The following is a 288,358-nucleotide window of genomic DNA, read 5'->3' on the forward strand; positions in this document are numbered from 1 at the left end:
ATCTGGCCAACTTTATTTCTACATCATCTGACTTTGGAAATTTAAAATTTTATTCCAAATATTTGAACTCTCGTACTTGTTCAATTATTTGTCCATCTATAAAAATTTTCTGTTTTATCTGTTGATTTCTCATTCCGTATTTATCGGCAATTTGACTCAATTTGTGTACTGGAATTTGAACCTTTTCGGCAGCTTCTGCTATTATAATCTGATCATCAGCAAACAGCAGCTTCATAAAATTAAAATGGTCTCTTCTCAATGTGTCATTTAATAAAATCAACCATTTACGAACGATATCGTTAGTGTGAACATTAAAAATGGTGGGAGACAGTGGTCAGAATGTTTTGACTCCTTGATTAACATCGACAGATCCTGTCTCATTCCTCACAGTATGGATCCTTATTTTATCATTTTTGCATAATGAGTGAATCACCGTTATCAAATATGCTGTAACTCTCAATTCCTTAAGTGGTTCCCATACCATTTTTTTCTTTAGCTCGTGAAATGCCGTTTCATAGCCGATAAAAACAAAGTAACTTTGCAATCTGAATTCCCTTCTTAATTGTGTATATGACAGACAGAACAGGGTTTACATTTTCTAAAACAATGTTGCCTCTCTAATATATGTGTTTCCGCTGTTGGTACTAATCTCCTGTTTATAATTCTAGCGTAGAGTTTGTAACAGGAGTTTAGTAGACTTATTACTCGGTAATTTGCGCATTGCGATTTGTCACCTTTCATGTAAAGAGTGCATAATAAAGCTTAATTCTATTCGTCTAGCGCATGTCCGCTCAGCCAGCAAACATTCATAAAATTTAGGAGTTTACGCTTTAGTTAATCAGATGCATATTTAATCATAATGCATTTGTGTCGAAAAGTGACATTTTGGAGCCGTGGCTGGGTACAAAATACAGGTTGACTCTTATAAAGAAGATGGCAGCAATAAGCCACTTTTTAAAATTCTATTTACTTATGGAAATAGTGCCATTACCTGTTTCGAACTGACAGTTTCATCTTCAGACGGATAGCTCACATTAAGATACTTTTACATTAGCTTTCACTTTTTGTTATCCCAAATTATTAAATTTCCTTGGCGTGGTGGTGATGTTGGAAACTCCGCGCCATTACGTTCCAGTGCTGACTGCTTGTGAGCGTGTAGCAGCGAAGACTGTATGATGCACGTTTTTATGTATACGTATACGAATAATCTAGAGCACCACTTGCACACTAAGAAGTTTCACCACATTGAAGTGTGTATGCAAAGATGGCGATATCACAACCATAACAATGCCAAGTGGAAGTCTTTGTGCTGAACTTCTTGGTGCGCAAGTGTTGCTTTAGATTCTTTGTATACACATACACAAAAAAGTGCATCATACAGTCTTCGCTGCTGCATGATCACAAGCAGTCAGCACTGGAACGTAATGGCACTGATTTTTCAAAGGATCTACGACCCAAGGAAATTTCATCATTTGGGAAAACAAAAAGTGAAAGTTAATGTAAAATGCTTCTTAACGTGAGCCAGCCATCTGAAGATGAACCTGTCGTTTCGAAACCGGTAACGGTACTATTTAAATAAATAAACAGCATTGTAAAAAATGGTTGGTTGCTGTCATCTTCTTTGTAAGAGTCAGTATATTTAATCAGCTGCTAATTTATACTATCAGTGCCAGGTGACTTCTTCAATCACATTTTGTGGCAGTTTCATTGTTATCAGATCTACAAGTCGCTTGTATTGGCGTTTGTTTTTAGTTTTTCTTCATTATCAGTTCATAGACATTTGAAATATTTTAACCCTTTTTCGGATGGTACGTATAATTGTAAAGTATCTCGTTCTTGTTTAATCAGGTTCTTCATGGCCTCGTATACATTGTTTTGTCTTACAGGAATGTCATTCAGTTCCAACCTTCACCTTTAATTTTTCCTATTTCTTTCTATACTAAAGTATGTTTACTTTTATAATCCTCTCTGTAATACACATTATTAGATAATGGTGAAGTTATTAGATACGCCCTGCGTTCGTCTTTTATTAACTTGTTAATATGATCATTCCAAATCGTTAATGCCCATTTAGAGTACTTCTTTTTCCTCATTCCTAGTGCTTCAGCGGCTGTGTGCGTTATAATTTCTTTAATAGTATTCCATTCTCTATTTATATTGTTGCTTACTGGTTTCCTTTAACATTTCTCATTTAGTCTCCTCTGGCATAATAGATTGGTACTATATTCTTGGAGTAGATGCACCTTGTAAGTTCTTACAGCCGACTGGGTGTTTACGAGTGGTTTCTCCCATACTTTTAAAAAAATTATGTTATTTCTTACTAAAAGATGATGTAATGATACATCCAAACTTCTGTAAACTCTTGTGTCTTTTCTTCTTGTCCATGCCTTTTTATTTGCAAGAATGTAGTCTACTAATGAAGTTGTACCTCATGTTACCCATGTAAATTTATGGATTCACGATGTTTAAAAAATGTGTTTGCTATTCATAATTCATTCTTTCTGGCAAACTCTATAAGCTTCTTTTTATTGCCGTTCAGTGTAGCCTCATCTTCTGCACCTACTATGTTTTTAATGGGTCTCTTACCCACTCGAACGTTTAAGTCTCCCATGACAAGTATGTAATTACTTTTATTTATTTTTCCTATACTTTTCCTGTAAAAGGCTATAAATTCAGTAGAATTTTAAGTTCTTCTGGCACACACAGAGACAATATAGAGACATTTTCATTCTCAGCTTTATGACGTAGCTCTAGTATTCTTTGATTTATAGATCTGTATGGATGTATTCTGTTCCTTTAGCTTTTCGCACCCAGATGGAGACTCCAGCAGTTTCACTTTGTTCTTGGGATACTCCACAATAGATCATCACATAATTCCGAAATTCTAGTGTTCCCCCTAATTTATTTTTTGTTTCAGTTATGGGAGCAATATCGATTTTGGCATTGCCTAGTTCTTGTTCCAGTTCTGTTTCTTAGCGTGTCAGACCTCTAACATTCCATGTTGCTGTTTTAAATGTTTCTGATGTATGTGATTTGTCCTTCCTCTTTACCTTATTTCATTCATGGGTCGGCAGGTAATGATGAAACCGGCGTGAGATTTTCTGCGGGTTTTTAGCAATTCGTGTGTCCCCTGGCCTCGTTGCAAACGCTGCTATCTTTAAGCTTCCCTAACAGTTGATTTTGCTTCAGACTTGATCTGTCCTAGACAGATTGTCTTCTCTACAGCTTCGAGATCTGTCCTCCCTTTGTGCTAGTCTTGGTCCGCCCTGGGTATTTTATTTCCCCAGTGGCCGCCATATCTGGTGAGCATTCTCCTATCTGTCACGTGGGGAGGCGCCCAATGGGAGACTAGCCAGCTCCACCTGAAGTCATGGTTGCAAAACACTGACATATTATTTATAGATGTATCAAAGAAAATGAGTAGAAAAAGCCGGTTCAGCGAAGATCAATTTGGACTCCGGAACACGTAAGGCAATACTGACCCAATGTCAGAAAGTGGCTGAAGAATGGAAAACTTACGTTTTTACTATTCATTGATTTTGGGAAAACATTTGGAAATGTTGGCAGCCACACTGAAATTTTAAATGTAGCAGGGATAAAACGCTGGGAGTGAAAGGTTATTTACAACTTGTATGAAAGCCAGACTGTGGCTGAAGGACATAAAGGGTGGCAGTACTTGAGAACGCAGTGAAAGAGCATTGTAGTCTAGTCCTGAAGTTATTTAATTTGTCCATTGAGCAATAAGCCAAAGTTACGAAGGGAAAATTTGTAAAGGAGATTAAAATTCAGAGAAAAAAATAAAAACTTTGAGTTTTGCCGATGACACTGTAATTCTTTCGCTAACGGAAAAAGAGAAACACTTGAACCGAAGGACAGTGTTGTGAAAAGAGGTGTCATTATAAATACCAACAGAAGTAGAACAAGGATGATGAAATGTAGTCGAATTGAACAAGCTGATAGTGAGGAAATTCGATTAGGAAAGAGGACACTAATAGTAGTACATGAGTTTTGTTATTCAGGTAGCAAAGTACGAGTAAGTGAAGATTCTGAAGCAGAGAGGACAGAAAAAGGAGGATGCAATAACAAGAAAAACATATCTGAAAATGAGAAAACAGTTTACATCTAACATAAAGTTAATTGTTGGAACGTCCTTTCTGAAGAAAATTGTCTGAAGAGTAACCCTGAACGGAACTGAAACGTGATTCAGGCAAAAATAAAATAGAAACATTTGAAATGTGTTACTTCCGAAGTATGCTGATAATTAGAAGGGTAGATAGGACAATAAGGAGGTACTGAATCTATTTTGGAGGGAAAGATATTTATTTTACAACTAAAAGTAAGGATCATTTGACAGGACACGTTCTGAGGCACCAAGAAATCCTGACTTTGTAACGGATGGAGACGTGTGTTGGAAGCGTGGGGGGGGGGGGGGGGGGGGCACAGTGGAAAGTGGAAAGAACAGTTGAAAAACGGGTTGCAGCAGTTATGTGGAGATAGCGCAGAGAATTGCATCAAACAAATTCCAGACTGAAGACCAAGACTGAAACCAAAGCAACACCGTATACATACTTCTCTAATTAAGTGTTCTTATTTTGCCTCCACTGTTCTGAATAATTTGATGCAACTCGTCATGACTTTCCTCCTGTACCATCACCTCTATTTGTGCTAAACATTTTCAGTCATATGATGCATATATTTCAGTATCTGCTTTCCCCTACAGCTTTTGCCCTCTTTAGCTCACTCTAGTAACGTGGATGTTTTCTCCTACTGCCATAACACGTGTTCTGCCACAGTGTTTCAATTAATATTTTCCACGTACTCCTCTCGTCGTCGTTTCTGCAGCGAAAGACTCTATATCTTCTGTTATCAGACATTTTTCATCATTTATGTACAAAATCACATCTCAGATGAGTCGACTCTCTTCTTATACGGTTTTCAAATGAAAATATTATTGTATGTAAATTGAAGGTGGAGGGGGCGAGAAAGGAAATGGAAGGAATTATTTATGACTGCTGCATCTAAGCTTTTGCGGAATCAGTGGCTATGAGTGAAAATTTGTGCCGGATCGGGATTCGAACCTGGTTCAAATGGCTCTGAGCACTATGGGACTTAACATCTGTGGTCATCAGTCCCCTAGAAATTAGAACTACTTAAACCTAACTAACCTAAGAACATCACACACATCCATGCACGAGGCAGGATTCGAACCTGCGACCGTCGCAGTCGCGCGGTTCCGGACTGAGCGTCGAACCTGGGATCCCCCTCTCATTAGCTGGTTTTGTTAACCACTGCACCATTCTAACACAGTGCGTATTCCAAATGCGCTGAATATCTAGACATGCCTCCTGGCCGATCCACATTCCCCCCTAGCGCCACATATTCACAGTTCCTATCTATGTCCTCCTTGCTTAGTACTTTGGAACTCCCACAGGTCTAACGTAATTGGGCATCCGCACCAAAGGTGGAGGATTCATTGCCCATCGAGGCGAATTAATTATATGAATGCGTGGTGTCTGTTCCTTCGAACATGTCTGAAAGAACAGACACCACTCACTCATATAAAAGAAAATATACACTGAATAACCAAAGAAACTGGTACACCTGCCTAATATCGTGTAGGGCCTCCGCGAGCACGCAGAAGTGGCGCAACACGACGTGGCATGGACTCGAATAATGTCTGAAGTAGTGCTGAAGGGAACTGACACTATGAATCCTGCAGGGCTGTCCATAAATCGGTAAGAGTACGAGGGAGTGGAGATCTCTTCTCAACATTACGCTGCAAAGCATACCACATATGTTCACTAATCCAGAATGAGATTTTCACTCTGCAGCGGAGTGTGCGCTGATATGAAACTTCCTGGCAGATTAAAACTGTGTACCCGACCGAGACTCGAACTCGGGACCTTTGCCTTTCGCGGGCAAGTGCTCTACCATCTGAGCTACCGAAGCACGACTCACGCCCGGTACTCACAGCTTTACTTCTGCCAGTATCTCGTCTTCTACCTTCCAAACTTTACAGAAGCTCTCCTGCGAACCTTGCAGAACAAGCACTCCTGAAAGAAAGGATACTGCGGAGACATGGCTTAGCCACAGCCTGGGGGATGTTTCCAGAATGAGATTTTCACTCTGCAGCGGAGTGTGCGCTGATATGAAACTTGCTGGCAGATTAAAACTGTGTGCCCGACCGAGACTCGAACTCGGGACCTTTGCCTTTCGCGGGCAAGTGCCAGGAAGCTTCTGTAAAGTCTGGAAGGTAGGAGACGAGATACTGGCAGAAGTAAAGCTGTGAGTACCGCGCGTGATTCGTGCTTCGGTAACTCAGATGGTAGAGCACTTGCCCGCGAAAGGCAACGGTCCCGAGTTCGAGTCTCGGTCGGACACACAGTTTTGATCTGCCAGGAAGTTTCATGTTCACTAATGTTCGTGTCTGCGCAGTTTGGTGGCCAGAGGAAGTGTTTAAACTCAGAAGAGTCTTCCTGGAGCCACTCTGTAGCAATTCTGGACGTGTAGGGTGTGGAAAAGCCCAACACCGTCGGAATGCACAATGGAAATTAATGGATGCAGGTTATCATACAGTATGCTTACGTACGTTTCACCTGCCAGAGTCGTACCTAGATGTATCAGGGGTCCCATATCACTCCGACTGCACGTGCCCTACACTATTACAGAGCCTCCACGAACTTGAACAGCACCTGCTTGCATGCAGCGTCCATGGATTCATGAGGTTGTCTCCATACCCGTACACGTCCATGCGCTTGATACAATTTGAAACGAGACTCGACCCCCCCGGGCAACATGTTTCCAGTCATCAACAGCCCAATGTCGGTGTTGACGGGCCCAGGCGATGCGTAAAGCTTTGTCTCGTGGAGTCATCAAGTGTACACGAGTGGGCGTTCGACTCCGAAAAGCTGCAGCAATTTGCGGGAGAGTTGCACTTCGGTCACATTGAACGATTCTCTTCAGTCGTCGTTGGTCTCGTTCTTGCAGGAGCTTTTTCCGACCGCAGCGATGTCGGAGATTTACTGTTTTACGAGAGTCCTGATATTTACGGTAGACACGTGAAATGGCTGTACGGGAAAATCACCACTTCATCGCTACCTCGGAGATGCTGTCTCCCATCGCTCGTGCGCCGACTATAACACCACGTTCAAACTCACTTAAATCTTGATATCCTGCCATTGTACCAGGAGTAACCGATCCAACAACTGCGCCAGACATTTGCTGTCTTATATAGGGTGTTACAAAAAGGCACGGCCAAACTTTCAGGAAACATTCCTCACACACAAAGAAAGAAAATATGTTATGTGGACATGTGTCCGGAAACGCTTACTTTCCATGTTAGAGCTCATTTTATTACTTCTCTTCAAATCACATTAATCATGGAATGGAAACACACAGCAACAGAACATACCAGCGTGACTTCAAACACTTTGTTAAGGGAAAAGTCTAAAATGTCCTCCGTTAGCGAGGATACATGCATCCACCCTCCGTCGCATGGCATCCCTGATGCGCTGATGCAGCCCTGAAGAATGGCGTATTGTATCACAGCCGTCCACAATACGAGCACGAAGAGTCTCTACATTTGGTACCGGGGTTGCGTAGACAAGAGCTTTCAAATGTCCCCATAAATGAAAGTCAAGAGGGTTGAGGTCAGGAGAGCGTGGAGGCCATGGAATTGGTCCGCCTCTACCAATCCATCGGTCACCGGATCTGTTGTTGAGAAGCGTACGAACACTTCGACTGAAATGTGCAGGAGCTCCATCGTGCATGAACCACATGTTGTATCGTACTTGTAAAGGCACATGTTCTAGCAGCACAGGTGGAGTATCCCGTACGAAATCATGATAACGTGCTCCATTGGGCGTAGATGGAAGAACATGGGGCCCAATCAAGACATCACCAACAACGCCTGCCCAAACGTTCACAGAAAATCTGTGTTGATAACGTGATTGCACAATTGCGTGCGGATTCTCGTCAGCCCACACATGTTGATTGTGAAAATTTACAATTTGATCACGTTGGAATGAAGCTTCATCCGTAAAGAGAACATTTGCACTGAAATGAGGAATGACACATTGTTGGATGAACCATTCGCAGAAGTGTACCCGTGGAGGCCAATCAGCTGCTGATAGTGCCTGCACACGCTGTACATGGTAAGGAAACAACTGGTTCTCCCGTAGCACTCTCCATACAGTGACGTGGTCAACGTTACCTTGTACAGCAGCAACTTCTCTGACGCTGACATTAGGGTTATCGTCAACTGCACGAAGAATTGCCTCGTCCATTGCAGGTGTCCTCGTCGTTCTAGGTCTTCCCCAGTCGTGAGTCATAGGCTGGAATGTTCCGTGCTCCCTAAGACGCCGATCAATTGCTTCGAACGTCTTCCTGTCGGGACACCTTCGATCTGGAAATACACTCCTGGAAATGGAAAAAAGAACACATTGACACCGGTGTGTCAGACCCACCATACTTGCTCCGGACACTGCGAGAGGGCTGTACAAGCAATGATCACACGCACGGCACAGCGGACACACCAGGAACCGCGGTGTTGGCCGTCGAATGGCGCTAGCTGCGCAGCATTTGTGCACCGCCGCCGTCAGTGTCAGCCAGTTTGCCGTGGCATACGGAGCTCCATCGCAGTCTTTAACACTGGTAGCATGCCGCGACAGCGTGGACGTGAACCGTATGTGCAGTTGACGGACTTTGAGCGAGGGCGTATAGTGGGCATGCGGGAGGCCGGGTGGACGTACCGCCGAATTGCTCAACACGTGGGGCGTGAGGTCTCCACAGTACATCGATGTTGTCGCCAGTGGTCGGCGGAAGGTGCACGTGCCCGTCGACCTGGGACCTGACCGCAGCGACGCACGGATGCACGCCAAGACTGTAGGATCCTACGCAGTGCCGTAGGGGACCGCACCGCCACTTCCCAGCAAATTAGGGACACTGTTGCTCCTGGGGTATCGGCGAGGACCATTCGCAACCGTCTCCATGAAGCTGGGCTACGGTCCCGCACACCGTTAGGCCGTCTTCCGCTCACGCCCCAACATCGTGCAGCCCGCCTCCAGTGGTGTCGCGACAGGCGTGAATGGAGGGACGAATGGAGACGTGTCGTCTTCAGCGATGAGAGTCGCTTCTGCCTTGGTGCCAATGATGGTCGTATGCGTGTTTGGCGCCGTGCAGGTGAGCGCCACAATCAGGACTGCATACGACCGAGGCACACAGGGCCAACACCCGGTATCATGGTGTGGGGAGCGATCTCCTACACTGGCCGTACACCACTGGTGATCGGCGAGGGGACACTGAATAGTGCACGGTACATCCAAACCGTCATCGAACCCATCGTTCTACCATTCCTAGACCGGCAAGGGAACATGCTGTTCCAACAGGACAATGCACGTCCGCATGTATCCCGTGCCACCCAACGTGCTCTAGAAGGTGTAAGTCAACTACCCTGGCCAGCAAGGTCTCCGGATCTGTCCCCCATTGAGCATGTTTGGGACTGGATGAAGCGTCGTCTCACGCGGTCTGCACGTCCAGCACGAACGCTGGTCCAACTGAGGCGCCAAGTGGAAATGGCATGGCAAGCCGTTCCACAGGACTACATCCAGCATCTCTACGATCGTCTCCATGGGAGAATAGCAGCCTGCATTGCTGCGAAAGGTGGATATACACTGTACTAGTGCCGACATTGTGCATGCTCTGTTGCCTGTGTCTATGTGCCTGTGGTTCTGTCAGTGTGATCATGTGATGTATCTGACCCCAGGAATGTATCAATAAAGTTTCCCCTTCCTGGGACAATGAATTCACGGTGTTCTTATTTCAATTTCCAGGAGTGTATGTCTCGATACAAACGTACCGCGCCACGGCTATTGCCCCGTGCTAATCCATACATCAAATGGGCATCTGCCAACTCCGCATTTGTAAACATTGCACTGACTGCAAAACCACGTTCGTGATGAACACTAACCTGTTGATGTTACGCACTGATGTGCTTGATGTACTGTAGACCAATGAGTCGCATGTCAACACAAGCACCGAAGTCAACATTACCTTCCTTCAATTGGGCCAACTGGCGGTGAATCGAGGAAGTACAGTACATACTGACGAAACTAAAATGAGCTCTAACATGGAAATTAAGCGTTTCGGGACACATGCCCACATAACATCTTTTCTTTATTTGTGTGTGAGGAATGTTTCCTGAAAGTTGGCCGTACCTTTTTGTAACACCCTGTATAGGCGTTGCCGACCGTAGCGTCGTATTCTGCCTGTTTACATTTTTCCGCATTTGAATAAGCATGCCTATACCAGTTTCTTTAGCGCTTCAGTATAATTGTGCCAAAAAACTGTCAAAGATGAAAATTTTTGCGTAAAAGTTTTAGAATGAGCAATTCCAATAGTTAGAGTACACTAGCAATTTGTCTAGTATGAAAAACATTAAGGAGCATCCAGAATCTCGCCTTTTTGCATTGTTGAGCTTTCGTGAAAATTTGCTAACTTGTGAGGTTGTGGTAGCGCATAGAAAGTCAAAAGCAGACAGAAATGAGTTTACAAAAATGTGTTATCCTCTTGGAAACTTTCAAGTGGGACGTGCTAACTTTTAGTAAAATTCTGAACATTAAAAGTTAGGTTGCAGTGACCTGATTATTTATGAAATTGTGAGACACAGAACATGTGCTATGAGAAACGTCTATCAGACGATAAGATTTGTTATGCAAATTATGTACGGAACTAACAGGGTCCGTTTTAGGCCTAAGGGACACAAGTCACCGCTTGGGATGTGTGGTGTGCATACTGTAAGACCTTCAGTACACACACCATCAGATTATTTGACTTGTCGCTCTAACGAAGTAGGCGAGAGTCAGCAATATGTCTCGTGGTCTTCTCATGGCCTGTTTATCTTCTGCCGTTAGGTCAGACAATAGAAATACCACTTGCACGCTTAGAGTAACAGATTGACAGTGACCAACTTTAAACAGAACTTGATTAATTTTCACACTCATTTATTAAAATAATAAGAAGCATAAAAATTACTTAACCTGGTTCTGGATGCTATTTACAATTGACAATCTGAAGTTCCTTTGGTATTGGTACGTTAATCTTTTTCTCACATATATCTCTGATACTTGACAAAGTGTCTATACATTTATCTTCATGGCTATGTACAGGAACATGGTAATCTTATTAGGTGCAGACTGAAACTTGACTATAGATTGGCACAGACAAATGTAGAACTCGTACAGACTGGTACAGACTAATGCAGACTGGTACAGACTGGTGCAGACAAATGCAGACTGACTAATCGGAGGTCTGTACACTCGTTTTAATACCTCGCGCGTTCATGTATCACTGCGCGAGTGTGATCCGCGAGGAGAAAAGGTTCTACGTTAGCAGCAATCTCATTGGCTGCTTACATATTAATACGCGGATCGGCGGAAGCTGAATTTGGTCCGTCTCTATGGCAGCGCCATCTCGTAGTGCGGAGCTGGACGAGCGCTGCGCCTGCGCTGTTGTGCTTAGTGGGGCGCGTTCTAGTGGGAAAGTTGTGTACGCGCTGACTACGTGGAACTATGTACACAACAGGATGCCAAGCTGAAAGGACTAGCATTCGGGAGGATGACGGTTCAATCCCACGTCCGGCCATTCTGATTTAGGTTCTCGGTGATTTCCCTAAATCGCTCCAGGCAAATGCCGGGATGGTTCATTTCAAAGGACATGGCCGACTTCCTTCCCCGTCCTTCCCTAATCTGATGAGGCCGATGACCTTGCTGTCTGGTCTCCTTCCCCAAAACAACCCAACCCAAGCTAAAAGGGGTGCCAGAGGTGCCACAACAGCAAGATTTCCATACAGGAATTTTATCATCATGAGTAACAGCCAGTTGTGGCGCCCCTGGCGTCCTGATGCAAGATTTGTATACTGTGCATATCGCAATTGACAGCGAAAATTGACTCGGATGAAACTGCAGGGGGAAACGGGGGAGATGAAGGGGGGGGGGGGAAATCAAATGATTAGGGAGCCTTATGTTGAAAAGTTTTCTCGAACCGGCCCTGAGAGTTAAAACAGTAGTTGTATGAAGCAACGAATTACGGCAGCAAGTAACAAGTTGTTAAGAAGAGATGACCCGTGCAGTACTGAAGAGTTTAGCTCATCACTGCAACCAGTTCTGATTGTCATATAATAAAACACGGTTTTTGAGTTTCACAAGGCAGACAACACTATTTTCAGAGCAGTTCGGACTTATTGTGAGTGTCCTAAGAAGCTGAAATAAAATTAAAATTAGGATTGAAGACTGAGTCATAGTCAGCCACAAGAGGAGTACTTACTAACGTAGGAGCTTGCTTTAACAATTACACTTTGTTGATTCTCATAGGAAGTTTCTGATACCTTAGAGGCTTCGCTAGTACGAAAAATCAGGAACTGATTGTAAAGCAAACACCGCCAATTGCGAAGCACTGCGTAGAAACTTCACGCCACACTCAGATTGATGGACCTCTTAGTGATATTTTGGTTTTCCTCCGTCTGAAGTGCATGTTGACAGGGCCATCCAACAGACGCATTTCGCTTTCACTGACAGAGTAGAATATATGATACCACACCTTATTGTGATTATTCCAGACTGAATAGCAGTTTCACTTAATGGAGACATATGTCAGACAATACAGGCAATACTCTCTGTGTTTTATGTTGCTTTCTAAATTCGGTGACGACAGCTACTTCTCCCTTCGTGTTAGCAGAAGCACAAATCGGATTTGCTCTGCACACACTCGCCGGGTCCATTTCTTTTCGAGTTTTTGAGCCCACTTCTCGTCCTTCATTTGAAACCTTATGTCATGGCAATGCACATATTCTTGAGAAGAATTGTTTTTAAGTTCATACTGGTCAAAAGAATAAAGAGTGCCATTTCCTCATAATCTTTACACGATAACCACGGGTGATGCTGGAAAATAAAAAGAATTGAATCGCGTCTGTCGAATGAGTTTCTCAGTTTAACGGAAGAAAAAATTATGACCTTAGTCGAAACAAGGCCCCGGGTGTAGACAACATTCCACTAGAACTACTGACAGCCTTGGGAGAGCCAGTCCTGACAAAACTCTACCATCTGGTGAGCAAGATGTATGAGACAGGCGAAATTCCCTCAGACTTCAAGAAGAATATAGTAATTCCAATCCCAAAGAAAGCAGGTGTTGACAGATGTGAAAATTAACGAACTATCAGTTTAATAAGTCACAGCTGCAAAATACTAACGCGAATTCTTTACAGACGAATGGAAAAACTGGTAGAAGCTGACCTCGGGGAAGATCAGTTTGGATTCCATAGAAATTTTGGAACACGTAAGGCAATACTGACCCTACGACTTATCTTAGAAGAAAGATTAAGGAAAGGCAAACCTGCGTTTCTAGCATTTGTAGACTTGGAGAAAGCTTTTGACAATGTTGACTGGAATACTCTCTTTCAAATTCTGAAGGTGGCAGGGGTAAAATACAGGGAGCGAGAGGCTATTTACAATTTGTACAGAAACCAGATGGCAGTTATAAGAGTCGAGGGACATGAAAGGGAAGCAATGGTTGGGAAGGGTGTGAGACAGGGTTGTAGCCTCTCCCCGGTGCTATTCAATCAGTATATTGAGCAAGCAGTAAAGGAAACAAAAGAAAAGTTCTGAATAGGTATTAAAATCCATGGAGAAGAAATAAAAACTTTGAGGTTTGCCGATGACATTGTAATTCTGTCAGAGACACCTAAGGACTTGGAAGAGAAGTTGAACGGAATGGACAGTGTCTTGAAAGGAGGGTATAAGATGAACATCAACAAAAGCTAAACGAGGATAATGGAATGTAGTCGAATTAAATTGGGTGATGCTGAGGGAATTATTTTAGGAAATGAGACACTTAAAGTAGTAAAGGAGTTTTGCTATTTTGGGAGCAAAATAACTGATGATGGTCGAAGTAGAGAGGATATAAAATGTAGACTGGCAATGACAAGGAAATCGTTTCTGAAGAAGAGAAATTTGTTAACATCGAGGATTGATTTAAGTGTCAGGAAGTCGTTTCTGAAAGTATTTGTATGGAGTGTAGCCATGTATGGAAGTGAAACATGGACGATAAATAGTTAAGACAAGAAGAGAATAGAAGCTTTCGAAATGTGGTGCTACAGAAGAATGCTGAAGATTAGATGGGTAGATCACATAACTAATGAGGAGGTATTGAACAGAATTGGGGAGAAGAGGGGTTTGTGGCACAACTTGACTAGAAGAAGGGATCGGTTGGTAGGCCATGTTCTGAGGCATCAAGGGATCACCAATTTGGTACTGGAGGGCAGCGTGGAGGGTAAAAATCGTAGAGGGAGACCAAGGGATGAATACACTAAGCAGATTCAGAAGGATGTAGGCTGCAGTAGGTACTGGGAGATGAAGAAGCTTGCACAGGATAGAGTAGCATGGAGAGCTGCTTCAAACCAGTCTCAGGACTGAAGACCACAACAACAACACGGAAGTGGACGGCGGTATAAGTAATTCCCCCTTCTCTGTATTTATGATGCTTGACCTATAGTCGATGATTTTGGATATTACTCGTAACTGTGCATTAGATAAAAATCATTGGGCTGTACTTCAGATATTTCGGCAGCCAGTCACAGCGGTAGCAGCCGGCGTCGCCACTTCTTCGGAAAGCGAACTTCCCAAATGCTAGCCAACCTAGCACGTCGGCTGAGCGAACGTTCTCCTCCTGTCTTCGTGTAATGGAGAACTGCCGACATTGTAGAATACGGTTCGCAACTACGTCCCCATCGATTTACTTCCTGATGTGATTCAGAACTGTGCTGCTAAATTCACTTTAAATGTCTTTGTCATTTCCGATAAATGATCTGAAAGATTCTCACTTAAGGCGTAACGCTGGGCTGTCAAATTAATTATTTGATTTCTAGAAGGCTATTCCAAGCAGAATCAATAACTAATCTCATATTTAACGTTATTAATTATTTCCGTCACTCAACAATACCGCAGTGGGAGCATTGTATTAGCATTATCGACTCTCTAGCTTAAAGTGGTAGCGCGACCGCATTGTGAAGGGGAACGCTGCATTAGCTCTACATTCTCTTCTCGCAAGAGGCTTAAGGGCTTTGTCAGCTTTTTACATCATCTCCTACCGAGCTGTAAGCTTCCAGATCGAAAACCATTAAGGAAATCTTAAGTTCACCATCTTAAGTCTCTTTGTGGAAGAAGACGAGCGATACGAATTGCTTTCCACCCACGCGCCTGGGAAATCAGCAGAGTGTAGATGGGCGTTATCTAACAGCAGCAACACTAGTTGCAGTTTCTTTGATTGCTTTTCATATGTTGCGACCGCAAGAGGCCTCATTTGTTGAAACAGATGCCAACTGTTATGGACACACCTCTGGGATGCAGTTATTAACACAAAACATCTTATTTGTGCCAGTAGATGAAGTTATATTTCGAAGACTCACACTAGCATGTGCTTCCTAATTTTATTTAACTATTACTTTCTGTTTATGAAGTTAATACGTGGTGGTTCACATTCCCGTCTGACCATCCTGATTTAGGTTTTCCGTTATTTCCTTAAATCTACTTTTTTGCCACTTGTTGTTCGTCTGCCAATCTGTCCGTCCATTAAGACCTCTTTTTCCCAAGAGCTGTTAGAGGTATTGAGTTGAAATATACGTCAAATACTAATGTCTACTGTCCCTTAGCGATGTTAACCATTTAAGCTTCGACGTCAATGCAATCAAAAGATACAGCCATACATGTCGCGTATTTTGATACTCGCAGACTCATGCACGAAAACCGATAGATGAAGAGCATATAGCCGCGTTGGTCATCTTGCTTTTCGCAATGGGGAGGCGAGCACGCCTTTTGTCTTTTTTGCGTCTCGCTTGTTGTGCAGTTGGCAGCGAGCGCACGTTTATTTACTTCCGCATAGCGGCCCGAGTTCGTGTCGGAATTCACCGGCCATCACGGCGTTTTACTATCGCCAAGCCACGATTAAATTACGAAGTTAAACGGTTTGAAGTTTTTTACAATTTCTGTTGTTGTTTTAGGTTCTTGCTTGGGTTATCTTATTTCTAAGCTGAGAAGAAATGCGTCTCCCGCGGCAAGAAGTTATCGGAATTCATTTTTAGATCCTTAGTGCTACTGTGTACATAAAGCTGGCGAATGAAGAGCTGTGCGCGGACGTTGTGCGGCATCACGCTAACGATCTCTAATTCCGATACTCTGACGGCCATATAGAAGCTGTCGTGGTTGATCACACTTGTTTTGGCCTCCGAAAGTTGCGTGTATTCGAACTCCCGTTTGAAATGCCGTCGGACACCATCGTGGTGGCCTTTAAATCTTACAGCTATGTCGTCAGTCACGTTGTTGAAACGTGAAAGACATTCTAAACATGCCGTGTCCTGAATGATGTCCGGCAGGTAAAAATTGAATTGAGGAAGCACGTGCCTTTCTACCTGGCAATTGTTGGTTGCATAGCTGATCGTCATGTACGATGGTCAGCCGCGCACTTGTGCAGGTTGTGACCAGGAAGGCCATGACCTTTCTGAATGTATCCGAAGTAGACTGCTTCAGAGGAGACACTGCTCTCGCTACGGCGCCCACTATCTTACGCGTCCTCGACGAGGCTGCCTGCTGTGGCCACTCTGAATCAGCTGGCACCGGCGTCGACTCCTCTCGACAACGCAATGGCCGTTTTGCCTGTCTCTCCCACACTGCCGCTGGAGGCGGTACCAAAGGCTGATGGTCGTCAACAGACGCAAGCCGTCAGTCTCGACCCCATGGTTCTTGATAATGGAGCTGTACCGACCTCCGATTTTCTGCCGTCTAGCCACATTTCGGACGATAACTGCCCACCATCCGACACGGAACAACTTGTTAGGAAGCAACGGTCGCCTTGGAAACGGAAAAGACAACGCCGTACCCCTTCTCATGACTGCCTCCATCTGATGTGTGAACAGGACGACGACCTTCCTACTGATGATGCGCTGTACTCTGGTGCCCTGGCACCTGACGACATGACGTCTTTCCCCGCCTCCGTCACCAGTCAGCATCCATCCACGGATACCGACATTACCTCGCCGGCAGCTGATGCGGTTGCCCCCATTTCTGTGTTTGACGCTACCCGTGGGCGCACCTCTGATAGTGTCCCACTGAACCGGCGCGGTGAGATGTTTGTCTGCCGATTCAGAGGATGGGCGCTCTGGAGGTTACATAGCGATGGACCACCCTTAGTGAGATCGGTTCCCTCCCCGTCACAGTCATGTGCCCTTCTGCGGGGACCTAACAGGGAGCTCCCTCTGCTTCCCCCGTGTTTGCATCGCCCGTCCTCCTGGCGATGACAGCTTGTCAGACTTATCGCACAGCCACGGTCAATATCAATACCATTCGTGTACGCCACAAACTGCCCTTACTCCATGACATGCTGTATGCCGCGGACGTGGACGTACTCTTCTGCAGGAGGTGCACGTTGCAACCTTTTGTGCTCCACATGGTTTTACAGCACACGTCTAACACGCTTCCCCTACTGGTAATGGGATGGCGTACCTCCCGCGAGACTGTATCCTCGCTGGTACAGCTGCCTATCTGCCTGATGCCACAGGCATGGCGTGAAATAGGGCACTGCCACGTTTAGTGGCGTCTCTGCGCCATCTGGTTCGGATCGCCTCCACGAACGTTCTACTTCCTTCTCCAAGACAGTCACGTCACTTTTCCTGGGTCGGCAGAATGCATTGATCATGGGCACTCAGGCACCTAAGGACCAACTACCACGTCACTCTCCGCGCGCGGTGCTAGCAACAATTCTCTAGCACCTCAGCCTTGTGGATTCTTGGGAGCATGTTCATGGTGATCATCCAGGGTAAAAAATAAATGGGTAGCGGTAAAGAGCGTGTCTCGAAACCAAGAGGTAGCGCGATCAACTCTGTGTCGGTCCGCCGATTTTTGAGACTTCGTTTTAACGTAGCCTTCACGTCTCAACGATGTGAGAGTGCACTTTGTTGGACTGGATAACTGTGAAAGGTTGGGGACCCCCAGGTCGCCGAAATGGCGTGGAATAGAAACACCTGCAACAGGGCACTGAGCCACACAAAATTACTATTATCATTATTATTATTGTCTATAACCGTAGTTAAGTTTGTACGGAATCTTCAGAGCGCTACACCTTCTCGTCTCGTCTTGTTAGGTAAACTTAGCCCTGGTGCACTGCATACATCAATACTCTTCACAAAATGTGCTGCAAGAGAAAAGACCACTACGCTGTTACCTACGAAATCATAGCAGACGAAATGAGGTTTAAAAACGTAAAGATGAGAGTGGGCTCGTGATCTGGCCTTTGCGCTTACAGTGCTCCATGTTTATGAATAGACCATAGAAACATACATCAGCATAAAACCACAAGTGGAAAGAGCAACACTTCCAGCATTAGTTCCTTCATCCTACCTGGTTGCCTGTTCGTGCACCTGGCTATTTCGTAATCTTATTTCAGAGACTTAAATATCAAGTCAAAAACACGCATTGGAAAGACAGCTAGTGATTATCGATGTGGACGAACAAGGAAATGAATGTATGGAACAGGTTGTAGCCAACGATGACAGATTTTTTTGCACGTGTTCTATTTAGCGACGAAGCGTCATTCACCAACAGCGGTAACGTAAACCGGCATAATATGCACTACTGGGCAACGGAAAATCCCCTATGGCTGCGACAAGTGGAACATCAGCGACCTTGGCGGGTTAATGTATGGTGCGGCATTATGGGAGGAAGGATAATTGGCCCCCATTTTATGAGTGGCAATATAAATGGTGGAATGTATGCTGATTTCCTACGTAATGTTCTACCGATGTTACGAGTAGTACAAGATGTTTCACTGCATGACAGAATGACGATGTATTTCCAACATGATGAATGTCCGACGCATAGCTCGCGTGCGATTGAAGCGGTATTGAATAGCATATTTCAAGACAGGTGGATTGGTCGTCGAAGCACCATACCGTGGCCCGCACGTTCACCGGATCTGACGTCCCCGGATTTCTTTCTGTGGGGAAAATTGAAGGATATTTGCTATCTTGATCCACCGTCAACGCCTGGCAACATGCGTCTGCGCATTGTCAATTCATGTGCGAACATTACGGAAGGCGAACTACTTGCTGTTGAGAGGAATGTCGTTCCACGTATTGCCAAATGCATTGTGGTTGACGGAAATCATTTTGAGCATTTATTCCATTAATGTGGTATTTACAGGTAATCACGCTGTAACAGCATGCGTTCTCAGAAATGATAAGTTCACAAAGGTACATGTATCACATTGGAACAACCGAAATATAATGTTCAAACGTACCTACGTTCCGTATTTTCATTTAAAAATCCTACCTGTTACCAACTGTTCGTCTAAAATTGTGAGCCATATGTTAGTGACTATTACAGCGCCATCTATCACAAAGGGAAAAAAGTGGTCCAACTAAAACATTCATATTTCTTTACGTACTACACAAATATGTAATAAAAAATGGGGGTTCCTATTTAAGAAAACGCAGTTGATATCCGTTTGACCTATGGCAGCGCCATCTAGCGGGCCAACCATAGCGCCATCTGGTTTCCCCCTTCAAGCTAGCCTGCATCTCGTGGTCGTGCGGTAGCGTTCTCGCTTCCCACGCCCGGGTTCCCGGGTTCGATTCCCGGCGGGGTCAGGGATTTTCTCTGCCTCGTGATGGCTGGGTGTTGTGTGATGTCCTTAGGTTAGTTAGGTTTAAGTAGTTCTAAGTTCTCGGGGACTGATGACCATAGATGTTAAGTCCCATAGTGCTCAGAGCCATTTTAGAGCCTTCAAGCTAGACAAGTTTTGTTCTTTGTAATTTTTTCGTTTGACGCTTATTTCGTGAGATATTTGGCCCGGTCACGATCAATGGACCACCCTGTACATGTTCATGCTCATAAATAAGGATATGCAGAACGTGATGCCACACAACGTGGCAGTACACAAAGCTGGCGCCAATAGCATAGGCACATAGGGAACACACACGACATAGATCTGTAAGTCCACAGTATTGGTGATAAGTTGAGAAAACCGTCCCGAAACACATGTGCTACAAAACGCCAATGTTTCCTGTGCATGTACCCCGACATCAATATGGGATACGATCACCACTCACACGTACACAGGCCGCGCAACGGGTTGGCATACTCTGGATCAGGTGGTCGAGCAGCTGCTGGGGTATAGCCTCCCATTCTTACACCAGTACCTGTCGGAGCTCCTGAAGTATCCTAGGGGTGTGAAGACGTGCAGCGATACGTCGACCTAGAGCATCCCAGACGTGCTCGATGTGGTGTAGGTCTGGAGAACAGGCAGTCCACTCCATTCGCCTGATATCTTCTGTTTCAAGGTACTCCTCCACGATGGCAGCTCGGTGGGGCCGTGTGTTTTCATGCATCAGGAGGAAGCTGGGACCCACTGCACCCCTGTAAAGGCGGACATCCTGGTGCAAAATGACGTTCCGATACACCTGACCTGTTACAGTTCCTCTGTCAAAGACATGCAGGGGTGTATGTGCAGCAATCATAACCCTACCCCACACCATCAAACCATGACCTCCATACAGGTCCCTTTCAGGGACATTAAGGGGTTGGTATCTGGTTCCTGGTTCACGCCAGATGAAAACCCGGCGAGAATCACTGTTCAGGCTATACGTGGACTCGTCCGTGAACATAACCTGTGGCCACTGTTCCAATAACCATGTACTGTGTTCTTGATACTAGGCTTTACGGGCTCTCCTGTGGCCAGGGGTCAGTGGAATGCACCTTGCGGGTCTCCCGGCGAATAGAACCTTCGTTATTAAACTATTCATTCAACTTTTATCTTGTATTTCTGTATATTTTAGATATTCGCAATTCCAACCAATGCATAGACTATTTCACTGCAGGATCACAGTTACACATTATTACTTGCAGCGACTTAACTATGGGGCATGAAATCCGACGTACAGAACTCAACTCTATGACTACATCGAGCTATTCTTTTTAAATTGAGCCTTGCATAACCCAAGTACCTAAAGCACGAGTAACCACAGGTACATATGCAAATGGATTGCTCTTATGAGATGCTGTTTAGAAAAGCAACTACTTAACACTACCGTTAGGCACTGCATAGCCACCGAGACACACCTTCAGTGTGAAGAGTATTGTACAATAGAGGTCCAAAGTTTGCGGCGTGAATATTAGTCTCTTCTGATGCATCCAAGCAATTCTGCGATAATGTTTTGAGACAGACACTTGAGATCTCTTTCGCAAAAATTTTGGTTGACAGAGACACTATCTACATACTCAGTTAGACTTTGAGCCCTGGCTTAAAATCGTTCAAGTACACTCCCGGAAATTGAAATAAGAACACCGTGAATTCATTGTCCCAGGAAGGGGAAACTTTATTGACACACTCCTGGGGTCAGATACATCACATGATCACACTGACAGAACCACAGGCACATAGACACGGGCAACAGAGCATGCACAATGTCGGCACTAGTACAGTGTATATCCACCTTTCGCAGCAATGCAGGCTGCTATTCTCCCATGGAGACGATCGTAGAGATGCTGGATGTAGTCCTGTGGAACGGCTTGCCATGCCATTTCCACCTGGCGCCTCAGTTAGACCAGCGTTCGTGCTGGACGTGCAGACCGCGTGAGACGACGCTTCATCCAGTCCCAAACATGCTCAATGGGGGACAGATCCGGAGATCCTGCTGGCCAGGGTAGTTGACTTACACCTTCTAGAGCACGTTGGGTGGCACGGGATACATGCGGACGTGCATTGTCCTGTTGGAACAGCAAGTTCCCTTGCCGGTCTAGGAATGGTTGAACGATGGGTTCGATGACGGTTTGGATGTACCGTGCACTATTCAGTGTCCCCTCGACGATCACCAGTGGTGTACGGCCAGTGTAGGAGATCGCTCCCCACACCATGATGCCGGGTGTTGGCCCTGTGTGCCTCGGTCGTATGCAGTCCTGATTGTGGCGCTCACCTGCACGGCGCCAAACACGCATACGACCATCATTGGCACCAAGGCAGAAGCGACTCTCATCGCTGAAGACGACACGTCTCCATTCGTCCCTCCATTCACGCCTGTCGCGACACCACTGGAGGCGGGCTGCACGATGTTGGGGCGTGAGCGGAAGACGGCCTAACGGTGTGCGGGACCGTAGCCCAGCTTCATGGAGACGGTTGCGAATGGTCCTCGCCGATACCCCAGGAGCAACAGTGTCCCTAATTTGCTGGGAAGTGGCGGTGCGGTCCCCTACTGCACTGCGTAGGATCCTACGGTCTTGGCGTGCATCCGTGCGTCGCTGCGGTCCGGTCCCAGGTCGACGGGCACGTGCACCTTCCGCCGACCACTGGCGACAACATCGATGTACTGTGGAGACCTCACGCCCCACGTGTTGAGCAATTCGGCGGTACGTCCACCCGGCCTCCCGCATGCCCACTATACGCCCTCGCTCAAAGTCCGTCAACTGCACATACGGTTCACGTCCACGCTGTCGCGGCATGCTACCAGTGTTAAAGACTGCGATGGAGATCCGTATGCCACGGCAAAGTGGCTGACACTGACGGCGGCGGTGCACAAATGCTGCGCAGCTAGCGCCATTCGACGGTCAACACCGCGGTTCTTGGTGTGTCCGCTGTGCCGTGCGTGTGATCATTGCTTGTACAGCCCTCTCGCATTGTCCGGAGCAAGTATGGTGGGTCTGACACACCGGTGTCAATGTGTTCTTTTTTCCATTTCCAGGAGTGTAGATGAGGCAAGCTCACATGAGCCCAGTACCAAGGAATTCAGTTCCTGACAATCTGTCCACGCGCGAAACATCACCTGTCAGACATCATGCAGAATACCTTGAACAGTCCACGAGCAACTGGAAGCGGACATACTGCTGGAAACCAAGTGCTGCACAGCAGAGAGGAAAACGAGGGATGTAATCACTATGCAGTAAGCACTGGTACAAAAAGTGAAGCACTTAGAAGCCATGGACGGATGTCAATTTAACTTCGTACAAGCACACGCCATCTGTCGTAAATGATTACACAGGTGGAACGGCCAGCAGGGTTCGTTATTATTGTTCGTATATAGTGTTGTTGCCAATCCTGGTAGGGTACATAAGGGGTGAAAAAGCTATCAATCTTCAGTGATCACTGTGAAGGACACGGAGATGCTGCACACTCGTGTGAGAAGAGCACATCAGCAGAGATTGAAAGGGACCTCATTTTGGGTTCCGATTTGACCCGCTGGTCGAATCGTGCAGTATCCAGAATTGTGGGACATTCGGACGTGACAGTGGCCTGATGGTGGACTGCATAGGATCGTGAGGGCAGGCATTCTCGTTGTGAAGGTTTCAGTCGACCAGTTCTGACCACCACAAGATAAGATCACCGTACTGTGCATCAAACACGTCATAGCCGTTTTACATCTGCGCCTGCCTTCCAAGAACAAGTAGTGGATTCCCTGCAACATGTTATGTCATCTCGCACTATTGGTCGGAGACAAGCAGCAACCGGACTAAGGAATTACCGTCTATGCGTAGGCTGCCGTTAACACCACAATACAAACGGCTGCATTTGGATTGAACCACGACTCTGAAGCTCAGATTGCTGGTAAATGACTTCGCATTGGAGTCAGAGATGATTCGCGGTTCTGCATTACCAGATGACCATCGATGGCGAGAGTGGTGGCGACCTGTGGAGAGGCCCCATTCTTCCAGTGTTTGGGAGATGCACAGTAGTGTTGCTCTAGGCGTCATGGTGTGTGGAGCTATCGGGCACTGCTGGAAATGATTGAGGAGCTCTGACGGTGCTCTGATAGCCTCAGTGTACGTCATGAACATTCTGCGTCCTCATGAGTTACCTCTCATGTGACAGTATCGTGGTGCCATTTTTCAACAGGACAATGCACATCCACATTTGGCATGTGTCTCTATGAACTGTGTTGAGGTACTCACGTGGGTACCCTTGATCTCCCGATAGACCAGCTCGGACGACACCAGTTACAACAGTTGCGGGCATCTTGCCTCAGGAGAAGGTGCAATGGCCTCATGACAGCTTTTCCAGTTGAATCAGCTCACGCATCCAGGCCAGAAGGAGCGCAACTTCGTACTGGTGAGTAGGCTCATAATCCGAAGTTCTCAGTAAAAATTTTGTATCTCTGAAATAATATCACATACCCTCTCAACCCGCGAACTTTCATTTCGTTACCTCCTTAGCTTCTGGGTGTAACGCTTTCTTTGTCAGGCAGTGAGTAGAGCGAGGTGCGTATCCCTGGGCGATTGAATGAGGGAGAGTGTTGTATCTTGGTTCACTTTTTCGCCGCTAGCCAGCCCTCTAATAGAATTTAATATATTTTCTTATACTATTTTTAAATTATGGCATTCATTTTGTTGTTCTGTAGCCTTTTTCTGATTTAACCACAATTATTCTGGTAAATTAAGGTTTTTGCTAACCTGAGAACATTTCTCAAAATTCTCTTGAAAGTTTAAAATGTTACACTCGAGAAAATATAGAAATTTGGTTTACTGTCTTTAATATTCCGTCACATTATTACTTTACTACACCAATAATAAATAAGTGAAAACAAATTAAACAGAAGTATTATTAAAAACCAGTTACAACCTAAAATTCATCTTGAAACAGAAGCTATTAGAAGTTGAAACCAGTTTCTATTTCCAAGATAGGTAAAATTATTAACACATTAGAGGAACTTACTTCATTTGGAAGTATCGCATGTTCCATGGTAAAAGACCTTCTTGAGTTTCATGTTACGAGAAAGCGCACGTCGGACTAAGTATTGCTTAACTGTCAACGTATTGTATAACTATTTGTAAAAATATATAGTATTTTACTTACCATAAAATTCTATACATGAGAAAGTAACAATATACTCCAAATAGCTTTAAAATCTTCTTCTTTTTATTCTTCTTTCTAGCTCCGCGCCGTTGGAACAGGACACGATTTTTGGGTTAATGCACGTCACTTGCAATGATCTTACGCTTCCTGTCGGCTATGCTTCTTGATCGGCCTGCATTTACAGTTTCCGGTCAACGTAATATAGATCTTCAAAGTTGTCTCGGGCCTTCGACAATGAGATGATGGGCTGAGTTGGGCGGTGCCAGAAATCGTGTCCATGCCAGTGAAGTCTCCATTCATGTGTCTTCTCATCGATTTGGGCCACTCTGGATAGTTTTCGACTCGTGTTGTTGATGTCTTGTAGAGAAATACCTGAAGATTGTCACAGTATTAGCATTTCCATGACATGTAGTGAGTGTTCAGTACTTCTAGGTGTGTGCCAACACTCGGTATCATATAATGAACTTAGCCTCACCACTGTGCGGTATATCTTTGATTTTAAATGGATAGGCATCTTCTTATCACAAAGAACAAAAGTGACGTCTCTGAACTGCATCCAGGTCGCTTTGATTCTCGTTCGCACATCCTCATTCACATAGCCGTCACTTAGTCAAGAACCACGATATCGAAATGTATCCACTTTGATGAGAGAAGCACCATTAATTTGTATAGTTCCAGGAGATAGCATCGTTTCTAGGTACTCGGCATTATGGGTGTTTCAACGAAGTCAACATCTTTGCAGTCGACCAAACTATTTTTGGACTTGAATTTCAAGATCCTTCCCGGTATCCGCTGAAAGCATCACTTCAGTAGCGTATAGCATTGTCCATGGTGGACACTTCTGTAGGTCTAGTGACATGGTGCCCACTACGGTAACAATGAGCAGTAAATGCCAACTGTCACAGGGAAATTGTCAGTCAGTCCTGCAGATCATCGCACCTGGCAGCTGATGTTAAAAGCATTTTACCCATCTTATATAAGTTTCTGTAATTTGGTGATCTCAAAGACTATGCTACATTATCTCATGTGCTACTCGATCAAATACCTTCTCAAGATTGAGAAAGGCAAGATTTAGTGGCTTTTTTTTTTTTTTTTTTTTTTTTTTTTGGTAATTTCTCTATCGGCTTGCGTCTTGAGTTACTGAGAGCTGGACTAAGTTCTGCAACCTGTTGTCGAAGTTACATGCGAATATCTTCATAGTGTGGGAGAATAGCAGTTCTGCACGGTAGTTAGCACATTGAGCAGGGGAACCCTTGCACTTATAAAGAGGTACTGGTATAATACACTACTGGCCATTAATATTGCTACACCAAGAAGAAATGCAAATGTTAAACGGGTATTCATTGGACAAATATATTATACTACAACTGACATGTGATTACATTTTCACGCAGTTTGGGTGCATAGATCCCGAGATATCACTACCCAGAACAACAACCTCTGGCAGTAAAAAAAATGATTCAAATGGCTCTGAGCACTATGGAACTTAACGTCTTAGGTCATCAGTCCCCTAGAACTTAGAACTACTTAAACCTAACTAACCTAAGGACATCACAAACATCCATGCCCGAGGGAGGATTCGAACCTGCGACCGTAGCAGTCCCGCGGTTCCAGACTGCAGCGCCTAGAACCGCACGGCCACCGCGGCCGGCTCTGGCAGTAATAACGGCCTTGATACGCCTGGGCATTTAGTCAAACAGAGCTTGGACGGCGTGTACAGGTACAGCTGATCATGCAGCTTCAACACGATACCACAGTTCATCAAGAGCAGTGACTGGCGTATTGTGACGAGCCAGTTGCTCGGCCACCATTGATCAGACGTTTCCAATTGGTGAGAGATCTGGAGAATGTCCTGGCCAGGGCAGCAGTCGAACATTTTCTGTGTCCAGAAAGGCCCGTACAGGACCTGCAACATACGGTCGTGCATTATCCTGCTGAAATGTAGGGTTTCGCAGGGATAGAATGAAGGGTAGAAATGGTTCAAATGGCTCTGAGCACTATGGGACTTAACATCTGAGGTCATCAGTCCCCTATAACTTATAACTACTTAAACCTAACTAACCTAAGCACATCACACACATCCATGCCCGAGGCAGGATTCGAACCTGCGACAGTAGCAGTCACGCGGTTCCGGACTGAAGCGCCTAGAACCGCACGGCCACCGCGGCCGGCAATGAAGGGAAGAGCCACGGGTCGTAACACATCTGAAATGTAACGTCCACTGTTCAAAGTGCCGTCAATGCGAACAAGAGGTGGCACCCCATACCATCACGCCGGGTGATACGCCAGTATGGCGGTGACGAATACACGCTAAACACGGATGCGACCATCATGATGCTGAAACAGAACCTGGATTCATCCGAAAAAAATGATGTTTTGCCATTCGTGCATTCAGGTACGTCGTTGAGTACACCATCGCAGGCGCTCCTGTCTGTGACGCAGCATCAAGGGTAACCACAGCCATGGTCTCAGAGCTGGTAGTCCATGCTGCCGCAAACGTCGTCGAACTGTTCGTGTAGATGGTTGTTGTCTTGTAAACGTCCCCATCTGTCGACGCAGGGATCGAGACGTGGCTGCACGATCCGTTACAGCCATGCGGATAAGATGCCTGTCATCTCGACTGCTAGTGATACGAGGCCGTTAGGATCCAACGCGGCATTCCGTATTACCCTCCTGAACCCACCGATTGCATATTCTGCTAACAGTCATAGGATCTCGACCAACGAGAGCAGCAATGTCGCGATACGATAAACCGCAATCGCGATAGGCTACAATCCGACCTCTATCAAGGTCGGAAACGTGATGGTACGCATTTCTCCTCCTTACAAGAGGCATCACAACAACGTTTCACCAGGCAACACCGGTCAATTGCTGTTCGTGTATGTGAAATGGGTTGGAAACTTTCCCCATGTCAGCACGTTGTACGTGTCGCCACCGGCGCCAACCGCGTGTGAATGCTCTGAAAAGCTAATCATTTGCATATCACAGCATCTTTTTCCTGTCCGTTAAATTTCGCGTCTGTAGCACGTCATCTTCGTGGTGTAGCAATTTTAATGGCCAGTAGTGTAGATGACCAATCGATGGGTATGTGGCCGCAATGAATGATGGAGTTGAAGAATTCTTCCTTTCAAATGATAGCTATGTCGTTGAAGTCCCCCAATTTTCTATAAGTCTTCAGGAAGATAGTTTGGACCCGGAGTCTATTTTTTTTTTGCCTCTTAAGAACAGTGGCTTTGACTTCGTATGTTTTAATACATGGAACTGCCCCAGCCGTGATAACGCCTTTTGGTATTAGTGAATGAGGGAGTTCAGTATCGGATATTTCACTGAAATACTCTCGCCAACGTTCTAGCTTTAACATATTATACAGCACTTAAATGTGTAGAACGAGAAATATATACGAAGACTGAACAAAACACGACCTCATGTGTAACAACAACAAAACGCGCCCTTATAGCCGTGCACATGAAAGCGCCGCTCCCAGGACAGTAGGCGCACCGGCACCGGCTGGAATCCGGCAAGCCGATTAAAGACGAGGGTCGGTGTGTCTGCCACCCTGTATGTGATTCTTAGGCTGTTTCCCACACCGGACTACGTGAATACCAGTCTGGTACGAAAGTCCTGCCTCAGTTAAATGATTTCGCAAACATTTAGAAAACTTTCACGCACTATCACGTGTACCACACTACACGGAGACAGTTGAGGTGCACCCATTCCGTCCCAGGGGTAACGGGGTGGCTACAGGGGGGGCTCCTGGCCACCCCTTAATTAGCCCTGCCAAATACACTCATGCTCAGACGAAACAGAACACCATTAACGGCTAGAGATAGGACGTTCATATTTACTGGACATATATATTAATATGTTCTGCAGAAATAATTAGCATTTGAACCATGTAGGCTTGCGGGTTAAAGGTCAACACCGATATCGTTTCGCGATACCACTTACCGGTAAAATGTGCCTTTGGCTCTCGTTTTCGCTAAAAACCGAAGGTGATGGATCACTGTGGCCTGAGTAGGCGTGCTGGATGCCTCGCAGACGTATGCGCGAAGCGTACCGTCGAATCAGTTAGTTTCAAAGAGCGTGCATTATTGGCATGAGAGAATGTGATGCATCCATCCGACAAATTTCTGCTCGCGTGGGACGAAGTGCTTCGGCAGCGCAATGCGTGTGTGCAGAATGGTTCACGGAAGGCCGTAGAACACGACGAGATGGGTCAGGTTGCACCAACCAGACCACCCCACCGAGAAGATCGACACTTCATACAAATGGCATTGCAGGACAGATCTGCGTTCTTCTTGGTTCTGGCGCAACAGTGGGACAGATCGACACTTCATACAAATGGCATTGCAGGACAGATCTGCGTCCTCCTTGGTTCTGGCGCAACAGCGGGACAGTGTAACACATCTTATACTATCAGGGGTGACAGTCCATAGGTGAAGTGAGCGTCGTCCACTTCTCTGCCTACCTTTCACGAATGCGCGGAAACATGCTAGAAGGCAGTGGTGTATGCAACGACGTCACTGGGGACAGGAGTGGCATCAGATAGTGTTTTCAGAAAAATCCAGGTTGTCTTTATTTGAAAACGATGGTCGAATTTTGATTCGCCGCAGACATGAGGAGCATCATCACAGCGACTGCATTCGCACAAGACATACAGCGCTAACTCAAGGTCTTGCGGTGTGGCGTGCAATTGGGTACAGCCACAAATCACAGGTGGTGAGTGTCCAGGGCACTGTGACCAGTGAGACCCACGTGAACAACATCCTGCAACCTGTAGCCATACACTTTCTTCACAACACCCCATACGCCATTTTCCAGCAAGACAATGCACTGCCACAGTTTGCTGCACGAACACGTTCCTTCTTGGTGTCACAGGAAGTCAGCCTATTGCCCTGGCCCGCCAGATCACCAGACTTGTCACCAATCTAAAACGAGTGGGATATGGTGAAACCACGGGTGCAGCGCTGTGACCCGATGCGTACCACCACAGATGAACTCTGAACTCTGGAACCAGGTGAATGCAGTGTGGATGGTTATACAACAGGACACAATCCACGCCTTATACGCGTCGATGCCAGCACGCATGGATCAAGGTATCACGGCCCATGTCGGACCCTGTGCTCACTAGGCAACACGGACACCTACTTAACAGAGGTGACTGAAATGCTGATCATCTCTGCAGAGCATACTAATGTACATGTCCTGTAAATATGAACGTCCTATCTCTAGCTGTTCAAGGTGTTCTGTTTCTTTTCTAAACATGAATGTACTATAACAGCCACGCCGAACCTGCGCTGATGCGACACAAAGACAAAAGGAAAACTGTATAAAATGTCGGAAATTGTTTATGGCGTATTCCAGTGCCCATTCCTTCATATCATTCTAAACTCAGTCGACAGACTGAAGTACCAGCTGATAAACATCATGTGTCCCTAGGTACTTTATTCTCTAGGAGCAACACACTCCTCTACATTATGGAGCATCTGATGAACAGAAGTTACGTCGTCGAAGTACTATCCCAATAAGACGCGATAAAGCGATGAAATGCACCAGACAACTTTACATTGTATTGCTCATAACTATTACTGATTGTATCTGACCGACGATCACACCGTCTATTAAATAATGCATCATTTCTTATTGGAATGTTGTTACTGCGTACGCGAGTCTCGTAACTTAACTACTGGACAGCAAACGCACGAAAATGCATCTCTCTGACACTGTAAATTGTTGTGTGTTGTGGCGCGGGTTCAGTTAATGTCAATACTCTGTAGCAAAAAACAGAAGCGTAAGTCAGAGTGTCATAATAAAACGCAATACTGCAACTCAGTATAGTACTTCGTGATGCGACTGTTTATGGACGACTGACGGGAGACCTACAAAACAAAAATATGATCCGGCCAAATTTCAGTGAAACCGCAAACACTCAAAAGAACTACACCTGGACCTAGTGCTACCACCCGAGTGTGCGTTAACGAACTCGGGTGTAGTCGAATTTCTTAAACCGAATGCATGTAGCCTAAGCCCGAATATGCCTACATCCACATATAAAGGGTGTTTTAACTGAAAACTTTGAAATATATCTAAAGCTGCACATCGAGTCAAATAAAGTTATTACTCCTATTTGTTTTCCTCGGAGGGGGCATCCAATGACATCACACTCGACCCCTACCCCACCCCGTTCGTGGGTGGCGGGGGCAACCTTGAAATCTTCAATGGCAACCCCCGTTTCTTATTGCAGATTACGATTCTATGGAAAAATCTACATACGTTTTGTCTGAAGAATTTTCTTCGTTCCGTCACAGATGGGACTGTAATCGGGGGAATAGAAATGGAGACACAATCGTAATTTACGACATGCTACTCAATGGCCCTCAAATATCCAGTGGCACGTGGAACCCCACCTCCATGCTGCGAGGGTAGGACAGACCAGTTTTTTACAGTATCTTATTGGAAACCCCATTCGCAACGTTGTATTCCTCCGGCATATCGGACAGAGGACTGCTCGACGCGGCACTGTGGCTATGGCTCGAGGCGAAGGCTACTCTACTTTTCCAATCAGAGATAGCGTTCAAACGTAATACCGCCTACTTCAATACACTTAGTGATCCGCTTTTCAATTGACCGTACACAGGACGAAAGCATATTTGCGGCTATCTCAGCACAGGTGTTTCTGATGCGGTCGACCATGTCTTCAAGGCCTGTTGGCTCTTGCTGGTACTCTTTATCCTTAAGTATCCCCTCAGAAAGAAATCTGGCGACGTCAAATTCGGCGACCTAACGGGCCAATTAACAGGGCAACCTCTGCCGATCCACAAACCATTGAAAACACGTTCTAACACAATTGCGTAATGCGCTGGGCAACGATCTTGCTGAAACCACATAGCTGTCGAATGTCCAAGGCAACATCCAGCAGTAGCACCGGTAGTTCCTGTTCCAAAATCGCTCGATATTTGCATCCATTTAACGTGCCGTCGATAAAATAAGGGTTAATGAGTTTGTTCTTAGTGGTGCCACAGCACATGTTAACCGACCAAGGACAGTGATGGTCATCTTGCCGCAACCGTGGGGATTGTCTACACTCGAGCAATGCATGTTATGCCGGTTAGCGCTACCATGATTTGTGAATATAGACTCATCGGCAAATAGTACCTCGACAAAGAACGTGGGGGTCGCATAGAACGTGGGGATCGTATGCATTTGTTGACGTGTCCATTCGCAAACATTACTCGGTTATGGTAATCGGCGTCATGAAGTTGTTGGTGTAGTGACACATCATGTGAATGATATTTATAACGATTGTACTGTGACAATAGTACTTACGGACATACCGGAATCACAACGTTATTGCCGGGCGCTTATCCGTTGGTTATGGTACACTGCCGCTAGTACAGCTACTTCATTAACTTCACCTGTAACACGTTTGCTTCATTTCCTTTTGCCTGTCTGTACGCTGCCATCAGACATGAAGGCGTTCACAACCTTGTAAAAGAACAAACGAGAGCGAGCTTTCTCTGGGAAACGCTCGGCATACAAGGCAACAGCAGTCTCAACATATCTCCTACATTCTCCGTAAATCAGGATCATTTCAGTTTTTTCTTCCGTGGTTGCAATATTCATCGTTCACTTGCATGTCTGTTCTCAAAAAATTGTTCAAATGGCTTTGAGCACTATGGGACATAACATCTGAGGTCATCAGTCCCTTGGACTTAGAACTACTTAAACCTAACTAACCTAAGGACATCACACGCATCCATGCCCGAGGCAGAATTCGAACCTGCGACCGTAGCAGCAGCGCGGTTCCAGACTGTAACGCCTAGAACCGCTCGGCCACTGCGATCGGCAGTTGTGGTAATGTTTAGAGCCCTTAAATGTTGTACGTCTGCACGATACGTGAGCTCCGGGTGCAGTGTACTGCCTGTTATGATACGTCGTAGTTCGCTACAGGCTACTGTCGCGCATCGAGTAGTCTCCTGTTCGCTATGTCCCAGGAATACAACGTTGCGAATAGGGTTTCCAATTAGAAGTTATGAAATGCTGTCCTGTCCTATCCTCGCAGCATGGTGATGGAGTCCCACTTGCCATTGGACATATAAGGGCCATTCAGTAGCATGTAGTAAATTACGATTGTATGCCCATTTCTATTCTTCCGATTACAGCGCCTCCTGTGGAGAAACGAAGAAAATGCTTCAGACAAATTGTACTATGTAGATTTTGCCGAAGAATCGTAATCTGAAATAAAACACGACGGTTCCCATGGAAGATTTCAAAGTTGTCACCCGCCACCCAGGGACAGTGTGGGGTGGGGGGTCGAGTTTGATATCGTGGGATGTCCGCTTCCGAGACAAACAAATTGGAATTATAACTTTTTTTGATCCGACGTGCAGTTTTCGAGATATTTCAGTGTCTTCTGCTAAAATGAACACCCTGCATAATTAGCAAAGCACCGTGAAATGCATGGTAGAAAGTACTTAGCATTGTATCACATGTTTGGATAGCTTCCCGTTACAATCACGTATGGAGCGCAGGAAGAATTACTGCTAAAATGCCTCTGTGTGCGCTGTAATTAGTGAATCTTGCCGTCGTTGTCTCTACAGAAGGGGCTGATGTATGCTTCTAGATTCCTCACTTAGCTGTTGTTCTTGAAACTTAGTAAATGTATTCTCTTTTCGACTAGGCCTGCAGGGTAGAATAAGTCATAATATTACATTTTATAACGAATAATTCCAGCTAAACTGCAGATAGTTTGATTAATATTGTTTCTTCTTCTCTACATGCTTGTTACGGCTATAGTGCCATTCTCAACGACACTTATAGATGTTACAGTTGATGAGTAGTCTAGTTACGTTTATAAAAGTTGTATACAAAAGTCAGTTTACATACATATTTACGTCTACTTGGAATACACGTCCATATTGCATAAGTGAGTACATTGTCGACTGTGTTGCTAGACTGTTAGAAGTCATGTAAGTTCAATTCTTTTCTTGAAATAATTTTTACAGCTAGAATGACAGCCTATTCTCGTTTATGCGGATAAAGACATACAGTAAACGAAAACAAAAAATAATCATAAACACAAATCATAATAAAATTATGACATCAGTGAAACACAATTGACACCACTGACGAGCTAAGCCTAGACTGTAAACATAAAGCGTCAACGAGAATAATTCTCATACCAATTGTCAAAAGTATTTCACGAAAAAAATCTATACAAACAGAACTTACGTGATTTGTAACTATCTACCAACATACAGACAGTCGACTGTTTACTCACTGATGCAATATGGGCGTCTATTCCAACTAGACGTAAGTAAACATGTTGGTTGGTTGGTTGTTGTGGGGAAGGAGACCAGACAGCGAGGTCATTGGTCTCATCGGATTAGGGAACGATGGGGAAGGAAGTCGGCCGTGCCCTTTGAAAGGAACCATCCCGGCATTGACCTGGAGCGATTTAGGGAAATCACGGAAAACCTAAATCAGGATGGCCGGACGCGGGATTGAACCGTCGTCCTCCCGAATGCGAGTCCAGTGTCTAACCACTGCGCCACCTCGCTCGGTAAGTAAACATGTAAACTGACCTTTATATACAACTTTTGTATACGTAACTAGACTACTCACCAACTGTAACATCTACAGGTTTACTTGGGAACGGCGCTATAGCTGAAAAAAAGCTTCTATTAAAGAAGAAACAATACTAATTAATCTGTTTGCAGCTTTCCTGGAATTATTCATTACAAAAGATTAGTAAATATAGTTTCGCCATAAAATATGCGTTCATCTAGAAGTGTTGGGCAGTCAAGTTCTTAAGCATTTCGGTGATGCTCTCCCGCCGGCCGCTGTGGCCGAGCGGTTCTAGGCGCTTCAGTTTGGAATCGCGCGACCGCTACGGTCGTAGGTTCGAATCCTGCGTCGAACATGGATGTGTGTGATGTTCTTAGGTTAGTTAGGTTTAAGTAGTTCTAAGTTCTAGGGGACTGATAACCTCAGATGTTAAGTCCCATAGTGCTCAGAGCCATTTGAACCATTTGATGCTCTCCCCTGAGTCAAACGAACCTGTGACAATTCCTACTGTCTTTCTTTGAATTCATTGAATATCCCTTGCCATACCTATCTGGTATGGGTAACACACACATGAGCAACACTGTGATAAGACGCACAGGAGTCTTCTAGGCAGCCTCCTTTGCAGACTGACTGCATTGTCCCAGAACCATGCCAATGAACACAAATATGCCACCACCACAGACGTACACAGCTCTTCCACTCATTTATGAAGGCTGAAACTATACGTCAGCCCCATAGTAGCTACAAAGTTCGTCGTACCCTAGAATTCCGGCAAAATGCGACCATTAATAGATTGCATCATATCCTATGTTGGGATGATTCTTACCGGGTCATTCAAGCTACAAGGGGCAGTCAAATGAAAACCTAACACCCGGCACAACAGCACCATGAAATGGTTCCATTCAAAAGTGCCAAAATATGATCACATACTCATTTTCAGACTTTATGTATTCAATTGATTGAAAGTAATCACCACGCATGTTAAGATATTTATCCCAGTGGGAGACAAGATGATCAACTCTTGTTTCGTAGAACAAGGTCGGCCACTGACGGATCCACAACTGCACCCATTCTTGCACTGCCAAGTTCGACTGAGGGCGACGTCCACACATGTTTATCCTCAGATCGCCAAAGGTGTGAAAATCACATGGTGAAATATCAGTGCTGTACGGAGGATGTTGCAGTATCTCCCAACTAAATTGCTGAAGCGTTGACTTCGCGCGATTGGCAGTGTAGGGACGGACGTTGTCATGCAACAGAATGATTCCGTCTGACAACATTCCTGGTTGTTTTTACTTTATGTCGCGTTCCAGTTTCTGCAAAATGTCTTCACAGCGTCGCACATTGATTGTGGTTCCACGCTCGAGGAACTCCACGAGGGGAAGGCTCCTGCAGTCTACGAAGAAGGTCATCACACCCTTACTAGAACTTGTGTGAACGGCTTTGGATTTCTTTGGCGGGGGATATGTGGGATGTTTCAACTGCTGACTTTACCGTTTGCCCTCGTGCTGTCGGAATACTGTTGGATAGATTCATTCTGTTGCATGGTAACCTCCACCCCCGCGCAGCCTATTGGACGAAGGCTAAGCTTCATCGATTTGATAGGGAAACACTTATGAGGTAACGGGTGAGTTGTGGCGCTCTGAAAATATTCTAAGTTCGGAGTTGGCGTGACCGCACGGACCATTCGCCAAGCCGGGGCTCGTCAGCAACCGCGTGGTGGCGAACAGTACCTGGAACAAGTGGGGTAGCCCCAGCGCATGGTCCAGGCCGACCACGCGGCTGGGAATTCCATGTTGACGCTGTGCCGAGGAAGGTGCTTTGTGCCGATGAACGAGATTTGTATGCCGGGAGTGCCAAAGATGGTGGACTATGTGAAACCATAATGGCAGACATTTCAGAGTTCATGTAGAAATTAATAGTAGCCAGAGTAATCATGATGCCTCAAAAAGAAACATGTACGTTACCATTATTTGCACGACGATTCTGATGGTGTAATCAGATTTTCAATATCTGTATTAGTTTAAAGTTTAGTATTTGACTGTAAATTATTCAAGTAACACCCAGCAACGAATTTCCAAAATCTAAACAGTTCATCCTATTTTGTCGATCGACGTGCTTTAGAATGCTATTAGTATAAACCTAAATTGGTATGAATTACAGGCATTTAACTTGAATAGTACATGAGTTATTGGAGTCAAAGTGGCCAATTACTATTGATCGCGTCAGCCCATAAGTTCTCCACAGTTACACGAAAAACCGGCAGCAGCGTGCTTATAAATACATATTTATTCGTCTCTGTCTTTCTTTGTATCTGATATATACTATTCATGAAGAAATTGGTCGAATATTTACTGTGTTTTAGAAAGCACGAAGACATTAGGCTACTGGCCTACTTTTGCTTCTATTCCTTTGATATATGTTTATTTAATTTGTTTATGTATTTCATAATGTGTGTTAGAGCGTGTTTATGGTGCAGCCATAGGAATATTTATTTAATTTCAAGTTATTTGAATGTAAATCCAGTATTTCGTATGTGTTTCAATATGTTTGTGAGTGTGCTTTGGCTTGGAGACATGGCAGGAACACTCTAGCCAATCACAGCGCTCGTTACTACGGTATGTGACTACCGAAGTCAATGGAGAGACTGTACGGAAGTGGGGGAGGAGCATCGGGTCGGCCGGGACACGAAGGAGTTGTGGACGGGAGGGCCGACGGGGGATCGAATGAAATACTTGCAGAGTGTTGAGGAGTTTGCGCTTGGTCGCGGGAAACAGAAACATTTCGTAGTGCCAACTTGTGCACTTTTGAGATTTCCGTGGCTTCTGCAGTGAAGACGTAGTATGCGTTTAGAAGTGAATATCTCGCGAGCTATGTTGTTGTTCGTAACTAACTACATGAAGTAGGAATCTATTGTTTCCCTGTTACTCAACTTATATTTTATTTAACTGCTGGCCCATCGCAGAAATAAACGGCATTCTTAAAAGTACTTCTGTTATCGTACTCATCATTTAAATTCGTTAAAATAGGGCCTGTAGATTTTATTTAATTGCAATCTTTCATTTATAAATTTCTATGTTACATTCAAAATTCGCAACTGCCGAGTGATAGGAACCTTCGACCATTCGATTCATGTGTGTATTCACATTGTATACCGTAGACTCAGCAGTATTTGGCGTGTAATGCGGCAACTACGTATCCGACTCCCTAGATAACGAAACCAGCCAAAACTTTTAATATTCCAACTCTGAGTCTGAGAGTACGTAGTTGAGGGCCACACTTTTTTTTTGTTTTTTTTTTTTTGTGTGTGTGGGGGGGATGGGGGGGGGGATGGGGGGGGGGAGCCCCCACACTGAAACATACTCCGTACAGCCAGGATATTTCACCGTGTGATTTTCGTATCTTTGCAGCCTGAAGAAAGACGTGCTTGGACGATTGTTTCAGCCTGACGAGGAAGTGCAGGAGTGGGTGCTGTTGCGGTTCCATCAGCGGCCCACCATGTTCTTTGAAAAAGGAATTAGTCGTCTCGTCTCCCAGTGGAATAATATCTTGACGCCGTGGGGTGACTATTTTTGAATTGAACTATTCCATGGTTCCGTTGTGGGGGTGGTTCGGTTTTCATTTGACTGCCCCTCATACACGGCCTTCGTTCGTAACGGGAACAACACTAATTTTCGGGCACATGGGATACACCACAAAATGTTTACAAGTAAAAAAGGAAGATCGTACTGCAGTGTTGGCTGGGAGACCAGTGGAACAGGTCTACATCTACATGGTTACTCTGCAATTCACACTCAAGTGCCTGGCAAAGGGTTCATCTAACCATTTTCACACTACTCCTCTACCATTCCACTCTCGAATGGCGCGTGGCAAAAAGGAACACCTATATCTTTCCTTTCGAGCTCTGATTTCTCTTATTTTATAGTGATGATCATTTCTCCCTACGTAGGTGGGTGTCAACAAAATATTTATGCATTCGGAAGAGAAAGTTGGTGATTGAAATTTCGAAAATAGATCTCGCCGCAAACAAAACCGCCTTTGTTTCAGTGACTGCCACCCCAACTCGCGTATCATATCAGTGACACTCTCACCCCCTATTGCGCGATAATACGAAACGAGCTGCCCTTCTTTGCACTTTTTCGATGTCTTCCGTCAAGCCTATCTGGTAAGGATCCCATATTGCGCAGCAATATTCCAGCAGAGGACGTACAAGAGTAATTTGGGCTGTCTCTTTAGTGGGTTTGTCGCATCTTCTAAGTGTTCTGCCAACAAAGCGCAGTCTTTGTTTCGCCTTCCCCACAATATTATCTATGTGGTCTTTCCAATTTAAGTTGCTCGTAATTGTAATTCGTAGGCATTTAGTCGAATTGACAACCCTTAGATTTGTGCGATTTATCGGATTTCTTTAGTACCCTTGTGGATAACCTCGCACTTTTCTTTGTTTAGTGCCAATTGCCACTTTTCGCAACATACAGAAATTCTCTCTAGATCATTTTGTAATTGGAATTGATCGTCTGATGATTTTACTAGGCTGTAAATTACAGCGTCATCTGCAAACAATCTAAGGAGGCTGCTCAGATTATCACCTAGATGATTTATATAAATTTCGAACAGCAGAGGGCCTATGACACTACCTTGCGGAACGCCAGATATCACTTCTGTTCTACTCGATGATTTACCGTCTGTCACTGCGAACTGTGACCTCTCTGAGAGAAAATAACGAATCCAGTCACACAAGTGAGACGATACTCCATGTGCACGATATTTGATTAGTAGTCGCTTGTGAGGAACGGTATCAAAAGCCTTCTGGAAATATAGGAATATGGAATCGATTTGAGATCCCTTGTCGACAGCACTCATTATTTCATGGGAATAAAGAGCTAGCTGTGTTGCACAAGAACGATATTTTCTGAATCCGTGTTCGTTATGTATGAATAAGTCATTTTCTTCGAAGTGATTCATAATGTTCGAGTACAGTATATGCTCCAAAATCCTACTGCAAATTGAGGTCAGTGATATGGGCCTGTAATTCAATGGGTTACTCCTATTTCCTTTCTTGAATATCGGTGTGACCTGTGCTACTTTCCAGTCTTTAGGAACAGACCATTCGTCAAGTGAGCGGTTGTATATGATTGCTAAGAAAGGCGCTATTGTGTCTGTATACTCTGAAAGGAACCTGACTGGTATACCATCTGCACTGGAAGACTTGCCTTTATTAAGTGATTTGAGTTGTTTCGCAAGACCTAAGGTATCTACTTTTATGTCACTCATGCTAACAACTGTACTGGTTTCTAATTCTGGAATATTTACTTCGTCTTCTATCGTGAAAGAATTACGGAAAACTGTATTTAGTAACTCCGCTTTAGTAGCACCATCATCGGTAACATTTCCATCGCTAAATGTGAGAGTATGCTTTCCCGGCGTATACAGCTGGCGAAGAGTTCTCGGGCTTCCAGCCGGGTGGCGGTGTCTTCAAACAGCGACGTTTCGACGAGTGACATACTCATCATCTTCTGGCGAAGTGCCGAGACTTTGCGGATGCCGGTCCCTTTATACCTGCGGTGTGCCCCCCACCACCTTGCCGCGGGAGGCTGGGTCCAGAGGAGCCGGCGGGCGAGGTGGAGGGGGAAGCGGGTGCGCCGTTCGTGTCTCCGTCAGAGCATTCTGATTGCGTCTCGTGAGCTGGACGGTTCTTGTTGCGTTCCTGGCGTATTGCGGCTAATGCTGGATTCCAGGCCGCACTCAGTTGATAGCCTTCGTCCCTGTTCACAAGGTTCTCGTGGACCCGTATTTCTATTGATTCTTTAATGACGCTATCCCAATAGCTCCCGGCTCGGCATAGCACCCTGGTGTTTTCGAAGTCAAAGGTGTGGTTTTCTTTGATGCTATGTTCAGCTATAGCAGATTTCTCTATCTGTCCAAGTCGAACATGCCTGATGTGTTCCTCGCACCTTTTTGAGATGCAGCGCTGCGTTTGACCAATGTACTGCACACCACATTCGCAGGCAATGTTGTATATACCAGGTGTGTTTAGTTTGAGTGGGTCTTTAGCTGAGCCCAGCAGCTCTTTCGTCTTCGGCGGTGGTCGGAAGACGGTATTTATGTTAGATTTTCTTAATAGCCTCCCGATTTTGGCTGATGTGGGCCCCAAATATGGAAGAAAGGCGAGTCTCTTGTTGACTTCCTCTTCCTCTTCCTGAACTTTGTCAGCCTGTCTCCTCTTGAAGGCCCTGCCAATCTGTGTTTCACTGTACCCGTTTTTCCGAAATACCTCTCTTAGATGGTGCAATGAACAAGTGGATGGAGTGGCCATGGGATCTCCCCTTGCTCCAGGGATCGCGAATCTTTATATGGAACACTTTGAGGAGGTGGCACTACAAACTGCTCACCGTAAACCCAGGCACTTCTTCGGCTATGTGGACGACACTTTCGTGATTTGGCAGCATGGCAGGCAGACACTGGAGGAGTTTATGGACCACCTAAACGGCATACATGAGAATATAACCTTCACGATGGAAGTAGAAGAGAATGGCTGTATTCCATTCCTGGACATACTGATCAGGAAGAAAGCGGATGGCACGCTGGGCCATTCAGTATATAGAAAAAAGACACACACAGACCTGTACCTCCATGCAACCAGCTGCCACCATCCGGCGCAACGCCAGTCAGTACTGACCACCTTGGTGCATAGGGCGCACGTCATTTGTGACAAAGAAAGCCTCTCAGACGAATTGCACCACCTAAGAGAGGTATTTCGGAAAAACGGGTACAGTGAAACACAGATTGGCAGGGCCTTCAAGAGGAGACAGGCTGACAAAGTTCAGGAAGAGGAAGAGGAAGTCAACAAGAGACTCGCCTTTCTTCCATATTTGGGGCCAACATCAGCCAAAATCGGGAGGCTATTAAGAAAATCTAACATAAATACCGTCTTCCGACCACCGCTGAAGACGAAAGAGCTGCTGGGCTCAGCTAAAGACCCACTCAAACTAAACACACCTGGTATATACAACATTGCCTGCGAATGTGGTGTGCAGTACATTGGTCAAACGCAGCGCTGCATCTCAAAAAGGTGCGAGGAACACATCAGGCATGTTCGACTTGGACAGATAGAGAAATCTGCTATAGCTGAACATAGCATCAAAGAAAACCACACCTTTGACTTCGAAAACACCAGGGTGCTATGCCGAGCCGGGAGCTATTGGGATAGCGTCATTAAAGAATCAATAGAAATACGGGTCCACGAGAACCTTGTGAACAGGGACGAAGGCTATCAACTGAGTGCGGCCTGGAATCCAGCATTAGCCGCAATACGCCAGGAACGCAACAAGAACCGTCCAGCTCACGAGACGCAATCAGAATGCTCTGACGGAGACACGAACGGCGCACCCGCTTCCCCCTCCACCTCGCCCGCCGGCTCCTCTGGACCCAGCCTCCCGCGGCCAGGTGGTGGGGGGCACACTGCAGGTATAAAGGGACCGGCATCCGCAAAGTCTCGGCACTTCGCCAGAAGATGATGAGTATGTCACTCGTCGAAACGTCGCTGTTTGAAGACACCGCCACCCGGCTGGAAGCCCGAGAACTCTTCGCCATTTCCATCGCTATCGCGCAGTGACGGTATTGACTGTTTCTTTTTTTTTTTTTTTTTTTTTTTTTTTTTTTTGCCGCTGGTGTACTTTACGTACGACCAGAATCTCTTTGGATTTTCTAGCATATTTTGAGACAACATTTCATTGTGGAAACTATTAAAATCATCTCGCATTGACGTCCACACTAGTCGCCTAATCGGAAAGGGTGTCTATTTCCAAGCAAAACGACCCCTTTCTTTGCATTGTGTGAGAGTTGTCTTAGGCGTGACTGTAACGGATTACGTATGGTGTGGTGTCATGTTTGTGTCGTATGATGAGAGAAGGGAGATGATGTAGCCTGGTGCTGGCAAGTAGCCTGTTCTTCCCGAGTAGATGTCCCAATCTGACGGGTGGATTACCATCAGGAGCGTTACACGCCCTCATTCGAAGAGACCCCGAGCGAGGTGGCGGGGTGGTTAGCACACTGCACCCGCGTTCTGGAGGATGACTGTTCAAATCCACGTCCTGCCATCCAGGTGTAGGTTTTCCAAAGTTTCCCTAAATCGCTCCAGGTAAATGCCAGGACGGTTCCTTAGAAAGTGCACAGCCGATTTCTTTCTCCACCCTTGAAACAATCGGAAATTGTCCTCGTCTCTAATGGCTCCGTTGTGGACGGGACATTAAACCCTATTTTTCCTTCCAGGAGACAGGGAAGTTTGCAATTTAATCCAGGACATTGGTGAAAGTTTTAGTGATCAGCAACTTAACGCCGCCACCTCGTCTCCCCTTGCTCGCCAAACACTGGCTGTGAAAGTTCTTCCACCACCAGGATTCGAACCGATTGCCCTCCAAATCGAACGTACATGCACACATACGTGGCGACCTAATCTAGGGAGCGTGTTTCACAAGTAATTCCGATCATCAGGTGTATTGCATAAGAGAAGAGCCAACGGTAACTAGAGTGGTCCTGTTTCCTTTTCCCAAAGAAAAAACGTGGCAGCAGATTCTTTTCACAATAGTCTAGTGATACACGTAGATTACAAAAACTATGGCAATCAGGTTGTATCAAGCTTAACTTCCTAGCATTCTTCTGCCTTTTCGTCCTCACTACCAGTCTCCGTTGTTACATAAAAGTCAAAAATTATACCGATGGGTTGATAAACTATTTATAAGTACTAGTATTTCGGATGGACGTCTTTATCAGCACCTCTAGTCAGTTGTTCATCAACATAGTCTTCACAGACATTATCACCAACTGATCTACTTGGTGTATGCGAAATGTACAGGTGAACCTCTTGAAGAATTGTTGTGGCTTTCGTGGTCACTTGTTGACCTTTTGCCTGTTGGCTTTTGTCTCGGAGTTTTCGGTCGACGTTTCGTCTAGATCCCAAGACAAAAGACAATAGGCATTACGTCAAATCTTGTGAAGTTACCAGGCTGTTTCGATATTACAAATTTCTGCTTTTCAGATTCACTAATGCGTAATTACTTCTGTGCTTAGTAAGTTAGCGACGTAGGTAGTGCAGTCGTCGCGACGCTGGATTCGTGATGTGAAGTAACACGGCTCATATCCCTCCAGCCATTCAATTTCTCCATAGTTTCCCTCAATCACAACACGTGTAGGCCGGCAGATTCCTTTCCCCGTGGTGTCTCAAAAAATTATGTTGGTCTGTAACGTCCTGGATCATGGAAAGCGGACCTTCTTTTTTTAATTTGTAAATACATCTGCCTTACTGAATGTTTATGCAGTAGTACACTCGATTTCATGTTGTCCTCGATGGTGAGTGTTCATCGGAGGTGAGGGTATCATTTGGAGTGCCCCAGGGAAGTGTGGTAGGTCCGCTGCTGTTTTCTATCTATATAAATGATCTTTTGGATAGGGTGGATAGCAATGTGCGGCTGTTTGCTGACGATGCCGTGGTATACGGGAAGGTGTCGTCGTTGAGTGACTGTAGGAGGACACAAGATGACTTGGACAGGATTTGTGATTGGTGTAAAGAATGGCAGTTAACTCTAAATATAGATAAATGTAAATTAATGCAGATGAATAGGAAAAAGAATCCTGTAACGTTTGAATACTTCATTAGTAGTGTAGCGCTTGACACATTCAGGTCGATTAAATATTTGGGCGTAACACTGCAGAGCGATATGAAGTGGGACAAGCATGTAATGGCAGTTGTGGGGAAGGCGGATAGTCGTCTTCTGTTCATTGGTAGAATTATGGGAAGATGTGGTTCATCTGTAAAGGAGACCACTTATAAAACACTAATACGACCTACTCTTGAGTACTGCTCGAGCGTTTGGGATCCCTATCAGGTCGGATTGATGGAGGACATAGAAGCAATTCAGAGGCGGGCTGCTAGATTTGTTACTGGTAGGTTTGATCATCACGCGAGTGTTATGAAAATGCTTCAGGAAATCGGGTGGGAGTCTCTAGAGGAAAGGAGGCGTTCTTTTCGTGAATCGCTACTAAGGAAATTTAGAGAACCAGCATTTGAGGCTGACTGCAGTACAATTTTACTGCCGCCAACTTACATTTCGCGGAAAGACCACAAAGATAAGATAAGAGAGATTTGGGCTCGTACAGAGGCATATAGGCAGTCATTTTTCCCTCGCTGTGTTTGGGAGTGGAACAGGGAGAGAAGATGCTAGTTGTGGTACGAGGTACCCTCCGCCACGCACCGTATGGTGGATTGCGGAGTATACATGTAGATGTAGATGTAGATGTAACGCCGTAAAGTCCATTATGGGAACGCCGGCCGGTGTGGCCGTGCGGTTCTAGGCGCTACAGTCTGGAACCGCGTGACCGCTACGGTCGCAGGTTCGAATTCTGCCTCGGGCATGGCTGTGTGTGATGTCCTTAGGTTAGTTAGGTTTAAGTAGTTCTAAGTTCTAGGGGACTGATGACCTAAGAAGTTAAGTCCCATAGTGCTCAGAGCCATTTGAACCATTATGGGAACAGATGGACTGGCCGTGGCAATCTTATTCCGTGCTCAAGCTCGTCAGCAGAAACTTTTGGATTTCTTACGAAAACATTCACTTAATTGTTTTTGTACACATGTTCTGAAACTGCACAGTCACTCGAGGAATTCACCTGTAATGGGCGCCAATAGCAATCAAAACACTCCAGACAGGGTCCACAGACACATGGGGTAAATAACGAAAGACAACAGTACTTGGATAGTCCGATATTGCAAGCAACGCACTGTTTTCGCTTTCTAGACGTTCTCCGTAACTGTCAAAACAGAAGGTCTGCCTAGCGCACAGCTGCCTTTTACTGCTGGCCCGAGAGTTCCATTCCTTAGCAAGCCGAACTGTCTGAGATGACATCATCGACGTCGAGCCATAATGCTAGAATGTTCATTCTAACGCACTCCTGCGTCTGTTACGTATGAGGACATACACTGGCCGGCCGAAGTGGCGTCAGTCTGCCTTCGGCAGTGACACAGTGCGGACCGTGTTGCCTGCCGGCCGCGCTGTGGAGCGCGCGCCTGTTTGTTTACGCCGGGGCAGCTTCGCGTGTGCGGTGTTGTGAGTCTAGAACGAGATGGCACACTCGTACAGAAAAACGACTTTGAAGTTCAGTTTTGCAAACGACTATACACGACTAACGGCACACGAGATCGAACGTTTCTTAAGAGAAGAGGTAAAAATCGATCCACAAGAAATCGTGGGAATCAATTTATCGATCGTTTCAAGCGTCGTCTACGTCAAGCTTGTTGGCGGGGCTGCTTGCGAAAGACTTCTACAACGATCACCGAACGGATATCGTTTCTGTCATGCCGACGGGAATGTTGGTGCGGTTACGGTCGATCACGCGGGAATGGGGATCCGCACTATGCGAGTATTCGAACTACCGTTTGAGGTCCCGTCTGAACTTGTTACCGACGCCTTTCGACCATACGGTACAGTTCTATCCCATGTGGCCGAAAAATGGACGAGTTTTACCACGTACCCCGTTTTAAATGGGGTGAGACAAATACGGATAGAACTGCGAAAGCACGTCCCCTCTTATTTGTACATAGGAGGTTGCCGAGCGATTATAATCTATGATGGGCAACCTCGCACTTGCTCGGGGTGCGGGAAAGAAGGTCACGTCCGCTCGGAATGCCTCCATCGACGTTTAGTGCAAACCCCACGGGATGACGTTCAGGCACGACAACAGATGACTGTATTACCGTTGACCTTTGTGGAAGCCCTGAGAGGCGACGTGAGGGAGATTTCCAATGGCCACCAGCAGCTGCCCCCTATAGAGAACATGGACACCAACGGACTGGAACTCCGACCACCGGTTCCACCACAGCAGACACAGGACACCACACAAGAGACGCAGCTGACGGCCGCTCCAGGCTCATCCGTGGTGGCTGCCAGTGCTTCCACCGAGAGCGTGATAGGCCAGGAACAAGACGGAGGATACGCAACCCAAACAGCCGATGCGGAAGCAAGGCAACGGAAACAGCATTCGCCGAAGAGAAGAAAGAAGCGTCGACTCACTTCTGCTGACGATAGCCATAGTCCCGAGGGGACAGTGGACGACAACGACAGTATCGACCTGAGACCAGTGGATTCAACAGATACCGAGATGACGATGCAGGAATTGCATAGCGACGATACCTTGAACTCTCCTTCTGACGACCGGAAGGCAGAGGTGGAGATGACAATTGTCCAACATCAGAGCGGTGTTAACGTTGCCTCCCATCCTTCGACCAGTTCCGGAAATATGCTGGGGGACTGGGCGCAAGAAATGGACCAACAGGAACAGAATGAAAATACGAACGCGACGATTGAGGATAGTCCTGCCAGAGGCCGGGAGGGGTCGGGAAATGTTGAACAACTTAGTGTGGTGAGGAGCGCCGGGAGTGCAGATAGACGCTTAATGACACCGCCCTACAACTGATGCACACACGCCAGGCGTACCGCATTGCAACGATAAACATTAATGGCATTCGGACACCGCTTAAAATCCAAATGCTGAAAGATATGTTACGCGCTGCGGACGTGGATATTGTACTCCTACAAGAAGTGCGTTTCACATCGCCGCCAGAGTTATACGGCTGCGAGGCACATTATTCAGTGCACGATGAAAGTGGATGCGGTGTGGCGATTCTCACGAGGGAAGGAATAGGACTGGAGGACGTCGTGTCTCTCCCTTCGGCACGTGGCATAGCGATCACTGTCGACGGCGTTCGTTTCATCAATTTATACGCACCATCTGGCTCCACAAAACGAAGAGAAAGGGCGACCTTTTACACCGAAGAGATAGCACCATTGTTCGCTGGACGCTATGATAACTATATAGTGGGCGGCGACCATCGATCAATGGAAACTTGTCGGCTCTTAGGGTGAATCACATTTTTTGTACACTAGGTCGATGGTCGTCTCCACAAACGCCGTCATCGAGGTGAACGGCGGATCTAAACGCGCAGCGGTCCACGGACGCAGGCTGGTGGGAGTAGTATTATGCTACAGGAAACATTCTCGTGCACTTGCATAGGACCTGTGGTAGTAATCGAAAACGCACTGACAGCTGCGAACCACCGCCATCCGTTCATGCTTCAAGTCCTCCCCGGCGCCGATGTCATCTTTCAGCAGTACAATTTTCCTTGTCTCGGAGCCGGTGGTTTGAGGAGTATTCTAATGCACTCACGTTGATATTTCTGCGGCCAAATTCGCCTGATGTGAACCCTATAGAATCCATTTGGGTCGCTATTTGGCGCCATCTCCACGTATGCAAATCAGCGGCCCATTATTTACGCTAGTTACGTGACCTGAGCGTAGAAATCTAATGTCACATATCTCCAGAATCCTACCAACGAACTGTCGGATCCCAGATAAGCAGAATCAGTGATGTATTTCGTTCCACAGACGGACACCAAGCTATTAAGCAGCTGCTCGTTATGTTTTGGTTCATCAGTGTATGTTGCTGTCACTAGCGGCGATACTGATTAAATGATGGAGAATCTGACACTTGTGGCTATCTTGTTAATTCCCCAAAATTATTGTTCAGTAACCATCTAGCCTGTTAACCCCCACATGGATCTGCAGAAATAATAAATTGTGGCCGCGCAGGATTAGCCGAGCGGTCTTGGGCGCTGCAGTCATAGACTGTGCGGCTGATCCCGGCGGAGGTTCGAGTCCTCCCTCGGGCATGGGTGTGTGTGTTTGTCCTTAGGATAATTTAGGTCAAGTAGTGTGCAAGCTTAGGGACTGATGACCTTAGCAGTTAAGTCCCATAAGATTTCACACACATTTGAACATTTTTTGAATAAATTGTGAGTTTGAAAATAATTGTTTATAGAGCCTCCGAATGCGTGGGTTGGATTTTTAAGTGTTGGCTACGTTACAGTCTAGAGGTCAACCAACGTATTTGTCGCAGTAATCCTAAAAAATCCAGTCACGAATTCAAATAAATTCAGGCAAGCGTTTACGGTAAAAGTTATTGTTCACTACTCACAGTGTTTAAATTTTTAACAATACTGAGTTTATTCAAACTCCCGGAAAAATCTCGGAAAATAATCGAAGTTCATTTGCAAATGTAAGGTTCACGTTCCACAACGCCTAACTGACTAAATTCCGAGTGCAGATCACTCGCAAAAATAATCATGGTAAAGCTTTAGAGTTCAGAGTACATCGCCTAACACGAAATATTCGAAGTTTACTAGTTGAAAATATTTCCGGTTATTGCTTGCGACACACCAGAATTTTACATGTTCGCGGTTCAACAGTTAGAAAAGGTCTCAACACATTAGAAACGCGACCTACTGCCACACATACGAACTGTTTGTCCCAGGTCTCACACCCTGCTGCTAAACGAAAGTTAGCAAAGACCCACTCAAAATGGTTCGCCTTCTTTAAGACACCGCTTTGACGTGAGACAAGCTCACATACTTCGTGTTATATCCTAGCCAGTAATGCCAACCGAGCCCGCTGCCAAAAGGTTGGCAGCATCAAAGTCCGGACGCCGTCCGCATAAGCAGCGCCAGCGATACAGGAAATCGCCGCAAGTCTGCGCGCCCCACCGCTGGCTTCTGGCTTCTTAAGCGCTGGAGTCGCGCGCGCTAGGACAGTTCTGTATTCGCCGCTCAGTTGTATACTCGCCACCGAATTGTGTACTTGCTAGTCAGTTGTGCGTTCATCGCAGCAGAGTTGTTGTTTGTCGTCAGCCGACGCTGACCTAGCCGCTCCGACTCGAACTAGACAGACTACTGTGTTTCTGTATCTTCGTTAATAAAGATAAGTACCGACTTTTATTTAATCAGAGTGTTTGGGTTTTCATCTTTCTGTTCACTGTTCCAGCGGACCGCCTTCGTAAGCCGTTTCTACAGCAAATTGCTTGTCGCTACGAACGCCGCCACAAAACTTCGACTTCCGCAACCTACGTAAAAACAAAATTTAATGTTACATACTTATACCAGACGTCACTTAATAGTACATTTCCTCAGCCTTCTACTGCTATTCTTGGATGCTTCGGTCACAAATAATAATTTTGTCCATGTAAACACTACTATACATTGTTTCGTTACTAGTGTATACAAACAATTAAAATGAAGTACTTTTATACGTCCCCATCAATGTCTACTTAGTAATGCTGCCTCCACTTTTAATGTTTCATTTATTATTCATGTGAAAACTAGTCTATTCACGAGTGGAATGCACATTCCGGTCCATAATTCAAAACAGGTAATATTTATAAAAAGAAAGTCTACTATGACATAACAATGCGTTCAGTGAGAACTATCGGTACACACCTGGTTTGCTTAAGATGTTGTCGAGATATTAATTTTCAAAGTTTATTTTATACGTAAAACATTTAACATGAAATAACTGAAAACTAGTCTTCGAATCGAGAGTTCGTTTCCACCCACCTACTCATCTTAATTTTACCTTTGCAGCCATTTTCTAGTTTCTCGATAACCAGCTACGTTCAGTTTTTGCTAGATTTAATCTAAGCTGATTATTATTTCGGACACACAACATAGCCATGGGGGCTACCGCTCCATGTTTCACGTCAACGGCCGGACGCACGCGTGTTCCCGACGACATGGCCAGAGTACGTGTACTGCGGTCTTGATAATGCTCATGCGCAGAATACCCACCAATCACCGATACTCAGAGGCTGCCGCCTCCTATCGACAACACAGCGATACTTGTGCAGTTACTAAGCTCTTCATGGTTCTGTCTCCACGCCACCTTAGCTGTCAAAACACTCGCGCACCTATATCTTGACACAACAGAATATTCGCGCTCGGCTGCGTCTGTTTCTTCAACTTCCTAGTCACAATTACAGGGTTTTACCCTCTCACACTGCGACTATTATGACACCACAACCTGTGTTTTGCTCCGCGAGATTGGTTGCGAGTGAATGACAGAACTGAACAGTGTACTGTAATTATTTTGTTATTCTTTTACGAACGCTGACAGCCTCTGTGGATTATACTTTTGACTCGATGGGAACAACTATACCCACATTAAAAAAAGTTATGCATCATCTCAGTTCCAAGAGTTCCGGAACCTGTACAGAAACTTGGAATAGAGATCAACATAAACATCATTTCTATGCTTTTTATTGCTCATGAAAAACGCACATTGCATGTTGTGCCACCATACAGCGATACCTTCAGAGGTGATGGTCCAGATTGCTGTACACACCAGTACCTCTAATGCCCAGTAGCACTTACTCTTCCATTCATGCATGCCTGTATTCGTCGTGGCATACTATCCACGAGTTCATCAAGGCACTGTTGGTTCAGATTGTCCCACTCCTCAACGGCGATTCGGCGTAGATCCCTCAGAGTGGTTGGTGGATCACGTCGTCCATAAACGGCCCTTTTCAATCTATCCCAGGCATGTCCGATAGCTTTCATGTCTGGAGAACATGCTGGCCACTCTAGTAGAACGATGACGTTGTCCTGAAGGAAGTCATTCACAATATGTGCACGATGGGGGCACGAATTGTCATCTATGAAGACGAATGCCTCGCCTATATGCTGGCGATATGGTATCACTATCGCTCGGAGGATGGCATTCACGTATCGTACAACCGTTACGGTGCCTTCCATTACCACCAGTGGCGTACGTCGGCCCCACATAATGCCACCCCAAAACAACAGGGAACCTCCACCTTGATGCACTCGCTGGACAGTGTGTCTAAGGCGTTCAGCTTGACCGGGTTGCCTTCAAACACGTCTCCGACGATTGTCTAGTTGAAGGCATATGCGACACTCATCGGTGAAGAGAATGTGATGCCAAACCTGAGTGGTTCATTCAGCCTGTTGTTGGGCCCATCTGTACCGCACTGCATGGTGTCGTGGTTGAAAAGATGGACCTCGCCGTGGACGTCGGGAGTGATGTTGCGTATCATGCAGCCTATTGCGCATAGTTTGAGTCGTAACACGACGTCGTGTGGCTGCACGAAAAGCATTATTCAACATGGTGGCGTTGCTGTCAGGGTTCCTCCGAGCCACAATCCGTAGGTAGCGGTCATCCACTCCAGTAGTAGCCCTTGGGCGGCCTTAATGAGGCATGTAATCGACAGTTCCTGTCCCTCTGTATCTCCTTCATGTCCGAACAACATCGCTTTGGTTCACTCCGAGATGCCTGGACACTTCCCTTGTTGAGAGCCCTTCCTGGCACAAAGTAACAATGCGGACGCGATCGAACCGCAGTATTGACCGTCTAGGCGTGGCTGAACTACAGACAACACGAGCCGTGTATCTCCTTCCTTGTGGAATGACTGGAACTGATCGGCTGTCGGACCCCCTCCGCCTAACAGGCGCTGCTCATTGATGGTTGTTTACGTCTCTGGGCGGTTTTAGTGACATCTCTGAGCAGTCAAAGGGACTGTGTCTGTTATACAAAATCCACAGTCAACGTCTATCTCCAGAAGTTCTGGGAACCGGGATGATGCAAAACTTTCTTTGATGTGTGTAATATGAGCACAATAATTTTCCTTATAATATTGAGTTTAATTGTGTAACTCTACTCTGCAATATATTCATCAGATAAGTGATTGCACTTACACTGATCAGCCAGAACATTATGACCACTGACCTATTATCGATATAAACCCGTCCAGGCGATAGCAACGTCACCAGGGGAGGAATGACTCCTTGTCAGACACACGCACGGTGCATTAGGGTCAGTGGGCATGTTGTCCGTGTATAGAATGGAGTAGGAGCGCGTAAATATATATATATATATATATATATATATATATATATATATATATATATATATATATATATATATGCCTATGTTAACACCACGACATCGGTAACAACCTCTGAAATGGGCGTGTGGCCATCGGCACTGGACGTTGGTGCACTGGCAGAGCGCTGCGTAGTCTGATGAATCCCGATACCTTGTTCATCATGCCGATGGGAGGGCGGGAATCCGTCGCCTTCCAGGGGAACAGCTCCTTGACACCTGTACTGCGGGACGGAGACAAGCTGGCGGCGGCTCCATTATGCTCTGGGAACATTCACGTGGGCATCCATGGGTCCAGTGGGGCTCGTGTTGGTCACCATGACGACCAAGGTGTATCGTACACTGGTTGCAGACCACGTACACCCCTTCAAGACGATCATGTTTCCCAACGACAGTGGAATTTTTCAACAAGATAATGCACCACGCCACAAGGTCAGTATTGTGATGGAGTGATTCGAGGAACACAGTGGTGAGTTCCGATTGACGTGCTGGCCCCCCAGCGCGACAGATCTGACCCGGATCGAACACATCTGGGATGTGATTGATCGTGGCGTCAGAGCACATAGCCCCCCCCCCTCCCAACTCCTCACCGGAACGTACGTGAATTAGGTAACTTGTTGCGTGCAGACGTGGTGCCAGCTCCCTCCAGAGACCTATCAAGGCCTCACCGTTTCCATAGCACGACGCGTCGCTGCTTTATCCGTTCCAGAGGTGGACATATCGGCTATTAAGTAGGTAGTCACAACGTTCGCGCTTTTTTTTCTTTAATTTAATCGTAGGGCTAGGCCGTTCCCCGGGTGCCGGTCTTTCGATTTGACGCCACTTCGGCGACCTGCAGTCGATGAGGATGATGATGAAGACAGCACAACACCCAGTCCCTGGGCGGAGAAAATTCTCCGACCCAGCCGGGAATCGAACCCGGGCTCAGAGGATTGACAATCCGTCACGCTGACCATTCAGCTACCGGGGGCGGACAACGTTCGCACTGATCAGATTATAATAACAATAATCTACGCTGCGCAAAAGAATTAAAGGGTCGATTTTTGGAAACCGGTCATTTCCCACATTGTGACAAAAAAGTTTTAAATTTAGCTCAAAGGTGCCTACAACTTTTCTATCCAATGATGCAGAAGTGTAACATGCGACGTCACCCTTGTGCTCGAAAACGTTACAAGCAACAAGGCGTCGGCACACGCCTTAAAAGGACATAGCTCAGAAGTTCAAGTGAGGTGTAAGGTGGGTTAGTGACGTCACGACAAATCTGCCCATCGCCATTGTCAATGTATGTTACGATAGTACGGTCGTCACACCCCTTCTTATTCACAGTTCACTCCTTTTCTTGACATCTGTGTGTTGGAGGTGAGATCCATAACACCCAGAGTTGAAACCAGGCAGTTTTCTAATATATGGCTAGAGAAAACGTTTCAGACACAGAATCGAAACGAAAAGGCCGCATGAAATAGCATATATGGCGTCAATAAAATCACCACTTCCCTTCGGGCGTTCATTTGCACACATTTCGAGATCGAAACGAGCGTTTGCAATGCAGTGTGCAACAGTTTCTCGACAACCTTTGACACTGCTGACACCCCCGGATGATTCAAGCCTTCTCTGAGTACATAGTTGAGCAACAACATCATTGAACGTGATCTGACTTTTTTAGAGTGTGTTACGACCGCTACTTTTGCTCTAATATACAGCGTGGAACCATTAGAGACCGTTCAGAGCCATGGCCATTTGCTAGTCGCCTGCAGGCAGGCAAACCTTTCGACACCCTGCAGCTAAGTGCCGCTACGCCGCTCCTGTGGCGCCCGTTTCTGTGAATACCGAATCTGCAGGGTGTTTAACGGGTCACCAACACGGACAGTTAGGAATCGGTCAAAGTTTGTCTCTACAGGTACATTTTTAAAGAGCTCAACGAAGGTGTGTGGATGCCACGAAGAGTGTTGCCGAACTAGTGGGTCTTAGAGGGACGTTTTGCCATTTTATTCATGCACGTTCGTCCGCCACCCTCCCCGAGGCAGTGAAATGTGTGTAAATATACGCCCTAAGGTAAGGGATGGTTTCATTAACGCACTTCATGCCACCTCAGGAAATCATTTCATTACGATTCTGAGCGGTGGTATGGCTAAAATGTTTTCATCGGCCATCAATAGGAAAATTGCGTAACTTCAACGCTGGGCATCGCTGTTCTGACTTCCTTCGCAGAGGCGTCAAGAGAAAGGGTGAGAAGCGGGTAAGTTGGGGTGTAACAACTAACCTTCCCACGATGGTATTGGGCAGAACTGTGGTCACCTCACATGAACTTCTGGGCTCTCCCCCTTTTTTCGCGTATGTCGACACCTTGCTGTTTGTAGCGTCGACGAAGTCGGGGGCGACATCGCAGGGCGTCATGCTTTTTACCATTACTGTGGAAGATTATGCGCAACTTTGAGTCGAATTTCAAGCATCTGCTTTGCAATGGTCAAAAAAAAAAAAAAAAGAACGGGGTTTCAAAAAGTTACCCTTTAAATCTTTTGCGTAGTGTAGACTAGTGTAGCTGCCACAAAATGTTCACTGCTCTGTTTTCACAATGAGTTGGCTATTTGAAATTCACTGCTGGCCTACTGATGTCATATGGATGTTCTTTAACAGAAAAACATGAAATCGCAGGCTGCCATGTCTGGTCTGCACAGTGACGTGTGTCACCTAACATAGCCATTTTAGAGGAAGGCTTTCTGTTTGTCATGTTCAGATCTCCTTCTACACTTTCGAAAGTGTCATGTAAAGAGCTGAATATATTTTAGGCTTATTTCATAAAACCAACACAGATAATATTTGTATTCTAAAACCGTGACCCAGTAATTATCCTATACAATGTCTGTGTTTTAAGTAATTTTCTGCGGTGTATCTTCATTCCAGTACGCCAGTTTTGTTTAGGATTCGCAATGATGTACCCTAGCTGCATCTTAAGTTGCAATGTTGTGAAGAAAAGTGTCGCCTTGTTTCTCGTAACTAACCAGAATCTGCTCAAATATTTCGAATGTGTGAGATTTTATTTGTAGCGAGGGTATGTTTGGAGATCACAGATCACAAACATTTTCATAATTAAGCAAATGGATGACGGCCAGCCCGGCTTGCCGCGCGGTCTTACGCGGTGCTTCCCGAGCGAGAAGGCGTGCCGGTCCCCGGCACGAGTCCGCCCGGTGGATTAGTGTCGAAGTCCAGTGTGCCGGCTAGCCTGTGGATGGTTTTTAAGGTGGTTTTCCATCTGCCTCGGCGAATGCCCGCTGGTTCCCCTTATTCCGCCTCAGTTACACTATGTCGGCGATTGCTGCGCATACACTGTCTCCACGTACGCGTACACCATAATTACTCTACCGCCGGCCGAAGTGATCGTGCGGTTCTAGGCGCTGCAGTCTGGAACCGCGAGACCGCTACGGTCGCAGGTTCGAATCCTGCCTCGGGCATGGATGTGTGTGATGTCCTTAGGTTAGTTAGGTTTAACTAGTTCTAAGTTCTAGGGGACTAATGACCTGAGAAGTTGAGTCCCATAGTGCTCAGAGCCATTTGAACCATTTTTTAATTACTCTACCACGTAAACATTTGGGACTACACTCGTCTGGTATGGGACGTTCCCGGGGGTGGGGGTGTCCACTGGAGGCAGAACCGCACAATAACCCTGGGTTCGTGTGGGGCGGCGGTGAGGTGGGTGGACTGCTGTGGCCTGTTATGGGGTTCTGAACCAATGAAGACTACGGCGTGACGAAGCCTCTCTGTCGTTTCTAGGTCCCCGGTCCAATACACAATACATACACAAATGGACGACGCATTCCACACGCGGTTCTCTTGGGTTAGATCACCACTCACTTCCTGTAAAAGCCGTCGGGTGTTGGTGAACGTAAATACACTATTTATTTCCTGGCTTTTATACCCTCGTGCGGGTTTCGTTGTTTTCTTGATTTGAAAAATTTATTTGATTTCAGCTTTGTGGCCTCATAGTCTTTTACCCTAATGGAGTGAAGTCTTGAGTGCCAATTGTCTGTGAATCGTATAAAAATTGTTCAGTGTGTTATCGTATTTTGACTGTTTGTGCGCCGCATTTTCTAAGGCGAAAATCTGGAACAATCGAGTATTTGCCCAAATGAGCGCGAATAACCGCTTAAAAAAGACTGACACTACCCGTTGGATAAATTAACGGTCAGTAACCCATTACGGAGATTCAATCTGTCTGGCTCACTTCACTATCTTGCAACTTAGCGCACTGCACTTTATGTATACCAGCGGGTCGGAAACCCAAATACACTCATTACCAAAACTGGCTTTCATTCACTTGTGAGTCCGCATTGGAGCAACGCTTAATGCAGACAAAACTCTGTGCCTGTTTAAATCGCAGGGATGAACTTGCAAGTTGCCTGATAGTTCCACAACCTTTAATCTCAACAGAGATAGACGGTCCCGTCACATTTTGTGACCACCGCCCATGCTCGACGTCAGCGTGCAATAACCACTCACAGACGGTGGGTGGCAGCACCAGCAGTATAGTGTGTATAAAACGTGACAGTGGAACACGGACAAACAATGCAGTCGTTGCCGTAATGCGAAAACGGAGCTATTTAACTGACGTCCAAAACGGAATGATCATTGGCTTTCGCACCAACGTTGGAAGCATTTCCGAAACTGCCAAGATTGTAAATTGTACGCGTGCCACCTTTGTTATAGTATACCGTGCATGGTAAAATGACCTGTTGCACCCACTAACTGCTCTTTCAATAAAACGCAATCTTTGGTTTGCTGTCCCGACATTACTATCTATGTGACCTTTACATTTCAAATTGTTCGTGGTTGTAATTACTAGGCCTTTAGTTGAATTAAGTGCCTTTAGATTTGGCCCGCATCTCGTGGTCGTGCGGTAGCGTTCTCGCTTCCCACGCCCGGGTTCCCGGGTTCGATTCCCGGCGGGGTCAGGGATTTTCTCTGCCTCGTGATGGCTGGGTGTTGTGTGATGTCCTTAGGTTAGTTAGGTTTAAGTAGTTCTAAGTTCTAGGGGACTGATGACCATAGATGTTAAGTCCCATAGTGCTCAGAGCCATTTGAACCATTTGAACCTTTAGATTTGTGTGATTGATCGTGTAACCGAAATTTAACGGATTCCTCTTAGTACTCATGTTGACGACCTTTTAATATTTAGGTCCAAATACCACTTTTCGCATCATAGGGATATCTAGTCTAAATCATTATGCAATTGGTTCTGATCTTGCGATGAATTTATTCGATGGTAAATGACGGCATCATTTGCAAACTATCTGATGGCCGCTCAGATAGTCTCCCAAATCATTTATCTATACTTGGAAGTACAAAGGGTGTATAACACTTCCTTACGGAACAATAGATATCACTTCTGTTTCACTCGGTGACTTTCCGTCAATAACTACGAACTATGACCTTTTTGGCAGGAAATCCCAAATCCAGTCACACCATTAAGACGATACTGTGTAGGCACGCAATTTGATTAAAAGCCTCCTGTGTGGGTTGGTATCAAAAGCCGTTTGGAAATCTAGAAATGTGGAATCAGTTTCAGATCCCCTGCCAATAACACTCATTACTTCATGAGAATAAAGAATAATTGCGTTTCACAAGAACGAGACTTTCTGAATCCATGCTGACTGGGTGTCAACAGATCATTTTCATCGAGATAATTCATAATGTTCGAACACGGTATATGTTCCAAAATCTTACAATAAAACGATATCAATGATTTGGATCTTTGATTCCTTGGAATACTCCTGCTTCCTTTCTTGCATCTTTGTGTGACAGGCGCAACTTTCTAGCCCTTAGGTACGAATCTTTCGTCTAGCGAGCAGTTGTATATTATTGTTAATTACGCAGCTATTATATCAGCATACTTGAAAGGAACCTAACAGGTATACAATCTGGATCCAGAGTACTTGCCTGTATTAAGTGATTAAAGCTGCTTCTCTATGCCGAGGATATCAACCTGTATGTTACTCATGTTGGCAGTAGATATTTATTTGAATTTTACTTCGTCTTCTTTGATGAAGGAATTTCGGAAAAAACGTTGTAGTCGCTCCACTTTAGTGACTCTGCCACCGTTAACATTACCATCGCCATCGTGTGGTGAAGTAATTGACTGTGTCTTGCCTCTTGTGTACTTTACATACGACCAGAATCTCTTCGGTTTTTGCGCCAGATTTCGAGACAGATTTTCCTCGTGGAAACTATTAAAAGCGTTTACACTGAAGTTCACTATAAATTTCTAGCTTCTATGGAATTTAACAATCCTGGGTATTTCAGGTTATTTTAAAGTAGTCACGTTCTTTTCTTAGGTTCTGCAACAGATTTATGACCTGTTTTGTCTGAAACAAAGTAGTGAGAACAATGACTTCCTTGTATCGGAGCTATCAAGAAGAATCAGAACAGTTTCAGGATTTTTTTTCAACACTCCGCTTGCACTCACCTAATTACTCATATTAATCAATCACAGACGGTTTCCCTGCAAGATGACTCCCTGTTTAAGAATTTGGAGTCATACTATCTTCATGTAGAAAAATCTAAGCTTGTGAATTGCATGAATTATAAATGTAGGGCCGTCTTTAGCTGCATGTCTAACTGGCACATCTGGAGTCAGTGATGTCGTAAGAAAACTAAGGGAATAAAATGTGACGAGATAAATGGAACAAACATATAGGTTCATACGGTAAAACGAACCGCAGTCTTCATTTCACTGGTAAAATGCAGTTTGCCAAGAAATGAAATTGCCGATAGAAAAAATTATTGCATGGCCCGTGTTGAAATACTCTTAAAGTGTGCATCAACAGTATAAAGATGTTCTCACAAGGTGAAAGGAAGCGATTAATTGTGCTCATTTATTAACTTTAATAATAAACTGACTTCTTGGTCATTAAACAATATAACTGCCGATATTAATCTACGTAATTTTTCAAAACTCCAACGTTAAGTTCTTGCCTAGATCCGTCTCAAAAGAAGTTTTCATTTCTATTACTCTTCGATGGGAGCTTTTAATCGTATGACCTTGTAGCAGTATTCATATGCGCAATCGATACGCAAGCAATAGTGAACGATAGGTTATTTTTACTTTACTACAATTATTCTTCAGAAGCGACTTCACCGCCGGCCGCGGTGGCCGACCGCTTCTAGGCGCTACAGTGCGGAACCGCGCGACTGCTACGGTCGCAGGTTCGAATCCTGCCTCGGGCATGGTTGTGTGTGATGTCCTTAGGTTAGTTAGGTTTAAGTAGTTCTAAGTTATAAGGGACTGATGACCTCGAATATTAAGTCCCAAAGTGCTCAGAGCCATTTGAACCATGCGACGTCACCTACAGTGCAACTTACTTACCTAAAACGAGAGATGCATGAGTATAATTCATAAACAATAAAAAATTCGATGCTTTACATAAAGGGAACAAGAATTCATAGGGCTGGGAAAGTTGCAATGGCCAAACTATCGTGATAATTAGTCAAAATCCCTGAATTTTCTTTATGTATTTGAACATTCACTAATGTTCATACAGTTCAAAGAAAAAATGATTTATAAGAAGTCTTGTAACTTCAGTCAACAATTAAATGCCCACTACAGAACGTACAATGATACACAGATCACCTGAGCTGAAGGCTCATAGACGTTTATCAAACAAATAAGTGAGACAAAACATTAAATACTAATGTTACGGTATAAATTCTACTAGAAAACACATAGACCAGTTAGCTTAGTTAGTTAGTAAGTCAGTTCGCAGTGGTTAGACACTGGACTCGCATTCGGGAGGACGACGGTTCAATCCCGCGTCCGGCCATCCTGATTTAGGTTTTCCGTGATTTCCCTAAATCACTCCCGGCAAATGCCGGGATGGTTCCTCTGAAAGGGCACGGCCGACATCCTTCCCTAATTCGATGAGACCGATGACCACGCTGTCTGGTCTCCTTCCCCAACCAACCAACCAACCAAGTCAGTTAGTTAGTTAGTTTGTTAGTTAGTGAGTTACATGTTCCATAGATCATCTGAACCTATTCTTCTATCAAAATGATGAGGAACGAGTAAGTTTACTGGTATTTATACATTATTAGCGCCAACATTAATGAACATATTATCATTCATTCATGTCATGCAACTTCTCTTACAAGCAACTTTCTTTTTTACTGACTAATAGGTAGAAATTCTTCAATGGAATAGAAGGAGTTATCCAGGAGAAATGATTTTAAATTATATTTAAAACTTGATTTTCTACACTACTGGCCATTAAAATTGCTACACCACGAAGACGACGTGTTACAGACGCGAAATTTAACCGACGGGAAGAAGATCCTGTGATATGCAAATGATTAGCTTTTCACAGCATTCACACAAGGTTGGCGCCGGTGGCGACTCCTACAACATGCTGACATGAGGTAAGTTTCCAACCGATTGCCGGCCGAAGTGGCCGTGCGGTTAAAGGCGCTGCAGTCTGGAACCGCAAGACTGCTACGGTCGCAGGTTCGAATCCTGCCTCGGGCATGGATGTTTGTGATGTCCTTAGGTTAGTTAGGTTTAACTAGTTCTAAGTTCTAGGGGACTAATGACCTCAGCAGTTGAGTCCCATAGTGCTCAGAGCCATTTCCAACCGATTTCTCATACACAAGCAACAGTTGACCGGCGTTGCCTAGTGAAACGTTGTGATGCCTCGTGTAAGGAGGAGAAATGCGTACCATCACGTTTCCGACTTTGATAAATGTCGGATTGTAGCCTATCGCGATTGCGGTTTATCGTATCGCGACATTGCTGCTCTCGTTGGTCGAGATCCTATGACTGTTAGCAGAATATGCAATCGGTGGGTTCAGGAGGGTAATACGGAATGCCGCGCTGGATCCTAACGGCCTCGTATCACTAGCAGTCGAGATGACAGGCATCTTATCCGCATGGCTGTAACGGATCGTGCAGCCACGTCTCGATCCCTGAGTCAACAGATGGGGAAGTTTGCAAGTCAACAACCATCTGCACGAACAGTTCGACGACGTTTGCAGCAGCACGGAGTATCAGCTCGGAGACCATGTCTGCGGTTACCCTTGACGTTGCATCACAGACAGGAGCGCCGGCGATGGTGTACTCAACGACGAACCTGGGTGCACGAATGGCAAAACGTCATTTTTTCGGATGAATCCAGATTCTGTTTACAGCATCATGATGGTTGCATCCGTATTTGGCGACATCGCGGTGAACGCTCATTGCAAGCGTGTATTCGTCATCGCCATACTGGCGTATCAACCGGCGTGATGGTATGGGGTGCCATTGGTTACACTTCTCGGTCACCTCTTGTTCGCATTGACGGCACTTTGAACAGTGGACGTTACATTTCAGATGTGTTACGACCCGTGGCTCTACCCTTCATTCGATACCCGAAAAATCCTACATTTCAGCATGATAATGCACGACCGCATGTTGCAGGTCCTGTACGGGCCTTTCTGGATACAGAAAATGTTCGACTGCTGCTCTGGCCAGCACATTCTCCAGATCTCTCACCAATTGAAAACGTCTGGCCAATAGTGGCCGAGCAACTGGCTCGTCACAATACGCCAGTCACTACTCTTGATGAACTGTGGCATCGCGTTGAAGCTGCATGGGCAGCTGTACCTGTACACGCCATCCAAGCTCTGTTTGGCTCAATGACCAGGCGTATCGAGGTTGTTATTACGGCCAGAGGTGGTTGTTCTGAGTACTGATTTCTCAGGATCTATGCACCCAAATTGCGTGAAAATGTAATCACATGTCAGTTCTAGTATATATATCAGATGCTGATATGCTAAGTAACTTGAATACCCGTTTATCATCTGCATTTCTTCTTCGTGTAGCAATTTTTATGGCCAGTAGTTTAGCTTATGTTATCGGGCAAATGATCAAAAATTTTATTGCTGCATATTGAACTCCTCTCTGAGGCACTGTCAGCCTTAACAATGAGTAATAAAGGTCATTTTTCCCTCTAACGTTGTAGGTATGTTCATCACTGTTCTTATCAAATTGTGATGGATTATTCATGACGAATTTCACTAGCAAAAAGATTTATTTTGATGGTGCAGTTAAAATGCCTAGCTCGTTGAAGAGGTACATACATGACGTCCGTGGCTGGAAATTGCATATTCTTATGGCTCACTCAGTACATTCTGTCTAAGTGAAGAGCTATCCCACAAAATTGTTCTGTACGAAATTATGAAGTGGAAATATGTAAAATATGACAGGAGACTGATACGTTTGTTTCCAAGATCAGCAGTTATACAACGAGCAAAAGTAGTTGAGCTTAATTTTTTGAGAAGCTCAGTAATATACATCTTCCAGTTCAAGTTTCCATCAATATGTACACCCAAAGATTTGGAGCATTTAACTCTACTTACTGATTCCTGCTCATGTGCAACATCAATTGTTGGTATGACTGTTTGTTGTACAGAACTGAATGGAGTGTTTTCTTTTCTTTAAATTTATGGACAACCCATTTTCAGAAAATGACTAAATAATTCTTTAGAAAATATCGTTTACTAACTCGTCTATTGCTTTTTCTCTAATGAAATTTATTACAAAACTAGTATCGTCTGCAAAAAGTACTAGTTTTGCTTGTTGAATGTTGAATGGAAGATCATTCTCAAAATGAGGAATAGAAATTGACCCAAAATTGAAACCTGTGGGACGCCGTTTGTGATTTTACCCCAGTCACTAAAGTTTTCTACCCTTTCCCGCATTGTCTGAATTATTCAGCGCAGCCTTTTGCATACTGTTTATGAATTCTGATTCTAATCAGCTGTGTATAAAGCCATCAGTTCCACAAAACCTGAGTTTTTCTAAGGGAGTATCATGACCTACACAGTCCTGCCACACGTGGATTGAATAGTGATAAGGGTGAATTTTACTAATGTCTTGTCTGGAGTTGCAATTTGAACTAACTCCAGCGACTCTATGAATGTGGAATTGCACTTAATCGTCACACAGAGAGATCACAAATAAATACCACTTGACGATATTTGCTGTTTAAGGCGTGTACTATTTCACGAGTGAATGTATACACAGCTTTCTCAGTCTAGCAACCTTTCTGGGATTCAGATGCTGATATGCTAAGTAACTTGTTTCCGCTTAAGGGTGCGACTACTCTTGAGTACATTAATGATTAGAAAATTTTGCAAAATTATTTCAGCAGGGAAATTTGACTATAATTGCTTCAGTCTGTCTTGTTATCTTTCTTATGAAGTGGTTTAATAATTTCATATTTTAACCTGTTTTGAGAAATTCCTTGTGCCAGTGATGCATTTCATACATCACTAAGGACATCACTTATTGAGTTGGAACAACTTTTCAGAATTCTGCCTGAAATTAAACCAACTCCACATGAGCATTTTTTTTTTTAGAATCTTTACAATCGTATTACTGTCAGTGAAGGATGTTAGTGCTATTTCTAGTTGCTTAAAGTTTTGTGGACTGACCATTTAATATATTCTCTTGCTTCTTCAACTTAACCATTAAAGCCTGTATTTACTGCTGTGTTTAGAACATTCACAAATGCATTTCAAAGTCACTCTATAGCCCACAGTAACTACGCAAACACAAGTAACATAATGTAAGTGTAAAGATGCAGCTCACCAAGTACTCTGCAATGATATTCCGAAAAACGTTGACGTCGAAGAAAGGGTCGGCACGAATCAAGACAGTTGAAATCACCATGTCCTGCCACACGTGGACTGAATAGTAATAAGGGTGAATTTTCACTAATGTCTTATCTGAAGTTGCAATCTAAACTAACTCCAGCGACTACATGAACGTGGAGTTTCACTTAATCGTCACACAGAGACTGTGTCAACAGACTGAATTCGGTCACGTTCCACGTGTGTAGTGAGGTTTAACTGCAATATGTTATAAATTCCTCGAACTAAAAAACTGGAAATTTGTGGTAAGGCCTTATGGGACCAAACTGCTGCGGTCATCACTCCCTAAGCTTACGCACTACTGAACCTAACTTAAACTAACTTACACTAAGGACAACCACACACCCATGCCCGAGGGAGGACTCGACCTCGTACGGGGGGAGCGGCGCGGACCGTGACAAGGCGCCGAAGACCGCGCGGCTACTCCGCGCGGCTCCTCGAACTAATGGCAAAAATTAAATGGCAACAACGAGAAGGAAATGTATCGTAAACAACGCTTGCTTTTATATCTCGCGAAGTACTTAGCTGAATTCGACGGAAAGCTTCTGCTGCGTGCTACCAGCCCCGGCTGACTGCTTACATCAGTGTGTCCTTCCCCCAGATGCACCGAAAGCTGATCGCAAAACAAGTGGAAGTGTGTGTGACGTCACGGTATGTTACTCGCGACACCTAAAGGGCCCTACACATGCACCAACTGACTGACCGACAGACCGACAAATTGGACGTGCGTAGGCATTATGAGCGACCGATCGAAGGGCTTTCCTTCTCGGGATGTCGGGCGGGTAGGACCACCAGACAGCCGACCCTACTCCCCCTATCCCAGCCCCCCACCCACCAATCAACCCCACCGCCGAACAAACTGTGCCCCGTGTAGCGCTGCAGTGCCACAAACCCACAAATGATCGTCTTTTGTCACTGCGCGCAGGATTAAACGATATTGTAATATACATGACAGCGCGTGCGGTGCACGAAACTTTAAAGACAGAGTCTCTGGAGAAATTTAGAGACTTTTTTTAGCTTATATGCTCAGCTTCATTGGGAATGGATCTAAAAACCAAAATATCGCTATTCAATAGACTTTAATACATAAAATATACTTGCTACATTGTTATCAGTGTTAAAAAAGGCCAGGCTATATCCTAACCCTCTGCTACGAAGAGCAAAGTGTGTGATTTATTTTACAGTTCAAACAAGTCCAAAATGCTTCATTTCTAATGCATCTGTTGTTGTATTTATTAGATGATTTGCCGCCACCACCATGTGTTGTCTTTCTTCTTAATTTGAAATAATTTTCTTAAACTTAGAGGTCATATTTTATGCTACATACATAAATAACTCAATAACGTTTACATGGATGACCGCTACCTACGGATTATGGCTCGGAGGAACCCTGACAGCAACGTCACCGTGTTGAATAACGCTTTTCGTGCAATCACACGACGTAGTGTTACGACTCAAACTGTGCGCAATAGGCTGCATTATGCGTAACATCACTCCCGACGTCCATGGCGAGGTCCATCTTTGCAACCATGTCACCGTGCAGTGCGGTACAGATGGGCACAACAACATTCCGAATGGACCACTGAGGATCGGCATCACGTTCTCTTCACCGATGAGTGTCGCATATGCCTTCAACCAGACAATCGACGGAGACGTGTTTGGAGGCAACCCCGTAAGGGTGAGCGCCTTAGACACACTGTACAGCGAGTGCATCAAGGTGGAAGTTCCCTGCTGTTTTTGTGGTGGCATTATGTGGGGCCGACGTACGCCGCTGGTGGTCATGCAAGGCGTCGTAACGGCTGTGCGATACGTGAATAGCATCCTCCAACCGACAGTGCAACCATATCGGCGGCATATATGCGAGGCACTCATCTTCATGGACGATAATTCGCGCCTCCACATCTTGTGGATGACTTCCTTCAGGATAACGATATCGCTCGACGAGAGTGGCCAGTACGTTCTCCACTCTTGAACCCTATCGAACATGCCTGGGATAGATTGACAAGGGCTGTTTATGGACGACGTGATCTATCAGCTACTCTGAGGGATTTACGCCGAATCGCCGTTGAGGAATGAAACAATCTGGACCAACAGTGCCTTGATGAACTCGTGGATAGTATGCCACGACGAATACAGGCATGCATCAATGGAAGGGGAAGTGCTACTCCGTATTAGAGGTACCGGTGCGTGCAGCAATCTGGACCACCACCTCTGAAGATCTCGCTGTACCGTGATACAACATGCAATGTGTGGTCTTCATGAGCAATAAAAAGGGCGGAAATGATGTTTATGTTGATCTCTATTCCAAGTTTTTGTACAGGTTCCGGAACTCTCGGACCCGATGTGATGCAAAACTTTTTTTGATGTGAGTTACTATTAAAGCTGGTTGTTGAGATGAAAGCTTGCTGAATAAAGCGCCATGTTTCAAACCGATGTCGTCTGTGCTAAAAGAAGGTATTTTGAATGTCACATATCAGTTTGACAAGCGAGGATACAATACACACGCAGAAAAATCTGAATATTGAAGTACATAGTCAGCAAGCCACTGAACAGTACATGACGTGTGTGCTTCTTAAAAATATTAGCGATTTACGGTTTTACGACATTCATGTATTACGCGAGGGAAGAAAAGATCGTCTATATGTCTCTTTACGTGATCTATCTTGTTTTCATGAACTATGTGCGTGATAAGAAAAATAGAACAGCGTAATTATTACACAGTCTTCCTCGACTGAGAGATCTCTAAATTTTCCCAGAAGAGTCTGGCGAAGACAACGTCGCCCTTCTTCCAAAGATTCCCATTTAAGTTTCCTGAGCATCTCTGGTGTACTTTCGTGTGGACATACCGAATTTTTACGATCCTAGAAGCTCGTCTTTAATTTTCTTAGGTGTTTTCTGTCATGTCTACTTGATAAGTACTCCAGACGTACAAACATTAGTGTGACAGTGGAACAAAGACGTCTGTTACGTAGTGAATCCCAACATAGAAATATTAAATTACCAGTTTTCAGTTCAGAATCTCTGACTATTCAACAGTTCCCTTGTATAGCTCTGTAGTTTTGCTTTTCTTATTTTTGTTCCAGTTTATTGGCTTTCGGGTTGTGCCCGCACAGCCACCTCAACTGTGGAAAAACGATACGACAACGTTTGTGAAGCGACTTTCGTGTCAGGTGTGACAATGCCAATGTAAGGACAACACAGCACCCACTCCTCAAGCGGAGAAAAATTTCCGAGCGGGACGGTAATGGAACCCGGGCCTCTTAGGGCAGCAATCTGACGCGCTGACACTGAAGATACTGAAGATATTATCAGGCCAAGGACGTTTACAGGAATAAAAAGTCAATAATTCCACCCACGATTCATCCGTGTATATAATGGAAAGCTTTATTAATATTATATGCCTCAATAACAACTACACTTTGCCATGCACTACGTAATAGTTTGCGAAATATACGTGTAGATCTAGAGGATCAGGATTATTTCCGCATTAGGATACTCTCATTTTCTGTTTATGTGGATTTCCAACGCCACCTCTGGCGAATGTGGGGTGATTGCTTCAGTAAAGCCAGTTTCGAATTCTTCCCTTACACCTGTCCTGCAGAAACTGCTGCGCTATCTCTAACACCATCCGCCAACATTTTGACATTTTTCGACAATTTAGTAATTTAGACATATATACGGATATCGGTTTCAAGCTGTTGCTGTCTAACTGCTTTAACCGTTCACACAGTTGAACCCTCAGAGGGAACTCAAATTGGAACAATAGGAGAAAACATGGTCGCAGTCTTAGAACAGTTTTTCTGAATGGTAGATAGGTATCCATTAGGTAGTTGGTTGTGTTAGGACGTGCGAATCTGACAGCTTCGGTAGCGCCGGAGAGGATGAATAATTCGCAAGCAGCAGCGCCATTGTCCGTAATGAGCTCCTCCCGACGCCAATTACCGTGGCGAGCCGTGGCCCCAGGCTGCACGCTGTAGCTGCAATTACTCACGCCCTCACACACTTATTGGCGCTCAAATCAATCGTTTAAACTAAATATTATTATTGCGCTTCTGCCATCACAAAGAGGAATGATTCCCCGCTCTCTTCATTAGGACTTTATCTCTTTTTTTGTGTGTGTAGACCTCGATAGAGGCTTCGGAGTGTACATTCAACAGCAAAATAAACCGGACCACTGTAGGAAAAAAACCAGAAGAATCACAGCATTTAGCAACTGCAGCAGAAGAATCGGATCAGGACGTGACGTCAGACTACAGAGAACGGGTCATGGAAATTACGAAATGAGAGATATTCCACGCTCACTGTGTACTCACTTATGTCTCGTATGCTAACGATTAGCTACTTTACGACACAGATTATGGAGCTGATTGAATGTTTTAATCGGAGCGACAACACCTGGATACCAAAAAGTATGAGGCACAGAGGCTATAAAACTTTTAAGAATGCGTTCATAATTGCTCACTATCTACCATTCAGATTTAAATAAGAATAAAAGATCAATTTCACCAACAAGTGTTTGTTTTCTAAAATCGCTTACCTTTGTCTTTTTCAAGCTGGAAAGATAATTGTACACAATTGGAAATGGAGATTAAAGCCAAAAAACTATTTTCCATGAGCGTATTGACTCATGTGTTCAACGAGACTATTATTACGAATATTTCATTGTAGCGTAATGGTTAGAAGAGTGGAGGGATAATCTGAAGGTGTAGAGACCAAAGCTAAATGTTCCCGTTCTTTTTATCGTTTGCACGATTTCAGTAGCAAGAAAAAGACGTCGAAATTTCTTGTAATGTTTACCCAAATTATGGTTGAAATGGCTCTAAGCACTATGGGACTTAACATATGAGGTCATTAGTCCCCTAGAGTTAGAACTACTTAAACCTATCTAACCTAAGGACATCACACACATCCACGTCCGAGGCAGGATTCGAACCTGCGACCTTAGCAGCAGCGCGGTCCCAAATTATGAAACTAAGTGTGAGAGTAATGACATAGCTGGCCTTAGTGCATATGGGCTTCGCTGTGATTCAAATATTTTCCTAAAACGGCGAAAGACGTAGTCTCTTATGTCAGACAAAATGTCCAACCACAATAGCATTTTTGGGAAGCTATTCTTAAAAGACAGAATCGGACATAAATACATTACCAGTTCAGGGTAAGAAATGTTACAAGTTCGTACAACTATACCTTATACTTATAGTCCCTAAGTGTTGAGAAGCAGTAGTAAATTAACGACAGAATACTTCGAGGAACACTGAACTAGTAAGGATGCAACGCGTACTTCTGCTCCTATAAACAGCCATTAAAGCTCTTATGAATGGACAGCATTGTAAAACTGATAATACAACGTTACTGGATCATCCACGTGTCACTAAATATTAATTATAATGTACTAAGTCTATTACGAACTTCTAGAAGTAAATTATTCCTATAACTGAAAGCTTTACGTAGGAATCTGAGCTCAGACGCCCGCATTTCGAGTAATGAGGTACGTGAAATTAATTTGTTTTTAGTTGGGTTGTTGTTGGTGTTATGGACTTCAGTCCAAACTGGTTTGCTACAGCTCTCCATATTACTCTATCCTTCGGAAGCCTCTTCAATTCCGAGAAACTACTGCAACCTACATCCCTCTGAATCTGCTTACTGTGTTCGTCTCTTGGTCTCCCTCTATGATTTTTGCTCCCACACTTCCCTCCAGTACTAAACTGGTGATCCCTTGATCCCTCTACGGTCGCAGGTTCGAATCCTGCCTCGGGCATGGATGTGTGTGATGTCCTTAGGTTAGTTAGGTTTAAGTAGTTCTAAGTTCTATGGGACTGATGATCTCAGAAGTTGAGTCCCATAGTGCTCAGAGCCATTTGAATCAGCCTTGATCCTTCAGAATGTGCCCTGCCAACCGGCCCCTTCTTTTAGTCAGGTTGTGCCACAACTCTCTCTTCTCCCCAATTCTATTCAGCACCTCCTCATTAGTGATGTGATCTACCTGTCCAATCTTCAGCATTCTTCCGTAGCACCACATTTCAAAAGCTTCTATTATCTTCTTTTCTAAACTGTATATTGTCCATGTTTCACTTCCATAAATGGCTACGCTACATACAAATACTTCCAGAGAGGACTTCCTGACAGTTAAATCTGTACTCGATCTTAACAAATTTCTCTTCTTCAGAAATGCTTTTCTTGCCCTTGCCAGTCTACATTTTATACCCTTCTTTATTCGACCATTGTCAGTTATTTAGCTTTCCAAATAGCAAAACTCATCTACTACTCTAAGTGTCTCACTTCCTAAGCTAATTCCCTCAGCATCACCTTATTTAATTGGACTACATTCCATTATCCTTGTTTTGCTTTTCTTGATATTCATCTTCTATCCTCCTTTCAAGACACTGTCCATTCTGTTCTGCTGCTCTTCCACGTCCTTTGCTTTGATTCCCACAATAAATTTTTCTTTTGTTTCCTTTATTGCTTCCTCAATATACAAATTCAATAACATTGGGTTCTAGGTGGCTCAGTCCGGAACGGCGCGACTGCTACGGTCGCAGGTTCGAATCCGGCCTCGGGCATGGATGTGTGTGATGTCCTTAGGTTGGTTAGGTTTAATTAGTTCTGAGTTCTAGGGGACTAGTGACCTCAGATGTTAAGTCCCATAGTGCTCAGAGCCATTTTTTAACATCCGGGATAGGCTACAACCCTGTTTCACTCCCTTCTCAACCACTGCTTCCGTTTCGTGCCCCTTGACTCTTATAACTGTCATCTGGTTTCTGTACAAATTGTAAATAGCCTTTCGCTCCCTGTATTGTACCCCTGCCACCTGTAGTATTTGAAAGAGAGTATTCCAGTCAACATTGCCAAAGGCTTTTTCTAAATCTACGTATGCTACAAATGTAGGTTTGCCTTTCCTCACCCTATATTCTATGAGAAGTCGTAGCATCAGAATTTCCTGGCGTGTTCCTACATTCCTCCGGAATCCCAACTAATCATCCCCTAGGTTTCCTCCTAACAGTTTTTCCATTCTGCTATAAAGGATTCGTGTTAGTTCGGTATACTTCGTTAAATACAAACCAGACATCATAACAAAGGGATGAAAACAGTAAAAACCACACGATTCGCACAAAAGTTTCCATTTGTTCATGATATTCATGATATTATTCAGGTTTCCTTCATACACGCAGATGGTGAACATAGTAAATATAGTGTGGCTACGCCTGAGATTATTTACAAACAAGCAGGTAGTAGACGAAGTGGCTCTAAAAGGAAAAACGAGAAGAGGAAACAGCAACACACATCATATAAGTTCGCAATTGCGAATAATGACTACCATCAGCTGTAGAATGGAATGACGACAGTGAAAATTTGTACCGGATCGGGACTCGAACCCGGATTTCCCGTTTACTGTGAGAGATCGCCTTACCATTTTTTTTTCGTTGTATTTGATCGTAGTGGACGTCACATGATACCCCTTGAAGTTCGTTGTCGATCCGTTCACTCAGTTTTTTAATTACAGAGGCCAGACAGCTCTCTGACCGAACACGCTGAGCTACCGTGCCGGCACCATTTGGCTATCCGCGCACGACTCACGGCCAGACCCAAAGTTCCATATGTCGTCTGGCTGTGAGTCGTGCACGGATAGCCAAGTGGTAAGGTGACCGCTCGCGATAAGCGGCAAATCTGAGTTCGAGCACCGGCGTGGCAGAAATTTTCATTGTCGTCATTCCATTCTACAGCTGATGGTAGTCACTATTCGCAGTTGCGAATTCGTCTGATGTGTTTCGTAACGGTTGTGGCCGCTGCAGTGCATCGTCATCAGAGCAACACAGGCACTGCAATATCGTATTGCAACAATAGTACGTTACAAATTAGAACGTCCAATCAATTTCGAGTTGCATAATTCGTTTTTTTTTTTCCTTCAGATCTTCCCAATCACTCTGGCAGTTTGTATTTCCTAACTACTGAGCCATGAATTTAGTAATGCATTAAGCCTGACACAATTCGTAACATTACTAGGAACGTACCTCCTAGTAAATCCTATTAAACTGAGAAAAGAGTTTAACTGCTTTTTGATCTAGGTGCTGGACAGATCTGAATGCAGTCTAACCTTTTTTTGTCTGGCCGAATATCATCGGGGCTTACAACATGACTCAAAAACTTCGTTTCACTGCATCTGAAATGCGACTTGGTAAATTTAACTGGTAGTCCTCGACAAGCTAAGTTCTGCACTATCTCTTTACTACCTTTATATGTTCCTCCTATGTTTTGGAGATCATTAATATATCATCTACATTAACAAAGATCCTCTGAAGCAGTTCTCCTAGCAGTGCCAAATTCAATGCCCATATAAATTCCGCTACCGACACATTTAACCCGAAAGGTAAAACATTGAATTGATAAGAACGTTCAACGAACAGGAAATCTTTATATGGCCTTTATTTCTTTGCAAGTGAGATTTGCCAAAACCCCATGGTCAAATCAAAGGAACTTAAATATTTAGCACCATGGAGGCATAGTAATACTTCTTCTATAGGAATGGATTGGTATCGTTCGATCTCAGTTATTTATTTACAGCTTTAGCGTCTAATACTAACCGAATTTCTCGATTTGGTTTTTTCACTACTATTCAGGACTGTTATAGGGACTTCCTGACCATTTAGTTATACCCCAGTTAACCATCTTATTTATTTCATTTCTCACTATTTCATGCACACTCAGTGTGATGGCATAGGGAAATTTGAGAAATATTTCATGATTTTTTACCTTTTGTTTACATTGATATCCTTTAATAGCTCTGGGTCTTTCGCTAAATGCTGCCTCGTTATTCACTAACATAGCTTTTCATTCATATTTCTGCTCATGGGTTAGGCCTGGTGATTCTGGATATTTTTCATTAACTTTATTTTCTTATTCTGTCCCATAGTTAATCTCATTTTCTTCTTCTCCATCTTCTTCCCTTACAATTAAACTTTTATCCATCTCTACATTCCCACTATTAAGATTTTCTCTACGCCAGTTCTCCTCCCTACTTTTCTTTAGTTTTACTCACTTTTGCTCATTGCTAGCTTTTGTACGTATTTTCTCTGTTTGCAAATCTGAAATCACCTCGTATGCCATCAGCCAATCCATACTTAGCAATACTGGTAAACTGGTACCAGCAGCCCGCATCTCGTGGTCGTGCGGTAGCGTTCTCGCTTCCCACGCCCGGGTTCCCGGGTTCGATTCCCGGCGGGGTCAGGGATTTTCTCTGCCTCGTGATGGCTGGGTGTTGTGTGCTGTCCTTAGGTTAGTTAGGTTTAAGTAGTTCTAAGTTCTAGGGGACTGATGACCATAGATGTTAAGTCCCATAGTGCTCAGAGCCAAACTGGTACCAGCCGTTACAAGCACTAATTGTTGTAGTATTATTCCTGAAATATTAAATGGCAATAACAGTTCTTGCTCAGCCTTCCTAACTTTCGTTCCTGTTAATCCCATGACGTGGACATTTGTTATTGGAAATTACGGACAATGTCAACAATGCTTTGTCCTCTCCTAAACCTCTTTCGATAACAAACTAACTTGGCTTCCAATATTAATCATAAAGTCCACTGTTCGATTCTTGACCAAACCTTGTACTACAAGTGTAAATGCCTTCTGTGCCTGACCTCCTTCACTTTCTGAAATTAACTCTTCACTTAAGTCTTTTCAGTCTCTATACCAATGAAAAGCACTTCTAACATCTGCGCTATTGGTTAACGGTCCTCCTATTGTAATCGCTTGGTGACAGTCCATGACATCCTCAACTATCCACCATTATCTGATTGTATAGTGGCCACATTATTTGAATGACAATGACTGGTTGCCCTAATCATTCCAACAAAATGAATACAAGTATTACTTAAGTGGCTCCTACCACCATTAACATTGCAACTTCTATTATGATCATTTACATTATCATTACTATTATTAAAAGTTCTATTCTGGTGATGATAATTATCATTATTTGATTCATTCCTTTCCCACCTATTCCTCCTACTCCTACCATTCGGTTTGAAATTTCTATTATTCTTATAATTTTTTCCATGCTCATGATTATGTCTGTTCCCATTATCCCATCTAAAGGTCCCATTATCATTTCTTTGGCCTCCATAATTATTCTTGACTTCAACACAGTTAGCACAGTTATATATTCTCGTATCTATTGTGTCCTTTGACTTATTCAAATAATCCCACTGGTCTAATAATTCGGGAAGAGGTTGAGCGTTAACCCGCCTTTCTCCTACTAAGCTTTCCCTGACTGTCTGGTTGCCTTGTAATTAATACTTCAATTAGATGTATCTCGTTTACAGGTAAAGTGCTCGGTTGAGGTGATATTCCATAAAATTCCTAAGTCTGCCTCAACCCTCAGTATACCTCTTAGGACTAAACAACTCCAATACTAATGTCCTTTGAGAATTAGGTGACCAGTTTTTAGCTTTAAATGCACTAGTAAAATCTTCAACTGTAGTGAATTTATTTAACATCGCGCACTGGGCAGCATCTTCAACTATATGACTAATCATAAATCTTATAATCTATTATCGTCACACGAAGAAAGTAAAGTTTTTTGGAATGCTTTTAACAATACTACAGGATGCACTGATCCCCTTGGTTTAAAACGTGGAAAGTGATTCCCATCGCCTTTTACACCTAGCCTCAACTCTCTCATTAGATTACCTCTGTCATCATCATCTTTAAACTTACATCTAGGTTCGTATTTTGAATTATTTAATGATATATGCACTGATAGCTCACTCTCATTGTTATCTCTTGAACTTAATATACTCTCGCTACATGGAGTTGAAATAGATTGAACTTCATTTCGTGCTTTCGATCCACTTTCTGTCTTACCGTTAACTTCTGATAATTTTGTATCAGCTTCTTTTGTACTCCCCACAACAGATTTCTGTGTTTTCTCTTGCTTTTACCCATTACTTTGCTAACATGTCTTATTTGACTTGTTATGTTGTTAGTATTCTCACTAATCTGATCACTTACATCTTGCAGAAACAAACTTATTGACTTTTCCTGCTCCTCCTTACTCTTTTCTACCTATTTAGGAAGCGTTCTTCATCTACTCAATACGCCTTCTACCGATTCTACCTCATTATTAACCTCATTATATCTTTGATTTAACACTGTTACGGTGGCCGAGTGGCTCTAGCCACTTCAGTTCGGAACCGCGCTGCTGCTACGGTCGCAGGTTCGAATCCTGCCACGGGCATGGATGTGTGTGATGTCCATAGGTTAGTTAGGTTTAATTAGTTCTAAGTCTAGGGGACTGATGACCTCAGATGTTAAGTCCCATAGTGCTTAGAGCCATTTGAACCATTTAACACTGTTACCTCCTTTCATAATTCATTTTTAAATTTCTTCTGAAAATTTTTATATCCTTATTTAGATCCTTCTGACCCGCTTTCTTCTCATTCTGGCTAGCCAGCATTTGAGTTAATACGTCTTTAAGCTCTCCATCCATTTTGTAAACTCACTCTTTATGTCAATAATTATTACGACCACTACCTATTTCTCTATAGATGCAGTTTCTGTTTCTAGCCACCCGATCAAACTGACCCCAACAACACAAATTATCCTTCAAACAACATTCAAACTCTGTCTCGAAAATTCCAATCGATTACACGAAATACTCAAATTACGTATAACACCCCCATAGACGAGCAACAACACATCAGTCAGGCATAAGAACTTAATAGTTTTCTCGTGACGCCTCCTCCTTATTCCCGTCCTGCTCTGTGAGATGTTGAAGCTGTTAACGAAGCTGACACTAAAGCCGCTGCTGATGTCGATGCCGATGCTGCTGCTCCTGATGCTGCTTACAGTCTGCCTCTCGTTGCTTTGCTCGTCAGGATTTAGGCCAGTCAGAACCTGGACAAATCTTAAACCTATTCTCAGCCTATGGGGTTAAACAATTAAACTATTAATCAGATCACTTTCACAGTTGATTTCCTAATGATTAAGATTTCACACTATTTCAGTATTCACTGCATATAACCTTACTTACAAATGAGCTGGAAAGAAGTTTACCACTTCGGTTGAATCTCCAAAATTTCTCCGTCAGTGAATCAGTAGTTATCGTTCAGAATATCCTTGCATTTAAACTTGTCCTGTACTTCAGGGCCTCCACTTTTTCCTCCCTGCACTGTGCCTAAATTGCGAAATTGCTACCTGCGAATGTCCACGTAATTTGCCCTGTTTAAGGCACTTAGATACAAACACGCCCCAGCACATGAGATAATCGAGAAAAAAATTAAATAAAAAATACAAAAATAACGTTGCTAACTACTAGTGTAGAAACGCAACAGAGACGTCCCTAATTTATCAGAAGTACACAGGTAAGGATAAACACTGAATTAATATAGACAACCACAACACGTAACAGAGATGTTATCGGAAATGGCAAGATTCCTCCCAGCACTACTGCAGACCTACGGATTAAATCGATATCCACTCTTTCATAATTATCTTTCTCTTAATGGTGAACGTAAAGTAATAAGAGTACCAATAAAGCCGTTGCTATGGAGAAAGCTTCGTAAACGTAGCACTCGATAATCGTACCAAAAAATACTTCCCAACTCTCTTACGATGTATTTATCGTACTACTAGAAATAAATGTATACTAATATGAATTATCTTTAATCGAGGACCTGCTTTCTCCTTCTGGTATTAATTGCCATAAGTAAGTACGGTACACGACACGCAATTCAACCAATTAAGCTTATCTCCAATATGCTTACAATAGCGTCCCTAGCAGCAATCTGTTTCAAATGGCTCTGAGCACTATAGGACTTAACATCTATGGTCATCAGTCCCCTAGAACTTAGAACTACTTAAACCTAACTAACCGAAGGACATCACACAACACCCAGTCATCACGAGGCAGAGAAAATCCCTGACCCCGCCGGGAATCGAACCCGGGAACCCGGGCGCGGGAAGCGAGAACGGTACCGCACAACCACGAGCTGCGGACAGCAATCTGTACTTCACATACCGAGGGTTACTCACACCTCCAAAATTGTCACGGAATTGTTAATATAACATATTAAAGGATTTCAAGAGAACAGCTCGTAATGTTTAATCTAAAGTCATAATATATTGTTAAGTCAACGACAATAAGCTTCGCTAAACGCAACCACTGGTATTCAGTTAGCTACGTATTCCGTACTTATTACTATCTTTAGACAGAAAATTACTTTCATTCCTTTGAAAATTGTTTAAAACGTTCTAAAATGATATCCACTGCAGTATGTTTCTGTGCTTAATCCATTGATCAGTTAGAATTCGAAACTACAACTCGATAAACCACCACTCTGTACATAACAAACCTTACTACCTCGTAGTGCGTATCAACATAAAAATACACTCAACTACCTTAGAATGTGCCTTCTTCAGTCATCAATAACCATTTGCAACACCCAGTCTACTGGTGTGTGCACAAACAGTGAACCCAGCAACCTACTTAGAAAAATCGCAAACGGACCCACTCAGAAAAAAATTGAATTAAATATTCAAAAGTGTCAGATCTCACGACACACTGAATTTCCTGCAAGGCTCCAGAATCACCGTACCATAATCACTTGTCCAAGCCCGTACACAATACACGTCTTATGACCTTCCGTCATACACAAAATAAAATACAAGGAGTCCAACTCTGAATTAAACGCAGAACATAATTCCACTCGTAGGACCCAAAGTAAGTTACTGCAACACTTCAAGCCTTTCCTTTCTGAACTTTTCAACCCATAACACCGTAAATTACATTAAAAGTAAAATTCGTGGAAATTCTCAGACCCATGAAAAAATCTATACACTTCCCATCAATTGCGAATCGATTGCGACACGTGCAAATGTTTCCCAACTATCATGCAGTAACGAACACGTTGGCAACCGACCTTGGTTCCCTCTCTCTACAACTCTGAATAGTGACTGACTATGCTCCCATAGAAAACTATAGGCGAACCATTCGTTCCAACACGTAGAGCGCTACCACTATTTTTAATAATTACAAATGAACATTTCGTGGCTGTCGGTTGTTCTTGCGACAAGCTCGCCCAGGATGATCTTTTTCGTGCCCTTTCGCTGCTGCGGCCGACGCAAGTACGATATTTGCCGCCTCTTTTCGAATGCTTGTTTGGTTTGACATTGTACTGGTTTCTTGCAACACAGGTGTTAACATGGACATACTAGTGGGGGTTGATACAGAGGTCTGATATTCCACTTCCAAGAGATGAAAAAAAATACATTTTTAAAAGTTTACACCGGAGCTGCTAGTTATTTAGTGTTGGCTCACAAGTTTCACTCTTTGCCTATTTTCAGATGCCACTTGTTACAGAGAATAAAATTTGCAATGAGTCGATGTGTCGAATGTGGATAATAAACGTAGCCTATCAATAATAGTATGGTTTATACGGTAACTACTTACATGTTTTGTATTTAGGATGTGTTTCGTGTGGACAGTTCTATTTATTTCATAACATTTACATATATCTCAGAACTGCGTTAAAATATGTCACAACTGTAGTTACACCTTACTGTATTATGTTAACATATCTGCATAACCTAGGCAGCGGCGGCGGAAACGGACCCAGAAAACCAATACACAGAGCTCTGGTAGGTGGAGGACCATAGACGCAAACCAAGAAAAACAACACAGACAAGCGAGCAACCAAACTCGCTAGGCAACCGAAAGGCGCTGTTGCCCACACCAATTACCACATCTAAGGCTAGCAACAATAACACGAAACAAAACACAAACACGGGTGTGGCGAATAACAACAACGCACACAAAGCTGTAGCTGTGCCCACACAACACAAGACTGGTTTCCCCCCAGTCTTTACACAAAACTATGGGAACCTTAGTGCCCTTAACACTGCATTCGCGGAGAGGCACATTAACAGCACATTACACGCAAAGTACTCGGGGGATAGGGCCTCACTGTACGTTGCCAGAGACAACGAATGCAAAGATCTTCTGACCTTCCTCAAAGATCGGAAGATCGAACACTATACGTACAGAACGCTGGACGAGAGAACCCAGCAGTACGTGATCAAGGGAGTGGATCCCAGTACCCCTAACGAGATAGTACAGGCGGCGCTCTGTTATCTGGGATTCGACTGCAAAAGTGCCTCCCGTATGACGGGGTTCCGCACACACGCACCGTTACCACACTACATGGTTGAGTTAGCCGACACGGCTGATTCCCTCGCCATCCTGCAGATAAAGAGGTTTCTGCGGATGGACGTACGTGTAGAACACTACGAACCACCCACGGTTCCCCAACAATGTAACAACTGCCAGCGATTCGGCCACTCGGCCCTTCGTTGTGGCCTGGCAACTCGTTGCCGCGGATGTGCTGGCAATCACAAATCCAACACGTGCACACAAACACAGCCAAACCAACGACGCTGTGCCAACTGCGGTGGGCCCCATGCGGCGAACTTCAGGCAGTGGAGTGTATACAAAAAGCCGCTGAAGCGTAAGCAAGAAAAGTACAGGATACAGCACGACATCCCACGTCCAAGGCCAGAGACGAACCCAGTTAGAAACGGCGTAACGTTTGCCAAGGTTGCACGCCCTGGCGGAACGGCACAGGCCGCGGAACCTCAGCGCCCTTCACACGCACGCGAAACAACCGCTGCAACAGCTACACAACAGCCACAGACAACACCAGAAAACCAACAAGCATCGGTGCCAACACCTATGCCCCCAAACAACACGACTCCACTCCCGGAAGTCACGTACTGCGAAGAAACGCACACTATACAGGAAAACGCACCCACACAAGAACCCCAAGCCCAGAGGAAGAATAGACGCACGCGTGAGTACAGGTTGGGGAACACCAAATCACCATAACAGGCCACCCAGCAACAACAGACCAATAACACACCAGGTAAACAGTCAACAAGACATCGAGACTGTAACCCACACCACCATCCCCCTCACCACAGAAGTAACAAAGGCACCACAACCTCTGTCACAAAACATTAACACAAATGCCACTCCTAACAACAGACCAATACCCACACAAGCGGCCGCTAACTCTACAACAGCACCTCAGGCTGCCACACCCAACACCAACACATCACCTGGAGGAATATTGGAAACACCATTCCTTGACACACGACCGTTCAAATCCTTACCAAGGTGCTGACGGCCGTTGCTACACTCATCACCCAGCTCATGAGCGCCGAACCCGGGCAATACTGGGCTGTCATACACACTGCCATCACAACACTTTTTCACACTCTTACATGAATAACATACCACGCCCGGCCCGAACGCAAACCCGCACACATTATCACAGATCCTGCTCTGAAATGCAGACTCGATCTACAACAAGAGGGCAGAATTTGCCGCGTTCATGGAGCGCAAGGGAATCTTTGTCGCACTACTGAGCGAGACTAAGCTCAAACCGCACAAACAATTAAACTTTCCTGGCTACTACGTCTATCGTACCGGCCGACCGGTCGACGGTGTGGCAGGCGGAACTGCAGTCGTCATACACTAAGACATTGAGCACACAAACATAGAGCTCCGTGAACTGGAAAAAATCGACGCCACGGCCGTCAGGGTCAAGTTCAACGGAGCCTACACTTCACTGATATCGGTATATAACAGTCCTGAAGGCATTTCAACACGCGATATTCACCGCGAGTAATAGTCGCTGGAGATCTGAACGCAAAACACCCAGAATGGAATTCACGCATACGAAATCCCAACGGCAAAAAACTATACGAACATTCACTAGGCAGAAACTACATTACACTAGCGCTGACTGAACCGACACACATTCCCAACCAGAGGGGACACAGGCCAGACGTGTTAGACATGGCCCTCATCAAGGGCATTACATCGACACTCAACGTAGCCGTTGAAAACGATCTGTCCTCAAACCACCAACCTGTAATACTATACACTGAGGAAACACTTGAGCACATGGAACAACGCAGGATGTTGGACTGTGGGCGTGCGAATTGGACATTGTTCAAGGAAACGCTCGGTAGCCACATCCCACGCATGCACGAAATTAACGAAACAGCACAAATTGACGAGGCAGTAGAAACACTCACTAACGCCGTGCAGGAAGCAATGGCGGGCACCATACCTGGTCGCACCTCACAGCAACACAGTGCGGCCCTGCCCCAGGAAATCCTGGGCCTAGTCTCAATGAGGAATCGCCTCAGGAGACAATGGCAGCGCACCAGGGGTCCGTACTTCAAATGGCACATTAACAGGCTACAGGGCATCACACACGACAAAATACAAACACATAGAACACAAAAGTGGAACCAGAAACTCGAAGGTCTGGACACCGCGCGACCTGGCGAGTGGCAACTAGCCCGATACTTCACCAGGGAGAAAATGTACACCCAACGGTCCAAGGGCCTGACGGACCTGCATACTCAGCGGAGGAGAAAGCAGAACTAATGGCCCGCACACTCGCAGCGTCATTCACACCGAACTTGGTACCATCAGATCCAGTGTTCACACTTGCTACTGACCAGGGGGTTACACGCATTTTAGCCCAACCATCGCGCGACGACATTCGACATGCTAGTACAGCCGAAATCGCCTGGGCTATAGTGCATTCCGCTGCTAGGAAAGCCCCTGGTCATGATGGCATTCAAAACCGTGTCCTCCAGGAGTTCACGAATAAAGCCAATGAATACCTAACACACATAACGAATGCCATACTAAAACACCAACACTTCCCCGCCTTTTGGAAGACGGCCAAGGTCCTAATGTTCAGGAAGCCGGGTAAAGACCACAGCCTCCCACAAAATTACCGATCCATCAGCCTTCTGAGCTCGCTCAGCAAGATTGTTTAGAAGGCGATTCTAAAACGCATCACTAGGCACTGCATAACAAATGACATCCTGAGACCGGAGCAATTCGGCTTCAGGAATCACCACTCCACAACACAACAACTCTTACGGGTCGTTGAACATAACATGGCTACAACACAAACAAAGCAACAGGGGCGGTGTTCCTGGACATCGGAAAGGCTTTCGACCGTCTATGCCACAACGGTCTCATTCGCTAACTCAGCGACGCGGGATTCCACGACGGGCTGGTGCGTCTAATACACTCATACCTCACAGACAGGAGTTTCAACATTGACGTGCACGGAAAACGATCAACACGACGCGGTATACACGCGGGAGTACCCCAGGGAAGCATCCTAGGGCCCCTACTGTTTAACTTCTACATAAACGATCTCCCAACCACACACAACACAACGATGGCAATCTACGCGGATGACACAGCCATCCTCGCGCAAGATTGAAAAACATCAAACATTACGTCACGCTCACAGACCGCACTCAGACTGGCTGAGCCTTGGTTGGAGAAATGGCGTATTAGAGTAAACGTCGACAAGTGCGAAGCCGTTCTGTTCACTAGAAGACCGAAGCAACTGCGCAAACACCGATACTGCAGACCAATAACGCCCAATACGCCCAATACGTTTCCGCGAGAAAGTCAAATACCTCGGTGTCTGGCTGGACCGGAAATTACTCTGGGGGGACCACATACAACAAATGACCAACCGAGCAAGCGCGAGGCTCAAACAGCTCTACCCTATGCTCAACAGGTGTAGCACATTGAACAGAAGGGTGTCGAGGTCCATGTACATGGCACTTATTCGACCCCTGATGACGTACGCAGCTCCTGTCTGGGGATACGCTGCGCCCACACGCCTGCGCCGTCTGCAGATCATTCAAAACAAAGTACTCAAAATCATAAGCAATGCTCCACGATACACACGCATCGCGGACCTTCACCGGGAATACCGACTTGAGACTCTCACGGAGGTAATCCACAAACTCACCACAAGACTATACAGAAACTCCAGACATTCACAGAACCCGTTTATTCTGAATCTGGGGAACTACGACCACAACCATAGATGGAAACATAAAAGACCAAAAGACATACTTGTAAGGACGTATCATCTATCGCCAAGTACACGCAAGCACAACGGTACAGGTGAGCCCCTGTTAATCAGACACCATTACTGGATATGCAGTTGGCACACACTTGCCGAATAACTGGCACCACGCAGGGAAGCCGTACCGTACACTACATGCAGACAAGCTCCACACCCCCCCCCCCCCCCCCAACACACACACAGTGAGATGATCTATCGCCGATCTCCCACTACTATATAACGATCTTGATTGCTCCAGGAATGCAGCGGCTGCAGCAAACTCGGATACTTCGCCATCGCTTGCTACAGTAATGATGCATGATACCGATACTAACAAACCCAACCTTGCATGAACTATCGCAGCTAGTAAGCCACTACTGATCTTACTACCCATCCCACTGTCGCAGAGGTTTTTTCCTCAAGGCACAAGCCTTGGCACTTTTTCCCCTCTGCTCTTCAAATCGCTACCCTCATTCGCGTTTCGTCCACTATCTATCACCTGATGGACCGTGTTAATGCGTAGTCTTACCGAGACGCACGGATAACATCACAGCCCAGCATCATGTGATCCACCTACTAGATAACTAACATGTTGACGGAGGTGACAGTAGAACTTTTGGTTTGGTCACCACGTAGTGCGGGCGTGGAGGGACCCCATCTCTCTTGGTCTACAATCCGAAGGAAGTTGCGGTTTTGTACAAACACTGAATGACATTTACCAAAGCTGTATAAGAAAAGCTATTTAATTTTCTCTTATAGTTTAATCGCCTGGGCTATAGTGCATTCCGCTGCTAGGAAAGCCCCTGGTCATGATGGCATTCAAAACCGTGTCCTCCAGGAGTTCACGAATAAAGCCAATGAATACCTAACACACATAACGAATGCCATACTAAAACACCAACACTTCCCCGCCTTTTGGAAGACGGCCAAGGTCCTAATGTTCAGGAAGCCGGGTAAAGACCACAGCCTCCCACAAAATTACCGATCCATCAGCCTTCTGAGCTCGCTCAGCAAGATTGTTTAGAAGGCGATTCTAAAACGCATCACTAGGCACTGCATAACAAATGACATCCTGAGACCGGAGCAATTCGGCTTCAGGAATCACCACTCCACAACACAACAACTCTTACGGGTCGTTGAACATAACATGGCTACAACACAAACAAAGCAACAGGGGCGGTGTTCCTGGACATCGGAAAGGCTTTCGACCGTCTATGCCACAACGGTCTCATTCGCTAACTCAGCGACGCGGGATTCCACGACGGGCTGGTGCGTCTAATACACTCATACCTCACAGACAGGAGTTTCAACATTGACGTGCACGGAAAACGATCAACACGACGCGGTATACACGCGGGAGTACCCCAGGGAAGCATCCTAGGGCCCCTACTGTTTAACTTCTACATAAACGATCTCCCAACCACACACAACACAACGATGGCAATCTACGCGGATGACACAGCCATCCTCGCGCAAGATTGAAAAACATCAAACATTACGTCACGCTCACAGACCGCACTCAGACTGGCTGAGCCTTGGTTGGAGAAATGGCGTATTAGAGTAAACGTCGACAAGTGCGAAGCCGTTCTGTTCACTAGAAGACCGAAGCAACTGCGCAAACACCGATACTGCAGACCAATAACGCCCAATACGCCCAATACGTTTCCGCGAGAAAGTCAAATACCTCGGTGTCTGGCTGGACCGGAAATTACTCTGGGGGGACCACATACAACAAATGACCAACCGAGCAAGCGCGAGGCTCAAACAGCTCTACCCTATGCTCAACAGGTGTAGCACATTGAACAGAAGGGTGTCGAGGTCCATGTACATGGCACTTATTCGACCCCTGATGACGTACGCAGCTCCTGTCTGGGGATACGCTGCGCCCACACGCCTGCGCCGTCTGCAGATCATTCAAAACAAAGTACTCAAAATCATAAGCAATGCTCCACGATACACACGCATCGCGGACCTTCACCGGGAATACCGACTTGAGACTCTCACGGAGGTAATCCACAAACTCACCACAAGACTATACAGAAACTCCAGACATTCACAGAACCCGTTTATTCTGAATCTGGGGAACTACGACCACAACCATAGATGGAAACATAAAAGACCAAAAGACATACTTGTAAGGACGTATCATCTATCGCCAAGTACACGCAAGCACAACGGTACAGGTGAGCCCCTGTTAATCAGACACCATTACTGGATATGCAGTTGGCACACACTTGCCGAATAACTGGCACCACGCAGGGAAGCCGTACCGTACACTACATGCAGACAAGCTCCACACCCCCCCCCCCCCCCCAACACACACACAGTGAGATGATCTATCGCCGATCTCCCACTACTATATAACGATCTTGATTGCTCCAGGAATGCAGCGGCTGCAGCAAACTCGGATACTTCGCCATCGCTTGCTACAGTAATGATGCATGATACCGATACTAACAAACCCAACCTTGCATGAACTATCGCAGCTAGTAAGCCACTACTGATCTTACTACCCATCCCACTGTCGCAGAGGTTTTTTCCTCAAGGCACAAGCCTTGGCACTTTTTCCCCTCTGCTCTTCAAATCGCTACCCTCATTCGCGTTTCGTCCACTATCTATCACCTGATGGACCGTGTTAATGCGTAGTCTTACCGAGACGCACGGATAACATCACAGCCCAGCATCATGTGATCCACCTACTAGATAACTAACATGTTGACGGAGGTGACAGTAGAACTTTTGGTTTGGTCACCACGTAGTGCGGGCGTGGAGGGACCCCATCTCTCTTGGTCTACAATCCGAAGGAAGTTGCGGTTTTGTACAAACACTGAATGACATTTACCAAAGCTGTATAAGAAAAGCTATTTAATTTTCTCTTATAGTTTAGGGAAATACGATATTCTGTATAATAGACGGTTCACTGTGGAGGAATTCGATGAACATATCTCGAATCATTGTGAGGACACAACTAACGGACAAATTAGGCACCCAACCAGGAAATGTTCTGAAAATGTCGTTTCGAGAAAATGAGGAAAGATTGTTCTCAGTGTTTTTGACTCACCTCTTTCAGAACATTCCAGCAGCATTATTCTTGCTGGCCAGCTGCTTCTTCATCCTCTGTAGACTTTTTCAGGAATCTTTTCCTTACTCTGGACCGTTAGTGCTGACTTTCGCAATCCTTTCACTTTCTACTACTTGCTGACAATCTTTGGCATTCAACGCAGCTATCATATTATTTCCTGGTTGGGTGCCTAATTTGTCCGTTAGTTGTGTTTTGCTGATTACATCATCACTGAAACAGATGACAGCATCCATTACACCTGAGTACTGTCAATTTACTGTTTTTGGTACTGTTTGCTACAGGCAGCTGTTAAAACTCATTAGGGTTTGGTGTGTGACCATGTAGACATCTGCTAAGTAATTTTTTATCTGCAAGGTACCTGTATATTGGCTTTATTGTTTCCATGACTGTGGCAGGCAAGAAATGTTTATGATGATATTCCTTGCCTGTCGCATGAGCGTGGCTGGTTCGCAGACATTTGTTCAAAGAGCGTTTAAGACCAAATCAACAATTGAAAAGTAGATAAAAATACATTTTTTGAAACGAGAGAAATTTGTCTTTCAGTTGTTGTTGTGGTCTTCAGTTCAGAGACTGGTCTGATGCAGCTCTCCGTGCTACTCTATCCTGTGCAAGCTTCTTCATCATCCAGTACTTACTGCAACCTACATCCTTCTGAATCTGCTTAGTGTATTCATCTCTTGGTCTCCCTCTACGATTTTTACCCTCCACGCTGCCCTCCAATACTAAATTGGTGATTCCTTGATGCCTCAGAACATGTCCTATCAACCGAACCCCTTCTTCTTGTCAAGTTGTGCCACAAACTCCTCTTCTCCCCAATTCTATTCAATACCTCCTCATTAGTTATGTGTTCTACCCATGTAATCTTCAGCATTCTTCTGTAGCACCACATTTCGAAAGCTTCTATTCTTTTCTTGTCTAAACTATTTATCGTCCATGTTTCACTTCCATACATGGCTACATTCCATACAAATAGTTTCAGAAACGACTTCCTGACACTGAAATCTAGGCTCGATGTTAACAAATTTCTCTTCTTCAGAGAAGCTTTCCTTGCCCTTGCCAGTCTACATTATATCCTCTCTACTTAGACCATCATCAGTCATTTTGCTCCCCAAATAGCAAAACGCATTTACTACTTTAAGTGTCTCATTTCCTGATCTAATTCCCACAGCGTCACCCGATTTAATTCGACTACAGTCCATTATCCTCGTTTTGCTTTTGTTGATGTTCATCTTATATCCTCCTTTTATACACTGTCCATTCCGTTCAGCTGCTCTTCCAGGTCCTTTGCTGTCTCTGACAGAATTACAATGTCATTGCCGATGACATTGTCTTTCAGATGGTGACGAAAATATGTTTTCGAAAATTTCATTTCACGTCCAGGTCCCCTTAAACGTCCGTCTGTCTAACGTAGGCTTTATTACATTCGTTGATTCATTTTTTTAACTGCCAGAATAGTTATACCTTCATGTTCTGGCTACTTTATAAATGTTGTTGGAGTTGAGTGTGTTTATATCAAAATTGCAATAGTGCCTGCAATAAATATGCCAGTGTAATCAAATAAGAACAAATTCTCCACTGTATATAAAATATTGTGGCCAGATATCGTTCTGGGTAATCAAGGTACCACAATTAGATGTATACATATTGAACATGCATTAACATAATACGGTATAGTAAGGTGTAAATACAATTGTGACATCTTCGAGTGCAGATCTGAGATACATTCAAATGTGGTGACATAAATAGAACTGTCCATACCAGAAACATCCTAAATACAAAATATGTAAATAGTTACCATGTGAACGATATTATTTATGATACCTTTATTATCTACATCAACGCGTCCACTGGTTGCAGATTTTATTCTGTGAAAAAAGTGACTTGTAAAAATGGGTGAAGTCCGAAACTAATCAACCAACACTAAATATTTAATTAGCAATTTCGTTGTAAATGTTTAAAAATGTCTTTTCTCCCACAAGTCTGATCTGTCAGACGCGACGCACTGAAAAAATTATATCTTTGAAATTCATTTCTCATCCATATGCTTCTTGGAACAAGGCATTTGCAATGCTTTGGTGGAAGGTCTCAAAGAATTTATTAAAGTAGTAGACCGCGGTTGACCACAGTTATAGAACGTGCAATGTAATGTATACAACCATCGCAATAAGATAATAACAGCCGCCAATTGATGCCCATTTAAAACCCCCGATGAAGCTTCAAAAACGTTCAGGGATCTTGATAACTGACTGCAGATCTCCTAAAACGATAGCAGTGAGAACGCCCTTTTTCAGAATTCGCTCTTTGTATACATTATTTTCTGTTTCTTTCGCTCTAGATGTAGGTGTATTTTTCAAGTTCATGGATTTCTCGTTGGTTGTCTCGTTTGCCCAGTTTTACATACTTGTAGCTGCTTCTGTATTCTTGGAGCAGTGGTTCGTGTAATTTATTAGACGAACTTAATCTCCAAGAACTAAGTAATGCTGTTTTACGTGACTTTACACATCAGGACTGTCGGCTGAGGAAGAAGAATCGAGGCTGAGAGTGAAAGGCAAACACATACAGATAAGAACTGAGATGGATACGGCCTGGGCAGTGACGCATTGCAGCAATGTTGCTGGTAACACTATTGCGACCACACATTGCCGTAAAATAATCCTTCGGCTCTCCTACCTGCCGAGCGGCGATTCTACCTGTCGGGCGGAGATCGGACGGAGAGATTGGAGGACCTTTCCTCGACTTTCTGGGGGCGAATTTCACTGGGTGCGAATTTCACTGGGTGCGAATTTCACTGGGTACGAATTTCAGGACACCCCCAAAAAGCATCAGCTGCAGCCGGTTGGTATCGTGGCCAAATATCTACAGCGATTGTGCTGTCTCAGACCCCCGTGTTCTCCATTGGATGCATACCAGTAGCTTCTGGAGGTCAGTCCGTGACGTTAATACCGATGTTGGAAAGAGTCTGCTGAACGAATGTGAACTAATACACAAGATGAAGATCTTTCTGTTACGTGAATTCTCATTGACTGTACAGCACTCGCAACGAAGGCAGCGTCCTGTTCTTCACCGTGTAGGCTTATTGCCAGCTATCAAAAGATCCCTCAGTTGTGTAAAGTACTCCTGTTCCTCTCGCAGTAGTCCAGCGACATCAGGAAACAGATTGTCCCACACTTCTTCTTGTCTTCGCTACATACTCTTGACGATGTCTTGTCCCTCGCGGTCTGTGAGCGCTTTGGGCAGTCGCTCCACGTCGAAAACACTTCTTATAGGTGAAAATTACGGTTTCCCTCGCCGCGTTCAGATGGAGCTCCGCGAATGCCAGACGGTAAAAAACATTTTCCTCACTGAGTTGTTGTTTTACGATGAATCCTTGTGCGTGTAGTCCAGCTTCCGTCGACCTTCAATTAAGTGTGTCACTGTTACTGAGGAAGTTGGTCTCGCGTCGAAACTGCTTCGCTTTTAGGAATGGAAGCTGTCGGGGGCTTATCCACAAGCTCTGTTCACTACTGGTGTGTGCTCAGTCTCTTCTTGTCGGAGCCAGGAACTCTGTTGGTAGTGCCTCTTTCAGCACCATCCCTCAATCATCTCTTTGCAGTATTAGGTGGCACGCCATATCTCCTGCCAGTATATATAATTGAAAACATGTCTTCTTCAGTCAGACTGACGATTTTGTTTCGAACTGAATGCTCCCAGTGAGCCATTGCAACTGACTTCCCGCGATGTGATTTCGCTCATTACTCGAAATGTGAACTTCTGAGTTCAGAGTTCACTGTAAGGCTTCCAGTTGTGGGGATAATCTACTTCTAGAAGTCACTGTTTCTCAACACTTAGGAATTAGGTGTAGTTGTATGAATATGTAACGTTTCTTACCCTGAACTGGGAATGATTTCGCGTTCGGTTCTATCTCTTAAGAATAGCTCTCCAAAAATTACTTTTTTGATTGGATATTTTATCTGACATAAGCGACCATGTCTTTCTCGACTTTAGGAAAACATTTGAATCACAGCGAAGCCGGTATGCAGTAACGCCAACTATGTCATTACTCTCACACTTAGTTTCATAATTTGGGCAAACATTATCAGAAATTTCGACCTCTTATTCTTGCTAGTGAATTCGTACAATCGATAAAAGAAACGGGAACACTTAGCTTAGATTTCTTCAGATTATCTCTCCACTCTTCTAACCAATACGCTACGAGTAAAATTCGTAATAACAGTCTAGTTGAACAAATGAGTCCATACGCTCGTGGAAGGTAAGTTTACGGCTTTAATCTTCATTCTAAAATGTGCGAAGTTACTTTTCAACTTGCAAAAGACCAAGATAAGCGTTTTTAGAAAACAAAAACTTCTTGATAAAATTGGTCCTTCTATTCTTATTTAAGACAGAATGGTAGATAGTGAACATTTATAAAGGCATTCTTAAAAGTTCTATACCCTCTGTGCCTCCATGTTCTGTCACTGCGGTTCGGACGTTCAATGAAGTCCATAACCTGTTACGTAAGGTCAGCAAACCTTATCACGTGGCGCATACATGAATACTGAGTCAGCGTTGCATATCTCACATTTCCTGAATCAGTGTTCCGCTCCATCTGTCTGACGTCTCGCCCTGGTCCTGTTTTTTGCTGTTACTAGCAAGTGGTCTGATTTTTCCGCCGCGCTTTTTTTTTTTTTTTTTTTTTGCAGTGGGCCAGTTTTTTCGCTTTGGAGTGTACATCAAGCTGGCAACCACTCTGTCCACTGCATCAGCTTATTTTAACTGGTTATGTTAAGGAATATACAGACTTCTTTAGAGCATGTTGTTGTGTCCAGAAGATATGGGCTGGCCTACTTACGAATTAACAGCAGATTTTCAGATGATCATTATTTGAAATCTTCTAAGAGACGATCTATCTTCGTTTTTATTTATGGTCGTAGTTTAAACGGCCAGCATAATGTCAAATGAGACAGCATGCTGCCGGCCGGAGTGTCCGTGCGGTTCTAGGCGCTACAGTCTGGAGCCGAGCGACCGCTACGGTCGCAGGTTCGAATCCTGCCTCGGGCATGGATGTGCGTGATGTCCTTAGGTTAGTTAGGTTTAATTAGTTCTAAGTTCTAGGCGACTGATGACCTCAGAAGTTAAGTCGCATAGTGCTCAGAGCCATTTGAACCATTTGAGACAGCATGCTACATTCATGCACACCAGAGCTCGAGAAAATAAATAAAAAAGGCAATCGTTCACCGGAAACTAGACGTTGCTATGTAAACATCTCGCATTTCAAGTCTCTAATTCGACACATTGCGTATAGTGGCTGACAAATACACTACAGATCAAAAAATTCTATACGATGATTTAAAATCGTAAGTGGACGAAACTTTGTTCGCTCAGGAGCCGAATCATTTCATCTTTCTAATGTTAAGCTGATCAGTGTAGAATACACTTCTGATACAGCCGGCTGGGGTGGCCGAGCGGTTCTAGGCGCTACCGCGCGACCGCTACGGTCGCAGGTTCGAATCCTGCCTCGGGCATGGATGTGTGTGATGTCCTTAGGTTAGTTAGGTTTAAGTAGTTCTCAGTTCTAGGGGACTGATGACCTTAGAAGTTAAGTCCCATAGTGCTCAGAGCCATTTGAACCATTTGAACTTCTGATACATCTTAGTTTATTATCGATCAGGAAATTTTTGTGACCATTCCTGAGTCAACAACGTCTGAGGGGGAGAATTCCATGGACGACATTTTCTCGAAAATCGTGTAGATTCTGGGAAGGAAGAAGAATTTGTCTTCAACATCCCAGCCACAGTACATATGGAGAATAAGAGCGGTCTAGACAGATTTTGAAAAGAAATAGTCTGTGGAAGTTTTAACGAAATCGTTTTGATAGTCACCTTAATCTATAGCGGGAAACCTCCGAAAAACCTAAATATGAATGTCCGAACAAGGATTTCAGCTTGTTGCTGCTGAATAGTTGCTTTTCTAAACAGCAGACGATACGAACAAACCAGCTGCGTCTTTACTTATAGTACTCGTGCTTTAGGTGCTTGGGCTATGCAAGGCTCTGTTTAAAAGAATAGCTCGATGTAGTCATTGGGTCGAGCCACACACGTCTGTGTTCATGCCCTGCAGGTAACTCACTGCAAGTAATAATCTGTAGCTGTAATCCTGCAGTTAGCTAGTCTATGCACTAGCTACAATTGCGAGGTAGTAAAATACAGAGAAATAAAAAATAAAAGTTAAATGAATAATTTAATAATGAGGGTTTTATTCTAACGCCTGTAATTGATGCAGAGAATTGTGGAGAATACTATTTATTCAAGAAATGACATCTCAAATAAACAGGAAGTTGTCCTACGATACTCAGTTAAAATACAGACATCAAACATCCTCATCAAATGCAGTGAAGTTATGATCAGAGCGTTGCGAGAATGGTAATAAAATTCCCAAACGAAATACTCACCAAAGATACGCAAAAACTAATTCGATTTCGTAATCACCGTACACAAAATATTTACCAGCTCAAAACAGTTCAGAAGTTCAGCATGATGATTCAAAAATTAACGCACACAGTGCAATGAGTAGTAACGATTACTCCGTATATTCTCAGTTCCATAAATCAAGCGGAAACTGTTAGCGTCGTATTACATAGCACACTCAGACCTTTCGAAATATAAAGTCCCTACAGAAGATAAGGCATGGTAGCGGCCGTTCACCACCCAGAATGATGATGGAATCGCGCACGTTACTCCATACAGGTCGCCTTCTTCCAGAACTCGCGTAAAAACGTCCAGTATCGCTCCCTTGAGCTCTTCACTCGAAACATCCCAATCTCCAGTTGACTCCAGTAGTGTTCGTTACTGTTTAATTTTCCATTGGCTCAAAGCAATCCTCACCAAAAACAGATCGTTCTTACATGCTACAGACGTAATTTGATTCGTCTTCATCCTTTCCCACACTAAACTTATATACAACAACAATATTTAAATAAAAGAAAGGTAATAAATATTTTGTCATAGTCTGAATGTGCACAGTAATACCAATGGAGGATTGTTCATAAATAAATAAGCTACTATTGAAAGTGCTATCACATTAAATGACAACGAATAGTCATTAAATGTAATTTCAACAATTACTTCTGCCTTCTTGACAGAAGCGTATTTTGGTTCTCTTTTCAGTTGTGGTGCAAACATATGCGACTTACCACATTTGAATTAGCACAGTTTTTTTTTTAATAGCACTTGCAGTCAACATTTAAATAACGTTACTGGCAAAAAGGCAATCTGTTCATTAAATAAAAACACAAATGTGCTGTATTCATTTGCTTTGTAATTGTGCAGTATACTATGTTCTGACAAACATTTGCCTAATGAAAAATATATATAAAAGAAGTCGAAAATCAATAAACAAAATAGAAACGTGTGAGTTGTTTTTCAGGGATGACAGTCGTAGTGCAGTGTTATCATCTGAGATATAGTTTGTTGAAATCGCATGAAGAGATTAAAAGTGTTTATTCGGTGGACCATTGTGAAAATATTTATTCGCTGTGAGATATTAACTTCTGTAATTTTAAGGATACTGGGATGCTGTTGTGTCACTGGATGTGTCTCATTTGTCTGAGATCGCATATGTATTCAGATTTGTATTAATATTTTATGTGACTTATAGTCGCACCTCAAAGAGCAACTTGGCCATCTTTAGGACCGTTTGACAGTCCGCCATTTCCTGCAGCATATTCTGCACAAAGGCAATGCGAGCATCAGCCTTCAAAATTCCTAGCTCTGGGATTTACCCGACTTGGCAACACGCTCCTTGTCTCTGCACCTAAGCTCGCCTTGGACGGCCGCCTGACATTCTAGTCCCGCACACAGTCAAGCAAGCAAATTCAGCTCTCCTCAATAAGTTCGTTTGAGCAGTTGTCAGACAGTGCCAGAAAACAGGCTGTACTGCGCATGCACAGCTACGATGACGTAGGCAGCCAGTGCTTGGTGCTTTCTCTGCTCATAGGCTTTTCGCCGCATTTCTGGGTGGAATTTCGTGCGTGGTGGGGCATCACGTGGCCATACGCAGCCCTGTGGCATGTTGTTGAGAGGACCTATGGAGTTGTACCAGGAGCAATTGTTTTATCAGTTCTACCCAGATAAGGAATGCAAATAAGGAAGCAGTTCTTGGCGTATTATTCACGTCAAAACTAGACTCCCCAGCTCAAAGTAATTCGTACTCTGCAATATTGTTATGTAGCATTTCCAATCAGGTTTACATCTACACAGCACTGCAAAAAGCTAGTAAGATGGAATACAAATTTCTTGAAGAAAAAAAAAGTTTCTTGTGTAGCTTACACCAGAATAAAGGACAATAAATTTCATGACTATTTCAAAATGTGTAAAAAATTAAAAAGGTTGTCTGTGAGGCAAAGAAACTGTGCAACTGACAGTTTATATTCTACTCTAGGAATAAATATAAAGCCACGTGGGGAGTTAAAACGATAAAACACGGTATGCTGTCAGTCTACAATTTAGCATAGAATGGCATTTATAAGTTTAAGATGTAAACACAAATTAAGAAAAAACTTCAGGACTAGAGGAAGCACTAGACAAGTGCCTTGTGATCGAAAAACTCTGTTTCACAGAAGGCAGATATGTAAAATTCTGCTACAACTGTCAATATATTTGAAACAATTTTTTCCTTCAAAACTACTGACAAAATTTGCCGGCTTAGCCAGCTTCAAGTCAATGTTTATGTGTGTTCGTACGTATATAGTATTAAGAGATCTTACAGTGTCATAAAAGGAACAGGACATCAGAAACTACTCCAGAAGCGTCGGAATTTCGTAAACCATACTAAAATGCTTCATTCCGCTCTAATTGCACATTTCTATGTCCAGATGCACTCTGAAGTACCTGATATTCAGCTTTTCTGTGTGGTTTTCGTGATACCAATTTTCTTGGAGGTCCAGTACGGTATTCTCATGTTTGGTTCTTTATTATGGTATAATGTCATTCGTCTCAGAAAATGAAAATTTGCACTTGAAAGAGAACGAAATTGGAAGTAGACAATAGTGCGGAAAGAAACACTTCGTTTCAAATAAACTAACTGCATCAGCGGAAAAATTTAATAGAAGCAAATTTCTTTACAACACTGGCAGAAATAGCTTCATTAAGGCACTAATGGTTGATTGCTAATAACGTGGAAATAATATAAAATCAGAAAATTGAAACTACTAACTTATTTTGGTCTTTCATGGTTATGAGAATGTATATTAATTCACTTGATAGCTCCCGGCCACAGAAATCTGTTTTGTTTTCATTTGACGTGAGAGCTGTCAACGATGAGACTAACAACTTCACGAAACATATACACGGGTCACGTGGAGAAGGATTCCCCCACTATAACTCAGCTTGCACTGCGCATGCGCGAATCTGGCAGCTTGGGCGCGCCGGAAAAATTTTTACGGGTAGCACCTGTCTACTTGCTGCTACTTATCATACGGCAAACAGTCACGCTTCAAGTAGCCAGAAGCGGGAGAAGGCACTGCTCATACGCGAATTCAGCTCTGCGCATGCCCACGAGCCCACTGGCAACTGCTCAAACGAACCTAATATCAGCCCTAGGTGGACGAATCATTCGCCCACATACTCGTAACGTTACACACTTCACTTAATATGGCACACTAGCTCACTAACTTGGCACACTGAGTCGCATCAAATTTTACATACTTACATAACACAATAAATACATACACAACATTACAAATAGAATATCCTACTTGCATGTCAGAACAACGGAGTAGATACTTTTTTCGTCGTGTTTAAACAGCATGTACCTCCTAGGATATGTCATAACATCTTATCAGCATACATTTACTAAATCTAACACAAATTACAATAATTATGGGATATTAATTAAATGCCCAAACAAACACATAAATTTTCACGTAACTTTCAAGTCAGCCCCATATTTCAAAAAAGTTTAGCGCTTTTGCGCTCATTTCATAGCACCATTTGCTTTCACTACGTCGTAGCACTTCACTAACGCCGGCCGCGGTGGCCGAGCGGTTCTAGGCGCTTCAGTCTGGAACTGCGCAACTGCTACGGTCGCAGGTTCGAATCCTGCCTCGGGCATGGATGTGTGTGATGTCCTTAGGTTAGTTGGGTTTAAGTAGTTCTAAGTTCTAGGGGACTGATGACCTCAGATGTTAAGTCCCATGGTGCTCAGAGCCATTTGAACCACTTCACTAACGCAAACACAGCACATGTTCAGTTTACTTGCATCGAAGTTCAGATGGTCTGCAGTCCAGCCACCTTTGCAAAATTTCTTAACCCCCTTGTCCAGCCGACCGATGTGGCCGTGCGGTTCTAGGCGCTTCAGTTTGGAACCGCGTGACCGCTACGGTCGCAGGTTCGAACCCTGCCTCGGGCATGGATGTGTGTGATGTCTTTAGGTTAGTTAGGTTTAAGTAGTTCTAAGTTCTAGGGGACTGATGACCTCAGGTGTTGAGTCCCATAGTGCTCAGAGCCATTTGAACCATCTGAACCCCTTGTCCACGTCTGCGCCGAACATGCGTCAGCCCGCAGTCACCATCAGTGCTGAAGGACGATAGCTGTCGAAATATGACTGTGATATAGTTAACAATAACCATATGACTTCCCGAATCCCATAGATCAGGCAGTGAGCGCTCCCCTCCCCACCCCCAGTGGAATCGGTACATTCACAAATAGGATAGCAAGCAGGAACTAATGTATATTGTAGACAAAATACGTTTGACTTAGCTCTACATTTCAAACACTCTGTCCATGTTCCCACTAGGAAATACGCCTTTTGTTCCATGAAATTTGTTCGATACCATAAATCAACTAATGTCTTATCATTTCTCTACAATTTTACCGCACCTAATTAGAAACTTTAATACTACAATATACATCAACCTCCCATTTAACTTTCATTTTTAACTCAGCGGATAGCTGGAACGTAAATTCGGCAGATGTTGACTCTTATATGCAGTAAAACACAAGTTATCCACAGACTTCAATCTTATAAACAAATTATGAAATTATCCCCATAATTTTACATCTATTCATAGCCCTTCCAAAATAACATACACCATAGAATTAACTCATGTAACATACCTCTAAAGGCTTAGTTCATACTTTGCACGTAACTCCACGTTCTACTCCCACAAGTAATTAAAATTTCAATGAGGTCTCATGACCTCCACGCACCAAATTTTGTGCGAATAATAATTTTAAATTAATTACATCTAGTACATGAGAAGCCTATCCAAAATACTACAAATAACGCATATAAATAACCTCTTGAGACTTCCCCCAAATCTTACATACAGTACAATTTATATTCCTGTCTTACGTAAATAACGAAATTAATTATGTTCTGCCGACCTCCGCACACTAAGAGTCGTGCGGCCAATGTCGAAACTCTCCTTGCACTAAACTGTGCCTCCATACTTTTTCACTTATATGTAAAAACTCGCTAAGTTAAGTCTACGCCAAACAGAAATAAGCTCCAAAATTCTTAAAAAAACTGCAAATGAAATACACTTATTTACGCACTTATATTGATACAAGCCATGGTTTTCATTCACATGGTGTAACTGTGCCATCGTTGCCTCTTATCTACATCTACATCTACATCCCTACTCCGCAAGCCACCTGACGGTGTGTGGCGGAGGGTACCTTGAGTACCTCTATCGGTTCTCCCTTCTATTCCAGTCTCGTATTGTTCGTGGAAAGAAGGATTGTCGGTATGCCACTATGTGGGCTCTAATCTCTCTCATTTTATCCTCATGGTCTCTTCGCGAGATATACGTAGGAGGGAGCAATATACCGCTTGACTCCTCGGTTAAGGTATGTTCTCGAAACTTCAACAAAAGCCCGTACCGAGCTACTGAGCGTCTGTCCTGCAGAGTCTTCCACTGGAGTTTATCTATCATCTCCGTAACGCTTTCGCGATTACTAAATGATCCTGTAATGAAGCGCGCTGCTCTCCGTTGGATCTTCTCTCTCTCTTCTATCAACCCTATCTGGTACGGATCCCACACTGCTGAGCAGTATTCAAGCAGTGAGCGAACAAGCATACTGTAACCTACTTCCTTTGTTTTCGGATTGCATTTCCTTAGGATTCTTCCAACGAATCTCAGTCTGGCATCTGCTTTACCGACGATCAACTTTATATGATCATTCCATTTTAAATCACTTCTAATGTGTACTCCCAGATAATTTATGGAATTAACTGCTTCCAGTTGCTGACCTGCTATATTGTAGCTAAATGATAAGGGATCTTTCTTTCTATGTATTCGCAGCACATTACACTTTTCTACATTGAGATTCAATTGCCATTCCCTGCATCATGCGTCAATTCACTGCAGATCCTCCTGCATTTCAGTACAATTTTCCATTGTTACAACCTCTCGATATACCACAGCATCTTCCGCAAAAAGCCTCAGTGAACTTCCGATGTCATCCACAAGGTCATTTATGTATATTGTGAATAGCAACGGTCCTACGACACTCCCCTGTGGCACACCTGAAATTCCTCTTACTTCGGAAGACTTCTCTCCATTGAGAATGACATGCTGCGTTCTGTTATCTAGGAACTCTTCAATCCAATCACACAATTGGTCCGATAGTCCATATGCTCTTACTTTGTTCATAGCACGAGCTGGGTTTCACACGATCATCTTTTTCGAAACCCATGCTGATTCCTACAGAGTAGATTTCTATTTTCCAGAAAAGTCATTATAACATTTATGTCACCAGTGTGAGTATCTTCTGAATCTCACTTTTTCTTCGTTTTTTGAACTGCTCAAATTCGAGCCCTCTTTCCTCGTTCACCAACGGACTTATACGTTTAGATGCATAATTTTTATTTTCGAGATATGCACACTTTGGTTAATCATTAACATCGATCTATTCACTTATAGGTTGCTCACTTGTAATTTCACTCCTATCTAAACACTGTTGCCTGAAAATATCAATTTTAACGACCTTTCCTTTTTCCTCCATATTTATTGACGCATTATAATTTCAGGACAATCCTCAGTCTCATTATCCATTCCTAGATTCTCCTGGTCTACCTCCAACTCATCTGTAGGATTTAAATCACCCTCAAAATCCATCGTTTCATCATCCTCGTAAGCGTGAAATATACTGTTCCCTTTCTCTAAATTAACGATATAAGTAGCTGCAGCATTCTCACAATTAAACACAAGATATAAAACTTCGTTTCCCTTCCACAAACTCTCACTTCACTACAAACATTATCACCATTAACTCCATTAACATCCATCGATAAATCATAAGCTCCCGTAATTAAAACATCCATTACATCCGTTGATACATTGTGGAAATCGCCACCAGTCACTCCGTCAACTTCCGACGATACACTACAGAAATTGCCGTTACTGAATCGTTCCACATTAGAATTAAGAGTACACTCGAATTGCACCAAACTCGAATCTACCTCTATCTGCATTACATTTTCTCTACTCTCAGACTCCACGGCCACTTTATGTTTTAACATATTGTCTAACACATTTTCGCATTCATCCTTCCACATCCACTCATAATTCATGCTCTCATCAAGAGCCATTGCTTCACATCCATCAATAGAGATAAATGCACAAATTTCTTCCTCCAAGATATCGTAATCAGTAGTCTCAACTTTCGCAACTTCAGTCTCTAAATAATCACTTTTGTTTCCCTTTAACAATAAATCACCCACTTTTGTTGATAAGTAATAAAATTCATCACCAGCTGACGAGATTACAGCTTCGCCGCCTTCACAAATAGCTTCACATACTTCCGTCCTTACATGACAAAATTAGTTTCTCGCTGACGAGACTTCAGCTTCGCCGCCTTCGCAAATAGCTTCATCTACTTCCTATGATATAAAATCATCTACAGTACTTTCAGCTACATTGCTATAATTGTTCCTACTGACTTGTGCCTCATCAGGGTTCGACATATATTTCACCTCCACCAAAGTCAAACCCACTTCAGCCTCTCTTCTGATTACAGAATCTTTCAATAAACATACATTCACTCCCCTTTCACAAAATAAATTTTCCAGCCCCATATCATCATTATCGAATCTCTCAACACATTTTGTAATATTTCTTGTACCCTCTTTATGGTTGCGCTGCTTAAATTACATACCATTTTACTTTTATTTCTCATAACCACCATCTCCAACATGTGTCTTATTTGCCGAATTTTCGACACCCACAGAATTTATAAAATAACATGTCCTTGTCAACGCCGGTTTGTTTCGCCACCTCCGGACCTGAGATGTGGCAATCTCTAATTTCCCGATCTCATACTCGCGTTTCGTGAGGCTCCTGCCCCTGAAATCTTCGTTCCTGGTTTTGATTTCCGTTATGAAAGTTCTTGTTTCCATTTCGTCTTTGAAAATTATTATCACAGTTACAATCATTTCTGTTACGATTGTTATAATTATTATGGATATTACTATTGCTCTTGTTCTGGTACCCATTTCCCTGTCTACTGTTCCCATTATGTGGCTTGAATTTCAACGCCTGTTCAAACTTCTCAATAAAATCTAAAAAGTCATCAATGGAATTTATCGGACTGTGGACAAGATCCCATTGTACATATTCCACTAAGCGTCTCTTGAGCGTCTTAATTGCAGTCAATACTCCCAGCAGACGATTTATGTGAATCAACTTTGCGAGTTCATATACACAAAAATCCCGTATCGATCTACTTCCGTGTTTGAAACTTGGTCCATTCAAGAATTCATGGAAGTTCTGCGCGAGCCTGGTTGAGTTTCACGATGAACTCCGCGATGTGTGCACCCACGCACGCACTCCGTTGCTGGAATCGCTGCGGCCCACTACCGTCGCTCGCCTACGCCACTAGCCCATCGCAATGTTCGCACGTAGGAAAGGAGGAAGTAGCAAGATTGCTGCCGCCGTAGAGCTCCTGCTAAAGGCAGTCGGGAGCAACGGTTGCGGCAAGAAGAAGAAGGAGCGGAAGCCCGTGGCACAACTACAGTGCTATAAGTGTCAGACGATGGGACACGGTCAGGACCTGCGACGGCGCGGTAGCGTGTGTGAAGTGCGGGAAACCGCACGATACACGCTACTGCGACAAACCAAGGGGCACCGCGGCCGCGTGCATAAATTGCGGACACGCACAAGCCGCAAATTCGAGCAGCTGCGGCTACCTGAAGTCATGGAAGCGGCAGAAAGGGATCACCACACATGAAGAGGTGGCCCAAGAAGACAAGGTGGACACCCCGCCCTCCTACTCAAGCAGGATATAATGACATATAGTCAGCACGGATTCAGAAAAATATCGTTCTTGTGAAACACAACTAGCTCTTTATACTCATGAAGTAATAAGTGCTATCGACAGGGGATGTCAAATTGATTCCATATTTTTAGATTTCCAGAAGGCTTTCGACACCGTTCCTCACAAGCGTCTTCTAATCAAACTGCGTGCCTACGGAGTATCGCCTCAGTTGTGCGACTGGATTCGTGATTTCCTGTCAGAAAGATCACAGTTCGTAGTAATAGACGGAAAGTCATCGAGTAAAACAGAAGTAATATCCGGCGTTCTCCAAGGAAGTGTTACAGCCCCTCTATTGTTCCTGATCTATATTAACGACATAGGAGACAATCTGAGTAGCCGTGTTAGATTGTTTGCAGATGATGATGCTGTCATTTACCGTCTTGTAAAGTCATCGGATGATCGAAACGACTTGCAAAATGATTTAGATAAGATATGTGTATGGTGCGAAAAGTGGCAATTGACCCTGAATAAAGAAAAGTGCGAAGTTGTACACATGAGTACTAAAAGAAATCAGTTAAATTTCGATTACGCGATAAGTCACACAAATCTAAGGGCAGTGAATTGAACTAAATACTTAGGGATTACAATTACAAATAACGTAAATTGGAACGATCACATAGATAATATTGTGGGTAGAGCAAACCAAAGACTGCGATTCATTGGCAGAACACTTAGAAGGTGCAACAGGTCTACCAAAGAGACTGCTTGCACTACGCTTGTCCGCCCTATTCTGGAGTACTGCTGTGCCGTGTGGGATCCGCATCAGGTAGGACTGACCGGCCGATGTGGCCGAGCGGTTCTAAGCGCTTCAGTCTGGAACCGCGCGACCGCTACGGTCGCAGGTTCGAATCCTGCCTCGGGCATGGATGTGTGTGATGTCCTTAGGTTAGATAGGTTTAGGTAGTTCTAAGTTCTAGGGGACTGATGACCTCAGAAGTTAAGTCACATAGTGCTCAGAGCCATTTGAACCATTTGAGGTAGGACTGACGGACGACATCGAAAAAGTATAAGGAATGGCAGCTCGTTTTGTGTTATCGCGAAATAGGGGAGACAGTGTCACAGACATGATACGTGAATTGGAGTGGCAATCATTAAAACAAAGGCGTTTTTCGTTGCGACGGGATCTTCACATGAAATTTCGATCACCAGTTTTCTCCTCCGATTGCAAAAACATTCTGTTGGCACCCACCTACCCAGGGAGAAATAATCATCACGATAAAATATGAGAAATTAGGGCTCACACGGAAACATTTATGTGCTCGTTTTTCCCGCGTGCCGTTCGAGAGTGGAACGGTAGAGAGACAGCATGAAGCTGGTTCATTATCCCTCTGCCAGGCACTTTATTGTGAATAGCAGAGTAATCACGTAGATGCAGATGTAGGGGAAGCGGGCAGCACCACAAGAAAGCTCTATACCTCGCATCTAGTACGACACCTGAAGAGGCGTCGACCGCCACCAGTATGGGGGTAGACACGGAAACGCAAACGACCGTCTCCCCGGCAGGTTGCTACGGAGGTGGTGATGGAGTTGGGGACACCCGCCAACAGCAAGAAGACGGCCCTCTTGGAAACGGCTGCCCCTTCTGCCTTTGCAGATACACAGACGGTGGAAGGGACGCCCATGGAGACCGAGGGAGAAGAAGACGAGTCGGACTTTGAGTGTCTGCCCCTCCCCAACAAGAATTGTGTGAGGGAGGTACTCAGCAAGATTGCAGACTCCCTACGCGGGGGCAGCTATCCCCACCATGGAAATCCATACCCCTTCACTGAAACCGATATCCCTCCCCTCCCTCACAAACCCTATTCGTTCCACTGGGGGTGTGAACCCCTAAATCAGAAGGTTAAAGGGAGGGAACTCGTCCGGCGTGCGGATCTGGAGTTAATAAACTGCTGTCTGATCTTCACCGACGACGACTGGAAGTACATGACGGAACAAGCTTTCCTGTACATCAAATAGAAGACGCCCCCAGTGGACCTCTCCCGTCTGAACAGCCAAAAAACCACTAGAAGAAGAATAAGAAGGCGCCAGAGACATCAGGCCGATTATTCTTTGTTACAGATAATCCAGAGGCCCATTCAGAACCAGAGGCAAAACAACCCAACCAGCCAGGAATAGAGGAGGAACAGCTTCCTAAAGCTTAAACTCCTATGACTCGGGCCAAGGACAAGGTTCAAATGGCTCTGAGCACTATGGGACTCAACTGCTGTGGTCATAAGTCCCCTAGAACTTAGAACTACTTAAACCTAACTAACCTAAGGACATCACACACATCCATGCCCGAGGCAGGATTCGAACCTGCGACCGTAGCGGTCGTGCGGCTCCAGCCAAGGACAAGGCCCACCATTTTAACATCAGCGGGTATGTTGCTACTGAGCGGGACCGGCGCGGAGAGGGACACTGGCACAAAGACTGCAAGTAAATTGTGCTTAACGGAGGCCTCGACACAATGCCGTAGTTTATACATCGTGGCCATGTAAAGTGCCGCCACACGGCGGCATACGTTCGTAAGACCAAGCCCTCCTGCAGGCGGTGGGGCGAGTAGGTGTGTCACAGCGAACTTCGAGGATGGACCCAGCCGTCAGAAAATACCCGAATGCCGCTTGAATACACAGTTATATCGTAAACGGCACCGACAGAACCTGCGCAATATGAACCATTTTGAAGGTCATATAGGCATTTGGGTAGGCAACACGCTGCTAAGGATCAAGGCGGGGAGGGGTTGTGGCTGATCGTCATACGACGAAAGTTGACGGCCGCTGTACGGCGCGTTGACGACCTAAGGGTGATCCCAAGATAGAGGAAACGCCAGGGGCGCCAGGTCTTCCAGGGATAGCCCGCCACCAATAGAAAGCCCTGTGGATTTGTGTGCATCCATCACACTTCCAGCCACCCTCCCAATGAAACGAAATGGTATCGAGGATCTGTGCGACCTCCTCCCGAGAACGAACCAGCAACAGGAGGTCATCTGCGTATGCGCGAGATCGAAAGGTGTGACCGTGTAAGGAGAGTCGAGAGAACTGCGCCTTCAGCAGACCTATGAGCGGCTCCACCGCCACCGAGCAAAGGTACATGGAGAGGGGGCAGCCTTGGCGGACCGACTGTTGTCTCTGTACCTGGACCAACGAAAGCGCGCTGCTAATGAGCAGCCGAAGGACGCTGATGATCCGAGCGGGGAAGTCCATCCGTTTTAAGACAGAATATAGAAGTATGTGGCACACCGTGTCAAATGCGCTGTCAAAATCTACGACTACGATCGCATCACGATGACTGCACGCCTCTGCCAGCGCAAACACGTCACGACAGTCTGCAGTGGCTGTCTGGACGTTAACTATGCCACCTGGCGTCATTTGGTCAGTGAAGAGGACTAATGGTAATAGGGGTCTGCACAGTGCCGCCAATAACCGCACAAAAATCTTGTAATCAGTATTTGATAAGGTGATAGGGCGGTAGTGGGCCGTCATAATCCAAGTGTCGGTTTATGAACGGGAACAATAATTGAAACGTTCCCTTTGAACAATTATACATGACTGTGCTTAAACTGACACACAATATTTTTAGCGCAACGCAATCTGACTTATAATAATCCCTACAAAAGAATGGCCCTGACTAACATTAACCTATACCTTTCACAAATCACTTACCTCACAAAAATCTTCGTTACTCGAACTACTGCAATACAGCGAGCGCCACTACTGCCAGCTAAATAAAAGATTCAAACTACTGAAGGCACTAACTACTGATAGGCATAGTTAGCAAATGAAAGATTTTGATAGAGAACAAACAATGTACACTCCTGGAAATTGAAATAAGAACACCGTGAATTCACTGTCCCAGGAAGGGGAAACTTTATTGACACATTCCTGGGGTCAGATACATCACATGATCACACTGACAGAACCACAGGCACATAGACACAGGCAACAGAGCATGCACAATGTCGGCACTAGTACAGTGTATATCCACCTTTCGCAGCAATGCAGGCTGCTATTCTCCCATGGAGACGATCGTAGAGATGCTGGATGTAGTCCTGTGGAACGGCTTGCCATGCCATTTCCACCTGGCGCCTCAGTTGGACCAGCGTTCGTGCTGGACGTGCAGACCGCGTGAGACGACGCTTCATCCAGTCCCAAACATGCTCAATGGGGGACAGATCCGGAGATCTTGCTGGCCAGGGTAGTTGACTTACACCTTCTAGAGCACGTTGGGTGGCACGGGATACATGCGGACGTGCATTGTCCTGTTGGAACAGCAAGTTCCCTTGCCGGTCTATGAATGGTAGAACGATGGGTTCGATGACGGTTTGGATGTACCGTGCACTATTCAGTGTCCCCTCGACGATCACCAGTGGTGTACGGCCAGTGTAGGAGATCGCTCCCCACACCATGATGCCGGGTGTTGGCCCTGTGTGCCTCGATCGTATGCAGTCCTGATTGTGGCGTTCACCTGCACGGCGCCAAACACGCATACGACCATCATTGGCACCAAGGCAGAAGCGACTCTCGTCGCTGAAGACGACACGTCTCCATTCGTCCCTCCATTCACGCCTGTCGCGACACCACTGGAGGCGGGCTGCACGATGTTGGGGCGTGAGCGGAAGACGGCCTAACGGTGTGCGGGACCGTAGCCCAGCTTCATGGAGACGGTTGCGAATGGTCCTCGCCGATACCCCAGGAGCAACAGTGTCCCTAATTTGCTGGGAAGTGGCGGTGCGGTCCCCTACGGCACTGCGTAGGATCCTACGGTCTTGGCGTGCATCCGTGCGTTGCTGCGGTCCGGTCCCAGGTCGACGGGCACGTGCACCTTCCGCCGACCACTGGCGACAACATCGATGTACTGTGGAGACCTCACGCCCCACGTGTTGAGCAATTAGGTGGTACGTACACCCAGCCTCCCGCATGCCCACTATACGCCCTCGCTCAAAGTCCGTCAACTGCACATACGGTTCACGTCCACGCTGTCGCGGCATGCTACCAGTGTTAAAGACTGCGATGGAGCTCCGTATGCCACGGCAAACTGGCTGACACTGACGGCGGCGGTGCACAAATGCTGCGCAGCTAGCGCCATTCGACGGCCAACACCGCGGTTCCTGGTGTGTCCGCTGTGCCGTGCGTGTGATCATTGCTTGTACAGCCCTCTCGCAGTGTCCGGAGCAAGTATGGTGGGTCTGACACACCGGTGTCAATGTGTTCTTTTTTCCATTTCCAGGAGTGTATTTACCTCAATAGTGTTCAAAAGTCATAATGTATATAGCAGTTCATGACATCCAGTCTTACAAATTTCAAAACTCCGCCATTTCTCTCCCCACATCCACCACTGCTGGCGGCTCACCTCCAACTGCGCAACGCTACGCGCTGTTCACATCCAGCTGCCCAACACTACAATGGCAGACAACAATGCAAACTACCCACAGACTGCGCACAGCACAGCCAGTGATTTTTCATACAGAGCGCTGCGTGGCGTTACCAATAAGAAAACCTAGAAGCCTACTTACATAATGCCCGCGACATAAGCTTGCGGAATCGCAGCAGCTGTCCATTATACATCTCCGTCCATCGTGTAGACATGACCACAAAACGTACGATAAAATTCTGTAGGGAGTCATTCGATGCCTGGCGACTTACGCAGCGCACCCCTGAAGGTGGCCGTAATGATCTCCTCGGAAGTGAAATGTTCCATTAAAGTGATCCCCTCCTCTACTGAGGCGGCGCGTGGAATGTCCACGGAGACAGGGTCAAAGCCTAGGACGGCTCCATCATCGGCACGGCAGACTCGGCGATGATGTTCGACAGAACTACCGACTATGTCCACGTGGCAGGGGACCCGCTGCGCACGGTGATCGAAGAGTTCGGTGACCAAGTTTTGTCTGCAGTGCCTGCGATCGTGCACAATTTGATGCATGGAGGGATTCTCCCGCCACACCACATCACGTTTGCGGACACGCACCACAGCCCCTGCAGTTCCCAGCGAGTAATCGCTAGTAGCTTTGTCTTACTCCGCTGCGTTCGGTTAGCAGTTCCGGATAATGTGGCTGGCCATCAAGGTCGCGGAGGGGGCTGAAGCAGAAATCTGTAGTATGCCTTTGTCAAGCGGCTACCTCCCTGCTGTAAGTGCGACGAAGCGTCGGTTTGGCACGTTCCAGCCATCAGCCCATCACTGATGCGTAGAATCAGAGACGCTCTTCGCACCTTGTCCACGTCTCAGTGATACGCTGGCAACAAACAAGATCGTGCAGATGCGGAGTGTTGAGTTTCCATGGTTCCCGACTCTCCCATATCGCCAGGTGGAGAAGGAGCAGTGTACACATGTACGCCCGGTGCTCAGAGAACACCAAAGGCCACCACTCTACAACCAGCTCGCGGGGGACATAAATGCGGTCTAACCGACTTGCCAAATGGCTCGTGTCAAACGTGAATCTCGGGTCGTTTGCACGTTGTGCCTCCCAGGTATTCCAAAGGACTAGATCGCGAACAGTGAGACTCAGATCCTGGCGCGTTGTAAAATTCGGAGACTGATCTTTCCGGCAGAGTATGTAGCTTAAGTCCCTCCAAAGAGAAGATGTTCATGTCGACCTATCAACAGTGGGGAAATCTCCCTCCCGAGAGTCGCACCCTTTCGCGCCGACGACTGGAACCAGAAGGCGCGTAGTCATTAATGGCACGTATGGAGTGAACTGTAAACGCCATACTCCTGGAAGACGGTAAATACATGATGTCGTCAATCAGGATGCCTTCGCGTACGTACACCGCCACTCCACGGCCAAGGAGATCGCCAGGAGGCCGGCTGGTGTGGCCGAGCGGTTCTGGGCGCTTCAGTCTGGACCCGCGCGACCGCTACGGTCGCAGGTTCGAATCCTGCCTCGGGCATGGATGTATGTGAAGTCCTTAGGTTAGTTAGGTTTAAGTAGTTCTAAGTTCTAGGGGACTGATGACCTCAGAAGTGAAGTCCCATAGTGCTCAGAGCCATTTTTTTTAGATCGCCAGGAGAGGCATAGAAGTCTTAAACTGCTATAGGTGGTAGCGCTGTTAATTGCATCTTCAGTAACAGTGCAATGTCTAGTTCCGAAGCCAATAATATTTCTTACAGGAGATGGATCTTGACGGGCGCGCAGACGCCGTCGACATTCAGTGCTGCGATATGGTATGCGTGGAGCTGCAACCCACTGGGGTGGGGGACTACAGGTCGCTGCTGTGAAGATGCAGGGGCACCCGGCGGCATGCGCTGCCGGCCCCTTGCACGGCACATATGTTGACATTAGCGAGTCGCCTCCGCTAACGGCGGAGACTCCTCTACGGGATTTGCTGTTTCGTCAAAATCGTCGTTCCACACCAACGACGACGCCGTCGCCGTGCTATCCATATGTTCAGCGTCTGAGATATCCCCAGAGAGGCTGGTATCGTTCCTTCTTCGGTAGCGGCTTCAGAGGCACGAACATTCCGTTACGTCGATGCGAGAGCCACTGAGAACCGCCGTTTCTCAGACGCACTGATGACTCCGTCGTCCACGGCCTCAGAAGTTGAAATGTTGCTTTGCTTAACAGGTAGTGTACCAGCAGGACAGGAAGAAGAGTCCCGTTCCGACGTCGGTCGGTGCCTAGTTTTGCGTCTTTTAGGGGAGCGTTGTTTACGAAATCGTTCAAATGTTCAAATGTGTGTGAAAACTTGTGGGACGTAACTGCTAATGTCATCAGTCCCTAAGCTTACACACTACTCAACCTAAATTATCCTAAGGACAAACACACACACCGATGCCCGAGGGAGGACTCGAACCTCCGCCGGGACCAGTCGCACAGTCCATGACTGCAGCGCCTTAGACCTCTCGGTACAAAATCGTCCCTCCGTGTCCTGAGACGGGAGGGAGTCTCGCAGGTCAGGCGTCGGGACAACCAGAGGGGCGACCAAGGAGCTAAGTTCTACATCAGCGTCGGTCACGGGCGCAGCCGGAGCTACCACGGGAACTGAGGACATGACTGAAGTCACATCGCCAGCCACGTTGTCCACAACCGGCTCAGGAAAGAGCGGAACACTAACCATCAGCTGTTCATTTTATTTCGAGAGCCGCCGGGCATCCAGTGGCGACTTAAGCTGCCTCGCATATGTGATCGGAAATATCGTAGATCACGCGGAAAGTACCACTCTCCAGTCGATAGCTGCGTTATCCGTCGCTGCAGACGTTGAGATCTGATGTGGTCCTCTTTGCCACACCCAAAACAAGTACGCGACTGTCCGTCGTACGTGATTACACCCCGACATCCACTGATGGTCATATAAGACGGAACACGGCTGCGCAGATCAATTGCAATCTGTCGCACTCTGTTAAGAAAAGGGTAGATGCAGAAGCGGGCTCAGCGTTCTGCCTTATGATCGTGTATTGCACTGTATGGCCGATAAGCTGCTATGACATCCTCTGAAGGTACCTCGAATGGCAGTGCGAACACACGCATAGTTCCAATGCCTAATTCCGCATGTCCGACTTAGACCACGCCGACATTATCGTCAACGTGAAGGACACCTAGTCCCTGACTGGCCGCGTTTAAAACACGCTCGCATGCAGCGTCATTGATCATTTTAACGTAAACGGCGTTACTGAGAATCAGGAGATGTATAACAAGAGCCTGCCGCTGTGGCCGAGCGGTTCTAGGCGCTTCAGTCTAGAACCGCGCTGCTGTTACGGTCGCTGTTACGGTTCGAATCCTGCTTCGGGCATTGATGTGTGTGATGTCCTTAGGTTAGTTAGGTTTAAGTAGTTCGAAGTCTAGGGGACCGATGACCTCAGATGTTAAGTGCCATGGTGCTTAGAGCCATTTGAACCATTTTTTAAAATATTTTTTTATAACCAGAAGTTCCGATGGTGGCTTCTTCACCTCCTCACGGAGGAATCGAACGCTTTCGGTCTTTCATATTCCGGACGAAAGTTGAAACATGATGTCGATTTTCTCAACTTATTTGCCATGATAGCAGTGCGTGAAGGTAGCGCGCAGGCCAAGTCGCAACGTGAACTAACACGAGCTCACACGCTTCGCCGGCGGAAGCAAGGTTTCCTCCCCAGGCGGTCACTGACCACTAAGCCACCCTCTCGTCTGAGAACATCGCGCGGTGAAAGGCATATAAAGCACCTTCAAAATGCCTCGAAAATTCTGAGCATGGTTTGTTTTTAAAAAAAAATGTGTGTGAAATATTATGAGACTTAACTGCTAAGGTCATCAGTCCCTAAGCTTACACTCTACTTAACCTAAATTATCCTAATGACAAACACACACACCCATGCCCGAGGGAGGACTCGAACCTCTGCCGGGACCAGCCGCACAGTCCATGACTGCAGCTCCAGAGACCACTCGGCTAATCCCGTGCGGCATCGTTTTTTCAGAAACGGTCGAGTATCTACGGGTAAGCCGAGAAAAGTGTTCACTTATTTTAATACCTCTTCCACTGAGCGAAGTTCCTTCGAAATGGGGTGATGGCTCATGCCGTGTTCTCCCCGTTAGTTGGCCGGCGGCTGCGGTTCTAGACGCTTCATTCCGGAACCGCTCTGCTGCTACGGTCGCAGGTTCGAATCCTGCCTCGGGCATGGATGTGTGTCATGTCCTTAGGTTAGTTAGCTTTAAGTAGTTCTTAAGTCCAAGGGACTGATGACCTCAGATGTTAAGTCCCATAGTGCCCAGAGCCATTTGAACCATCCCCGTTAGTTGCAGGAAGTTGGGAAAAGTATGGCTCTGAGCACTATGGGACTTAACATCTGTGGTCATTAGTCCCCTAGAACTTAGAACTAGTTAAACCTAACTAACCTAAGGACATCACACACATCCATGCCCGAGGCAGGATTCGAACCTGCGACCGTAGCGGTCTTGCGGTTCCAGACTGCAGCGCCTTTAACCGCACGGCCACTTCGGCCGGCGGGAAAAGTATCATCCATGGACTTGTTTAAGGAACTGTCCCAGCACACATGAAATGAATTCGCTGCTGCGATTATAGAAAACCATCAGCTGTATAATCGAATGACGATAATGAAAATTTGTTTTTCTCGCTTATCGTGAGCGTCCGCCTTACCGTGATGCTATCTGAGCTTGAATCGCGGGCACACTCAATCACCTACATGTCGTCAATCATGTGTCTTCTGAACAAAACAAGAATTGCAGTGTCGTATCTTAGTATTTGTCAAAAGTGTTTGAGCGAAGCAATGGACATCCTAAATGAGTGTGAAAGGATGAAAATTTGAACCTCGCTCTTCCGAACACGAAGTGTATGAAGTGTAAAATCTAATTTCATACTCAAAATGAATATTTGGCTAGCCCATCTGTCCCGTTTCTCTCCGACACAGTACCAACTAAAGTCTTCCTCTGACTATGCAGTTGGCAGGTTTGTATAGATGACGCAAGTGCGCTGAAGCGCCTTTTCTTTGTATACTGTGGTTTTGTGCTGCACTGCCGTGGTAGCTACTTACCAACTGTCCTCACGAATTGCATTTTTTTCATAGCCACAACAGCTTTGTAATTTATCCTTAATTTATGCAAACAAATGTATCTTGATTTAGTTATTGCTGTTGAAAGTGCGCAGAATCGAAGGTAACCGCGTTGGCTGCCTTTCCCAACAGAGTGACGGATCGGTATGCTATATGTTCTCTTGTTTTGGAACTGCTTAATAAACTTTGGGTGACACAATAAGCCTTAGTTGCAGCTCGTGTGTGTTCAGCCATCACTGTAGTTACAACAGAGGTGAAATTCATAGGAAGAGACGACCAATGTTGAGGAAGCGTTTTCGAATTAGTTTCCAGGGTTTCTTACCGAGAAAAATACAGGCACACTGCACAAGGCATGCAGACTGCACAAGGCACATCAGATGACAATGATGAGAGATTTGTAACAGCTCTCCGATTCTGTCTTAACTTTCAAAATACAGTTTTTCGTACCATGGAGTAGCATGCAGTTGATTTGTTTGTAGCCCTTTTCCTACTCAGGTTTCGTAGTCCACCTCTAGATCTACGTTTGGTCCGGTTGTCCCGTACGGCAGGCTTATTGCGATATGACAAATTATTTTCACAAAGATTAACCACTGTCCCACCCCAGTTTCCGTAAGTCGATAGCATGTCGCTCTTTGGCGTCGACAAGGCACGGTGATCCATCATAAGACGTTTGCCGCAGGCAGGCACCGCTACACAACGTTCGACGCTGCTGGGAAGACGGGCGTCCAGGATCGCTTCTATGCCTGCGCACGCTATCACTCTTATTCTCTAGTTATTTACTTCCCCTGATCTCCTTTAAGTTTCATATTTATATGTCCTTCCTTTCATGTCGTTTCATGTTTCACAGTGTAGTAGTATAGCGATAGCTTCATTAGGTACATATACCCAATCAACTCACATTTGCTTTCCCATTTCTCTAGTTACCGTTGTCATCTTTGCACAGTATGAGTGTAGAAGGTAGTAATAGATGTTAGAATAGTGGCTCAGAATGCTTTCTCAGGCTAGTATGAGTTCTTAATTAGATACCCAGTGATATTGTGCAGCCTGTGAACGATAACGTACCGATCATATTTTCCACGACTTGCGATAACTTACTTTCATTTTTATTATTTACATAATAAAAGTAATGTCATGGAATCCTAAGCCGAAAACCATACATCTCAGATAATCTGTAAAAACGTATTTTGTGGGCTAGATTGCAGGGGGGAGGTGGAGGGGGATCCGCGTGAAGCGTCTTCTGCAAGTTACGTAACATGCTATCAGTCCGATCATCCACATAGACAGAGTTCTGGTGATCGGGCTTTGTTGTACTGGAGCAGTGCCTCAAGGAGAGACGCTACGAGCAGAATGCAAGTAACTGCGTGTTCTGAAGTTACCACCCGCTGTTGATGTGCCTGGAAAGAATATCAAGAATGGCTTGGCACTGTAGATACACCTGCAACACTACATGATTTCAAATCTTCGAAACGTGTGGGTCTCAGCATAATCGAATGGCACTGCGTTTCCCGAGACGACGCTCAAAGCCTGCGTGTGGGTAAAACATCATAGCGATGTGAATACCAGTATGAGCTTGGTCTAATAACGACATTCTTTTACAAGCCACTTGATATGTTTACGCTACTGGGAAAGAGACTTCATCTATAGTTGTGCCGCTGTGGTCGAGCGGTTCTAGGCGCTTCCGTCCGGAACCACGCTGCTGCTACAGTCGAAGGTTCGAATCCTGCCTCGGGCATGGATGTGTGTAATATCCTTAGGTTAGTAAGGTTTAAGTAGTTCTAAGTCTAGGGGACTGATGACCTCATATGTTAAGTCCCATAGTGCTTAGAGCCATTTCAACCATAATTTGGGTAAACATTAAAAGAAATTTCGAGGTCATTTTCTTGCTACTGAATTCGTACAAATGATACAAAGAACGGGAACATTTAGCTTTGGTCTCTACACCTTCAGATTATCCCTCCACTCTTCTAACGATTACGCTAGAGTGAAATATTCGTAATAATAGTCTCGCTGAACACGTGAGTCAATACGCTCATGGAAAATAATGTTTTGGCTTTAATCTCCATTTCCAATTGTCTATAGTTAACTTTCCAGCTTGCAAAAGACGAAGGTAAGCGATTTTAGAAAACAAAAACTTGTTGGTGTGTGTGGCGTCGCAACTAGTGCGCGATCACCCATTTGTCTATTAAAAGCTTTACTTCAGAATGTATGTGGGCTGCAATGTAAGCCGGTAGAGTATTATACGGTCAGTAACGGACGAGTTGTGTCCTGCAGACTGACGCTACGACCATCTGTTGCAGCTGCGCGTGTGAAAGCAGTAGAGTAGCGCTGGCAGGCCACTTACATTATACGAAACTAAAAATATTAATAACTAATAAAGGAATAACCTGAGGAACGTCATATTTTATGTACAACCTTCTGTTGTGAAAACAAACAATATGTCAAAGTCTGAAATCAAAAATAGTTGTATTTTGGAAGTTTGTAAAATTCCATAAAAAAACGTAATTTTCCGACAGTCAGGAATTTAAATAAATACAGTGATGTAATAGTTCACGTTCAGTGACTATGTACGATGATCTGATAACACTTTCAGTGTTCATATACAAATCTGGAAAGTTTTTAGTTTCAGAAAACCTCTGTAACTTTTCTATAGTAATAATTTCAAGAATTCTAAGTAAATATGTTTATTGTGTGTTAGGGTGCGTGTGAATGAGAATGCGTGCGTGAGAGTATGTGGGACGTTCGGCATTATTAAAAATCATTCATGTAATTCTCTACAGGAACTGGCAAGTGTTCCAACTCTGTAACATGGGAACGAATCCACTAGTGGTTCCCCTACCAGTGAATGTCGGATGTTCAAGTATGTATGCTTATGTACAAGACAGCCAGAACATTCGCGACCACATAATAAATTTCCAGATGTAGAGTAAAGCTTATAGTTCATTTTGTTTTGTTTATTTAATTAGAGAGTATTGTGTTACTTAATTTGATGACATCAATGAGCCTAGAGAAATAGTTGGTGCTTGCTAGATTTTGGTGTAAGCCGTGCCCTAGAAGTGAGTTCTCATTGGTCGTAAGTGCTGACAGCCAATGAGAAGCGAGACGGTTGGCCGCCGAGCGAGGAGATATAGTTTTGAGTAGTGGGAGAGTGAGAGGAGATTCGCGAGCTAGCTTGGATTGGAGGCGGTTATGCTGGATGTGACTTTTCGCATTATATGTAAGATGAAGTCTTGGGATGACTTCCGCGTTATGAACCAGTGTTAATGGTATCTGGTAGTTACCAGAAACTGTTTGTGAAAACTTTTGAGTGTTGTGATAATTCGTTCCGACGAAAATGGCGAGTGAACTTTGAATTATATAGCGTGGCGGTACTGAGTATATTCTTACTGAGTATTTTGTGGCGAGCATAAACTTTTACTAAAGACAACCACTGAATATCGTGTGCAGAAGTAATTGGCCGATCATTGACTGTGTTACAAGTAATTGGTTTCGGAATTTGGGAAGGTAAAAGTTCTGGCTGTTTTAGGTATGGTGATAACTGTGAGCAGAAACTTTAGTAATTTTCTTAAATGTGGGCTGATGATCTTGCTTAACGGTAATAAAGATCTATTGAAGGATTAAATTTGAACTTCATGTTTACAGTACGAGTGACATCCCCTTTCCGAATCATTTCTTTAAAGTACATAGAAAATTTTCAGCAAATTTTACTTATAGCGGCCTCCAGCATGTAGCTATGAGGTTACAGTTTCCTCAACACTGCTTTTCTGTGATGTCGTAAGTAGCTGCAGTCAGGAGTTTACGTGCGAAGATCTACCGCTGAAAAGAGGTAGGTGAAAAAAAAATATAAAAGAAATTGCATTGCAGCAGCAACGTATAATCCGTCGCAATTGGTGCATCGCACGCACGCACGTAAAAAAATCCGTCTCAATTGGTGCATCGGCCGGGAAACATTATGAAACATTTCATCAAAAGCAGTAGTGTGTGTGTAACCGGACGATAAAAAAGTGCTCGGGAATAAATGGGAACTGGGGAAAGGACAAATATCATGAGTGAACTATCGCCACGTGGACGGAAAGACCGTGATAGCTCATGAACTGTGAGTGTGTTTGATGTGCTTCGCGGATGAATTTTGCGGTTGTATCGCGCCGACTGAAGTAGGCCGGCCAGAGTGGCCGAGCGGTTAAAGGCGCTACAGTCTGGAACCGCACAACCGCTACAGTCGCAGGTTCGAATCCTGCCAAGGGCATGGATGTGTGTGATGTCCTTAGGTTAGTTAGGTTTAAGTAGTTCTAAGTTCTAGGGGACTTACGACCACAGCAGTTGAGTCCCATAGTGCTCAGAGCCATTTGAACCATTTGACTGAAGTAGCTGATCACGGCGACATCTGGCAGACTACGAGCTACGAGACGACGCGACGGCGGCAGCGGAAGCAGTTGGCAGCGCAGACTGGAGTGGTGGCTGGTAAACTGGTACGGCGGCCCAGTGCAAGGTGATCGGACCCGCAGCCTCAGCTAGCCGTGTTGGAGACATCAGAAGTGCAAAGTTAAGTAGTGTGTTTTTTAAAGCTTTGTGTGTGTGTGTGTGTGAAAAAACTGAATAAAATGGCTGAGTGTAAGCAAACAAATGTAGAGGACGAACTGAGGGTAGGTAGGGGGAAAGAACAAGGGGAAGAGATTTATGATCCCATGAACTTTAGTTTGGATGTGTCCCAACCCAATTTCAGTAGTAGTTTGACAGAGTCGTCAAGTGTTAATTACGGATCGGAGGTGGAACAGAATGTATCAGATCACAGTGTTTCAGATCTACCTGTGGCAGTAGCTAATATTAATCGAGACATTGTCCAGTAAATGATGGGGCGAAAGATAGTGTGGCAGGTATGTTAATGAGTCTATTGGCAAAATTGAATGGTTTAGATGCTAATATGACGAAAATGGATTCTAATATGACGAAAATGGGTACCTCATTAAGTGAGGAGATGGAAGATAATATGACCAAATTAGGTTCTGATATGACAAAAATGGGTTCTGAGATAGATTCAAAAATGAGTGGGTTAGAGTAAAAAATGAGTAATATGGGTGAGAAAATAGAATCTAAGCTGGATTCAAAAATTTCAGATCTGAGAGATTGTTGGAAGCACGACATGGCAGTGCTTACAAGGGAACATCCCCATCGCACCCCCCTCAGATTTATTTATAAGTTGGCACAGTGGATAGGCCTTGAAAAACTGATCACAGATCAATCGGGAAAACAGGAAGAAGTTGTGTGGAACTATGAAAAAATAAGCAAAATATACAAACTGGGTCGTCCATGCGTAAGATAGGCAATATTAAGGGCAATACGAAGCGCGGAGCGCCTTGGTCCCGTGGTTAGCGTGAACAGCTGCGGAACGAGAGGTCCTTGGTTCAAATGTGCCCTCGGCTGAGAATTTTGCTTTCTTTATTTTCGCAAAGTTATGATCTGTCCGTTCGTTCATTGACGTCTCTGTTCACTGTAATAAGTTTAGTGTCTTTGTTTTGCGACCGCACCGCAAAACCGTGCGATTAGTTGACGAAAGGACGTGCCTCTCCAATGGGAACCGAAAACATTTGATAGGTCAACCGATTCCTCCACAGGAAAACACGTCTGATATTTTGTATACGAGACTGGTGACAGCATGTGCGTCACATGACAGGAATATGTTGTCGACCCACCTAACTAGTACACTTGGCGAATGGGTGAAAAGATTCTTCTACGTTGCCCGATTTAGGTTTTCTTGTGGATGTAATAATCACTCCAAAAAAAGTGATGAAAACATAAGAGTTTTTCACATAAACTGAAAATAAAAAGTTAAAATTTTCGGTCGAGGGAAGATTTGAACTGAAGACCTCTCGTTTTTTTTTTTTTTAGGTAAACAAATTATTAGAATAACATGAAATACAACAAATTAGAACATATCCTGTTTTCCTTCTTTTTTGTTTTTTTTTGTTTTTGTTTAAAAATTTGTATTGAACAAACTAAAAGTACATATATATTCACTATGCAAGAGTTCTTCAAGGTACCATTTAAAAATATACAAATGACTGTTAGTTAAACCAAAAAAATATTAAAAAAGAAAAACATTAAATACAACAAAATATAACATATTCTGTCTTCTTCCTTTAAAAAAAAAAAAAATCTGTTTGTTTTTTGGTCGATGCATGAGAACGTGGATAAGGGTGTTGCATCATGTGACAGGTAGGCATGGTACACCCCAACTTTGAGGGGCGTCAAGGAAGACGCTGCGGAGATAACCGGCAAAAGTTTGTCGGTAAGAAGGTTTTCGGGTGAGGGTGCTATGCGCGGTCACAACTTTGTACCAGAATTCAAGGACTGTATGCGGACCACTCCGAAAGAGATATTCTAAAGCCTGTCCTCGAAACCAGATTAGGGTATGGCGCTTAGCAAGAGGGTAGTGAAATGTCTGGGGCAACAACAGGAAATCCGGGGTTACCGTCGTTGGCGGGGCACGGAGGTAAAAGCCCACGATTCGTTGGATGAGGAGCCATACGTTTTGTTTCAGGGGGCACGTAAGACGGTGCTCGTCGGTGTCTTCGAGCTGACAGTCAGGGCAGAGTGGGGAGGTGGCCAGTCCTATGCGATAAAGGCGACTATTAGTCGGGAATTTTCCATAGACTAAAACATACCAGAGTGCAGACACAGACGACGGTAAAAAGGGTGCATGCACACACCCCCAAACCTTGCGCCAGTAAATGTCAGGATGCTGTAGCACCATGGGGTCGCAAGGGTTGGACAGCATAAACAAACGATAATAATCTTTTGTACGGGGAGGACGGGTGACTGGAAGATCGGCCCGAACGTAGCTGAGTTCTATGAAACATTGGCGACGTAGTACAATAATGGAGAAATAGGTGCCACATTGATTGGTGGATCGAGAGAAGCTGGTCGGAGGATATCTAAGAGACTGCGTGTTAAAGACGGGACCGGCCCCTGCCAGTGCCGCAACAGAGTGTGGACAAAGAGTGCAGAAGAGCGTGCCCGCACGTTGATGAGTCCGAGGCCACCTTTTGCAGGAGGCAGTGTTAGAGTGTTGTAGCGGACTTTGAAAAGTGCCCCTGCTGACACGAAATATCCAAAGGCTGATTGGATGCGGCGGCCAAGGAGTAACGGCATTGGGAGGACCAGTTTAGGGGCGACATACATGTTGACATAGGACACACGTTGGAGTTGGTTTAAGTTACGGTGCACTTGACCGCGAACATGGTGCCGAATCGACTGCAAAAGCCGCCGGTAAGCCAGGGCCACTGTGCGGTGTGTGGAGCTCGTAAATTCGATACCCAAGTAACGAAGGGTGGCACTAACTGGGAGTGGGGTCGGCACCATAGCCGGGAGGCCGCGCCCAGTGTGCATCATAGTCGATTTACGGACATTAAGAATGCTACCAGAAAGACGTCCATACTGGTGGATCCATTGGATGGCGTCATTGAGTTCCGTGGAGGAGCAGGTGAGAAAGAGGAGATCGTCCGCATAAGCCCTACAGTGAAAGGTGTGGTCACGCAAAGTGAGGCCCTGCAGTCTAGAGGTAAGTCCAGTGATGAGGGGCTCAAGTGCAATGGCATATAGTAAAGTAGACATAGGGCATCCTTGACGCACAGAGCGGCGTATAGGAATCGGTCCTACAAGCCTCCCATTGACTTGTACCATCGAGACCGCGGGAAAGAGTAACCGGCGAATGGCATCGACAAAAAGCAATGGGAACCCCATACGTGTCGCCACCATGAGGAGGAATGGGTGTCGAACGCGATCAAAGGCACTCGTGAAATCGACGGATACCAGTGCTGCACGAAGGCGACAAACCGACGCCAGTGCAATGAGGTCACGGCATTCTCCTAGGGCAACGTTCGGCAGCTGTTCACACTAACTACGGGACCACGGCGCTCTTGGACCAATACTGCCCTTAATATTGCCTATATTACACATGGACGACCCAGTTTGTATGTTTTGCTTATTTTTTCATAGTTCCACACAACTTCTTCCTGTTTTCTCGATCGATCTGTGTTCAGTTTTTCAAGGCCTATCCACTGTGCCAACTTATAACTAAATCTGAGGGGGGTGCGATGGGGATGTTCCCTTGTTAGTAATAATGTAAAAATTGAAATAAATCAGGTTAAACAGGAATGTACGCAAACTATTGTTCAAGTAAAAAGTGAATTAACTACACAAATCGAACAAGTTACTGATGACCACCAGCAATTTAAAGTGCATGTAAATACAGAAATAGTCAAGGCTCGTGAATATATCAAAGGGGTAGAAAATTATAGTGAAATAAATCACGCTGCCTTAGAATGTAAATTGAAGGAAAATAAAGATAAGTGTGACAAACTTGGAGCTCAGGTAATAAATAAAGTCACTGGCTTGGAAACTCATATTAATCAATTCAGTGAAAGTACGAATGAGCAATTGTGTGAGCATGACTGTCAGCTAACAAAAGTAGAACAGTGTGTTATTAACAATAGTGGTAGCATTATGTATAGTGGAATAGTAGAATCCACTGAGATTGCTTATGTTACCCATCGACGGTTTCTCAAGTTTGATCCCAATAAAAGTGTACATCCACGTGAGTTTTGGAATGACTTTGAAGATATCTTGCCTAAAGTGTGGAGTGATACGCAGAAGATCGGATTTGTTACTTCAAACTTAATGGGGGAGGCAAGAATCTGGGGGAACTTGGCCTCAGAAAAATATACTAAATTACAGCAGTTTAAACACGCTTTCTTTGAGGAGTACTGGGGTAAGCGAAAGCAAATGGATGTACTTAACCGTTTCTGGTCTGGGGAAAAATACGACCCCAAGAAAGAAGGAATAAAAAGATTTGTACAAAGGTGGGTAACTACTCTATCCTATCTTAGTAATAAAGCAGGAACGGAGCAAATCATTTTGGGGGTAGAAAATAAGTTACCTTGGAACTGGAAGAATAAAATAACATCTGCTCCTAGAGACAATGTAGATAAATTTGTACAATATCTAGAACGCGTTGAATCAGTACTCAAAGAGGAGGAAAGTGCGAGAAGAGAGTATCGCCCTACTGTTAGGCAGAATGACAATCGCACTGATGTAAACATAAGCAGAATGAGTGTGCAGAGAGGAGGCGGATATCGAGGTAGGTCACGAGGGAGAGACAGGACATATGATAATCGGGTCAGTGACCGGGGGAAGTACGGAGACGGCCGACAGATGTCAGGAGGTGACGCAACCAGCTGGCGAAGGACGTCAGTTAGCGGTGACGCACCGCGGTCGGAAAACTTGTAGCTGTCAACTATTATGCTAGCGTTCGTAGACAACGGCATTCCCAGTTAAACCCGCTGGCAAAACCATTCATAAGAAAGGCACCTGTAAAACCACCTAGCATTAATATAGTTGCTACGAAAGAAGGGAAGAATAACGGGGAGCAACAAGAGGCAGCAGAATTAATTAGAGTTAATGGGGCACAGTAAAATTAACAATAAGAATAAGAACACGCTTGTCGAAGAAATACGTACTGATAATAAGGTTTTGAATCAGGAGGTGAAGGTAAATCTGCACAGCGAAACAGATGAGGATCTGTCTGACACTGGTGGAAACAGAAATGAAGCAGAGGTCAAAGATGTGCTTAATAGGTTATTTGGTAAGTAGGCTGTTTAGGTTTTCTTATTGGTAACGCCAAGTAGCGCTCTGTGTGAAAATCACTGGTTGTACTGTGTGCAGTCTGTGGCTAGTTTGCATTGTTGTCTACCATTGTAGTGTTGGGCAGCTGGATGTTAACAGCGCGTAGCGTTGCGTAGTTGGAGGTGAGCCGCCAGCAGTGGTGGATGTGGGGAGTGAGATGGCGGAGTTTTGAGAGCGGATGATCTGGACAGAGAAAGTAAATTTGTAAGACTGGATGTCATGAACTGATACATATATTATGACTTTTGAACACTATTAAGGTAAATACATTGTTTGTTCTCTATCAAAATCTTTCATTTGCTAACTATGCCTATCAGTAGTTAGTGCCTTCAGTAGTTTGAATCTTTTATTTAGCTGGCAGTAGTGGCGCTCGCTGTATTGGAGTAGCTTGAGTACCGAAGATTTTTGTGAGGTAAGTGATTTGTGAAAGGTATAGTTTAATGTTAGTCAGGGCCATTCTTTTGTAGGGATTATTATAAGTCAGATTGTGTTGCGCTAAAAATACTGTGTGTCAGTTTAGTGTTGATCAGATTAGAGAAAGAGCGAAATGTCTGAGTACGTTCAGTTCTGCTCAGCAGTTTGAAAATCAAATTATGTAAGAGGTTTATCACCACAGTAATTCATTAATTTTTCTAAGGGGACGTTTCATATGTCGATCCTTAGCCGAGGATACCTTCTGGAATCTTCTGATTTTTTCTTGTAGTTTGTGTAACTAGTGTAGCTTTTGTTCATTGCTAGCGCGTAATTGTAGAGAGAATCTCCTTTGTAGATGCAGTCTTTCATTGTTGTACAGTAAAACAGTTGTGGCATGCATGTGGATTTGCACCAAGTATTTCGTAGCTGCGCTTGCAATTAACTAGATATTATTTTCAGTGCTATGTTAATGTGTTCTCTTATTTTTGATCTTCAAATTGTGCTTTTCTGTGTTATCGTGTGAAATATTGTGACAATAATGGCGTGCGAAAAACGTAACACCAGGCTCCAAAGTAAACTGAGAAATAATAGTGACGACGAGCGTAGCTTATCAGCACCACTGTGTAATGAATTAACAGACATTCAAAATAGTAATTTGGTAATTGTGCATAGAGAAACGGAGCAGGCGGCAAATAATGGTGTAGACAGTGAAACGATTAGTGAACAGGGAAGCACTATCGATCGATCGGTCGGCAACTGTTCGCCTCAGGAATCCTAAATGACAGGACACAATCTACATCTACATCTACATTTATACTCCGCAAGCCACCCAACGGTGTGTGGCGGACGGCACTTTACGTACCACTGTCATTACCTCCCTTTTCTGTTCCAGTCGCGTACGGTCCGCGGGAAGAACGACGGTCTGAAAAGAAACGCACCCTCTCGAAACCTGGCCAGCAAGCTACACCGCAATGCAGAGCGCCTCTCTTGCAGAGTCTGCCACTTCAGTTTGCTAAACATCTCCGTAACGCTATCACGGTTACCAAACAACCCTGTGACGAAAACGCGCCGCTCTTCATTGGATCTTCTCTATCTTCTCCGTCAACCCGATCTGGTACGGATCCCACACTGATGAGCAATACTCAAGTATAGGTTGAACGAGTGTTTTGTAAGCCACCTCCTTTGTTGATGGACTACATTTTCTAAGGACTCTCCCAATGAATCTCAACCTGATAGCCGCCTTACCAACAATTAATTTTATATGAGCATTCCACTTCAAATCGTTCCGCACGCATACTCCCAGATATTTTACTGAAGTAACTGCTACCAGTGTTTGTTCCGCTATCATATAATCATACAATAAAGGATCATTTTTTCTATGTATTCGCAGTATATTACATTTGTCTATGTTAAGGGTCAGTTGCCACTCCCTGCACCAAGTGCCTATCCGCTGCAGATCTTCCTGCATTTCGCTACATTTTTCTAATGCTGCAAATTCTCTGTATACTACAGCATCATCCGCGAAAAGCCGCATGGAACTTCCGACACTATCTACTAGGTCATTTATATATATTGTGAAAAGCAATGGTCCCATAACACTCCCCTGTGGCACGCCAGAGGTTAATTTAACGTCTGTATACGTCTCTCCATTGAGAGACACATGCTGTGTTCTGTTTGCTAAAAAATCTTCAATCCAGCCACACAGCTGGTCTGATATTCCGTAGGCTCTTACTTTGTTTATCAGGCGACAGTGCGGAACTGTATCGAACGCCTTCCGGAAGTCAAAGAGAATAGCATCTACCTGTGAGCCTATATCTTGGAAAAAGGTGTTTAGTATTTCAGCTTTACGCGTGTCATCCTCTGTTTCAATGCCATCATCATCCCGGAGTGTCTGGATATGCTGTTTCGAGCCACTTACTGATTTAACGTAAGACCAGAACTTCGTAGGATTTTCTGTCAAGTCGGTACATACAGTTTTACTTTCGAATTCACTGAACGCTTCACGCATACCCGTCCTTACGCTAACTTTGACATCGTTTAGCTTCTGTTTGTCTGAGAGGTTTTAGCTGCGTTTAAACTTGGAATGAAGCTCTCTTTGCTTTCGCAGTAGTTTCCTAGCTTTGTTGTTGAACCACGGTAGGTTTTTCCCATCCCTCACAGTTTTACTCGGCACGTACCTGTCTAAAACGCATTTTACGATTACCTTGAACTTTTGCTATAAACACTCAACATTGTCAGTGTCGGAACAGAAATTTTCGTTTTGATCTGTTAGGTAGTCTGAAATCTGCCTTCTATTACTCTTGCTGAACAGATAAACCTTCCTCCCTTTTTTTATATTCCTATTAACTTCCATATTCAGGGATGCTGCAACGGCCTTATGATCACTGATTCCCTGTTCTGCACTTACAGAGTCGAAAAGTTCGGGTCTGTTTGTTATCAGTAGGTCCAAGATGTTATCTCCACGAGTCGGTTCTCTGTTTAATTGCTCGAGGTAATTTTCGGATAGTGCACTCAGTATAATGTCACTCGGTGCTCTGTCCCTCCCACCCGTCCTAAACATCTGAGTGTCCCAGTCTATATCTGGTAAATTGAAATCTCCACCTAAGACTAGAACATGCTGAGAAAATTTATGTGAAATGTATTCCAAATTTTCTCTCATGTGTTCTGCCACTAATGCTGCTGAGTCGGGAGGTCGGTAAAAGGAGCCAATTATTAACCTAGCTCTGTTGTTGAGTGTGACCTCCACCCATAATAATTCACAGGAACTATCCACTTCTACATCACTACAGGATAAACTACTACTACCAGCGACAAACACGCCACCACCAGTTGCATGCAATTTATCTTTTCTAAACACAATCTGTGCCTTTGTAAAAATTTCGGCAGAATTTATCTCTGGCTTCAGCCAGCTTTCTGTACCTATAACGATTTCAGCTTCGTTGCTTCCTATCAGCGCTTGAAGTTCCGGTACTTTACCAATGCAGCTTCGACAGTTTACAATTACAATACCGATTGCTGCTTGGCCCCCGCATGTCCTGACTTTGCTCCGCACCCTTTGAGGCTGTTGCCATTTCTGTACTTGCCCAAGGCCATCTAACCTAAAAAACCGCCCAGTCCACGCCACACAGCCCCTGCTAACCGTGTAGCCGCTTCCTGCGTGTAGTGGACTCCTGACCTATCCAGCAGAACCCGAAACCCCACCACCCTAAGGCGCAAGTCGAGGAATCTGCAGCCCACACGGTGGCAGAACCATCTCAGCCTCTGATTCAGACCCTCCACTCGGCTCTGTACCAAAGGTCCGCAGTCAGTCCTGTCGACGATGCTGCAGATGGTGAGCTCTGCTTTCATCCCGCTAGCGACACTGGCAGTCTTCACCAAATCAGATAGCCGCCGGAAGCCAGAGAGGATTTCCTCCAATCCATAGCGACACACATCATTGGTGCCGACATGAGCGACCACCTGCAGATGGGTGCACCCTGTACCCTTCATGGCATCCGGAAGGACCCTTTCCACATCTGGAATGACTCCCCCCGGTATGCACACGGAGTGTACATTGGTTTTCTTCCCCTCTCTTGCTGCCATATCCCTAAGGGGCCCCATTATGCGCCTGACGTTGGAGCTCCCAACTATCAGTAAGCCCACCCTCTGCGACCGCCCAGATCTTGCAGACTGAGGGGCAACCTCTGGAACAGGACAAGCAGCCATGTCCGGCCGAAGATCAGTATCAGCCTGAGACAGAGCCTGAAACCGGTTCGTCAGACAAACTGGAGAGGCCTTCCGTCCAGCCCTCCGGAATGTCTTTCGCCCCCTGCCACACCACGAGACGACCTCCCACTCTACCACAGGTGAGGGATTAGCCTCAATGTGGGCAGTATCTCGGGCAGCCACAGTCGTAGTCCAATCGGGGGATGCGTGGGACGAGCTGGCCGTCCCCGACAAACCCCCATCCCGACCCCCACAGTGATGCCCATTGGCAACAGCTTCAAGCTGTGTGACCGAAGCCAACACTGCCTGAAGCTGGGAGCGAAGGGATGCCAACTGAGCCTGCATCCGAACACAGCAGTTGCAGTCCCTATCCATGCTAAAAGCTGTTGTGCAAAGAACGTCTGAACTAATCAACACAGAGCACAAACAAATCGACACAAAATTTAAACGGTTATTAAAATACAAGATTGCAGTAATGCTGCTACTTGCGCACTGCTGACACACTGATCGGCGGCAGAAGGAGACTACGTCATTTTACACTATTCAGGTACAAAAACGCGATGCTACAACTCTCAAATACTATAGTACGCCCGAAATTTATGAATTAAATAATGCAAGTACCAAAAACACGCAAAGAAATTAAGAATTAAACTATGTAACAAATAAGTGAGCTGGGAGTATACGACTTTCTGCTGGCAGCTGCTTATCCAACGGCAGCAGGGAGCACAAATACTGTAGATTCAGGTTTTACGTCCTCACCGTTTTCTCAAATAAATCAAGGCACATTTTCTGCTCGTCAAAATGTGAATGTTGCTGGTACAAAATCACTGCCGAAAAGCATAGAGGAACAGATTCCAGGCACTAATACATTATTATTGCAATTAATGCAACAAATGAAACAAAATCAGAGAGAAACACAGCAACACCTTCGAAAGTTAGACACACACTTGAACAAACACGTGAAGGTTTAACTGCTGAGTTACTTAAAATCGAATCGAAATGCCAAAAAGTCTGTAATGACGTAAAAACACAAATTTGTGAGCATTTCCAACCTATTTTTTCGCGTCATAAAATGCATTACAGAATCACGAAGCAGCCATAAAGGAACTGCAAACTATTGTTCATGAAAATCACGACACCTTGCAAGCTAAAATTGACTCAGTTGCATCTACCGATTCGGTTACGCAACTTGCAAAAATTCAGGAAAACTTAAAGAACACAGTAGATACGATTTCAACACAAATGGACACTCCGAAACTTGGTTCAGAAAAATACACTGAGGAAATAAGTTCTCTATCGGAGAAAGTAGCCGAACTTTTGGATCAGTTCACCAACTTATCCACAAAGGTAGATGATGATATGAATGACACAAGACCCGTAGCCCTCACTGACACGGAAGAGTATGAACAATTTAGAAAATTCAAACAAAATCAAAATCAAATCAATACACAGTACAAAAGAGAAATCTGGGAAGTACAAGATCAGTTGACACAGGTAATGCAAGAATTACACATCTCAGACGACACTTGCACTCCAATATGGGAAGAGGGACATAGAAATACAGAACAGCCATAAAATAACAACACAGGGCACTTCGGAAGTTATGAAAGAAATTGGCAAGGTACTCCGAATTTTGAGATGGAACCGCTGAAAAGAAGTAACAATGACCGGTGTGCGAATCGCCGACATGATGATTTTGACTATAAGCTGTTTATTAGTACACGTAAATTCAAAACATTTAAGAATTCTGGTAATGACATTCATCCACAAGCATGGCTTCATCAATTCTCTCATTGTTTTCCTCCCAGCTGGTCATTGGAGCACAGATTAGAATTTATGTGTGGCTATTTAGAGAATGAACCAGCTGTAAGAATGCGATCTGTCATTCACGATTGTTGCACTGAAGGAGAATTTTATCATGCCTTCCTCTCAACATATTGGTCTCAAGCTACACAAGACCGAGTAAAACATAGCATCATAATGATAAAACATTTCGAACAATCTTGTCAAATATTTCGAAGACATGTTACATAAGAATCAGTATCTTTCATACCCATACAGCCCCTCAGAACTCATCCGCATTTGCTTAATCAAATTGCCTGAACATTTACGACATATTATTTTGGCAGGACGTTGCAAAGATGACATTGAAGCTTTTCACGGACTGTTACAAGAATTGGAAATTGACACTGACAATCATGGACCGCGAAAACAGGAGCACAACAATTACAGGTCACATCCGTCACAATTCCGCGATGACAGAAATAATAATTGGACACGACAAGGCTATTCTTACAATGTAAATCGTGACCAAAACAGACACCACCCGTATGACAACCGTTGGCACAGTAGTAAGAATTACAGAGAAAGATCGCATTTTCGTGGTGATGAATGTGACAGAGATAACCATAGAAACAGACAATATGGGAACCAAAACAATTATTATCAAGGGAGACAGAATATCTTCAGACGCAACAGTTCAGCGTGCAGTTACGATCCAGGGAGAAATTCTCCACCACGTGACCGACAAGAAAGAAATTATGGAATCTACCGACTTGACGACAGACGATATAATCGTACCGACAGACTTGAATTGCATCAGAACTGGCGGGATTCAAACAGGGCAGGGCCCTCTCGACAAGGTGAATTTGTAGAAGTTAGGTCTCCTAATCCCAATAACGACACACGCCGACAAAGAGACAGACAATGACTCGCACAGCCGTCTGGCTCAGCGAAAAATAACATTGACGCTAACCTTGAGAAAAATTCCAGTATTCTTTACCGATGGATACCGCATGATAATTGCATTTAAGTTGAAACTCTGCATACTAGAAAGGGTAAAAGGTTTACACCATATTTCACATGTAAAACCGTTTATTCAAAGATAAGCTGCTTTTTAACTTGGTCTTTGCTATAAAATTTTTCACTTCATGCTACTGGTACGCTTTGTCACACTTAGAACTGTTAACATGCTACAATGTTTTGAAGTTAGCTATCCAGTCTAGAACCTAGGGAACATACTTAGACAGTACTTACGAATGCATTGTTATAGTGAACAGACGACACAGTGTTATTGTGTGTGTACATTCTTGCTTGTTAGTTGCACGAGTACGTAACGACTATAAGGCTCACACACTTAGAACATATACCGGTACTGCTAATGAGATTTTAATGCAACAGTTTGGTTTACTTGAAAATACATTCTGGATTTAAAGTACTTTCTGAGAGATACCAGATGACACAGTGGTTAGTTTATTTGACAGCTACATGATTATATGACGACGCTACTAATGTGTGACATAATTTACATTGTTGCTTTTGCACTGTATCTGTTTGATATCTGCACAGTTTTTCTGAATTCTTGTGGAAAGTAAAACATGTTTTAGTAGTAACTTTCGTGGTATAGCTACAATGAGACAGCCTTTTTCGTAGCACAACAATACGTTACAGTATAGTACTTTCTTGATCACGTTACTGTACGTAGTAACTATGATATCTATACGCATAGCATTTCGCTTTTGTTTATTACGAGGTAAGTACATTGACTTCCACAGAACTTTGCTTACGGACGGCGATAATTACGACACTTGGCACATTTTATACCCTTAAGTAATGACAGAGATTATCTTACAACAAGACGCACAGTTTAGAGCTACAGTACACGTATTTGAGTGATTAATTTTGTACTCAAAACATTTATATTTAAAGATTTTTGAATTACAAAGATACAAAGGTTTTCCGTGATACATTTCACTCCATTGCTGTAATTTGTAAGACGATGTTATAATTACATTAATCCTCAGGGGGTACATGCTTACTTTGTGTACCATGTGTTTGGCAAGCACAAGGAGCCCTAGCTAATATGGTATTTGCTTATACAACTTTACACATTGGTACCATATTTCTCTAACACAGAATTACACAGCTATCTGATTATTTAACAGAGAAAGAAACATTTTTCTACTACGTCAGTGACAGATGTTTACGTAATTACACAGTTGGATAACTTCACGCTTATGAAATTGCATTTTGTCTGTACTTTGTGAACTGTTCATATTTTTTCGGTACCATTGTGATACTATGAGAGCTTTGAATGATGTATTTGGTATGGAATCATGATTTTTAAAGTACGTTTGAGGTAGATGACACTATTGAAACGAGCAGAGAAATTTTTTTTAGGTTTTGAAATTATTGAAAGAAGTTGCGACGATTTTGAAATGTGATTGATCTGTTATGATGTTATTATTACGACAACGATGTGTATTATGCTGTTGAGGTATGTTTATTATGAAACGTATTTATTATGATGAAATATCGAAGAAATGTCGACGAATATGTATGTGGGTAATAAGGTAAGGAATAATGAGTAGTGGTTAGGGACTCTGATTTAAGAAAAAGGATGTTGGAAACGAAGATTCGTACTTTAAGAGTTACGAAACGTGTGTACATGCGTGAATGTATATCAACACTGCTATTCATGATATTTCGTTTCTACACATTTCTACCGTAATTTTTCGACCTGTGAATTTTTATTGGTATCAAACTGTCGCTGTTGCGGAGACCGCTGTCGTAAATGATTCGTTAAGGAAGGTAAGTGACCTTGCCGTAATGCGTAATGGGCGCACAGCTGAGCGATAGTCGTCCGAAAAAAGAAAAAGCCATTAGCTAAAAAAAAAAGTCCATTATCATCGCTATTGACAGTTCTTTGTAGAAAGCATCGCAAATACGACACGCTCAAACTTGAAAACATATGATTACACTGTGGAGCTCTTAATTTGTGATATTTACTAAAATGCCTAATGAAATGATGAGAAACATTTTACATCTGTTGTCTTTCTAGTTGAGAGATTGCTCATTTTGTTTAATATCTAGTTTCTAGCTGCACTGCAGCATTGGTTAAAATAAAATTTAATAGCTGTACTAATATAGTTATTTTATCCCGACAGATCCAATAAAAAATAATTTTATGATCTACTTCCAAGGAAACGAGGGAACATAAATAGACATTTCCCTTCACAGGAATTGCATAAATAATTTTTTTACGATTGGTAACTTGTCTGCTAGATGCATCACTCTTGTGTTAAGATGTGACATAGGTATTAAACATGGCCATTTTTACTGTAATAAATTTTCTGCTTGAGCTTTGTCATGCTTAGGTATAAGTTATTGCATTTGCTGCTGCTGCTTGCCAGGCATAGTGCTATTAAATTTCACTTTGTATTACTCTGTTAAGCCAGTTTTACTACTGATTTATTTTTCTTTTTGCTGCACATTGGCCCGTATTAGTGATAATGTTGCATTTGCTCTGCTAATTTAGATATACAGCTGCTTGCTTTGCCAATTTGCATTTTTTTGTCATTGCTGTTTGCGTTAATTGTTTTGTGCTGCTGCATTGCCTCGTCCCTTAGTTTAGCATCTGAGCTCAGTAGATTTAAGTTAGCCTAAAAGGGGGTACACTATATAAGAAACTAACTGTGAAGAATAGGGAAGAAATGCATTGCGAAGTTATATGAAAAAGATTTGGGCAAAAATGAGTATTGTACAATGAGAAATATTTATTTAACAGGGTTAGATAGGATTTTTTTTTCTTTTGCGGGAGCAAATGTTGAAATAAGAGGAAAGATCTATGGAATGAAGTTTTGGGTTGGACTGCAGAACCAAATGTTACACTTAAAACGAACCGTGTCTTTCCTTTTGTATTATTCCGCTATGTGTTTGTGTACCCTTGCGTATATGTGTTCTTCCTGTCTTCATGTGATTATCTGATAAGACTTATGTTGTAGAATTTTTCTAATACTCAGCTACATTCACTATGATGAGGAATACTGTTATCCAAATATAATTTGCATTTATAATATGTTATTTACTTTGTAAAGATGTTTAGACATTATTTATTCTGTTTTGTTTTAATGCTCATGTGTGAAGTTGATGTTTCGAAAGTTATTCTGATCTTTCATGTATGTACTTATGTCATAATACCTCTAACACTGATGTATATCATATTTCGATTTTTTTGTAAAGCCCGTATTACTACAAATGTTATCTGTATTGTTATGTTCTTTAATCATGTATTTTATACCTTTGTTATTGTATTCTCATGTTATAAAATTGTAATTGACACCAGTTCATCAAATTAAGTAACTTGTAAGCATTCATTTCTCTGTACATATTACTGTTGGTCATAGTATATGCGCAATATGTGAAAAAAAAGAGGACTGTTAGTGTTTGGACGTGTGTTAATAATTCAGCAAGGGACTCATTAACAGCATTGCTGGTTCTAAGGACAATTCCAAAAACTTTGTGAGTGCACAAGTGGTGGTTGGACTTGCTATATTGTCTGCAAGACTTCTAAGGATAATTCCAAAAACTTTGTGTGTGCACAAATGGTAGTTTATGGACTTGCTATATTCTCTGCAAGATTCTTCGATGATGATTGTGCACCTGCACAGTCGCAACAGATGGCTGCTGACCGTCTCTACAAGGACTGCAGTGGGTCTGCACCTCTGGTGGCCCACCAATACCGTAATCTCTACCAGGACTACAGTGGGTCTGCACCTTTGATGCCCCACCAATACCACTATTTCTACAAGGACTGCAGTGGGTCTGCACCTCTGGTGGCCCACAAATACCGTAATCTCTACCAGGACTACAGTGGGTCTGCTCTGTGATGACCTACCTACCAATATTCTTCAAAACTTCGACTGACTCTGCTATGGGTTTGCTCTGTTGGGGCCCATTACCTGTCTGCATGTCAAGAGTCAGCACTGTCTTTCCGTTGGAAGGATAACACTACTTCTTCAAGACAGCATGGAACTCCACTACTTCCGTGTGCATTTTCTTTTACTGCTCAAACTTTAAGAAAAACACTGCAATTTTACTGTGATGAATGATCAGGGCTGTCTTTATGGACTGTAAGAAAATTTTAGCTTTTGACCAACATTGTATCGATAAGTGTGTGCATTTGATTTCTTTGTTATTGTAATTACGAAAAAAATTTTCAAATCTGTATTGGCCACTGCCCAAAACAATTTGTAATTTTTTTTGTGGGGAGCATGGGGGATATGTAAGTAGGTGGTTTAGGTTTTCTTATTGGTAACGCCACGTAGCGCTCTGTATGAAAATCACTGGCTGTGCTGTGTGCAGTCTGTGGCTAGTTTGCATTGTCTGCCATTGTAGTGTTGGGCAGCTGGATGTTAACAGCGGGTAGCGTTGCGCAGTTGGAGGTGAGCCGCCAGCAGTGGTGGATGTGGGGAGTGAGATGGCGGAGTTTTGAGACTGGATGATCTGGACAGAGACAGTAAATTTGTAAGACTGGATGTCATGAACTGATATATATATATTATGACTTTTGAACCCTATTGAGGTAAATACATTGTTTGTTCTCTATCAAAATCTTTCATTTGCTAACTATGCCTATCAGTAGTTAGTGCCTTCAGTAGTTTGAGTCTTTTATTTAGCTGGCAGTAGTGGCGCTCGCTGTATTGGAGTAGCATGAGTAACGAAGATTTTTGTGAGGTAAGTGATTTGAGAAAGGTATAGTTTAATGTTAGTCAGGGACATTCTTTTGTAGGGACTATTATAAGTCAGATTGCTTTGCGCTAAAAATATTGTGTGTCAGTTTAAGCACAGTCATGTATAATTTCTCTAAGGGGACGTTACAATAGGTTATTTGAAGTAGTTGAGGGTCGTGAAGAAGAAGAGAAGGAGGAAGAAGTGGAGGATATATATATTGCTGACGACACCTGGGTTAGGGTCGCAGAAACAGAGGTGAGTAAAGGAAGAGAAACACCAGAGAGATGTTTTGATTTAGCTCTAGTGGACAGACTGGTAGGAGCTGCCACTAATAATAGGGGTAATATTAACCATGACGGAGACCCTGTAAGCGTGAATGTGATATCCACCCAGAAGACAGAAGGGAAACGGCGCAAAATTTATTAGACGAAGTAAAACCTGAAATCAAAAAAGAGTACTTAGGACAGCCAATAATAGAATTAAGTGTATTAAATGAAAAGGTAAAGTGTTTAATAGATACAGGCTCAGAGGTGTGTGCTGTGTCACAAAATTTTGTGAATGGACTCCCAGATAATAAACAAGTAGCAAAGGTGCCAGTAAGTGGCTTAATATAATTGTAGCAACAGGAAAAATTAAGAAGGTGGCGCAGCAAGAAGTATTCCTACCCATAGTTGTAAAGGGGGTAGTAATTAAGCAGAACTTCTTAGTAATAAGTGGACTAAGCGTAGACATGCTGGTGGGTGCTGATTTTCTTAGTAAACATGAAAGATGGGTAAATTTCTGGACAAATGATGTAATGGTTAGAATTAATGGTAACCTTATAACAATACCCTCTATAGGTAAGAGACCATGTGACCATACAGAACTGAATGACTTTCCAATCCGTATTTGCAAGACCATAGAACTGATGGAAGGCTACAATAAGTACGGTGGAGGTAAAGAAGTGGATCTGTCTGAGTTGGATAGCGTCAGAGACGAAAATACCTCAGAGGGCTTTGCACTCTTTGCAGAGCTAAGTGCGTAACGAACACTAGGTCTCGAGTCGTATGACAATACTATTTACTTTCATTTCGTATTGTCAACCTTCCCCTTCATTTCACTCAGAACTTTTTACTATCTTCTTTCTTTCTTCACTAGCGTTAAAGAGAGTACCAGGAGGTTGTTATGGGAAGAGAGGCTAGGTGTTGCCTGCTCAATGTTGGTAAAAGAAGGAGAGGCTATGTTTGTAAACGGAGTGAGGTAATGTAAGTAAACAAAAACGGGATCAAAGCTTAAAAACAGGTGGATGTGCAAATGAGAGAAGAAACCTGAGGCAACCCAGAATAAATTGAGACGTTATTAACCATTACTAACCTGAGTGAGTGTAGTATGGATATGACTATGTAACAAATACTGAATGTGACTAGAGAAACCTGATGTTGAATTTTGTGAAACCTGAGTTGTAGATTATTGTAACTGAGCAGTAAAAGGCTGGCTTGAGAAACCCTAAGTTGACTTTAGTCAAGAGGAACCCATATATAAATCTGAACCATTCAAACTGCCCCAGAAGTCAATAGAACAATTTAAAGATTAGTATTTTTAAGGAATGTGTAGTGTTTATATGTGTTTTCAGATATTGTTTTCCTTGTACAGGACTGCAGGAGATTGCCTGGAGAAAAATTGTATATATATGAATAATTTTGTGTTTTGTAAGGTTCCGTGGTGTACCGGATTTGGAGAGCCATAAGCACTGGCTGAAATTTGAAGTGTATTTGTGTACTATTTGTTAGAAATAATTTGTATATATTTATATGTAATAGTAACTTGTTTGATTCATTGCGATGAAAAAAAATTGAAGAAAATATAATGGTAAATGTGCCACTTTGGTACTGTTTGTAGCAAAGTTAGTTCACTTTTAATTAAAAAAGGGGTATTTGTAAATGGAAATATTGGAAAGAAAATTTTGCATGATGACTTGGAAAAGTAGAGTTATTCAGTAAGAGTCATGAAAACTATGATTAAAATAATTTTGAGAGGGTTAAGACGTAGCATTTAAGGATGGAAACTGAGGCCAGCTGAATTTTTCAGGTGCGCTGGCATTAGGTTGTAGTAGCACAAGACTCATATGGACCTCCAAAGCAGGATCGAGTCGGATGAGTGCTAGCAGAAGTGAAAAGTGTAAGTGTTCAGAGTTGACGCTCTCCAAATTGATTATGTTGTTAGTGTGCGTGTGATGTAAAAAGAGTGTATTGTAGGTTTGTTTCTTTTTCAGCAACTTGTATTAAAAAAATATGAAGATTGTAACTTTTTTATTTCAGTATTGATGATTTAACATATATGTCTAGAGTTAACTGATTGTAGGTCATCAGCTCTAGATATTGATGAATGAAATATATACAGAACCAGAAATGACAAATAATAAAGGTTAAAGTAAATCTTTAATAGAAAAAATTAAGAAACAAAAATTTGTTAAGAACTTAAAAATTTTAGTTCCTCAGGAGGTGTGTGACGTCGCAACCAGTGCGCGATCGCCCATTTGTCTATTAAAAGCTTTACTTAAGAACGTATGTGGGCTGCAATGTAAGCCGGTAGACTATTATACTGTCAGTAACGGACGAGTTGTGTCCTGCAGACTGACGCCACGACCATCTGTTGCAGCTGCGCGTGTGAAAGCAGTGGAGTAGCGCTGGCAGGCCACTTACATTATACGAAACTAAAAATATTAATAACTAATAAAGGAATAACCTGAGGAACGTCATATTTTATGTACAACCTTCTGTTGTGAAAACAAACAATATGTCAAAGTCAGAGATCAAAAATAGTTGTACTTTGGAAGTTATTAAAATTCCATAAAAAAACGTAATTTTCCGACAGTCAAGAATTTAAATACATACAGCGATGTAATAGTTCACGTTCAGTGACTATGTACGATGATCTGATAACACTTTCAGTGTTCATATATAAATTTGGAAAGTTTTTAGTTTCAGAAAACCTCTGTAATTTTTCTATAATAATAATTTCAAGAATTCTAAGTAAATATGTGTATTGTGTGTTAGGGTGCGTGTGAATGAGAATGCGTGCGTGAGAGTATGTGGGACGTTCGGCATTATTAAAAATCATTCATGTAATTCTCTACAGGAGCTGGCAAGTGTTCCAACTATATAACGTGGGAACGAATCCACTACTGGTTCCCCTACTAGTGAATGTCGGATGTTCAAGTATGTATGCTTATGTACAAGACAGCCAGAACATTCGCGACCACATAATAAATTTCCAGATGTAGAGTAAAGCTTATAGTTCACTTTGTTTTGTTTATTTAATTAGAGAGTGTTGTGTTACTTAATTTGATGACATCAATGAGCCTAGAGAAGTGGTTGGTGCTTGCTAGATTTTGGTACGAGCCGCGCCCTAGAAGTGAGTTCTCATTGGTCATAAGTGCTGACAGCCAATGAGAAGCGAGACGGCTGGCCGCCGAGCGAGGAGATATACTTTTGAGTAGTGGGAGAGTGAGAGGAGAGTCGCGAGCTAGCTTGGATTGGAGGCGGTTATGCTGGATGTGACTTTTCGCATAATGTGTAAGATGAAGTCTTGGGATGACTTCCGCGTTATGAACCAGTGTTAATGGTATCGGGTAGTGACCAGAAACTGTTTATGAAAACTTTTGAGTGTTGTGATAATTCGTTCCGACGAAAATGGCGAGTGAACTTTGAATTATATAGCGTGGCGGTCCTGAGTATATTCTTACTGAGTATTTTATGGCGAGCATAAACTTTTACTAAAGACAACCACTGAATATCGTGTGCAGAAGATCTATTGAAGGTTTAAATTTGAACTTTATGTTTAAAGTACGAGTGACATCCCCTTTTCGAATCATGTCTTTAAAGTACATAGAACATTTTCAGCAAATTTTACTTACAGCTGGCTCTGGCGTGTAGCTATGAGGTTACAGTTTCCTCAACACTGCTTTTCTGTGATGTCGTAAGTAGCTGCAATCAGAAGTTTACGTGCGAAGATGTACCGCTGTAAAGAGGTAGGTGAAAAAAAATTATAAAAGAAATTGCATTGCAGCAGCAACGTATAATCCGTCGCAATTGGTGCATCGCACGCACGCACGTAAAAATGCGTCGCAGACGGCTGACTTACACTGTGATTCAGCTCTCTCTATCGCTGTCGTTTTATGCAACCTGCAATGTTATATCTGGCCTTCATAAACCACGCGCGAGATTCTCATATTCTCTAGCTCGCTACGCGCAAGCTATTAGTCCTACAGAAAATATGAACAGGACCTTTCAGTTGGAAATTTATTGTACTTAAATTTTGTTCTGGGATACGTTTTCGATTGCGGCCACGGTTTCCGAGTTATTCAAGAGAAACGTACAAAAGTGACCAGCAAACGCACCTCCACTCCAACACTCATCCATCACCAATCAGAATTTCTAGTACGTGGTTCGTGACACTCCCTCCTACCACTGTACAAATATATCGGAGTACACAAACTATTCCCGATATTCGCAACTTTTGGTCTCTATTGATAGGACTATTACGCCTCTGTCATAGTCGGCTATTTTGATAACAATACTAATTTAAGCATGGTCGTGAAATTAATGAAAGGAAAACGACTTTTGTAAACGTTACAATAAAACTAATTGCGTTGACAATTCGCTACAAACATAATCCTTAAAAGCACAGCACAGTAGTGTCGTAGTCAGCAAACCTGACGAATACAACGATGACATTGTTTATTGCATGTTGTTAAAATTCACAAAATTTGTACGTAAAATTTGCACAAACGTCAAATAAATAATCTGTAAGCGCTCGACTAAACCGGTGGCGTAATAAGGACAGTCGATGAAGTCCAAAAAAGGCAGAAAGTGGGAAATAATCCGTGCAGTCGCAAATTTTTATACAGAGGTAGAAGGAAGTGCCATGAACAACATACTAGAAATCGTGACCGGTGTGGGCTGAGTGTGGTAGTGGGGATGCGTTTGAAGGTAACTTTGTACATTTTCCTTGAATAAATCGAAAATCGTGGCCTCTAGCGAAAATGTATCCCAGTTCAAAATTTAACAAAAATAAATTTTTTACATAAAAGTCATGTTGTTTTTTTCTTTAAGACAAATAGTTTGCACCCCCCGCCCCCCCCCCCCCCCCTCCCATGAACCATGGAACTTGCCGTTGGTGGGGAGGCTTGCGTGCCTCAACGATACAGATGGCCGTACCGTTGGTGCAACCACAACGGAGGGGTATCTGTTGAGAGGTCAGACAAACGTGTGGTTCCTGCTGAAGAGGGGCAGCAGCCTTTTCAGTAGTTGCAGGGGCAACAGTCTGGATGATTAACTGATCTGGCCTTGTAACACTAACCAAAACGGCCTTGCTGTCTGGCACTGTGAACGGCTGAAAGCAAGGGGAAACTACAGCCAAAATTTTTCACGAGGGCATGCAGCTTTACTGTATGATTAAATGATGATGGCGTCCTCTTGGGTAAAATATTCCGGAGGTAAAATAGTCCCCCATTCGGATCTCCGGGCGGGGACTACTCAGGAGGACGTCGTTATCAGGAGAAAGAAAACTGGCGTTCTACGGATCGGAGCGTGGAATGTCAGATCCCTTAATCGGGCAGGTAGATTAGAAAATTTAAAAAGGGAAATGGATAGGTTAAAGTTAGATATAGTGGGAATTAGTGAAGTTCGGTGGCAGGAGGAACAAGACTTTTGGTCAGGTGAATACAGGGTTATAAATACAAAATCAAATAGGGTTAATGCAGGAGTAGGTTTAATAATGCATAAAAAATAGGAGTGAGAGTAAGCTACTACAAGCAGCATAGTAAACGTATTATTGTAGCCAAGATAGACACGAAGCCCACGCCTACTAAAGTAGTACAAGTTTATTTGCCAACTAGCTCTGCAGATGATGAAGAAATTGAAGAAATGTATTATGAGATAAAAGAAATTATGCAGGTAGTGAAGGGAGACAAAAATTTAATAGTCATGGGTGACTGGAATTCGAGAGTAGGAAAAGGGAGAGAAGGAAACATAGTAGGTGAATACGGATTGAGGGTAAGAAATGAAAGAGGAAGCCGTCTGGTAGAATTTTGCGCAGAGCATAACGTAATCATAGCTAACACTTGGTTCAAGAATCATGAAAAAGGTTGTATACATGGAAGAACCCTGGAGATACTAAAAGGTGTCAGATAGATTATATAATGGTAAGACAGAGATTTAGGAACCAGATTTTAAATCGTAAGACATTTCCAGAGGCAGATGTGGACTCTGACCACAATCTATTGGTTATGAACTGTAGATTAAAACTGAAGAAACTGCAAAAAGGTGGGAATTTAAGGAGATGGGACCTGGATAAACTGACTAAACCAGAGGTTGTACAGAGTTTCAGGGAGAGCATAAGGGAAAAATTGACAAGAATGGGGGAAAGAAATACAGTAGAAGAAGAATGGGTACCTTTGAGGGATGAAATAGTGAAGGCAGCAGACTATCAAGTAGGTAAAAAGACGAGGGCTAGTAGAAATCCTTGGGTAACAGAAGATATATTGAATTTAATTGATGAAAGGGGAAAATATAAAAATGCAGTAAATGAAGCAGGCATTAAGGAATATAAACGTTTCAAAAATGAGATCGACAGGAAGTGCAAAACTGCTAAGCAGGAATGGCTAGAGGACAAGTGTAAGGATGCAGAGGCTTATCTCACTAGGGGTAATATAGATACTGCCTACAGGAAAGAGACCTTTGGGGAAAAGAGAACCACTTGTATGAACATCAAGAGCTCAGATGGAAACCCAGTACTAAGCAAAAAAGGGAAAGCAGAAAGGTGGAAGGAGTATATAGAGGGTCTATACAAGGGCGATGTACTTGAGGACAATATTATGGAAATGGAAGAGGCTGTAGATGAAGATGATATGGGAGATACGATACTGCGTGAAGAGTTTGTCAGAGCACTGAAAGACCTGAATCGAAAGAGGCTCTGGGAGTAGACAACATTCCATTAGAACTACTGACGGCCTTGGGAGAGCCAGTGATGACAAAACTCTACCATCTGGTGAGCAAGATGTATAAGACAGGTGAAATACCCTCAGACTTCAAGAAGAATATAATAATTCCAATCCCAAAGAAAGCAGGTGTTGACAGATGTGAAAATTACCGAACTACCAGTTTAATAAGTCACAGCTGCAAAATACTAACGCGAATTCTTTACAGACGAATGGAAAAACTGGTAAAATCCGAACTCGGGGAAGATCAGTTTAGATTCCATAGAAATGTTGGAACACGTGAGGCAATACTGACCTTTCGCTTTATCTTAGAAGAAAGATTAAGGAAAGGCAAACCTACGTTTCTAGCGTTTGTAGACTTAGAGAAAGCTTTTGACAATGTAGGTTGGAATACTCTCTTTCAAATTCTGAAGGTGGCAGGGATAAAATACAGGGAGCAAAAGGCTATATACAATTTGTACAGAAACCAGATGGCAGTTATAAGAGTCGAGGGGCATGAAAGGGAAGCAGTGGTTGGGAAGGGAGTGAGACATGGTTGTAGCCTCTCCCCGATGTTATTCAATCTGTATATTGAGCAAGCAGTAAAGGAAACGAAAGAAAAATTCGGAGAAGATATTAAAATCCATGGAGAAGAAATAAAAACTTTGAGGTTCGCCGATGACATTGTACTTCTGTCAGAGACAGCAAAGGACTTGGAAGAGCAGTTGATCGGAATGGACAGTGTCTTGAAAGGAGGATATAAGATGAACATCAACAAAAGCAAAACGAGGACCATGGAATGTAGTCGAATTAAATCGGGTGATGCTGAGGGAATTATTTTAGGAAATGAGACACTTAAAGTAGTAAAGGAGTTTTGCTATTTGGGGAGAAAAATAACTGATGATGGTCGAAGTAGAGAGGATATAAAATGTAGACTGGCAATAGCAAGGAAAGCGTTTCTGAAGAAGAGAAATTTGTAGCCATGTATGGAAGTGAAACATGCACGATAAATAGTTTGGACAAGAAGAGAATAGAAGCTTTCGAAATGTGGTACTACAGAAGAATGCTGAAGATTAGATGGGTAGATCACGTAACTATTGAATAGATTAGGGGAGAAGAGAAGTTTGTGGCACAACTTGACAAGAAGAAGCGACCGGTTGGTAGGGCATGTTCTGAGGCATCAAGGGATCACAAATTTAGCATTGGAGGGCAGCGTGGAGGGTAAAAATTGTAGAGGGAGACCAAGAGATGAATACAATAAGAAGATTCAGAAGGATGTAGGTTGCAGTAAGTACTGGGAGATGAAGAGGCTTGCACAGGATACAGTAGCATGGAGAGCTGCATCAAAGCAGTCTCAGGACTGAAGACCACAACAACAACAACAATAGTTCGCATGTAGTGAGTGAGAGAATATGAAAATCTCGCTCGTGGTTTACGAAAGCCAGCTATAACATTGTTAGTTACACAAAACGACGAAGGTAAGTGCTGCTGAATGACCGTCCACGTAATGAGTCCAGGTCGCTATTGTGATACAGTCTGAAAATTTCTGCTCTGCCAGTTCAGTAATAACTTCGAGATTATATAAATGCGTGGTGTCTGTTCTTCCGGACAGGTCCAAAAGAACAGACATCACTACACCCTGTGGAATCCGAAACTGTGATACATGTTATGTAAATTGAAGGAGGAAGGGTGAGAGAGGAAGGGAAAGGGAACTTCTTCTGTCAGCTGCATTAAATTCACGTGCTCAATGATGTTATTAACTCGTTATTTGTACACGACGAGTCCCATTTTGGCTGGAATATCATTTTCAAGAGATTGGGTAATATTAATGATGGTAAAACTTTTTGTATAAAGCTATAGCTGTTTATATTGACGGATTACGTATATGTCGGTAACTATTTGTAAAAAATTTGGAAATTTGTAGTAAGATCTTATGGGACCAAACTGCTGAGGTCATCGGTCCCTAAGCTCACACACTGCTTAACTTAAATTAACTTACGCTAAGGACAACACACACACCAATGCCCGAGGGAGGACTCGGACGGGAGAGCCGCGCGAATCGTGACAAGACTCCTCAGACCACGCGGCTACCCAGAACGGCAATTAGTTGTCTTACGTTTTAGATGTTAAAATATAACCTTCTGGAGTGTTTTGTTGAGATTGTTCCTTAGTTGTTGTGGTGTTGGAATTCGACAGCAATTTACGTATGGTGCTCATCTAAAACCCATGCCAAATAATAACCAACATAGATGATGGCCATCCAACATATACCGCTACACAAATATGTTACCATCATTAATGTTGGCAGGATCACTTGAGAATGGCATAATAGCCGAATCGGGACTCGTCACGTATAAATAACAAGTTAGTAAAGTCTTTGTGCAACAGAAACTTTAAAAATGTATTCTATTCCTCTCACACATCTGAATTTATCGCTATTGCTTTCAGAATCTTTTGAGTACTCGACCTGTGGAAACGTGTACATCACTCTTCCAGTAAGATCTTCAGCTGCTGTTTCATTTAATGAGGTTTGTAAATATCTTCTTGGAAGAGCAAAGGTTAAGAAAGGGTACGTTCTGTTCAGACAAGACATTTGTCATTACACTGAAACTTCTCCTTTGAATGTAAAGACTGACATTGCTGGAAAATCTCTTACGTTATTTGATTTTCAAACAGCTGAGCAAAACTCAACGTACTCAGACAGTTTTCTCTTTACTTATTCTGATCATCACTAAACTGGCAAACAATATTTTAGCGCAACGCAATCTGACTTTCAATAATCCCTACAAAAGAATGGCCCTGACTAACAATAACTTACACCTTTCATGAATCAGTTACCTCACAAAAATCTTCATGACGCGAACTACTGCAATACAGCGAGCGCCAATACTGCCAGCTAAAATAAAAGTTTCTAACTACTGAAGGCACTAACTACTGATAGGAGGCATAGTTAGCAAAATGAAAGATTTTGATAGAGAACAATGTATTTACCTTAATAGCGATATTTGTGACATCAAATTAAACAAATTTCCTTTTTCTGGAGGATACACGTCCAGATCGTCCGCTCATAGTAACCTCTCAAAACTCTGGCATCTCTCTCGCCACATCCACCACTGCTGGCGGCTCACCTCCAACTGCCAACGCTACGGGCTGTTCACATCCAACTGCCCAACACTACATTAGCGAATAATCCAACAATGAGTCCAACCAGCCACAGACTGCACACATTGCAGTCAGCGATTTTGATACAGGGCGCTAAGTGGTGTTACCAACATAAAAACCTAAACAGCCTACTTACAACACATGTAATTCAAAAGCATGTAGAAGTCAATACAGTGACACATGTGCTGTTTATTGACTTCGTAAAAGCCTTTAACAATGTGGGTATGAGAAATATTAGACCAGAGAGGACATACCATACCACTTATTAAGAGTAATCCAAGAAATATACCAAGACTCCACAATTTCCTTTGACAGAAAAGAGAATGTTATAGTAACAACAAATTTAGACTAATAACAACGATACGGTTTGTCTCCGATGCTTTTTAATGCATATGTTTATGATATCTCGAGACAACACTAAGACAAAATAGTTTTACGTACTTAACTTCAACCAACGAAATAGTCTAACAACAACACTCTTTGCTGATGACCAACATCTTATAACTGACAGCGAGGACAACCTTCAAACAGTCATTCATAAATTAAATACTGTATAGCGGTCAATAGCTATAACTTAACAATCGGTATCTAAAAAGTCAAAGTCAGGGGTTTTACAGGCCAAGACCTGGTCCCAAACAAAATTGAAACAAATAACAAGAAAATAGAGTGGATTAGCTTCGTAACAAATACCATCTCATTCACAAAACAAAAAAAACGTACCTAAAGAAATTCAAAGATTCTGTTGTATTAACGAATAAAATGGTGAGAAAATACCAGTAATAAAGTTCTACAAAACTATATGTTATGGCATTGATACTTGGAGAGAAACAGCTGCAAATGAACGAAGACTATAAACGGCGGAAATGAGGCTTTTAAGAAGAACCGCTGGCTGTAGATTATCTTATATGCTAAGGAATACAACAAACAGACAAAAAAATAGCGTAAATGAACAAATCAAGGAGTACAGAAACATATGAAGAGATCAGAATAAATGAAAATCGGATGCATAAGATGACAAAGAATTATCGACCTATAGGGAAAACGTCAATAAGCAGACCAAGAGAGATATGGAGAGATAAAATAGAAACTAAGCACAGACAACAGAGGCACTGAGCAACAAGACGTAGCAGACATATTAGTAACACTTCAACGACGAATGAAGAAGAAAAAGAAGAAGAAGATTTATGCTTCGACTGGTAAGTTACACAAGGTATAATAGAAAGAACTGCAAATACTTTTATTGGTGACTGAGAGCAGTATACTGAACAACGTTAAATCAATATTTACTTCATTTGCAGACTAATAATTACAGCTATTTGGTGTAGTATGCACTTTGGTTCGTACTTCCAAGTGCATGTGGCAAGAGCAAGCCTTTAATGCTTATTTTCCCCTGGGCAGCAGGTCAGGCGTTGAAATGTGAACATGTGGACACAAAACGATTAGTCTACACTGACAGGCGTAGTCCACTTGATAGTGCAGAAAATATCAGGTACTAAACTGTGTGACAGGTTTGTGGGAAAACTGTTATACACAAAGAAAATCAACCAACACTCGTATGTGTGTACATATTAAGGTACTACATATAAAAATACCTGCAGTTATACCCGTTGTATCCTGTGTATCACAGCATACTTCGTGCAGGCACTACGGAAAAACAGTCATTTCCATGGGAAGTAACCCTAATACCGTGTAACATGCTTCCAGCACGGACAACGACCCCAATACAGCGAAGCAATGTGTCCACAAGTTTCTTCAGGTACGCCACATCTGGCTGAAGACATTCGTTGATTAGATCTCGTAAGGCTAGAAAACTGCGGTAATGTTAGTTGCTACGTATCGCCCATTATTCCAAATTGTCCCACACATTTTCAGTGTCGTAATGATCATGTGATTTAGCGGACCAGATGCTGTGCACTTAGGTACCTAAGTATTCATCAAAGTGGAACATACTGGTGCAGCCTGTGAATTGGATGTTTTTATCTTGGGAGACGGTCATGCCAACAGCGTACTCTTCTTGAAGATGTAGAAGAAAGCGCAACACTTGGGCAACGAGAAAATTAAAATAAACATCCTAGTTCACGTCCACGGTAATCTGAATGAGTATGACGAAGTCATGCGAAGAAAAACACCCCTAGTTCATCACAGAAATACCCCGTCCTGAATAAACCCTCCACACACTGCGGATTAAACGCCCCTTGGATCTCCCATGCACTCGACGCCTTGTATCGTTTGAAAAGAGGCTAAATCGCGACTCGTTGGACCACATTACACGCCTCCGGTCAGCTAATGTACAATTTTAGTGCTTTTCGGCAAACTGAAGATTGCGGCTCTATGTGCGGCTGTGAACAGTAGCCTTTTTTGGGGGGAGGGTTATCCGGCATCAAATACCCATTCCATGTAGTTTGCTTCACAGAGCTCGTTCGGAAACTAGCTGAGATGGACTTGCAGTCACTAAAAGCAGTAATTCCTGTCAGATATGAAATCGATTCTCATTGATAGTGAGTGACACTCGTCTCAGGGTCCTGTTGGTTAGAATGTTTTACAACCACTGTTCTTAAGCAGTGTTGCATTTCTGCGAGTGTTATGCCATACCTTGTAACACGTAGAGCAGTCCTCGTTGGAACACCGTCAAATAGGGCAACTTCATTCACGGTGAGGTCAGAGCGCGTGCAAATATCGTAGCTCCTTTCTGCCATTCTCTCAGATCTCCACGTCGACCCATCTTACAGCGTCGATTCCATGCCACCTACTGCAAAATACACACCACTTCCCTGGCATGAATTATGTCAGCGGTGGCCGTGCGGTTAAAGGCGCTGCAGTCTGGAACCGCAAGACCGCTACGGTCGCAGGTTCGAATCCTGCCTCGGGCATGGATGTTTGTGATGTCCTTAGGTTAGTTAGGTTTAACTAGTTCTAAGTTCTAGGGGACCAATGACCTCAGCAGTTGAGTCCCATAGTGCTCAGAGCCATTTGAACCATTATGTCAGCGGTGGACGGTTACATAACCGCCTGGCATCGGTTCTACACAATGTAAAGCGCTCTAAAGCGACCAGTGTCGTGTTATAACCCTATGATTAACATTTTTTGTTGAGCTTAATTAGCCATAATAACAGCAGAGTGGATCGGTAGGGAGACCCCAGAGACTTCAACCGTAGAGTAGGCATTGGGTGTCATCTGAGTAATAAATACATCATGGATATTTCTGTCCTTCTAAAGCTGACCACATCGACTGTTGCTGATGTGACTGTGAAGTGAAAACACGAAAGAACAACCATAGCTAAGGCCACGTAGATCTCATGTACTGGCGGACAGAGACCGTTGAGCTTTGCGGAGTGTGATTGTTAAAAAATTGCATGAAATCAGCGGAAGGAACCACTCGTCAATTCCATTACCCTACCACCAATCTAGCTAGGACAGTGATTGTGCTTAGGAAGTTAAAAATAATGGGGTACAATGCTCGAGCAGCTACTCATAAGCCACACATTTCTATAGTCAATGCTAACCGACGCTTCAGTTGGTGTTAAGGGGGCGCCTCTGGGCACTTTATCACTGAAAAACAGTGGTATGGAGTGATAAATCACGCTCCACCCTGTGGCCATACGGTGAAAGAGTTTTGGTATGGGGAATGGCTGGAGAACGTTACTTGTCAATATGTGTGGAGCCAACAGTTGAGTAATGAGGAGGTGGTGTTACGGTATCGGTGTGTTTTTCGTGTTTGTGGTGTGATCCTTTTACTGTGCCTAAGAAAACGTTATATGCATCATATGCAGTGCCCACAGTTAAGTACCGAGGAAGTGGTGTTACGCTATACGTGTGTTTTTCTTGGTCAGGGTGTGGCCTTATTATTGCGTCTAATAAAACGTTAAATGTGGGACAATATGAACACACTTCATTGCACTATGTACTGCGTAAGTAGAGGAACGATTCGGGGATTATTAATGGTTGTATCAGTATAACGATGGATCCTATCATAAAGTAGTATCCATAGGGCAGTGGTATGTGGACAATAATATCCCTGAAACCGACTTGTCTACCCATAGTCCCAAACACCTTTTGGCTTAGTTAGAACATCGACCTTCTCTGTTTTCGGCTATTCAGGAAGGATGGGCTGTCATTCCTCCAGAGACATTCAGACACCTCACTGAAAGTGTCCCCATCGGAGATAAAGCCGTGATAGGGACGAAGAGTGGATACAACCCCTATTAATAACCACTAATACCGAGCGGGGTAGCACAGTGATTAGCACAATAGACTCGCATTCAGGAGGACGACTGTTCAAACCCGTGTATGGTCATCCAGATTAAGGTTTTCCGTGATTTCCCTAAGTTGTTTAAGGCAAATCCCGGGATGGTTTCTTCGAAAAGGAACTGCCGCTTCCCTTCTCCATCCTTCCCTAATCCGAGCTTGTGCTCCATCTCTAATGACCTTGTTGTCGAAGGGACTTTAAACACTAATTTCCTCCTTCTCCAATATCCACTGTTAGATGTCGGGATACTTTAGACCAGATGGTATATCATTTCTATTAATTTTTGTGTCACGCCTTCATACATTACTTAGTAGAGTATCTCTATCAGTTTTTTTGCAAAACAGTTTTCCAGCACATTTTCTTTTTCTGTTTCAGTAACAATATTTTGTTCTGCATCGATTATCTTCCAGGTGACATTTTTTCCCTGCTGACTCCACTTTTAAAAAGTCGCTTCATCATTGTTTACTTTGAGCATCTGTACATCTACATCGAGAGTTCGTAAGCCACCTGACTGTGAATGAATGGGGTTACCTCAGATAGGACAATAATTGGAAGAAGGTGACGGAAGAGATTTCTGAACCACAACTTATTGCGTGATATCTGCTTGGTTAAATTCAAAGACAAGAACATAAATACAATTACACAAATCAATTTATAAGTAAGACAGTTCTTTCTAGACGTGTGTAATTACTTATAACCAAGGAGTGGTTAATTCGAAAATACAACAGATAATGTGGCCAGACTCATCATTACTAAATTAGTGGTTAGTACTTTCTTCCGCCGATACCTTCATTTCTCCTCTTACCTGGACCATTCGCTATTAGTGCCTGGGAAAAACTGCTGTTGGTCAGCATCTGCACGAACTCAATTTCCCTGATTTTTCCATAGTTGTCGTGTCACAAGATGTGGGAGGAAGCATTTGCTGAGCATCTCCGTAAATGTCATAATACGTAAACCAGGGTCCATAATTCTACACGAGACTGACATAAGTGCAATATACTGATGAGTCAAAACATTATGACCTACGCTCGATAAGGTGTTGCTCGACCTTTGGAACGCAGTAGAGCGGTGCATTTGCATGGCATGGATTCTATAAGTCCTCACTAGGTTTCCCAAGGTATACGGCACCAGAATTCTATGCACTTCCCGTAAATTATGGGCCAATGGTTTTTGAGAGCGCATTTGGCACCATATTGCGTCCTGCATGTACTTCATCAAGTTGGTAGCCAACACAAAGCCAGTTCACCATCAGGTTCCTCAAACAACTGTGGCACGATTCTGGTATAGTGGTATCGGCAGTTATCCTGCTGGAAAATGCCAGTGCCGTCGGAGAAGACATTAGGTGCGATGAAGATTACTACGATAGACCCCATAAAACCCAGATGAATGTCCTTCATTACATAATACTGCCCTCATCGTCCTGCATCCGCGGCGCGGTGCATGTTTCGAGCAGCCATTGGTCTGCATGATGGCGTATAAGGACACGACCATCGATCTATAATAATAATAAACGTGATTCAATGCGACGCGATTCCTTGATCAACGGTCCAATCTCAGTGTCCTGTGACCACTGCAATTGTAATCGACTCTGTCGTTGGATCGACATGTGTACACGTAGAGGTCGTCTGCTGCGGAGGCCCATGTTCAGCATTGCGCTAAGAAAATACTTGCGCTTTCGTCACCATTGTACTGTGTCGTCTATACTACTTTACAGAGCGGGAAAGCTTCCAACTTCCACGTTCTGTGATGAGTTGTGGACGACCAGAACCTTGTCGCCTAATCGTGGCGCTACAGTCTGGAACCGCGCGACCCCTACGGTCGCAGGTTCGAATCCTGCTTCGGGCATGGATGTGTGTGATGTCCTTAGGTTAGTTAGGTTTAAGTAGTTCTAAGTTCTAGGGGACTGATGACCACAGCCGTTAAGTCCCATAGTGCTCAGAGCCATTTCAACCATTTATTCGTGGCTTCACCGTCCTTCATCCATTTTCTGTAGAAACTCACGATAGTAGTACGCGTACAGCAGTCCAGCTTAGCCGTTTTCGAGATTATCCTACCTAACAACTGGGGCATGACAAATTGCCCTTTGTCAAAGGACTGTCTATTTGCCTTTACTTTCTTTACCCCGTCACGTGGCCACACCGCCACCGAGCGGCATTCAGTCTCGCTGCAGAGGATGGTCATTATGTTTTGACTCATCTTTGTAGGTTTATAATTATTTGCACCTATCTAAAGACGTGATTTCAAAATGAGAATGACCCGTGTTTTATATCCATTCGTTTAGTGCCCTTTGTTGCTCCAACTACCTACGACTAACTGCTGTTATAATCACACGGATATCTCACCCGGTCTTGATGCTGACCGCTAGTGAACGATTTTAGTTGATTTTCTATTCTGGAAGCACTTATCTTAAAACCTACGGTTTTGAGATCCGTGCTATGATAGAAAGGAGAAAATTATAAACGATCTTCCCTAATGAAACGATGTCGGAAGACGAATACAGTATTTCGGCCTTCTCTCTAGTACAGTGCCAGTGGGGTCATCTAACGACTGAATATGTGATTTCGTTCCGCTTACTGACTTTACGCAAAACGAAAGTTTTTTGGGTTTTGAATGAGATGGCATGGCAAAATTTTACTTTCAAATTCGCTGACGCTCCTCCCATTTTAGCTTTCTTCCGCCTTTGTTTATCAATTGGTCTTTGACTTTGATTAAGTCTGTGATGATTCTCGCCTTGCTTTCGTAGCAGCTTTCTAACATGGCTATTGAACGACAGTGGATCTTTCCCATACCTCAAAACCTTGCTCGTCACATACCCTTCTAAGACGTACTGAGCAATGCTCTTGAAATTTATCCATTTTGCTCTGCATCTTCGTCCCAAAATTGAATATTTGATGTTAGCTACTTAGATACTCTGCAATTTTGACTCTTCCACTCCTACTAAGCAAAAATATTGTCCTAACTTTCTTAACGTGCTTTCCATCATCCGTATTCAGTGATGATCTCTACCTTATGATCAGTGATGCCCTTCTCTATGTTAACTGATACGAAAAGTTAAGTCGTCTTATGGCTAGCAGGTGTGAGGCGTTGCCCATATCTGCCAGAAGTAATTTTCAGACAAGAGATTAACAACAATCTCACATGAATCCCTGTCTATGCACAAATTTTGATTTCACCACTCTCCCATTCTATAGCTGGCAAACTGAAGCCTCTTCCTGTTACAATAGCATGATTAGGAACGTTACTCACGATATTCTACAAGTTTTCTATGAAGCATTATGCCACTGCAGCTCCCGAAGCACATGGTACGTCAAAGCATCCGATTGCCACTTTCGAACCACCTTTGATTCGTATCTTCACACATATTATTTCAGACGTCGAAACTGTAATAACATCACTGTAGTTTTTTACTACAATAAATATGCCATCATCATTAGCGCTTAGCCTATACTTGGAATACATATTTAAATCTGAATTTAGGATTTCATTGCTGTTCACTTCCGGTTGCACCCAGTTTTTTGTTCCTAATGCTATTTGAGCATTATATTGCCTCTGGTAAGCGAGATTTTTTCTGGGACGTTACCACAGGTGTTCCTGCAGTTTACTAGTGGCACTTTACAATTTTCTCTTAGTGATCTGCAAGGGCGAACGTTCTCTTCCGAGAGTAACGGAGCTGATTGCTCTCCGATTAAGGGGGGTAACTCATTACTGGCCCTATGGAGGAATCCACCTAACCGAAAAATATGTACGCACTATACGTACTCTGCTACTTGAGTGGCCGCTTCCCTTGCAAGCGGACGCCTAATCTATTAAGGGAGGCCCTACAATTTTTCACTCGACAGTGCATGTTGAGGAAATCCACGCCTGTGATAGTCTCACAACTGTCAGAACCTCTAGTGTAGACTTTCCACTCGGCTCCAAGATAGAGGACTATGGTGAATTTTGAGTGTGATACGACAAATAATGAGTCATGTCTGCAACCTACGTACGAAGCTGTGTTCAATTTAGCCAACTGTCAAACGGAACAGACGATGGCCTCATAACACAGGTAGATAGCGCCATTGAGACATACACAAGTTACCGTTAGCAAGCGGTTGCACCCAGTGCATTCAATACCGCCGGCAGTATCTGCTCCACATCCTTAACAAAGAAAGAAAAAAAAATGAAACGATCGTATGGCATTGTTAGCTGGGAGGCCCCAAGTGGGCAAGCGGGGAAGTTCGGCCGCCGAGTGCAAGTCTTATTTCAGTCGAACTCAACACTCAGTCTACGAGCGGGGAAAATCTCCTACCCGGCTGGGAATCAAACCCAGGCCCACGGCATGGGAGGCAACCACGTTACTACTCAACAAAGCAGCGGACACGTGTTTAGCAGACCTCCTGTTAAACATACCCAGTAAATATAGGCCTTCTTTCCCGGCCTGCCTGATACTATCTCAGAGACTCCATTATCCACCTAGCGTAGAAGCTCCCAATGACCAACATGCCTACCCCTGCTGTTGATCCAATAAACGAGGCATCTCGTGCTGGTTCTGACGTATTACCTACATTAGTCAGTACATCATAACTGTTGCAGAGCTGTAAGGGGACACCTGTGTGGTCAGTTCCCACATTCGTTTTCCACCCAGAGACACCTGATTCCACCAAGGTTCACCACTGACCATTCAGAGAGGAGAAATTGGCCAGATGATGCACACTGGAAGGCACAATGCCACTGGAGCATCGGCATGAACGGTGTCACAGATTTCGCCACAGGTGCCCCAACGTCACAACAGTTTGAAGACTATCAACTGTAATCAACGCAGTTTCCGCTGACTTCAGAGAGCGGCCAATTAAAACTAGATTTGGAGTCATTTATATGACTACTATTATGCAAAGCCACAAAAGTCGAAAGCACCAAATGCTATACTTTTCAAACTCACTTAACACCTCACACAGACAAAAGACAAGTTTTCATACTGTCCGGATAGTTCACTGTCTCCTTCTCGACGTTAGACAGTGGAGTTGCTTTGTTGATTGTATCTATTGTATCGTAGTTCTCTCTTGACGTACGGGAGTCGGTGTAATTCTGTACTACAAGTTGTGTAATAGCTGACACAACCTGTTTTATGAATATTCCATCTAGTTGCAGTATTTCTCCAAAAAATGGTTCAAATGGCTCTGAGCACTATGGGACTTAACTTCTGAGGTCATCAGTCCCCTAGAACTTAGAACTACTTAAACCTAACTAACCTAAGGACATCACACACATCCATGCCTGAGGCAGGATTCGAACCTGCGACCGTACCGGTCGCGCGGTTCCAGACTGTAGCGCCTAGAACCGCTCGGCCACGCTGGCCGGCAGTATTTCTCCCTTCGTTATTATGTAAGGGTGTGCACTCAGAGAAAGCGGGTTACCCGCGTAGCGAATGCCAGCACAAGGTTGTCTGAACCAGCACAGGGAATATTCCTATGTTATCTAAAGTAATAGTGCAGCACACAAAGGCAGCCGGGTGGCGACGTTGATTGGAACGAACACCCATCTGCCGGCAAGCCTGAATGTACGACACATTGTCCGCCAGCGCCGGCGCCACAGGGAGACGACGCACTGTGCTGCCAGAATTGAGGGGACATGCGTGCCAGCTGCTACAATTTTGCTTAAACCGTTTTACAGAAATTTGAAAGTTATCTTAATAAAAATAATATGATTGTTGTTATTCATTAAAACTATTGCTTGGTGGCAGTGTAAGTTGTCTGTGAGCTTCTATAAACTTCCAACATAAGAATTAGTAAACTTTGGATGTCAGGATTCGACTGCGGGGATGTGATGCAAAATCAGACTGTGAGAAAGTAACTTGAGAGTGCAAATATGGTCCCCTGTCTGTTTAAAAATTCTTAATGGCAAGAATGCTATCTAAATTCAACCCTATGAATCATTAAACTTTTAAACTGATAAATTGGCCCTGGAAAAAGTCAATGTTTCCTTTTTTATTATTTAATTTTGGCTTACCTTTTGCAGAATGGAAACACTCTGACACTGCTCTTGTCTTGAAAGCACTGAGCTACAAGTAATTACTGAGATGGATCTGGTGCAATGCGCTCTCTTTTTTTAAAAAAAGCAAAGCATACTTGGTTCATAACAAATCTGAAGAAGTTAAACTGATAACTCATGTTTTGACATGGACTTTGAATGTGGACAAGTACTTGTGATAAATTATACCATCAAACGTAATTATGTAAAACACTTTCAGTTTTCTTGCCACATCAGTTTGGGATAAATCCTAGAGCTTTCGACGATATCCTCCATCATCATTGTCAGGAACAACTGACTGTCTTCAATGCTTTTTTTTTTCCTTCATTGTAATTTCATGTCCCTGCCCCACATGACAGGGGAGGACTTGCAGTGGCACAATCCACCACTCTTCAGCCGAGTGGAATTACAACAAATAAAGATGAGAACTTATACATAAAAGAGGCAGAAAAAGGGACACAGTAAACGGAGACAATGGAAGTTAAAATATACACTAACACAGGTACGTTTATTGGGGGACAGTTAAAAAAGTCGACATAAAGATTTAAAAAAACACACTTGGCGATTTTGGGCACTTAAAATACACTGGAGTGACATGAACAAGTTAAAGGATAGCCACAGTAGAAAAACACACAGGACGAGAGACACTTAAAGAAACCACTGTAAGCAACAGTGCACACACAAAGAATATAAACAGCTGGTGGGGACCTGCTGAGCGACGTTAGGCCTGAGAGGAGGGAAAAAGATGGGAGTGAAATGTGTAGGGGGGCTGGAAGGGGGGGGGGAGGAAAAGAAAGAAGTGGGCAGGTGGCACACCAAGGGCAGGAGACAGGTGGGGTGGGAGATAAAGAGGGAAGGCAAGGCAGGAGGGAGTGCAGAGATACAGGGGGGTGTAGCGTGGAGGAAAATCATTCGAGGGATGGGAAGAGGAGGGGAGAGGGTGCCCTCAGGAGGTGGAGAGGAAGGTGGGGTTAGATTTGCTAAGAGGGGTAAATATGTAAATATCAGGGTGAAGCTCATCACCCAGGAGGTGTAGGTGCTGGAAGTTGTGTTGGGAAAGGAGATGGAGGGTGTGTAGATGGAGAGAGGGTGGGACACAATGGCAAAGTGGCGGCAGTGGGTTGAGGGTAGGGAGGAAGTGGGACACTACGACATGGGGGGCGGGGGGCGAATCAAGTCAGTGGATGAAGTTCAGGGTGCAGATGTGTTCGGGGAAAAGAAGAAGATGGGAGAAGGGAATGATGTCGTAGAGGATGTGCATTGGGGATGAAAAGTGGATGCAGAAGGCAAGGTGGAGTGCATGGCATTCTAGGATTTGGTGGGCTTTATAGAATCTTGGAGGGGTGGAAATCCAAGGAACACTGGCATAACATAGGATGGGGTGGATCAAAGATTTGTAGGTGTGAAGGATGGTAGAAGGATGCAGTCTCCATGGCCGACCAGACAGGAATTTCAAAAGGTGGTGTCTATTGTGGGCTTTGTGTTGGATTGTAGGGAGATGGGGAGTAAAGATGAGGTGAAGGTTGAGGGTGACACCAAGGTATTTCAGGGTAGGAGTGAGGTGGATAGGATGACCATACATGGTGAGGTAAAAATCGTCTAGCTGGAAGGAGTGGGGGATATGACCTATAATGATTGCCTGGGTCTTGGAAGGGTTGATGTGAAGGAGCCACTGGTTGCACCAGGTGGTTAACTAGTCGAGGTGCGTTTGAAGGGTACATTGTGACCGTTGAAGGGTAGGATAAGTGGTCAGGAAGGCGGTGTCATCAGCAAATTGGAGGACACGAACAGGCAGGGGAGGTTATGGCATATCAATAGCATACCAGAGATAGAGGAGAGGGGAAAGGCTGGAGCATGGAGCCTTGGGGCACACCGACAGTGGGATAGAAAGTACGGAAGTTGGTATTGTGGATAGGGATGATGGAAGAGGAGGGAAGCAACAAGATGGGTGAAACTGATGGGGAGAGCACAGGGTCTGAAGTCTGAAGAGGAGCGTGGGATGCCAGACATGGTCATAGGCGTTCTGGAGGTTGAGGGAAACAAAGATAGCAGAATGATGGAAGTTAAGTTGGAGGGAAAGAAGATTGGTAAGGTTAAGGAGCTGGTCGTCAGCTAAGAAGGAGGGCCAGAAGCCACACTGGGGAAAGGGGAGGAGGTGGTGCTGGTTAAAATGGTGATGAATACAGCAGGAGAGGATGGACCTGAAGACCTTACTGAATATGGAGGTGTGGCAGATGGGAAGATAGGAAGAGGTGTCAGGAAGGGGGTTTGTTGGGTTTAGGGAACAGCAGGACATGGGAAGTCTTTCACAGGTCAGGGTAAAAGCCAGTGGAGAGGAGGACGTTGTACATGGGAGCAAGGGCAGCCGGGAAGAACAGGGGGAGTGGGTGGGGATTCCTTGTGGTAGCTGTAGGTGACACTGTCGTGACCAGGGGCGGTGTTGCGTTTGGAGTGGAGGACGAGCGAGTGGTGATGGGAGTGTTTATGTCTGAGGAGGGTAACTGATCCAGGAACTGAAAGCTAGGGGCGAGCAGTGCGGCAGATGTATCAGTGCATTCAAGGATAGTGGGGAAGAGTGAGTAATCAAAATCTGGATTGTCAGAAATGGAGAAGACCTCAGATAGGTGGGAAGCAAAATGCTTAGACTTACTGAGGTTATCAGGGAAGGGGCAGTTGTCGTGGAGAAGAGGGTAATGCAGGGTGGGATGGCTACCAGTAAGGTGGTGGAAGGCTCACCAGTACTTGGAGGAGTTGGCAGGGAGGGTGGACTTGAGGTAGGTACATGTCTGGTGCTGTTCCCAGCGTTTCTTTGCTGTAAGGATATTTCGGATGTGTTGTTGTAATTGCTGGTGGTAGAGAAGTGCACCCCGGTCACGGGTATGGAGGAGGAGCGGTAGAGCCTGTGAGATTCACGGAGAAAAAGGACGGCCTGTGGACGAAGCGTAGGGTGGTGTGGGTGGATGAGTTTGGTAGGAATACTTCAGAGGGGCAGCAGGGTCGAGGGCAGGAGGGGGCTATGGGCGAAGGAGATGGTGAGAAGGACGGAGAGGTGGTCAAGGAGTTCCTTTTGGGGTGGGGGAGTTGCCATGTACGTAAAAAACAACATTCCATTTGAGTCCATAGACGTATAATGGCACTGCACTGAACAGATATTTGAATGTCTTGCAGGGGCGGTTGAATTTAGTGAAACTAGACTTCTAATTGTTGTTGTTTACAGGTTCTCTAACCCTTACTTCAGAGCATTTCTGTACCAGCTAGAGAGGGTTCTTGGCTCACTTTACAGGAAGTACAAAAAATTTGTTATACGTGGTGACTTCAATATTAATTTTGTATATGATAGTGTAAGAAAAAGGATGTTGGTAGATCTCCTAAATTCATATCATCTGATGCAGACTGTGCTTTTTGCAACTAGGGTGCAGGGAAACAGTAGCACAGCCCTAGACAATATTTTTATTCATTCTTTGTTACTACACTACTGGCCATTAAAATTGCTACACCACGAAGATGACGTGCTAGAGACGCGAAATTTAACCGACAGGAAGAAGATGCTGTGGTATGCAAAAGATTAGCTTTTCAGAGCATTCACACAAGGTTGGCGCCGGTGGCGACACCTACAACGTGCTGACATGAGGAAAGTTTCCAACCGATTTCTCATACACAAACAGCAGTTGACCGGCGTTGCCTGGTGTAACGTTGTTGTGATGCCTCGTGTAAGGAGGAGAAATGCGTACCATCACGTTTACGACTTTGATAAAGGTCGGAATGTAGCTTATCGCGATTGCGGTTTATCGTATCGCGACATTGCTGCTCGCGTTGATCGAGATCCAATGACTGTTAGCAGAATATTGAATCGGTGGGTTCAGGAGGGTAATACGGAACACCGTGCTGGATCCCAACGGCCTCGTATCACTAGCAGTGATACGAGGCCCCTCAGTCTGCAAGATCCGGGCAGTCGCAGAGGGTGGGCTTACTGGTAGTTGGGAGCTCCAACATCAGGCGCGTAATGGGGCCCCTTAGGGAAATGGCAGCAAGAGAGGGGAAGAAAACCAATGTGCACTCCGTGTGCATACCGGGGGGAGTCATTCCAGATGTGGAAAGGGTCCTTCCGGATGCAATGAAGGGTACAGGGTGCACCCATCTGCAGGTGGTCGCTCATGTCGGCACCAATGATGTGTGTCGCTATGGATCGGAGGAAATCCTCTCTGGCTTCCGGCGGCTATCTGGTTTGGTGAAGACTGCCAGTCTCGCTAGCGGGATGAAAGCAGAGCTCACCATCTGCAGCATCGTCGACAGGACTGACTGCGGACCTTTGGTACAGAGCCGAGTGGAGGGTCTGAATCAGAGGCTGAGACGGTTCTGCGACCGTGTGGGCTGCAGATTCCTCGACTTGCGCCATAGGGTGGTGGGGTTTCCGGTTCCGCTGGATAGGTCAGGAGTCCACTACACGCAACAAAAAAATGGTTCAAATGGCTCTGAGCACTATGGGACTCAACTTCTGAGGTCATTAGTCCCCTAGAACTTAGAACTAGTTAAACCTAACTAACCTAAGGACATCACACACGTCCATGCCCGAGGCAGGATTCGAACCTGCGACCGCAGCGGTCTCGCGGCTCCAGACTGCAGCGCCTAGAACCGCACGGCCACTACGGCCGGCTACACGCAACAAGCGGCTACACGGGTAGCAGGGGTTGTGTGGCGTGGGCTGGGCGGTATTTTAGGTTAGATGGCCTTGGGCAAGTACAGAAAGGGCAACAGCCTCAACGGGTGCGGGGCAAAGTCAGGACATGCGGGGACCAAGCAGCAATCGGTATTGTAATTGTCAACTGTCGAAGCTGCGTTGGTAAAGTACCAGAACTTCAAGCGCTGATAGAAAGCACCGAAGCTGAAATCGTTATAGGCACAGAAAAATGGCTTAAGCCAGAGATAAATTCTGCCGAAATTTTTACAAAGGTACAGACGGTGTTTAGAAAGGATAGATTGCATGCAACCGATGGTGGAGTGTTAGTCGCTGTTAGTAGTAGTTTATCCTGTAGTGAAGTAGAAGTGGATAGTTCCTGTGAATTATTATGGGTGGAGGTTACACTCAGCAACAGAACTAGGTTAATAATTGGCTCCTTTTACCGACCTCCCGACTCAGCAGCATTAGTGGCAGAACAACTGAGAGAAAATTTTGAATACATTTCACATAAATTTTCTCAGCATGTTATAGTCTTAGGTGGAGATTTCAATTTACCAGATATAGACTGGGACGCTCAGATGTTTAGGACGGGTGGTAGGGACAGAGCATCGAGTGACATTATACTGGGTGCACTATCCGAAAATTACCTCGAGCAATTAAACAGAGAACCGACTCGTGGAGATAACATCTTGGACCTACTGATAACAAACAGACCCGAACATTTCGACTCTGTATGTACAGAACAGGGAATCAGTGATCATAAGGCCGCTGCAGCATCCCTGAATATGGAAGTTAATGGGAATATAAAAAATGGGAGGAAGGTTTATCTGTTTAGCAAGAGTAATAGAAGGCAGATTTCAGACTACCTAACAGATCAAAACGAAAATTTCTGTTCCGACACTGACAATGTTGAGTGTTTATGGAAAAAGTTCAAGGCAATCGTAAAATGCCTTTTAGACAGGTACGTGCCGAGTAAAACTGTGAGGGACGGGAAAAACCCACCGTGGTACAACAACAAAGTTAGGAAACTACTGCGAAAGCAAAGAGAGCTTCACTCCAAGTTTAAACGCAGCCAAAACCTCTCAGACAAACAGAAGCTAAACGATGTCAAAGTTAGCGTAAGGACGGATATGCGTGAAGCGTTCAGTGAATTCGAAAGTAAAATTCTATGTACCGACTTGACAGAAAATCCTAGGAAGTTCTGGTCTTACGTTAAATCAGTAAGTGGCTCGAAACAGCATATCCAGACACTACGGGATGATGATGGCATTGAAACAGAGGATGACACGCGTAAAGCTGAAATACTAAACACCTTTTTCCAAAGCTGTTTCACAGAGGAAGGCCGCACTGCAGTTCCTTCTCTAAATCCTCGCACAAACGAAAGAATGGCTGACATCGAAATAAGTGTCCAAGGAATAGAAAAGCAACTGGAATCACTCAATAGAGGAAAGTCCACTGGACCTGACGGGATACCAATTCGATTCTACACAGAGTACGCGAAAGAACTTGCCCCCCTTCTAACAGCCGTGTACCGCAAGTCTCTAGAGGAACGGAGGGTTCCAAATGATTGGAAAAGAACACAGATAGTCCCAGTCTTCAAGAAGGGTCGTCGAGCAGATGAGCAAAACTATAGACCTATATCTCTGACGTCGATCTGTTGTAGAATTTTAGAACATGTTTTTTGCTCGAGTATCATGTCGTTTTTGGAAACCCAGAATCTACTATGTAGGAATCAACATGGATTCAGGAAACAGCGATCGTGTGAGACCCAACTCGCTTTATTTGTTCATGAGACCCAGAAAATATTAGATACAGGCTCCCAGGTAGATGCTATTTTTCTTGACTTCCGGAAGGCGTTCGATACAGTTCCGCACTGTCGCCTGATAAACAAAGTAAGAGCCTACGGAATATCAGACCAGCTGTGTGGCTGGATTGAAGAGTTTTTAGCAAACAGAACACAGCATGTTGTTCTCAATGGAGAGACGTCTACAGACGTTAAAGTAACCTCTGGCGTGCCACAGGGGAGTGTTATGGGACCATTGCTTTTCACAATATATATAAATGACCTAGTAGATAGTGTCGGAAGTTCCATGCGGCTTTTCGCGGATGATGCTGTAGTATACAGAGAAGTTGCAGCATTAGAAAATTGTAGCGAAACGCAGGAAGATCTGCAGCGGATAGGCACTTGGTGCAGGGAGTGGCAACTGACCCTTAACATAGACAAATGTAATGTATTGCGAATACATAGAAAGAAGGATCCTTTATTGTATGATTATATGATAGCGGAACAAACACTGGTAGCAGTTACTTCTGTAAAATATCTGGTAGTATGCATGCGGAACGATTTGAAGTGGAATGATCATATAAAATTAATTGTTGGTAAGGCGGGTACCAGGTTGAGATTCATTGGGAGAGTGCTTAGAAAATGTAGTCCATCAACAAAGGAGGTGGCTTACAAAACACTCGTTCGACCTTTACTTGAGTATTGCTCATCAGTGTGGGATCCGTACCAGATCGGTCTGACGGAGGAGATAGAGAAGATCCAAAGAAGAGCGGCGCGTTTCGTCACAGGGTTATTTGGTAACCGTGATAGTGTTACGGAGATGTTTAATAAACTCAAGTGGCAGACTCTGCAAGAGAGGCGCTCTGCATCGCGGTGTAGCTTGCTCGCCAGGTTTCGAGAGGGTGCGTTTCTGGATGAGGTATCGAATATATTGCTTCTCCCTACTTATACCTCCCGAGGAGATCACGAATGTAAAATTAGAGAGATTAGAGCGCGCACGGAGGCTTTCAGACAGTCGTTCTTCCCGCGAACCATACGCGACTGGAACAGGAAAGGGAGGTAATGACAGTGGCACGTAAAGTGCCCTCCGCCACACACCGTTGGGTGGCTTGCGGAGTATAAATGTAGATGTAGATGTAGATTATCCGCATGGCTGTAACGGATCGTGCAGCCACGTCTCGAGCCCTGAGTCAACAGATGGGGACAACATCTGCACGAACAGTTCGACGGCGTTTGCAGCAGCATGGACTATAAGCTCGGAGACCATGGCTGCGGTTACCCTTGACGCTGCATCACAGACAGGAGCGCCTGCGATGGTGTACTCAACGACGAACCTGGGTGCACTAATGGCAAAACGTCATTTTTTCGAATGAATCCAGGTTGTGTTTACAGCATCATGATGGTCGCATCCGTGTTTGGCGACATCCCGGTGAACACACATTGGAATCGTCATACTGGCGTATCACCCGGTGTGATGGTATGGGGTAACACTGGTTACACGTCTCGGTCACCTCTTGTTCGCATTGACGGCACTTTGAACAGTGGACGTTACATTTCAGATGTGTTACGACCCGTGGCTCTACCCTTCATTAGATCCCTGCGAAACCCTACATTTCACCAGGATAATGCACGACCGCATGTTGCAGGTCCTGTACGGGCCTTTCTGGATGCAGAAAATGTTCGACTGCTGCCCTGGCCAGCACATTCTCCAGATCTGTCACCAATTGAAAACGTCTGGTCAACGATGGCCGAGCAACTGGCCCGTCACAATACGCCAGTCACTACTCTTGATGAACTGTGGTATCGTGCTGAAGCTGCATGGGCAACTGTACCTGTACACGCCATCCAAGCTCTGTTTGACTCAATGCCCAGGCGTATCAACGCCGTTATTACGGCCAGAGGTGGTTGTTCTGGGTACTGATTTCTCAGGATCTATGCATCCACATTGTGTGAAAATGTAGTGTAGTTGGGCATTCTATTAGTAAAAGTGTGACTGGCCTTTCAGACCATGATGCACAAATTTTAACACTAAAAGGCTTTTGTACTCAAACAAATGTCACCTACAGTTACAGACTATGTAGGGAAGTTAATCTAACAGCAATAGAGGGTTTTTTAAACCTCGTCAAGGAACAAGAGTGGCAGGATGTTTACAGTGCCGATAACACAGATGACAAATATTATACTTTCCTTAACACATTTCTTATGCTATTTGAGAGTTGCTTTCTATTAGAAAGTTCTAAACGGGGTACTGGCAGTACAAGGCAGCCTGGGTGGCTGATTAGTGGGATAAGGATATCATGTATAATAAAGTGGGAATTATATTAAAATGTTAGAAGTAATCACAATCAAGCTGCTGTAGCCCATTGGCAAGGTGCTTAAAAATGTTATTAGTAAAGCAAAGTGTATGTGGTACGCAAATAGAGCGGCTAATTCACAGGACAAAATTAAAACTATATGGTCAGTTGTGAAAGAAGTGTCTGGTCAGCAGCACAAGGTCGACGATAAAGTCAGTTCGTAGTAAAAATATTTTTGTTACTGATAAATCAGATGTATTTACAGCATTTAACAATAATTTTCTGAGTATTACTGCTGAATTAAATAAAAATTTAGTTTCTACAAGGAATCATATAACTCTCTTGCCAAGTGCCTTTCCCAGATTGATGTCTGGAATACTCCTCTGTGATACAGATAAGGGGGAGATTGAGTCAATAATGAAATCACTGAAGATTAAGGACTCTCATGGATATGATGGAGTGTCTAGCAGAATATTAAAGTACTGTACTGCACATGTTAGCCATGTATTTAGCCATAATTGTAATTTTTCCTTTATGAATGGCCAGTTTCCTGAGCGATTATAGTACTCAATAGTAAAGCCGCTTTATAGAAAGGGATAAAGGGAAAGTTTAGACAATTCTAGACCTATTTTTATGCCATCAGTGTTTGCTAAAGTTATTGAAAGGCTGTGTATGTAAGGATAATTGATCATTTTATATCACACGATTCGCTATCAAATTTACAATTCAACTTTGGAAGTCCTTTAACAACTGAAAAATCTATATTCTCTTTTCTCTGTGAGCTTACTGGATGGGTTAAACAACAGGTTTCGAATGCTAGGCATTTTTTTTATTTAACTAAGGCATTTGATTGTGTTGATCACAAAATATTGCTCCAGACGTTGGACTATTATGGAATACGAGGAGTAGCTCACAATTGGTTCACCTCTTACTTTAGGACCAGACAGCGAAAAGTCATTATTCATAGTGTTTAGAATGACTGTGATGTAGGATCTGAGTGGGGTACAGTGAAATGTCGGGGGGGGGGGGGGGGGGGTGCCCCAAAGATCAGTATTGGGGCCACTCCTGTTCCTTATTTGTATAAATGATATTCCCTCTAGTATTACAGTTAACTCCAAAATATTTCTATTTGCTTATGACACCAGCTTGGTAGTAAAGGATGTTGTGTGCAACATTGGCTTGGTTTCAAATAGTGCAGTTCATGACATAAGTTCATGGCTTGTAGAAAATAAACTAACGCTAAATCACATTAAGACTCAGTTTTTAGTTTCTAACACACAATCCAACAAAACCTGATGCTTTAATTTCACAAAGTCGGCATATGATTAGTGAAACTGAACAGTTCAAATTTCTGGGTGTTCAGATAGATAGTAAACTTTCATGGAAAGCCCATGTTCAGGATCTTGTTCAAAGACTTAAAGCTGCCACTTTTACTATTCGAACTGTATGTGAAGTGACTGATCGTTCGACACGAAAATTAGTCTACTTTACTTATTTTCATTCGCGTATGTCCTATAGTATTATATTTTGAGGTAACTCTTCCCATTCTAAAAGGATATTTTTGGCTCAGAAGCGGGCGGTTCGGGCAATAAGTGGTGTAAGTTCACGAAACTCTTGTCGACCCCTGTTCATGAGCCTGGGTATTTTGACATTGACCTCTCAATATTTGTATTCCTTACTGTCATTTCTTGTTAACAATATTACCTTATTCCCAAGAATAATCAGCTTTCACTCAGTTAATACTCGGCAGAAATCAAACCTGCATTTGGATCGAGCTTCCGTAACTCTTGTGCAGTATACTGCTACATCCATTTTCAATAAGCTGCCACAAAAAATCAAGAATCTTAGCAGTTATCCACGCGCTTTCAAATCGAAACTGAAGAGTTTCCTCATGGGTCACTCCTTCTATTTTGTCGAGTAGTTCCTATAAAAACTAAGCTGATTCTTGTTGTATTGTTGATTGCGTTTACTTAAACTTATGGCTTGACTTTTTTCGGATTAATAAAAATTTTATTTTTATCTGTTACTACTTTTAGGTTGTAATTTCATGTACTGACACATTCCATGATCTTAGAGATTTGATGCTCAATTTGGTCTTACGGAACTTGACGTGTAAATAAAAAAGACAAAATACCAATTGGATCAAGGACGTCTGTGGTGATGCAACCAAGGAGTTTGGGAGAGGCGAGGATGACATCTGGGGTGGAGTTATTTTCAGGACAGGTGTGCTGTGGGAGAGGAACAAGGTCACCATGGTGGGTGGAAAAGAACTGATGCTACCGCCGAAGGGTGTCAGGCTCATGGCTGTGGATGTTGAGGTGGAGAAGGTCCAGTCAACATGGGAAATGAAGTCATAGGGGAGAGGAGCTCCAGGATGGATATAAATAGTGGCACAGCTGAGGGAGGGAAAAAGATGCTGAGGATAAGGTATTTGGTCACGTCACTGTGTAGGGGCTGTGGCTGTCAAGGGAGATGCTTGAGGTGGCCAATAGTCACCCCACGTTGTGTGAGGGGAAGGGGATTGTCAGTGCGGTGAAGGAGAGAGGGAGAGATGCAGAGAACATGGTGAGGTTGAAAGAAGGTTTGTTGGCAGGGAAGGAGCGAATGTTTTGACAGAGGAGACGATACTGTTGACACACTAGGAGGTTGGAGGGGGAAGGTAGCAGGGTGTGGAGAGAGGGGCTTAAATGAGGGTGTCTAGGTGAGTGAAGGTAAAGTGGGAGTAGGTGGCAAAGGTATTCAAATGGAAGATGTGGCAAGGGAGATCTGCTGGAGAGTGTGGGGGCTTGAGAAGGGGTGGGTATTCTGTGGGACAATGGTCAGGAATTGGATTATGTCTTCACCTGTAGAGGGAGGATGGGCTGGTTGTTGGGCCAAACAGGGGCTGTGAGCTCAGGGCTGGTGGGAGGGAATTTGGGATTGCATTTGGAGGAGAAGGTGGGGTGGGGTTCGTTGCAGATGTTGCAGGAAGGAGGAGAGGGCTAGGATTTGGGAGGGGAATGGGATGGGTCAATGGGGTGGTGGCGGTTGAAAATCAGGTCTCCCTGAGTGAGGAGGTTGTCTATGGAGGGGGCAGACTCAGTAAAGACATGCATGAGGAAGACAGGGCTCGAGAAGTTGTAAATACGGCGGGCTGAGCGGATTTCCAGGGTGGGGTAGGCACTGAAATCTACCAACACCTCCGCCTCCATGGTCACAGGTTTTGTGATCACGACAATTACATTTGACGAGAACGAAGCCTTTCTTGGTGGCACTGATATGCAAAACATTCTCGGTTTTTCTTGGTGCATCTATTTGGGATAAAAAAGTCTTGAGCTTTTAACTATAACCTACAAAGTCCATTAGTGGACGACAAGGAGTTTGGGGCTCATGAGGAGAGGAGGAGGTAAGGAAAGGGGTGAGGGACGCATCGGGGCCAAAGGTGATTCAGGGAAGGCGCCGGAGGAGATCAGTATGGAAAGAGGGAGAGGGGGATTTATGGAGGACAGAGTCTCTCTGGGGGATAAGTTGGGTAATGGGGGCACTGGGATGTACTTACGGATTTTGAGGGTAAGGATGAGGGCATCTAGGAATTTAGGATCGGGATTGGCAAGGATGAAGGTATACAGGCCAGGGCTGGGAGGCGGAAGGAGGGGTGGTGTCAATGGGGGATCAGAAGGAAGAGGGGTGGTGGTGGTTTTTTGGAGGAGGGGATGAAGGTGAGGTCGCCACTTGGGCACTTGGGAGGTTTTTTCCTTCACTGCTTCTGTGGTGAACTTATATAGCCCGTGAACAGTTTCTGATTGGTCGGCTTATGATTGGTCAGCGATTACGTACTGCTGCGACAGCTTGTGATTGGTCAGCGATTGCATACTGTTGTGACAGCAATATATAACAGCCGACCAATCACAAGCCGACCAATCATTAGCCGTCCACGGGCTATATAAGGCCACCACAGCAGCAGAGAAGACAGTCAGTTGCTCCTGACGATGACGATGGAGGCTATAGTTGAAAGCTGTAGACTTTTTTATCCCGAATTGACGCAACAAGAAAAACCGAAAATGTTTTGCATATCAGTTCCATCGAGAAAGACTTCGCTTTCACCAAGTGTAATTAATTTTCTCGTTAGGAAAGTGCTATACTGAAAAATTCTCTCTTCTTAGCTTCACAAACATTAATGCACAAAAAATGTTTCTTCAGTAGACAAACATAAGTAGTCTTCAACATCAAATTAGATCTTTTCAAAAATGCAACTCGTAAAAATGAAATTAAGTATTCAACACTTATTCGTACCTCCAAATTAAAACTGAAAATTATGGATGTCTGTTTATCTTTCGCTATACTCAAGTCTCGAGATGTCTGAAGAAAGAATGTGTAACTGCAAGAAGTTCAAGATCTGAAATCAGTTACCCTACACTAAAACCTCTTTTATTACTCATCAGAATAGTCATAATAAAAATTCTTCTGAAAATGTTTCAATCTCTTTCCTCATCTCAAATAATTAATCACCAAATCAACATGTTCCGCTTCTTCAGAATATAACTGCAACCGTACCACTCGGCCTATGCCGTACTACTTCTCATAACACAACACTGCCGATTACTGTGCTACTTCATCCCACGATTATCAGTGCGCATCATTCCCTGCGCTTCTTGAAAAGCAGAAATGGTCCAAGCAAGCCTCCAGAAGACATAGCATCTGTGATGAAACTCCGCGCATATAATTTCAAACAGTATAAAGGCGTCATCTTTATTTGCGTAAAAAGAACATGTGTTTCCAGAATGAGATTTTCACTCTGCAGCGGAGTGTGCGCTGATATGAAACTTCCTGGCAGATTAAAACTGTGTGCCCGACCGAGTTCGAGTCTCGGTCGGGCACACAGTTTTAATCTGCCAGGAAGTTTCAGAACATGTGTTATTTAACTGTGTCGTGTACCAATAATGTTTTGGCTCGTAGTTAAGAAATGTAGTCTGTTGATATCCTGTTCTTCTCTACACAAGCTTTGTTCAAAGTTTAATGAAATCCGAGCATCGTTTTTGTATAGCAGTATGCAAGAATTGTTGAGATCCAGTACTGCTTTGTGTCTGCTCAGAAAATCGACACCCAGTATTGCTTCTGTTGTAAGTAGAGGTAGGACAGGAAATATTGTGAAAAAATTATAACCTTGTACCATGAATTTCAAATGTGTTTGTGATTTGACATCAACTTCTTTTCCTCCAGCAGCACCCTTTATTTTAATTTTGTGTAGTGACAGAAGACCATGAGGCTAAAACTGCATATAAAGAGTGTTTCCTTTTTGTGTGCTGAAGACTTGGTGGTAAATGTGTGTCTGTGGTTCTTTTTCTCTCGTAATAGCAAATCTCCAAAGTCTTCTAAACAGATGATATTTTCATTCAATAATGTTGCCTGAATGAGTAGTATACTGTGCTGCCTCGCCTAGAGCATTTTCTGGCGCTTGCACTTCTGCTCATTGTCAGTCTCCGCTTTCATGTCTCTGTGTGTTCGGTGATGAAACTTCAACTGTCTGTACTGTTTTTTGTTGTTCCGGATTATTCGGATAATGCTGCTGTAGATGGAAACGGCTGTCTGGTTCATTTAATGAAAGATTTTGTTGGTTATTAAAGTTTCTTCTTCTACAGTTTTCGTTATTCCTGTTCTCATAACCGTTACTACGATTCTGATAGTCTTGTCTGTTATTGTGTGGGTTCTGATGGTATCGTTGTTGATTGTGTAAATTGCTATTCCTCTGTACGTAACTATTTCCTGAATTATCATTGTGTGGGTCAGACTGTGACCTTGACTGTTGAATGGTTCATGTTGCCTCCTGTGTTGAATGGCTGCTAGTTTTTGCGATGAAAATTATGGCTATGTTGGTAACTGTTCTGATATGATCCATCAAGTTATGGCTGTTATAACTTTCGATATAGTCGTCGTTGCCAAAATAGTTTCGTCTGATGTCATTAAATGAACCTGACTGACCTCCGTTTTTTCTGTCTGATAGTTGCGGTTGTACGTGACAAATTGTGATACCTGTACTGAGTGTATGACTCCCAGTAATTGTAAAACTTTTCAGAATGCGTGAATGTTGTCTTTCTGGTGTCCTGTCAGTAGCGAAATGCGTAATGATCTTGGAAGTTTCGAAATGCAAAGTTGGATTAACGTTGATGGGCTGTAAGGTCCTAACAGGTGTTGGTTTTGTTGTACCGTGTTCAAAAAATTATGTGAGCGTTTCCAATTGCGAGTTTTCGGTGTTTGGTAACAAATTTTGAAGTTTGTGCTTGACACCACGCTGTGTTGCCTCAGACCAGTATGCTGCAAGGAATGCGCTCTGAATTTCTTCAGCTGAAAAACATTGTCGTGGAATCGGTCTCATTCTCATTGCTGGTTCTCCTTCCGAAAAAGTGCAAATAAATTCTAATCTGTGTGTGACTAGCCAAGTAGGTGGTAATGAAGAACTGAACTGCTGGACACAGTGTAACGGATGTAAGTCGTTTGCTCCATTCCGAAATCTTCAAATTTCCTTATTGATAAAATTGTTTGTAGTCAAAGCTGTCGTGTCTGTGTATCGTAAGAATTTAGTCTATTGGAGCAAGTGGGAGAACGTTCTTCTGTTTGTACAAATTCTCTTTCTCGCAAAGGTTTGCTTAAATGATGCTGTTGACTACTTTCCATTTCGCGTTCGTTATTGTTTTCTGTGCAATTGTGACAAGTTAAGCTCGTTTCAGTTTCTTCAAGAAGAGCGAGAATTTTGTTTACTTCTTGCTTGTGCTGTCTGTTAAGTTAAAAAATGGTTCAAATGGCTCTGAGCACTATGGGACTTAACATCCGAGGTCATTAGTCCCCTAGAACTTAGAACTACTTAAACCTAACTAACCTAAGGACACCACACACATCAATGCCCGAGGCAGGATTCGAACCTGCGACCGTAGCGGTCGCGCGGTTCCAGACTGAAGCGCCTAGAACCGCGCGGTCACACCGGCCGGCTGTCTGTTAAGTGCCATCTGTCTTTCTTTCAAATTTCCTAACGGTTACTATTCCTCTGTTTATGTAAAGTGTACCGGTTGGGTTCCATCTGGCTGATTATCTGTATTTAACTGTAACTGGCTTACTTTACTTGAAATATCATAAACATGAGCTATGAGTGTCTCTCTCTGTTCCTTCGTCCAGGCAAGTATCATTTTTGTGTCTGTTTCCATTTGTTACATCTGTTCTGAATGTGTGCGTGGCTTCTTTTTTAATTTGGCTACGAATGAGCTAGAAACTACCTTTTTGATCTTAGCAATAATTAAAACTTTGTCTTGGCAGTATGTGTCAGTGATTGCTTTAAGCCTTTCGCCTACTTGCGAGCTAACATCTCAGAGATGTTCGGGCTCACATGCGCTTCCTCTTCGTCGAAATGTCTTGGCTCTAACTCGTCTAGGGGTTGAACCGCACGTGTCGCATTACACGCCCTAAATTAGACACTTGTGGCCCTTTGGTTAAATTGTCTGGCTGATGGCAAGTTTGCGAAATACGCAGTTAATATAACATATAATAACCGTAATAATAATATCGGGAACTAAATGAACGACCCATAAATGATGTAGGACACACAGTTGCGATTTGGTTAGAATAATGTTTATTCAAAAAGAAAACTACTAGCGAAAGTGGTCGTATTTTGAGCTCGAGCGCATATCCATTTGACACAGTTCGATCATTCACAATCTCATGGCGAAACTATTTCAATACTCCACCTTGATATTTATACGAAAAGTTAGAGTTCACTCCAGGCGCGCGGTTGTTCACCGCTCAGAGACTTAAGTCCCACGATATCACACAATGCGAAATTTTGTAAGTCGTTTCACTTCCTAGCTACGTGAAGACCGACCGTCCGCTTTCGCGTCTCAATCCGAACTGTCCCCTTTCGTGTCTCCAGCCGAGCTGTACTCTTTGGTGTCTAGATCAGAGCTGCCCTCTGCCTGTCTTTACATTTTAACATATTTAAATAATCAAAGCTTGACCACTTTCACGTTCTAAATAAAGTAACAGTAATATCCATTACATAATAAACGTTAAATTCTTTTACACAAAACCAATACAATTTCCTTCTTAACTTTGAATGTCACGACTAGTAGCCTTGCACCAATGTGCTTTCTGATATATTAATAAAGAACAAAAGTAACTATTATGCACTGAACTTTAAAACAAATATTCTATTACCCAATTATTCAATAATGTGTCATGCTGTCATCGTTCAACGTGTTTTGTGTGGAGGAAATGATGATCTGATGCTTAGCTGAAAATACTGATAATTTAAATTTACTGTATCTTTTAAACAAATAAAGTTACGGAGTTGATATTTACAATATTTGTCATTTTCATTTTAATGATGCGCTCCTATATGAAATGTCGATAGTTAAGATCGACTAAAGCGTTCAGATTTTAGCATTCAGATCTTTGTTAGAAAACTTGTTAATTTCGCTTTAACATTAAATCCGAAACTATGATAGATATGATCAGTATTCAAGTTTTATTGGGATCACCATGAAAATTTATGGAGGATGGCAGATTAAAATTACTGTGGCTTGATTCCTTGCACTACTACAGAATTAAATAGTTTTCATAAATGTATCCCTTTATGGCCGATCTTAGGTCCGCCATATCTAACACTGCTACATCTCCTTGGCCACAAAAGCCTTCTACTGAGTTTCCCTATGAAGTAGGTCCTCGTCTGTCTCACTCGCAGACTACAGCACTTAGGCCTCAATAGACAACAGACGAGTATGAGTTTCCCCATCTCGCGGTAAATCTGCGCCTTTTGTGGCATTCGGTTCTATATGACAGAGTTCGTTTCACAATTCCTAAAGGCTGACTCTTTCGGCCATATACTTAAATGAGAGCGAAATTCTCGTTCTCACATACTTCAGCCTCCTTTTGCGAAAAACATTGTTTTAACTGTGTGTTTGTTGCTGCAATTTCCTCGATCCTAGATGTTACATTCTTAACTTCTCTCGTGATGACTGGGTATTGTGTGTCGTCCTTAGGCTAGTTAGGTTTAAGTAGTTCTAAGTTCTAGGGGACTGATGATCATAGATGTTAAGTCCCATAGTGCTCAGAGCCTTAACTTCTCTTTCAATTTTTTTTTTTTTTTTTTTTTTTTTTGTTAAATTCCTTTCAAGTGAGTCTGCGTTTTCTTTTTGTTGTTTTGGTAGTTACTTTTGACCATATTTTAGTAAAGTGTCAAACTGTTTTGTCATTGTTTTGTTATTTTCTTGTAATAGCTGCTGAAGCAGAAGACCAAGGTCATAATTCTACAAAGAGTTCGCAACGTTTCTTGCGTGATGAACCGGTTGTATGACCGTAGTGTCTAAGAACTTTTGTATTGTCTGAGTGGATGTGGTTTCAACGAGCTCAATTTGTATCATTTAATCTCGAGTTTTGACTACCTTCATAGAAATAAACGTTCAAACTTGCAAAAATGACATCTGGATTTTGAAATGTGCCTGATTCATGAGTGTCGGTATGAATAGTACTGTGACTGTCAGGACGGGACAGCGTCCTGCATTATTGCATCGAAATTAAATTCACTGTTATTTGCAACTCCGAAATCACATTATTATTGTCAGCTGAATTTTGCAAATCAGTTTTCTGCGAGGTGATTGTGGTACGCAGCTTACTACTTCCAGCGTTGGCGCGGCATGTTACAAAAAATTAAGGGGGGTAGGTCGTCAAACGGGCCGACTTGGAGCAGGAGTGGCATCTCAGGACATTTTAATTTCCACTGTCTATACTTTTACAAATAAATTCATAAAACTTTGCCAGCATCACCAGGAACGATTCAGGATTCACACTCATTGGAGTGGAAGTTCGAAAACATAACAAAATAAATTTTTTTACGTGCGAAATTTCATCATTTTTTTCACTTACTAATTTCTGCATTTGTTGCTATAGGTACACTTTTCTACATAAGTTAGAGAGATTCTTCGATTAATTTTGCACAGCATACATACCATATTCACAGGTGTATGAAACTCTAGAATTTATTTAATTTATGAAAAAGCGAATGAACTGTTATATTTTAAACTTCATGTTTAGAAAAAACAAAATTTATAGTTAATTACCTCAATTTTTACCACAGTTTTTAATAGATTTGGAAAATTCTAGAGTTTCATACACCTTTAAGTGTGGTTTGTATGCTGTGCAAAATACATCGAAGAATCTCTCTTACTTATGAAGAAATGTGTACCTATAGCAACAAATGCTGCCATTAGTAAGTGAAAACAATGATGAACTTTCACACGTAAAAAAAATTACTTCGTTATGTTTTAGAACTTCCACTGCTATGAGTGTAAATTCTGAATCTTTTCTGGTCATTCTGACAAATTTTTATGAATTTATTTGTAAAAGTATAGACAGTGCAAATTGGAATGTCCTGTGGTGCCTCTCCTGCTCCAAGTCGGCCCGTTTGACGTCCTACCCCCCCTTAACACAATGTTCAGATAAAATGATCAACAACATAACAGTTGCTCTCTCTAATAGCTGGACAGAAATACAATTTTGTTAGTAAATGGCGCAATGACAAAGCACAGCGATGAATAATGTAAGACGAGAGCAGTGCACTTACCTGACTTCACAAAAAAAAAAAAAAAAATTCCCCTGCGCCCTATCCTTGCAGAAATGACACGTGAAAGTTACCTTTCTAAAAAATAGCATGATTCTTATTATTAATTAAAAGTTTTTCTTGGTGGCAGTGTAAGCTATGTGTAAGCTTACATAAACTTTCAACATGGGAATTCGTAAACTTTCAACACATAAGAATTCAACTGCAAGAATGGTTTGCAAAATCTGACTGCGAGAAATTAACTTGAAAGTGCCTATCTGGTTCCCCGTCTGTTTAAACATTCGTAATGGCAAGAATACTGTCTGAATTCAACGCTATGAATCATTAAACTTGTAAACTGATAAATTGGCCCTGGAAAAACTTAGTGGTCCCTTTTTTATTATTAACTAATTTTGCCTTACCTGTTGTACAATGGGAACACCACGACACTGCTCCTGTCTTGAAAGCGCGACGCATTTGCTGAGCTACAACTAATTGCTTAGATGCGCCCCGTGCAATACGTTCTCTTTTTAAAAAAGTCAATGAACACATGGTTCCTAACGTATCTGAATAAGTAAAATTGATAACTCATGTTTTGGCATGGACACTGGATGCGGACAGTTACTTGGAATAATTTATAACACCAAATGTAATTAATTTTCTGGCCAGAAAAGTCCGATATTGAAAAATTATCTCTTTCTTGCTTCACAAACATTAATACACAAAAAATACAGTTCCTGAGTAGACAAACGTAAGTAATCTTTAACATCGAATGAGATCTTCTGAAAAATGCAACTCCTGAAAATGACATTAAATATTCAGCAGTTATTCCTACCCTCAAATTCAAATTGAAAATTATGTGTAGCTGTTTATCTTTCAAAACACTCAAGTAATTAGATGTTTCAACAAAGATTGCGAAACTACAAGCTGCCACAATGAAGTACAAGATCTGAAATCAGTTACCTTACATTAAATCCTCTTCTATTACTCGTCGGAATAGTCATAATAAAATATTCTTCTCAAAATGCTTCAATATCTTTCCTCACCTCAAATAATTAATCACTAAATCTACATGTTCCACTTCTTCAGGACATAACAGCAACCGTACCACTCGGCCTATGCCGTACCACTGCTCATAACACAACATTGCCGGCTACTGTGTTACTTCATCCCACGATTATCAGTGTGCATCATTTCCTGCGCATCCTGAAAAGCAGAGAGGGTCCAAGCAAGCCTCCAGGAGACACAACATCTGTGATGACACTCCCCGCATATAATTGCATACAGTGCAAAGGCGCTTAAGCGTACATGACATCCAAATACTACGGAAATGTCAATGAAATTATCCCCTATCAAACTATTCGATAAAAAAATTATTTTTTTCCGAAAGTTATTGTTTTATATGTCAGTTTCATGTTGAAGTGCCTATCCTTTGGTTAAGGGTCATAGTTATTGTGATATTTCTCATTTAAGTAACACACTGCATGAAATTCTGATACGTCATAATAAAAAATAGGGGACGCTATGATTTTGCGTTTGGTTCATATTAGATCATATATTGCTGTGTATGAAATTTAACGAACATGCTGAATTTTTTTAGACTTGGGAAAATGGAATTTATGTTGCGCACTAAGTTCCACCCATGCCCGCCATACTAGAACGAAAAAGATCTTTTCATAAACAGTAGAGTGTCCCTTATTTTTTGACTTCAATATTTCTAAGCTCTCACCCTCACGTATTGTTTGAAAGATACTATGCCATGTCTGTACAAAATTTTGTTGCGATCGAAGCACTGTAACCCATCCCGACTTGAGCGTGAGCTCGCATGAGGACCATGACATGATCTTCCACACTGTTCGCAAATGTCGCGCTGACGTCACCTCAGCTTATTAGTAAGTGCTCCTGGAGTGCAGTCAGATGTTTATTTCCTACCGACCGTTTCACATGTATTTTCTACTCGCTGTCTAAGTTGTCACATCAATTATGCGGTGGCATGGACGTGTGTTTTTAGTAGGAGATATAGAATACCAAATAACTGGACACAAATTATTACCGTCAAACAGGCAAGTGCTGGAAGTTCTCTTTTATAACATACGGAAGGCAAAATTAACCGTTAGTGAAAATACTAAACTTATCTTCTGTTTACGTGGCAGAAGCTCTATCCATCTGAGCCACCGAGGGATGGATAGAACGTCTGCCATGTAAGCAGGAGATCCCAGGTTCGAGTCCCGATCGGGGCACACATTTCCAACTGTCCCCGTTGATGTATATCAGCGCCCGCCGATTGCATATTGCACCATGTACTTCATACTGAAATAATCTTTTAAAATAAGTTCATATATGTGATGACGGTGTGGGAAATATAACAAATCTTCAAAACGGTGTTGGCCCACCCTTAGTCTTGATGACAGCTTCCACTCTCGCAGGCATACGTTCTGTCAGGTGCTAGAAGGTTTCTTGGGGAATTGCAGCCAATTCTTCACGGAGTGCTGTTCTGAGGAGGGGTATCGATGGCGGTCGGTAAGACCTGGCACGAAGTCGGCGTCCCAGAACATCCCAATGGTGTTCTGTAGGGTTCACGTCAAGACTCTGTGCAGGCCAGTCCATTACAGGGATGTTATTGTCGTCTAACCACACTGCCACAGCCCGTGCATTATGAACAGGTGCCGATCGTGTTGAAAGATGCAATCGCCATCCCCGAATTGCTCTTCAACAGTGGGAAGCAAGAAGGTGCTTAAAACATCAGTGTAGGCCGGTGCTGTGATTGTGCCACGGTAAACAACAAGGGGTGCAAGCCCCCCTCCATGAAAAATACGACCGCACCATAACACCACCGCCTTCCAGTTTTACTGGGGACACTACACACGCTAGCAAATGACGTTCACCGGGCATTCACCAGACCCACACCCTGCCATCCGATCGCCACACCGTGTACCGTGATTCGTCACTCCACATAACATTTTTCCACTGTTCAATCGTCCAATGTTTACGCTTCTTACACAAGCCAGGCGTCGTTTGGCATTTACCAGCGAGATGTGTGGCTTATGAGCAGCCGCTCGACCATGAAATCCAAGTTTTCTCACCTCCTGCCTAATTGTCACAGTACTTGCAGTGGATCCTGATACAGTCTGGAATTCCTGTGTGATGGTCTGGATACATGTCTGCCTATTACACATTTCGACCCTCTTCAACTGTCGACGGTCTCTATCAGTGAACAGACGAGGTCGGTATCACCTGACCACGTTCGAAGTCCATGAGTTCCGTGGAGAGCCCCATTCTGCTCTTTCACGATGTCTAATGACTACTGAGGTCGCTGATATGGAGTACCTGGCGGTAGGTGGCAGCACAACGCACCTGATATGGAAAACGTATGTTTTTGGAGATGTCCGGATACTTTTGATCACATAGTGTACATGTAGTGCAGACATATTGGCGTTGCAAATAGGAATTAGTCAGTACATATATAATAGATATAAAAAACTGTCAAAACGACGAAGCTTTAAAACAAATTTTTCCTAAAATAAAATGAACATTAGAAAAATTCCGCTTATAAAGAATACGAGTAATCCGTGGTCGAAAGAAATAAAACACATGCAAAGCATTTCATTTTTTTAATTTTTAAAATATACAGAGATAATAAAATTGAAAATGAGATAAGGTCGTCTATATGTACATTACTTCAGTGAAAAAAAATTTTACTACTATGAATCTCCTGTTTTCCATTCTTGTTCTTCGACTATTTTGTATCTTCTGCATACATGCCTGTCATCACCGACGTTCATCGCCAGATCACGCTGCGGCGTTCATAAATGTTCGTGTGCAATATTTTCATAATTATTGCGTTAAATATTGTCATTATTTTCTGCTTGCTGATCAATTTAGCTTTATTGGCGCTTCCTGATACTACGTTCCATTCGGAATATGTTAAGAATTGTACTTTTCGTGTTACTTTGTATTATGCTTCTTGTCTGTATGCCATATCTATTTTTGCTACTAACCATCTGGTATTATATTCGTTTCTTTTTGCGAATTATAGGTAGTTTATACTTTGGCACTATATAGTGCCACTCTCTCCACACCAACGACATCTGGTGCTGAAATTTTGTATCTTAGTATTTCTGCCAACAGCCTTTTATGGGTCCGCTTATTATTATTATTATTATTATTATTATTGTTATTACTACTACATTAACTTTTTATCTGTGTGAAGCATGATGCTCCAGGGCATGTGTCTTCTAATGACCTGCAATATATTTTTGTGTGTGCGATTATCTTGGTTTTGTAACTCATTCTTATTGTATATATAGCTACGTATTTTTATCTTGTTTTGTGCCGATATCTGATGATGACAATATTCAAAACGCGTAATATTGGAACAACAGAGTCAGCTTGCAACCAGTCAGTGGCTTCTTGTTCAGCGACTTATTCAGCATTATGTAAACTGCACATATTTTTCAACTCTTTGGCATATCTCGTTCGTAACTTCATGTCGCAGCTATGTTGATTTTAAGAACCTTGCCAAAGCACTAGCTTGTTAGTGTAGTTGCAGTTGCGACGGAATGGTGAAACAGTGGTTTATTAAGTGAGGAAATAAGGGCAAGTCATGTCAATAGCTCCTGAAAAAGCACATTCTCGGTATAAAACAAACGTGTGATTTATTCACTAATGTTGTTGTAAAGCCAAACTAATGCTCATTTTATCACCAATCGATGACCCTTAAAAATTACATTATTCCACTGAAAAAATCTGAAGTTATGCACGTATCAGGGTAAATAAGAAAGTTACACGTGCTAGCCACGTGGCAAAATATTCTTGTCTTTGTGTGCTATCATTTACCAAAAACTCATTTTAACATCTTGAACCGTTTAAGATATACAACTAATGTACGAATAGTACTCTTTCACTCTGTTGTGCCACATGTGGGCGGAAATGAGTGCGCTACATATAATCCACTTTCTTGACACTGGAGACACATATGGTCGTCCCCCAAGTCTAAGGAAAGACTTAGTATTTAGCTAAATTTCATATGCAGCAATGTATGATATAATATCCCACAAAATCAAATCATAGCGACCCATGTTTTTCTTTGCAACATATTAGTATTGCGCACAGTGTGTTCTTAAATGCAAAATATCACAGTAACTAAGGCCGTTAATGAAGTGATAAGCACTTCAACATGGAGCTAATATACAAAGCTACAAGATGCGAAAGAATCACTTTAATCATTTTCTTATCCAATAGTATCTTTAAAATCGTGTGAGAAAGATTGCAGACAAGGTGCAGAGCACGCAACATTCTACAGATACTACTCGTAGTGGGGCTGCTGTACCTAGATTAGTGGACTAACCAGCGTTCTCTGTGTGTACCCGTAGGCGCGTATAACTGCAATGTAGAGTGCAGCGAGTCGGCACGCAGACTACCGGCTTACTTTGTGTTTACACACTAAAAATATGGCCGCGCTTGCAGTATCTTTCTAAATGACTTTAGAATACGAAGGTCCTCCGACTCCTTGCGTTGCATCAGTAGCATACCAGAAACATCCATCACTAATTAATACACTGCCGGGAAAAAAGTGCAGCATCCTCGAGGACTGTGTTCGGTGGTACCAGGGTGTAATATATGCATGCTGAGGTGTTGTAGTGTTTCTGATTCATTTGTCACGATCATCGGCGATCAGCTGGCGCTCTGGAGACCTGTCTATGTACCCTATGTTTTGACTCTGCAGGAGAAACTGTGCTGAGTTTAGACGTAAACATTGTTGTCAACACTCATTCTAGGTACATGCTACGGTACTCATCGGCGAGTACGTACTCTTGTTGAGCAGATTCAGCCATTTGAACGGGGTCGCATTGTGGTCCTATGGGAAACTAGATGGATGTATCAACGGATTTCTGCACATATTGGGTACAATATGTACTGTGTTGCTACTTTCAGCAATGGTCTATGGAACATTCCCACTCCTGTAAACCAGATTCTGGACATTCGCATAGTAAACGCGTACGTCAAGACGATGCATTCAGCGAGCAGTGGTGGCCGACCTAACGTCATCCACGGATGAAACTCGGCCACATGTTGCACCTGGTTTGTCATCAGGGACCATTGGGAACCATCTCCTTGCAGAATTAAGACTATTTGTCTCCGTGGGCAGACATCTTTGACACCACGACAGTGCCAAACGCGGCTACTCTAGTGTCGTGAAAGAGTCGACTGGAGAGTGGAATGGCACTCTGTTGTGTTCAGTGATGAGTGTATGTTCTATGTGCTAAGTATTGATGGACGTACACGTGTACTATGTAGACCTTGTGAGCAGCCTGCGATCACATTTGGTGTCTCTGCAGTTCAGCCTGAGCCAACGAAGCGAGAGCATCACTGCTATTGCGCGCTACGTTACTGAGGCTGAAGCAGAGCTGCGACGGCGTGCTCGTACTGTGGCATTACCCCAGAAGAAAATTGTCGGGCGTTCTTACGATGGAAAGCATATTGTCATGTTTCGTGCCGCAGCATTTGCAAACGAAGTGGACAGAGAAAAGTTGAAGAAGCGAAGAGGCCTCCCATCGTGCAACTAAGCGAGTTTGCCGATCGGCGGAAGACTGATAATGACCGTACGCCTGTCCCTCCCCTGGACATCAAATGCGAAGGTACTGGATGGACAGAGATGCACGACAAGATAGTCCGTTGCTGCAAGCTAGAAGTCGGCATCGAGTCAAGCGGAGAGTACAGTTGGCTACGGGGCACTCGAGATTGCTGTAGACGCCCACATCGTCGACATTCCCGAGGGGAAGAAGACGCTGTCACAGCAGCGAGATAAGGTGATCAAGGCGCTCCTCCGTGGGCTACCTCAGATTGGCGATGAGGCGACAGCCAAAGGGGGACTGCTGCATGCTGGTTTCGGGGATGCGGTAGTCAAGCTGCATAACCGGACAAACAGAAAGAAGCCGCCACTGTTTGTCATAGCTGTGCAAACGGCAGACGACATCTTCAAGCAGTGGAAGCTCCTGGGCTTCCCGGTTCAAACAATAGTTCTCCCTCCAGGTCTGGTGTCTACAGCTCGTGCTCTAGTGGCTAGCGTTGCTACCTTTGGATCACGGGGTCCCGGAGTTCGATTCCTGTCCGGATCGGGGATTTCCTCCGCCTGGAGACACGGGAAAGTGGCACAACTGGACTGTGTAAAGTTTGGAAATTTGTACGGGCGCTGATAACTGCGCAGTTGACCACGCCACAAACCTAATGTCATCATCATCCAAGTCTAGACCCCCAGCTGCAGTGCTTCTGGTGCCAGGAAGGGGGACATATGGTTAAATACTGTGCATTGCCCTGAGATGAATGAAGTGCTCTGAAGGGCACGACAGCCGCGCCTGTGGTAGAAGAAAACGAGAGGCTTCGACACGTGCTCGCTGTGGCGGGCCTCATCTCGTAAACAGCAGAGGCTGTCCGGTCTTCACTGGCCACAGCCGAGCCACGGACGAGAAGATCACTACGGAGAAAAAACGCCTCCGAAGGGGAAGGCGCAGACAGACGACGACAGCACAATCAAGAGGCGAGCAGACGCCTGCCGACCGCGATCGGCCGAGATTTCCCACCGGGGACTGAGCACGAGGGGGAGGGGGAGCACCAGCCACCTGCGGAGGAACATCGGACACTTCCAGCCACCGACATATCAGCCTCGCTGTCAGCTGCTGCCGAGGAGGTGACTGGGCCCTTTAAGCCCTCCACGGCGACAGAGATGGCTGCTTTGGCTGCTTTCAGGGCCGCCCTGGACGCGGAGACGGATGAGATATGTCACTAACTGCGCAGTTGCACACAGAAGAACACGGATGGGAAAAAACAATCGGTTAAAACCTATACCGGTAGTTTAGGTCTCAATAACTGGTATTTTTCGGTATTTGTTCGGCCTCAGTTATAGCAGATAAAAAAATCTGTGTATTAATTTGCCACAATAGTGGCGCTACAGTTTTTTTTTCTTTTGTTTTGAAATCTTTTTTTTAATGAATAATGGTTTTTCGTAAAATTTCCGTTCCTTCCAAATATTATTTAAATGGGAAAAGAAAGCAGTGCTATTTTAATAACAACGACGACTGTCAAAAACGAGCAACGAAAATGTAACATAAGAATCGGTACAGCTCTGTTGAGACAATAATTTAGCTGTTGCTGTGTGATGTAGGCTATTAGACGATACGCGTGCACGTGCAGTGTGCAAAACACGCCCCTATCTGGGCCGTCATTCCTGAGACAACAATTCATTTATAGTTAAAATAAAAATGGCAAGTAGCTGATGTCCCGTTTGTATCTACACAATATTTCTTTATCTGCTTGTAGCCTTTGGAAACTGACAACTTAATACCAAAAATAGACTCTCCTACTTTAGTTTTCATCCTTTAGCACTGGCTATTGGTGATGCCCAGACAATGACATGATCCTCGATTACAAGATTTTTTAGCAGAGTTACAAAGAAATTAGAATCAATAGCAGAATACTTGTGATTTTTAGTAGTATTCAACGCTTCATTACTTTTCGAGAAAACCAGCGAACGGTGGATGGACAAAGTTTGCATTTACTTACCTACTTTATTTGATACTATGATTCTATGTGTCGTGAAGCGTATAACGCAAAAATCTGTGTGGTTGTCAGAATTTTTCAATCTTTGTTCTATGTCTATGTTTATTACTGGAAATAATAGCAACAAAAAAACGAATATCGGTTATTTCAGGAATCAATTGTTTTGAGCAGTTTTAATGGTTCATATGGTTCAAATGGCTCTGAGCACTATGGGACTTAACTTCTAACGTCATCAGTCCCCTAGAACTTAGAACTACTTAAATCTAACTAACCTAAGGATATCACACACATCCACGCCCGAGGCAGGATTTGAACCTGCGACCGTAGCGGCAGCGCAGTTCCAGACTGTAGCGCCTAGAATCGCTCGGCCACGCCGGCCGGCGCAGTTTTAATAGTCAGGTTAGTCCGCCCCCGGTAGCAGCGTGGTTAGCGCGACAGAACGTCAATCCTAAGGGCCCGGGTTCGATTCCCGGCTGGGTAGGAGATTTTCTCTGCTCAGGGACTGGGTGTTGTGCTGTCCTAAACATCATCTTTTCATCCCCATCGACGCGCAAGTCGCCGAAGTGGTGTCAAATCGAACGACTTGCACCCGGCGAACGGTCTACCCGACGGGAGGCCCTAGTCACACGACATTTTAATAGTCGGGTTAAACTGGAGATAAAAATAACCGGTACAACCGAAAATCGGCTGTTTTAGCGATAGCCGCCGCCCCTAAGCGGCACTCGCGAGCAATCCATAGTGTACGAAAAACCAGAACCTGCCCCTGCCACAGCCACGACGACGGAGCGATTGAGCCACTCAACAGACGACCACTCCCTCGGTAAACCAAAAGTCAACGGGGACGACTTGCAAGGCGTCGCGACCGAGCGGGTGCCACTCACAAGAAACAGCTGCGAGACCGATGGCCCTAGCAGTCTGGTCCCTTCAATCCCACAAACCACAAGCAGCTGCGAGAAATGGGGAAGTCAACATGGCGGAGCCGAGCCAACCGAAGAGCAGCTGCCTGAAGAAACTTGACAGGGCGCTAATCGCGCTCGCTGCATAGACTCGACGGGCGCGCGAAGCACGGCTGCCGGCCACCCGCCCCGAAATCGCAACAACCGTCCCACACGAAACTATCACCCCCACAGAGGCGCATGGCGCTGCCGCACAAATTCAGACTGACCTCTTTATGATGAACAGATGGCTATGACACTAGTATCGAGCAGTATGATATCCGCTACTAACTTAAGTTGCCCCTTCGTGATCTGTCACAGATAACAAGCAAGTCCGCTACTGCCCTTACCAGCCGTCTAGACTGTCGCAGAGGTTTCTTCCACATGGCTTGCGATGGCACTTTTTTCGCCTCTGCCCCAAACCCGCTATTTCTTCGTACGTTTCTGTCCATTACTATCTCCCGATGAGCCCATATTGATGGGTAATCGTGCCCAGACGTGCGGACAACATCACAGTCTCGCATCCTGTCGTATCCCAGATATAAATAACTAACCAGTTGCAGAAGTGACCGTGGAACTTATGAGCCAAAACGCCGTGTGGGTAGCCGCGCGGTCTTGGGCGCATTGCCGGCCGGAGTGGCCGTGCGGTTCTAGGCGCTACAGTCTGGAACCGCGTGACCGCTACGGTCGCAGGTTCGAATCCTGCCTCGGGCATGGATGTGTGTGATGTCCTTAGGTTAGATAGGTTTAAATAGTTCTAAGTTCTAGGGGACTTATGACCACAGCAGTTGAGTCCCACAGTGCTCAGAGCCATTTGAACCATTTGAATCTTGGGCGCATTGCCGCGGTTCGCGCGGTTCCCCCCGTCAGGTTCGAGTTCTCTCTCGGCTGAGGATGAGTGTGTTGTCCTTAGCGTAAGTTAGTTTAAGTTAGAGTAAGTAGTGTGTAAGCTTAGGGACAGATGACCTCGGCAGTTTGGTCCCATAGGAACTTATCACAAATTTCCATTATTACCAGTGCCACCCGCGAGTCTGTATACTGCCTGGTGGCGCTGAGGACACGTTACGCCGTAGGAGAAGCATATGAGCGCAACATGGACGAATGGGGAATCATTCTAAAGACGATATGTTGCAAATGCGGAAATCAGCTGACTTTAAGTGACTTCGACAAAAGCCATATTGTCGTAGCGAAATGCCAGGGAGCAAACATCTCGGAAACGGCGAAGCTGGTCGGTTGTTCGCGTGCTGCTGTCTTGAGCATCTATGGAAAGTGGTTGAAGAATGCCGATACCACGAGTAGGCGACAAGAAGTTGGACGTCCATACCTCATCACAGAACATAGGGATCGCACGCTCTCTAAAGCATGATAGGCGGTGATCTGTGGCAAATCTGACGACAGAGTACAGTGTTGGTGCAGGGTACACTGTTTTGGAGCACACCGTCCAGCGCAAAGTGTTGAACATGGTTTTCCGCAGCAGAGGGTCCCTACGTGTTCCGATGTTGACGCAACAATATCATCAATTACGATTACAGTGGACTTGAAAACATCGAGATTGGACTATGAATCAGTGGAGTCGTGTCGCCTGGTAAGATGTATCCCGTTTATTTTTAAACCAGTTTGATGGTCGTGTCCAAATATGCCATCATCCAGGCGAACTGCTGCTCGAAACATGCAGTGTGCCACGGATGCAGGCCGGTGGAAGCAGTATTATGTTATGGCGGACATTCACCTGGGCTTCCACGGAACCTGCGGTAGTAATCTAAAGCTCCATGACAGCTGAGGACTACGTGAACATTATTAGACACCACCTGTAACCCCTTATGCTTGATGTCTTCCTCAACAGCGCTGGCATCAAAAATGGCTCTGAGCATTATGGGACTTAACTTCTGAGGTCATCAGTCCCCTAGAACTTAGAACTACTTAAACCTAACTAACCTGAGGACATCACACACATCCATGCCCGAGGCAGGATTCGAACCTGCGACCGTAGCGGTCGCTCGGTTCCACACTGTAGCGCCTAGAACCGCTCAGCCAGCGTTGGCATCTTCCAGCAGGATAACTGTCCATGTCACAAGGCGAGAATCGTGCTGCAGTTGTCTGAGAAGCATGATAGTGAACTCACGTTGATGCCTTGGCCATCAAATTCGTCTTATCCGAATCCGATAAAATCCAACCCGGACGTTATCTAGCGCCAGCTCCGCGCCCACTAACCAACCGCCCGTAAAAACGGGAAGTGTGTGATCTGTGCATAGATATTTGGTGCTAGAAACCTCTGGAAACATACGAAGTTGTTGTCGAATCCGTGACATGCAGAATCACTGCTGAATTCCGTTCCAGATGTGGACCAACACGCTTTTAAGTACGTGATCATAATGTTTTGGCTCATGGTCATCATGTTAGATTGGGCGTGGAGAGACACCACTTCCATTATAAAAGAAAGAGGATAAAGTAACCAGTGCCCCCTTCACCGCACTGGCTGTTATCCCGTGCTACTGCCATTTCTTTGACAGAAAGGTGATGTGTTTTTTCAGCAGGACTATGCACATGCCCATACGGTTGCTGGAACGCATAATGCTCTTCGCAGTTTACAACACCTGCACTGACCAGCAGGATCACGAGATCTCTCGGCTATTGAACACGTATGGGACATGATGAAAGCTCCCCCCGTCGGAGGTTCGAGTCCTCCCTCGGGCATAGGTGTGTTCGTTGTCCGTAGCGTAAGTTAGTTTAAGTTATATTAAGTAGCGTGTAAGCTTAGGGACCGATGACCTAAGCAGTTTGATCCCATAAGATCTAACCACTTTAAAAAAATTACAACATGATGAAGCGGGAACTTACTCTTTTTCCAGCCCTGCAAAAATCAATGCCGCATTGCAACAAAAGGCGCAAAATGATTGGGACTGTCTATCACAGGATGCCATTCGAAATCTTTATCATCTTTTGGGTGCGAGAATACACGCCTAGCCCGCAGCTCGTGGTCGTGCGGTAGCGTTCTCGCTTCCCATGCCCGGGTTCGATTCCCGGCGGGGTCAGGGATTTTCTCTGCCTCGTGATGGCTGGGTGTTGTGTGATGTCCCTAGGTTAGTTGGGTTTAAGTAGTTCTAAGTTCTAGGGGACTGATGACCATAGATGTTAAGTCCCATAGTGCTCAGAGCCAATGGAACCAATGGAATACACGCCTACGTTGCCGTCATGTTGGGTTACTTTGTGTATTGATGTCACTAAACTGAAGAAACTCTCATGACAGCCACATTCCTGGTGTATTTTTTGTAGCAGATAGCCAGACGGTATCATGCGTGGTACTTTTTATATTCCCTTCACTGCTGGGAAGTTATGGACGGGTTAATGAACATCTGCGCTACTCAATAAAATAACGGAACATAAACATAATTACGCAAAATATATCAAGATATTAGGCAGAATAACGAAACCATTGAAACTGTAGCGTACAACGCTGTATTCTTTATTTTCTCTATGTCTTCCTTGGTCTTCATTTAATCAGAATATTGCTCTAAAACGACATAATAGCGTGTAGCTACTCATCTGTGACCGTAGACAACCGTTTTCTGAGTTTCCAAATATTTAGCACTTATAGTATTCAGTTATTTATGTGACACAATGTTTACAACTAGGATACTCTTTCAGTTCACCTGGCTTTAATTTATGGTGTTCACTTTGTTCACAAGCTTTTTAGTTGTCCGTTGCATGACATTTCTTTTCTAGTACAACCAAAAGACCAACTGGCAAGAGTCTTTAATTACTGGCATGCTTCTAAGTGTTCGTACAACATTGTAGCTTTTACCGTTCTGTTACAATTCGTAATTTCAAGACAATGAAATAAAACTGTACAATAAGTTGCCAGTGGGGATCAATGGACGAACTAAAATTCAAACATTTAAAAAATAAGTTTAAGCATACCACTTAAATAAATCGTACTACATAGTCAAGGAATTTTAAGTAACACAGAGTAAGAAATAGTAAAAAACTAACATTATTTACTAATAATCAATTATCATTGTACAGTAAACTGTCATCGTTTAGCGAATCTTACTTTGCAACCCTATGCCCAGGATCCATGAGGTATAATTGTCACAGCTTTCCATTTTCCTGAACTCAGCATCTCGTTCACTCAGCTTTCTCAGACGGGCTGTGGCGACAACGCGACGAATTCAGCTGAGTGGCGAAAGTATTGTCAGGGTACTGACGCCATCCGAAAGTGTGTGTGTGTGTGTGTGTGTGTGTGTGTGTGTGTGTGTGTGTGTGTGTGTGTATGTGTCTATGTGAGAGAGAGAGAGAGAGAGAGATAGAGAGAGAGAGAGGGGGGGCGGGGGAGAGAGAGAGAAATAGAGAGAAAGAAGGAGTATTGTAGTGTAGTGTGTTTTTTTGTGTGTAGTGTGGGCAGTGACCAGTGACGTGACGCACATGAGTAATGTAAAAGATAATATTACTGTCTGGACGAATGAGTTATTTTTTAAGAAATGGTGCCTTTTGCCATTACGATGAATATCTGATGTCATTCTCTAAATGATCTGTGGATCAATAAACAACTAATAAACTACCTATACGAGGACAAACTGAAAAGTAATGCCTCCGAATTTTTTATGTGAAAATTCCGAAAGCATTTTAAATAAAATAAACTTTATTCACATTCTACATCTTCATTTTCATGTCTGCATATTTATGTCTTATCATAGTCACCTTGGCGAAAAACACATTTCTCCTAACGAGAAACCAGTTTGTTGATAGCATCACTGTAGAATGTTTGTTGGCAGAGTCACAACCTCACGTCAGCTTGCAACGCTTCATCACTGTCAAAGTGAAGCCATAATTGGAAGCCCTCTAGCGACAGAGGGCTGCAAATATGTAGATATGAAAAATAAAGAGGTAGAATGTTAATAACGTTTGTTTTCTTTAAAAATCTTCAAGAGTTTTCAGCAACCTCTCGTACATTTCCACTAAAGAGACACTTTTACCCTCCACGCTGCCTTCCAATGCTAAATTTGTGATCCCTTGATGCCTCAGAACATTCCCTACCAACCGGTCGCTTCTTCTTGTCAAGTTGTGCCACAAACTTCTCTTCTCCCCAATTCTATTCAATACCTCTTCATTAGTTATGTGATCTACCCACCTAATCTTCAGCATTCTTCTGTAGCACCACATTCCGAAAGCTTCTATTTTCTTCGTGTCCAAACTATTTATCGTCCATGTTTCACTTCCATACATGGCTACACTTCATACAAATACTTTCAGAAACGACTTCCTGACACTTAAATCTATACTCGATATTAACAAATTTCTCTCCTTCAGAAACGCTTTCCTTGCCATTGGCAGTCTACATTTTATATCGTCTCTACATCGACCATCATCAGTTATTTTGCTCCCCAAATAGCAAAACTCCTTTACTACTTTAAGCGTCTCATTTCCTAATCTAATTCCCTCAGCATCACCCGACTTAATTCGACTACATTCCATTATCCTCGTTTTGGTTTTGTTGATGTTCATCTTATATCCTCCTTTCAAGACAGTCCATTCCGTTCAACTGCTCCTCCAAGTCCTTTGCTGTCTCTGACAGAATTACAATGTCATCGGCGAACTTCAAAGCTTTTATTTCTTCTCCATGGATTTTATACCTACTCCGAATTTTTCTTTTGTTTCCTTTACTGCTTGCTCAATATACAGATTGAATAACGTCGGGGAGAGGCTACAACCCTGTCTCACCCCTTTCCCAACCACTGCTTCCCTTTCATGTCCCTCGACTCTTATAGCTGCCATCTGGGTCTGTACAAATTGTAAATAGCCTTTCGCTCCCTGTATTTTACCCCTGCCACCTTCAGAATTTGAAAGAGAGTATTCCAGTCAACATTGCACAAAGCTTTCTCCAAGTCTACAAATGCTACAAACGTAGGTTTGCCTTTTCTTAATCTAGCTTCTAAGATAAGTCGTAGGGTCAGTATTGCCTCACGTACTCCCATATTTCTACGGAATCCAAACTGATCTTCCCCGAGGTCGGCTTCTCCCAGTTTTTCCATTCGTCTGTAAAGAATTCGCGTTAGTATTTTGCATCCGTGACTTATTAAACTGATTGGTCGGTAATTTTCACATCTGTCAACGCCTGCTTTCTTTGGGATTGGTATTACTGTATTCTTCTTGACGTTTGAGGGTATTTCGCCTGTCTCATACATTTTGCTCACCAGATGGTAGAGTTTTGTCAGGACTGGCTCTCCCAAGGCTGTAAGTAGTTCTAACGGAATGTTGTCTACTCCCGGGGCCTTGTTTCGACATAGATCTTTCATTGCTCTATCAAATTCTTCACGCAGTATCATATCTCCCATTTCATCTTCATCTACATCCTATTCCCTTTCTATAACATTGCTCTCAAGTACATCGCCCTTGTAAAGTCCCTCTATATACGCCTTCCACCTTTCTGCTTTCCCTTCTTTGCTTAGTACTGGGTTTCCATCTGAGCTCTTGATGTTCATACAAGTGGTTGTCTTTTCTCCAAAGGTCTCTTTAATTTTCCTGTAGGCAGTATCTATCTTACCCCTAGTGAGATAAGTCTCTACATCCTTATATTTGTCCTCTAGCCATGCCTGCTTAGCCATTTTGCACTTCCTGTCGATCTCATTTTTGAGGCGTTTGTATTCCTTTTTGCCTGCTTCATTTACTGCATTTTTATATTTTCTCCTTTCATCAATTAAATTCAATATTTCTTCTGTCACCCAAGGATTTCTACTAGCCCTCGTCTTTTTACCTACTTGATCCTCTGCTGCCTTCACTACTTCATCCCTCAAAGTTACCCATTCCTCTTCTACTGTATTTCTTTCCCCCATTATTCTCAATTGTTCCCTTATGCTCTCCCTGAAACTCTGTACAACCTCTGGTTTAGTCAGATTATCCAGGTCCCATCTCCTTAAATTCCCACCTTTTTGCAGTTTCTTCAGTTTTAATCTACAGTTCATAACCAATAGATTGTGGTCGGAGTCCACATGTGCCCCTGGAAATGTCTTACAATTTAGAACTTGGTTCCTGAATCTCTGTCTTACCATTATATAATCTATCTGAAACCTGTCAGTATCTCCAGGCTTCTTCCATGTATACAACCTTGTTTTATGATTCTTGAACCAAGTGTTAGCTATTATTAAGTTGTGCTCTGTGCAAAATTCTACCAGGCGGCTTCCTCTTTCATTTCTTACCCTCAACCCGTATTCACCTACTACGTTTTCTTCTCTTCCTTTTCCTACTATCGAATTCCAGTCACCCATGACTTTTAAATTTTCGTCTCCCTTCGCTATCTGAATAATTTCTTTTATCTCATCATACATTTTTTCAATTTCTTTATCATCTGCAGAACTAGTTGACATATAGACTTGTACTACTGTCGTAGGCGTGGGCTTCGTGTCTATCTTGGCCACAATAATGCGTTCACTATGTTGTTTGTAGTAGCTTACCCGAACTCCTATTTTTTAATTCATTATTAAACCTGCTTCTGCATTACCTCTATTTGATTTTGTATTTATAATCCTGTATTCACCTGACCAAAGACCTTGTTCCTCCTGCCACCGAACTTCGCTAATTCACACTATATCTAACTTTAACCTATCCATTTCCCTTTTTAAATTTTCTAACCTACCTGCCCGATTAAGGGATCTGATATCCCACGCTCCGATCCGTGGAACGCCAGTTTTCTTTCTCCTGATAACGACGTCCTCTTGAGTAGTCCCCGCCAGGAGATCCGAATGGGGGACTATTTTACCTCCGGAATATTTTACCCAAGAGGACGCCATCATTATTTATCCATACAGTAAAGCTGCATGCCCTCGGGAAAAGTTACGGCCGTAGTTTCCCCTTGCTTTCAGCCGTTCGCAGTACCAGCACAGCAAGGCCGTTTCGGTTAGTGTTACAAGGCCAGATCAGTCAATCATCCAGACCGTTGCCCCTGCAACTACTGAAAAGGCTGCTCCCCCTCTTGTCTGGCCTCTTAACAGATACCCCTCCGTTGTGGTTGCTATCTGTATCGCTGAGGCACGCAAGCCTCCCCACCAACGGCAAGGTCTATGGTTCATATGGAGGGGGGGGGGGGGGGGGAGGGCTGTTAATATATATCGATAAAATAAATATAGCACACCACTAATTTTGGAACCTATCTATCCAATGGCCACGTAAAAATCCATTTTAACAATAATTTTGCCCGTAACGACTTTCCGTCGACAATAACACACTACAAACACGAAACTGCAGATATTTGCTGAAACACCACAGAAACCGTTCCTGATTACTCTTAGGAGAGACACCCTGTATACATCAAATTCTAGACTTCGCAGTCTAACAGTAACAACTAACCTATAGTTACACTTTCGCTGTAAATTAGTTACGGTCCTTTACTCGTAAATTCGTTATACATGATTTGGAAGTGGATTCACTGTTCGAATCAGGTGTTATAACGTACACCGAGAAGTGGTTTTAACCCAAATAGTAGTTATTTGCCTACCACGGAAAATAAAAAAACAAAATCTATTGACAGGTCAGTATCGGATAACTATGTCTCTGAAACCATCAAATTGTATGCAAGCCGCCATTAATAGCAAATATGTTAAACTTTCCCAGAACATCCAATACAGAATATCTCAGCCTGTCACTTTTTTTCGCAACCTCACGGTGTGCTATAGGCCAGGCCTGTTCAGAAGGTGGCTAGGCGAGCATGGTCTGTCAGACGCCATTATGTAGTTATGTAGTAAGTGCAAACTGTGTAAAGCCTCCAGAAGAGAATACCCATGTGTTAAATTGGCTCTACTCTTAAACGGAAGAGTATATACTTAATGAGCATCTCTTTTAAAATCAGTGACAACCAGCATTATATCAGCGTCAGGAACTTCAGAGCGTGAGTCAGACACACCAATATCAATTTCTAAAACATCCGTTAAGGATGCTTAGCTACATTTGGAATTTACACTAAAGCACAAAAGAAACCTGTATAGGCATGCTTATTGAAGTACAGAGGTATATAAACAGGCAGAATACGGCGCTGCAGTCGGCAACTCCTATGTAAAACAAGGGTCTGGCGCAGTTGTTAGATCACTTACTGCTGTTGCAATGGCAGGTTATCAAGAGTTAATTGAGTTTGAACGTGGTGTTACAGTGGGCGCACGACCGATGGGGCACGACCATTTCACGAGTGTACCGTGAATATCAGGAATACGGTAAAACATCAAATCTCCGACATTGCTGCGGCTGGAGGCTCTGTAATGGTGTGGGGCATGTGCAGTTGGAGTGATATTGGACCTCTTATACGTCTAGATACAACTCTGACAAGTGACACGTACGTAAGTATCCTGTCTGGTCACCTGCATCCATTCATCTCCATTGAGCATTCCGACGGAGTTAGGCATTTCCAGCAGGACAATACGACAGACAGCCCACACGTCCAGAACTGTTACAGAGTGGCTCTTCTGAGTTTAAGCACTTCCTCTGGCCACCAAACTCCCCAAATATTTACATTATTGAGCATAACTGTGATGCCTCGCAACGTGCTGTTCAGAAAAGAATATATAGACAGCCCTGCAGGATTCATGGTGTCAGTTCCATCCAGTACTACTTCAGACATTAGTCTCGTCCATGCCACGTCGTGTTGCGGCACTTCTGCGTGCTCACGACGGCCCTACTCGACATTAGACAGGTGTAAAAGTTTCTTTGGCTCTTCAGTGTATAAACATTTATACTCCGCAAGCCACCCAACGGTGTGTGGCGGAGAGCACTTTACGAGCCACTGTCATTACCTCCCTTTTCTGTTCCAGTCGCGTATGGTTCGCGAGAAGAACAATTGTCTGAAAGCCTCCGTGCGCGCTGGAATCTCTCTAATTTTACATTCGTGATCTCCTCGGGAGGTATAAGTAGGGGGAAGCAATAAATTCGATACCTCATCCAGAAACGCACCTTCTCGAAACCTGGCGAGCACGCTACACCGCGATGCAGAGCGCCTCTCTTGCAGAGTCTGCCACTTGAGTCTGCTAAACATCTCCGTAACGCTATCACGGTTACTAAATAACCCTGTGACGAAACGCGCCGCTCTTCTTTGGATCTTCTCTATGTCCTCCGTCAACCCGATCTGGTACGGATCCCACACTGATGAGCAATACTCTAGCATAGGTCGAACGAGTGTTTTGTAAGCCACCTCCTTTGTTGATGGACTACATTTTCTAAGGACTCTCCCAATGAATCTCAACCTGATACCCGCCTTACCAACAACTAATTTTATATGATCATTCCATTTCAAATCGTTCCGCACGCATACTCCCAGATATTTTACAGAAGTAACTGCTACCAGTGTTTGTTCCGCCATCATATAATCATACAATAAAGGATCCTTCTTTCTATGTATTCGCAGTATATTACATTTGTCCATGTTAAGGGTCAGTTGCCACTCCCTGCACCAAGTGCCTATCCTCTGCAGATCTTCCTGTATTTCACTACAATTTTCTAATGCTGCAACTTCTCTGTATACCACAGCATCATCCGCGAAAAGCCGCATGGAACTTCCGACACTATCTACTAGGTCATTTATATATATTGTGAAAAGAAATGGTCCCATAACACTCCCCTGTGGCACGCCAGAGGTTACTTTAACGTCTGTAGACGTCTCTCCATTGAAAACAACATGCTGTGTTCTGTTTGCTAAAAACTCTTCAATCCAGCCACACAGCTGGTCTGATATTCCGTAGGCTCTTACTTTGTTTATCAGGCGACAGTGCGGAACTGTATCGAACGCCTTCCGGAAGTAAACGAAAATAGCATCAACCTGGGAGCCTGTATCTAAAATTTTCTGGGTCTCATGAACAAATAAAGCGAGTTGGGTCTCACACGATCGCTGTTTCCGGAATCCATGTTGATTCCTACAGAGTAGATTCTGGGTTTCCAAAAACGACATGATACGCGAACAAAAAATATGTTCTAAAATTCTACAACAGATCGACGTCAGAGATATAGGTCTATAGTTTTGCGCATCTGCTCGACGTCCCTTCTTGAAGACTGGGACTACCTGTGCTCTTTTCCAATCATCTGGAACCTTCCGTTACTCTAGAGACTTGCGGTACACGGCTGTTAGAAGGGGGGCAAGTTCTTTCGCGTACTCTGTGTAGAATCGAATTGGTATCCCGTCAGGTCCAGTGGACTTTCCTCTGTTGAGTGATTGCAGTTGCTTTTCTATTCCTTGGACACTTATTTCGATGTCAGCCATTTTTTCGTTTGTGCGAGGATTTAGAGAAGGAACTGAAGTGCGGTCTTCCTCTGTGAAACAGCCTTGGAAAAAGGTGTTTAGTATTTCAGCTTTACGCGTGTCATCCTCTGTTTCAATGCCATCATCACCGCGGAGTGTCTGGATATGCTGTTTCGAGCCACTTACTGATTTAACGTAAGACCAGATCTTCCTAGGATTTTCTGTCGAGTCGGTACATAGAATTTTACTTTCGAATTCACTGAACGCTTCACGCATACCCGTCCTTACGCTAACTTTGACATCGTTTAGCTTCTGTTTGTCTGAGAGGTTTTGGCTGCGTTTAAACTTGGAGTGAAGCTCTCTTTGCTTTCGCAGTAGTTTCCTAACTTTGTTGTTGTACCACGGTGGGTTTTTCCCGTCCCTCACAGTTTTACTCGGCACGTACCTGCGTAAAACGCATTTTACGATTGCCTTGAACTTTTTCTATAAACACTCAACATTGTCAGTGTCGGAACAGAAATTTTCGTTTTGATCTGTTAGGTAGTCTGAAATCTGCCTTCTATTACAGGTAAACCTTCCTCCCTTTTTTTTAGATTCCTATTAACTTCCATATTCAGGGATGCTGCAACGGCCTTATGATCACTGATTCCCGGTTCTGCACTTACAGAGTCGAAAAGGTAGGGTCTGTTTGTTATCAGTAGGTCCAAGATGTTATCTCCACGAGTCAGTTCTCTGTTTAATTGCTCGAGGTAATTTTCGGATAGTGCACTCAGTAAAATGTCACTCGATGCTCTGTCCCTACCACCCGTCCTAAACATCTGAGTGTCCCAGTCTATATCTGGTAAATTGAAATCTCCACCTAAGACTATAACATGCTGAGAAAATTTATGCGAAATGTATTCCAAATTTTCTCTCAGTTGTTCTGCCACTAATGCTGCTGAGTCGGGAGGTCGGTAAAAGGAGCCAATTATTAACCTAGCTCGGTTGTTGAGTGTAACCTCCACCCATAATAATTCACAGGAACTATCCACTTCTACTCCACTACAGGATAAACTACTACTAACAGCGACAAACACGCCACTACCGGTTGCATGCAATTTATCCTTTCTAAACACCGTCTGTGCCTTTGTAAAAATTTATGCAGAATTTATCTCTGGCTTCAGCCAGCTTTCTGTACCTATAACGATTTCAGCTTCGGTGCTTTCTATCAGCGCTTGAAGTTCCGGTACTTTACCAATGCAGCTTCGACAGTTTACAATTACAATACCGATTGCTGTTTGTCCCCCGCATGTCCTGACTTTGCCCTGCACCCTTTGAGGCTGTTGCCCTTTCTGTACTTGCCCGAGGCCATCTAACCTAAAAAAACCGCCCAGTCCACGCCACACAACCCCTGCTACCCGTGTAGCCGCTTCCTGCGTGTTGTGGACTCCTGACCTATCCAGCGGAACCTGAAACCCCACCACCCTATGGCGCAAGTCGAGGTATCTGCAGCCCACACGGTCGCAGAACCGTCTCAGCCTCTGATTCAGACCCTCCACTCGGCTCTCTACCAAAGGACCGCAGTCAGTCCTGTCGACGATGCTGCAGATGGTGAGCTCTGCATTCATCCTGCTGGCGAGACTGGCAGTCTTCACCAAATCAGATAGCCGCCGGAAGCCAGAGAGGATTTCTTCTGATCCATAGCGACACACATCATTGGTGCCGACATGAGCGACCACCTGCAGATGGGTGCACCCTATACCCTTCATGGCATCAGGAAGGACCCTTTCCACATCTGGAATGACTCCCCCCGGTATGCACACGGAGTGTACATTGGTTTTCTTCCCCTCTCTTGCTGCCATATCCCTAAGGGTCCCCATTACGCGCCTGACGTTGGAGCTCCCAACTACCAGTAAGCCCACCCTCTGCGACCACCCGGATCTTGCAGACTGAGGGGCAACCTCTGGAACAGGACAAGCAGCCATGTCCGGCCGAAGATCAGTATCAGCCTGAGACAGAGCCTGAAACCGGTCTGTCAGACAAACTGGAGAGGCCTTCCGTTCAGCCCTCCAGAATGTCTTTCGCCCCCTGCCACACCTTGAGAAGACCTCCCACTCTACCACAGGTGAGGGATTAGCCTCAATGTGGGCAGTATCCCGTGCAGCCACAGTCGTAGTCCGATCGGGGGATGCGTGGGACGAGCTGGCCGTCCCCGACAAACCCCCATCCGGACCCCCACAGTGATGCCCATTGGCAACAGCCTCAAGCTGTGCGACCGAAGCCAACACTGCCTGAAGCTGGGAGCGAAGGGATGCCAACTCAACCTGCATCCGAACACAGCAGTTGCAGCCCCTATCCATGCTAAAAACTGTTGTGCAAAGAACGTCTGAACTAATCTACAGAGAGCACAAACAATTTGACACAAAATTTAAACGGTTATTAAAATACAAGATTGCCTAGTAAATGCAGTAATGCTGCTACTTGCGCACTGCTGACACACTGCTCGGCGTTGTAAGCTTCATTATAAAATAGGTCTTGTAGACTCCTATAAAAATTTTCTTCGAGATAAATCATAGCGACTCTGCAGGTTTGCAGCTACGATTATGTCAATATTTGGTCCCACATATTTGTGCGATCAATTGTTTTCCGCGGTGAAGAGAAAAAAGTATACACACAGGAATTCACTGACAAATTGCAGTTTATACTTCTTTTCTTCGAATTAGTTGTGCTCCGAAAACGGCACCAGTCATTGATTCTTTAGTAGAAAGGAAAGTGAGTAGCACTCATGGGCATCCAGTGTGCCTATGTTTAACGTATAAAAAAAAGGTCACGAAATACAAGTTGACATCAATTTAAACTACGTTCGAAAACGACATTCATCATGAGGGTGCATCAGTCTTAAGAAATGTCATATTTCATCGTAGCTGTTCCATGTTCTTTGTCTCAGCAATTAAAAGAAATGTGAGTTTCATTTCAATGTCATTTGTCAGCAGTGCAAAAGTCTTAGGAAATAAATTTTCCGAGGCATGAGTTAGCCATGTGAAACGATACATCTCCGCAGACCTAATATTAGTCGTGAAGGACTTGACTAGTTGACAGTTTCTTGCGCCGAGTTGCCTTTTTCCGATCCCTCCTCTCTCCCCCTCGTCCTCCACCACCATTACTCGCCGTGAGCCGGCCGCTTGCTCACCGCTGAGGCGTGAGCGTGAGTCAGTTTACACGAGCACATCGGTAAACGGGGCTGGTATGGACATTGTGAGCATAACACACACAATTCTTTCAAGACTACTGCTGTCCAGGGAGAACTCTATACCCAAACACCCAAAGCTATTAAGCTGTTATGATTAAAGCTTATTCACTGCTCATCACATAGAAGTATTGTCCTGATCAGTAAATCCTTCTTCTCTATTTTGCCTAGTTACGTGAATTACTCCAACACCATACTGGTTCGTTTAAGCTACTTTTGACTCACCACAGCAACTTGAATATACTTTGACACAATTACTGCTGCAGCGTATATCTGCATGTACTGGCCATGCATTTCATTGCATAACAGTGAACATTTCTGTTGAAGCGAAATCTAATCAGAAATATCGAGGAAAGCGTAATTATTGTCTTTCAGTATTGCAACTACGGGTACATATAATCAGGATTTACTGAGTCTTGTTCTAACGATTCTTGCTGCTTTGCAAGTATCTGGAAGGTCAAGACCAGTTTTTCCATCACATGATCATTTCTTCCCGAGGTAGGAATCTCCATCAGCATATCAGTTAGTCACTGTTGGAGTAAGCCAACTCATACAAATACCTGGGTGTAACACTCTGTAGGGATATGAAATGGAATGATCACATAGGTACAGATGTGGGTAAGGCAAGTGGTAGACTTCGGTTTATTGGTAGAATACTGAGGAAGTGCAATCAGTCTACAAAAGAGATTGCTTACAAATCACTTGCGAGACCCATCCTAGAATACTGCTCAAGTGTATCGGACCCGTACCAGATAGGTCTAACAGTGGATATTGAACGTATACAGAGAAGGGCAGCACTTATGGTCACAGCTTAATTTAATATATTGGAGAGTGTCACAGGGCACTGAAGGAACTGAAATGGCAGACTCTTGAAGACAGATGTAAACAATTACGAGAAAGTCTGTTAACAAAGTTTCAAGAACCGGCTTTAAATGGTTACTCCAGAGATATACTAGAGCCCCTACATATCGCTGACAAATGGATCGTGACGATAATATTAGAATTACTACTGCACGTACAGAGGCGTTCAGCGATCATTCTTCCCACGCTCCAGACGCGAATGGAATAGGAAGAAACCCTAATAACTGCTACAACGGGACGTAACATCTGCCATGCACCTCACGGTGATTTGTAGAGTATAGATGTAGATGTAGCAGTCGATAATCCTTTCTCGTCTGCTTGTCCGAACTCAGAGTTGGTATTATGAAACTGCGAATGATACTAAGTAGGGTACAATAGCCTTAAAGGCAGCTAGTTACCTTTATAAAAGTGAAGAAGTTCCAGAGTTGGCAGCAGCACAGGACTGGCGCAGTTTTACTAAAATAGACCGGTGTTGTATGTCTTGCTGCTCGCTAAGCAGTATACTAGCGAGGAGAGTGCGGCATGTATCTTAACCCGATTTCGTAGAAACGTCGATCAGTGGATGAGGAGTCAAAATAAGCGACTCCGTGCCTCATGTTATCTGTAGATACTAGACAGTTTTTAAAAAGACGACCACCAAAGATTTCTCCGTAACTTAGATGCGTAAGATGTTTTTAGCACGCAGTAAACGCAGCCCAACTGTTGGTACAATGGCTAGACGTGCAGTGTGAGCGTGCAGTTCAGTAATGGGAGGGGGGGGGGGGGGGGAGGATGGAGGCCTGGCCTCAGGATTCGACATCTGCCCACCTTGTCTCCTCCAGGCTGTGGCTGACTGTAACCCTACATAACAAAAGGAAAAAAAAGTAGTTTGCCTCGATTATTGTTTTTGTTTATTTATTTTCATTTATCTGCCTACATCCGTAGCATGTTACTACTTGAATGTTTCTTATTAGGTTGGGGAAACTCGGGAGTTACATTAATTGTAAAATTACAACTGGGTTTCACAATAAGTGTCATACATTTATTATACGCCAAGGTGAAAAAAGTGATGGGATAGCGACGTGCACATACACAGATGGCGGTAGCGTCGCGTACGCATGGAACGAAAAAGCAGCTGCCATTTGTATTCAGGTGATTCACTCTAAAAGGTTTTATGACGTGACTGTGGTCGCACGATGGGGATCAACAGACTTTGAACATGGAATAGTAGTTGGAGCTAGACACATTGGACATTCCCTTTCGGAAATCGTTGGGAAATTCAACATTCCGAGATCCACAGGGTCAAGAGTGTACCGAGAATACCAAATTTTAGGCATTACCTCTCGCCACGGATAATGACAGTGGCTACCGACCTTCGCTTAACGACTGAGAGCTGCGAAGTTTGTGTAAAGCTGTCAGTGGTAGCAGACAAGCAACACTGCGTGAAATAACCGCAGAACTCAATGTGAAACGTACGACGACCGTATTCGTTCCGACAATACGCGAAATTTGGCGTTAATGGGCTATGGCAGCAGATTACCGACGCGAGAGGCTTTGCTAACGGCACGATATCGCCTGCAGCGCCTCTCTTGGACTCGTGACCATATTGTTTGGACCCTAGACGACTCAAAATGCGTTATCTAGTCGGATGAGTCCCAATGTCAGTTGGTAAGAGATGATGGTAGGGTTCGAGTGTGGTGCAGGCCCTATGAAGACATGGACCCACGTTGTCAGCAAGGCGCTGTGTTAGCTCGTGGTGGCTCCATAATGGCTTGGGCTTTGTTTACATCGAATTAAATGGGTCCTTTGATCCAACTGAACCGATCATTAACTGTAAATGGTTATGTTCTGCTACTTGGAGATCATTTGCATCCATTCATGAACTTCATGTTTCCAAAAAACGGTGGAATGTTTATGGATGACAATGCGCCATGTCACCGGGCCACAGTCGTTCGCAATTGGTTTGAAGAGGATTCCGGACAATTCGAGCGAATTATTTCGCCACCCAGATCACCCAACATGAATCCCATCAAATGTATGCGGGACATAATCGAGAGGACAGTTCGTGCACAAAATACTGCACCGGCAACACTTTCGCAATTATGGACAGTTACAGTAAGCCGCATGGCTCAATATTTCTGCAGGGGACTTCCAAAGACTTTACACGTCCATATCACATTGCTGCACTACGGCGGCCATAAAGAGGTTCGGAACGATATTAACAGATATCATACGACTTTTGTCAACTCAGTGTATAATATATGAGTTATGATATTTTCAGGGGCTACAGCCCTTTTAAATTATCATAGTCATATATTTCATTCTTATATTAGTTCTTAATTCTTACGTTTATTCTTCAAGAAGGTTTGGTGCATCCCCTTCGATGATACCGATCGTAGGAACATTGGAAACATAGAAATTCCAGATACCGTAGCATTACTCGAAGGCAGGTTTGCCACAGCGACATTTCGTCGTATAAATCTCACTCGGCAAAGAAAGGTCGTTAAACCATCCGTGACGGATCACTTTTGCCAAAATTAGCACTTGCATTTGAATATGAAGCGACTTACACCACAGAAATTTCACCGAAAACAGTTTCAAATATTTTTTTCAGTCATTTTATTGACTTCATTTTCTTTTCAATTCGTTCACCATACAATTAGTAGACGAATAAGGACAACGTTATTTCAGTATACACTGGAAAATATTCGTGTAGTAATCTTCTATAGATAGGGGTAGGTAATTGAGAATGAAAAATTAAAAAAAATGGTAACTTGCTTTCGAACACGAGGCGCAAAAGCGTGAAGCAGCGACGGTAGCCACTTTCTTTTTTTTTTAAAAAAAAAAAAAAAAAAAAAAAGGAGCCGCTGCAGGAGCAGGACGACGGGTAGGGCAGAGGTCGACACGCGAGGCCTGGCCGTCACACCGCCATGCCCAAGCAACGTGTTCGAGGTTCGAAGGATCAGGAAGAGGATGTAGTGGGTTTCTCTATGTTGTTTTATTTATTATTTAATTTTTATAACATTTTTAATTTTTTATTTTTATTTTGTATTGTGTTTTTGGGTTTATTTTTGTTTCATTACAAAAATGATCCTACAACTGCCGTAGCCGGGCGTCCGAGTCGTCTTATCGTCTGTTTGGGAGGGTTTCCCCCCTATTTCGTCCGTAGAGGATCAATATGCTCGAGGATTCTTCTTCATTTTCAGCGTCTCATACCCGGAACGCCCCAGTGAGCAGGAGGATCCGCAAATAATGAACCTAAATAATTTACGAAACGGGTTCTGTACTTCGGGTGGCGGTTGAAAGCTGCATGTGTGGTCATCAGTAGGGACCAAAAGTCGAGTGTGCTTTTGTGAGCATCGCAAAATATGTAATAAACGGCCATGCCTTTTGGCCAGTTAACGGCATTCGTCCTGGTTGATGGAAAGCATACGCCGTTGGGGCGCAATATATCATCAGGGGAGATAGACTTCGGCAATCGCCGCAAGAGTAATGCCAGCTTGTTCTGCGTCAGTATCAAGCACTCACTGGTCGCGGCACAAGTCAGGCGGTGTGCATTCGAGGCAACGACCGAGCATGTAGGACACAAGGGGTCGTCCGTCATATAAATGGAATGTAGCCTCTGACGAGTAGCGAACTTCCCATTTACAACCACGTACCACAATGAACGCACCGTCGTTGGTAGAAAAGGCGTGCGTATTGCTCGCCACAACCGTGTTCCAGGCAACTTCAGGATGTCTGTGTGCGACTGTATTGATAGGTTGCTGCTGTTGATAGAGGTAATAATAGTCTTCCGTACTGGGCGTCCGTGTCGTCGGAAGGTCTGACCGTAAGTAGCTGAAGTCAATCAAGAACTCTCTGATGTGGACGAGTGCCGGTGGAATGTGTCCTACAGAAACCGGGGGATGCAGGAAGTGTGGTGCCACTTCTGTTATCAGGGTGCCCGTAAGAGTGGCGTGGGCAGAGGTCCACGTGCGATGCATAGTGTTGAGATAAAGCGATCGCGCACGGTTATAGACATGAATTAATCCGATACCGCCCGCCCGCTGCGGCAGTGTCAGGGAGGCGTATCGGACTTTAAAAACAAGGCCGGCGCTTACGACATGTCCATATGTTGCTTGAAATCTGTCGGCCATCGTAGCCGTCAAAGGAAGGACATGCGCAAAATATATCGGTTTGGAGACATGATAGGTGCTGACATAACGTGTTCTGAGGAGCATATCCATGCGACGCAATTTGATGTCCTGCAGCAGAGCACGTGTCTGGTGTAGTAGCCGGCGATACGTAGCAACCGCCGTGGGCCGAACAGTGCTATAGAACTGCACTCCTAAACATTTGAGTACGGGCACCTTGTCAAAGGGCACCGCCGTTGCTTGGGAAAGCTCCCCTCCGACATCCATGTATTTTGTCTTCTTTACATTGATGACGCTCCCAGCGACCGCCCAGTACTGGCGTAGCCACTGAAGCGCCATATGCATTTCATCCTCTGATCTGGCCAGGAACTCCATGTCATCGGCGAATGCACCACAACGAAAGGTCACGTCCCGCATGAAATGCCTGTCAATCGCTGCCATAGACCGTGTAAAGCTGGTTCAAGCGCTGCCGCAAATAATATACCCGACAAAGGGCACTCTTGTCGCACTGACCGTCCAACAACAATTTGACCAGACAGGTAACCGTTGAGCATCATGCGGGAGCGCGCTCCGTGGACCAGTCGAAGGACTACCTGTGCAGACTCTGGAGAGAGGCCCATGTGTTCCAAAACTGCGCGTAGGAAGCCGTGGTCGACGCGGTCGAATGCGTGGTCAAAATCGACGGCGACAAGAGCGCCTCGTATTTTGTAGGCCGCCGTCAAAGCAATTACGTCGCGGTATGCTCCTAACGCTGTATGAATGTTGCTGACTTCACCTAAACGTGTCTGATCGGTGTGTATGGCATTCCCGATAGCGGTGTGGAGACGCGCGCGGAGGATGCGGGCTAAGATTTTGTAGTCGTTGTTGAGGAGTGTGAGTGGGTGAAAGTCCTGCCACCTACAACCACCATTCGGTTTCGGTACTGGGATCAAGATGCCTTCTGTGAATTCTGTGGGGACAGTGAAATCAGGGCGGTTCAGGTCTTGAAGCATTTGGAGCCACTTGTCTCCCATAAGGTCGTAAAAAGTGCGGTAGAATTCCAGGGGTAAACCGTCCGGCCCAGGCGATTTGTTCGGTGCTCCACGTGCCAAGGTCGATGTCAGCTCGTCGGATGTAATGGGCAACAACAGAGTATCATCCGGTGCCACGTCCCTAGGGGCGGGAAAATCGTGCAACAGCTCGTCATAATCACTTACGTTTCGGGTATCTTCCATGTACAAGGTTCGATACTGTCGGACGAACGTGTGCGCTATGTCCGTTTGCGCCACTGGGCGACCACCCTCCTCCGTGTTTACCGCCGTAATGAGCTGACGTTTGCCGGCCGCGGTGGTCTAGCGGTTCTAGGCGCTCAGTCCGGAACCGCGCGACTGCTACGGTCGCAGGTTCGAATCCTGCCTCGGGCATGGATGTGTGTGATGTCCTTAGGTTAGTTAAGTTTAAGTAGTTCTAAGCTCTAGGGGACTGATGACCACAGATGTTAAGTTCCATAGTGCTCAGAGCCATTTGAACCATTTTTTGAGCTGACGTTTGCGGTGGTGCGTCTCGAGCAAAATGTGAAAAACTGATGCTGTTTCGTTGGGGATGCAGTCTTGCACTCGCGCACGGATGCGGACACCTTCTAGCTGCTCTGCCCTGATGCGAAGTAGATGAGCTTTGATGCGTTGTACGGATGTCTGACGTTCTAGAGACGGCGGTTGTATCGCCAGCTCACGTAACGCTGTATAGTAAAATTCCGATGTTATCCTTTGCCAGTTCGACCTATTACGCACGTAGGCCATCAGGGTCTTCCGGAGTGCATGTTTGACACATCCCAGCCACCACAGCAACGTGGAAGCATACATGGGCAGGCGCCTGAAACAACGACGCCACGTGTCAGTAACTGCTTGCCGACACGCTTCCTCGCGAAGGAGGGGGACGTTCAGCGTCCACGGGCCTCTTCTGCGCCTTGTAAGTTGTCAGGGTAAGATAATAGCGCAGATATTCGCTAGATGATCCGTGAAGGCCGTCGGCCAGAGTTCTCCATCACGGGTTACTGTGCGGAGGGCACGCGAGACGTATATCCGGCACAGACGACTGGCAGAGTGGCTGGTAAATTACGTATATCCCCGCTGGTTCCCATGGTGTAAGAGCCATGTGTCGTGGAGCGCGAGGTCACGTATCAGTGGTTGTAGAGCCGGGCTTGGGAAGTAATGCGGTATCTGGTCCTCGGGCCGCAGAACACTGTTAAAATCGCCGCCCACTATGTAATGGTCCATATTTCCTTGCAAAAGTGGGGATACCTCCTCCGAATAGAAGGCATGCCTGTCACCACGGTGCGAATTACCGGAGGGAGCGTAGACGTTAACGAGGCGGACTGCGCCCAGTGTGAAAGCGAAGCCTCGTCCGTTCGGCAAGTATGTCACGTCCGTCGCGTCTATGCCATCTCGGAGAAGGATGGCCGTTCCTCCTGCGCCATCACCAGAGGGTAGGCTGTAGGTGGTGTAGCCATATAGGTCTCAACGCAGCTCGGGGTGAACCTCCTGGAGAAGGGCAATGTCCAAGTCTGCCACTCTGATCATGTCGTGTACGCTACAGTCTGGAACCGAGCGACCGCTACGGTCGCAGATTCGATACCTGCCTCGGGCATGGATGTGTGTGATGTCCTTAGGTTAGTTAGGTTTAATTAGTTCTAAGTTCTAGGCGACTGATGACCTCAGCCATTTGTCGTGTAACATGCGGATCTTGACAGTGGAGTGGACACCATTGACATTGACTGTTCCCACCCGGTATGACTGAGACATATCAAGTGGTAGAGGCAATGTACTGGTGCAAGCCCACGGTGATCTCGCACACCACACAGCCATCCAGCCGCATGCCGTGCTTTACTGTCCCGTATGATCCCCTGACTGGCAGAGCCCTCCAAATGGTTCAAATGGCTCTGAGCACTATGGGACTCAACTGCTGTGGTCATCAGTCCCCTAGAACTTAGAACTACTTAAACCTAACTAACCTAAGGACATCATATACACCCATTCCCGAGGCAGGATTCGAACCTGCGACCGTAGCAACAGCGCGGCTCCGGACTGGAGCGCCTAGAACCGCACGGCCACCGCGGCCGGCGCAGAGCCCTCCGGACTCAATGTCAGCCATGGGCTCTGGCGGAGGTATCGATGTGTCCTGTGCATCATCGCCATCCATATCGTGTGCCCAATTACCAAGGGAGGATTGGGAGGTCAGTGGTGGCTGGTCGCTTTCATAGAAGCCCACAGTTTGTGAGTCGACGAGGTGCGCCTCGTTTTCGGGACCAACAGATGTAGGAGAGTGTTCCTTATCTTCAGGCGCCTTCTGGTGAATGAGGCTGCTGGAATCCGTTGCAGCAGTAGACGCGTCAACGAAGTCGATGTCTTCCGCCAGCATCACATCCCTGTCCCGTTCTTCAACTGACAATCGCCTCTTCTTGTATCGCTTGGGTGATTTTTGCTTGCGGGTCCGAGATTCGACATCCATTGGAAGGCGGGGCTCGACACTGTCTCGGTTATCGGGAATCCCTGTGTCCGATCCCGACAGTGAGGGCGACTGGGTGCCCACGACCCCGCGGTGGGAAGAGGCTGTAGGAATCTCTGCACCGCTTGGCTGCGGTGGCGTCGTCGTCGGCACTGACTCTCCGACGGAGCTCGCAGCAGCTTGAGACGGTAGCAGGTTTTGAACATCCATCACATCATGTCGTGCAGCCTCCACATACGTTAGAGGGAGAGAGGTCATCGGGGATCGTTGGGGAAGATCATTCCGGGGCACCTGAATGAGGTGGCGCTGCAAACACTCAGTTGTAACATGGCCCTCCTGGCCACACCCCGAGCAGGTCTTCGGTTGGCCGTCATAATTATATAACAATTGCACGGCATCCGCCAACGAAAACATATGATGGAACGTGCTTCTTAAGTTCTATGCGCACTTGTCGTACCCCATTAAGGATAGGGTACGTTTCGAATGTATTTCATTTCTCCTCTGTATGGCTCAGAACTGTGCCGTATGGCTGCAGCGCCTCAACGACAAGGTTGGCAGGAACTTAGAACGGTAGTTCAAAGATGGGCACGGTACGCACCCCCAGACCAGCACGGTCAATTCCTACCTCACTCACATTACCGTCTGCGTGACAGAAGCGAAACCCGTTTGCAGGTCGTTGGAGAAGTCTGTCGCAGGCCGCATCGTCAATCAATTTGAGGTACAATGTACTGAATACAACAGACAAATGAATGCCTATCAGTTCTTGCGGTTCTATGTGCGTGATGTCTCGAAGAAACCGTTCAATTTCATGGGCCTTCGGTCTCGTGTACAATGCGTGGAACGTTAATTTGATTGTAGCTAGTCGATATGAAAACACCATTGCGGGTCAGTACCGGTACTATAAGGCAATATAACGACGCAACCGCTCGCTAACGGGTAAACAAACAACACCTGCGAAGCGCTGCCCGGCGCGCCGAGCCCGTCCGCACGGTATCAAGGCTGAAAGCCGAATGCGCCACAGAGTTAACGCTTCCGTTGCGCTAGTTACTCGCAAAAGGCAAAAAAATGTTCAAATGTGTGTGAAATCTTATGGGACTTAACCGCTAAGGTCATCAATCCCTAAGCTTACACACTACTTAACCTAAATTATCCTAAGGACACACACACACATACCCATGCCCGAGGGAGGACTCGAACCTCCGCCGGGACGAGTCGCACAGCCCATGACTGCAACGCCATAGACCGCTCGGCTAATCCCGCGCGGCGCAAAAGGCAGGTAAAGTACCTTGAAAACTTTGACCGTCGTTTTCTCAGAAACGGTCGAGTATCTACGGTTAAGCCGAGACGTATCCGTTTATTTTGACCCCTCTTTCACGGAGCGAAGTTTTTGAGGAATATGGTTATGGTAATTGCTGTGTTCTCCTCGTAAGGAAATCGAGAAATCATTTTAATTGAACCAACTGTGCGTCTTTGGTTCAAAAACGGTTCAAATGGCTCTGAGCACTATGGGACTTAACTTCTGAGGTCATCAGTCCCCTAGAACTTAGAACTACTTAAACCTAACTAACCTAAGGACATCACACACATCCATGCCCGAGGCAGGATTCGAACCTGCGACCGTAGCGGTCACGCGGTTCCAGACCGAAGCGCCTAGAACCGCACGGCCACACCAGCCGGCTGCGTCCTTGGTGAAACATTTAAATTAACTAAACAAACACTGTTGTTTGCCCTGTCTCACAAATTTTATTATGATTACTGCACAACCCCGGTTTTAGGTTATAAGCCCATTTTCAAGTACATTACTGATTCCAGCGATGATAAAGCAAAGATAACCATGATGATAAGGCAAAGATAAGAATTTCAACTGCTTAACGTATCAATCCTTGGCTACCTTAAAATTACTTCAATGACCATTTTTGACAAATTACCTGTGGACTTAAACAATTCAGCGAAAGTTATTGGAAAGTTGTTCCGGACGGCAAGGAATGGCTGCTTCAGCGTATGGCCTTTGTATTGCGATTCTCTCCTAAATACTTCTATGAAATATAGATTTTGTCAGAAACTTCATTTATCTTGATACCTTTCTTCTATTCCACACATAATCTATCTGCTGCATAGTGTTCCAACAATATACAGGGCGGTCCATTGATCGTGGAGGGCCAAGTATGTCACTAAATAAGCGTCAAACGAAAAAACCAGAAAAAAAACGAAACTTTTCTAGTCTGTAGGGAGAAACCAGATGGCTCTATGGTTGGCCCGCTAGATGGCGCTGCCATAGGTCAAACGGAAATCTACTGCGTTTTTTTTTTAAATAGCAACCCACATTTTCATTACATATTCGTATAGTACGTAAAGAAATATGAATGTTTTAATTGGACTACTTTTTTCGCTTGTGATACATGGCGCTGTAATAGTCACAAACATACGGCTCACAAATTTAGACGAACAGTTGGTAACAGGTAGTATTCTTAAATTAAAATACAGAACGTAGGTACGTTTGAACATTTTACTTCGGTTGTTCCAATACGACACATGTACCTTTGTGACCTTATCATTCCTGAGAACGCATGCTGTTACAGCGTGATTACTTGTAAATGCCACATTAATGCAATAATTGCTCAAAATGGTGTCCGTCAACCTCAATGCATTTGGCAATTCGCGTAACGACATTCCTCTCAACAGCGAGTAGTTCGCCTTCCGTAATGTCCGTACATGCACTGACAATGCGCTGACGCATGTTGTCAGGCGTTCTCGGCGAATCACGAGAGCAAATATCCTTCAACTTTCCCCACAGAAAGAAACCCGGGGACGTCAGATCCGGTGAACGTGCGGGCCATGGTATGGTGCTTCGACGACCAATCCACCTGTCATGAAATGTGCTATTCAATACCGCTTCAACCGCACGCGAGCTATATGCCTGACATCCATCATGTTGGAAGTACATCGCCATTCTGTCATGCAGTGAAACATCTTGTAGTAACATCGGTAGAACATTACGTAGGAAATCAGCATACATTCCACCATTTAGATTGCCATGGATAAAATGGGGGTCAATTATCCTTCCTCCCTTAATACCGCACCATACACTAACGCGCCAAGGTCACTGATGTTCCAATTGTCGCAGCCATCGTGGATTTTCCGTCGCCCAATAGTGCACATTATGCCGGTTTACGTTACCACTGCTGGTGAATGACGCTTCGTCGCTAAATAGAACGCATGCAATAAAATCTGTCATCGTCCCTTAATTTCTCTTGTGCCCAGTGGCAGAGTTTTACACGACGTTCAAAGTCGTCGCCATGCAATTCCTGGTGCATAGAAATATGGTATGATGCAATCGATGTTGATGTAGCATTCTCAACACCGACGTTTTTGAAATACCCGATTCTCGCGCTATTTGTCTGTTACTGATGTGCGGATTAGCCGCGACAGCAGCTAAAACACCTACTTGGGCATCATCATTTGTCGCAGGTAGTGGTTGACGTTTCACATGTGGCTGAACACTTCCTGTTTCCTTAAATAGCGTAACTATCCGGCGAACGGTCCGGACACTTGGATGATGTCGTCCAGGATACTGAGCAGCATACATATCACACGCCCGTTGGGCATTTTGATTACAATAGCCATACATCAACACAATATCGACTTTTTCCGCAATTGGTAAACGGTCCATTTTAACACGGGTAATGTATCACGAAGTAAATACCGTCCACACTGGCGGAATGTTACGTGATACCACGTACTTATACGTTTGCGACTATTACAGCGCCATCTATCACAAAGCGGAAAAAGTGGTCCAACTAAAACATTCATATTTCTTTACTTACTACACGAATATGTAATAAAAACGGGGTTCCTATTTTTAAAAAAACGCAGTTGATATCCGTTTGACCTATGGCAGCGCCATCTAGCGGGCCAACCATAGCGCCATCTGGTTTCCCCCTTCAAGCTAGACGATTTTCATTCTTCGTAGTTTTTTTCGTTTGATGCTTATTTCGTGAGATATTTGTCTCGGTCACTATCAATGGACCACCCTGTATACAAATAGCTCTTTTGTGTAACATTTCAATGGCGACTGATTTTCCTCACGTTGCAGGGTGCTATGATTTGACTCGCTCTGACTAATGTGGCTATATGTGAAGCAGTAAAACTTTCTCACAGAAGAATTCTACGGCTGAGCTTCAGAACACGTCCTATAAACTGACACAAATTGTTTTAAATGTGGCCTCTGAAAAGTTATTGTACAAGTATCCAGAGGTATAGTTTTTGAGGTTCATGTATCTTCTAAGTACTGACTCATTCGCCTAATTTGGAGTTTTCTCCATTGGTGACTAGACAGTTTTCTTAAGTTCTTCATTTGCTAATTCTAACCCAACATTTCAAACTACTCCCACTACGATAAATCTTTGTGATAGAATGTATACAATTGTTATTTCTTCTGGAAAAGAAAGTCGATTCCTACATCTTATAGCCGTATGTTCACTTTTAACATAAACTCTTATTTCTTTTAAGTTGTTCAACTGATATTTCACAATCAAATTTCTAAGTTCCCCTGGTTGTAAACACCTACATTATTCTGTACATCTTCAATGTACAAATATCTTCAATATAACATTGTATGTTATTGTTCCTTTCACTATTTAAAAATCTGAAACATTATCCAATAGACTTGCACCTATTAGAGATGATCGGACTGACAGTTGCAACACTGACATCTTAGACATTCAGTCTAGAGCAGTAGTTATCAGTAGTGTACGAGAGGAGAGCTGGGCCAGTAGCATTGTTGCCAAAATTATTTAAGATGGCGGCGGTACATGTGTCAACGACGCACTGATGCCGTCACCGGATGACATCATGGGTTTTCCCCCTTCCTTCCTCCATTTCTCCCCATCACATCCCCTCTCCTCCACTGCCTGGAAAATGGTGGGAAATACTCACTCTGTGCAGAGCTCCCATTGTGGAAGGATGTAGTTCGGGAGTTTCTTTATTTCGTCATTTTTAAGGATGTGCAAGTGTTGTCCCATTGGAAAATTTTCCTGTACCACCCCTATGCCCACCTTCTGCCACCCCATGCTCCCATTTTTTTCTGATTGTGTGTGCTTGCTATGACACCCGGGGAGAGTGACGGGGGGGGGGGGGGGGGGGGGGGGGGGAAGGGGGGGGCGAGTTGCCTAGTTCACAATACTAAAGGGCACCCAAAATTGTAACATCATGCTTATTCCCCCTCCATATGCCTGACAACAGCAAGTTACCAGTTCAAAACTATTGGGCTATTTATATAACAGTGCAAAATACCAGTTGAGATCTGAACAGAGGTTGACTGGCCAAGTTCCCAAGAGATCTGAACAGAGGTTGACTGGCCTAGTTCACAATACCACCCCAATCCCCACTTCCCACCACCACTACCTGGGAATTGGCGGGAAACGCGCAGTCTGTGCAAAGCTGTTGATGTGGAAGGACATAGGGTAGTTTTTCCTTTATTTTAGGTGTTGTTATCCTGTTCGATACTTTCCAACACCACTCGAAATAGGCAGGAAAAGCTCAGGAAGGTGCAAGCATTGTCCTGTCCAGCAACTGCACGTCCTAATTGCGTGATTACACTGCTGCACATCATCAGTCTAAAAAAAAATCGTAAGTACAGCTACCGATCCAATAACATACTGGAAAAAACGGTAGCAGAAACCTCGCCTGTACAGATCGAAACATATTGCAAAAAACGGTACCAAAACGATTATCTATAAAGAGCCAAACACATTGTGCAAAACGATACCAAAAACGTTAAATGAACTCCACCTGTAAAGATCTTGGAAACAGTATGCCAAAACAGCTAACACACACCACAAATGGAGTCTGTGGTAATATTTGCACCATCAGCTCTAAGGACATGCACGGTGCTTAAAGAGACCATGATGATCTCTTATTCCAAGGCTAGGCAAAGGAAACAGTGATCACCAAAACGCCGCACGGTAGAGAACGACCAACCAGACCCAGCAGTCATTGCTAAGGCGTTTCCGGGTACAGAGCAGACGACCATGGATACAGAAAAACTGCCTAGCGTGGTTGCAGGGATGGCCAGTAGGACGGCGACATGACCTTCCCATGATGAAGCTCCAGAGACAGCGGAGGAGTCCGATAGACGATACAGGAAACTGGGGAGGCTACAGCACACTTCAACGATGGGACGCTGGGTGACTGGACACAAGACCCACCCTGTGGGGGACAGATGATGTTGGAGGAGCTACACCCACATGCTCTCCCAGTGTAAGACCAGAAGAGTGCACAGAATAACGGCGGACCACATGAGGGGACGGCAGGGGACAGTAGAAAATAAGCAGCCTGTGTACGGAAGTATTAACGATCCTATCTATGTTGACATCCATGCAATGACCTTATAAAATAGGGTGTGTTAATATCAATAGCACTGATTCATCTGTAAAAATCAAGATGCTCAGTGACATTATAAGTGCTGCAAACTTAGACATAGCACTGTTACAGGAATTTCGAGTGTTTCCCTCAACGGACTTCTACAGTTACTGTATTTACTGTTCCATATGTGACAAGAGAGGCATTGGCACTGTGATACTGTTGAAGGAAGAGATACGTGCATACGAAGTGGAATATTTGCCTTTGGCCAACGGTACTGCCGTTACCACAGGTGGAGTACATTTGCTCAATATATACACACCATCAGACTCTGATAAGAGAAGGGAATGAGCAGATTTTTACGCCCATGAGGTTACACAATTGTTCCGGGGACGATACGATGCTTGCGTATTTGGAGGAGTGTGCTTGACAGGAAGGGCGAACATCCTAACTGTACTCCTGGCCAAGAACTTCGGCAGCTAGTTGATGGGATGGAATTAGTTGATATATGGGACCTGAAGTATCGCAACCAACTGGTATATACATATTTTACGAGCAACTCCGCGAGCCATTTGGATCAGATCTATGTTCCAGGGGAGTTAACTATGTCGACTGTGGACGCAGAAATCTAGCAGACCCCATATACAGACCATGAGGCTTATATTTGTACCGTTACCCTTGCTAGACAACAGGTCTGGGGACAGAGGGGTAATTGGAAGGTGAACGTCTCCCACCTGCGTGATGCAGAATGCTGACGCATGGTGCAGGACACATGGCATGACTGCCTCTGTCAACCAAATTCTTATGGTTCTGTCCTACAGTGCTGGATTGAGTGCTCGAAGCCAGCTTTACGGAGGACTTCAAAAGGTTATGGGAAGGAGGTTTCCCGATGGCAGCACACAAACTCTGACTATTGCTTTATGGCCCTCCGTGAACTGTTCGCTCAACCACCTACACCACAACGCCAGTCAGCCGTCCACGAGTCAAGGTGAAGTTGACACATCTAGCGACACTAAGAATGTTGGGTATGATGATAGGCATGAGGTCACAGGACTACCCTCCCAATGAACTATCTGTGATGCATTATGTGATAAAGTAAATGAAGGAGACAAAGGACGTTAATTCATGAGCTCGAGCTCAGTGATGGCCACCATTTTTCAACACAAAGGGGCACAGCAGTAGTGGAACAAACTATATTCTGCCCCACTCTCCATTATTGCCAGATTTATTCAAGATGGCGGATCCAAGATGGCGGCGATAGTTATGGCAAAGTCACAATGACATCATGGCAGGGAGTTCAGATTTTGGTGGGAAGATAGGCCAATTGGGCTACCTCCACTGACCTAAACCCCTCCCCTCCCCTCCCTCCCTCCTCCCCTCCCCTCCCACAGAAAATGGCGGGAAGTTCAAATTCCAGCAGGACAACGCAACACACCATGGCTACCTCCACTAACCTAAGAAAATGGCAGGAAAACAGGTCACTTGGGCTACCTCCACTAACCTGAGTCATCCAAATGCCACCTCTTCCTAGGAATTGGTGGGGAAAGGACTCAGCCTGTGCTGAATGGGATGGCTGCAAGTCTTTATTTTCAGTCTTTATTTTAAAAATCTGAGGCAGTAGCTCCATCCAGTGTGTCTAGCATGAGGTTCAGAGTCCAACTCACCTAGTACACAATACTGCCACCAGAGGGCACCATCGTCCTTCCCATGATGTAATCCAAGATGGCGGTCTTGGGGGTAAAATGGCAGGAAAAGAATTTAGCCTGCGAATAGATAGGCAATGCCTGTATAAGACAACAAGTGTCTGGCACGACTGTTAGATTGGTTACCACTGCTTCAATGGTAGGTTATCAAGATTTAAGTGAGTTTGCACGTGGTGTTACAGTTAGCACACAAGCAATGTGAAACAGCATCTCCGTGGTAGTGATGAAGTGGGGATTTTCCCATACGACCATTTCACGAGTGTACCGTGAATATCAGGAATCTGATAAAACATCAGATCTCCAACATCACTGAAGCCAGAAAAACATGACGTAAGAACGGGACCAACAACAACTGAAGAGAATCATTCAGCGTGACAGAAGTGCAACACTTCAGCAAATTGCTGCAGATTTCAATGTTCGGCCACCAACAATTGTTAGTGTGTGAACCATTCAACGAAAAATCATCGATATGGGTTTTGAGGGCCGAAGGCCCACTTGAGTACCCTTGATGACGGCACAACACTAAGCTGTACGCCTCGCCTGGGCCCTTAAACACTGACATTGGACTGTTGATGCCTGGAAACATATTGCCTGGTCGGACGAGTCTCGTTCCAAACTGTATCGAGCGGATGGACGTGTATAGCTATGGAGACAATATCATGAATCCATGGGCTCTGCATGTCAGCAGGGGACTGTTCAAGCTGGAGGACGCTCTGTAATTGTGTGTGACATGTGCAGTTGGAGTGATATGGCACCCTTAATATGTACATAAGCATCCTACCTGATCATCTGCATCCATTCACGTCCATTGTGCATTCCGATGGACATGGGCAATTCCAGTAGGGCAATGAGGCACCCATACGTTCATAATTGCTACAGAGTGGCTCCATTAACACTCCTCTGAATTTAAACACTTCCGCCCACCACCAAACTCCCCAGACATGAACATTATTGAGCATATCTGGGATGCCTTGCAACGTGCTATTCAAAAGAGATCTCCAACCCCTCGTACTCTTACGGATTTATGGACGGCCCTGCGGGACTCATGGTGTCATTTCCCTCCAGATCTACTTCAGACATTAGTCGAGTCCGTGCCACGTCGTGTTGCGGCACTTCTGTTTGCTGGCAGGAGCCCTACACTTATTAGGCAGGTGTACCAGTTTCTTCGGCTCTTCAGTGTGTAATAACACTTGATTCTGCACAACTACTCTATGTAGCCGAAAGAAAGTGGCTTGCGAATGGGAACCGCAAACGCTTGATGACAAGACGACAGTGCAGTCGAATCCTCCACCAGAAAACACGTCTGGAAATTAGAAATCTCTTATAGACGCAACTACGAGGGCTGTCCAGAAAGTAAGTTACGATTGATCGCGAAATGAAAATCACAGTGAAAATCAGAAGTGTTTCATTTGTAACAGTTAGCTACACCTTTCAGCTACTTCTCTACGTAGTCGCCGTTCTGACTCAGACATTCGTCGTAGCGTTGTACCAACTTTCCAATACCCTCATCATAGAAGGCAGCCGCCAGTGCTTTCCGCCAATTCTCTACGCTGGCCTAAAGCTCGTTGTCTGTGCCAAAATGTTGTCTTCATAGCCAGCGGTTCGTTTGAGCAGAGGTGAAACTCAATGGGAGACAATTACGGGCTGTATTGTGAGTAACCAAACATTTCCAATTGAAACAATGCAGGAACATCTTCATTGTCCCTGCAGAATGAGGCTGAGAATTGTCTTGAAGAAGAAACCGCACGACAGTAATGTAATGTTGGTTGCATAACTTCAGGGGAAAATTCTCACCAGGCCCTCGTACTTGGCGGGAGACACTATTTTCTATAACATCTTTACGCGCTCACTAAGAGCTCAGGAATGAAAAGAGCGACATAATTCTACCTAGAGTCATACTAGAGACACTGCCCAACACATCTTTGCAAAGCTTTATCGGATTTTCATAGTCGTTTCCATTTCGCGACCGATCGTAATGTACTTTCTGGACAGCCCTCGTAATTTGTACATCTGGTAAGTGAGTGAGATATGCCTTCTTGCCCGATTTAGATGTTTGTATGAAAGTGAATGAGATCACTCCCAAGGAAATGATGAAAACATAACAGTTTGTCACATAAGCTGCAACATTTTCACGGTCACACAGTTTCTACGCGCTCTGTCAAAACATACGTTTTTAACGTTTTTGAAGTTGCGTTCCGTTTAGGAAGTCTTGACTCATGAATTCCTTTTTTGCAACATACACTATGTGATCAAAAGTATCAGGACATCCCCAAAAACATACGTTTTTATATTATTACACTGTGCTGCCACCTACTGCCAAGTACTCCATATCAGCGACCTTCGTAGTCATTACACATCGTGAGAGAGCAGAATGGGGCGCTCCGCGTAACTCACGGACTTCGAACGTGGACAGGTGACTGTGTCATACGTCTGTACGCGAGATTTCCACCCTCATAAACATCCCTAGGTCCACTGTTTCCGATGTGATAGTAAAGTGGAAACGTGCAGGGACACGCACAGCACAAAAGCATACAGGCCGACCTCGTCTGCTGACTGACAGAGACCGCCGACATTTGAAGAGGGTCGTAATGTGTAATAGGCAGTCATCTACCGAGACCATCACACAGGAATTCAAAATTGCATCACTATCCACTGCAAGTACTATGACAGTTAGGTTGGAGGTGAGAAAACTTGGATTTCATGGTCGAGCGGCTGCTCATAAGCCACACGTCACGCCAGTAAATGCCGAACGAAGCCTCGCTTCATTTAAGGAGCGTAGACATTGGACGACTGAACAGTGGAAAAACGTTGTGTGGATTGACGAATGACGGTACACAATGTGGCGATCCGAAAGCAGGGTGTGGGTGTGGCGAATGCCCGGTGAATGTCATCTGCCAGCGCGTGTAATGTCAACAGTAAAATTCGGATGCTCTCGTGTTATGGTATGGTCGTGTTTTTGTTGTTTTGCCTGGCACTATCACAGCACATGCCTATAAGCACCTTCTTGCTTCCCGCTGTTGAAGAGCAATTCGGGGATAGCGATTGCATCTTTCAACACAATCGAGCACCTGCTCATAATGCACGGCCTGTGGCAGAGTGGCTACGCGACAATAACAGCCCTGTAATGGATTGGCCTTCACAGAGTCGTGACCTGGATCCTATAGAACATTTTTGGGATGTTTTGAAACGCAGACTTCGTGCAAGGCCTCACCGAGCGACATCGATACCTCTTCTCAGCGCAGCACTCTGTGAAGAATGGGCTGCCATTCCCCAACAAACCTTCTACCACCTGATTGAACGTATGCTTGCGAGAGTGGAAGCTGTCATCAAGGCTAAGGGTGGGCCAACACCATATTGAATTCCAGCATTACCGATGGAGGGCGCCACTAACTTGTAAGTCATTTTGAGGCGGGTGTCCGGATACTTTTGATCACATAATGTAGTTCACACCCTGTTGTTTGTTGTTTTCATTTCTGTGAGACATCTCCGTGGTACCTGGCCTGCTCTCATTACTCATCACATTTACTTGCGACGGTAACGTATTCATACCACATGACTCATATTCTATAACCAATGTATAATATGATAACTGTCAAGATTGCAGAGAGAGAGCAAACTTCTCTATGACCGAATGGACAGTTCATAATGTTGTGAAAAAAAAAATACAGGAGAGAGGTTTGAAGACGGCTATTTCAGTTTACAGCCCAGCCCCATGACCAATGATTTTTTTTTTTTTTTTTTAAGGTATGGACCGGTGGGGCCTCAGGGGGCAAAGTGAACAGGGATCGAAACCCGAGACCTGGCGACAGTGTCCCTGTCGCCGCCACCGAGTCTATGCGGCACAGGAAAGTGGGGGACACAGGAGTCAACAGAAGTAGAAGGCTTTATTGTTGTTTATTTATTTTGATTTTTGTCGTAATTTTTCTTATTATTATGACACTATGTGTAACAGACATCATCCGCATAAAAAAATAAAAAAACAAAGACTATGTAAAAGAAAGGAAAATAAATAAAATACGCTCATTTACGGCGCGCTCTCCCATCTGCGGACGTTGGGGGTAGAACCAATCATAGGCATCTTAAATTCAGACACCGCCGAAGGGGTGGAGGGTAGGTGCCCTCAGCTCCAGGCAGTCCCCAGTCGAGTGGAGAACTAACAAAGACCCCTCGAAGATAGTTGGCAAATAATGTGCAGTAACGTGGAGCGTGTTCGAGAGCTGCATGGGCTCTTTGTAAACAGATCCAGAAATCGAGGCGAGATTTAGGCCTCTCACGGAACAGGTTGACCCACGTAATGGCATGGTATTTGGCGGCGGGAAAATGTTTGTCCTCCGGGTATAGCAACATTCGTGGTTGGGTCATGACAGGTGGCACTCGAAGCAGCAGCCAACGATTTTCTGCACGAATCACCAGACGTCATGTGGAGAGGCGCAGGTCAGATGGTGGTCATCAGTGTCGAGATTTGGCATAGGAGACAAAGAGGGGAAATTTCCTGTTGACGATGTGTTACCACATTCCCAACATCCGTATAAATCCTTGGTCCCGGGTGGTCACTTATTGGGGAGGCTCGTATGTGTGTAACTGAAGTCGACGAAAAATGATGAAATGTGAGACAATTGAGGTACGATGTGGCCGACAGAAACTGGTGGTGGGGTGGGCGCAGACAGGAGGACCTCAAGCAAGCTGCATGTTAGAGATATGCCCCGTCCTGTCCACTGTCTTCTCATGGTACACATATACAAGGCCGCAGCTCGCATACAGACATTAACAAGTCCAAGGCCACTATCTCGTGGGAGCGGGGTAAGTGTCTCATAAAGGACTTTAAACATGGAACCAGCCTTAAGGTAATAGCCAAGGGCCACCTGAACATTGCGCCCAATCGCCGTCGGCAGAGAGGTAACCTACATGATGTGGACCTATTTTGATGCCACATAAAAATTAAGAAACTCAACACATTGAAGTGTGTCATGGAGCCGCAGGAGATTCTGATGGACATCGTTACGCATGACATGTAACAGGTGACGGAAATTCGTCACGGCTGTGAGTGTGACATTGGGGGTAAAAGTAATATACAGATACTGGAAGGTCCACACAAGTGGCAGAGGAGCCACCTTCCTGGAGGCCTCGGCCAGCCTACATTGCAGAAGATTTCGCCACATTTAAGGTGCTGCCAGCGACAGCCCCATAATGCGTAATCATATCAAGGGTTGCTCAAATCTCAGAGCCAGAGCAGGTGTGGAGGACGTGGTCATCAGCATATGCCCGACAGTGTAAAGCGTGTAAGGGTAAGGCTGGAGAGGTTGGACGTCAGGCCCCCAATGAGGGGCTCTAGGGCAATAGCATACAGGAGGGTAGAGAGAGGGTATCCTTGCCGAATTGAATGGCGAATGGGTACCAGCCCTGCTAAACGACCATTGACTTCGACTCGTAAATTCGCACTGCTGTAAAGTCGTGGGAGGACGTCGATGAAGGGAGGGGGTACGACCATGCGGGCTGCCACCAAAAACAGGAAATAGTAGCACTCTTTATTGAAGGTACTATCTAAATCTATAGCGACGACTGCTGCATGGAGTCTGGAGGCCGCCGCCATCGCTATTACATCATGGCGTTCTCCTGTAGCAGTCTGTATGTTAACCTGTCCCACAGGCGTCGTTTGCTCTGTTGAGAGGACATGAGTGAGTATTGTCCAGAGTCGCATCACCAACAAGTGGAAGAAAATCTCGTAATCGGTGTTGAGTAGGGTGAGCAGCTTATAGCTCACGACCATCGAACCACGAACCACAGGCTGGTTTGTGACCCCTCAACAAAGGCAGGTGGCACTGCTTGGTCAGATGTCATCAGTTCTTGAAACATAGGCGTCCACCGCGTTGCCATGAGTACCCAGAAGGCTTGGTAAAACTCAGACAGTATGCTGTCAATGCTGGACGATCTGTAGACTGCACCCTTATCGACTGCATCGTCGACTTCGTCTCATGTGACCGCTACTGTCATTGTATCCACCTTCGTGTGGGTGAGGGTGCACGTGAAATAAAGCAAAATGGAGTCGTCTGCTTTAGCATTGGGATCGTCTTCCCTGTAAGTACAATGACAGTGTTCGACGAATGCGTGAACGATGTCTTTCTGATGTGTCACCTGCAGGCCATGAGGCATGGCCAGGGTGTGACATCGCAGATCGTCGGCCGCTATATGATGCGTGGATGGGATTTCAAAACTCGCATGCTCTTGGCGCCTCATCTGTATCACTACTCCCTGCAATTTGCGGCGTGCCAGCGCAGTTATCTTCACCTTAGTTCTCTGCCGTTCCATCTGGTTGTCAGGGGTTGGCGGCTGAGCATCCCAATTTCGAAGAATCGCGTAGTAGAAACTGACAAATGAGACGGGGCGGAAAATAAGTGCGGTTGAAGCGTTCACACGAATGTGCATATACAAATGTTCGTTAAAAATGTTAGTGCAAATTTTGGCTCTCACGTAAGTCTCAGGGGATGATTTCCACACTTAGTGCATTACTACACTGTTCCACACCCGCGCATTAGTTATAGTTCTTTGGATTAATGTTCACTCAGACATAAGTACAGTTTATGCTAGGGAACAAAAAATTTGGCGATTATTAGAGCAAAATAATTTTTCACGACACAGCTAAGTTAATATTTATTGGCGTCATCCTTTTATTTCACACAATGAAGTTAGCACTGGTGAGACGGTTTACAGTTTTACTTTAATAATAATTTGACTCCGAGCCCCCAATAGCAGTAATGTAGGCTGCTATAATCGAGAATTACTCAACCAATTCGAACAGAACGACATGTCCCACTGTCCTCTTTGTTCTAACAGTTTTGGCGCCAAATCACAGATTGCCACATGTTCACTTACGCCGATGTATACCTCGTGATTCATACTCACACAAATAATCGTAGCACTTCCAGTTCACCAAATACGTGCTTGCACACTTGCACTATTAAACAATACTCTTTGTCCAAATAAATCGGCGCGAAAAATTGTTACTCAAACGACCACATGGGCCACCTAGAAGTGATGCTCGCTCGCCACCCACCGACCAACTCCCCAACGACTGTCCAACGACTGACCGCCGGCCGAGATAGCCGCTCGCTTATATAGGCTCGAATGTCCACCCCCCAAGCTATGCAAGTACCAACCACTCTTACCAGTTAAGGTTACAACTTTTGACACATACATCCCTCAACAGATATAAATACACCATTGGGACCATAAAAAAATGTTCAAATGTGTGTGAAATCTTATGGGACTTAACTGCTACGCTCATCTGTCCCTAAGCTTACACACTACTTAACCTAAATTATCCTACGGACAAACACACACATCAATGCCGGTGGGAGGACTCGAACCTCCGCCGGGACCAGCCGCACAGTCCATGACTCTAGCGCCTCAGACCACTCGGCTAATTCCGCGCGGCACACCATCGGGGCCACGCTAAAAAGAACATCTTATTTATTACGTTACATTAATTCCTAGGATTATTCTATGGCCCGTAAATCAAGTTTTATTTTTTGCAAAATTTCGCCACTTAGCGCAAATTTGTTTGTTTACATCTGTGCTGCAAAGTTTTAACATAGAACTGCATATATCACTGTTTTTAGACGTAATCTATAGTGATCTACACATTGCGCTGCTCAAAATCTTCATATCTACATTAATTAACTAATTATGGGCGATAAATGTTAATAATACTTTCCAAACAATGAAAACAATTGCAAGTTAAGTGTATAGTATAACTTAACTATTTCAAAATACGTGTGATGCCACCCAAAATATTTTATAGTGCCGTTCTTTACGTCATGAATTTTCTGTTGAATTTTATAAACAATTTCCCATCAAACTTTGTTTATTGCTTTTTACGAGCATAATTATTTATGAATCTTAACATAGGACTTCAGCACTCGATCCGCTATGACGAGACCTTTTTAATGAGCGCTTGCTCATCCCTGTAAGTTGTTATTTACTATTTTTATTAATCTTCCAGTATTCATGATATTAAACAATTTTCAAGTTAGTATAACTTTTGCATCTCTTGACTTAAAATAAAGATCGATCTTTCAGAAGGTGGTGGGTGTTGTGTGATGTCCGTAGGTTAGTTAGGTTTAAGTAGTTCTAAGTTCTAGGGGACTGATGAGCATAGATGTTGAGTCCCATAGTGCTCAGAGCCATTTGCCATTTTTTTTTTTCAGAAGGTGCATATTGCTGAACACAATCCACTGCCGCATCGCTCTTCACCGTAAGCTACATAGTTTTCGCGTAATGAGCGAAAAACCAAACAATGCCCCAAACTGCGTGCCACGTGGCCGCCCGGCGGCGGATGCATCCCACCGACCGTTGCAAATCTCGCGCGGGCGAACCATGCGCTTCCGCGAATGGCGCCCCATGGCGCGCGCTCGCTCTCCACAAAGCAATCCTTGCATACTAGAGCTATTCATCAAGTAACGGGGATTTGTACTGTCACAATACCCCCACTTGCTAGCGCATGCACGCAGTAAATGCGGTAGCAAGTAGCACCAACAAGAAAACGCAAAAAGAGTTACTGACCAGTCCTAGAATGTTAAAAGTTTACTTGGCAATCTAGTCGGCGGTGGCATCACCCTAAACTAAGTAAAATTCCCTACGTATTTTGTGACCAACAAAAGGAAATTTGTAACATATCTCTAAATAACCGCAATCCAAAAAATATCTATTTCCTTAACTATGATTCTAAATTCGTGTCTTCTATGTGCGTGTGTGTAGTACAACAGGCCTGGCAAAGCAAAACAAACACAACCAAATTTAACAAAATCACAATCATTTTTATCAAATTTTTTGACGCATTGTCAGAGCAGAAAAAACTTCCTTATTTTGTGCAGTGTATTATGCACACCACATTGTTTCCAATCAATCTATTCACTTTGGAACTCGTATCATTTATCAATTTGTTTTACAAGCACTATCACTTCTCACTGTCTAAAATGTCTTCCAGTGATGCCCCAGAATAGATGTAGTGTCACAGCTCCCTACTCTGGCGCTGTTTCCTGTCCTCCCACTAGCCAGTTTATGGAGCACTAGCAAGGAACGCACAAAATCCCCAATGCAAATCTTATATACACGAAAGTTTTCCCCGTTTACTATAGAGTGGTCCAGCCCAGACCCGTCCTCATGCAATCCAGAGCTGACACAGTTAAGACAGAATTTCAGGGCAAACCATCACCAAGAAACAAGCTAGAGCAACAGCTGGGTAGTTGTGCCCAACAATCTGTTCAATACTAGATTATAAATGCCCACGTCATTGGGACAGTACTGCTTGGCGAAAAAGCCTCCTTAATCAAAATGATACTGATAATGTGGCAGGAATCAAACAGACTTTAACCGACGGGAAGAAGTTGCTGTGATATGCAAATGATTAGTTTTTCAGAGCATTCACACAAGGTTGGCGCTGGTAGCGACACCTACAATGTGCTGACATGAGGAGAGTTTCCAACCGATTTCTCATACACAAACAGCAGTTGACCGGCGTTGCCTGGTAAAACGTTGTTGTGGTGCCTCGTGTAAGGAGGAGAAATGCGTACCATCACGTTTCCGACTTTGATAAAGGTCGGATTGTAGCCTATCGCGATTGCGGTTAATGGTATCGCGACATTGCTGCTCGCGTTGATCGAGATCCAATGACTGTTAGCAGAATATGGACTCGGTGTGTTCAGGAGGGTAATACGGAACGCCGTGCTGGATCCCAATGGCCTCGTATCACTAGCAGTCGAGATGACAGGCATCTTATCCGCATGGCTGTAACGGATCGTGCAGCCACGTCTCGATCCCTGAGTCAACAGATGCGGACGTTTGCAAGACAACAACCATCTGCACGAAGAGTTCGACGACGTTTCCAACAGCATAGACTATCAGCTCGGAGACCATGGCAGCGGTTGCCCTTGACGCTGCATCACAGAAGGGAGCGCCTGCGATAGTGTACTCAACGACGAATCTGGGTGCACGAATGGCAAAACTTCATTTTTTTCGGATGAATCCAGGTTCTGTTTACAGCATTACGATGGTCGCATCCGTGTTTGGCGATATCGCGGTGAACGCACATTGGAAGCGTGTATTCGTCATCGCCATACTGGCGTATCACCCGGCGTGATGGTATGGGGTGCCATTGGTTACACATCTCGGTCACCTCTTGTTCGCACTGACGGCACTTTGAACAGTGGACGTTACATTTCAGATGTGTTACGACCCCTGCGAAACCCTACATTTCAGCAGGATAATGCACGACCGCATGTTGCAGGTACTGTACGGGCCTTTCTGCATACAGAAAATGTTCGACTGCTGCCCTGGCCAGCACATTCTCCAGATCTCTCACCAACTGAAAACGTCTGGTCAATGGTGGCCGAGCAACTGGCTCGTCACAATACGCCAGTCACTACTCTTGATGAACTGTGGTATCGCGTTGAAGCTGCATGGCCAGTTGTACCTGTACACGCCATGCAAGCTCTGTTTGACTCAATGCCCAGGCGTATCAAGGCCGTTATTACGGCCAGCGGTGGTTGTTCTGGGTACTAATTTCTCTGGATCTATGCACTCAAATTGCGTGAAAATGTAATCACATGCCGGCCGCGGAGGTCTCGCGGTTCTAGGCGCGCAGTCCGGAACCGTGCGACTGCTACGGTCGCAGGTTCGAATCCTGCCTCGGGCGTGGATATGTGTGATGTCCTTAGGTTAGTTAGGTTTAAGTAGTTCTAAGTTCTAGGGGACTTATGACCACAGCTGTTAAGTCCCATAGTGCTCAGAGCCATTTGTAATCACATGTCAGTTCTAGTAAAATATATTTGCCCAATGAATACCCGTTTATCATCTGCATTCCTTCTTGGTGTAGCAATTTTAATGGCCAGTAGTGTACGTTCACGTTAGCAGTTACGGCGTAGGTCACCGTCGCTCCGTACGTTGCGACGCGGATTGTCCATCATCGTCTGGAAGTTGCGTAACAGGCCATTGTAGGCATTCAGATCTAAGCTGGTCTTCTTTGAAACACCCGGGACAGGCCCGAGGCTGGCCATCACATATAATTATTGCTCGGCACCCACCGATCTGTAATTAGGACGCGACGTGGTTTCGGAGATCAATGGTGACCTGTAGGACACCGTCTAGGACAGGATATGTCCGAAACTGTGTCCACGTCTCCGCAGCATGGCCGTGGACTGTACCGCAGCCGCATCCGCGCGGAGTGGCAGCGCTGTTAGAGGCGCCATGTCACGAATTGCGGGGCCCCTCCCGCCGTAGGTTCGAGTTCTGTCTCGGGCGTGGGTGTGTGTGTGTTGTTCTTACCATAAGTTAGTTTAAGTAGTGTGTAAGTCTAGGGACCGATGACCTAATCAGTTTGTTCCCTTAGGAATTCACTCACATTTGAACATTTGACTGTGCCGTATGGTCGGAGTTCCGCACGACTTCCTCTGCAATTCGAAAATGCGCTTCGTAAGCATACCGAAGCCCACCTGGTCGACGGTTACCGTCCCGATATTGCCATCGGCATGACAGAAGCGGAGCCCTCGTTTGATCTCGCGCAGGATGCATTCGCACGCCGCGTCGTTAATGATTTTAACGTAGACCGTGCTGCTCACGATCGCCAAATGTATTCCGATAATGTCAGTCGCCGGGATTTGCACTTTCTCTCGCAGAAAACGCTCCACTTCGAGTGCTGTGGGTCGGGCATAATAGTTGCAGAAAATAAATCGGAGTGTAGATTTACGATAACGGTTCGCCATGTATCGTAGACGGTAAGCCAGCTCGTAAGCAACGGCCGTCGGAATGTAAACAAAGCGAGATCGCGCTTCGCACTCTGAAACACTGTCGTGTCCGTTTTGTTGCATTGCAAGAGGCGGACTGATGAAACACAACGAGCCGGCAGTTCAATTTCTCTCGATATTGTACTTGTTGAGCTTGGACCGTTCACTGTTTTTGCTTCTTTTTTCAAAAAATGGTTCAAATGGCTCTGAGCACTATGCGACTTAACATCTGTGATCATCAGTCCCCTAGAACTTAGAACTACTTAAACCTAAATAACCCAAGGACATCACACACATCCATGCTCGAGGCAGGATTCGAACCTGCGACCGTAGCGGTCGCGCGTTTCCAGACTGTAGTGCCCAGAACCGCACGGTCAATCCGGACGGCTTCTTTTTTCAGTACACCTTCTTCCTGTTTTCATGTTTGACCTGTGATCAGTGTTTGACAGGCTATCCATTGGGACATTGAGCCATCTTATCACTAAATCTGAGGGGGTGTGATGGGGAGTTTCCCGTGTAAGCATTGCTACTGGTCAGAGGTTATCGGATATTACCAGCATCAACACTATTCTTTCCTATCAAGAACGTCATTCTCCTTTTATACAACCCAGCATAGCAGAGGAACTCACAACAATTCAAAGTTATGCATATCTTAATTATTAAGTGTACATTGCATGATACTTGCTTTCCGCAAACCCTCGGCAGGCATCCTCAACTTGAAAATGGCACCTGTATCTTTTGTGAAAGATGCCTACGACCATTTGCATGAGCAAATACCACTACAAAATATCTAATTATTGGTTAACTTTAAGTTGAAAGTTTGAATAACTTAACTGGAATGGAAACGGAAATAAGACGTTGCTGTGAGACAAAGAATTTTATGTAACAACAACATTTTTATTTCATGAAATCATGAAAATAACTCCTTGATCACTCACTTTACTTAATGGTACAGCTATATGGAATGCTGTCCCATCATCAGTGATGCCCAAAAAAACAGCAATTTTATGCAACCTGACTATATGTCCTAACTAAGATAACTATAGGAGCCATCACGCAGAGCGTCTATACTCACCAGAGTCTCAGTAGGGAATGCCTAACCGTCTCCCTCCTGCAGGGTCCACACACGTTGGCCGGAAGGGCTCAGAGAGTTTGCACAGAGGCTATTTGCCAACCTAACAGGGCCTGCTAACGCGCGGGAGACTTATGTCTCTCTGGTCCAGTGCAGTCGCACTCTACTTGATACAATGATTGGCTAAACTGCATCTCCACATTCAGAGAACTCACAGCAGACAGCCCACGCATACTTCAGCAGACAACCCGCTTCCACATTTGCAGACTATACTAAGAGTGATAATGTACACTCCCGGAAATTGAAATAAGAACACCGTGAATTCATTGTCCCAGGAAGGGGAAACTTTATTGACACAGTCCTGGGGTCAGATACATCACATGATCACACTGACAGAACCACAGGCACATAGACACAGGCAACAGAGCATGCACAATGTCGGCACTAGTACAGTGTATATCCACCTTTCGCAGCAATGCAGGCTGCTATTCTCCCATGGAGACGATCGTAGAGATGCTGGATGTAGTCCTGTGGAACGGCTTGCCATGCCATTTCCACCTGGCGCCTCAGTTGGACCAGCGTTCGTGCTGGACGTGCAGACCGCGTGAGACGACGCTTCATCCAGTCCCAAACATGCTCAATGGGGGACACATCCGGAGATCTTGCTGGCCAGGGTAGTTGACTTACACCTTCTAGAGCACGTTGGGTGGCACGGGATACATGCGGACGTGCATTGTCCTGTTGGAACAGCAAGTTCCCTTGCCGGTCTAGGAATGGCAGAACGATGGGTTCGATGACGGTTTGGATGTACCGTGCACTATTCAGTGTCCCCTCGACGATCACCAGTGGTGTACGGCCAGTGTAGGAGATCGCTCCCCACACCATGATGCCGGGTGTTGGCCCTGTGTGCCTCGGTCGTATGCAGTCCTGATTGTGGCGCTCACCTGCACGGCGCCAAACACGCATACGACCATCATTGGCACCAAGGCAGAAGCGACTCTCATCGCTGAAGACGACACGTCTCCATTCGTCCCTCCATTCACGCCTGTCGCGACACCACTGGAGGCGGGCTACACGATGTTGGGGCGTGAGCGGAAGACGGCCTAACGGTGTGCGGGACCGTAGCCCAGCTTCATGGAGACGGTTGCGACTGGTCCTCGCCGATACCCCAGGAGCAACAGTGTCCCTAATTTGCTGGGAAGTGGCGGTGCGGTCCCCTACGGCACTGCGTAGGATCCTACGGTCTTGGCGTGCATCCGTGCGTTGCTGCGGTCTGGTCCCAGGTCGACGGGCACGTGCACCTTCCGCCGACCACTGGCGACAACATCGATGTACTGTGGAGACCTCACGCCCCACGTGTTGAGCAATTCGGCGGTACGTCCACCCGGCCTCCCGCATGCCCACTATACGCCCTCGCTCAAAGTCCGTCAACTGCACATACGGTTCACGTCCACGCTGTCGCGGCATGCTACCAGTGTTAAAGACTGCGATGGAGCTCCGTATGCCACGGCAAACTGGCTGACACTGACGGCGGCGGTGCACAAATGCTGCGCAGCTAGCGCCATTCGACGGCCAACACCGCGGTTCCTGGTGTGTCCGCTGTGCCGTGCGTGTGATCATTGCTTGTACAGCCCTCTCGCAGTGTCCGGAGCAAGTATGGTGGGTCTGACACACCGGTGTCAATGTGTTCTTTTTTCCATTTCCAGGAGTGTATTTTTGGATTGAAATTCCCTGAGTGTCGGAAGGGCACCCAAGTGTGTTTTGAGCATGTGACTCTTGTAACAAGACATGTAGCGGCTCACATGGAGCCGTTACAACATATCCATATAAAAATTGATGTACATATATATCCATGTACCTTTGTAAGTATGTACGCATGTATGTTCCATATCTCCTCCTACACCATGGACAGATTTCAACGAAACTTGGTACACACATCGCTTACTGTCTGGAAATCATCGTCGTATCCGAGGAGCCACCTGCTTATCAAAAGTGTAGGGGTGGATGTGAAAGAGCAGTGTTGCCCACGATCCTCAAATAACCATAACTTAGTCATCCATTAGTAGAGAATGAGAGCACTTTGTAACTTTCAACGAACATCACCCATAATTTCGAATCTGTCCGAAACTTTTTCTCACTGACAATGCCCACAAAATGATGAAACAAAAAAAGTTTGTCGCTTACCACAGTTTCGTTGTTCATGCAGTAAAACTGCCCCCCTGCATCGTAACGTTTTAATTTATTACTTATTTACCACTATATGTATTCCCAACACATTTTTCAGTCAGTACTCACACATACCACTGAATGTATAAACAAAATCATATCATTGTATGACACACAGTACAGGAGATAGTCGTAAACACTGAAAACCTGTCCCAGTATCCAAGACATTTAAATTTATTACTTCGTTGCTACTACCTCTACTCGCAACACTTTTCGCAGACAGCATCTACATACGCCGCAGAATTTACTTACAAAAATACATCATTGTACCGACGCATAGTTCAAAATATATGCCGTCATAAACACTGAGATACCTCACTCATAACGTTTTAATTTATTACTGCTTTACTAGTAACTCTTGAAACACATCTCATGGACACATATACGGCCACATATACGAATAGATGTACCAAACAAAATTACATCATTGTACAGCACAAAAAAATGGTTCAAATGGCTCTGAGCACTATGGGACTTAACATCTTTGGTGATCAGTCCCCTAGAACTTAGAACTACTTAAACCTAACTAACCTAAGGACATCACACACATCCATGCCCGAGGCAGGATTCGAACCTGCGACCGTAGCGGTCGCGCGGCTCCGGACTGAGCGCCTAGAACCGCGAGACCACCGCGGCCGGCTGTACAGCACACAGTGCGGAAATACGAAGTCATAAACATTAAGCTGTGTGAAAATGGGACTACAGGGTGAAATTCGTTAGAGATACAAAGTGAAATATGAGTACAAATACCTGTGGAATACGTTAACTGAAGCCAAAATATGCGTACACGGACAAAGCCGTGGGCAAGAAGCTCGTCCTAAAATCCAGGAACGATTTCAACCAAATCTGGTACATAATATTAGGGGGGTAAATAACCAGCATATTCCTATTAGGATAGGTATGATGACGTGGAGAGAGAAGGGAAAGGTGGCGATGGACGGACAGGAGGGGGGGGGGGGGGGGGGGGGGGAAGGATGAGATGGACTAACAGAAGACTGGAATAAATACATACCCAGGCAATTCTCTAACTTCACTATCCCATTAACAGATCTAACATTCCATGCTCCAGTCTGTAGAATGCTACTTTTGTTTTTCCAGATTACGATATTATTCTGAGTACTCCGCACCTGGAGGTCTGGATGCACGTTGTTCACTTAAACTTGCCATCATAAAAAACGAAACAAGAACAAAACAGCGCTAGCCAAAACAATCACTGCAGATGAGCAGAACAAGCCAGGTCGACAACACAGGCGCCACTGCATCGGCAATGAGATGCGCTATATATGCCTAGCGGCAGAAATGCATAATACACGAGCTCCGCCCACGGTAACGTCATTCCGTTTTTTTTTTTCTTTGGGTGGGGGGGGGGGGGGGGGTATCCTCTCATATAGATTGTGAAGCATTATAGTTACCATACTTGCTTTTCATTACACAGAATGACGAGTTAATGAAGGATTTGTTGTTTGCCAAATATTTGATGTCCGACACTTTGAAGGCTCCACAGCATACAAGAGAATGTAAGCTTCTTTCCATAGAAATAACATCTCCTGGGCAAAAGTAGTTGCATCTGCAATCAATGGAGCTGCATCCATAGTTGGTCAGTACCGTGGATTTGTAGTCCATTTAAAATCCGCTATTTCTTACGCTATGGTAATCCACTCTGTAATCCAAAGGCACTACCTCTTTGCTAATAATCTCTCCACTACGTTATTAATGCCGTGAACAAAGCAGAAGTGCGTTATTTGTACGACTGTCTTTTCTGCCCGTTCTCCCAAGAAAATAAGGAAAAATTCTAACGCCTTCTTCTGAACATCGAGTTAATATAGCTATGAAGAGGAAAATGTTTCAGACGTTTCAATGAACTAATGCTAATCGACTGACTCAAGCCTTTCTTATGCTGTCCAACTAAGACATCGTGACAGACCATATCTTGGAGATATATTTGAAAAATATAACGTGGTTAGAATAGCTGCAGGAAGACTAATGTAATTTAATCAAGGGTAAAGATACAATATCTTTATTCATTGTCAAACTGGCCCTTCACATCAATAACGCACAACAACGAGAAGTCAATCACTTTCCGAATTTGAAACAAATTGCACACAAAGATAGAGAGCAAACTTTCAGACTCAAATGCTTTTTGTTCACGCCTCAAAGAAGCCAAAGAAGATATGCAGACTATTTCATGATCTATGTACGGCTGACTGCACAAAAATTGGTCACACCTCAGGATGCTAAGTCCAGTCATCTGCACAATCTGGCGATATTGTACCATGCGGAAGTGCCTGGAGAAAGTGTGTCTTTTATTCGACGTACAGTACAATTGGTCGTTCCATCCAAATCGAGTCTGCAAAGGTGAGTTAACCCCTTCCAGAATCACCTTAATGAATCGTGGCCTAGGACTTCCACCTACCAGTTCTCTGCAGATCTCTCCTTCATTTAGTCCTTTAAAGCAGTTTCTGTAGCACATTGAATTCATTTGGAGATATAAGCAGGCAACCTGTGTGGCTATAATTGGCGAGTGCAAGTAGCTAATCTATTTCAAATAAATCATGGGATTCAGTTGCAGTTCATTTATTACCTAACACCATTAAATGTTTTACAAATAAGTGGTTGAAACAATTCATCGCGAAAGTTTTAAAATCAAGAGAATGATTAAGAGGTCTAGTACATAGAACGGACTCATATTAAAGCTTATCGCCGACTAACGAAATATGCGTGCAGCTGAAATATCAAGCATACTTCGTACAACTTCGTAGCTATTCGTATGTGAACAGAATTGGAAGGAGAATTAGCATTGGTCGTATTTTTTGTTTTATTATCCGCAAAATCGATTTTCGGTCACTTAGTGACCATCCTCAGTGCTGTAATATACAATTAAAATTGGTAGGCACTGGTATCAACAAGCTTAGAGCGATCACATAAAATTGTATATTACAGCACTGAGGATGGTCACTAAGTGACCGAAAATTGATTTTGCGGATAATAAAACAAAAAAATACGACCAATGCTGATTCTCCTTCCAATTCTATCCACTATTTGGTCGTGGTGTACAGAACACTCCATGGAGTCGCCAATCAATATTCGTATGTGATCAGTAGCTGAATTATCTTCTTATGTTTTCACATTTTACGAGTTTACTGAGAAATGCTATTGTTGTATCAAAGCGTTAATGATAATTAGGCTCCTCCTAGCGTTTATCCTGGCAAAAGCAGACTCCAACACAATCTAAGGCAAATAAAAAAAAAACGCACCACGGGGGAATTATCAGAATGGGACGGAAATCGGCAGATGTGATTTACATGTACATACAAATAAATGCTTACAGTTTCAGAAAAATTGGATGGTTCATTCGAGAGAAAGGCCTTCACAAACTGAGCAAGTCGATAATACTTTGGTCACTCTCTAGCCCTTATGCAAGCAGTTATTCGGCTTGGCATTGGTTGACAGAGTTACTAGTTTCCTCCTGAGGGATATCGTGTCAGTTTCTGTCCAATTGGCGCATTAGATCGTCAAACTCCCGAGCTGGTTGGAAGGCCTAGCCTATAATACTCCATAGGTTCTCAACTGGGAAGAGATCCGTCGACGTTGCTTGACAAGGGAAAATTTGGTATGCTCGAAGTCAAGCAGTAGAAACTCTCACCGTGTGCGGTTTGGCATTATCTTCCTGAAATTAAAGCCCAGGATTGCTTGCCATGAATGGCAACAAAATGAAGCGTGGAATGTCGTCGACGTGCTGTTGTGCTGTAAGGCTGCGGCGAATGACTGCGGCGAATGACTACGAAAGGGATCCTGCTATGAAAAGGAATGGCACCTCAAACCATGACTCCTGGTTGTCGGGACTTATGGCGGGCGACAATCAGTTCGGTATCCCACGGCCGTTCGGGGCTTCTCAGGACATATCATCACTGGTCATTGAGGCTCAGATCGAAACAGGACTCATCAATGAAGACAATTCTACTCCAGTCGATGAGATTCAAGGTCGAAAACGTGTCTGGAGACGCGCCAGCCTGACTGTTGCCCTCAATGCGGCCCGATAAGCGGGAGTGATGATGTGGGGTACTATTTTATTTCATAGCAGGACCCCTTTGGGTATCATCCGTGGCACCCTTACAGCACGGTGGTGCGTCGACGATATTCTACGCCCGTTTTCTTTCTATTCGTGGAAAACCATCCTGGGCTTACATTTCAGCAAGGAAACGCCCAACCGCAAACGGTGAGTCTTTCTACTGCTTGTCTTCGAGCTTACCAGACCCCAGCTTGGCCAGAAACGTCGCCAGATATCATCCCAGTTGATAATATTTGGAGCATTATTGGTTCAAATGACTCTGAGCACTATGGGACTTAACATCTGAGGTCATTAGTCCCCTATAACTTAGAACTACTTAAACCTAACTGACCTAAGGACGTCACACACATCCATGCCCAAGGCAGGATTCGAACCTGCGACCGTAGCGATCATGTGGTTCCAGACTGAAACGCCTAGAAACGCTCGGTCACACTGGCCGGTTGGAGCATTATTGGCAGGGCCTTCCAGCCATCTGGGGATTTGGACAATCTGACGTGCCAGGTGGACAGAACTTGGCACGATATCCCTCAGGAGGACGTACAGCTTGTAACACCATAGCTTAGACATTACATACCTTTTGTTGATTGTGGTGTGCGTACTGTAAGACCTTCGGTACTCACACCATCAGATTATTTGACTTGTCGCTCTAACGAAGTAGATGAGCATCAGCAATATGTCTCGTGGTCTTAACGTGGCGTGTTTATCTTCTGCTGTTAGGTCAGACGATAGAAATGCCACATTGCGCAATCACTGTATCGGAATGCTACAATAATCTACGGTGAAGAATCGGCTCATTGGATGTTTTAGTGTGCACAAATATAAGGTAACTCATAACTGAATTTATGTACCTACCTTGATTTTTTCCTCATCATAACACCTCTCAGGTTCCTCTCCGTTTGAACTAAAGTGATTACCGTGTGTCTCTACTGAAAGAACATTAAAGACTAGTGTTTTTGCTAATTAATGCCTCTTGAACATAGTAAAAAGAAAGTTAAAGTTAATGTGGCAAGAGAGTGAGTTAAAGTTAATGATGCTTGCTGAAAATAATTTTCCTAGTAAAACTGCTTATTAATGTGTTGTTGCCAACTTCAAATTAATAGTTCTTAAGACTGAGGCGTATAAAGTTTTGCTTAGTAAATGATCACATTACTGCCTGTTGTAAATCGCAGAAGGTGAGTCAGTATCTTACATATATGTTAATTTTGTCTCTCAATGTAGTAAAAGTGGAAAACTGCAGTTGTGAAACGTTATATACCCATGTTTGCTAAGTGTTTGTCTCTCTTGTGTATTGGAAGTGCATATTAATAATATAACAGGATCCACAGTTTGTCTATTGTGTTAATGCTAGGTAACAAGTAATGGGAAGACCACTAATTATGAAAACCATAATTTCTTTACTCAGATGATAGTGAGAAGCAACCTGTTAGTGGATTCCAATTAACTTTCATTTTAAATAGTAAAGTATTTAACTGAGAGATACTTAACCTATATCCAATTAATGATTCTGCAGTGAATAGTAATAATAACGTTATAAAGACCATTCAGTTTGTATAAGCCCTGAAAGTAATAGTGTGTTTCGGTATCTGTTATAATTTTGCAAATAGTTTCTGCTGCTCTAACTGTTAGTTTCAATCTTACCGTAAACATATGTATGTGTCAGAGTTCACTGCACTCGCGTGTGACAAAGTATAGGTTGTGTTTATCCATTAAAGTTACTAATAACCATTTTCTTGAACGAGAATGTTAATCATTCTCTTGCCTAGTTAGGCTGGCGACCGTTTTCTTTATCAGTTAAACAGTGCAGATAGGCAAAATTTTGTTTGTTACTGTTCAAATATTTACGTAATTGTGACTTTCATTTCCGATAAGCCACCTCCGTTAGGTACAACACGGCCAACATAACAAAATTCCTCTCAGAGGGTAACACTGCTCTGTTGCTTTATACCATAATTTTTATAACAAGACAGTTTTATTTCACGACCTGCCTACAACTTTAAGGTTATGGTATAGCAGTAGCGGAAAGAAGTGTTATAAACTCTATCAGCCAATGTCAATTGATTTAACAAGATAGTTTTATTTCACGACCTGCCTACAACTTTAAGGTTATGGTACAGTAGTAGCAGACAGGAGTGTTATAAGTTTTCTCAAATAACGGCATGATGTGTTCTGAAAAAGACTCCTGCATATGAAGCTTTCCAAGTTGCAGTTAGAGCAGCAGTTTCGTCCGTGAGACCATAACGGAAGATACAAATTTTGTGTTTCAGTTCTCGAGGATATGATAGATTCTTTTTCAGAATGGATCATCTTTTCGGACGAACTGACGTTTCCTCTACCGGGTAAAGTAAACCGCCATTATGTAAGAATTTGGGGGTCACAAAATCCTGGCGCCGTCGTCGAACATGAACTGAACGTGTTTTGTGCCGTATCTGTTCACAAATTTTATGGACCTTTCTTTTTTGAGGAGGAAACTGTGACAGGAATTCCTTGCCCAGACGTGCTGCAAAACTGGTTGTTTCATCAACGTCAGGAAGAGCCCAATGATTTCATTTTTATGCATGACGGCAACCTGCCTCACTTTCACCATGAGGCACGGCGTTATCTAACGACACCATCCCGCAACGTTGGATTGGGAAAGGTGGAAGGCAAGATTTGGCTCATTGCTTTTCTCCTTCCACTTCACCAGACGTTACACCTTGCGATTTTTTTCTGTGAGGGTACATGAAAGACAGATCCTTTTTCCCACCAATGACAGCTACTCTTCAAGATCTGAGAAATCGAATTACTGAAGCAATCGAATCAATACATAGGGATCTGTTGATACCTGTTTGGAATGAAAGGGACTATCGTTTCGATGTTTTTCGAGCAATGCATGATGCTCATGTTGAATGTATGGTATACTGTCTGTGCGAACATTATCTTCTTCTATCCAGTGACATGCACAATGTGTTTCTATCTTTATTAGTTTGTCTGTAACAAACAGCTGGAATCTGTTCTCTCTTTTTGAATCATCCTGCACATGAATGATGTATAATTTACTGTTAATTCAGTAATTGTGTCACTATCCAGTGACATGCACAATGTGTTTCTATCTTTATTAGTTTGTCTGTAACAAACAGCTGGAATCTGTTCTCTCTTTTTGAATCATCCTGCACATGAATGATGTATAATTTACGGTTAATTCAGATTATTAAAATCCTATTTACCATGCTATGTTAATGTTTATTTCCATTAATGTTTATTTTAACGATTAGCAAACACCATAAAGTTTACAAAGAATATGCCATATTTCGGAACCATTGCATAAGACCATAAACACTCTTATCAAATGAACTTGTTTCAGGCAGTATGAAACTACGTTATTATTTTTAATAATGTCCTTCTCAAACTGTACAATAGAAACATTATAATGTTCTCACTAAATAAAATTTTGATAGTAAGCATCTTTAGATATCAGCTTTACATTACTCTGAAAGTACAAAAGAAACATTTCATTCATTTTTCTCTGCGACTAATTATTGTCTTATAGAAATGCATATGAGCACTCTTTATTATTTTATTTTTACAGTAACACAAAACATTATTTATTATGCTTCTCCACGACTCATTGCAATTCAGAATACACATATACCATTCACGTGGGAGATTTATTTCCCTCCTACCTTCACTGGAGCTCATGGCCATCCATTTTAAGTTTTTCATGGAGCACACACAATTCAGTGGTCATTATTTTATAGCACATACGATTAACACCTATTGGTTTAAACCACTTATCGCTTATTAGACGAATATAGTGATCTTTGGTGCTGTGGTTTCGTTATGCTTTATGGTTGGTAGTCTTCATTATACAGTTTCCAACCGTTTATTTCTTTATTGATTGAGAATCCGATTTTGACCCTCATCTGGTAATCATGCCTTCAATTTTCCCATCACCCCAACATTATCATTCATATACTACTCGCCATTAAAATTACTACACCACGAAAATGACGTGCTAAAGACGCAAAATTTAACCAACAGGAAGAAGATGCTGTGATATGCAAATGATTAGCTTTTCAGAGCATTCACACAAGGTTGGCGCCGGTGGCGACACCTACAACGTACTGACACGAGGAAAGTTTCCAACCGATTTCTCATACACAAACAGCAGTTGACCGGCATTGCCTCGTGAGACCTTGTGCTGCCTCGTGTAAGGAGGAGAAATGTGTACCATCACGTTCCGACTTTGATAAAGGTCGGATTGTAGCCTATCGCGATTGCGATTTATTGTATCGCGACATTGCTGCTCGCGTTGGTCGAAATCCAGTGACTGTTAGCATAATATGGAATCAGTGGGTTCAGGACGGTAATACGGAACGTCGTGCTTGATCCCAACGGCCTCGTATCACAAGCAGTCGAGATGACAGGCATCTTATCCGCATGGCTGTAACGGATCGTGCAGCCAGTCTCGATCCCTGAGTCAACAGATGGAGCCGTTTGCAAGACAACAGCCATCTCCACGAACAGTTCCACTGCGTTTGCAGCAGCATGGCCTACCAGCTCGGAGACCATGGCTGCGGTTACCCTTGACGCTGCATCACAAACAGGAGCGCCTGCGATGGTGTACTCAACGACGAACCTAGGTGCACGAACGGCAAAACTTCATTTTTTCGGATGAATCCAGGTTCTGTTTACAGCATCATGATGGTCGCATCCGTGTTTGGCGACATCGCGGTGAACGCCCATTGGAAGCGTGTATTCGTCATCGCCATACTGGCGTATCACCCGGCGTGATGGTATGGGGTAACACTGGTTACACGTCTCGGTCACCTCTTGTTCGCACTGACGGCACTTTGAACAGTGGACGTTACATTTCAGATGTGTTACGACCCCTGCGAAACCCTACATTTCAGCAGGATAATGCACGACCGCATGTTGCAGGTCCTGTACCGGCCTTTCTGCATACAGAAAATGTTCGACTGCTGCCCTGGCCAGCACATTCTCCAGATCTCTCACCAATTGAAAATGTCTGGTCAGTGGTGGCCGAGCAACTGGCTCGTCACAATACGCCAGTCACTACCCTTGATGAACTGTGGTATCGTGTTGAAGCTGCATGGGCAGCTGTACCTGTACACGCCATCTAAGTTCTGTTTGACTCGATGCCCAGGCGTGTCATGGCCGTTACTACGGCCAGAGGTGGTTGTTCTGGGTACTAATTTCTCAGGATCTATGCACCCAAATTGCGTGAAAATGTAATCACATGTCAGTTCTAGTATAATATATTTGTCCAGTGAATACCTGTTTATCATCTGCATTTCTTCTTGGTGTAGCAATTTTAATGGCCAGTAGTGCATTATATGTACATGTAACAAAAAAACATGTTTTAGACACAACATAGGGACTGTATTTTACACTTTACGTAATCTTCATACATTATTCATCATTTTCTTTCTCTGCCCAAATGGCACACAAATATTTTTCAAATTCTCTCTTCCGATAAAAAACAAAATTTATCAGTTAAACCATTTCCTAATAGTAACAAAACATGTCATGTTATGAGTCACTCATGGTCATGTCATATTCCTTCGCATGTCGGTCTTAACAGCTGGCCAGCAGCTCCCAAGACGCCATTAACGCTGAAGCACATACCTGTCTGGGACTCTTTAAATGCCTCATCCAACTTCACTTTCTTCCTGGCTCATCATTCACAAGGAGTTCATTCGACTCGTGCTGCCTCGTGTGTGTAAACATTTATCAAAACAAACATTTTCATTATAATTATTTAACATTGGTCCTCTCTTGTTAATCATATCTCCTTCCTCTAATACATACATGTAACTGTACATAATATACCGTCATTTTAATACATCATTTGCCCTTAAAAGACGTGCTTTTTCCCGTGTCCGGCAGACATACTTGTCATAACCAAACGGATTCCTCTCAATTATCATAGCACTTTTTCGCATCTACTACGTTGTATAAACCTTTTACCAACAGGGACATAGGATGTGACACCTCTACTGCATTTAGGTGGGGAACTCTGCTCACAATTTATGAACCATTAAAAATTTCGATTTTTTTTTTTTTTTACCTCAACAATAATTTTAGATGATTTTCCACGCATCCTAACCAGCACAATATCAGCTACCATGTATTATGTTGGAACGATTTTCTTGGCATACCTCGCTTTTCGAGATTCTCCTTTTCCTTCCAACATTTCTAAGGCTAATTTCCACTTCTCTCCCAAACTCATGTTATGCTCTTGCCAGTTTGGCATCAGTTACAATGTCGTCAACATAAACTACAATCTTAGCCAACAGCTCTTCCACTAATATGGAATCCAGCATTTTTGTGAATTCAGACACAGAGACGTTGATTTCGAATGGCTGTAACTTGAACTGGTAACATCTGCCTCCACAAACAAAAGCAGTGTATTGTCTTCAACTTTCCGATTACAGAATTTGAAAACAGCTTGCTGTAGTTCAAGACTGGACAACATTCTAGCCCCTCAAAATTTCTGTGGTAACTTTTAAAGACTTCCTGACGTGTCATTCTGAGGTTCTGTTAGCTTCTGTACAACCCTAGCATTTAAGGTCAACCCTACTGAACGATCCTTCTTCGTTGCATACACCAACAGTCTGCAGTATTAACTCGTCAGCCTTTCAATGATTTGCAAGTCCAACATTCTTTGACGGCCGCTGTGGCCGAGCGGTTCTAGGCGCTTCAGTCCGGAACCGCGCTGCTGCTACGGTCGCAGGTTCGAATCCTGCCTCGGGCAAGGATGTGTGTGATGTCCTTAGGTTAGTTAGGTTTACGTATTTCTAAGTCTAGGGGACTGACGACCTCAGATTTTAAGTCCTGTAGTGCTAGATCCATTTGAACCATCCAACATTCTTTGAAACTCCTTCCCCGCAGTATCTCTTTTTACTAACTGTATTGAATAGGGATTTAATTCAAACTATTTATGTAGTCTGACCGTGAATTCGAAAGACTCACTCCTCATTAACCTTGGTTTGTTAGAAAACACCCTTTTGTACTTCATAATAAAGTCTCTAAATCTTCTTTCCCATTTTGGTTAATTACTTTAATATCATTTACTTTAGACCTTATTTCATCATCTGACACTTCTGTTTCATCCTTGCTTTGATTATGCCTCCCATTTTGTAAAGTAGTTTCTTTCTTGTAGTTTATACCGTCATGGTCATATTGCCTTTTTCTAAATTTGTAATAGCCACGTTGTTTTGCAACAGATGTGTTCATATGATATGTCCAGTATAAATATTTGATACCATCATGACATTAAGTTCCCAGAATATTTTCTGTACTCTCACTTCCCGTAACATTTTAATCTTTATTATTTTACTCTTTCTACCAACAGCATCTACGACCTTAACTGCCTGCACCGATAATATTGAAACTTCTCATTTGTTTATTAACTGCTCGTGAAGTCCCTCTTTAACGGCATATAATTCACTACTCGTGATAATGACAGCAATGACATTAACTTCAACATCTACTACAGGTTGAAAGTACTCTTTAATTTCAACGTCTGTTTCTTAAAAATGGCTATCCTTTACATTTCCAAAGTCTTCCCTGATCACCTGTCTAATTTCTATCTGTCCATCAGACACTTGAGTTTGTGTTCAAACCTCACACGAACTCCCTTCTAGTTTTGTTAACCAGCAATATATCTCTCTGCCCTGCGAACATTATTTACTTCCACATGTTGTTTATACTGTATACTACCATGAACGTTCTAAACTCCTTGATTCCAACTTCTTCTTCCTAGTCTTTTAAATTCATTATCGCGTCATTCACTTTCTGTTGCCACACTCTTCTTCATTCTTCACGTTATGATTGTCCCTATTTCCATTTCCCACATCTACATCATACTCCGTCAGCCAAGATGGCGAGGATACATCTGGTACCACTAACTCATTCCCTCTACCCTGTTCCATTCGTAAACGGTGCGTGGGAAGAATGATTGTTGGTAAGTCTCTATATTGGCTTTAATATCTCGAATTTTCTCTTTGTGGTCATTACGCGAGCTGTATGTGGAAGGAAGTAAAATGTTCTCCGATTCTTCCTGGATAGTGCTCTCTCTAAATTTCAGTAGTAAACCTCAGTGTCATTCACAAGCCTCTCTTGTCACGACTGCCAGCATCTCGGTAATGCTCCCGCGCTCACTAAACGATTCCCTGATGAAATGCGCAGCTCATCGATGGATCTTCTCTATCTATTCTATCAGTCCTAGTTGATAAGGATCCCATACTGAATTCTCAAGAATCGGGCGAAAAGTGAATTATAAGCCACTTACTTCGCGGATGAGTTACATTTCTTTAAGATTCTTCCTATGAATCACTGCCTGGCATTTGCTTTTTCTGCTGTTTGTTTTATGCGGTCATTCCACTTAAGATTGTTCTGAGTAGCTACTGCTACATACGTATTTTACCGTAGACACTGTATCCAGCAGCTTCTCATTAACAATGTAATTGTACAAATTCAAATGGCTCTGAGCACTATGGGACTTAACATCTGTGGTCATCAGTCCCCTAGAACTTAGAACTACTTAAACCTAACTAACCTAAGGACATCACACACATCCATGCCCGAGGCAGGATTCGCACCTGCGACCGTAGCAGTCGCGCGGTTCCGGACTGAGCGCCTAGAACCGCCAGACCACCGCGGCCGGCTGTAATTGTACAGTTGTGGCTTTCTTTTCCTATGTTTGCACAATATGCTATATTTATTTATGATCAGGGTGAACTATCAGAGTCTGCACCATTCATTCATCGTCTGCAGGTCATTCTGATAATCGATACTGTCCTCTGGCATTGCTGCTTTGTTATACACAACGACAACATCTGCGGACAGTCTTAGAGAGCATCCGACGCTTTTGACTAGATAATTTATACACATTGTAAACATAATGGCCCTATCACATTTCTTTGAGGTGCTCCGAAAATTACCTTTACATTACCGATTTAGTTCCGTTAATAGCGACATGTTAAGCTCTATCTGCAAGGAAGTTTTAAATTCAGTCGCAAATCTGGTTCGATACTCGATAAGCTCGATAGAAAGAAGGATCCTTTATTGTATGATTATATGATAGCGGAACAAACACTGGTAGCAGTTACTTCTGTAAAATATCTGGGAGTATGCGTGCGGAACGATTTGAAGTGGAATGATCATATAAAATTAATTGTTGGTAAGGCGGGTACCAGGTTGAGATTCATTGGGAGAGTGCTTAGAACATGTAGTCCATCAACAAAGGAGGTGGCTTACAAAACACTCGTTCGACCTATACTTGAGTATTGCTCATCAGTGTGGGATCCGTACCAGATCGGTTTGACGGAGGAGATAGAGAAGATCCAAAGAAGAGCGGCGCGTTTCGTCACAGGGTTATTTGGTAACCGTGATAGCGTTACGGAGATGTTTAATAAACTCAAGTGGCAGACTCTGCAAGAGAGGCGCTCTGCATCGCGGTGTAGCTTGCTCGCCAGGTTTCGAGAGGGTGCGTTTCTGGATGAGGTATCGAATATATTGCTTCCCCCTACTTATACCTCCCGAGGAGATCACGAATGTAAAATTAGAGAGATTAGAGCGCGCACGGAGGCTTTCAGACAGTCGTTCTTCCCGCGAACCATACGCGACTGGAACAGGAAAGGGAGGTAATGACAGTGGCACGTAAAGTGCCCTCCGCCACACACCGTTGGGTGGTTTGCGGAGTATAAATGTAGATAAAAAAAAGGTAGGTAGGTATTCTTTTCACTAACCGACAGTGCGGTGTCAAACCCCTTTCTGAACCCAAGGCGCACGGCATCAGTGTGAGCGCCGTTGCCTACAACGCTATAGGTCTCATGGGTAAGCAGAGCGAGATGAGTTTCGCAGGATCTCTGCTTGCGGAATCCATGTTGATTTTTACAGACGAGGTTTTCGTTCTCCAAAAATGTCGTAATTGTTGAGCATAAAACGTGCTCGATAATTCTGCAACAGATTGACGTCGGCAATATAGGTCTATAATTGTGTGCATCTGTTCTGCGACCTATTTTGAAAACGGGAATGACCTGCTCTTTTTTCCAGTCGCTAGGTGCCCTTCGTTGTTCCAGCAATCTACGATAACGTGCTGCTAAAAGTAGAGCAAATTCTTTCCCATAATCTTTGTAGAATCTTATAGGTATCTCATCTGATCCTGATGCCTATCCACTACCAAGCGACTGTAGTTGCTTTTCTATTCCGCGTTCTGTTATCTCCATACCTTCCATTTCGATGTTCGTACGATGATTGAAAGGAGGGGCTGTGTTGCGATCTTCCGCGGTGAAACAGTTTCGGAAGACCGAATTCGGTATTTCGGACTCTCTGTTATCTTTCGTTTTGGAGCCAGTATGGTCACTGAGTGAATGAATAGAGTATTTCGTGAGACCAAAACCTCTTAGGGTTTTTTGTCAGATCGGTTGGCAAAGTTTTACTTTGAAAGTCACTGAACATTTCTCTCATTTCTCTCCTAACGCTAATTTCGCTCCGTTCAGCTTTCGTTTGGCTGCTATGTTTTGACTTCTCTTGAATCTGCGATGAAGCTCTCATTGTTTGCGGAACAGTTTTCTGACATGGCTATTAAACTACGGTGGTCTTTCCCATCCCTTAAGACTTTGCTCGTATCTTACTTATCTAAGACATATTGAACGGTGCTTTTGAATTTTTTCCGTTTGTGCTTCACATCTTCGTCCTCATCAGAGAATATTTGATATCGACTACTCACAAGGGAAACTCCCCATCGCACCCCTCTCAGATTTAGTACTGAAATTTCCCAGTGGATAGCTCGTCAAAAAATGAACACAGGTGAAGTACGAAAACAGGAAAAAGGTGTACCGAACTGCGAAAAAAGAAGCAAAATAGAAACAGTGAAAGGTCCAATCTCAACACATGGAACATCGAGCGAATCACCAGAACGGCGGCGTCGTGGTTGTGTGTTCACGGTTTTGGATTACGAAGATCCGGGAGATCCGTGTTCAAATCTCCGTTATGACCGTTTGTTTTCACAAAATTATGAAATGTCCTTCTGGTCATTGACGGGTCCGTTCTCCTTCTGTAGTTTTGGCAATCGTCGTATTATACATTGATTACAGAATATGAGTCATGTGGTAAGATTATGTTACCGGCGCATGTACGGGTGATGCACTGTGAGAACAGGCGGGAAGCTGCATAGACCTCTCACAGAAATGGAAACAACAAGTAAACGTGCGTGAACTATGTGACAACAAAGGAATTCGAGAGTCAAACTTCCAAAACGGAACACAAGAATCTAAACATGTGGTACTTGTGTAGAACAAATAGGAAATACGTACCTCTGGAGGTCCCTTCGTTACTCCTCGCTGTTGCAAACAGACGTTACACCACGATACAGACACAAAATTTGAATACAACGAATAGACACGTCTATGACTAGATGGACAGTTCATTAATTTGCGAAAAACATGAGTATGAGGGTGATTTCAACCCGGATCTCCTTCTTCCCAGTCCAACGCCGTGATCACGTGACCACGATGCCCTGGGTGTTCTTCTTCGCTCTACATTGCACTCCTTTAGCTTGGACCATTAATTGTATCCTTTTTTTTCTCCTCAGTTCAGTACATCTTCTTCCCGTTTTCATGCTTGATCTCTGTTTAGTTTTTGACGGGCTATCCACTGAGTCATCTTACCACTAAATCTGAAGTGGGCTGCAATGGTACTCTGCAACTTGTGTTCTGCCACTGTTGCTAAGCAAAAATAGCTTCCTACCTTTCTTAACATTACTTGTAAAACCCGTAGTCATAGTTACTATCACAGCCTTTTGATCACTAATAGCTTCCTCTGCTTTAACTGATTCGGGTCTGTTTGTAACTAGGTGGTCTAAGTCGTTACCTTCACGAGTTGGTTCTCTAACTGTCTGCTCAAAGTAAATTTCGGACAAGACATTCAGAATAATGCCACAAGAAATCCTATCTTTGGCACCAGTTTTGATAGCATCACTCTCCCATTCTGTACCTGGCAAGTTGAAGTCACCCCCTTTTACAAGAGCATGATCAGGAAAATTGTTAACGATATTCTGGAAGTTCTCCCTGAGGCGCTCTACCACTACAGCTCTTGACCCGTGCTGGTTACAAAAGCGCCCGATGCCATTTTTGACCGAAATTTGACGCTTAACTTCACTCACATTAATTCACATTCGGGTTCCTCGGTACCCTCACCAGATATTATCGAGTTCTTCACTGAAATAAACCACCATTGGCGATTAACCTATACTTACGATGAATATTCCAATCTGAACTTAGGATTTCGTTGTTAGTCACTTCCGGTTTCTACAAGCTTTCTGTTCCTGATACTATCTGGGCATTACAATCTTCAATAAGCAATACTAATTCTGGCACCTTTCCTCGGATTCTCATGCAGTTTATTAGTATCATATTAACTTTTTCTATAGCCGATCTGCGAGGACCAGCATTCTCTGGGAACCTTGTAGTTGATTTAACGTCGATTCTGGAAGTATGAATCAAAAAACGCCTTCAGTTACAAATTTTCGTGTTCTATTCATGACTGAAGACGTTTTCTAATTCATACTTCCTGTGCATTGAATACAGTCACGTCTGCAGCTGCAAAATATGGATAACATTTTGGCAGGCAATTCGTCTCTCATCCTAAGGGAGGATTTGTTTAATAAGAAGAAGAAGAAACCATGTGCACGCCACACGCACTCTGCTACCCTAGTAGTGTGTAGGGCACGTCTGACCCTCCAACCCCCGCTTGTGATTGCTTTCCTGGGAAGGCATCTACCTGATCCAATGCTAGCAAGATATCCACAGCTTTTCTTCTTGGTAACGCTATCAATTTCTCCTTCACAGTCGGTGACAGATTTCGCGTCACCTCATAGTAATGCTGGATTGCACAGCTTTATTGTCTGTTTTATCTCTTGCTTTTATCTGCTATGCATTGTACTAATACAAATGAATTACAGCTTATCATGATAATCAAATTACCTTCCTTTAGGAAAGTGGAATGCATTCAACGACTGTGATACAACTCTCAAAATGATAGCGAACAGCAATCAGTCGTCCTTTCTTTTCAGGTTTTGTTAAAGAAAATCTAGATTTCAGCTAGTAACTAGCTGTTCCGGCGTAACATCAAGCGCCGGCACGTCGACCTGGAACGCTACGGCAGAGAGGGCTGTGAGACGACGTCAGCTAATAGTACGCTGACAAGACTACACCAAGACAGGAGCGGCAGCTATATGAAGAGAGTGTAAAGCGCCGCACCGCGTAGCCGCGGCCACTGTAGAAGACAAGCAGTCATACAAATGCTACAGCAGTGATTTATGAACTGGATTGTTTTGCTTGCATTTAAATTGTGTATGCCGAAGGACACTGATTATTTGCATATCGCCATTTACTTGCGACACACTTTTGTGAATCTGCAAACTTAAGCGTTGTCAATTTAACTTAGTGTTACAAATACCTTAATACGATTTGCTTGAATTGTTGTCTAGCGATCCGAGAAAACAGCTTCCTAAGCACCCTGTATTAGACGAGTGGGCAGGATACTACACTAGCCATTGTCAATGCAGTATTCAGAGTTTTGGTGCTAGGGCATGTACTAAAACTCTGAAATACTGCATTGATATTGGCTAGTTACTAGCCGAAATCTAGATTTGCTATAATAAAACCTGAAAGAAAAGGATGACTCACTGCTGTTCTCCATCATTTTGAAAGATTATCGTGATAATGTTATGAAAAAGTCTTTTTTAATAATACCAAGGTTTCCATATTGCCACGACTAGCAGGATAATATGCACTTTCGGCTTCGAAACAATCTGTGTCCATGTTCAGTCCACAGTCATACTGAAGAAACGTTACAGCATTACTATGAAAGTATGCAAATGTAGAAGTTGGAGTAGATAAATAACAAAATCCAGACAACAAAACATTCCGTGTCACAATTAAGTCAATATAATTGACAGAAGCAGAAAAAGTAGGGACTATCAAGTGTGCAATTCAGCAAGTTCTTGGCCTCGAGATCTACAGAGTACAGAATCAAAATAACGACAAAACTTACTGGGGAGAAATTTGCTTAGGACTCCTTTACTGATTGCAGATCTGCCTGCTAGTGGCATTTTGACAGAACAGGTAAATATCTTGTCTACCGTAAGATTAGAACCGAAAACTAACTTGGTGTTATCCTTTTGGGAAGGGGGAGGGATACTTTATCCCAAAGCTACCATACAAATGTGTCAAACAGTGGCCGGCCGTTGTGGCCGAGCGGTTCTAGGCGCTTCAGTCCGGAACCGCGCTGCTGCTACGGTCGCAGGTTCGAATCCTGCCTCGGGCATGGATGTGTGAGATGTCCTTAGGTTAGTTAGGTTGAATTAGTTCTAAGTTCTAGGGGACTGATGACCTCAGATGTTAAGTCCCATAGTGCTCAGAGCCATTTGAACCATTTGTCAAACTGCGCGCCCTTCTTGTCCCAAGATGGCTCAGATGGGGAATTCACAACGCAAATGACGAATGAAACAGCGGTTTCTGTTGGAATGAGCTTCCTGTTCGCAAAAACATAAACTGCTATCACTTTGTCACTCCTATGTGGGAATAAATCAGAATATTTCGTCTGTATGACTAGAAAATATCAAGTGAATTTGCCAGGACAAGTCTAAACCACACCGAGAAGTAAATGGACGGTCACACAGTTGCCATACGTATTCTACAACGCTGCGAATTCTCCATTAGACTAGCGACATGCAGAACACTTTTGCTCAAGCAGTGTGTTTCTTGAGCTGGGTGGCCTTGCAGAAGATCGCCCTTGGAAGACGCCGCGTCGCCAACTGGTATTGAATTCACTGGGAGCAGAAATACCCAGTATATGCCAGTGAGATTTATTCGCATATCTGTAACTATGATTTGGGTCTAAAGTGTAGCTACGGATAATATCCAGATGTACTGACTGCAACTCGAACATCCGTACAAATTATAAAAATGAATATATGCGTGTATATTCTACATGTGCTCCTAAACCACTGGACCAATTTCAATTAAACTTGCCACACGTAACATTTACTGTCTGGAAACAATCACTGGAGGGTTCAGATCCACACACCTATCGAAGGTGTGGAGGTGAAAATGCAGTGTAGCCCACGATGGGAGAATATCCATGTTTCACTTATCCAGTATTTGATAATGTGAGCACTGAGACACCTGCAACGATCTTTGCACATAATTTTAAACCTTTACGAAATTCTTTCTCCTCTATGATCTCTACAAAGGAAAAAAGCTTATCGCTTACTACACTTTCCCTGTTCATACAGTAAAACTGCCACATGTAGCACGACGTTTTAGTTTATTACTTCTTTAATACTAAATGCATTCGTAACACATTTAGCACACAGTATTCACATACTACAACACTGAATGCACCAGAGAAATTACATCTTTGTACGACACTTAGTTCAGGAGATACTACGTCATAAATACGGAATGCGTGAAAAACTACCACATCATGCAACACGTTTAAATTTACTACCTCGTTGCTACCAAATCTATTAGCAACACAATTCGCAGACCACACTTGCTGCTGAATGTACCTACAGGAATTGTACGACACAATGTTTAGGAGATGTGATGTCAAATATTGAGATGCATGTAAAACTTCCACATCATGCATGACGTTTTAATTTATTATTTCCTTGCTAACTCTGATCGCAACAAATTTCACAGACAGCATTCACATATATCGCTGAATGTAGCTATAAAAATATATCATTTTACGAGTCATAGTTCAGGAGATATGACATCATAAACACAGAGATGCATGAGAAACTGCCGCATTACGTGTGACGTTTCTCAGGCAGTAGGCTCATATACCACTGGATCCACCTGTCAAATTATATCATTGTGCAGCACGTAGTTCAGGAGACAGGACATCATAAACATGAAGCGGCATGAAAATGAAACTGCAAATACGAGTGAAACATATTAAATATGTGTAGAATATATTTGACATGTGCGTATGCAAGCAAAGCCATAGGTAAAAAGCTCACCATAAATCCCTGGAACGTTTTTCATTAAATTTGGTACACATATACACATAAGCAAAATGGCTAGGTATTTATATGTTTCTGGCTGTTCTTGCTTGGGCTTCGCTATGCCTTGTGACATGTATAGCAAACATTTCTGCAGCCATCAGTCTCAAAAGGCTTACACCCTCTTCCACTTAGGTACTGCTGTGTCAATTGTTTCTACACCACACCAGACAAGTTCACCTCAGAACACTGTGATGCCTGTGGCATGTTTTGTAAGGAGTAACACCCACACTTTGCTGTGGCTGGTGCTACTGCAAACCACTTTGCATGTTTCTGACAAAATATGGTTGGTGCACGGTGTTGCCCTTCTTTTTAACAATACAAAGCCCTTTGATTGCCTTAAACTAGAGTAACTTAATGCAAACTATGGTGACAAGTTCTCTGACAGTTGACTCCGTTATCTCTAATCCACTCTTTACTCAAGATTGTTCTTAGCACTATGTTTCCTTCTGCATTACTTGTCCTAAGCTCCATTAGTTTCTCTTTAGCTTAACTTAACTCATAGTTTTTGTTCCATCTACTGCCTCATAGTCTCTGGGAATCCAATCCACTGGGATTTTAACAGTGGCTGGACCTGAAATTTGTCTTGTGTATCACTTATCGTACATATAAACAAGGACTACACTTAGCAGAGTAAGTGATGCTGTAGCACCTGGAGGGATAATGATCAAGATTGTTTCCTGTTTGATACTGGTTCTCCCTGTGCTGATCAACATGCTGCATCAACATATCTGTCAAGATTACCCTCCTGTTCAATAATGGGTTTACCGATGGAGTGAATTAATTGGAGTAATAAAGTCTGGTTCAACGTAGTTGGATTTGCTAGTCACAGGTTCATCTAGCCACTACAACCAAGGGTGCAAAATTCTCAGATGCGTTATTCTCCAAATTGTGGCATGTAGATGGAAAGTAGGTCCCATTATTCCACATGATGTCCCAGTTACTAGCAGTCCACTTTTGCTGCTTGTGAGCTTCCCCTGTCCACAGAAACTGGCCGCTAATACCATTTTATCAGAGGGAGAGTACAACTAATGTTCCTCAATGTACTGGAAGTACAACTCAAGCCTAATCACCTCTTTTTGCAGTCCTTTTCTGTTTGCTGACCCACCAGTAACTTCATAGTGGAGGAACTATGACCATCTCTCACAACTCTCTTTGGAAAAACTGTAACATCACCATTGTAATACTTCCATAACTCTGTTTCTTCCAACTAAACATGCCCTCACTTGTCCTCTGCAATTACACTCCTGGAAATTGAAATAAGAACACCGTGAATTCATTGTCCCAGGAAGGGGAAACTTTATTGACACATTCCTGGGGTCAGATACATCACATGATCACACTGACAGAACCACAGGCACATGGACACAGGCAACAGAGCATGCACAATGTCGGCACTAGTACAGTGTATATCCACCTTTCGCAGCAATGCAGGCTGCTATTCTCCCATGGAGACGATCGTAGAGATGCTGGATGTAGTCCTGTGGAACGGCTTGCCATGCCATTTCCACCTGGCGCCTCAGTTGGACCAGCGCTCGTGCTGGACGTGCAGACCGCGTGAGACGACGCTTCATCCAGTCCCAAACATGCTCAATGGGGGACAGATCCGGAGATCTTGTTGGCCAGGGTAGTTGATGTACACCTTCTAGAGCACGTTGGGTGGCACGGGATACATGCGGACGTGCATTGTCCTGTTGGAACAGCAAGTTCCCTTGCCGGTCTAGGAATGGTAGAACGATGGGTTCGATGACGGTTTGGATGTACCGTACACTATTCAGTGTCCCCTCGACGATCACCAGTGGTGTACGGCCAGTGTAGGAGATCGCTCCCCACACCATGATGCCGGGTGTTGGCCCTGTGTGCCTCGGTCGTATGCAGTCCTGATTGTGGCGCTCACCTGCACGGCGCCAAACATGCATACGACCATCACTGGCACCAAGGCAGAAGCGACTCTCATCGCTGAAGACGACACGTCTCCATTCGTCCCTCCATTCACGCCTGTCGCGACACCACTGGAGGCGGGCTGCACGATGTTGGGGCGTGAGCGGAAGACGGCCTAACGGTGTGCGGGACCGTAGCCCAGCTTCATGGAGACGGTTGCGAATGGCCCTCGCCGATACCCCAGGAGCAACAGTGTCCCTAATTTGCTGGGAAGTGGCGGTGTGGTCCCCTACGGCACTGCGTAGGATCCTACGGTCTTGGCGTGCATCCGTGCGTCGCTGCGGTCCGGTCCCAGGTCGACGGGCACGTGCACCTTCCGCCGACCACTGGCGACAACATCGATGTACTGTGGAGACCTCACGCCCCACGTGTTGAACAATTCGGCGGTACGTCCACCCGGCCTCCCGCATGCCCACTATACGCCCTCGCTCACAGTTCGTCAACTGCACATACGGTTCACGTCCACGCTGTCGCGGCATGCTACCAGTGTTAAAGACTGCGATGGAGCTCCGTATGCCACGGCAAACTGGCTGACACTGACGGCGGCGGTGCACAAATGCTGCGCAGCTAGCGCCATTCGACGGCCAACACCGCGGTTCCTGGTGTGTCCGCTGTGCCGTGCATGTGATCATTGCTTGTACAGCCCTCTCGCAGTGTCCGGAGCAAGTATGGTGGGTCTGACACGCCGGTGTCAATGTGTTCTTTTTTCCATTTCCAGGAGTGTAGTAACACCCACTGCACCCTTAAACTGACAAAATTCCTCAGCATCCCCAACTTGAAAGGATATGCATGGACTACATAACATTGTTACCATGTCTACATCCCTGCTACTGTAAAGGAAACTAAAATGCACACATTTACTGCACGGGTTCTTGCTGCCACTGTAGCTAGGTTAAAATAGAAAAGCAAGTTTTTGTGGCTAGATTCCAAGACCAACTCTAATTCAGGCAGTAGTTCTTTGTGCACTTTCCATAGCCCTTCCAGGTACTGATCTGGTGACTGTCATCCTTGCATAGCTTTTACATAGTTTCCCTAAAATCCCACACCTCTCTGTGTGCTTCACACACACTTATCTCCAAGGACTGTAGCAAATTTGTTATCACTACTTCCCTATTCAATATTTCTACTTCAGCTTGTAACCCCTTAGCGTTCTGGTTCCCTGATTCTTCCATACTTTTCACATAGTTCATTACTTCCCCAGTCAGCTGGCATGATAACTGAGTATTGTTGGAAACATCTGTCACCAAATTTGCAATCTGTGCTGTGCACCACTCACTTTCTGCCTTGTTGGCTTTTACCCATTGCTTTATTACTTTGCTAGAGTCTGGGCAGCACCATATTGTGCCATGTGTGTGTGTATGCATGTGTGTGAGAGGGCATGTGTGTGTTTGTGTGCCTATCAACAGCTCAGTGGTTCTGCTTTTCTGTGAATGGTCTCCTTTAATCCTGAAGTATTTACATTTTACAAGAACTCTCCTACAACATGATGAAACACATTTCTTAATTTGATTTCAAGGAAACATTCAGACACACCTGTTAGTCTAACAGCATCTCCTTGCATTTAATAAAGTGTAATACCTAACAAGGAAATTGTCATCATAGTTTATACTTGCATAACTTAATCATAGCTAACACTTGGTTCAAGGATCATAAACGAAGGCTGCATACATGGAAGAATCCTGGAGGTAGTAGAAGGTATCAGATGTATTATATAATGGTAAGACAGAGATTTAGGAACCAGGTTTTAAATTGTAAGACATTTGCAGGGGCAGATGTGGACTCTGACCACAATCTATTGGTTATGAACTGTAGATTAAAACTGAAGAGACTGCAAAAAGGTGGGAATTTAAGGAGATGGGACCTGGATAAACTGACTAAACCAGAGGTTGTACAGAGTTTCAGGGCGAGCATAAAGGAACAATTGACAGGAATGGGGGAAAGAAATACAGTAGAAGAAGAACGGGTAGCTCTGAGGGATGAAGTAGTGAAGGCAGCAGAGGATCAAGTAAGTAAAAATACGAAGGCTAGTAGAAATCCTTGGGTAACAGAAGAAATATTGAATTTAATTGATGAAAGGAGAAAATATAAAAATGCAGTAAATGAAGCAGGCAAAAAGGAATACAAATGTCTCAAAAATGAGATCGAAAGGAAGTGCAAAATGGCTAAGCAGGGATGGCCAGAGGACAATTGTAAGGATGTAGAGGCTTACCTCACTAGGGGTAAGATAGATACTGCCTACAGGAAAATTAAAGAGACCTTTGGAGAAAAGAGAACCACTTGTATGAATATCAAGTGCTCAGATGGAAACTCAGTTCTAATCAAAGAAGGGAAAGCAGAAAGGTGGAAGGAGTACATAGAAGGTCTATACAAGGGCGATGTACTTGAGGACAATATTATGGAAATGGAAGAGCCTGTAGATGAAGATGAAATGGGAGATATGATACTGCATGAAGAATTTGACAGAGCATTGAAAGACTTAAGCCAAAACAAGGCCCTGGGAGTAGACTACATTCCATTAGAAGTACTGACAGCTTTGGGAGAGCCAGTCCTGACAGAACTCTACCATCTGGTGAGCAAGATGTATGAGATGGGCAAAATATCCTCAGACTTCAAGAAGAATATAATTCCAATCCCAAAGAAAGCAGGTGTTGACAGATGTGAAAATTACTGAACTAGCAGTTTATTAAGTCACAGCTGCAAAATACTAACGTGAATTCTTTACAGACGAATGGAAAAACTGGTAGAAGTCGACCTCGGGGAAGATCAGTTTGGATTCCGTAGAAATGTTGGAACACATGAGGCAATACTGACCTTACAACTTATCTTACAAGAAAGATTAAGGAAAGGCAAACCTATGTTTCTAGCATTTGTAGATTTAGAGAAAGCTTTTGACAATGTTGACTGGAATATTCTCTTTCAAATTCTAAAGGTGGCAGGGGTAAAATACAGGGAGCAAATGACTATTTATAATTTGTACATAAACCAAATGGCAGTTATAAGAGTCGAGGGGCATGAAAGGGAAGCAGTGGTTGGGAAGGGAGTAAGACATGGTTGTAGCCTCTCCCTGATGTTATTCAGTCTGTATATTGAGCAAGCAGTAAAAGAAACAAAAGAAAAATTTGGAGTAGGTATTAAAATCCATGGAGAAGAAATAAAAACTGTGAGGTTTGCTGCTGACATTGTAATTCTGTCAGAGTCAGCAAAGGACTTGGAAGAGCAGTTGAACGGTATGGACAGTGTCTTGAAAGGAGGATATAAGATGAACATCAACAAAAGTAAAATGAGGATAATGGAATGTAGTCGAATTAAGTCGGGTGATGCTGAGGTAATTAGATTAGGAAATGAGACCCTTAAAGTAGTAAAGGAGTTTTGCTATTTGGGGAGCAAAATAACTGATGATGGTTGAAGTAGAGAGGATATAAAATGTAGACTGGCAAAGGCAAGGAAAGCATTTCTGAAGAAGAGAAATTTGTTAACATCGAGTATAGATTTAAGTGTCAGGAAGTCGTTTCTGAAAGCATTTGTATGGAGTGTAGCCATGTATGGAAGTGAAACATGGACGATAACTAGTTTGGACAAGAAGAGAATAGAAGCTTTCGAAATGTGGTGCTACAGAAGAATGCTGAAGATTAGATGGGTAGATCACATAACTAATGAGGATGTATTGAATAGAATTGGGGAGAAGAGGAGTTTGTGTCTCAGCTTCACAAGAAGAAGGGACCGGTTGGTAGGGCATGTTCTGAGGCATCAAGGGATCACAAATTTAGCATTGGAGGGCAGCATGGAGGGTAAAAATTGTAGAGTGAGACCAAGAGATGAATTCACTAAGCAGATTCAGAAGGATGTAGGTTGCAGTAAGTACTGGGAGATGAAGAAACTTGCACAGGATAGAGTAGCATGGAGAGCTGCATCAAACCAGTCTCAGGACTGAAGACCACAACAACAACAATAGTTTACACTTTTGATTTTAAAATTTGTTACACGATGAAGTAATTGTTGTTAGAGCATTAAACTGAAGCAGATGTAATTGACTCCAATGAAGAGACACTAACATGAATAAGTTATTGCCATAAAATACTTTAAGATTGAAGGAGACTACTCACTAAAAAGTAGAAGCATTGAGTTGTCAACAGGTGCTCATAAAAGAAAGAGAATTTGATAACTTTAAGATTTACCCTTTGATGACCTAGAGTAAAATAAAATACTCGCACACGCGCACACACACACACACACACACACACACACACACACACACACACACACTGGTGCCAGCTAAGTTCTATAAGTACTTTCCTACAACGTTAATTGCCATAAAAGTAATTTTGTGAGGTTATTAAAGGACGTGGCCTAACATTTATTGTTGAATTATGTTACCAGCTCCAGAGAGTTTCATGCCTGTATTATGGAAAGATCCAAAACCAAATGAAATGCTTCAGTAAGGCATTAGAGCACTCAGGGATCAGTGGCAGGTTAATGCAACTTACAAACCTCCATGCATCTGACATTTCTGCTGTGCTCAGAGGTGATGTAAAATTAGATTTGAAAAGTTCACTGTAATGTGGATTACTCCTGCATCATGACCGCACACACAAGCAATGAATTGCCCATTTGTCAGCTCAAGTGATTCTCCCGCACGGCATTTGCAGTTACAGTCCCCACTGTTTATGCCTGACCAAGTACAAATTTGTTTCCGGGACATGAAGAATATTTTCATGAACCACCAAATTATCAGTGATCAAGAACAATTTATGCATTAGTCTCAGATATTATTGTGCACCCACCACACCATGAAGCTTACCTTGATTTAAAATGTGTATTAATTGTTAACTGCACCTCATCACCAGACCAGAGGCTTAGACAAATGCCTTTTCAAGAAAAAAAGGACTGACAAAACCCCTTCAGAATTTATGTGACACCTATAAGGTATGATAGATAGCCATGTGGTCTAACACGCTGCTTTCCGAGTGGGAAGGCATGCCGGTCCCCGTCACGAATCCACCTGGCATATTAGTGTCAAGGTCCAGTGTGCCGGCCCGCCTGTGGATGGTTTTTAAGGTGGTTTTCCATCTGCCTCAGTGAATGCAGGCTGGTTCCCCTTATTCCGCCTCTGTTACTATGTCGGAGATTGCTGTGCAAACATTGCCTCCATGTATGCGTATATCATAATTACTCTACCATGCAAACATTTGGGGTTACACTTCTCTGATATGAGATGTTCCCGGGGAGGTCCGCTGGGGTCTGAACCGACCAATAACCCTGGGTCAGTGTTGGGCAGTGGGTGGGTGATGGAGGGGGGGGGTGGCGGGGGTGGACTGCTGTGGCATGTTGTGGGGTTGTGAACCATTGAGGGTTACGGCGGGATGATGAAACCTCTCCATCGTTCTAGGTCCTTAGTTTAATACACACACAATAGATACAGTTATAGTTCTGGACTGTTTGTTGTCACATATTTGGCAACAGCAGCTACCATCAAAAGTGCAAGTATCAATGGTAGTGCATGACAGTCAATCAACAGACAAGTTGCTAAAAGTGCCTAATAGAACATTCATAACATTAGTCACCACCATCAGTTGCTTTGATGTCATAGGCAGATAGTGTGCCAGCCAACATAACCTGGTCGGCTTCGAAGGTGCCAGACCGCACCGCCATCACACTCCACCACCTTTCAAGTACATCTGCAGAAATCCAAAGTTTATGCACTACGGTTGTAATACTGGCCATACAGGTTCAAGTGCAGCAGCAATGGGCAGCACCTAGCACACAGCTGTGTTCCCAACTACAGTGCTATATGCCAAGATTACCGGTTACCTATGGACAATTTCATTAATTTTTGCTGGTACCACAGGCATTTTGGTTGACAAGCAATGAAATTCACACAACTGTGCACCTACCCTAGAATGAATAATGTCACCAGCCATCCCTCCATGGACATAAGATAAACAACAGACAGCAGCAGTAAACAAAGTGTACCACAACAGTTTGTACATCCACAGTATCAGTAAATAAAGTGTACCACAACAGTTCGTACATCCACAGCAGCAGTATGACACCTACAGAAGAGCTGCAAATGCTGCAGCTGCTGGCATGTCTCACTGCATCACAACAATTGTACATATCAGACAAGCATGTGGCATAACTTTCTTGGTTGACACCAGCTCAAACATCGGCAAGCCCCTGGCCCAGTGTGCATCTGACAATAAGCCAGATGAATATTCATTTCTGAAAGCAGTAAACAATTCTGTGATGGCCAACAATGGGTACAAAGTACTGACTATCAGCTTAGACCTCATCATCCCCTTCACATGGACGATTGTAGTCACTGAGCCAATATGAAGTGCTGACTTCCTTGCTCATAATGCATTAACAGCAGATTTGATAAGAGCATGACTACAGAACACAGCTGGAGGCAGCACAGTAACTAGATTATGGGAATGCTCCACCTTCAGCAACGTTCAGGTAAAAAGACACCAATAACTACAACAACCACAGGAGAAGTATCTGACTGATTTCAGATATCACCATCAAACATAATGCTGTGCATCATATCCGTACTACATCTGCCCAATCTGTGTTGTAGTCTCAGTGCAGTCTCAGAAAGATACTCTATAGCAAACATTCAAGATTTACAAGTGTTAGCCACTGGAAAAGCTTTCACCATCGTAGACTACCTCATAACATACCAACAAATTCCTGTGGCACATCGGTCATCCCTATATGAAGGTAGTTATGCTCTTTGGTGTATTTTAATTTATATTTATACCATCTGATATAAAATATTCCGCAAATAGAACAAAACTTTTCAGTCCTCCTTCTCATATTTTAAGTGATTTTGACTAGCTACCTTTCTAGAATCAAACAAATCAGATCACATTGGTTAATAGTCATGTAGATAAATTTTGTTTCCATCCTTACTCTCTTACCCTTGAAATCATTCAATACTTTTCAAGCTTTTAGTCTGGCTTTTTCATTTACTTTGTCAGCTGACACAGAAACTTAATATTAATACAATGAGTTTACTCACAACATTCCCTTGTGGCAAAATATTCATTGTACTTTGTTACACAATCCACTGCATCAAATCAGACAGTACTACATTACTCCACATGCTAATGTTGATACAGCAAAGAAAAAGACATGATAGCAGCTACTCTTACTCTCCACCTTGAGGATTATAACAACACATGTGACCTTGCAGGATACTGCTACATTCCACATCTGTGATGATGTCTCCTCCTTCCTCGTGACTTAAATTGTACATTTCAACTGCTGCCTCTTTGTTCCCTTGCTCAGCTGTGTATTACCTTTACAATTCTCAGACTTTTGGCCGTGCAATGGTTCCTGAAGACCACCAGTTGCCTTACTGTGGAACAAGAATGATTGTCAACCTGGGCCCAGGTCCTCTGTTAGAGTTAATCGTTTTGAGCAAATAATACCTGAATACCTTCATGCAGGATAAGGAAGCTTCATATTATTACTCAGCCTTGTTCCCTTTTACTTATGACTATGCCTCTTGATTCTAGGTCAGTTACTGCAACGTGACACTGTTTTTAGTCATCTGAATACTGCACTTTCTTAGTATACTTTTCTGTTTTTGCTTAATTCCTAGACTTCCATATGTTTGCATCATAGAACTCAACTTCTCTGGCACTCATGAGTGCTCAGTCTTTGTTTCACTTTGACAAGCTTATAATTAATCACAGAAAAACTCTTAGTACTATTCTGGCACTTAATGCTGCATAGTCCATTAGTTACCAAAATATCACATGTTCATGTTTTCTACTTAATATTGTTCTGGCACTCTACTCTACAGCCTTCTTAGGCTTGTTACAGACTATTTACAATGTAATCTTTTGTCTGTGCTACCCATCACTCATTACTTTGACATACTATTCTCAGTCTTGTACACATTCAAAATTACTAACTACTATGTCAGTTACAAGTCACCTTTCTTTTTGACTCCTTACTTGTTGACCCTCTTTGAATTAACCACTAAAACCATTACATATACATAAACGTTTCAGAGTATTGCTTCCATATTCACACTTCTCTAGCATTATATGTCATCTTTACCTCCTTAAATCTTATTATGTCCCTTATATTCTCCAACTTTATTTACTTCACTCTACCTCTAGTACTCTACATTTCTCCTGAAACCTTCACAGTCTGTTTACTTCACTTTTTCTTCTACCATTTCTTCCACTTCTCTGGCTATTAATTCTTGAAAATTCTCTGATACCAAGATGCATCCTATGAAGGTAAACAACTAAAGATTATAGATAAAGGAAGAAAACAGAGTAAGAAAATGAAGTTGTTGTTCTATACAGCCCAGGCGTGCACAGTTGCCTGATGTGCCGTTTCCCAAAGCATCTGAAACACTTTATGCTTTTCCATTAGAACAGCTTATCATCCCCTGTCATGCATTCATTCACTGCCCATTGGTCTGTTTCTGATTTGTTTTCACTCTGATAATGCCTAAAGCCATTTTCTGCTTCTTCTTGAATTCTCAAACCATATAAATTTATATCCCATATTTCTTTGTCGTAATTACTTTTAGCCCAATTTTGAAGTTTGAAGGTTCCCCACACTGGTTCCTTTTTCTGTAAAAACAATTTCACAACCACTTTTCCTTTGACATACATTTTCAAATTACACAATTCAAAATTTGCCACACAACCAAATAAATTTAGGAAGTCCACTCTGATATTCAGGTTCATATTGAATTTAGGGATAAACAAAAATATGTGCTCTACGACTATGCCTTTGAATTACACTGGTAGGTTTACTTCATGCTGTATTGATTTGGACACCTTCTCTGCAACTCCATAAATTTTGACATTTGAGACAGGAAACACTGCTATGTCCATTTCTTCATCCCATACAGCCTGGGAGCCTAAAAGCTTTGCATAATCATTATTCAGGCAGTTTGTACTCCAATTCTCCATCGAATATTAATTTATAAATGACGTCACTTTCCTCCAAAAGCACTCTTGCACTTTCTAATTTAGTTGCTGGTTTGAGTTCTCTCACTTCCTTTTGGAAGTGTTTGAAATCTTATGTTCTTTAATATGCTGTTTTGCCATACCAAGTACGCACATTGCTAGCTCAGTGAATTGTTATCTGTCATTGTTTCTGTTACAGTTGGTTCTTTCTCTTCAAATAGCCATGTGAGCCCACATTTATTCACTGCACTGAATTCATCAAGAAACAATCACTGTAACTTCTGCTTCTACATCTCACCCATGTACTGCACTTCAGGTGAATCTCTCCTTCTGCTACCAGTGTTGCTAGAATACACAATCTGCTGCTTGGTAACAATGAAGGACATATTGAACATCAGTGTTCTAAGAATTATGATGGTTACAGTGGAGGTATGGAGTGTGATGGAGTTCTAAAAATCTTTCAGAGGTCAGTGCCTGTTTATAATGTTAGGTATACAAAGTACCTAGGCGATGGGGACTCTAAAGCTTTCAATAAAATTAATGAGTACAATATTTATGGTGATACCTTGGTAACAAAACTGGAGCATTGTGGACATGTGCAAAAGAGGATGGGTGCTAGATTGAGGAAGCTACAAAGAAAAATGAAAGGAAAGTTGCTGTCTGATGGAAAATCTCTGTCTGGCCAAGGCAGATTGACAGAAACTGAAATAGACATTCTTCAGAGTCATTATGGACTGGCCTTTAGACAAACTGCACCTCTGAATGATGTTAAAGCAATGGGAAAAGCCATATGGGCCACCTACTTTCATAACTTGTCCACAGATGACCACCCTGGTCACTGACTTCGCCCAAATGGAGCAGATTCTTGGTGTGGTTACCAAAAATTAAAAGAAAGTAGTCAAATATACCATCATAAGCATTCTCTTCCTGAGCCTGTTATGACTGAAATGAAACCAATCCTTAGAGACCTGAGTGACCCTGTTTTTCTAAGTAAATCTCTTCATGGGGCACTCAGAATACAAATGAAATTTTCAACCATTGCATATGGAAAAATTACCCAAGAATGTTTTTGTAACTAAATACATTAAAAGTTGGCATACTAGATGCAGTGAGATGTTTCAATGGTGGAGTGATAGGAAGGTTGGAAGTCCTGAGAAATTTAGGCATAAAATGTGGCTCTAATATGGAAGATCAATTGCTTGCGTGTGACAGACAACGGGTGCGTGAAGCTGAAAGATTCGCTTTTCAAGTTACCAAAGAAGCAAGAAGTGCTAAAAGGAATGCCAAGAGGAAGCTTGAAGATGAAGAAATGCTGCAGGATGAAGACTTTGCTTCAGGAATGTTCTGAGACACTGTTTAATTGGACTCATATTATTAGGAAATAAGACACTTAAAGTAGTAAAGGAGTTTTGCTATTTGGGGAGCAAAATAACTGATGATGGTCGAAGTAGAGAGGATATAAAATGTAGACTGGCAATGGCAAGGAAAGCGTTTCTGAAGAAGAGAAATTTGTTAACATCAAGTATAGATTTAAGTGTCAGGAAGTCATTTCTGAAAGTATTTGTATGGAGTGTAGCCATGTATGGAAGTGAAATGTAGACAATAAATAGTTTGGACAAGAAGAGAATAGAAGCTTTCGAAATGTGGTGCTACAGAAGAATGCTGAAGATTAGATGGGTAGATCACATAACTAATGAGGAAGTGTTGAATAGGATTGGGGAGAAGAGAAGTTTGTGGCACAACTTGACCAGAAGAAGGGATCGGTTGGTACGACATGTTCTGAGGCATCAATGGATCACCAATTTAGTATTGGAGGGCAGCGTGGAGGGTAAAAATCGCAGAGGGAGACCAAGAGATGAATACACTAAGCAGATTCAAAAGGATGTAGGTTGCAGTAGGTACTGGGAGATGATGAAGCTTGCACAGGATAGAGTAGCATGGAGAGCTGCATCAAACCAGACTCAGGACTGAAGACCACAACAACAACAACATCTTCATTCGCAATTTCCCACAAGTTGTATTTTCCAGAATTCAGGTACAAATATTTCCTAAAGTTTATAAAGTGTTGCTCCAATTTTTTTCTGTAACTTGCAATAGTCCATACTTATGTAGTCGACCTAAGCTTTATTGCAGAATCAACTAAATCAGAAAATAACATTTTTATTAGGAAAAGAATTATAAAAATTAAAATGTAAGATATGATATTTTTTATCCTTGTAATATACATAATATGTGGAATTAAATAGGTGTAGTACCTCAGCCATCATTTCATGCATATCTGGTAAAAATTTGGTCTCCTTCAAATGTATAACATTGGATTAAATGGTACCACAATTTGAGGAAGCATTTTGAGAAAAAAAATGCATCAATTTCTTTGTAATTTTTTTGATAACCCTAAGCAGGTTCAAAAATATTCAAAATGCTTGTAATTTGTTTAGAAAGTGTGCTGCATTACCTGATATCAACCAAAAAACCGGCAAAACATATACATTATAAACAGTGCCTGAAAGAAATAAGTGTTGATTTTTACATAATGTTGAACTGGAAAAGTACCCTGTATCCTTAAGATGAAGCATTGCTGTTGTTCTAATCAGCACAGGTTACTCATCTGAAACTCAGTAGTGGACTGACTGTCTCGTGGCAAAAAATGGGGCCCTTATATATCCTCACCATAATAGGTGCTGAAACTATACATTGTTTGAAGTTAAATTTACAGAAATTACAATTAAAACTTAACTCATTAAATTAACTGAATATATAAAAAAAATGGTTCTTCTTAACAGTTTCTTCTATTACAAGGGTTAAGCCAAATTATTTGCTTAAATCATGAAATAGCAAATATAGTTATGCAAACAATACTTTTGACAAAACTGTTAATTACTTTGGAATTAATTAAGGGCTACTTTCGCTAACATGTGTTTGAATAGAGCCAAATAGATACTTTAATATTACTAGCATTTTGTCTTCCAAATGTTTACAATTATTACAGGAATTTATATTTGTTTATATGTCAACAATAGAAGTTAAATTACAAAACAATCACTGATTTCTCCCTATGATGAAAGATACAAACTAGGCCTAGTCAAAATAAATTAGAACATCAATTACCTACATAAAACTAAGCACAAAATTAGATTTGGTGTTATATACTTTAAAACTGAGGGCCAACCTTTCTCTTATATGAAAATGCAGATTATACTCATGTATGTCAATGTTAATTAAGTCAAAAATGAAAAAACGAATTTTAAGGAGGATGATGACAAAAAAAGAGGGGAATTAAAATTATCCCAGCTTGCTTTGTCACACACTCAAATTAATTTCCTGTGGTTCCACTGCCACTTATTCTATCACTACAGTACTTGGAGATTGTAAATCCATTTCCTCCATATCCAGAATTCTTGTTGATTACATATCAGTTCTAAAAACTTCAGCACTACTTAGTTCTTTCTTAATCTTATACATGTCAGTTATATCTGCTTTTTCCCCTTGAGAAGTGGAATCTGCTGGGTCCCTATCAGAATCAGCCTTTTTGTTCTGTAACATAGCTAGTGTGCCCCACAGCTGATATGGATTATGAAAGCTGAGCTTTGGATGTGGCCAGCACCATGTTGTCTGTGTCCACACCTACAGTCTCCATGGTCATGTGGACCCGGATGCCATGCTGTCCACACTACCATCATGTTGTACAGCCCCATTGTCAGTTAGCCAGTTGAGACCTCATATGGCAATGGTATCTGCTTCAACTAAAGTGTGTGACCTGTTTCTGCATCTCTCTTTTCTTGCCAGAAGTAAGACTCATCTCTGCTTCCACCTGCAACTGTTCCTCTACTCATTCTACACTATTTTAAAACTTTCTCACTATCTTCTTAGCAATATAACATATCACTTCAGTTCCACAATGCATTATTTTGAAACAATATTTTACTGTTACCTCAGCAATATCCAAACCATTTCCCAGATGCCCATGAACAATATTGAATCATTTTCACTCTTCCACTTATATTTTATATGAATTTACTACTTATCTCTTTTGTATCAAACAAAGCAAAATATACTCACTCACTATGAGAGAAAATAATGGTGGGTCAAACCCTAAACCACAGCGTAACACATGTATTAACTGCCTGTATCAGGAAGCAATAACCTAAGAGGGGTGTGTGGATCTAGTGAGTAGCAGACCTATCTTTTGGGTTCTGCATTTTCAAAGTCCACCTACACCTTCCCTACCTCTCAAACTTATGTGATCTTTCATGTAGGAGAGCTATCTGCACATTTTCCACCAGCACATAAATTCTGAGAACAAGTATGCTGAGAAAATGACAGTCTGGGGAAGTTGTTACACCTGTAAATGAACCACAGACAGATCTTGTAAAAGCTGAATATTATGTCAAGGCCCAGTGGCCTCCAACTTCATAGGTATAGATTCGTTCCTGCAATAGCACAAAGTTACAGATATTTCAATCAAAATTCACAGTGCTCTTACAAACATAATTTTTTCCTGCTGATATACAAGACAAAGTTACATGCACCAGAAAACACAATATAAATCTGCCACAGTTCTACTGTGCTTTGAAACCTGTATCTGCCATTCAGGTCTTACCATCACACTGCCAGGATAGTTTGTTTTTTCAACAAACATAAAGCAATAAAATCCTCTACTTCTCACATACAAATGGTCTTCAGTGATGATAAACTCACAACACTGATGCAGTAAATATTGGAAAAGTAAAGACATCCAACTTACCTACAGAAATTGCAGTTATAACATCATGACTGGCATAAGCTTTGCACATTGCCTGTCATCATCTAAGTCTGCAAATTTTTCACAGATCAAAAATACTTAGAATCACCAAACAAATTCACTTCCTTCATGATTTAACTTGAAAATTCATTATTTATTTAATACGTGCAAAAACAAAGTGTATTTTACTGTAACCATTAATCTTTCTCTTGCAGCACATTTGGCTGCTTCAGATCCCAGCCTCATTCTGCTGAACAATGACACATCGTACTCACTGCTTCCTGATTGGGACAACAATGACATCATACGAATCACTTTTAAGAATTGATAATGTTTTTGATATTAGAATACCTTCTTTCAATAGCTCCAAGTGATATCCTTGCACAATGATATCTGCCAGAATTTTACCCTTCCTCTAACTATTACAATTCTTAACTGTATCATTCCCAAAATATCCATCCTGCAGCCTTCAAAACTTTCCTGATGCTGTGGCTCCTTCTGTGTACCAATTGAGGCGTAGCGCTGTATAACAATCCTGTCTTGGAGGCGGTTAAGTGGGAGATGTGTCTCAGAGCTGGACAGTGACAGATGGTGACGATGGACACGCATGTATTTTATGTATCAGCCAATAGGGGACAATATTGGATAGGGGGACTGTGATTTTAGTGTTGATTGTGCCCACTACAGTGCACTAAAGTGATAGAAGGTTTTTCATAAGCTGTTCTAGTATTTTCATAAAGTGTTATTATGTCTTTTTGTGTAGGTAAAATGTTATAAATGTGTTTTAGCAGTATGAATGATGCGTGAGTGTGGTTTAAGGTTAATATGGAGATAATTGTTTAACAAGTTATGTAGTGGGATTTAGTGTGGGGACATTTCGAAGAAGTATGGATATGGACAAAGGGGATTTTTGTAGAATAGATGTGTAAAGTAAGTTTATGGTAAAGGGAAAGTTAATTCAGGTATAAATAACAATAGTAAATATCTTTATGCATAAGCAAAATTTCAGCATATTAGATAATTACGTCGGTAAAAAGTGCAGTCGTTAGGATTACTATTTTGCGATTGGTTATTGATGAAAAGTGCGGACTGACGAGGGAGAACGTTGTTTTGCTATTGGCTGTTGAGTAAACTGACCAATGGTAAAGCAGTATTCTTCGCGCACCTTTCTCTACTGGTAGAGAAGACTTGGAGTATTCTAGGGAAGAGTCGAAGCCTAGCCATGAAACAGATCGGACATGTGTAGTAGTAGTTCCAATGGAAATTATAAGTTGCCAGATCTAGCAGTGTTTCATACATCAAAAGTGTTGGAAAGTGATGGCATAATTATTTCTATGTGCATGTAGAAATTTAGGAATTTTTAAGTGAATTTTGTGATGAGAAAAGACGTATATTCCACGTGGTGTATTGAGCAGGTCGGTGGCTAAAAATTGTGACTCCATTTGGTACCGACAGACTTAATATTTGGCGAGCACTCTCAATCAAAAACAATCAGTATTTTTGTAGCTATTACGTTTTAGGGAAATGCAACACCATAAACTTGCTAACATGAGTGAAAGGGATTGTGAGTGACTGTGTTAAGACTAGTACGGGCTTGGCAGTGATACTTGTTCACCTAAGTTTCAGAATATATTAATAGAGGACAAAATCTCCAACCTTTCATTTGTGTGAAAACTTTCTCCAAAAATGTAGATTAGTGACTTAAATTGCAGCCTGGTTCACGTCGAAGTACAGTAGGTTTCACTCGGCTTTCCTACTGATGATCTGCTGAGACAATGTTCACAGGTAGGTGCAGGTCCATCGTAAAGGGACAGAAAGAACCGCACCACCACACAATGACTTGCGTTTCCTCAGATAATTCTGCCCCACTCTGTGACAATAGTGGCTCCCACTTCTGGCACTTGTGAATATAGATCCGCCACCTGAATTAAAACATGAACATCTTGTGATTCAGTAATTGGATCATGTTGTGGTTTCCATCAAAATTACTCTAATAAAATTATATATACATTGGGATATGTTTATAGTTCCTCAGTTCTTTCTTTTATTATTTTCCTTTATCCAGTTATGGATGAGGAGTACAATGAGCATTGGACAGTGCACAGACATACCACTGCCATGTGGCAATGTTAAAGGAGTTTCTGTTTTGCTTCATACACCTTGATGAAATTCTAGTGTTACCACCAAATGCCCAGATATGTAAACAGCATGTGCAGGAAATTTGTCTGTGGCTGCATAACTATGGCATAGTTCTGAATGAAGAGAAGTGCATCACCGACAAAGCAGAACTGACCTATCTCAGACGCACAGTTTCCTCAGATGGTATTTGTACATTGCTGGAGAAGATAGCATCTCTGCATGCCCTGCCAAAGACAACAAACTATCAACAAAAATGAAATTTCCTGGGAATGATCAGCTGTTATTACCACCATGTGCTAGAAATGGTGGCTGCACAAATGCCACTCACAGATGTAAGGACTTAACAAGAAAGACATACAATCCCTCAAATGGATACTGGAGATAGAAAAAGCTTTCCACAATTTTCAGTTGAGCCTAAGCCATGCAGTGCTTTTCTTTTGCCCACCACAATTTATGGACCATAAATAGACATAGATGCTAGCAATAGGTGCAGCCCTACACCAAAAACTCAACCAAAATTGGCAACCATTAAATTTTTTTCTAAAAAGTTGAGCATGTCTGATTGTGAACAGTTTGTAGGTTATGAACCTGATACATATTTCCAGCCACAAACTGAAGCTGACCCTGTGACAATTTACACCAACCACAAAATTGCGTGTTGCACTTTCCAGAACACCCCAACAGTTCAGACATACGGAGTTTGTCAGCCTGTTTATGATGGTTTTGTGTCACAGGAAAGTAGCAAAAAATATCATGGCTGATTACTTTTTGTGCATTTGTGGTTTTGCAGTATCATGGACTAGAAAGGACTCACCACCACTCAGTCTGCAGAACCACAACTGCCACATTTTTGGCCAACTCTCCCACATTACTGTACTTACACAAATCACAGTGCCCGGCACCAAGTTAGCACTATGGTGTGATGTCTCTTGACAGAAGCCAAGGCTCTACATTTTTCCAAATTTCTGGAATTCTGCCTTTTCCAGTGTTCACCATCTGTCACACATGGGAGTAGACATCATCATCATGTTACTGATTGATCATTATGTGTGATCATTGATTGAAGAAAATGGCCATATACAGGCACATTCATGTACTGAATGCCAGGAATGCAAAGTGAGATGACATGTATACCCCAACACTGGGAAGTTTCAAGACTCTACACCAAGATTCTCCCACATTCACATTAATATCATAGACCCCCTTTGACCTGCAGACAGCTACAGATAGCCTGGCACAATGGCAGACAGATACATTTGATGGGACATTTCTACTAAGGGACATTTCTACTAAGACAACACCAAAGGCCTTTGTCGCCACTTGGTTATCAAGGTTCACTTGCCTCTCCATATCAGTACAATATGAATCTGTTTTGTCCCACAAATTGTCCAACTTGTGCAACAGCAGCATTACTATATGACCAGTTATGATTCTGCCAGCAATGGGATAACAGAAAGATGACATAGAAACCTAAAAAATGGTAGCTTTCATGTGTCACCACAAGAAATGGACAGAAGCCCTTCCCTTGGTCCTTTTAGGCCTTTGAACAGTGTATGAGCTGGACATCATCACATTATTTGTGGAAATGGTATATCAGGAGACATTATGCAGTTTGGCAGGCTATGTCACACACACACTACTGTCATCCACAGTGAAACTGCCACAGTTGGTACAGCATCTCCAAACCACATAGCCAGGATCCATGATCTGCCTGCTTCACACCATACTGAACACACCATTTTTTTCATCCACAAAATTTTAGATGACTGCACTTGTATTATGCTTGGCACAGACCACATCAAATTGCTGCTCCAACCGCCATCCATCTGTCCTTTCTTGGTGTTATGACAAAAAGACCACACCATGAGCTCGATGCCACAAGCCTCACCACATCAGGAGATATTGATGCAGTCATCACCTGCAGTTACCATTCCCCTCCATCATCCAGCAGTCACACCTTTGCAATGTCCAGCAGCTGCACCAATTCCATGACCAGTATTCCATATAAAAACCAGCCAGAAAATGAAGTTTCAAGTTCCTTGCATTCCAAGAACTGCAAACTGTAGGGAGTGGTGGAGACTATGTGGAAATAATTGATCCACTAACAAAATGTAGTGAGTGTTAGTAGTAGTAGTAGTAGTAGTAGTATCTTTATTCATCTGTAGATCTCTTTTTACAAGGATATAGGACATGTCAATGTATTTACAAATTTAGATCAATTTTAAGTTAACTAATTCGTATACACATATGTTTACAGACTTCTAGTTAGAGACAATCATTAGATTTATTCCTGGTATACAATACCTTTTTTACAAATAACTTATTAAATAATGTAATGCCACATTGTTCACTCATATCTCACTATCAGTCACTGCACACACTATACACACATTGTTTCATATCACTTCACTCACTACACACACACACACACACACACACACACACACACACACACTGGTGATCTCTGGGCCATTTTCTGTACCACAACTTCCCATCTGCTATCCTGAAAAACTGAGTCAGCATCCCTCCATAATGAGTGAGATGTTGAGCTCAGAAAGAGGAAGACATGTTAGTATTGTGCTATGCATAGCTTGGGGGTAAGTATTTCTAGAAAGGAAAAGAAGAAGGAAAAAAACATAAAGTGAAGGTGTTATGTGGAATTTTGGATATTTTATAATCATTATTATTATTATTTATTTGTATAACTTTTTTATCAAACCCCTACTCTGTTTTAGCTAAATAATCCTTCTGTGTATAAAATGTATTGCGTAACAGGTACTTTTTAGCTGCCTTTTTAAATGAGTGTACTTTAGCAATTTCTTTAATCTCTTTTGGTAATTTATTGTACAGTTTTATTCCTTGGTAGAAAATGCTGTTTTGAGTTTTATGTTTATTTTTTCTTGGTAAATGTAAGTTGAGTCTCTCTCTTGTTGCATGGTCATGGACAGAGCTGTTTGTGCGGTAATTACCAATGTTATTTTTGATGTGTACAACTGATTGGTAAATGTATTCACATGGAGCAGTTTAAATCCCCAGTGTTCTGAACAGATCTTTACAATGAGCTTAACTAGTATTTTTGGTTATTATTCTTATGGCTCTTTTCTGGAGTTTGAAAACTGTGTTCATATTTTGTGCATTTGTTCCCCAAAAAAGAATTCCGTAGCTAAGAATTGAGTGTACAGATGAATAATATGTAACTAAAAGACACTGCATGCTACACACTGATGATAGGATTCTAAGGGCATAACATGCTGATGACATTCTGTTTGCCAGTGTCTTTGTGTGTTCACACCACTTCAACTGAGAATCAAAATTCATTTATAGAAATTTTGCATTTGTTACACAATCATTAGAGGTGCCATTTACATTTAGTTTAAAATTGTCATTTTTCCTCTTCAATCTGAAATTCATGGCATTAATTTTCTTTATGTTCAATATCACTTTATTACTTGTTGACCGACAGCAAGGGACTTGGAAGAGCAGTTGAACGGAATGGACAGTGTCATGAAAAGAGGGTATAAGATGAACATCAACAAAAGCAAAATGAGGATAATGGAATGTAGTCGAATTAAGTCGGGTGATGCTGAGGGAATTAGATTAGACAATGAGACTCTTAAAGTAGTAAAGGAGTTTTGCTATTTGGGGAGCAAAATAACTGATGATGGTCGAAGCAGAGAGGATATAAAATGTAGACTGGCAATGGCAAGGAAAGTGTTTCTGAAGAAGATAAATTTGTTAATATCGAGTATAGATTTAAGTGTCAGGAAGTCTTTTCTGAAAGTATTTGTATGGAGCATAGCCATGTATGGAAGTGAAACATGGACGATAACTAGTTTGGACAAGAAGAGAATAGAAGCTTTCGAAATGTGGTGCTACAGAAGAATGCTGAAGATTAGATGGGTAGATCATATAACTAATGAGGAGGTATTGAATAGGATTGGGGAGAGGAGAAGTTTGTGGCACAACTTGACTAGAAGAAGGGATCGGTTGGTACGACATGTTCTGAGGCATCAAGGGATCACCAATTTAGTATTGGAGGGCAGCGCGGAGGGTAAAAATCGTAGAGGGAGACCAAGAGATGAATACACTAAACAGATACAGAAGGACGTAGGTTGCAGTAGGTACTGGGAGATGAAGAAGCTTGCACAGGATAGAGTAGCATGGAGAGCTGCATCAAACCAGTCTCAAGACTGAAGACCGCAGCAACAACAACAACTTATTGACCAATCATAAACTTCCTTGAGAGTTTCATTTGCTTTCTCAGCAAGGAGTTCTCTTGTTTTCTCAGTGACTATAATAGTGGTGTCATCAGCGAAGAGGATTTTTTCACCATGAGTAACACTACTGGGAAAGTCATTGATGTACATCAGGAACAGTATTGGTCTTAATATGCTACCTTGCAGAACCCCTATATTAATGTATTTTGGTTCTGATAAGTGTTTTACTAAATGTGTTGCATTGTGCTATTCCCATGTAATAAGATCAATTGAATTAATGCACTACAATGAATGAATGTTGAAAAGGACAATAAGATTGCAGCTGTAAAAGTTACAAAGTTCAGCATAGTTATTGCTACATTTTGCTGATCACCATCTGGTAATTTCAAACTTTTCTTACTGAGAAAGGTGGCGCAATGGTTAGCACACTGGACTCGCATTCGGGAGGACGACAGTTTAATCCCATGTCTGGCCATCCTGGTTTAGTTTTTCCGTGATTTCCATAAATCACTCCAGGTAAATTCCGGGATGGTTACTTTGAAAGGGCATGGCCGACTTTCTTCCCCATCCTTCCCTAATACAATGTGACCAATGACCTCGCTGTTTGGTCTCCTCTCACAAATAACTCTACCCCCTCAGACTTTTCTTAAATGCGTTGAAGTCATTACTAAACAAGTTAAATAAAATAGAATGCATTCATCTATTTAAAAAAAACACCCATCAACACAGCAATGGGTGCTTAGACTACTTGTTGGTACAAAATATTTCAGCACTTTATTATAATTTGAACAAGAAGAAATACTTAACTTTGTAAAAATCCATTGCCACAGGAATGTCATGTACGAGGGCATTTCAAAAAGTAAAGATACAATGGCTTGCAATCCTTAAATAGAACATTTATTTAGAAAGCGTCAGTTACATCCTATTAACTGGGTTATTTGTTATTTTTTGACATAATCAACCCTGTTATACAAACATTTGTTAAGTCATAGAAGGTTGCTGCCTGTTGTCGAAACCATATTTCAACTTCATCTTTGATCTCTTCATCGTCGTGGAATGATTTTCCACCAAGATGTGACTTCAGGTAATCGAAGGCATGGAAGTCGGTGGGCGCAAGGTCCGGGCCGTATGGTGGATGGTCCAATATGTCCCATTTGAATTGTTTGAGTAGTGCTTTGGTTACGAGCACTGTGTGAGCCGAGCATTGTCATGAAGCAAGCGGACTCCACTTGTCAGCATTCCCCTGCATTGTTTCGAATTGCCCTTCAAAGACGTTTCAAAGTCTGGCAACATGCAGCAGCATTAATGTCATTCCAGGAGGCATAAATTCCAACAGAAGAATGCCTTGTCTGTCCCAAAAAACAGAAGCCATGATTTTCTTCACTGAAATCGACATTTTGCATTTCTTGGCGTTTGGTGAATTTGAATGGCGCCATTTCATTGATTGTTGCTTGGATTCAGGTGTATGGTTATAAATCCACGTCTCGTCACCTGTCACAATGTGATCAAGGAACTCATCACCTGCTTCAGCATAGCGTGTGAGGAAGTTGAGTGCAAAGTCCATCCTTCTTCTGTTTGTGTTCTTCTGTTAATAGTTTTGGAACCCAGCACGCACACAATTTCCTGTACCCTAACTTGACAGTCACAACATCATAAAGAGTTGTCATTGACACGTCCGGGATGATCTGATGCAATTCTTTCAATGTGAGACGTCTATTTGCACAAATTGCTTCCTCCGTTCTCCGAAGAAGGGCATCAGAGATCACAGATGGCCAACCTGTTCATTGTTCGTCATGAACATCAGTCCTACCTTCAGAGAAATGATGACACCATTTTGTTACATTTTGTCGATTCATAATGTTCCCAGAAACAGAAACAATTTCTTTGTGAATATCCTCTGGTTGCTGACCTTTTGCATGAAGAAAACATATGATGGAGCGCACTTCGCATTTGGCGGGATTCTGAATTTTTAACACGAACTACTCCAACGAGAAGCAACATTCAACCGCCGAATGACCGTAAGGAGAAATCTAACTGTTCAAGGTTAACACCAGTGTTGCCAACTTGCTCACCAAAATTCTTCTGTTCCTCTGGCGTATGGTGTATCTTTACCTTCTGAAATACCCTCGTATATTTGTTACTGAACACTAACATATCACTTGATACAGTACAAGATAATAGTCTCCCCTCTCAAAGTGTAATTTACTATAAATTTCTATGCAGAATTCTGTCTAATACAACTCTCAAACTGCTGGCTGTAGGAGATACTGCTGTCATTTTCAGCAGTGTCTGAAGACAGAGCCTTGAGCGGCACTTTGTTGTGACGTAAGTAAGCATGCTGATGTGGTGGCATATGGAACTCTTGAGGGCATCTTCTTGATGACTTTGCTCATTCATCACTGCATTTAGCAGTGATTATGCTTACTTGTGGTTCCATCACCAGGTATCAACCTTGCCTTGGGACCTTATTCTTTGGATGACTCCACAAATTGTGATTTGGTAATTTGTGGAAACTTTAACAATGTCTTTCTTAGAAAATGTAGAAACAAACAGATCTTTTTGAACTTTGCTACGTCCTGTCACTTATTTTCTGAAGCAAATTCAGCTTCCTATATAATAGCCATTTGTGAAATGGCTATAGATCTGTTTCTAGTCAAGTAATATTCATACGGAACTTCACTAAAAAATTTCGTTGCAAGCTTTGCTGACTATCCAGTGCAAATGCTAATCTTGAAAGCCAAAGGCAGTATGAGAAGCAACATGTTTTTGAGAATGATGAGTAGATGCTATGGTCATGATAATGAAACCTATTTCAACAACTTACTATACAAAAAAAGAAAAAAATGGTCACATGTATATGAACATAACACCCCAAATGAAAAATTCAACATCTTCATTGGCATATTAATTCATTACTTTCAAATTGTATTCCACATAAAACTTTCATTCTAAGAGAAAATTCTAGAATAAACATCTGTACCACAAGGGAAATGAGGTTTTATGTCAGAAGAAGAGACTACTATATACAACAAGTAACTTGAAAACTACTTCACCGGAATTACAATATATTGTAAAAATATTCCAAATTATTAAGAAAAGTAATGTAAAGCAAAAGGAATAGATTAAAATAAATACATATATAAATCATCAAATAAAGTATGGGCCATCTGGATTGTTATAAAAAGAAACGTGAAAACAGAGCATCACGTGAAAATATATCATCATCACAAGGAAATGACAAACCCTATAGAAGTAGCAATCAGATTTTACAGGCATTGCAGATAATATGACAACCTTGGACAATGATAGCAATACCCTAAACAAAAGTATAAAACAAACACTTTTAGTAGGTCAGTATACATCAGTGCCATAGCACAAGATGAAGTAGCAAAGGCAATAAAAAGACTAAAAAATTCCAGTTCTGCAGGCATTGATGGTGTCCTGCAACAATCTTAAAGAAGGGCTCCCTAAACTTAGCTGAACCACTTAGAGACTTACAGGACCATTCACTTCAAACAGGGTCTTTACCTGACGTATAGAAAACAGTTAAGGTAAGAGGTAATGTAAAAAATTAGAGGCCCATTACTATTTCCTGTTGCATTGCAGAATTATTTGAAAAAATTATAATGTGAATTAAGATAGAGAGGTACTAAGCAGTGAATACACACATTTTAAAGGAGACTGTAGGATAAAGTGTCAGAAGAACACACACTCACTAATGGATATGCATCTCACACACACACAAGCCTGCTGTGATCTCCATGCATTGAGGTCTTAGCATGTGGAGATGACGCTGGCCATGTGAGAGTGAGGTGTATGAGTATTAATGAGTATTTGTGTTTCTGCATCTAACAATGGACTTTGTCTGACAGCCTATCCAACAGTCCTCTCTTAACAGTACCTATCCAGTGTACAGTACTTCTTCTGTGTCGTGAGTAGTAATCTATCCTAATTTATATTGTCATTCCATCATGGATTTTTGTTGTTAGAAAGATCTGTGTATGACAAGTGTATGAATAAAAATAAAACCCTATATACTGAACAACATGGTTTCAGAGACAAGACATCATCAATAACTGCCATTTATGAGTGCATTGAAGGTATACTAAACCTGACACACAGAACAGAAATCAGTAGAGAATTTAATGACATGTCAGAAGCTTTTGACACGACAAACTGCTGTGTCAACCATCAGATATGGTACACAGTTGTAACTACAGACATGGGATAAATGATTTTCCATGATACTCCCAACATTACTTTTGTGTTTGTCTAATACTGCCCTGTAATCAGATGGTTGGTGGAGGTGAGCATGCCACCTCAATACGATAACTACTTTCTGTGGTATGGGATTCTCTTCCTGCTAATTTCATGTTTGGTGCCAAACTTATTTCGTGGGTACAACTTAAATTGGTGATGAAGATTTAAGGAAAGGGCCATTGCTAGCTATAAATGAGTTGGTGATGAGGATTTCTTAAGAATTCATAACAATAAATGAATTGGCAATGAGGATTCACAGAAAACAAAGAATATCATAAATGAACTACAAGGTTCCACAAACAGGTAAGTGCAAGTGTGTGTGAAAATTTTCTGTGGTAACATGTTGAATTAGTATGGTATTTACCAGAACCATATTGTGGAATGCTAACTCCATTTCCTTTGCAGAAAGATTTCTACAAATCAAGTTCCAGTATAGTTTTCTGTTTTTATTTTTCAGATATAGCTCAACTTGACATTCTCTAGCACGTTGTAGAGCCTATTAATATTGAAAGTACTATCCACTATTCAAGAACTCCTGGCAGCACAGCTGATGGAGCTTGAAGCAGAAAAGGAAAGTGCTCAAGGAAATTTTAAGAAGCCACTGTCACCATTTTCCACTTTGGACTAGAAAATGGAAGCCTGGCCAAATTACTCTTCTAACCCGAGCAACATTTCCTCATGCACCCACTATCAGGTGATTTTGGGTGCAAAGTTTTTCTTCTTGAAAATGCTGGTGTGGAAGTGTTTAAATTAATTCAAAAACTATATCCTGAAGTAGATCTGGTGACTCCTTCACATTCAGAAATTGAAGGCAAGTGCTGTGTACCCAGTGCACATTGCAGCTGTCAAGCATAGATTTTTTGATGCTTTAAGAAACCAAATAAGGGCTACAAAGGGTGGACAACACGATTACATGGCTGAACTAGATACTGTCAACTTCAGTGCAAAAATTACAAGTGAAAAAATCTTATGCTGATTCTCTCATTTGTGATATGTTTATTATGCAAACCCCTGATAATAAAAATAAAGAAGGGTCATCTCTGACTAATCTATAATTGCAAGACTGTTTGCATTTAATCTGGGCACATACCCAAATTCTGGTATCAGCAGACACCTCTCAGTACAAAGATGCTTGGGTGTTTATAATGTATAAGCAGCCCACACAGCCAAGCCATAAGTGCAGCCATCCATGGAAGTCACAGAGCACAAAAACACAATAGAACCAAGAGTTTGTAAACAGTCATTAGAGGAATATTACAGTCTTGTTCATGCCATGAAGTCAACACAAGCACAAAGATTGTTTCTTTTGAAATACACTGTGCACTTAATGTAAACAAGCAGATTACAAAGCTGAAGTGTGCTATAATAAGCAAATCAGGCAATGCAATAAAGCTACCAGGCAAAATAATATGATTCTTGTGAAAAATTAAATTGACATTTACAGTGAACATGAGCAAATCAATAAACTGTCACAGACAAAGTGTACAGTGAGTTCTATCTTTACTGCAAATGGCAAGGCATTATCTGTGACACTCAGAGTGAATAAAGTGCAATTGTAATTTCAAACTGACACAGGTTCCTCAGTTTCTTTAATTAATACAAGAAATTAGGATTACCAAAATTAACTGAATTTCAAAGTTTGACATTTAGCTACAACAACCAATAAATATGAGTCAATGGTCAATTTATAATGGATGTTGCATACAAGCAATTGAACAAAAAGATCATATTTATAGTTGTTAATTCACATAAAGCAAGAAATTTACTGGGCCTTAATTTATTCAATATTCTAGGATTCACAGTTTATGTAGAAGTGAATCAGGTTCATACTGACATTCCAAATAAAAAGTTGCAACTAGTAGCTCACATCATGTTGAAGCAGAACATGACACCAAAATTTGAAAGGATAAATGAAAAAGAAACTTGATCCCCTAAAACAAAGTGGCATCATAGAATTTATTACTAGTAGCTAGTTGACAACACCATTCATGGTAATACAAAAATGGAATGGCTCATTACAGACCTGTGATGATTTTAAAATGACAGTAAATGCACTATCGACAGCAGTTTCCTATCCAGCTCTAAAATGGGAAGAATTAATGTCTGAATCAGCTGGTGGTGTATATTTCAGAAAATTTTATTCGAAGGAGGCCTGCTTACAAACAACTTAGGATGCCAAAAACAGAGATTCACAGTCATAAATACTCCATTTGGACTTTGCCAATATAGGGGACTGTAGTTTGGGATTGCCAGTGCACCAAATTTGTTCCAGGGATACTTAGGACAATTAATTAGCAAAGTGTCTAACACTGTGAACTATCTGGTAGCGATCATTGTCTCAGTCAAAACATGTGTAGCATGTTACATGATATGGAATGTAATTTCACAGTCAACAATTTCAAATGTGATGAAAGTAAAGTGCATATTCCTCCAGCAGGAAGTCTGGTACTTAGGACAAACTCTATTGGGAAATTGCATCATGCCAACACAGAAACACATTGAAATAATTAAAAACTGACTGGCTCTCAACATATGAGAAATGTATATGACTATCAGCCTGATTTTTCAAGCAGCACAAGTATTGCTGAGAGTGCTGAACAGGCTGAACAGAAGGCTACGTGGCAAGTTGGGTAGATAGATTTTGGATGAACATTTGGGATTTAGAAGAGGACAAGGAACAAGAGTTGCTATTGTCCTTTTAAGAATCACAGGGGAAATATATACTGTTTTTATTGATGTGGAAAAAACTTTTTACAGAGTACAAGGGAACAATCTGATGGATGAGTGTGCTCCCTGCCGCCGTTGGATAAGCAGCTGCAGCAGCAAGTCGTATACTCCTAGCTCACTCATTTGTTACATAGTTTAATTCTTAATTTCTTTGCGTGTTTTTGGTACTTGCATTGTGTAATTCATAAATTTCGGGCGTATTATAGTATTTGAGAGTTGTAGAATCACGTTTTAGTACCTGAATAGTGTAAATTCGCGTAGTCGTTTGTCTACTGTTTTGTTTTGAACGGCCAGTGTCGGTTGGTCGCAGTCAGTGTGCTCCCTGCCGCCGTTGGATAAGCAGCTGCAGCAGCAAGTCGTATACTCCTAGCTCACTCATTTGTTACATAGTTTAATTCTTAATTTCTTTGCGTGTTTTTGGTACTTGCATTGTTTAATTCATAAATTTCGGGCGTATTATAGTATTTGAGAGTGTAGCATCGTGTTTTAGTACCTGAATAGTGTAATTTCGCTTAGTCTCCTTCCGCCGCCGAGCAGTGTCAGCAGTGCGTAAGTAGCAGCATTACTGCATTTACTAGGCAATCTTGTATTTTAATAACCGTTTAAATTTTGTCGATTTGTTTGCGCTATCTGTAGATTAGTTCAGACGTTCTTTGCACTACAGTTTTAGCATGGATAGGGACTGCAACTGCTGTGTTCGGATGCAGGCTGAGTTGGCATCCCTTCGCTCCCAGCTTCAGGCAGTGTTGGCTTCGGTCACACAGCTTGAGGCTGTTGCCAATGGGCATCACTGTGGGGGTCGGGATGGGGGTTTGTCGGGGACGGCCAGCTCGTCCCACGCATCCCCTGATCGGACTACGACTGTGGTTGCCCGGGATACTGCCCGCATTGAGGCTGATCCCTCACCTGTGGTAGAGTGGGAGGTCGTTTCAAGGTGTGGCAGGGGGCGAAAGACATTCCGGAGGGCTGAACGGAAAGCCTCTCCAGTTTGTCTGACGAACCGGTTTCAGGCTCTGTCTCAGGCTGATACTGATCTTCGGCCTGACATGGCTGCTTGTCCTGTTCCAGAGGTTGCCCCTCAGTCTGCAAGATCCGGGCAGTCGCAGAGGGTGGGCTTACTGGTAGTTGGGAGCTCCAACGTCAGGCGCGTAATGGGGCAGCAAGAGAGGGGAAGAAAACCAATGTGCACTCCGTGTGCATACCGGGGGGAGTCATTCCAGATGTGGAAAGGGTCCTTCCGGATGCCATGAAGGGTACAGGGTGCACCCATCTGCAGGTGGTCGCTCATGTCGGCACCAATGATGTGTGTCGCTATGGATCGGAGGAAATCCTCTCTGGCTTCCGGCGGCTATCTGATTTGGTGAAGACTGCCAGTCTCGCTAGCGGGATGAAAGCAGAGCTCACCATCTGCAGCATCGTCGACAGGACTGACTGCGGACCTTTGGTACAGAGCCGAGTGGAGGGTCTGAATCAGAGGCTGAGACGGTTCTGCGACCGTGTGGGCTCCAGATTCCTCGACTTGCGCCATAGGGTGGTGGGGTTTCGGGTTCCGCTGGATAGGTCAGGAGTCCACTACACGCAACAAGCGGCTACACGGGTAGCAGGGGTTGTGTGGCGTGGGCTGGGCGGTTTTTTAGGTTAGATGGCCTTGGGCAAGTACAGGAAGGGCAACACCCTCAACGGGTGCGGGGCAAAGTCAGGACATGCGGGGACCAAGCAGCAATCGGTATTGTAATTGTCAACTGTCGAAGCTGCGTTGGTAGAGTACCGGAACTTCAAGCGCTGATAGAAAGCACCGAAGCTGAAATCGTTATAGGTACAGAAAGCTGGCTTAAGCCAGAGATAAATTCTGCCGAAATTTTTACAAAGGTACAGATGGTGTTTAGAAAGGATCGATTGCATGCAACCGGTGGTGGAGTGTTCATCGCTGTTAGTAGTAGTTTATCCTGTAGTGAAGTAGAAGTGGATAGTTCCTGTGAATTATTATAGGTGGAGGTTACACTCAACAACCGAGCTAGGTTAATAGTTGGTTCCTTTTACCGACCTCCCGACTCGGCAGCATTAGTGGCAGAACAACTGAGAGATAATTTGGAATACATTTCACATAAATTTTCTCAGCATGTTATAGTCTTAGGTGGAGATTTTAATTTACCAGATATAGACTGGGACACTCAGATGTTTAGGATGGGTGGTAGGGACAGAGCATCGAGTGACATTATACTGAGTGCACTATCCGAAAATTACCTCGAGCAATTAAACAGAGAACCGACTCGTGGAGATAACATCTTGGACCTACTGATAACAAACAGACCCGAACTTTTCGACTCTGTAAGCGCAGAACAGGGGAATCAGTGATCATAAGGCCGTTGCAGCATCCCTGAATATGGAAGTTAATAGGAATATAAAAAAAGGGAGGAAGGTTTATCTTTTCAGCAAGAGTAATAGAAGACAGATTTCAGACCACCTAACAGATCAAAATGAAAATTTCTGTTCCGACACTGACAATGTTGAGTGTTTATAGCAAAAGTTCAAGGCAATCGTAAAATGCGTTTTAGGCAGGTACGTGACGAGTAAAACTGTGAGGGACGGGAAAAACCCACCGTGGTTCAACAACAAAGCTAAGAAACTACTGCGAAAGCAAAGAGAGCTTCACTCCATGTGTAAATGCAGCCAAAACCTCTCAGACAAACAGAAGCTAAATGATGTCAAAGTTAGCGTAAGGAGGGCTATGCGTGAAGCGTTCATTGATTTCGAAAGTAAAATTCCATGTACCGACTTGACAGAAAATCCTAGGAAGTTCTGGTCTTACGTTAAATCAGTAAGTGGCTCGAAACAGCATATCCAGACACTACGGGATGATGGCATTGAAACAGAGGATGACACGCGTAAAGCTGAAATACTAAACACCCTTTTCCAAAGCTGTTTCACAGAGGAAGACCGCACTGCAGTTCCTTCTCTAAATCCTCGCACAAACGAAAAAATGGCTGACATCGAAATAAGTGTCCAAGGAATAGAAAAGCAACTGGAATCACTCAATAGAGGAAAGTCCACTGGACCTGACGGGATACCAATTCGATTCTACACAGAGTACGCGAAAGAACTTGCCCCCCTTCTAACAGCCGTGTACCGCAAGTCTCTAGAGGAACGGAGGGTTCCAAATGATTGGAAAAGAGCACAGGTAGTCCCAGTCTTCAAGAAGGGTCGTCGAGCAGATGCGCAAAACTATAGACCTATATCTCTTACGTCGATCTCTTGTAGAATTTTAGAACATGTTTTTTGCTCGCGTATCATGTCATTTCTGGAAACCCAGAATCTACTATGTAGGAATCAACATGGATTCCGGAAACAGCGATCGTGTGAGACCCAACTCGCCTTATTTCATCATGAGACCCAGAAAATATTAGATACAGGCTCCCAGGTAGATGCAGTATGCAGCACCTATATTTATAACTGGCAGTAACAACAAGAACTGGAAATGAAATGTCAAAAGAAAGTAGCATTGGAAGGAGCATTAAACAATGTTGTTGCCTCCCCTTTTTATTGTTCAACTTATGCTTGGAAGACATTATTGCAAAAAGATGGGAAAAAAGATGTGTGTATCAATGGAAAGAATTGAATGTATCAGATTTGCTGATGGCATGTTATTAGTGGAAGAAAGTGAATGCACTCCAAATAAAATGCTAAAATGTCCTAAAGAAGTTTGTATGGAATATGAGATGATGAGATGAAAATCAATATAGAAAAACAAAGAGTATGATGATAAGAAGAGAAAGGAGGCTTGCAAATATCAAGATGGGACAAGTTATTATTAGCAAACTATGAGCATTTAAATATCTTCGAAGAACAACCTCTGAAAACTTGAGATGGCATCAGGACATGAAAACTTGCATTGCTATAGTAAAGGTGGTATTCAATAGAAAGAGGAGATTATTATGTAACAAACTAGATTAAGGTCTGAGGAAAAGACTTAGCAATTTGACTGGAGTGTGGCACTCTATGGAGCAGAAACATGGACTCTGAGATGGGAGGACGAAAAAGAAATGGAAAAAAGAAAAAAACATGTGAACATGGAGGAAAATGGAGAGGATAAGCTGGAGGGAAAGAGTGAGTAACAAAAGAGTGTTGGAAATGGGTTGGTGAGAGGAGAAGACCTCTGAAGGTTATAACAGAAATAAAGAAGAACTGCATGGGACATTTGTTGATATGGGAGTTCTTGCTAACAGATGCTTTGGAAGGTCTTGTTTGTGGGAGGATATTAAGAGGAAGGAGGAGATACAAGATGATAGACAACATAAAGGGAAGTGGAAATTATCTGAAGACAGGAGAGCATGAAGAGTTACCATATTAAAATCTGCCAGTGAGCAGAACACTGATGATGATAAGGATGTCTCTCAAAGGTCTGGGGCAATTGTGTGTTGTACTAGACCAAATTAATTACTGCATAAAGTTTATTCCACATGCAGCTTCATAAGCAAACTGCGTCATTCATTATTAAGGAAAATCACAAGATTTATTTGGAACAATGAATGTCTACATGCATTTGATAAACTAAAACAAAGTTTTTTTAATGCCCCATGTCTCACAATGTATAGGTGTACTGTAGGTGCAACTATAATGTGGGGTATCTGTTGAGAGGCCAGACAAACATGATTCCTGAAGTGGGGGAGCACCCTTTTCATTAGTTACAGGGGCAGCAGTCTGGATGATTGAATGATCTTTTAACATCAGCCACCATGGTCTTGCTGTGCTGGTACTGTGAATAGCTGAAAGGAAGGAGAAACTACAGCCATTCTTTTTCCCAAGAGCATGCAACTCTACTGTCTGGTTTAATGTTGATGTCATATTTTTGGGTAAATTATTTCAGGGGTAAAATAGTCCTTACTTTGGTCTCCAGGCAGTGACTACTCACAAGGATATATTGTGTTGTATTGTATTGTATTGTATTTATTGGTCCAGTAAATCTTACATGTACAGTACAGCACATCAGATATTGGACAGGTCAAAGTATATCTTACAATTAAAACACTTTAGAAACTAGAAAATTATGTTCACAAAATTTTACAGCACTTCATATACTGGGCAAGTCAATGTGTAAGTTATAATTAAACCACATTAGAAACTTGAAGTTTACAACTGAATACATGTATAAGCCAATATTAATGATTACAGTATTTGCATGATCCTCGCTTAAGCTCTAAGGATTTTTGAGGAACTCTTCTACACTATGAATTGACATGTACACTAGAGAATTACATTCACAGAATTTTACTTCATATACTGGGCAAGCCAGTATACAACTTATACTTGAACCCCATTAGAAACTTGAGGATTACATCTGAATGTATTTATAGGCCAGTATTAATGGTTACAGTATTTGCATAATCATCACTTAGACTCTCGAGGATTTTGGAGGAACTCTTCCACGCTATAAAAGCAATGTGTCAATAGATATTCTTTTAATGCTGCTTTAAAATTTTTTACATCAGTCTTTACTTTAATTTCTCTTGGAAATTTGTTGTAGATAATTTTTGCATGGTTTAGTGTTCCTTTTTGGCACAAACTGGTTTTTGTATGGAGTACATGAAAGTCAGTTTTCTGTCTTGTATTATGATGATGAACGTTTTCATTTTTCTAGTGTTTTTGAAAATGTAGATAGCAAGGCAATAGGTCTATAATTGGCTATGTCGTCTTTCTTACCCATTTTGAACAGTGGTTTCAGTTTCACTGTCTTCAAGCAGGAAGGAAAGACTCCATTTGTCAATGAACTGTTGAAAATGTGGGCTAATGGTATTGCAATGAGGTCACCCACATTTTTGATGACATAATCTGGAACCTCATCCACACCTGTTGAAAATTTTGTTTTTAACTCTCTAATTGGTAGTATAATTTCCTTACGATTGGTTGGAGTAAGAAATAGGGAGTTGCAGTTTCCATTTTGATTTGATGGTGTTGTAGCAGGATTTTTATTTGAAGATTTTATGTCAGAGAGTAATATTCCACTAATATTTGCAAAGTATGTATTAAAAGCATTGGCTACTTCTTCTGGATTTGTAATTTTTTTGCCATCTTGGATTACTTGGAGATTTACATTTTGGGAGGTCTCATTTCCTACTTGTTCTCTGACTATCTTCCACATGGCTTTCATTTTGTTCCTGGCCATTTTTATATGGTGATCATTTGTTGTTTTTTTAGCTTCTTTTATCACTTTGTGAAGCACTCTCTTATAATTCTTGAAATACACCAGAAATTCTTCTGTAACATTTTGTGTTTTTGAGATTTCATAAAGTCTCCTCTTTTCAGCACATGATATTTTAATGCCTTTCGTCAGCCATGTAACATTTCTTTATCTAGTTTTTAATGTTTGGTTTTTAACTGGAAAAGAAATATTGAAATAATGGGAGAATATTTCCATGAACATGTCAAACTTTTTACATGTATCCTCATAGTTGTCTATATCATTCCATGTTTCTTTTTTTAGTAAGTGCCTGAAGTGTTCTAGGTTGTGCTTTCTAAAATTTCTACCTTTTCTTGTCATTTGTTGTTCAGTATTTCCTGCAGTCTCTACTGGGAATTCAATAAACTGTGCATAATGATCACTGAAACCTGTATTCGTATTTCCAGATTTGTATAAATATTTTTCTGTATTTATTAGTATCTGATCTATAGCACTGCTTGACAATTTGGTGACTCTGGTGGGGGATTTGATAGTTGTATGTATATTGTAGGTTTTTAATAAGGCCTCAAGGTTTAATCTGTCTTTTGAGTTCTTGTTGAAATCTATATTAAAGTCACCACATATGATGGTTGTTTTACTAACTATTTTTATACTGTTAAGTGCCTTCTCAAGATTTTCAATGAATATATGCAAATAACAACTATATTTAAATTTGTCAGTAGTGTAGCAGAAATTTCAAAGTTTTGCTCTTCCCGTAGCTGGTTAGTGAACTTTAAATTATCGTGTTTGATGTCCTCTCTAACATATATGCATGTTCCTCCATGCATGGAGGTTTTCCTACAAAAAAAAGATGAAAGGGTAAAGCCCTCTATCCTTGTGTGATGTAACATATTTTCTGATAACCAGTGCTCACTAACACATATAACTGACACTTCTTTTAGTTCATCTGATAACAATATTTCTATCTCACTAACTTTATTTGATAAGGATTGTACATTTTGGTGCAGGAGCATAAATTTCGACGATAACTTATTTACTAGGTTGTTTTGGCCTACCTTATGTTCGACAGCTGCATATGACATATCATTTTTAACACTTTTACAATTGAAGTTTTCTTTCCAGAATGATGTTTTAGAAGATGAAATCAACATTTCTCTGGAATCACTTGCCACAAAAAACGTTGTGGTTCTTTCCTGTTTCGTGTTGGGCGGGTTGACTTGTACTGTGATGGCGTTTCTCCTGTAATTTTTGGAGTTGTAATTTGAGGAATTGCAACTAGGCTAGATGGGGATCATCTTCTTGTCACTTCAACACTTCCTGAAGTCATTGGAGTAATATGCTCTTCATTTGAAATTGGTGATTCCATTGCTGCTGCTGCTACAATTGGAGGCTGCACTAAGCCTGGCTGATTTCGGTTTAATTGTTCCATAATTGCATCGAACAGTGCTACTTTCCCTTTCATGTTTCTATGCAATCCATGGGTAGTGAAATCTTCTCTTTTTTGACTGTCTGCATTAATATATGTCACATTGCTGAAGAGCTTGCATATTTTCTCGAACTTTCGGTTAGTTGCTTCGATTTCTGCATTCACACACGATGTTTTGATGAGGTCATGTCTCATAGGGATGCTTATTATGAACACTTTCATGTCCATAACTTTTGTCAATGTTTCCGTTAAAGATCGCAAAGTGAATTTTGCCTCGTTCTTGTAGACATCATTTGCGTCAGCTAAAATAATGCAAGAGTTACAACTTCCATGGTTACTGTGTGTGTCAATATGCTGAGTAACTTCTCGCAGTGGAGCACCTGGCTTCACAAATCCAATAACACTTTCATTTATTAGTTTTTCGTTCATGATCTTTGCCAGTCCTTTTCCATTACTATCAGAAAATAAATAAATAATGCCAGCATCTTGTTTTTTGTATTGACTGTTTTCGTTTGTTGTTTTCGGTTCCGAAACTTTTGTTTGTATATTTGCTTCACTTTGTCTGTTCGTTTTTTCTGATAGCACAGTGAATCTGTTTTTGCACACGATATTAGAATCAGTCAATAACTTTCTTTGAGAATTTGACAGTTTACTTTTCACTACTGGTATGTTTGGAGGTTCGCGATTTCAAGGAAAGTTTGATCTGTTTACATACTTTTCCACTACCATGCTAGAGTTGTTTGTTTGCACACGTTTTTGTTTACTTTCAGTTCCTTGCAAGTTTGTCTTCAGATGGCTGTATTCCATGATTTACTACATTCGATTTTTGCACACTGTTTTTTTGTATTAAAGTTACACTGCTTCTTTGAGATTTATCTTCCTGGATAGAGTTTTCTTCAGGAGAAGCAAAACTGGCATTCTGTGGGTCAGAGTGTGGAATGTTAAATCACTTAATCTGTCAGGTAGGCTAGAAAATTGAAAAAAAGGAAATGAGTAGGTTGAAGTGAGGTATAGACAGGATTATTGAAGTCTGGTGGCAGAAGGAACATGCCTTCTGGTCAGGTGAGTACTGAGTTATAAATAAAAGATTTTTACTTATTTAGTATATGGCTCACAGAATCATATTTTACAGACACATACATTTAAGTTGATACAAGATAAGATAAAATGATATGAATGAGTATAAGTAGATACATCTATATATATGTATGTATGTATAGGTAATGATGAAAGCTGGAGAACCAGAACTAGGTAAAAGTTGAGATATCCATTTTCTTTCATAGTGGGATATCCAAAGATTCCAGCTAGTTCATTGCTGCAGGTGTTGTGTACCCAAGAATTTTCATTTTGCGCAGCTATGCAAGGTGCGCTCCAGTGTTCATTCCAATGTTCTGAAGTTGCATTGGTCATCACTGGTAATTGCCCACTTTGGTCATGGCATGGCTGGTTCTGATACAGCTGAGGGAACTCCATATTTTTCTAGGATGGTTCACACCTGCTAGTTGGAATGTCAGATCTACAGGATGAGTCAGGAGGAGAATTACATGTTTTGAAGGGTCATAGTGTTAGTGGTTTTGAATGAAAAACTTCATATGGGCACATTCACTGTTCCGAATGGTTTCTGTGATAGAATAACTCAAAAACTGCACTCTCCAGCAAAAACGATTTTCAGCACAAAATTAAACTACATTAAATTTCCTACAAAAAAGGTCTTATTCACTTTTTCTCTAGAACTAATAGTTTGCATGAAGAGACCATGAGAATATCAAAAATTTTATGTGATGCACATGTACTGTTCCTTAGGTAGTTTTTGTTGGCCAGTTTCAGGTAGTTTCCCAACTTGATGGACCACAAGTGTCCTGTATCAGACTTATCATTTCAACATCCCTGCACTACTGTCATACATGCAAACAATGAGAATGTTTGAATAGTACAGAAGATAAATTACAACATACATTAAATGTGTTATTTCCCATAAGCCATTCAGAATAGGGCAAATCTCCAGGTGAAGTTTTTTGTTCTTAATCACTAATACTATTTCCCCTCAAGGCATGTACCTTTCCTCCACATTCACCCTGTATAGTATCTAACTTCTTACGACCACATTAGGATGTCCACTGATTTCTCCATTCATCTCTCAGATTATAATTTTCTGGGTTGAGTTGGCCAGTGTTTACTCAGACTGTTTCTCTGGATGAGGTGTCCAGAAGTAAAACACACTGAGTGAACAAGAACATTTTTTTTTTTTTCAGGAAAAGCAAAAAGCTTCTTACTCTTTTGTATGGCAGATATTCAAAATTCCTTTTCATCATAGATTTACATTTACATAAGGAGTATATATCTGACAATCCCTAAAATATTTGGCTTTTTTTTTACTAGTTATAACCTTAAATATCCCCCAAGAACCATGGACCTTGATGTTGGTGGGGAGGCTTGCGTGCCTCAGTGATACAGATAGCCGTACCGTAGGTGCAACCACAATGGAGGGGTATCTGTTGAGAGGCCAGACAAACATGTGGTTCCTGAAGAGGGGCAGCAGCCTTTTCAGTAGTTGCAGGGGCAACAGTCTGGATGATTGACTGATCTGGCCTTGTAACACTAACCAAAATGGCCTTGCTGTGCTGGTACTGCAAACGGCTGAAAGCAAGGGGAAACTACAGATGTAATTTTTCCCGAGGGCACGCAGCTTTACTGTATGGTTAAATGATGATGGTGTCCTCTTGGGTAAAATATTCCGGAGGTAAAATAGTCCCCCATTCGGATCTCCGGGCGGGGACTACTCAAGAGGATGTCGTTATCAGGAGAAAGAAAACTGGCATTCTACGGATCGGAGCGTGGAATGTCAGATCCCTTAATCGAGCAGGTAGGTTAAAAAATTTAGAAAGGGAAATGGATAAGTTAAAGTTAGATATAGTAGGAATTAGTGAAGTTCAGTGGTAGGAGGAACAAGACTTTTGGTCAGGCGAATACAGGATTATAAATATAGAATCAAATAGGGGTAATGCAGGAGTCAGTTGAATAACGAATAAAAAAATAGGAGTGCGGATAAGCTACTAAAAACAGCACAGTGAATGCCTTATTGTGACCAAGATACACATGAAGCCCATGCCTACTACAGTAGTACAAGTTTATATGCCAACTAGCTCTGCAGATGACGAAGAAATTGAAGAAATGTATGATGAAATGAAAGAAATTATACAGATAGTGAAGGGAGACGAAAATTTAATAGTCATGGGGGACTGGAATTCGGTAGTAGGAAAAGGGAGAGAAGGAAACATAGTAGGTGAATATGGATTGGGGCTAAGAAATGAAAGAGGAAGCCGCCTGGTAGAATTTTACACAGAGCACAACTTAATCTTAGCTAACACTTGGTTCAAGAATCATAAAAGAAGGTTGTTTACATGGAAGAAGACTGGAGATACTGACAGGTTTCAGATAGGTTATATAATGGTAAAACAGAGATTT

Source organism: Schistocerca americana, chromosome X, assembly GCF_021461395.2.
Source record: "Schistocerca americana isolate TAMUIC-IGC-003095 chromosome X, iqSchAmer2.1, whole genome shotgun sequence".
NCBI lineage: Eukaryota > Metazoa > Arthropoda > Insecta > Orthoptera > Acrididae > Schistocerca > Schistocerca americana.